The following is a 225,117-nucleotide window of genomic DNA, read 5'->3' as shown; positions in this document are numbered from 1 at the left end:
AGGTGTCTTTGTGACCGAGGATGATGATGTATTTCCCAGACTACTACCGGTTTCATTCTTTTGGTGAACTGGGAAATTTCTGCTCTCTTTAGAACAACCACCTTACCTCTTACTGTCTCCTATAATTATTCTTTTTCTCTTTGCTGGGCATTTTTATTTGGCATTAGAGGCAAGTTTCCTAGCAACAGAAAGACAGGAGAAGTCCTTAAGTAATGAAGTGAAATGGGGGACTTGTTGTATAGACTGCTGGTCAATGGCTCTCCTGAAGACTTAGATGATTTTGCTATGAGAGAACAAATTGTCTTCCTGATTTTAGTGCTGCTGTCTCTGGCTTCTCTTCGTTTTCAGCAGAAACGAGAAACAAGAGAAACATGGTAGTCACCACTTATCTAGGCTTCACTTTCTGTGGTTTCAGTTACCCACAACCGTGGCCTGAAAAGATTAAGTGGGAAATCCAGGAATAAGTAATTCATAACTTTTAAATTACATGCCATCCTGAATAGCATGGCGAAATATCACACTGTCCCACTATTTCTCACCCCGGCCAAGAAAATCATCCCTTGGTTCAGTGTCTTCACCTCACTTTTTCTCATTAGGTAGGCACTGCAGCATCTCACATCATCACTAGAAGAAGGGATAATGGAGAGCAATAATATATTTTCAGAGGGAGAGAACACATTCCCATTTTTTTATATATATTTTATTGATTTTGTACAGAGAGGAAGGGAGAGAGATAGAGAGTTAGAAACATCGATGAGAGAGTGTCATCGATCAGCTGCCTCTTGCACACCCCCTATTGGGGATATGCCAGAAACCAAGGTACATGACCTTGACCTGAATCGAACCCGGGACTTTTCAGTCCCCAAGCCGATGCTCAATCTATTGAGCCAAACCGGTTTAGGCACGTTCCCATTTTTATTATAGGATATTATTATACTTATTCCATGTTATTAAGAGTTGTTGTTAGTCTCTTATCTTGCCTAATTTATAAATTAAACTTTATGATAAATATTCATGTAACATATATAGGGGTCAGTAGTAACCAGGTTTCCAGGCATCAGTGGGGGTCTTGTAATGTACCCCATATAGACAAATGCAGAATACTGTAGTGGGAGGAGCTTTAGCCTGGGAAGACCTCCCATGATGTCCTAATGTGGCTCAACTTATTCCAATAACATCATTTCTGTGGGGTTAGTTTCCTATTAAACATGAGGGTGTTGAACTGGAGAAAATTTCAATTACTGGCTTCTAATGTGTTTGTATATTTCCTGTTGTCCTAATCTTCTCAAAAGATTGTGGGGAATTATGAATGTTAACAATTAGAAGATCTTTTTAGAATCCTTCTGTACCTGGAAACTGGTAGTTTCCTTGAGTAACTTACTTGAGTGTTACAAGGTTTTGAGAGGGGAAAAGATCATTTTTTGGTGGACTGATTGATACATTAAGGTTGCATGTGAATTTTATACTCAACAGCCTATCCCTGTTTGCTCACATGGTCCTAGTCAGGATATGCACTGTGGGATACTGTGTTTGTTGATATGCTCTTTTAAAAGACTTGGCCATAAGTATTTCAGAAAGGATTTATAAAACAGTAATACAGTTTAGTGTTTCAAAGAAGTGAGGATTGTGAGGAAATGTTTATAAGGAAGATAAATTACAGGGAACTTTTCTTAAAAATCAAAATTCCTCACGGTACTACCATTTTATATAATTAGAGAAAACTATATAAAAAGGATCAATAGCAACATATAATAATGATAAGGTAGTTTGAGGATAATTGTTCTAAAATGCAAAATACTAAGCAAAAGGATAAGAATTCTGTGGTCTGATTCTAATTGGATGGTAAGTGTTTAAAGATACATGTTTATTTTGAATATATTATTTTTTAATATATTTTATTGATTTCTCACAGGGAGGAAGGGAGAGAGATAGAGAACTAGAAACGTTGATGAGAGAGAAATATCGACCAGCTGCTTCTTGCACAGCCCCTACTGGGGATGTGCCCGCAACCAAGGTACATGCCCTTGACTGGAATCGAACCTGGACCTTTCAGTCCGCAGACCAACGCTCTATCACTGAGCCAAACCAGTTATATTATTTCTGTGATTTTTATTAGTTAATTTCTAGGATGTCCATTCTAAAATACAAAGCTATAGTGAGTATTCTCATGCAAAATTCATATATACTTAAATCTATATGTATTTCAATAACTTCCCAAAAGTAAAATTGTAAAGATAGGAAAGGATGTGTATTTTTCATTTAGAGAAATAATCACTTTTCAAAAATCAAAAATCAAATTAAATCCCTGATTTTGTATAAATAAAGCTGGAGAATGTAATCAAATTTATTTTTCTAGGTCACAAGCCAACCACAACTGTTCCAACCACAACTACTGAAACAACTAAACGTCGAGCAGGTTCAGTAACTCTTTATTCTTCTTACATTGTTAAGAACTTAATAAGGTGAAGAGTAAAAAATAATGTTATGTCTTAATTTGCATTTCTTTGATCCTATATAATAAAAGCCTAATATGCTAAGTGTCTGGTTGTCCAGTCATCTGTTCAACCACTCAGAGCATATTATGCTAATGATATGCTAAGGCTGCTCAGCTGCTCGCTATGACATGCACTGACCACCAGAAGGTAGACTGTTAACTGGTAAGTTAGCCTACTGCTGGAGTCTGGCCTATCAGGACTGAGCAAGACGGGCCAGACATGCCCTGGAACCCTCCCATGGTCCCTCCCCAGCTGGCCAACATCCCACATCCCTCCCCTGCCCCAATTATGCACTGGTGGGTTCCCTTGACCTGGCCTGTGCCCTCTCACAATTGGGGCTGAGGGATGCCTCCCGCCCCAATGCACAAATTTCATACTCCGGGCCTCTAGTTATAAATAAAGCTGAACTTTATTTGGCCCACATTGACTTAATCATGTTCTTTGCTCATTTTTCTATTAGGTTTTTAAAATTTCTTTGTTGATTTGTCAGAACTCATTGCAAATTAACACCCTTTTAAACATGAAGTGACTATTTTCTAGTTTTTTTCCCCTTTGTCTTATTTTATTAATCAGTTTTCTTTTAAGATTTTATATGGTTAGATATAGATTACCTTTTATAACTTTTAATTATATAAGTAGCATATAAATATAAATTTGTAAAATTTCAAATATTGCTAAAAAGTATACAGAGTAAAAGATTAGTCTCCTGTTTCTCTACTTCATTTCCTGAATTGATCACTTAATTGTATAATAGTCTTCTTTTAAATCCCTTTATGTACATTGCTATCCTTATTTGCATAAATATACGTACTTTAGTGTGTATTTGTTTTTAAACAGAATGGGAATCATGCTATTCATTTTTTTAAAAGAAACCCTCACTGACTGAACATAAACTGTGCACCTATGGATGAGGACAATGGGGGAGTGAAAGGGGGCAGAGGGTGGGGTGGGAACCTGGTGGAGCGGGGAAGAAATGAGGAAGCTTTGTAATAATATGAACAATAAGATTGACTTAAAAAAAAAAAAAAAAAGAAACTCTCACATTATAATGTACTGTTAATTGGGGTTGTATTTGGATGTATTCCCATGCTTTTAATGATGAGTTTAATATATACCATATTTATTTAACTATTATCTTATCAGTGGTCATTTATATGTGCAGACATTTTATATTATCAGGTAGTTGGATGTATTGAAGTTTTCCTCCATTAGGTATTGTATGTACCTCATAGAAGTGGAATCACTTCTGGATTATTTCACTTAGTAAAATGTGTTCTGGCTTATTTTACTTAGCAAAACAGTTTCAAGTTTCACCTACTTTGTAGCATGTATCAGAACTTTATTCCCTTTTTATGACTGAGTCCTGTCCCATTGTCTGTAATTACCACCTGTATTTTTTTTTTTTTTTTTATCCATTCATTGGGTTGTTTCCAACTTTGGCTTTTGTGAATATGCTTCTCTGATAATTGGCATTTGAGTAACTGCTTGAGGCCTGTTTTTGATTTGGGAGTTATGGGTTATGTAGCAATATGTTTACATATATATATATATATATATTTGATCTTTTACAGAGAGAGTTAGATAGTTAGAAACATCGATGAGAGAGATACATCAATCAGATGCCTCCTGCACACTCCCTACTACCAGGGATGTGCCCGCAACCAAGGTACATGACCTTGACTGGAATCGAACCACAGGCCCACGCTCTATCCACTGAGCCAAACCGGTTTTGGCAATATGTTTACTTTTTGAGGAGCAGCCATACTGTCTTCCACAGCAGCGGCACCACTTTACATTCCCACCAGAGACCCACGAAGGTTCCAATTTGTCCACCTCTTTACCAATACATGTCATTTTGCTTGTGTTTTTTAACGAGTTTTATAGTTTAGCTCTTATATTTAGTTCTTTGATCCACTTTGAATTCATTTTCATATGATGTAAGATAAGGATGCTTTCCTTTCTTGCCTCATTGCTCTGATTAAAGTTTTGATATTATGTTAAGTAGAAATGTCAAACAGGAGCAGCCTGCCTTGTTCCTGATCTTAAGGAGAAAACTTTCAGACTTTCACCATCGAGTATGATGTTACTGGGGGTATTTCATAAATGGGCTTATCATGTTGCAGTTTCTCTGAATTACAGAATAACCTCTAAATTATTTATTAAGCTCTCCTGTACCTTTTAATTGTAAGTAGAATCACCTTGAATCCATAGGCTAATACTGACAACACACTAATGACAAATTTGCATTCTCTACCAGAGAATATTGTCACAGGAAATGTTATTGGAGAAGAAGAAGAATGCTGATGACTGAAGATAAATTTATAATATTTTATGACACTACTTTAAATGAAAAATATTAATATAACTTATATAAGGAAAATAAAATGATAAGAGATTCTGAACAAAGACAAAAATTCCAAACCTATGAATTTAGGAGTCTTCTTTGAGTTACTTTTTTTTTTCCTTCTTTTAAAATATTTTTCCTTTTTTTTCCTAGCACAAACCACTCCCAGTAATGACATACCAGCAAAAGCCAATAATTTAGGTATTATTTTGGTTATTAATAGTCCTCCATTATGAGACCTTAGAGTTCTCCTTAGAAATATTATATTTCCATTATGGTTTGAGAAGAAACAACCTGTCATGTGATAACTGACGTTTGTAATTTCAATAGAGCAGATAGCATGACAAATGGAAGCAGTAGTATGTGTAGACACATGGAGATAATACGGTGTTTTCCTTATTGTTTAAAGTGTTACATGTCACCTCCCCCCCTCCCCCGCCCCAAATTAACCTTCCCCTCGACCCCCTCCCACCCACCTTCCAAAATAATACAGCTTTTAAGGGGTCCCTCGAATCAAATTCCTAGTGGGATGAGGGAACTCTCTCAATTGCTGTGTTTATTTGTATTGATAGGTTAAAATTTCTAAAACCTAACTTGCTTTCCATGTCATGGTGTTATTTTGTAATGGCAATTTGTGAATAAATGTTCTATTTTTACATACCTTGTATACACAAGCCTTAACATACTATAAGTATAGGATAGATTTTTCACAACAGGCTGGTGTATATCACACTTTATGTACGCTCACATAGTTCATACAATATGTGTTAAAGGAAAGGATCTCGTATGGTTGTGGCAGTTACATGAAATATAAGGATTTTTGATAATAGAATGAAGAAAAGTGTGTATTACTTTTCTTTACATTAGACTGGTTTAGTAAGGCTAGTCTTTTTATAAAAAACACCTAAGGCAGTTAAATTTTCCCTCTGAGCTCTGCGGTCAAACTGTCACTGTGCCAGTAAATCCAAAGGCATCTTCATTCCTTAATCACTTCACAACTTCTTATGAAGTAAAAAGAGAAGAGGTAAACATGACATTGTATGCCTTGACATATAAACATTTAATGAAAATAATGGCAGTGTGGAAGCAGAGATGCTGAACAGCATTTCTAAGATTTAAGATCTTATAGTATTGCTTATTGCTCTCCGCACTGTCAAGAATTCACATTCCAACTTTTTATGCATAATTTATCCATGTGCCCTGGAGATTCATTTGGATTCTTAGAATGCTCTTAGTAATTAAGTTGTGTCTTAACTTGGGGTTGAGGGCTTGTAAAGACTGTAAAATATGACTATATAATCAAATAATAGAAATTCATTAATGACCTATCCCACAGACTCACTTTTGGAGAACAATGTAAATGAAATTCCTAACAAAATAATAAGAATGATAGACTGAATACTGAATAAACCAATGAGCCCTGGCTGGTTTGGCTCAGTTGACAGAGCATCGGCCTGCGGACTGAAGGATCCCAGGTTCAATTTCCGATCAGGGCACATGCACAGATTACAGGCTCCATCCCCGGTGGGGGATGTGCAGGGGCAGCCAATCAATGATTCTCTCTCATCATTGATGTTTCTAACTCTTTATCCCTCTCCCTTCCTCTCTGAAATCAATAAAAAATATTTTTAAAAGTGAAAATAGTGTACTATCTTCTTAAAATGATTTTCCTCTAACCTAGTAAATTCGAATTTTTATAATACTTTCTCCTAATATTTATGATTATTCCAATTTTTATAACCTAGTGGGGTTACTACAGCACTAAGCAATGACAAGTGAGGGCCTATTAAGAGTTCCCACAAGTTGGACCCTCAGCCTAGGATCAGATTAGAAGGGCTCTGTAATCAAAATCAGCTGGATACACTAGCTGTCACACTAAACTAGATCAATGAACATTGTCTTTGCTGCAGTTTTCAGATGATCTCATCAAAATTAAAATGTGTCAACTATGTGGAGACCCACATGTGTTCAATTACCTTCAAACTGGCTTTGTTTTGTTTCAGATGGAGGGCTCGTTGCTGTGATTGTTCTGACTGTACGTAAGTGTCCCAAATTTGGTTGCCACTTAAATCAAAATGTTAATGTGAACAAGTGTGTTTTCAATGATGCTTTAGTGTCTATCGTTTTCATAGATTGAAATTGAGTAAACCAGTCTAGAAATGCCTGACCTTTCATATGATTCTACCCTGTGCTGGTATTGTATATTCTTTTGTATTCTACATGTCTCTGTAGTAACAAACATAAATATCCCAAATATGCTTAGAGTCATATTCTAAATTCAGCAAGGACGATTCTCTGCCTTACTGCAGACTTGTATCACTCAGGAATTGCAATTAGACAGTGAAGAGTCCAGAGAGAATATAATGAATATGGGCTTAAATAAAGTAATATTTCTGTCCACTGGAGTGCAACCAACATGAATTTCTTCTGCTGGATTTTGAAACTTGCCATTAGTTTTTAGTTACATGTCATTTGTTTTCTGGTTTCTTGCAGTTCTTGCTGTTGCTGTGATTGGCGCCTGTTTGTATAAATTTCTTCTCATCAGGAAAAGACACGAATAAGACATGTTTCTTGAACCTGTTGTTGCTTCTCATTTTGATGTACTTTTACAGCTTTTGCTTGCATCTGTATTGCATGCTGCCTTCTTTGTTTGCTTTTTTTTATTGATTTTTTTACAGAGAGTAAGAGAGAGGGATAGAGAGTTAGAAACATGATGAGAGAATCATTGATCAGCTGCCTCGTGCACACCCTCTATTGCAGCGTTTTTCAACCGCTGTTGCCTGGTGTGCCGTAGGTGCAGACAAGACAAGAATTTTATAATTTTTCACTATTTTGTTTACTTAATATTTCATAATAAAGTAATTATAAAATACTTTCTCTGTGTTTATTTGATTCCTATTTAAGAGAATTACTTTATATATAGTCAATATAGGCACAGAGTTAAATTTTTTAACATTTTCTAATGGTGGTGTGCCTCGTGATTTTTTTCATGAAACAAGTGTGCCTTTGCCCAAAAAAGGTTGAAAAACACTGCTCTATTGGGAATGTGCCTGCAACCAAGGTACATGCCCTTGACCTAATCGAACCTGGGACCTTTCAGTCCACAGGCCGACGCTCTATCCACTGAGCCAAACTGGCTTTCGCTGCGTGCTTCCTTGTTTTAAAGCAATGGTTCTCCACCTTCCTAATGCCGTGACTCTTTAATACAGTTCCTCATGTTGTGGTGACCCCCAACAATAAAATTATTTTTGTTGCTACTTCGTAACTGTCATTTTGCTACTGGTAATGAATCATAATGTAAATATCTGTGTTTTCCGATGGTCTTAGGCTCTACAGCAGCAGTACTCAACCTGTGGGTCGCTATGTAATGAGAGTACATTCATAAAGAGCTTAAACTCTTTTTATAATATTGGTTATCTTTTTTTAAATGCTCACAGTGCCTTCATTTGAATCTTATATCATATTGTAGAACTCATGATTGGCGTATTTGATTTCTCTGCGTGTAGTGTATTAACACTACATACACACAGTAGTCTGAGTAGGAAATGCTCTTGGTGGAATGTTTTTACAGTTCCAAATAATTGACGTAGAAATAACTTCTTAAGAAAGTAAAAATAGGTTTCTGTTCCTCAGCTTCTTTCTTTAGAACATCACTGCATCAAACTATTTAAAGCTTCTTAAATAAACACGAATCAAACCCTCTAGCTACCAGTCAAGCGCTCTATGAAAGGTGAAGATGTATCTGAGCGCTGCAGCCCTGGATCCAAGGTCCAGTCCCACAACTGACCTGAGGTCCCATGTCTGCTGAGCTCCAAGTGCCGCTGCTGCTGGGCCTGGGCGACTGTGAGTAACCGGGGTGAAGACTGCCATTGCTGGGCGTGTGTTCTTAAAATATGAATAAGCACCTTTAAGCTTATGAGCAAATTTTACTTCTGTTTTAGGTAATTGGGTTTTTCAAAGACTCCTCACCTTGTGTACATGCTCTAGAAAGGATGCAGGATAACCCTTAGCTTTACCTCCTTTCCTTTCCAATATTCCCCCCCCCCCCCCAAAAAAAAATGGCTGTCATTGCCTGAGAAGCTAATTTATGTGATTCTAACATGTATAGAGATGCTTGTTTATTCCTAAGGGTAACTCTGGAAGCAGGGTACTAGGCATAGAGAAGCAAACGCTGCTGTTAAAACTTGGTACCAGCCCTACCCGATTTGGCTCAGTCTTTGAGTGTCAGCCTGTGGACTAAAGGATCCTGGGTTCCATTCCAGTCAAGGTCATGTGCCTTGGTTGCAGGCTCCTCCCTGGCTGGGCCCTGAACAAGATGTGTACAGGAGGCAACCAATCGATGTGTTCCTCTCACATTGATATTTCTCTCGGTCTTTCTCTATTTCACTCTCTCTAAAAATCAATGGATAAATATCCCTGGGTGAGGACTAAAAAATAAAATTAAAATTAAAATTAAAATTAAATGAAATAAAGACAAATCATTTAAAACAACAACAACAACCTGGTATTATATGCCTTGATGTGAACTTGTACTTATGAAGGTTTGGAATACAATACCTATCTACAGCCTTTGTATAAGTACTAAAGTAGAAAAATAGCATAAGTACTCATTTTTAAAATGATTAAATGTATTTAAGTCACTTGATGAAAAATGGCCAGGAGGTTAGAGATATATATTCTATCGGTACTTACTCTAAGTCCCAATTAAGAGTTTGGGAGCAGAGTCTACACAGGCCAATGGGAAAGGCAATTTCTTGGTAAAAGCAAAGTGGTGTCTTTAATCTCAGGGGCAAAGGGGAAGACAAACATTCCTACCAGAAGGGCAGTCTGGGCCTCCAGGTCCTCTTGATCTGCTTGATCCCTTAGGATTCCTTGAGGCTAAAACCAACCAATTTTCAGACTGCTGTGGGCTTCAAGGTGTCAGAAGTATTCAGTTAATCCAATGAATGCTGAAGTTAACATAAAATAACAGTATTTAGAAATTCAGTTTTAGCCCTAGCTGGTTTGGCTCAGTGGATAGAGCGTCGGCCTGCAGACTGAAGAGTCCTGGGCACATACCTTGGTTGTAGGTTTCTCCCTGGCCCTGGCCTTGGCCCTGGCCCTGGCCCTGGTCAGAGTGCTTGATGTGTTTCTTTTACATTGATGTTCTTCTCTGTCTTTCCCTCTCTCTTCCACTCTCTCTAATAATCAATGAAAAAATATCCTCAGGTGAGGAATAAAAAAAGAAAAATTCATCTTTAGATTTTAGAAAAAATGCAAATAGCTTCATTGTTTTATCAAAAAAATGTTTCTTTATTATATATACATTTTATTGATTTTGTACAGAGAGGAAGGGAGAGAGATAGAGAGTTAGAAACATCGATGAGAGAGAAACATCGATTAGCTGCCTCTTGCACACCCCTTACTGGGGATGTGCCTGCAACCAAGGTACATGCCCTGACCGGAATCGAACCTGGGACCTTTCAGTCCCCAAGCCGACACTCTATTCATTGAGCCAAACCGGTTTCGACAAATAAATGTTTTTTAAAGTTATATTAATGGTACTTATCTTTCATATTGGATTTTTATTTTAAAATATATTTAAATAAAAATATTCTACTCTTGGCAGTTGGTGCTCAGTGATTAAGCATTGACCTGTGAACCAAAAGTTTGATTCCAGGTCAGGGCACCTGCCTGGGTTGTAGGCATGATCCCCACTATGGGGCATGCAGGATGCAGCTGGTTGATATTTTTCTCACATGGATGTTTTCTCTCTTTCTCACCCTCTTTCTTCCTATTTCTCTGAAATCAATAAAAAATCTTTTTTTAAAAAAAAAGATTTTACTGCAGAAAATAAAATGAATTGATTTTGAAACACAGATAAATGAAGCAGAGGTTGCTCATAAAATTAAAAATGGAACTACCGGATGATCCAGCAATTCCACGTCTGGAAATGAAGGACATGAAGTCACTATGTGGAAGAATAGATATCTGTTCCACCCTGGTGTAGCATTATTCACAATAACCAAGACATGGTACAACCTGTGTCCATCATTGATGTGTGACTAGATAAAGAAAAGATTATGTATGTATGTCCTGCCATTTGCAACAACATGGCTGGACCTCGGGGGCATTATGTTAAGTAGACTGAGTCATATAGAGCAGGACAAAATACTGTTGACCTCATTTGTAGGAATCTGAAAACCAAACTTATACAAAAAGAAATCATATTTGGCCCTAGCCGGTGTGGCTTAGTGGATGGAGCGTCAGCCTCTGGACTGAAGGGTCCCAGGTTTGATTCCGGTCAAGGGTGTGTACTTTGGTTGCAGGCACATACCCAATGGGGAGTGTGCAGGAGGCAGCTTGTCAATGTCTCTCTCTCATCTATGTTTCTGACTTTCTATTCCCCTCCCTTCCTCTCTGAAAAAAATTATATATATATATATATATATATATATATATATATATATATATATTTTTTTTTTTTTAATTTTAAATCATATTTGTAGTTGCCAGAGCCAGGGGTTAGGTAGTTTGGGAAACTGGATGCAGTTGGTCAACAGTTATAAATTAAGCAAGTACTGGAATGTAATATACAGCACAGTGACTATAGTTGGTAATACTGTATTGTGTATTGGCAAGATGTTAAGATATTAAAAATTCTGAACACAGGGAAGAAAAAATATATGTGAGATGATGAATGTTAATTAAATTTTATTGTGGTAGTTATTTCATAATATACACACTACCAAGTCATTATGCTGTATATCTTAAGTTTATACAAGATGGCAATTATATCAATAAAAATTGGAAGAAGAAAAGATTTAGGAAGGGAACATCTAGTTTTCTTCCCTATCGTGAATGCAACTGTTAAGACATAAAGCTAACATTGCAGTGTAGCTTGAATGTAGTCACCATCCTGTGATGCTTCTTTGAAATAGGTATGAATTTGGGTCTGATCATCTTGTCTGTTTTTCTTTAAATAACATTTGAATTTATAGAGCAACTCAACACAGTATTCCTGGCAATATTGAGGTGGATAACTGATTTTTTAAAATAAAATCTCCAAATTGAGAGAAATGTATGAAATGAAAGTACATTTTATTAGTATAGAAAGTTATTTTGAAATCTTTTTTTGTTCAAAGATTGGTGCCAACTGTCAAGGTTATTTTTCCCCCAACAGATATGAGTTATCTCTGAATTAGTATGCAAACTTAATGCCATTTCAACCAGAGGTCCAACGGCATTGTTTTTAAATTTAACAACAAAATTGCAAATGTTATGCGATTACAAAAGAGAAGTGCTGTTAGTACTTATTTAAAATAACAAAATAATTGACATGATGCGGGAATCTAGAGATATAGATCCATAGAACAAAACACAGAGAAAGCACAAGTTTGGGTAAGATTTCGGCTGCAATAAACATGACATTTCAAGTCATGAAAAACTGGAATTATGTAATAAGAAGGCAACCCTCTGGAAAAGGAAATTAGATCCCTGCCTCGGGTCATTCACCAAAGCCAAAGTCCATATGGAAGTAAGGTTAAGGTTAAAAATAAAACCAGAAAAGAACGAGGTGAATGTAGAGACACACATATTTCTGATTAGAGACCTCAATAAACATATAAGCAGTGCACCAACCAGCATGGCCCTCAAACCTCAGCAGGTGGAGAAGGATCAGCACAAGCTGAGCCCCAGCTGCTTGCAGATCCCTGGGGTCAGAGCCCGGCCAGGCCACGCCCATCCCCTGGGGCTAAGGCCCCGCCCAACTCCGAGGCCACGCCTTGCGGCCCGCGATTGGTCCGCCCGCCCGCAACGTCACTTCCGTTCAGGCGTGGCCGAGGTCGTGCACAGCTGCTTTGTAAGTCTGAGGGTTTGTAAGTCTGAGGGTTGCGGGTTCCGGTGCTGTCCTTCAGACTCCCGCTCCTCTCCCCGAAAATGACGGCTTCTCGGCGGCCGCGCCCCTTTTCTTCTCGGAGCTTCGTTGGGATCCTTTTGGTGACGCTAGTGCTCCGGTTGCCCGCGCCCACCGGTAGGGGCCCGGAGAGGGGGTGCGCTCCGGGAGCGAGCTGGAGCGGGTTGGGGGGGCCGCACTCTCAGGTTTGGGGGAATTCAGAGTCATCTGCGGACTTTCACCTGGGGGAGGGGAGGGGGGCCTGACCCGAACCGCCACTTCGGGTCAATTGCGTAAAGCAGTGTTTCCCAAACTTCTCTCATGTTACCTAACTAGTGCCAGAGTTCAGGCTACTGTGAACCCAGCACTTACGGGGGCCACAGGATGACTCATGATTTTCATATAGGTAAAATTGTATACTTACCTAGTGCCACAGTTAAGTATACAATTTTACCTATATGTTGACAAAAATTCTAGTTTAGCACTTCTTAGTTTGGGATTCAGGAATCTGTAGTTTAACAACTCCACCAGGTGATTCTCATCATGAGAGAAGTTTGGGAAACACTGGGCCGTAAAGCAATGTTAAGAAAGCAGAATTTTTTTCATGGAAGGGTATTTCATTGATTTCAGAGGGCGTTGGTTTACTCACTTGCAAACATGCTCATTTCGCTGATGTGAAGTCTTATATTTTGAAATAGTTTTAAGTCCGTATTTCTATCTATGAAATCCACAATACTTAAATAATAATTACCTCTACCCATAGCATTTATTGAGCACCCACTGGGCATAGGGTGTAGCAGGAAAAGAAGGCATATGACCCTGACCCCTAGGAACCTGCCTCCTGAGAGGAGACCGAGCCTGAAGTGACAGGTCACCATCAGTTTGCATTTCAAACTGTGCAAGAGGACTCTGATCTAGGGTTGCAGACTGTAGAAGTTGTCTTAGGGGAGAGGTGAGCGTGCAATGAACTGAGAAACACTGAGGAAGGAAGCACACCTATCGGTATATTTTAAAACCAAAAATATTGCTGCTGTCTCTTTAACTTACTGTTGGATGAATATTCATTCACCTTATTCCCCGAGAAATCATAAGCTCTCCAAGGACCTGCCAGAATCCGAGGCTGGTGAAAAAGAGAAAATACTTGACTTTCGTGTCTTATTCTCTCATGCCCAGATGCCTGTGATGAGATACCAAGATATGTCTCTATGAAACCCAAGGGTAATCCTGTGGCCCCTGTAGCTGTTGGGTTCACAGCAGAATATGAGTGTCGCCCAGGATACAGGTTTATTGTGCCTCTTGTTCGTCCCTCTGCTACTGTTTGTCAGGCTGACGGCACATGGGCACCTCCTCTCCAGGAAATTTGTACAAGTAAGTACACAAAGCTCCTTATTTTTACTGTTCTAAAGATTCTCATACCTTTTAGACAGCATATTCTGCTACTACAGTGATGGTTTTCTCACGTGGATGTAGGTTTTAAATAGTCGTGAATCTTGTTAGTTGTCTGGGTAAATGTGAATCTTACATTTGGCCTTTTAATAGTTAAAGAAAAGTAGTATTTCCACAGTGAAGCAATGTAGAATTTTGGTTTTGCTTCAGATCTGTTTTGGAGTTTGTATAAAACAATGAATTTCAAAATTTTCTTTCAGAAAAATCATGTCCACAACCAGAAGAGCCCTTAAATGGCCGTGTAGAAGGAAGTACTCAGTTTGGTTCACAGGTGAACTATTTTTGTAATGAGGGGTAAGTAGAGGAAATAGTTAAATGTTACTACCTTTGTTTTTATTTTGCTTCTCTTCTAAGTATTCTCATAATGTTGATTTAATTTTGCTTTGTGTGTGAGAAGTTGTACTTATAGCCAGTCAACTCTTGGGCTTCTTCTTCTTCTTTTTTTTTTTTTTTTTTTTTTTAATATATTTTTATTGATTTTTTTACAGAGAAGAAGAGAGAGGGATAGAGAGTTAGAAACATCGATGAGAGAGTATCATCGATCAGCTGCCTCTTGCACACCCCCTACTGAGGATGTGCCCACAACCAAGGTACATGCCCTTGACCGGAATTGAGCCTGGGACCTTTCAGTCTGCAGGCCAATGCTCTATTCACTGAGCCAAACCGGTTTCGGCTTGGGCTTCTTATAGAGCCTGAAAAGATTTGTAATAAATAGAAAGGAATTTCCATTGAAGTAAAGCAGAACTGTATAATGCTATCCTATATAACAAATGCCTCATATGCTGTGTCTGACCCTTTGACAAGTTGCTATGATGCCCACTGACCACTAGGGGCAGATGCTCTGATTGGTAGGTTAGCTTCCTACTGCGGTCTGGCCAATTGGGACTGGGCGAGATGGGCTGGACATACCCTGGATCCCTCCCACATTCCCTCCATGGCCAGCTAGCCCTGATCGGCCCGTTCAGGCCAGGCCGAGGGACCCCATCAGTGCACGAATCTGTGCACCAGGCCTCTAGTTCTATGGATATATAATAAAAGGGTAATATCCAAATTGACAGAACAGGGGAACGACTAGTCTCTATGATGTGCACTGACCATCAGAGAACAGATGCTCAATGCAGGAGCTGCCCCCTGGTGGTCAGTGAGCTCTCAGAGGGGGAGCTCCGCACAGCCAGAAGCCGGGCTGATGTCTGGTGAGCGCAGCAGCGATAGAGGGAGTCTCTTCCACCTCTGCAGCAGCACTAAGATGTCCGACTGGTGGCATAGGCCCACTCTGCAGGGGGAGGGGCTTAAGCCATCAGTGGGACATCCCTGAAGGGCTCCTGGACTGTGAAAGGGCTCAGTCCCGGCTTAGAGACCCACCCTCTAGGTATATAATAATAAGCCTACCATTAGCATTAAAAATGTACTAATCATGGTGACTTTATCCTTGACAACAAGGTGCACCCTACTTAAAATAGCCAACTTTCAGAGTTGATGGTGGGCTTATAGAAATGGGAGGTAGAATTGCCAGCCAAAAATAATCTTATATTGAGACCAGAGGCCCAGTGCATGAGTTTGTGCACCAGGGGGGTCCCTAGGCCTGGCCTGCAAGAATGGGCCAAAACCGGCTCTCTGAAATCCCCTAAGGGGTCCCAGATTTCAAGAGGGTGCAAACCAAGCCGAGGGACCCCACCAGTGTATGATTAGGGCTGGGGAGGGACGTAGGAGGTTGGCCAGCCATCACGGGAGGGCTCCAGGACATGTCTGGGCCATCTCGCTCAGGCCCTATCAGCCATACCCCACTAACAAGCTAACCTACTAGTTGGAGCATCTGCTCCTTGGTGGTCAGTGTACATTGTAGCAAATGGCTGAGTGACCTTAGCATGTCATTAGCATATTACGATTTGATCAAACAGCTGACAGGTTGACCGAACACTTAGCATATTAGGCTTTTCTTATATAGGATAACTCTGTCAGATATTAATCAGACAAAAGACCTGGTTAGTCCAGAGCATAATGTTGCTCAAGATCTCTTAGGGAAAAGCCTTCTTTTTGAGCCTGCTTTAAAGGAGTAAAGATCTCAAAAAGAAGTAGTGAGCATTTAATAGTAGCCTTTGTTCCATGGGGCTTTTATAATAGTACTAGTGGCCCAGTGCATGAAATTTGTGCATGGAGAGGGGGTTCCTCAGCCCAGCCTGCATCCTCTGCAACCGGGGAATCTTTGGGGGATGTCCAACTGACAGTTTAGGCCCAAACAGGGATCAGGCCTAAACTGGCAGTCGGACATCTCTCTCATCTCTCTCGAAATCTGGGGCTGCCAGGTCCTAACCATTCACCTGCCTGCCTGCCTGATCATCCCTAACTGCCTCTTCCTGCCTGCCTGATTGCCCCTACTCCTCTACCTACCTGCCTGATGACCCTACCTGCCTGTCCTCCTGATCGCCCCTAACTGCCCTCCCCTGCTGCCCTGATCTCGCCCCCAACTTCTCTCCCCTGCTGGCCTGATTTTGTCCCCAACTACCTCTGCCTGCCTTATCTTGTCCCCAACTGCCCTCCCCTGCCTGCTTGGTTAACCCCAACTGCCCTTCCCTACTAGCCTGATCTCACCCCCAACTGACTCCCCTGCAAGCCTAGTTATCCCCAAGTCCCCTCCCCTGCCGGCCTGATCTTGCCTTCAACTGCTCTCCCCTGCCAACCTGATCTGTCCCTAACTGCCCTCCCGTTGCCAGCCTGGTTGCCTCCAACTGCCTTACCTGCCAGCCTGATCTCTTTTCCAATGGCCCTCCCCTGCAACTGCCCTCCTCTGCTGGCCCATTTGTCTCCGATTGGTTGGTTTCTATGCCAGTCAGCTTCAAAGGCTCTGCCTCCTAGGCAGCCATTGGCTACTCACAGTTGACCCAGATTTGGTTCAAATTGGTCAGTTTCTATGCCAGTCAGCTTTTCTGGGCCTATCAATGGGGCCTGATCAGAAAGGTGGCACTGATGGAGGCCTGGAGAGAAATGGAGGCGCAGCTGCTGGTCAAACTGGAAGTGAAAGAGAGAGGCAAGTGCTGATCAAAAGCTGCCACAGAGGCAATAGATCAGTCCCTGCTTCTCTCTTCAGGCCTCTCTCTGGCCCTGATTCACAGCCCCTCAGCAGTCAGTGCTGGGGCACTTGTACCTGCAACCCAGCACTGATTGCTGGTCTGACTTCCAGTTGGTTGTGCCTTGGTCATTACTGGTCATTATGACCTAGGGTTTGTATATATTATGATGTATTTGGGATATTGGTAATTTATGAAAAACATGCATTATGGAGTAAGTTTAATACACTATAAAATGCAACTGATTTTTTATATTAATTTGGGGACTGAGTTCATTTATTAGTTCTAACAGGAACTGTGTATGTGTTTGTAATCTTTAGATTTTATACATATAATATCACACTATCTGCAAACATTGGTAATTTTACCTCTTCCTAGCCTATTTTGATGCCTTTTGTTTGTTTGTTTTTCTTGTCTAATTGCTCTGGAAAAGCTTCCAGTAGTGGTTTGAATAGAAGTAGTAAAAGCAGGTATGCTTGTATTGTTCCTTATCTTAGAGGGAAATCTTTCAGCTTTTTACCATTGAGAATGATGTTTGCTATGGATTTTTCATGTATGGTGTTTATCACCTTGAAGTAGTTTCCTTCTTTTCCTGATTTATAGATTATGTTTAACATGAAACAGTGTTACATTTTGTCAAGTATTTTTTTATTGCATTAGTTTTTCCTTCTTTATTCTATTGATGTGCCATATTACATTAATTAATTTTTATATGTTGAGCCATCCTTGCATCCCAGGAATAAATTGGTCATAGTGAATACTACTTTTAATATGCTGTTCAATTCTGTTTGCTACTCTTTCATTGAGGAATTTTACATGTAGGTTCATAAGGTATATGTGCCTATCATTCTTTTATCGTGTCTGACTAGCTTTGTTATCACAACAATGTTGGTTTCATAGAATAAGTTCAGAGACTTCCATCCTCTTAAATTTTAAAAAAACTTTTGAGAAGAATTTGAGTTAGTGTTTTTTGTTTTTTTTTAAATATTGGTAGAATTCATCATGAAATCATCAGGTTAGGAGATGTTTGATTACTGATTCCTTACTAGTTCTAGATCGTCATAGATTTCTTTATCTGTATGATTTAGTCTTGGTAGGTCTTGAGTTTTCAGGAATTTTTCTTATTTTGCCTAAGTTACTTAATTTGTTGGCATAAATATTGTTCATAGTATTCTTATATAACATTTTGTATTTCTGTATAATTGATATTAATGTCCCCAGTTTCATTTCTTATTTTAGTAATTTGGGTCTTTCCTTTTTTTTAATTAGTCTCTCTAGCTAAAGGTTTATCAGTTCAAAAACCCAACTTTGGGTTTCATTCATTTCCCCCAATGTTTTTCTCTTCTTTATTTCTGCTCGAATCTTTATTACTTTATTCCTTATGCTAGCTTTGGGTTTAGTTCTTTTTCTAGTTCCTTAAATTGTGTAGTTAAGTTGTTTATCTCAGATCTCATTTTTAAAAAAAAACATGTTTTCTGCCCTAGCTGGTTTGGGTCAGCAGATAGAGCATCGGCCTGCGGACTCAAGGGTCCCAGGTTCGATTCCAGTCAAGGGCATGTACCTTGGTTTCAGGCACATACCCAGTGGGGAGTTTGCAGGAGGCAGCTGATAAATGTTTCTCTCTCATTGATGTTTCTAACTCTCCCTCCCTCTCCCTTCCTCTCTGTAAAAAATCAATAAAATATATATATATTTTTAAAAAAAAAACATATTTTCATTGATTTTTGAGAGACAGAAAGGGAGGACAGAGAGAGAGAGAGAGAGAGAGAGAGAGAGAGAGAGAGAGAGAGATTTCTGATTCCTCACCAGTTCTAGATCATTGATTTTTGAGAGAAAGGGAGGAGAGAGAGAGAGAAATATTGATGTGTAAGATAGAAACTTTGATCCATTGCCTCTGGGGATTGAACCCATAACCTGGGTTTGTATCCTGATCAGGAATCAAAGTGGCTACCTTGCAGTGGCCAGGGCAACTCAACCAACCTGAACCACACTGGCAAGGGCTCAGAATTCATTTCTTATTATAAACTTTTATAGCTCTGAATTCCCCCCTTGGCACTGTTTTTGCTGCCTCACAAGTTTGGGGATGTTTTCATTTCCATTCATCTGTAAGGAATTTATAATTTCTCTTATGATTTCTTAGTTCAGCATTTTTCAACCGCTGTTCCTGGTGTGCCGTAGGTGCAGACAAGACAAGAATTTTATAATTTTTCACTATTTTGTTTACTTAATATTTCATAATAAAGTAATTATAAAATACTTTCTTTGTGTTTATTTGATTCCTATTCAAGAGAATTACTTTATATATAGTCAATATAGGCACAGAGTTAAATTTTTTAACATTTTCTAATGGTGGTGTGCCTCGTGATTTTTTTCATGAAACAAGTGTGCCTTTGCCCAAAAAAGGTTGAAAAACACTGTCTTAGTTGATCCAATGGTTGTTTAAAAGTGTTTTGCCTTCCAAAACCGGTTTTGCTCAGTGGATAGACCATCCACCTGCAGACTGAAGGGTCCTGGGTTCAATTCCAGTCAAGGGCATGGACCTTGGTGGTGGGCACATTCCTGGTAGGGGGTGTGCAGGAGGCAGCTGGTCGATGATTCTCTTTCATTCATGTTTCTGACTCTCTATCCCTCTTTCTTCCTCTCTGTAAAAAAAATCAATAAAATATGTATTTTTAAAAAAGAGTTTTGCCCAAGTTCACAGTTTTGTAAATTTTCTAATCTACCTTGTGATATTGATTTATAACTTCATCCCATGTGGTCAGAAGATACAAATTGATATCTATTTTTAAAAAGCTATTGCTGGGACCGGTTTGGCTCAATGGATAGAGCGTCGGCTTGGGGACTGAAGGGTCCCGGGTTCGATTCCGGTCAAGGGCATGTACCTTGGTTGCGGGCATATCCCCAGTAGGGGGTGTGCAAGAGGCAGCTGATCGATGACTCTCTCTCATCGATGTTTCTAACTCTCTATCTCTCTCTGTATAAAATCAATAAAATATATTTTTTTAAAAAATAAATAAATAAATAAATAAATAAAATAAAAAGCTATTGATTATTTAATGCTAATGTAATTATATTACTAATGATGTCTTTAGTTAATTTATTTAAAAGTTAATTTCTATTATTAACCTAAAATATGGTCTTTCCTGGAAAATGTCTCATTTGAACCTGACCGTATGTGTTCTGTTGTTGGGTAGAGTGTCTGTGTCTGTGAAATCTAGTGTAAATAATATTGTTGAAGTCTATTCTCTTGTTGTTATTTAATATTTATTCTAGAGAGAGTGATAGAGACAGAGATATTGATGAGAGAGAGAGAGAACATCAATTGATTGTCTCACATACATGCATGCAACCTAGGTATATGCCCTAATCAGGAATTGAACCTGTTACCTTTTGGTGTGTGGGACAGCTTAACCAACTGAGCCACACCAGCCAGGACAAAATCCACTGTTTTTTTTATTTACTTTCTGTCTGGTTGTTTCATTATTATAATTGGGGTATTGAAATCTATTACTGAAAAATGCCTATTATGTAGAAATGTATATTTCATCCTTCGGTTCTGTTAGTTTTTGATTCATGTATTTTGAAGGCCTGTCATTAAATGCATAAATGTTTATAATCTTGTAACCTTTTTGTCTTGATTTAAAGTCTATTTTGTATGAATTAGTGTAGCACCTCTGCTCTCTTTGGATCACTATGTGCATGGAATATATTTCTCCATTCTTTTACTAAATTTGTGTGTTTGCATTTTAAGTGAGTCTTGTAGTCAGCATATAGTTCTAGGATCCTTTGTGTTTACCTATTCTGCCAATGTCTGTCTTTAGATTGGAGAATATAATCATTTTAAATATAAAAGGATTATTGTCAGGAAGGATGGTTTTCTATGATTATACTACTGGTTTTCTTCATGCCTCAGAGCTTTTTAATCCTCCTTTCCTGTTTAGTAGATTTTTATAGTGAAATGCCAAAATTTCTTTACTATTTATATATTGTCCATTTTATAGGGTTTTTGTTTGTGGTTATCATGCACATTTTGTATTTAAAATCCTACCATTAAAGTATTCCAATTTGAATTTATACCAACTTAATTTCAATAAATTGTAAAAACTGCACATCTACAACTCTATCCCCACCAGCTTTGGTTGTTAATGTGATACTAACTCTACACTAATAACCCTAATACTAGCCTCCACAGTAATGCATTTAACTTCCTTAAAGGATTTTTCTCTTAACACACACAGAAAAAAAAATTATAGGTACAAACCATTGTTACAATTGGTTTTGATAAATGGCTGTGTATGTGCCTGCAGTGAAATGCTTATTTATTCATTTGCCTTTAGGTTACTTTCTTTAATTTCACCTTTCAGAACTCCCTTTAGTATTTTTTGCAGGCAAAGTCTAATGGTAACAACTTTCTCAGCTTTTATTTTTGAAGAAACCTTAATATCTCCCTCATGTTTCAGCACAATTTTGCTATATTGAAGATTTGGGGGATGGCTTTTTTCTTTCTTTTTTTTTTAAATCACTTTGAGTCTTTCAGTACACTGTCCTCTAGCCTCCAAGGCTCTGATGAGAAATTTGCTGATATTCTTATTTAGAGTCCCTTGTACCTGATGATTCACTTCTCTCTCAACAGCGTTTCAAATTCTGTCACTGGCTTTTGAAAGTTCAATCATTACATTTCTTAGTGTGGGTCTATTTAGTTCATCTTAGAGTTTGTTGAGATTTCTGAATATTTATATCTGTCTTCTATCAACTTTGGGAAACTTTCATCTATTGTTCTTCAAATATTTTCTTTGCCCCCTCCTGTCTGTCTTCTCTTTTTGAGAGGCCCATAGTGCATATGTGATCTGCTTATCGATTTCCCACCGGTCTCATAGGCTCTCTTCACTTGTCTTCATTCTTTCTTTTTTCTGTTCTTCAGACTCAATAATTTCCATTGGGGTTTCTTCAGGTTCCCTGAATCATTTTTCTGGCTGCTAAAAACTACCTTTAATTTCTGTTGTGAATTTTTTCATTTAAGTTAATGTACTTTTCAATTAAAAATTTGCCTTTTGATTTCCTTTTAGGTTTTCCATCTCTGAATTGATATTCACATTGTATTCATTTGGTTAGGATTTGGCCAGAAACATGGGCTATGAAAGAATTCACAACTGTGAAAGATATAGATGCAGAGAGAGGGAGATGATTTTGTTTTCCAAGGAAGGAAAGGGCCAGGCAGGCAAAGTGGTTAGGAGAGATAAGGCTGGCAGAAAGAGCAGTTAGAGGCGATCAGGCTGGCAGGGAAGAGCAGTTAGAGGCAATCAAGCTGGCAGGGGAGATCACTTAGTGGCGATCAGGCCAGCAAGAGAGCAGTTAGAAGCATCAGGTAGGCAGGCAGGCAGTGGTGGTAAGGAGCGATTGTGCAGGCAGGCAGTGGTGGTTAGGAGTGATTGTGCAGGCAGGCAGAGGTGGTTAGGAGCAATAAGGCAGGTAGGGGAGCAGTTAGGGTTGATCAAGCAGGCAGGGAGCAGTTTGGGGCATCAGGCAGGCTAGCAGAGTGGTTAGGGGAAATCAGGCAGGCAGGAAGAGTTGTTAGGGGCAATCAGGCAGGCAGGCAGAATGGTTAAGGCCGATTGGGCAGGTAGGCACAGGTGAGCAGTTTGGAGACAGTGGTGCTGGGTTGCAAGGGGGATATCCGACTGCCGGTTTAGGGGATCAAGTCTAAATCAGCTGTCAGACATCCCCCGAGGAGTCCCAGATTGGAGAGGGTGCAGGTCAGGCTGAGGGAACCCCCTCACCATCACCCCCATCCCCATGCATGGATTTCATACACCGGGCCTCTAGTGGGTACATAATTTGCTGTAGGTCAGTGTGTGCTCAAATGCAGCAACTCTCTCTTTCATTAAATTATAGATTTAGTCAGTACTTTCATTATAGTCCTTTTAAGAAACTTTTCCCTCAAGCTACTATAGTGCAGAAAAACAACCATGTAAAATTTTTCTTCATTATTGTATGCATTATGTTAACTGGTTAAACAAACAGCACAATAGTAATCTTTTTTTCTTCTTACTTAGTTATATCTTAGTTGGAAATTCATTTCTACGTTGTGAACTTTCTGGAAATAAAGTGGCTTGGAGTGGTGACCCCCCACAGTGTAACAGTAAGTATACTGTGTCTTTAGAATTTAGATCAGTAGTTCTCAAACTTTAGGCCACGGGTCTTCAAACTACGGCCCGCGGGCCACATGCAGCCCCCAGGGGAGTCTGATCCTGCCCGCCAGGTTTTTTGGGCAGTGAGCGCAGCCAAGGTGTTACAGTAGGGATTAGTAGTTCATATAGTCCGGCCCTCCAGCTCTCTGAGGGACCGTGATCTGGCCCCCACTTTAAAAAGTTTGAGGACCCCTGCTTTAGGCCTTGATTTGACTTCATGCTTTTACATTTTGAAAGACCCTCACATAGCTTTTCTTCAGGTGGGATATGGCTATTGCTATTGCATTATATTGGAATTATCCTTGAAAAGTTTTAAAAATAATTACTTATTAAGAACATTAAGTACAAGACATATTAGTGTATGCAACATATTTTTCTAGTACAATTTCAACTGGTGCTTTCGGGTGGTGTCTCTAGAACAAGATCTGAATTGCTACTACCCTCCACTCTCATCTCATACAGTTATTCTTTTTGCCTTTACTGCCCCCCCCCCCTCCTTTTTTTTTTTTTTTTTTTTAGTCAACAAGTAGGGAATGAATTTTATTCTTCTAAAAGAATTACAGACCAGGAGAACTAAACAATCCAGTGTCCCTAAAAAGGAAATTGATGCTCTTTTGTTCTACCTGAGTTAAAACAATGTTGAGTCACCTCAGTTCATGGGAATTGTAATAAATGACTACTAGCTAAACCAGACCCATAAGGTCAATGCTATGAACACACTGAGATTATATACAATTAATTAGTACTACAGTTCAGTTTAAAATTTCAAAACCTCAATACACACCTGTTTATTTCTTTTAGCACACAAAATTAATTTACTTGTAAAAGTAAATCTGTTTACAGAACTCGAATAAAAATTTAAAAATAAATAGTACTATTTTACAATTCTGATCCTTCAGAGAAATAAAACTTTTTGGCACACAATGTTCTATCAAAATAGGAAGTTAAATCAGTTTGCTTTGCTTTTCATAACAGAAATAAGCATTCACACTATCAGCCTTGGAAAATCCCATGTGGTGACAAGAAAAACAGAATCATGTTTTTCTTGATTTTCAGAAAAATGGGATCTGGTGCCATCTAGTTAGTGGTAATGATAATGCTACTGTGGCTGTCAGCCATTAAGTTAGGTAACACTATAATTTTGGTTACATGCAACTCAACAGGTACACATGTGCTCAGGGCCTGAAAGTTACATGCAAAAATGTAGACAACTACTGTATTAGGACTGAGGAATAATGGATTTTTTTCCGGTAAATGTCATCCTACCTTTGAAAGAAAAAGAAATCAAGGTAAAAATGATTATTGAACATGAGGGATACTAAAGAGGAGAGACTTTAGAGGTCAATTAAGTAATTGAAAAGTTCCGTGATTACTATAAGAGCAAGTCAGGTACGCTCTCTTACTCTTACTCATGGGAGGCTGGTGGAAGGCAGTATTTATGGCAGGCCAGAATTAAGGACTTAAACTTTTCCTTACTATTTACATGAAGAGCTGGTTTATTTGAAGAGTATCTATACAGACTGCCAATAAAGTGGCATTTAGGAACTATAGTGACAATCAATGCTCACACTTACTTTCTTGGAGGCCAAAACTTCCAAATGGTTTTTCTGATTAGCAAACTAGAGTTAATTTTTGTTTGGTTGAGTTTACTGAGAGCATTTTTAGCAAAGGCTGGGCTACAGAACAAACATTCATAGAGAGGTAGACTTCCTGTGAAATTTTCATGGACTGGCATGTTATTATTATTTTGGTAGTAGCTTTTGAGAATATTACTTTCCTATAAGGCCATGTTTGTGGCTGTCCTTCCATGATTTGTTTCTTAGCTGTCCCTCAAAAGGGCAGGGTTTGTCTGTTCTGTTCATTACCATATACCCAGCGGGGAATTATGTCTGACACATGTCTCAACAAATGTCAGCTAGTTAAGTGAATAAATCAATGAGTGAATGAATCTCATATAGTCCAACTGACTTATGGGAAAAAGGAAAAAGAGGAAAAAACAAAACACCCTCACAAAAGTGAGGACAATTATAGAAAGGAAGAAAGATAAGCAACAGGGGTAGTCTTGATGACAACAAAATTGCCATCATTCAACAACTGACGATACCTGAAGGATTTTAAGTCAAAGTTAATATAAAAACAAAGTGTCTCTGGAAGACTCATTTACAAATAAGTTAACGAAAACTGGCTACTACATCGAAATGTAATAGGAGTCCAGTGCTTTGCTGTTTCAAGGTGGAGAGGACTCTGCTGAATACTCCAGGTGGAGGTCTAGAGTCCCATAGAGGGAGCGGAGCACACTGAGGACTTTTTCCTGAATGGCGTCTACTTGCTCAGAAGGACAGTAATCATCCAGACTTGACCTTGCTATTGTTACAAGAGTAGGTTTTGGTAAACTTTTCAGTAAATAATATACAGACTGAATAAGATACTCAATTTCTTGTTCTGTGCTGACATGGTGAGGAAGTTCTGAATAATCACAGGTTAGACCAGCCTGATGAACCATTTCGTAGTCTGGCACGTCCATCCGTTTTATTCAAACTCTGCACAAGTGGAATTAGTGATTCCATTCCAGGGTTTGAAGCCCATTTCTGTACAGTTTCTTCATCATCACCATCACACAAATCAGCAAAAGTAGCTTCTAAGTCTTCTAATTGGTGAATTCGAGTATCAACACAATCTACCAAATCTTCCTCTGTCAGGTTGGTGCCAGGCTTTTTAAATTGGTACAGCTCTTGTAAGATTTTGTATTCCTCCTGAGTGAACATTTCTTTGAAGGGATTCTTGACTGAAAAAAAATCTAAGTCAATATCTAAAACAAATGCATCCCCTTTCTTCAAAATTTCCAGAATTTCTCCAGAGCTGACCGTAGTCTGGCATTCGTGGCTCTCAGAAGAACAAGAACATGAAGGTTCCAGGCTGGTGTGGACCCTTCTCTGGGTCACCGTGTCCTTTTCCAATCCTTCTGAACAAGAGGCACAGTTAGTAGAGGCAGTGTGCTCTGCGTCTTCCCGTGCTAGCTTTGGTTTCTTAGCAGAAGACACTGCATCGTTTTCCTCTTGATTGTTACGGAGTTTATATGGCTTTACCATAATTACATCCAATTGTAAAGGTTTTTGGTTCTTTAGCTGGTCTTCAGTTACATAAAGACCATCACTTAGGAAGTAGTGGTCTGTACTTGTTACCCTGATGGTTGTGGTAGAAGTGTCTTTGCCTACTAAAAAGTGATGTGTACCCTCTCTGATTTGCTGAGCCCAGGTGGGATGAAGCCATACTACATTGGAAAAATGGCCAGCATAAACTGCAGGCATAATCCAGTTCTCAATACTTAATTCTCCAAAAAGAGTTTCCTTATCAAACACGGTGTCAGCTGGCATATTCACAGGAATAAGGAGGTCTGGATGTGAATCAAAATGCACAAAACTTATATTACTGTCAGGAAGATGTTTTGAGCCAATGGCTCGGTATATGAACGGCAGAACCTCCTGGTGGTCCTCCACCACCCACACCGGCAGCTCGGGGTAGCGCCGCACGCGAGGGCCTCCTCCCGCCGAGCCGCTCATTTCTCCGAGCTCGGCGGCGTCCCGGGCGCCCCGCGACCTGCAGGAGCCCGAGTGTCGGTCCCACCGCCCTCCCCACGCGGACTGGCACGCTCCCCCCCCCTTTTTTTTAATCCTCACCTGAGGATGTGTTTATTGATTTGAGAGAGATATGAATTGGTTGCCTCCCATATGCAAGCCAACCATGGGTCAAACCCACCTCCTAAATAGGCGCCCTGACTGGGAGGTGAACCTGCAACCTTTTGGTATATGGGAAAATGTCTGTGTCTATCCACCTGGCCAGGACTTCACTAGCATTTTCACTTGGGAATAGAAACTAAATTTCATAGCAACTGAAATAGAGGGAAAAACTTAGGTACTGGAATGAAATGGAGGACTTGTTGCAGGGACTATCATCAGCCACTCAGCCTAAGACTTGAGAGATTATTTTCATGCGGTGGGAGGAGCTGTCTTCCTGATTTCAGTGCTTCTTTCTCTGGCTTCTCTTTGGTTTCAGCAGAACCAAGAGGCAGGTGCTGTAGTGGAAGACCATTAGCCTGGGCCAGTGGTCGGCAAACCGTGGCTCACGAGCCACATGTGGCTCTTTGACCCCTTGAGTGTGGCTCTTCCAGAAAATACCACGTGTGGGTGCGTACATACAGTGCAATTGAAACTTCGTGGCCCATGGACAGAAGTCAGTTTTCATCTCAAAAAATTTTTCAATGGTTGTACTGTTGATATTTGGCTCTGTTGACTAATGGGTTTGCCTACCACTGGCCTGGGCTGACCTCACTCAAGGCCCTCCATTGGTTCTGCTTACTCATGGAACATCATTTCCGTGGGCTTTAATTTCCTGTTGGTTTAAGGAGGGTGTTGAACTCAAATCTCAATCATTGGCTTTCAATTTGCTTGTATATTTCCTGTTTTCCTAAGACTTTAAAAATTGAGGGAAGTTATGCCTGTTAGTATGGTCATTAGAACACCTTTTTATAATTCCTGTAGATCTGGCCCCTGGTAGCCTCCTAGAGTATCTCAGTTGAGTGCTTTGAGGTTTGGGGGGTGGGGTGAGAAGAGATGTTTTTTGCGTGTGAAGTTTATAGTCATTGACCCACTTATCCTAGTGGGTCACATGTCCCACTCACATGTCCTAGTGGGTATGTGTGCTATGGGATACCAACTCCATTCTTTTGCATGTAGATATCCTGTTTTCCAAGAACCACTTGTTGACAGACTGTTTTTTCCCTTAAGATATCCTTAGCATCCTTGTGCACATTTCACCATATTATGTGAGGGTTCATCTCTGGGCTTCTATTCATTTGGTTTCTGTCTTTATTCCGGTACCATTGTGTTTTGATTTTTGTAGCTTTTTAGTATGTTTTAAAATCAGGAAGTTTAAATCCTCTCAACCATGCTGTGCTTTGGTTTTTTTTACGTGTTTTTTGTTTGTTCATTTGTTTGTTTGGTGTGTGTGTGTGTGTGTGTGTGTGTGTGTATGTTTCAGGATTGTCTTGGCAATTTTTAGATCCTTGGATTTCAAGAATTATAAATTGAACTCTACCTGGTTTGGCTCAGTGGATAGAGTGTCAGCCTATGGACAGAGGAGTCCTGGGTTTGATTATAAGTTGGATTTTGTAATTCTGAAGAATGCATATTCAAGGTGGTGATAGCGGATGCATGTAACCTGTGGGTTCCTTTTTGTAATATTAGCCCAGGATGTCTTCCTATTTATTCATGTCATCTTCTATTTCTTTCAGCAATATTTTGTAGTTTCCTGTGTAGGAGTCTCTTATCTCTTAGTTAAGTTTCTTTCTAAGTATTTTATTTTTGATGCTTTTATAAATGGAATTGTTTTCATAATTTCCCTTTTAATTTTTCATTTTTAGTGTCTAGAAATGCAACTGATTTTGGGGTGCACATTATGTAGCCTGCAACTTTTGCTGGATTTATTTTTTAGTTTTAACAGGTTTATGTTTGTGTGTGTAATTTTTAGAATTTTCTATGTAAAAGATCATGTCATCTGCAAAGAGAATTTAGTTCTTCCTTCCCAATTTGGGTGCTGGTTATTTATATCTTTTTTGTCTTATTTATCTGACTTAAACTTCCAATATGATGTTTAGTAGAAGTAGGAAATGCAGGCATCCTATTTTGTTCCTGATCTTAAGGGAAAACTTTTCATTCCTTTACCATTGAGTATGATATTAGCTATTGGTTTTTCATAAATGGCTTTTATTAATGTGTAAGTTTCCTTCTACTATAGATCAACTTCTAAATCCGTTGAAGCCTTCCTGTTGTTTTCTTTCTTTATTATTATTTTTTTAGAAGGGAATGGAAAAGAAGAGAGAGAGAGAAAGAGAGAGAGAGAGAGAGAGAGAGAGAGAGAGAGAGAGAGAGGGATCGCGAGAGCACAACATCAGTGATGAGAGAGAATCCTTGATTGGCTGCCTCCTGCGTGGCCCACACTGCGTATCGAGCCCAGAACCCGGCATATTCCTTGGCTGGGAATGGAACCATGACCTCCTGAAGCTCGATCGCTGAGCCATGCCAGCCAGCCCTTAAGTCTTTTAATTTTATGTAGAATCACATCAATCCATAGGCTAATTTCTGTTAATCTAAGATAAATTTAATTTCTATACCATGGAATATTATCATAGGAAATGTTACTGGACAGGAAGAAGAATTCTGATGACATTGAATATAAACTTATAATATTTTATAATATTTGGAAAAGGAACTAATATGATTTATGTGAAGAAAATAAAGTTATGAGTTTTTATTCAAAGGTAAAAATTATAAACTTATTGCCGGGGCCTGCCTGGCAGGTTGAACCGGGCTGAGGTAGGGAGGTGGGAATTGAGAAAAGAGAGACAGGAAAGCGGGATCGGGAGGACTCCAGTTAGCCATTCACGGAACTGTAGCAGGTTTATTAACTGCGTAATGCTTTTTATACACAAGACACTAATTAGGAGGTCTGTCAAGAGGAGTGTATTTCTTTGTTCCTCTTAATCTCTAAAAAAGAGAGAGAGCCGAAGGACACATTCTTAGTACAATAAATCTTCAGTAGGTAAATACAGACTTCTTGGCAAGACATGAAATGTTGCTCTCATACTACATAAATTACTTTCATTCTACTGATAATCGCCATCCAAACAAGTCAGGGAAAACTGTTTGGGTAGGGGGCCAGCCCTGCTAGCCCCCTCAGATGCAAGGACCTAGTCAGCTTACATCCTGTCACCAACAACTTAGAATTTAGAGGACTTAATCTTTGTTATTGTCTTCTTTCTCCTTTTACTTATTTCCTTTTTTTTTCTTTCTAGGACATCCCACTCCCACTCCTGATGAAACACCATCTAAAACATTAGGTATTATTTTAGTTAATAATACTCTGCAGTATGAGATTTTTAAAGTCCTACATGGAAATATATTTCAGTTATGTATAGTTTGAGATAATCTATCACAAGTATGTGAAAATTAACATTTGGTAATCTTAATATTGTAGATACCATGACAAATATAAACTGTGGTATGTATAGACTCATAGATAATACAGTTTTTAAGAGGTGCCATAAATTAGGTTTCCTTGTAAGGTGAAGTAATTTCTCAACTGCTGTATTTAGTTGTAGATTAAAATATGTAGATTATAATTTGATTTTCATGTAGTAGTGTTCTTTGTGATGACAATTGGTAATTAAGTTTTCTTTCTATTCATACCTTATATAATCAAGACTTAATGTATTATAACTTGGGTTACTTATTTTTATTTTTTTTAAGAGGCTGGTGTATCACACTTTATGTATGCTCACGTAGTTCACAATATGTGTTCAAGAAAATTATAAGTATAGTTGTGTCATTTAAATGAAATACAAGTATTTTTGATGAATAAATGAAGAAAAATTTTAAGGTTGGTCTCTTTAAAAAATGCACCTTAAGCTCGTTAAGTGTTCCCTCTGAACATTGTAGTGAAACTGTCATTGTACCAGTAAGTTCAGAGTGATCTTCATTCATTAAACACTTGACAGTTTTTCTTATGAAGTAAAAGGAGCAGAGGTAAATAAGACATTGTATATTTCTATGCTTTGTTTCATAGAAATTTAATTAAGATGTAATTAAATTAACATTTTACTTTAATGGTTTTTGCATTTGTTTTGAGCAGTTGAGTGACGAGCATGGATATCAAGGGCAGCATAGAGGAAATGTTGAAACGTTTGCCAGCAGGTGGATGATGGAAATGAAATGTTGGACTGGGTATATATAGAGTTTTAGAATTTAGAATATGATAAGAAAGAAGAGTAAAATTTCACGTGTTTAGAGTTCTCTTTACGGATCTGTGAGTCTGAAATAAGACCAAGATTCAGGGAGTAAAGGAGGAAAGATTCCTTAGGGAGCAAAATAGATGTATTTTAGTCCCTTAACCTTTATAGGAGAGGCCTCTGCATTCTTTTACTTTTTGGGGATTTACTTGATGTGTCTCCATCACACTATTGTATGTAATTGTTCTAAGAAATTTGTTAGGTTTTCCAGCCCACAGATAATTTACAGGAAGGCCAATTGCTTAAGTAGAAATGACAAAGGAGTGAAAACTAACGCCCCTCCAAAAATATCAGAGGTAAAAAGTTGTAAAAGCATTAGGGATATAGCGGATACACAGCCCATATACAGCTACCTCAGGGAGCTATCAGCTTCTGGGGTCATGTATGAACCATTGGTCTGTGAAGGAAGGTTAAATTACTGTGACCCTTGAACAACATTGGTTTGCCCTGCCCGAATTCACTTAAGCCTGCATTTGTTCCTATAAATATATGGGAACTGCTGGTATCTAGGTTTCACGTCCCTGGAAACAACCAACAGTATTGTCCATCTGCAATTGGGAATCCGACAACGCAGAAGGCATGCTGTAGGCATTGTTCACCACTTTCTCTAGGCGACCAGCATGCAGGGGTTTTTGTATCCATGGGGTGTCCTGGCACCCATCCCGCACTGATACGGAGGAAACACTGTACTTACGTTTTGGGGAATTCACAAGTCACCTGCGGATTTTCATCTGTGTGGGAACCCCTGAACCGAACTGCCGCATTGTGCAAGAGTCCGTTGTGTAAAGTTATGTTAAGAAAGCAGAATTTTTTTCATGTGAGGCTGTTCGAAGTAATACAATTTTATTTTATTTTTATTATTTTTTAAATATATTTTATTGATTTTTTACAGAGAGGAGGGGAGAGGGATAGAGAGTTAGAAACATCGATGAGAAACATCCATCAGCTGCTTCCTGCACACCCCGTACTGGGGATGTTCCTGCAACCAGGGTACATGCCCTTGACCGGAATTGAACCTGGGACCCTTCAGTCTGCCGGCTGATACTCTATGCACTGAGCCAAACGGGTTCAGGCTACAATTTGATTTTAAATGGTGTTTACTCGTAAGAATGCTCATTTCACCTATATGAAATGAAGTCTTATATTTTGAAATAGTTTATTTCTATCTATGAAATCCACAATACTTAAATAATAATTACCTCACCCTGACTGGTTTGCCTCAGTGGATAGAGTGTCAACCTGCAGACTGAAAGGTCCCAGGTTCGATTCCGGTCAAGGGCATGTACCTGGGTTACGGGTACATCTCCAGTAGGAGGTTTGCAGTGGGCAGCTGATCATCCATGTTTCTCTCTCATCTATCCCCCTCCCGTCCTCTCTGTAAAAAATAAAAAAGATATTTAAAAATAATAATAATAATTACCTCTACCCATAGCATTTCTTGAGCACCCACTGGGCACAGTGTGTAGCAGGGAAAAGAAGGCATATGACCCTGACCTCTAGGAACCGGCCTCCTGAGAGGAGACCGAGCCTGAACTGACAAGTCACCATCAGTTTGCATTTCAAACTGCAAGAGGACTCTGATCTAGGGTTACAGAGTGTAGAAGTTGTCTTAGGGGAGAGGTGAGCGTGCAATGAACTGAGAAACACTGAGTGAGGAAGGAAGCACACCTATCGGTATATTTTAAAACCAAAACTATTGCTGCTGTCTCTAATGTACTGTTGAATGAGTATTCACCTTATTCCCTCAGGAACCATAAGCTCTCCAAGGACCTGCCAGAATCCGAGGCTGGTGAAAAAGAAAATACTTGACTTTCGTGTCTTATTCTCTCATGCCCAGATGCCTGTGATGAGATACCAAGATATGTCTCTATGAAACCCAAGGGTAATCCTGTGGCCCCTGTAAGTGCTGGGTTCACAGCACACTATGAGTGTCGCCCAGGATACAGGCTTGTTATTCCTCTTGTTCGTCCCACCGCTACCGTTTGTCAGGCTGACGGCACATGGGCACCTCCTCTCCGGGAGGCTTGTAAAAGTAAGTACACACAATTCCTTATTTTTACTGTTCTAAAGATTCTCATACCTTTTAGACGGCATATTCTGCTACTGCAGCGATGATTTTCTCATGTGGATGTAGGTTTTAAATAGTCGTGTATTATTTCAAGCTTTGAAAATTTTCCAGGGAATCTTTTTCTTGTTAGTTGTCTGGTAAATGTGAATCTTAAGTTTGGCCTTTTAATAGTTAAAGAAAAGTAGTATTCCCACAGTGGAGCAATGTAGAATTTTGGTTTTGCTTCAGATCTGCTTTGCAGTTTGTATAAAACAACGAATTTCAAAATTTTCTTTCAGGAAAATCATGTCCACATCCAAGAGAGCCCGTAAATGGCCGCGTAGAAGGAAGTTCTCAATTTGGTTCACGGATTAACTATTCTTGTAATGAGGGGTAAGTAGAGGAAATAGGTAAATGTTACTACTGCTTTTGTTTTGCTTCTCTTCTAAGTATTCCCATAATGTTAATTAAATTTTGCTTTGTGTGTGAGAAGTTGTACTTATAGGCAGTCCATTCTTGGGCTTCTTCTACTTCTTCTTCTTCTTTTTTTTTTTTTTTTAAATAAGTTTTTATTGTTCATATTATTACAAATGTTCCTTTTTTCCCCCCCACCATTGCTCTCCTCCACCAGGTTCCCACCCCACCTTCTGCCCTTTCTCCACTACCCATTGTCCTCATCCATAGGTGCACATTTTATGTTCAGTCTCTTCCCACGCCCCCCTCTCCCCTTTTCCCCAAGAATCGTCAGTTCACTCCCCTTCCATACCTCTGATTCTATTATATTCAACAGTTACTATTGTTCATCAGATTTTTTTTTTTTAATTTCCTTGGTTTTTAGATTCACATGTTGATAGTTACGTATTTGTTGTTCATAATTTTTATCTTTGTTTACTTTTTCTTCTGAAAGAACCCCCTTCAGCAATTCATATAATTCTGGTTTGGTGGTGATGAACTCCTTTAGCTTTTTTTTATTAGTGAAGCTCTTTATCTGACCTTCGATTCTGAGTGATAGCTTTGCTGGATAGATTATCTTTGGCTGTAGGTTCTTACTATTCATCACCTTGAATATTTCTTGCCATTCCCTTCTGGCCTGCATGGTTTCTGTTGAGAAGTCAGCTGACAATTGTATAGGTGCTCCTTTATAGGTAACTACCTTCTTTGCTTTTGCTTCTTTTAATATTCTCTCTTTGTCTTTTGCTCTTGGAATTTTAATTATGAGGTGTCTTGGTGTGGTCCTCTTTAGATTCCTTTTGTTTGGAGTTCTGTGCGCTTCCTGGACTTGTAAGTCTAATTCTTTCACCAGGTGGGGGAAGTTTTCTGTCACTATTTCTTTCAGTATGTTTTCTATATCTTGCTCTCTCTCATCTTCTGGGACCCCCATAATTCTGATGTTGGTTCGCTTAAAGTTGTCCCAGAGGTTTCTTACATTATTTTCAATTTTCTGGATTCTCTTGCCTTCTAGCTTCTGTGGAGGAGTGTCTTCTGGCTCTTTATGTTCCAAATCTTTGACTTGATTCTTGCGATCTTCCCTTCTGTTTTTAGGACTCTGTAAAATATGTTTTATTTCAGACAATGTATTCTTTATTTCTTGTTGATCCCTTATCATTTCTTGTTGATCCCATATCATTTCTTGTTGATTCCTTATTAATTCTAGTTGATCTCTTTTCATATCCTCATAGGTCTTATCCATCTTTTCTAGGAAATTCTTGAAAAACCTTATAAGCGTAGATTTGAACTCTATATCCAGACGCTTTTTGTCCTCCATTTCTTTCGTTTGTGATCTATTTTGTTGTCACATTTCGCAGTTACAGATGGGACGGGGTTTCAGGGTGGAACCTGCAGCTTTGGCTTCCGTCAGTCCCGCCCTATGCGGGTCCTTCAGTGCTCGCTGCCAGCGCCTCTGAGAGAAAGGTGCTCTCGATTTTCGCCTGCTGCCAAACAGTCTATGCTCTCCCACAATGAGCCCGGTATTGGGGTTCAGTTCAGTTGGAAGTGGAGTTGGAGGTGGCGTTCAGAGCAGTCTGGAGCCCCAGTCTCCTTCCCGTCAGGGCAATCCCGCGGCACAGCCAACTGTCCCTTCTCTACGCGCAGTGTGCGCGCCGCCGGGACCTCCTTTCACCGCTTCCCCGGGGTTCCGACTTACAGCCCAGCTCCCTATGGCTGAGCCTGGGTCCCCGGGATCTGGCCTAGAACTGGGGTTCAGAGCAGTCGGGGGCCTACCACAGTCGGAGTTTTATCTCCTTTCCGCTAGGGAACGCCAGCCAGGCACTCCGCCTCCCCCTCCTCTCTGGCTCCGTCCTCTTCGTGTGCCGCGTGTCTCCGTACCTTGGGCTTTTCCAGCTCCTCCGCGCCTCCTTCTGGTTTTCTCCTTGCTTCTCGCTGTAGAAAACCTCCTTCTGGTTTTCTCCTTGCTTCTTAATTACTGTAAAAATTTCCAGTAATTCTGGGCAATGTCCGTTTTATTGATATATTTTAGTTGTATTTTATTGAAATTGTTGTGTGCGGCTGCGGCTAGGTGTTCACCTGGGCGCAGCCATCTTGGATCCTCCTTCTTTTTTTAAAAAAAATATATTTTTATTGATTTTTTACAGAGAAGAAGAGAGAGGGACAGAGAGTTAGAAACATCGATGAGAGAGTATCATCGATCAGCTGCCTCTTGCACACCCCCTACTGAGGATGTGCCCACAACCAAGGTACATGCCCTTGACCAGAATTGAGCCTGGGACCTTTCAGTCTGCAGGCCGATGCTCTATTCTAGGGGTGTCGAACTCAATCAGAGAAGGGGCCAAAATCTAAAATCCAGCCTAAATCGCGGGCCGAATGGTTTACTGAACAGTCATAAACTGACAATGTCATAAACTGACAGCGGAGTGCAGTGATGACAGCGCGGTGCGGGCCACATTGCAAGGCCTGGCGGGCTGGATTTGGCCCGCGGGCCTTGTGTTTGACACATGTGCTCTATTCAGTGAGCCAAACCGGTTTCGGCTTGGGCTTCTTATAGAGCCTGAAAAGATTTGAAATAAATAGAAAGGAATTTCCATTGAAGTAAAGCAGAACTGTATAATGCTATCCTATGTAACAAATGCCTCATATGCTGTGTCTGACCCTTTGACAAGTTGCTATGATGCCCACTGAGCACTAGGGGGCAAACACTCTGACTGGTAGGTTAGTTTCCTGCTGGGGTCTGGCCAATTGGGACTGGCCTGGACATGCCCTGGAGCCCTCCCACATTCCCTCCATGGCCAGCTAGCCCTGATCGGCCCATTCAGGCCAGGCCGAGGGACCCCATCAGTGCACGAATCTGTGCACCAGGCCTCTAGTTGTATATAATAAAAGGGTAATATGCAAATTGACAGAATAGTGGAATGACTTGTTGCTATAATGTGCACTGACCATCAGAGAACAGATGCTCAATGCAGGAGCTGCCCCCTGGTGGTCAGTGAGCTCTCAGAGGGGGAGCTCCGCACAGCCAGAAGCCGGGCTGATGTCTGGTGAGCGCAGCAGCGGTAGCGGGAGTCTCTTCCACCTCCGCAGCAGCACTAAGGATGTCCGACTGCTGGCATAGGCCCACTCTGCAGGGGGAGGGGCTTAAGCCATCAGTGGGACATCCCTGAAGGGCTCCTGGACTGTGAAAGGGCTCAGTCCCGGCTTAGAGACCCACCCTCTAGTTACTAGAGGGTGGGTCGAACTCAATCAGAGAAGGGGCCAAAATCTAAAATCCAGCCTAAATCGCGGGCCGAATGGTTTACTGAACAGTCATAAACTGACAATGTTAACCAGAAATGTGAATTTAAAATGAGTAGAACAATCTTTTCCTTAACAGTGCTGTTAACCAACTCACATGCTATCAAGCAAAACAGTAATATTGGTATCAAGCAAAACAGTAATATTGGAATGTACCTAAATGCTCATTGTTTTGTTTTCTGGCTAGATGTCTGAGACCGTTTTCCCTGGATCAATGAGTCAATGTTCGGTTTTATTTCTTGGGCTGTAGCAACCCACAAAACAGCATGGAGGTTGTCATTGGTAATGCGTGATCTGTGCTTGTTTTTGTTCAGATTCATTATTGAAAACATCTGTTCACAAAGATAGGTGCTCCCGAACATGGATAGAATACGGGCAGCATGAAGTCGGAGCTCTGGCATTGAGTCAGGGGGCAGTAGAGGGTGGAAGTCCTCAATTTCAACATCCTGAAATCTTGATTTCAGGCCACTGTCAGACTGAAGCTCGATTATCTCCATCTGAAGGTGATGGGGCACATTGTTGACATCAACTGTAAAAGGATTGGCAAAGATGTCAAAGCCTGAGTGCTGTGTTCTAAAGTCAGAGAAGCGCCGCTCAAATTCACTTAGTAAACGGCTAACTTTGGTAGCCAGCCGACTGCAAGGAAAAGTACCAGAAATAGTGGTTGAGATACTCAAACAAACGGGAAAGTGGGCAAGATAGTCCTGTTCCAGTTGGGACTTCCATAGTTAAAGTTTACGCTGGAATGCTGTGATCATGTCAGACATCTTCGTGATGACTTGTTTGCGTTCCTGCAGCTTCAGATTCAGTTGGGCGAGATACTCACATATGTCACACATCATAGCAAAATCACATAGCCAGGCGGGATCCGACAGTTCAGGCAAGGGCTTTCCTTTACTTTCCATGAAAAGAGCAATTTGTTCTCTGAGCTCAAAAAATCTTTTGAGGACTGCGCTCTTGCTCAGCCATCTTACTTCTGTGTGGTATGGCACGTCTCCATGCTCTGCACCCACCTCCTGTAAAAACTGCTGGAACTGGCAATGATTCAGGCCACGTGCCCGTATAAAGTTAATAGTTTTAATGACTGTGGTCATTATGTCATTCATGTCCAGAACTTTTCCACACATAGCCTCTTGGTGGATAATGCAGTGATAAGTAATCAAGGGTGTGTGGCAGTGACTTTTTTGCATTCTTTCCTTCATTAGTCCAACCAAGCCTTTCTTTTCTCCGCACATTGAAGGTGCGCCATCGGTAGTTAGCCCCACCAACTTTTCCCAGGGTAATTTAAAATTATTTATAGATTTCTCCACAGCCTCAAATATATCTCTACCAGTCGTCGTCCCATGCATGGCAGCTACATCCAAAAGTTCCTCAGTGACAGAGAGGTCGGTCTTCGTAGCACGTACTATAAAGATGAACAGCTGCGCTGTATCAGTGTTGTCTGTGCTTTCATCGATAGCAAGTGAAAAAGCGAGATAACTGCATGCCTGTTTGGCCAGCTGTGATGATAGATTTCCTGAGAGTTCTTGAACTCTATCTGCAATGGTGTTTCTTAACAAACTGACATTTTGAAAACTCTGTATCTGGTCTGGGCATACTTGCTCACACACTTTTAGCATGCATTGCTTCAAAAAGGCACCCTCTGAAAAACACCTTGAAGTACGGGCAATTTCTTCAGCCACTATAAAGCTTGCTTTCACTGCAGCATCATTTTTCGCTGTAGCCTTTGTAAACATTTGCTGCTGTGATTGTAGTTTGCCTTTTAGTTCTTTAACAATTTTATGATTTTCTTCCAAAGTATATTTGCCATACTTAGCATTATGTTTGGTATCAAAATGACGACGTATATTGTGCTCTTTCATCACCGACACTGTCTCATAACACAATATACACACTGGTTTGCCCTCTCTAAGCAAAAACATGTATTCATTTTCCCATTTGTCATTAAATTGTCTGCCTTCACCATCAACTTTTCTTTTCCTGGATATTTTGGGATCAATATTGGTAGTAAAAGATGTAGTATATTAGAAATCTGCGTTAGAAGGAAAAAGTTGAAAACTGCACAGGGATAGCTTGATTTGGCAGATGGAGTGGAGAAAAAAAAAAGTCAGTCAATAAATGCCTGGCTGGGTACAGATAGCAGATTCTGTTGCGATTTTTATGCCTGCACTTTATGCCAGGAACTGGCAGCTTCTGCTGTGTATTTTTTATGCCCGCACACTCACTCTCTCCTCTGCTCTGTCACCCGCACAACCACATCGGATGCCGGACTATAGGTCACGCCTCCTGAATCTCGCATGACTTGTTATCTATGTGCATGCGTAATAGATAGCAAGTACTGCGGCCAGCGAGGCGGCCGGCGAGACCACAAGTCTCCTATGTCACCACGCGTCATTGTGATGGAACGCAGCAGAGTGCAGTGATAACAGCGCGGTGCGGGCCACATTGCAAGGCCTGGCGGGCCGGATTTGGCCAGCGGGCCGGATTTGGCCCGCGGGCCTTGTGTTTGACATGTGTGCTCTAGTATATAATAATAAGCCTACCATTAGCATTAAAAATGTACTAATCATGGTGACTTTATCCTTGACAACAAGGTGCACCCTACTTAAAATAGCCAACTTTCAGAGTTGATGGTGGGCTTATAGAAATGGGAGATAGAATTGCCAGCCAAAAATAATCTTATATTGAGACCAGAGGCCCAGTGCATGAGTTTGTGCACCAAGGGGGTCCCTAGGCCTGGCCTGCAAAAATGGGCCAAAACTGGCTCTCTGAAATCCCCTAAGGGGTCCCAGATTTCGAGAGGGTGCAAACCAACCTGAGGGACCCCACCAGCGTATGATTAGGGCTGGGGAGGGACGTAGGAGGTTGGCCAGCCATCACGGGAGGGCTCCAGGACATGTCTGGGCCATCTCGCTCAGGCCCTATCAGCCATACCCCACTAACAAGCTAACCTACTAGTTGGAGCATCTGCTCCTTGGTGGTCAGTGTACATTGTAGCAAATGGCTGAGTGACCTTAGCATGTCATTAGCATATTACGATTTGATCAAACAGCTGACAGGTTGACCGAACACTTAGCATATTAGGCTTTTATTATATAGGATAACTCTGTCAGATATTAATCAGACAAAAGACCTGGTTAGTCCGGAGCATAATGTTGCCCAAGATCTCTTAGCGAAAAGCCTTCTTTTTGAGACTGCTTCAAAGGAGTGAAGATCTCAAAAAGAGGTACTGAGCATTTAGTAGTAGCCTTTGTTCCATGGGGCTTTTATAATAGTACTAGTGGCCCAGTGCATGAAATTTGTGCATGGAGAGGGGGTTCCTCAGCCCAGCCTGCACCCTCTCCAACTGGGGAACCTTTGGGGGATGTCCAACTGACAGTTTAGGCCCAAACGGGGATCAGGCCTAAACTGGCAGTCACACATCTCTCTCATCTCTCTCGAAATCTGGGACTGCCAGGTCCTAACCATTCACCTGCCTGCCTGCCTGATCATCCCTAACTGCCTCTTCCTGCCTGCCTGATTGCCCCTACCCCTCTACCTACCTGCCTGATGACCCTACCTGCCTCTGCCTGCCCTCCCGATCGCCCCTAACTGCCCTCCCCTGCTGACCTGATCTCACCCCCAACTGCTCTCCCCTGCTGGCCTGATTTTGTCCCCAACTACCTCTGCCTGCCTTATCTTGTCCCCAACTGCCCTCCCCTGCCTGCTTGGTTAACCCCAACTGCCCTTCCCTACTGGCCTGATCTCACCCCCAACTGCCCTCCCCTGCAAGCCTAGTTATCCCCAAGTCCCCTCCCCTGCCGGCCTGATCTTGCCTTCAGCTGCTCTCCCCTGCCAACCTGATCTGTCCCTAACTGCCCTCCCGTTGCCAGCCTGGTTGCCTCCAACTGCCTTACCTGCCAGCCTGATTTCTTTTCCAATGGCCCTCCCCTGCAACTGCCCGCCTCTGCTGGCCCATTTGTCTCTGATTGGTTGGTTTCTATGCCAGTCAGCTTCAGAGGCTCTGCCTCCTAGGCAGCCATTGGCTACTCATAGTTGACCCAGATTTGGTTCAAATTGGTCAGTTTCTATGCCAGTCAGCTTTTCTGGGCCTATCAATGGGGCCTGATCAGAAAGGTGGCACTGATGGAGGCCTGGAGAGAAATGCAGGCGCAGTTGCTGGTCAAACTGGGAGTGAAAGAGAGAGGCAAGTGCTGATCAAAAGCTGCCAAAGAGGCAATGGATCAGTCCCTGCTTCTCTCTTCAGGCCTCTCTCTGGCCCTGATTCACAGCCCCTCAGCAGTCAGTGCTGGGGCACTTGTGCCTGCAACCCAGCACTGATTGCTGGTCTGACTTCCAGTTGGTTGTGCCTTGGTCATTACTGGTCTTTATGACCTAGGATTTGTATATATTATTATGTATTTGGGATATTGGTAATTTATGAAAAACATGCATTATGGAGTAAGTTTAATACACTATAAAATGCAACTGATTTTTTATATTAATTTAGGGACTGAGTTCATTTATTAGTTCTAACAGGAACTGTGTATGTGTTTGTAATCTTTAGATTTTATACATATAATATCATACTATCTGCAAACATTGGTAATTTTACCTCTTCCTAGCCTATTTTGATGCCTTTTGTTTATTTGTTTTTCTTGTCTAATTGCTCTGGAAAAGCTTCCAGTAGTGGTTTGAATAGAAGTAGTAAAAGCAGGTATGCTTGTATTGTTCCTTATCTTAGAGGGAAATCTTTCAGCTTTTTACCATTGAGAATGATGTTTGCTATGGATTTTTCATGTATGGTGTTTATCACCTTGAGGTAGTTTCATTCTTTTCCTGATTTATAGATTATGTTTAACATGAAAGAGTGTTACATTTTGTCAAGTATTTTTTTATTGCATCAACAGAGCTGACCATTAGTTTTTCCTTCTTTATTCTATTGATGTGCCATATTACATTAATTAATTTTTATATGTTGAGCCATCCTTGCATCCCAGGAATAAATTGGTCATAGTGAATAATACTTTTAATATGCTGTTCAATTCTGTTTGCTACTCTTTCATTGAGGAATTTTACATGTAGGTTCATAAGGGATATGTGCCTATCATTCTTTTATCGTGTCTGACTAGCTTTGTTATCACAACAATGTTGGTTTCATAGAATAAGTTCAGAGACTTCCATCCTCTTAAATTTTAAAAACATTTTAAAAAAACCTTTGAGAAGAATTTGAGTTAGTGTTGTTGTTTTTTTAAATATTGGTAGAATTCATCATGAAATCATCAGGTTTTTTATTAGGAGATGTTTGATTACTGATTCCTTACTAGTTCTAGATCGTCATAGATTTCTTTATCTGTATGATTTAGTCTTGGTAGGTCTTGTGTTTTCAGGAATTTTTCTTATTTTGCCTAAGTTACTTAATTTGTTGGCATAAATATTGTTCATAGTATTCTTAGATAACATTTTATATTTCTGTATAATTTATACTAATGTCCCCAGTTTTCATTTCTGATTTTAGTAATTTGGGTCTTTCCTTTTTTTTAATTAGTCTCTCTAGCTAAAGGTTTATCAGTTCAAAAACCCAACTTTGGGTTTCATTCATTTCCCCCAATGTTTTTCTCTTCTTTATTTCTGCTCTAATCTTTATTACTTTATTCCTTATGCTAGCTTTGGGTTTAGTTCTTTTTCTAGTTTCTTAAATTGTGAAGTTAGGTTGTTTATTTCAGATCTCACTTTTTAAAAAAACATGTTTTCTGCCCTAGCTGGTTTGGGTCAGCAGATAGAGGATCAGCCTGCGGACTCAAGGGTCCCAGGTTTGATTTCAGTCAAGGACATGTACCTTGGTTTCAGGCACATACCCAGTGGGCAGTGTGCAGGAGGCAGCTGATGTTTCTCTCTCATTGATGTTTCTAACTCTCCCTCCCTCTCCCTTCCTCTCTGTAAAAAATCAATAAAATATATATTTTTAATAAAACACATGTTTTCATTGATTTTTGAGAGACAGAAAGGGAGGAGAGAGAGAGAGAGAGAGAGAGAGAGAGAGAGAGATTACTGATTCCTCACCAGTTCTAGATCATTGATTTTTGAGAGAAAGGGAGGGGAGAGAGAGAGAGAGAGAGAGAGAGAGAGAGAGAGGTATTGATGTGTAAGAGAGAAACTTTGATCCATTGCCTCTGGGGATTGAACCCACAACCTGGGTTAGTATCCTGATCAGGAATCAAAGTGGCAACCTTGCAGTGGCCAGGGCAGCTCAACCAACCTGAACCACACCGGCAAGGGCTCAGAATTCATTTCTTATGAAAAGTTCTTAAACTTTTATAGCTCTGAATTCCCCCCTTGGCACTGTTTTTGCTGCCTCACAAGTTTGGGGATGTTTTCATTTCCATTCATCTGTAAGGAATTTATAATTTCTCTTATGATTTCTTAGTTGATCCAATGGTTTTTTAAAAGTGTTTTGCCTGCCAAAACCGGTTTTGCTCAGTGGATAGAGCATTCACCTGCAGACTGAAGGGTGCTGGGTTTGATTCTGGTCAAGGGCATGTACCTTGGTTGCGGGCACATCCCTGGTAGGAGGTGTGCAGGAAGCAGCTGGTCGATGATTCTCTCTCATCGATGTTTCTGACTCTCTATCTCTCTCTCTTCCTCTCTGTAAAAAAAATCAATAAAATATATATATTTTTTAAAAAGTGTTTTGCCCAGGTTTCACAGTTTTGTGAATTTTCTAATCTACCTTGTGATATTGATTTATAACTTCATCTCGTGTTGTCAGAAGATACAAATTGATATCTATTTTTAAAAAAACTATTGATTATTTAATGCTAATGTAATTATATTACTAATGATGTCTTTAGTTAACTTATTTAAAAGTTAATTTCTATTATTAACCTAAAGTATGGTCTGTCCTGGAAAATGTCTCATTTGAACCTGACCCTATGTGTTCTGTTGTTGGGTAGAGTGTCTGTGTCTGTGAAATCTATTGTTTATAATATTGTTGAAGTTTATTGTCTTGTTGTTGTTTAATATTTATTCTAGAGAGAGTGATAGAGACAGAGATATTGATGAGAGAGAGAACATCAATTGATTGTCTCCCATACACACCTGCAACCTAGGTATGTGCCCTAATCAGGAATCGAACCTGTTACCTTTTGGTGTGTGGGACAGCTTAACCAATTGAGCCACACCAGCCAGGACAAAATCCACTGTTTTTTTATTTACTTTCTGTCTGGTTGTTTCATTATTATAATTTGGGTATTGAAGTCTATTACCGAAAAATGCCTATTATGTAGAAATGTATATTTCATCCTTCGGTTCTGTTAGTTTTTGATTCATGTATTTTGAAGGCCTGTCATTATACACATAAATGTTTATAATCTTGTAACCTTTTTTGTCTTGATTTAAAGTCTATTTTGTATGAATTAGTGTAGCACCTCTGCTCTCTTTGGATCACTATGTGCATGGAATATATTTCTCCATTCTTTTACTAAATTTGTGTGTTTGCATTTTAAGTGAGTCTTGTAGTCAGCATATAGTTCTAGGATCCTTTGTGTTTACCTATTCTGCCAATGTCTGTCTTTAGATTGGAGAATATAATCATTTTAAATATAAAAGGATTATTGTCAGGAAGGATGGTTTTCTATGATTATACTACTGGTTTTCTTCGTGCCTCAGAGCTTTTTAATCCTCCTTTCCTGTTTAGTAGATTGTTATAGTGAAATGCCAAAATTTCTTTACTATTTATATATTGTCCATTTTATAGGGTTTGTGGTTATCATGCACATTTTGTATTGAAAATCCTACCATTAAAGTATTCTAATTTGAATTTATACCAACTTAATTTCAATAAATTGTAAAAACTGCACCTCTACAACTCTATCCCCACCAGCTTTGGTTGTTAATGTGATACTAACTCTACACTAATAATTGTAATACTAGCCTCCACAGTTATGTATTTATCTTCCTTAAAGGATTTTTCTCTTAAAACACACAGAAAACAAAAATTATAGGTATAAACTATTGTTACAATAATACTGGCTTAGATAAATGCCTGTGTATGTGCCTGCAGTGAAATGCTTATTTATTCATTTGCCTTTGGGTTACTTTCTTTAATTTCACCTTTCAGAACTCCCTTTAGTATTTTTTGCAGGCAAGGTCTAATGGTAACAACTCTCTCAGCTTTTATTTCTGAAGAAACCTTAATATCTCCCTCATGTTTCAGCACAGTTTTGCTATATTGAAGATTTGGGAGATGGCTTTTTTCTTTTTTTTAAAATCACTTTGAGTCTGTCAGTACACTGTCCTCTAGCCTCCAAGACTCTGATGAGAAATTTGCTGATATTCTTATTTAGAGTCCCTTGTACCTGATGATTCACTTCTCTCTCAACAGCGTTTCAAATTCTGTCACTGGCTTTTGAAAGTTCAATCATTACATTTCTTACTTTGGGTCTCTTTAGTTCATCTTAGAGTTTCTTGAGGTTTCTGAATATTTATATCTGTCTTCCATCAAATTTGGGAAACTTTCAGCTAGTGTTCTTCAAATATTTTCTTTGCCCCCTCCTGTCTGTCTTCTCTTTTTGAGAGGCCCACAGTGCATATGTGATCTGCTTATCGATTTCCCACCGGTCTCATAGGCTCTCTTCACTTGTCTTCATTCTTTCTTTTTTCTGTTCTTCAGACTCAATAATTTCCATTGGCCTTTCTTCAGGTTCCCTGAATCATTTTTCTGGCTGCTAAAAACTACCTTTAATTCCTGTTGTGATTTTTTTTATTTAAGTTAATGTACTTTTCAATTAAAAATTTGCCTTTTGATTTCCTTTTAGGTTTTCCATCTCTGAATTGATATTCACATTGTATTCATTTGGTTAGGATTTCGCCAGAAACCTGGACTATGAAAGAATTCACAACTGTGAAAGAATAGATGCAGAGAGAGGAGTTGATTTTGTTTTCCAAGGAAGGAAAGGGCCAGGCAGACAAAGTGGTTAGGGGAGATAAGGCTGGCAGAAAGAGCAATTAGGGGCGATCAGGCTGGCAGGGGAGAGCAATTAGGGGCAATCAAGCTGGCAGGGGAGATCACTTAGGGGCGATCAGGCCAGCAAGAAAGCAGTTAGGAGCTTCAGGTAGGCGGGCAGTGGTGGTTAGGAGTGATTGTGCAGGCAGGCAGAGGTAGTTAGGGGCAATAGGGCAGGTAGGGGAGCAGTTAGGGTTGATCAAGCAGGCAGGGGAGCAGTTTGGGGCATCAGGCAGACTAGCAGAGTGGTTAGGGGCAATCAGGCAGGCAGGAAGAGTTGTTAGGGGCAATCAGGCAGGCAGGCAGAATGGTTAAGGCCGATTGGGCAGGTAGGCACAGGTGAGCAGTTAGGAGCCAGTGGTCCTGGGTTGCAAGAGGGATGTCTGACTGCCAGTTTAGGGGATCAAGTCTAAATCAGCAGTCAACATCCCCCGAGGAGTCCCAGATTAGAGAGGGTGCAGGTCGGGCTGAGGGAACCCCCTCGCCATCACCGCCATCCCCATGCATGGATTTCATACACCGGGCCTCTAGTGGGTAGATAATTTGCTGTAGGTCAGTGTGTGCTCAAATGCAGCAACTCTCTCTTTCATTAAATTATAGATTTAGTTAGTACTTTCATTTTTGACTATTTAAGAAACTTTTCCCTCAAGCTACTATAGTGCAGAAAAACAACCATGTAAAATTTTTCTTCATTATTATATGCATTATGTCAACTGGTTAAACAAACAGCACAATAGTAATCTTTTTTTCTTCTTACTTAGTTATAGCTTAGTTGGAAATTCATTTCTATATTGTGAACTTTATGGAAATGATGTTGATTGGAGTGGTGACCCCCCACAGTGTAACAGTAAGTATAGTGTCTTTAGAATTTAGATCAGTACTTCTCAAACCTTTAGGCCTTGGTTTGACTTTATGCTTTAAATTAAAAAAAAAACCACACACATACTCACACACATATAGCTTTTCTTCAGGTGGGATATAGCTATTGCTATTCCATTATATTGGAATTATCCTTGAAAAGTTTTAAAAATAATTACTTATTAAGAACATTAATCGCAATACATATTAGTGTATGCAACATATTTTTTAAGGAAAACCAAGATTTTCAAAAAAGCGAGAATAAGCCCTAGCTGATTTGGCTCAGTGGATAAAACAGTGAGTATAGTGGTATTGTTTTACGTGTTTGCAAACTTAATATGTGACTTCAGTGTAGACCCCAGGATTTGGGCTGTTGCATTAACACACCATCTGTACCTTTGCCAAATTGCATTACATACTCTTATGGATGAAAAAGATCATAGTTTATTTTTTCAAAGAAACTGTGTTTCAAATGATATTGAATATTCAGCTAGATTGTAGAAATTATATGTTAATAGATTTATTGAAGGCAGTTGATAAGGCATTACAATGATGTCTTAATCTTTTTTATCTTTTATCTTTTTTTTTGCCTTTCCTGTACTCTTTTTTTTCTCTTTTTAAGAGATTTTGTGTAAACCACCTCCACAAATACAAAATGGAGAATTCACCAATAGCCACAAGGATACATTTGAATATAATGAAGTAGTCATTTACAGCTGTAAGCCTTCCGGTGGATCAGATCCATATTCCCTTGTTGGAAATAGGACACTGAGATGTTCTGGGCAAGACAAATGGAGTAGTGACCCTCCTGAGTGTAAAGGTAATAATATTTTTATTTATTTCTTCACTTGACTAATAAGTAAACAGAATAGCCACATATGTTCCCTCACCCTGTTAAATTGTTTTCCAGTTTAATTTTTAAAAGGTAAAATTGAATAGAAACTAATTTTACTTTTAGCATTCCCCACTCTTCACCGTACGTATTCTTGGCATTCTAACTTATACTGCATTGTGAATTACTATGTAGATGCATGAGTTGAGATTTTTCTTCTTCTTCCAAGGATCAAAAAACTCAACACACATTTGTTTAAATATAACAGATTTATTTGGTGTTGCAAGAAGTCTAAGAGTACAGAGTAGGAAAAAATGGTAAGTTATAAAAGACTTAAGTTTCTCACCAATACAATTGATGAACTCTGGACCAAACATCAAGCATACCTTGTGGGGTTTTTTTTGTTTTTATAAATATATTTTATTGATTTTCCACAGAGAGGAAGGAAGAGGGATACAGAGCTAGAAACGTCGATGAGAGAGAAACATCTACCAGCTGCCTCCTGCACACCCCCTACTGGGGATGTGCCCACAATCAATGTACATGCCCTTGACCGGAATCGAACCTGGGACCTTTCAGTCCGCAGACTGACGCTATATCTACTGAGCCAAACTGGTTTCGGCTAGCATACCTTGTTTAATAGCACTTTGATTTATTGCATTTCACAGATATTTTGTTTTTAGAAATTGAAGGCAAGACCCTCAACAGCAAATAGATTATGCCTTGCATTACGGTGATACTCATTTTATTGCTGTGGATTGATACCAAACTTGCTATATCTTTGACATATGCCTGTACTTTAAAAACAATGTTGATGGCCTTAGAGTAGTGGTTCTCAAACTACCTAATTCTGAGACCCTTTAATAAAGTTCCTCATGTTGTGGTGACCCCCAACCATAAAACTATTTCCGTTGCTACTTCATATCTGTAATTTTACTACAATTATGAATCGTAATGTGTTTTCCAATGGTCTTAAGCGACCCCTGTGAAAGGGGTCACAACCCTTTCACAGGTTAAGAACCGCTGTCTGGGGTCGCCTATTCAAACATTTTGTCCATTTTTTAAAAAATGGATCCTATTTGTTTTCAGAGATGTATACACATGTGCTTTGCAACTATCTCCTTCAAGTCTATGGCTCATATTTATCTTATAACTGTCTTATGAGAACAGAAATGTTGAGTTTTTAAGAATTTTTTTCTTTTAAAATATCATGCTTTTAGGGTTGTATTTAAGAAATCTTAGTCTAGGTCACAAATACTTTCTATATTTTCTAGTAAAAGTCTTATTTTTTACCTATTTTGTATTTAGATCTATGATGATTTAAGTAAACGTATATGATGTAAAGTAGGGCACTGTACTCTGTGTCAGCATGAAATTTTAACAAAGCCCTTGGGCTGAAGAGCATCAAAAGGCTCCGTTTGAACTTACTAGGAAATTGTATCTGGTAGGCAGACCTTTCTCAAAACCTGTCATTAATGGGGGGACAATGTAGGAAAGCTAGTACACCTAATGACAGTTTGTTCTAAGTGAGAAAAGATGATTGGACTGCGTGAAATCTATTTACCTGGAATTAAATTGCAAAAATAAAGTGTTTGTTTTTTTTTTAAAGAAGATTAATATCCTGCCTTCCATTCCTTGCCGGTTCACAGTGGAAATGACTACCTTGCACTAGGTTTTCTCTCCGAGGCTAAAACAGCTTTCCATTAATTCTGAAATTTCTTCACGTTTCAGTGGTCAGATGTGAATTTCCATCAGTCCCTAATGAAAAGCTTGTGACAGAATTTGGAACAAAATTTTACTACAAAGCAGAGATTGAATTTGAATGCAACGAGGGCTATTTCCTTGAAGGCAGCCCCAAAATTGTCTGTGAAGCTAATGCCGCCTGGGTACCCGAGAAGCCTCGCTGTGTTAAAGGTACAAAGGGTGTCTTCTACTTTCTTGTCCTGTTTGGGTTTTATTTCTTTGAAATATAAATGGCAGAGTAATTGAAGTGAAGCAGTTTTAGTATCTCTTATGTCTTAACATGACACAAAGTCACAAAGAATTCTGCTGTTGTTATTTGTGTATTTTCACAGTGTTGGCACGTTTTGTATATCACACAGGTTATAAATTTGTTTTCTTTGACTTTATGTGTAAAACTGTATAGCGGCCATCTTGTAAGAAAGTTGAAGCATGAGTATTTACATCTAAATAATTTTAGAATGAAAAGACCATAATTCCTAAGTGGTTAATCCAGTGGAAGTTATTTTCTTTTTCAGTGGTGACTTCTATCCTCCCAGTACCACAACTCCGATTTTGAGTCCTTCAGGTTTAGTAACATCCTGCTTCCACTTTCAAAACTTTTTAAATTCCTGGTGATTTTTCGAAATCATTTCAATTCCCAGATATTTTTTCATACACTCATTCACCCATTTTAGTAACGAAAGAACGAAGCACGTATTTACAGCCATTCTAGTTGTTCTACGTAATGATTCTAAACTTATTTGCCATGCTCCTCAGCTAGAAACAGCTGTTAACTTGGCACATTACAAAAACTTTAAATGTGTTTTTCTATAAGTAAGATTGTTCAATACCTTCCTCCCTGGATGGTAGGAACCGTTAAGTGGGATCCGTTCAAGCATTTAGCACAGTATGTGGCTTACAGGAAGTTCTTAAAGGCAGCTGTATGCCCTAACAGCATCACTGCAGTAAGTCAGTGAACAAGGAGACCCATGGCTTCTGTTCTTTAAAGTGTTTGTTTTCTTTCATCACCGTTGGTATTTCTTCCATTTTAAAAGCGATCTATCCAGTGACACCTTTATATGGTGTCTTCCTGATCCAGGACAAAGTTTAATTTCCTGGGCTGCAAACAGTTTCATTCCTTTTCTAGTGCAATTTCACACTGGTGCTTTCGGGCGGTGTCTCTAGAACAAGATCCGAATTGTTACTACCCTCCACTCTCATCTCATATAATTATTCTTTTTGCCTTTACTGGCCCCCCCCCTTTTTTTTTAATTCTCGCCTGAGGATATGTTTATTGATTTGAGAGAGAGAGAGAGAGAGAGAGAGAGAGAGAGGGAGAGAGAGATATGAATTGGTTGCCTCCCAAATGCAAGCCAGCCATGGGTCAAACCTACCTCCTAAGTATGTGCCCTGACTAGGAGGTGAACCTGCAACCTTTGGTATATGGGAAAATGTCTATGTCTATCCACCTGGCCAGGGCTTCACTAGCATTTTCACTTGGGAATAGAAACTAAATTTCATAGTAACTGAAATAGAGGGAAAAACTTAGGTACTGGAATGGAATGGAGGACTTGTTGCAGGGACTGTCATCAGCCACTTGGCCTAAGACCTGAGAGGTTATTTTCATGCGGTGGGAGGAGGTGTCTTTCTGATTTCAGTGCTGCTTTCTCTGGCTTCTCTTTGGTTTCATCTGAAACAAGAGGCCGGGGCAGTAGTGGGAAGAGCATTAGCCTGGGTCGGTGCTTTTACATTTTGAAAGACCCTCACATAGCTTTTCTTCAGGTGGGAATGGCTGTTGCTATTGCATTATATTGGAATTATCCTTGAAAAGTTTTAAAAATAATTACTTATTAAGAACATTAAGCACAATACATATTAGTGTATGTTGCATCGCTGATGCCTGCCGTGTTCTGTGCCACCCCCGGTGGGCAGCGCACATCATAGTAAGCAGTTGAGCTCCCAGTTGAACTCCCTGTCCAAAGATGAGTGACTGCCTATGGGACAATTTGCATATTAGACTTTTATTATATAGGATAGGATATGTCCACTTAAGTAACAAATCCTAAATAATACATGTTTTTCCAAGATGATTAGTCCCAAATATCCATCCCAAATATGCTTTCGGCATCTTTGTTAATTAGGAAAGGACTCTTCTCTGCTTGCTGTGGACTAAGTGATTCCAGAGATTTGCACTTAGTGAAGGAAGAATCCAGAAAGAATATAAATGTATAGCCAGGGCAATGTGCTTAAATAAAGTAGCATTTTCTGCCCTCTGAACATTAATTTCTCCTGCTAGGTTTTGAATCTTGGTGATTAGTTTCCAGTTACATTTCACTTGTTCTTGGTTTATTGTAGGCAATTCATGAGACTTGTTTGCTGAGTTCTGTATCGTCACAAGAAGAGGAAAGGGTAACTTAAAGCACGTTTCTTGAACATATTCGTGCCTGCACTCTTGACCTACTTTTGTGTAGCTTGTGATTACACTCTGTATTGCATGCATATTTTTTTCAGTGTGCCTACATGACTGTGCCATCAGAATTGCATTTCTTTACTAAAAATATTTACAGCGAATTATACTATCATTGTAACAAGAGAAATTTGTGTAGAGCTGCTTCAGCTATATACCTATAAGGAAAATTAAAAACAAAAGTTTAATTTTATTTTAATCTTTATTGTTGAAAGTATCACATATGTCTCACCTTTCCCCCCATTGCTACCCCCAACTGCCCGCCTTCACCACCCTATTGTCTGTGTCCATGGGTTACGCGTATACGCATGTGAGTTCACTGGTTGATTTCTTCCTTACCGCCTCCCCCCCTCCCCCCCGCAACCCCTGTTGCCTTCTCTCTGAAGTTTGACAGTCTGTTCGATGCTTCTGTGTCTCTGGGTCTATTTTTGTTTATCAGTTTGTGTTGTTCATTAGATTCCACATATGAGTGATATCATGTGATACTTATCTTCCTCTGACTGGCTTATTTCACTGGGCATAATGCTGTCCAGGTCCATCCATGATGTTGCAAATAGTAAAAGCTCTCCTTCGTATATCTGCATACTATTCCATTGAATAGACATACCACAGTTTTTTAATCCTCCCATCTGCTGATGGGCACTTAGACCGTTTTCAAATCTTAGCCATTATAAATTGCGCTGCTATGAACATAGCGGTGCATATATTATTTCTGATGAGTGTCTCTGATTTCTTAGGATATCTTCCTAGAAGTGGAATTACTGGGTCAAATTAGAGTTCCATTTTTAATTTTTTTGAGGAAATTCCATACTGTTTTCTACAGAGGCTGACCAGTCTGCATTCACACCAGCATTCTTCTAGGGTTTCCTTTTCTCCACAACCTCACCAAAAAATGCTCCAAATCACTAATCATTGGAGAGATGCAAATCAAAACGACAATGAGGTAATACCTCACGCCTGTCACAATGGCTATCATCAACATATCAACATATCATTGTCGTTTTGATTTGCATCTCTCCAATGATTAGGGACTTGGAGCATTTTTTCATATGCCTTTTCCCCTTCTGTATGTCTATTTTGTAGAAGTATCTGTTTAGATCCTTTTCCCACTTTTTAATTGGCTTGTTAATCTTCCTTTTGTTAAGTTGTATGAGTTCCCTATAAATTTTGCAGGTTAACCTCTTATTGGATGTACCATTGGCAAAAATGTTCACCCATGCAGTGGGCTCTTTTATTGTTTTGTTGATGGTTTCTTTTGCTGTGCAGAAGCTTTTTATTTTGATGTAGTCCCATTTATTTGTTTTCTCCTTAGTTTCCATTGTCCTTAGCTTCCATTGCGATATCTGTAAACATATTGATACAAGAGTTGTCTGAGATCCTCCTGCCGCATGGTTTCTTCTAGGATTTTTATGATTTCACTATTGAAATTTAAGTCTTTTATCCATTTTGAGTTTATTTTTGTATATGGTGTTAAGTTGGTGGTTTAGTTTCATCTTTTTGCATGTACCTGCCCAATTTTCCCAGCACCATTTATTAAAGAGACACTCTTGACTCCATTGTATGCTCTTGCCTCCTTTGTCAAATATTAATTGACTTGGGTTGATTTCTGGGTTCTCTGTTTTTTTCCATTGTTCTATATGTCTGTTCTTGTGCCAATACCAGGCTGTTTTGAATATAGTGTCTTTGTAGTATAACCTGACATTTGGTCTTATGATCGATCCCTTCAACTTTGTTGTTCTTTCTCAAGATTGCTATGGCTCTTTGGGGTCTTTTTTTTTTTTTTTTTTTTTTAAATGCCATATAAATATTTGGAATATTTGTTCTAGGTCTGTGAAATATGCCATTGATATTTTAATAGAAATTGCATTGAATCTATAAATTGTTTTGGGTTGTATGGCCATTTTTTTGTTGTTGTTGTTATTTTTTTTTTTTACATTTTTTAATTAAATTATTACTTGTGTACATATTTTAACATTGCCCCCCCCCCCCAATACATATCCTCCCTCCCCAGTGTTTTTATCCATTGGTTGTACTTATATGCATGTATACAAGTCCTTCGGTTGATCTGTTATCTCCCCCAGATCTCCCTACCCTCCCTGCTGTAATTTGAAAGTCTGCTTGTTGCTTTACTGTCTCTATATCTATCTTTAGGTTCATCAGTTCATCTTGGTGATAAGTTTCCAGTTACATTTCACTTGTTCTTGGTTTATTGTAGGTAATTCATGAGACTTGTTTGCTGAGTTCTGTATCGAGGGTGGGCATGGGGTGTGGGTCTTTCCGTGCCTCTGGCAGCACTGGATGTCTTGGGTTTTTTTGTTTTTGTTTTTGTTTTTACAGACAGGAAGAGAGAGAGATAGAGAGTTAGAAACACCGATGAGAGAGAAACATCGATCAGCTGCCTCCTGCACACCCCCCATCGGGGATTTGCCCACAACCACAGTACATGCCCTTGACCAGAATCGAACCCGGGACCCTTCAGTCCGCAGGCCAAAGCTCTATCCACTGTGACAAACCAGTTTTGGCAGTATGGCCATTTTAATGATGTTGATTCTACCAATCCATGAAGATATTCCTCCACTTGTATATATCTTACTCTATTCTTTATTCAGTGTCCTGTCATTCTTGGAGTATAGGTCTTTTACCTCCTTGGTTAAGTTTATTCCTAAGTATCTTAATTTTTTTTGTTGCAATGGTAAATGGGATTGTTTAGTTTCTATTTTTGAGAGTTCATTATTGGTGTATAAAAATGTCATGGATTTCTGGATTTTATATCATACTATATTCCAAATTCATTTAATTGAGTAGATTTTTGATGGAATCTTTTTAAAAATATATATATTTTATTGATTTTTTTCAGAGAGATAGGGAGAGGGAGAGGGAGTTAGAAAGATCAATGAGAAATACTGATCAGCTGCCTCCTGCATGCCCCCTAGTGGGGATGTGCGTAACCAAGGTATATGGCCTTTACTGGAATCGAACCTGGGACCCCTCAGTCCGCAGGCTGCTGACACTCTATCCACTGATCCAAACTGGTTAGGGCTTGATGGAATCTTTAGGGTTTTCTGTGTATAATGTCAGATCATCTGTGAATAATGAGTTTTACTTCCTTTTTTCTAATTTGGATGCATTTTATTTCTTGTTCTTGTCTTATCACTTCCAGTACAATGTCAAACAAAAGTGATGAAAGTGGGCATCCCTGTCTTGTTTCTATTCTTAGGGGAAATGGTTTTAGTTTTTGCCCATTGAGTATGATGTTGGCTGTAGGTTTGACATATAAGGCTTTTATTATGTTAAGGTCTGATCACTCTATTCCCATTTTACTAAGAGTTTTTATCAAAAATAGGCGTTGAATTTTGTCAAATATTTTTCCTGTATCAATTGATATGATTATGTGGTTTTTATCTTTGTTTATGTAATGTATCACATTTATTGATATGTGCATATTGTATCAGCCTTCCATCCCTGGAATAAATCCCACTTGGTTATGGTGTTTGATCTTTCTAATGTATTGCTAGATCCAACTTGCTAGAATTTTGTTGAAGATTTAACATCTATGTTCATCAGGGATATTAGCCTATAATTCTCTTTCTTGGTAGTGTCTTTATCTGATTTTGGGATTAGAGTAATGCTGACTTCATAGAAAGAGCTTGAAGTGTTCCTTCCTCTTGAATTTTTTGGTATAGTTTGAGGAGGACAGGTGTTAGTTCTTCTTTGAATGTTTCGTAGAACTCCTCTGTAAAGATACCTAGACCAGGGCTTTTGTTTACTGGGAGTTTTTGTTTGTTTGTTTGTTTGTTTTTTATTACTGCTTTAATTTCATCAGTAGTTATTGGATAATACAGGTTTTCTGATGCTTCCTGATTGAGTTTTGGATGATTATATTTTTCTAGGAATATGTCCATTTGGTCAAGGATGTCCAGTTTGTTGGAATACAGTTGTTCATTTATTTTTTCAGATCCTTTGTATCTCTGTGGAGTTCATTGTTACTTAACCTCTTTTGTTTCTGATTTTGTTTATTTGGGTCCTCTCTCTCTGTTTCTTGGTTAGTCTGTCAGAGGGTTCATCAACCTTGTTTATCCTTTTAAAGAATCAGCTCTTAGTTTTATTGATCTTTATATTGTTTTTTTGTTTGTTTTTTTTTTGGTGTCTATATCACTTATTTTCATTCTGATCTTTATTATTTCCTTTCTTCTACTTGTTCTGGGCTTTTCTTGTTGCTATCTTTGTAACTCTTTAAGTTGTAGGGTTAGATAAGTTACAACAAGTTTTTGTTTTTGGGGGGTTTTTTTTGAGGTAAGGATGGAATGCTATGAAGTTCCCTCTCAGGATTGCTTTCACTGTGTCCCATAGATTTTGGATTGTTTTGTTTTCATTGTCATTTTTTTTCTAGGTTGTTTTTTTATTTCTTCTTTGATCTCTTTGGTAACCCATTAATTGTTTAATAGCATGCTATTTAGCATCAATGTTTGATTATTTTTTAGTGTTTTTATTGTAGTTGATTTTGAATTTTATGCATTGTGATCTCAGAGGATGCTTGGTATGATTTCAGTCTTCTTGTATTTGTAGAGACTTATGTGTTCCAATAAGTCGTCTATCTTTGAAAATGTCCCACGTGTACTTGAGGAGAATATATATTCCATAGCTTTGGGGTGAAATGTTCTGAAGGTGTCAGTTTCATCTGATCTAGTGAGCCATTTAGGATTGCTGTTTCCTTATTAAGTTTTTTGTTTAGAAGATTTATCCAATGATGTCAATGGGTATTAAAGTCTTCTACTCTGATTGTATTCCTGTCGCTCTCTCCCTCGATATCTTACAGAAGTTTTTTTTTTTTTATGTATTTCAATTCTTCTGTATTAAGTGCATATATGTTTACCAGAGTTATATTCTCTTGTATTGCTCCCTTTAGTATTATACAGTGGCCTTCATTATCTCTTGTTATGGCCTTCACTTTGAGGTCTTTTTTTGTCAGATATAAATATTACTACCCCAGCTTTTTTCTCATTTCTATTTGCCTGAAGAGTGTTTTTTGGGTTTTTTTTTTTTTTTTTTATCCCTTCACATTCAGTCTGTGTGAGTTCTCTGTTCTGAGGTGGGTCTCTTGTAGATAGCATAGACATGGGTCATGTTTTCTTACCCATTTAGCTACCCTGTGTTTTTTGATTGGAGCATTTAATCCAATTTACCTTTATTGATAAGTATTTGTTCATTGCTATTTTCATTCTTTATGCCTGTGTTCCTTCTTCCCTTTCTATTTCTCATTTTTACAGCAGTTTCTTTAGCATTTCTTGCATTGCTGGCTCAGTGGTAATAAACTCCCTTACTCTTTTTTTTTTTTTTTTTTTTTTTCTTCTGCACAGCTCCTGATTTCACCTTCAATTTTGAATAATAGCCTTGCTGGATAGATTATTCTTGGTTTCAGTCCCTTGTTTTGCATCGTTTTGTATACTTCATTCCATTTCCTTCTGGCCTGAGTTAATTTGTAGGAACTTTCTCTCTCTCTTGCAGCCTTTATGTTCTTTCTTTTTTATGTTGGCCAATTTAATTGATGTGTCTTGATACCGGTTTTTTTTTTTGTTTGTTTTTTTTTTTTTTTTTTTTTTTGGTTCATCTGGATTGGGACTCTCTGTGCTTTTTGTGTGACTTTTTCTTTCCCAAGTCAGGAAAGTTTTCTGTCATTATTTCTTCAAACAGGTTTTTTAATACTTGCTCAGCTTTATATCCTTATGTCACCCTTATTATGTGGCTGTTGTTTAATTTCATGTTGTCCCAAGGCTCCCTTCAACTCTCCTGCTTATCAATGTTTTTTTTCTACTTGCTGCTGTACTTGGCTGTTTTATCTACCTTGTCTTCTAACTCACTGATTCAATCCTCTTTCTCCTACTCCACTGTTGAAACCTTCTGTTGTGTTCTTTGTTGCCACTATGTCATTCTTCATTTCTTCTTGATTTTTACTCCTGTTGTTGAATTTCTCATTCAACTCCTTATAATTCTCATTGAGTTGCATGTATTTGTTATCCAGACATTTGAGCATCCTTATAACTATTACTCTGAATTCTGTCCCTGACAAGTTACTTGCCTTCATTTTATTTAGTTTCTTTTCTGGTGATCTTTCTTTTCTTTCGTTTGGTGATTGTTTCTTTGTTTCCCCATTTTTGCTGTCTCATTGTATTTGTTTCTATGTCTTAGATCAAACTGTTATGTGACCCAGATTTGGGTGGGTGGGTGGTCCTATGTAGTATGTGTTTTGTGGGATCCAGTGGTGCAGTCTCGCTGGGTATTCTAGGAAAGTCCCTTGCTTGAGTTATCCTGGGGTAGTTGGATCTTGAATGTAATTTTTCCACTCATGGGTAGAGTCGCCTTACAGTTGTCTATGTGTCTCATCCCCACCTTCATTGTATAAGCTGTTGTGGATGTGCTCAGGGTCCCTGCTCCTATGGTAAGGTCGTCTGAGGTCTCACTGGTGTGAGACTCACTGCAGGGTCCTGAAGTTTGTGGCCAGTTGACCTGACATACTGTGGGGTCTTTTCTAAAAGGTTCATGTAAAAATAACTCCTAAGGAAAGCAAAACAATAGAGCATTGTATCCATCACTTCTTTGTTTAAAACATTGCATCAGAATACTTAGTTTCTTAAACAAGTTTGAATCCAACATTCAAGCTATCAATTAATGGCTCTTTTAAAACTGAATAAGTATCTTGAGTGCTGTATCCCCAGATTCAGTGTTCAGTACCATAACTGATCTGAGATTCCATTTCTGATGAGCTCTAGGTGATGATGATGCTGGGCCTGGACTACAATTCGAGTAACTAGGGTGAAGACTATTATTGATGTGTCAATATACTTTCAATATGAGGAAATACAATGAAGTTTATAGGCCAATTTTTATCTTGCTTAAGATAGATTTTTAAAGACTCCTAAAGATTTCTTAAAGGTATTTGTTATAATACTTAGTTTTGCCTTGCTTTCTTTTTTAAAAATTAAAAGTTTATATTATACTAGAGGCCCGGTGCACAGATGTGTGCACAGGTTGGATCCCTTACCCTTGCCATCAATGGGGGCCAATCAGGACATCTTGGCCGGTCCCAATTGGGGCTGGCAGCTCAGGGAAAGGACCATGGGAGGTTGGCTGTGGGATCACACTGACCACCATTGAGCACCTGCCCCCTGGTGGTCAGTGCGTGTCATAGCAACTGGTCAACTGGTCATTCTGTTAACTGGTCGTAACAGTCACTTAGTCGTGCATGTATTTGTGTGTGTGTGTGTGTGTGTGTGTGTATTATATGTTAGAGGCCTGTTGCAGGAAGATTCCTGCAATAGAGCTTCCTGCTGTGGTCGCTGCCCCGCCTGCTTTCCTCCCTTCTCTCCAGCCCTACTTGCTTGCTTCTCCACAGCTTCACTCCCTTCTGCAGCGCTTGGCTTCTTTCTATGTTGTTTTCAGTCTTCGCTCTAGCCTGGACATGCAAATTAACTGCCATCTTGATTGGGTTAATTTGCAAACTCGCCCTGATTGGGTGGTGGGCATGGCTTGTGCGTGTAGTGAAGGTGCAGTCAATTTGCATGTTTCTCTTTTATTAGGTAGGATTCTATGTGCTGTTTAATGTTCATAGTCTTTGTTTCTCCCACTTCCTGCAAATTGGTTGTGGTTGCCTTAGAAACCTCTTTTCAGAACTATAAAATGCATGCAATTTTCTCCCCATTTGTAGGTATAACTCTGGAAGCAGGACACCATGCACAGATAATCCCAAATTGCTGTTAAAATTTGCACAAAATGGATTTGATATAAACTTGTATTTGTGATGATTTGGGAACACAATTGCCCTTCTACAGACTTCATGCCAAAGTACAAAATAGTGAGGAGGTACCGTATTTTTCGGACCATAAGACGCACCAGTTTTTAGAGAAGGGAAATGAAGAAAAAAAGATTCTGAAACAAATAGTGTCCTAAAATATTTTACGTGCATTAAAACCCAACATCACAGTCATAAACACATGTAATCAACCCTGTAAAGTAAACAGCAGCATTTAGAACCATTTTAGAGCCGGGCAAGCACACAGAGACCACACAGAGCCGGGCAAGTAAAAAAACTTTTTTTTTTAAAGTATATGTGTAGGCTATATTTGGACCATAAGACACAGGGACTTTTTCCCCCCACTTCTGGGGGGAAAAAAGTGCGTCTTATGGTCCGAAAAATACGGTACAAAATGTGGTATAGGTGGATGTTAAACTCCACTCCACCCACAAGCACATCAAAATATGCACCTATATAGAGAGCAGTAACTCCTGAGAGGCAACTGAGGGCTGATTGAACAGCTTCTGAAGAACAAACGAAAGGAGGAGGCCAAGTAGAGAAATGGGCAACCACAGGGGCTCTCCCGAGTCCGCAGGGAATCTTTGAGAGGAGGTGCAGGTAAGCTCCATCGTACACATTGCCCTCCACCTCGATAAGGCGATGGGGGAGCGCTCTCTGGGTGCTTTGGCCCACCAGCAAGATGGCTGCAGTGTGTTCTCAACCATGCTCCCTGGAGCCCATTTTGGGTCCGAATAAAAGGAGTAAGCAGTATGAACAAGGTATCCCTGACCGGAGCTCTTCCATCCTGACATGTGCCTGCCTGGCTCCAACTAGCCTACCAGCACTGTCCGGCACTCACAAGCTACTCAGAGGTTGCTTCTACCACTTTTTTTTCCCCTAAATGAACTTCAATATTTTCTTTAACCCCGTATTTCCAAAACATTATCATTTCAACATGTAGCACAGGGACACACAAAAAAATATGTAGTTAGGGCCAGAGGGAAAGGGGGAGAGTGGAGTCTGGATGGAGGGGGGGAAAGATGAGGAAAATGGAAGACATCTGTGATAGTGTCAGCAATAAAAAAATTAAATCACCATTTTGAAAATGGGCAGTGGGCATTAAAAGACATATTCCTAAGAAGACATACTTATGGCCAACAGACATGAAAATATGCTGAATATCACTAATCATCATGAAAATGCAAATCAAAACCACAAGGAGATACCACATCACACCATTCAGGATGACTATATTCAAAAAGTAAACAAAGACATGTTGGTAAGGAAGTAGAGAGTGGAACCTATGTATACAGTTGGTGGGACAAATTTGGTATAGCCACTATAGAGAACTATATGGCTTTTCCTTAAAAAACTAAAAATATGCCCTAGCCAGCTTGGCTCAGTGGACAGAGCATTGGCCTGTCAACTGCAAGGTCCTGGGTTCAGTTCTGGTCAAGTGCACATGCCTGGGTTGCAGGTTAATCCCTAATGTGTGGTGTGCAGGAGGTAGCTGATCAATGATTCTCTCTCATCATTGATGTTTCTATCTCTCTCTCCTTATCCCTTCCTCTCTGAAATCAATTTAAAAGAAAAACCTAAAAATACATTTATTATACAACCCAGCAGCTCCAATTCTGGGTATTTACCTGATTGCTTAAAAAAGATACATGCACACATAGGTTCCGTGCAGCCTTACTTATAATAACCAGAACATGTAAGCAATCTAGGTATCCAACAGTAGATGAATGGATAAAGAATTAGTGATATATACACATATATTAGAATATTAGACTATAGTATAAAAGTAAAATCTTTGCAACAACATGGATGGGTATCCTATCTAATAAAAGATCAATATGCACATTGAATGCACCTCCATACCCACAAGCCACGCCCACCAGCCAATCAGGAGTGAATATGAAAATAAACCCAACCAAGATGGCTGTGGCCACAGAGAGCAGGAAGAAGGTTTGGGTTTCCCTGGCAATGAAGCCTGCCCTTGCCAGCCTAGCTTCTACTAAAGCCTATAAAGTTTCAATGATAGAAGATAAATTCCAACAGAAATAGTGGCAGTTACCAAGTTGGAAAGAGCAGGAGGCAAGGGTTGCCTCTGTCGATGAAGGAAGCCACACTTCTGAAGCCCTGGGCTGCTTTGGCCTCCGTTCCAGGCTACAAAGTTTCAATATAGAAGATACATAAATCCCAACAGAAATGGCTGCCGCCATGGAGCAAACAGAAGTCTTGGCTCCACTCCAGACTACAAAGTTCAAATTGTAGAAGATAAATAAACCCCAGATACCAGGGCCTCTGCTTGGGTTGCTGGGGGAGAGGGAGCATGGCCAGCCTGCAAACCACCACAGGCCCCTCGCCCAGGCTGCCCCATACCCCAAAGGACCCCCTAGCCTGATTCAGGACACCCTTCAGGGCAAACCAGCTGGCCCCCACCGATGCACCAGGCCTCTATCCTATCTAATAAAAGAGTAATATGCAGATTGACCATCTCTCCAACACATAATATGGATGCCCCCATGTGGTCAAAGATCCTGCCCCCAAGATGTCCACCACAAGATGGCCTGCAAGGGAGGGAAATTCGGGGTGACAAGGCCTGCAGGGGAGGGCAGTTAGTGGCAAACAGGCTGGCAGGGGAACAGTTAGGCATCAATCAGGCTGGCAGGGGAGTGGTTAGGGGGTGATCAGGCTGACAGGCCCAAGTGGTTATGATGCAATCAGGAAGGCAGGCAGGCGATCAGTCGGGAGCCAGCAGTCCTGGATTGTGAGAGGGATGTCCCAGGTTGGAGAGGGTACGGACTGGACTGAAGGACACTCCCCCTCTTGCATGAATTTCATGCACCAGGCCTCTAGTTATAAATAAATAATAAAGAGAAAGACAAATGCCATGTGATTTCACTTATAAAGTGGAATCAAAAAACAACCAAAACAAAACAATATCAGACACAAAGTCAATGACTAAAGAGATAGTTGCCAGATGGGAGATGGGGGAGAGGGGATGTTGTGTAAAAAAGGTGAAGGGAAATATTATTGTAATCATTTTTCAAAGGGGAGATACAGGGTCCAAGATGGCTGCTCGAGTAGACATCTAACCGCAGCAGCACACTACAATTTCAATGGAATACAACTAAAATGTAGAGTAGACATTGCCCACAGCTACAGGTAGTCGACTGACTGAAAATTCTACAACAAGAAGGAAAGGGAAAACCAGACGGAAAATCAGAGGAGCTGAAAAAAAGCCTAAGGTACGGAGACATGCTGCGCGTGGAGAGGTCGCAGCCAGAGAGGAGGAGAGGGCTGGGTGCTGCCTGGCGTTCCCTAGCAGGAAGGAAATAAAACCCACAGCCTGGGTTGAACCCCCGAACCGGCAGCTTCGACCCCCAGTTATGGGCCAGACCCTGGGGACCCAGGCTCCGGCAGGGGGAGACGGGGCTGTGAGGTGGAATCCCAGGGGAGCAGCGAAAAGCAGGGCCCCCGGAGTCGCTCGCACACTGCGCACAGAGGACTGAATGTTGACTCTGATGCTGGATTACCCTATCCAGAAGAAACAAAGCCTCCGGCGGTGCTGAGCCTCAGTCCGGACTGCCCTGAACCCCAGTTCTGGGCCAATCCCTGGGGACCCAGTCTCAAGCAGAGGGAGACGGGGCTGTGAGGTGGAGTCCTGGGAGAGCGGCGAAAAGCAGAGCCCCCGGAGTCGCGCACACTGCACGCAGAGGACAGTCTGTTGACTCTGATCCTAGACTCCCCTAGCGGGAAGGAGAAAAAAAGCTGTAGGCTGGAGGAACGGGATGAGGAGCAGGAGCCCCTGCTGGAAACCGGCCAGCCGGGCACCAGCAAGGAGCCAAGCGACGGGCCCCCAGGGGGGGGTGTGCCCCTGAGCCTTCGACCGCTGAGCGCGGGCAATGGAGCCAAGGCCGGGGGACTGCTTCCTGGGCGGCGCCAACCCTGGCAACAGGCTGAAGCAGCGCAGGAGCCCGCGGAGAACAAAGGGGTGCCACAGGCCAACCTGCTGAGCTCCCAGGACAAGGAGGAAGAAACCAAAGAAGTTCTCAATGTGAAGAAATCAAGTGAGAGCAAAAGATAGTAAAATTACTTAAGAAGGAGTACAAAGAAGATCTTGAGGGGTCGAGGACTAAGTCAGAACTCAACTCACCAGCCAACATTGCAATATAAATGCGTTTAAAAAAAAAAAAAAAAAAAGACAGAATGTTGGAACGGCGGCGGCCAGGCCTAGAGTGGCCAGGCACAGGGCAGTGGCACCCGGGCCCGGGGCAGCAGCGGCCAGGCTTCAGAGCAGCAGCAGCCAGAAACAGAGCATCAAGAGCCAGCACTGGAGCGGCCAGACCTGGGGCAGTGGCAGCCAGGCCAGAGGCGGAGGCGGCCAAGCCCAGGGTGGCCAGTCCAGGAACACCCAGACCCGGAGTGGCCGGGCCGGGAGAAGCCGGGCCCAGAGCAGCCAAGTTGGGAGCAGCCAGGCCCAGAACAGCAGTAGCCAAGCCCAGAGCATCCAGGCCGGGAGCGGCCAGGCTCGGAGCAGCCAGGCCCTGGGGTAGCTGGGCCCAGAGCAGCCGGGTCGGGTGCGGCCAGGCCCGGAGCAGCAGCTGCCAGGCTGGGAGCGGCCAGGCCCGGAGCAGCCGGGTCTGGTGCGGCCAGGCCCGAAGCGGCGGCTGCCATGCTGGGAGCGTCCAGGCCCGGAGCAGCGGCTGCCAGGCTGGGAGCGGCCAGGCCCGGAGCAGCCGGGCCTTGTGTGGCCAGGCCCGGAGCAGCGGCTGCCAGGCTGGGAGCGGCCAGGCCCGGAGCAGCCGGGCCTTGTGTGGCCAGGCCCGGAGCAGCGGCTGCCATGCTGGGAGCGGCCAGGCCCAGAGGGGCCGGGCCCAGAACAGCCGGGTCGGGTGCGGCCAGGCCCAGAGTAGCAGCAGCCAAGTCTAGAGCAACTAGGTCGGGAGCGGCAGTGACCAGACCCGGAGCAGCTGGTTGTGGAACGAACCAGAGCAACAGAGGCCAGGCCCGGAGCAGCCAGGCCTGGAACAGCTCGCTCCTCGCCTACCCCTGCCCCACGGCTGCCTCTCAGACATGGCGGGAAACTTTTGCGGGAACTTGAGGATCTGCTGAATCAAGTGATGAAGGCTTAGATCTGGAGGTGTTGAGTTAGTATAGCACTGGGGTATTGATCTTTGAGTGCCTTGGGTGGGGCCTGGATGAGGCTGGTTGACCTATTTGGAAATGTCTTGTGTGTGAAGTGTATCATTGGGCATGTGGGGGTATTATTGATATGAGAAAATGCTAAGTAACTGATTTACTCTCTGAAAAGGGATTTACTATTGGGGAAAGGGAGGGAGGAAGAGACTGAACACAAACTGTGCACCTATGGATGAGGACAATGGGGGATGGGGAGGGGGTGGAGGATGGAGTGGGAACCTGGTGGAGGGGGGAAGAAATGAGGAACCTTTGTAATAATATGAACAATAAAGATAGATTAAAAAATAAAAATAAAAAATAAAGTAAAAGGGTTCTATGGAAAAAAATTAAAAAAATAAAAATTTTTCAAAGGGACAAATGAAATAGAATCAGTGTATGATCTCATAAGGTATAACATTTTCAAATCACTATATTGTATACCTGAAACTAGTATGATCAGTATGTTATATGCCAACTATACTGAAATTTTAAAAAAAATGGAAAAAGTAAGTAGAGTGATCGAAAGTTAGGAAATTGAAACAGTAATCAAAAATATACCCTTAAACAAAAGTTCAGGCCCAGGGTGGTCTCACTGGTTAATGCTGACAAACATTCAAGGAAGATTTAATACTAGTCCTTCTCAAATTCCTCCAAAGCACTCAGGAGGAGGGGATATATCCAAACCTATTTCATGAAGCCAACTTTATCCTGATAACAAAACCAGGCAAGGACAACACACAGAAAAAAAATTTGCAGACCAATATCCGTGCAAAAATTGCAGATGCAATATCCGTGCATCAATGCAAAAATTCTAAGCCAAGTACAAAATAGCCAAATACAACTGTACGTTAGAAGGATCACATACCATGATCAAGTGTTCTTCATTCCAGGGATGGGAGGATGGTTCAGCGTTTTCACAAATCAAACACTGTGACAACATTAACAAAATATAGAAAAACCATATCACTGCTTCATGATGCAGTAAAAGCATTTGACAAGATACATTTATGACTAAAACACAATAAAGTGGGTACAGAAGCAAAGTATCTCAACAAAATAAAAGGAAGATGTGATGGTCAGTGATGTCATACTCTGGTGAACAACAGCTTTTCCTGTAAAATCGGGAATAAGACAAGGATGCCCACTCTCACCATTGTTATTCAACATAGAAATGGAAAGCCAAGCCAGGGAAAAGGAGCAAGAATACCTCTTAAAAGGTATCCAAATTGGGATTGAAGTGAAGTCACTATTTGCATATGATAAAATTATATAGTAAACCCTAATGACTCCAACAAAAGACTATAAGAATAAAATGAACAAATACAGTGAGTTACAGGATACAATATCAATGTACATTCTGTTCATATATATTAACAAAATATCAGAAAGAGGAAAAAATCCTATTTACAGTTGCAACGAACAGAATAAAATATCTAGGAATTAAAGGATGTGAAGGACCTTTATACTGGAAACTACATTGTTGAAAGAAATCTAAGAAGATGAAATGGAAAGATATTTCATGTTAATGGATTAGAAGAGTTAGCATCATTAAAGTGGCAATATATCTTAAGCAGTATGCAAATTTAGTGCATTCCTCATCAAATCCCAATGGCATTTTTTCAAAGAACGAGAATAAAAATTTATAAAATTTTATGGAACTGCAAAAGACCTTGTAGGGATCTGCCAAGCCCTGACTAGTTCCATAATGCTGATATTAAAGATCCATATTGGGCCGTAGCAGGTGTGGCTCGGTTGGGAGTCATTCCATGCACTGAAAAGCTACCTGTTCGATTCCTGGTCAAGGCACATGCGAGGGTTGAAGTTCCCCAGTTGGAGGACTGCAGGCAGCAGCCAATAATGTTTCTCTCTTCCTGTGTCTCCAAAAATTATTTATTTACATATATATATATATATATATATATATATATATATATATAATTTTTTTTTTTAGATCCATATTGAGGCAAGCAAGGACACAAAAATGGTAACCAACTGAATGGGAAGAAATATTTGCAAAAGATACCTCTGACAAGGGGCTAATTTCTAAAATACATAAAGGACTCATACAACTCAACAACAACAACAAAATCTGATTTGAAAATGGGCAGAGGATCTGCATAGATAATTATCCAAGGAAGACATACAGATGGCCTAGAAGTATATTAAAGGATGTTCAACATCACTAGTTATAATGGAAATGCAAATGAAAACCACAATGAGGTGCCTCCTCACACTTGTTAGAACATCTGTCATTATGACAAGGTATAACAAGTATTGAAAAAAATATGGACAAAAGTGAACCCTCATGCACTGCTGGTGGGAATGTAAATTGGTGCAGCCATTATGGAGGTTCATCAGAAACTTAAGAATAGAGCTAAAATACAAACCAGCATTCTTTCTTCTGGGTACCTAACTGAAAATTGTGAAAACACAAGATATATGGAACATTATGTTCATTGCAGCATTATTCACAATAGCTAAGACATGGAAACAACCTAAGTGTCCTTCTGTAGGTGATTGGATAAAGAAAAAGAGTTGGATAAAGAAAAAGATCAAGAATGTGGTATGGATAAAAGCATGACTGTAGAACACAATGGAACAGAATAGAATCTAAGGTAGAGCCTTTCAAATGTGTCCAATTTATTCTATCACACATGTACAAACAATACAGTGTAAAATGGATAAAGTACCAGCATAATTGGACATCAATATGCCATAAAAGGGAACTGTGCCATATTCAAACATTTACTAAAAATAGATGATAGACTTTATTTAAATTCAAAATTATAAAAACTTTAAAACATAGGACATATTCATGACTTGGCCAAAGAGTTCTTAAATACTAAAGCATGATCCTTTAAAGAAAAAAAAAGATGTTAATAAATTTGACTTCTTAATAATCAAAGCTTCTGCTCTCAAAAGACATTGTTATAAGAATTTTTAAAAATGAGCCCAACCCGTGGCCATTATGGTTCTGTTGGTTGGAGCTTCGTCTTGCACTCCACAGGGTTGCCGGTTCTATTCCACGTCAAGGCACATTGGATTCAGGACAAGTAACGAAGGCAACTGATCAATGTTTCTCTCTCACAATGATTTTTTCTCTCTCTCTTTTTTTATATCTAAGCATGTCAACACCACTGAACACCTAGCAGGATGGCTGGGGGGAAAAACAAGGAAAAAAAATTAACAATACCATATACTGGCATGGATATGGAGCAATTGAAACTCTCATATATAGCTGTTAAGAATGCAGTGTTATCCCTATTTTTGAACAGTTTTGCAATTTCTTATAAAGTTAAACATATACTTCCATATAACAGCAATCCAAGTAAATTATAACATGTTCACATAGGAACCTATATGGGAATATTCATAGCATCCTTAGTTACAATCACACCACATTGGAAATATCCACATAGTTTTCAGTTAATGAATTAAGTGAACAACCATGGTGCATCTATATGATGGGATAATACTCTGCAATAAAAAGGAATACGCTTCTAATCCACACCATGATAGAAACGAATCTCATATGCATTATGCTAAGTTTAATTAAAAGCCATACGCAGAGGCTGTGGTCCCATCATGACACTCTGGAAAAGAAACACTAGTTATACAAAACAGATATTAGAGAAACACTTCCATTGGTTGCCTCCTGCAGAAGCCTCAACCAGGACCCAGGGCAGGGTGGAACCTGTAACCAAGTTATGTGTCCTTGACTGGAATGAATGAAACCCAGGACCCGTTGGTTCACAGGCCAAAGCTCTGTTTACTGAGTCAAACCGGCTAGAGCAAGATCAACAATTTGTTTAGCTAAATGGGAAAAAGTATGGAGGTTACTCATAAAGTTTAAAATAGAATTACAAGTTGATCCAACAATTCAACTTCCTGGAATATGTCCAAAGGAAATGAAGTCACTATGTGGAAGAATAGATATCTGCACCACCCTAGTGGAGCATTATTTACAATAATCAAGACATGGTACAGCCAGTGTCCATCATTGATGTGTGATTAGATAAAGAAAAGGTTAGGTATGTATGTCCTGCCGCTTGCAACAGCATGGCTGGACCTTGGGGACATTATGTTAAGTGAACTGAGTCATACAGAGAAGGACAAATACTGTTGACCTCACATATAGGAATCCTAAAACCAAACTCCTACAAAAAGAAATCATATTTGTAGTTGCCAGAGCCAGGAGTCAGGGGGCCGGGGAAATTGGATGCAGTTGGTCGACAGTTATAAATTAAGCAAATACTGGAATGGAATGTACAGAGGGTGACTATAGTTGGTAATAGAGTATTGTGTATTGGCAAGTTGCTAAGGAAATAGATATTTAAATACTCTGATCACAAGAAAGAAAAATATTTTTGGTAACTATGTGAGGTGAGGAATATTAATTAAGTTTATTGTGGTAGTTATTTCAAAATATACACATTATCGAATCATTATGCTGTATATCTTAAATTTATACAAGATGGCAGTTACAGCTCAATAAGAATTTGAAGGAGAAAAGACTTACTAAGGGAATCTCTAATCATGAATGCAGATGTTAAGACTTAATGCTAGCATTCATTGCAATGGAGCTTGAATGTAGTCACCCTCCTGTGATGCTTCTTTGCAATGGTTATGGATTTGGATCTGAACATGTCTGTTTTTCTTCATTTGCATTTTATAGGGCAAGTTAACACAGTATTCCTGGGAATATTGAGGTGGGTGAGTGATTTTTTAATAAAATCTTCAAATTTAGGAAAATGTAATACACAATGAAAGTACATTTTGTTTGTATAGAAAGTTGCTTTGAAATCTCGTTTCAAAGATTGATGCCAGCTCTCAAGGTTGATTATTTCAACAACACCAAATGTATTTTATATATTGTATATTCTATAAAGTCTTTATACTATGTATCTGTCACCTCAGCCATCAAACCTAAAACAAGAGCACTGAGAATTTGAACAAATTTCCCTTCCTTAGCTAAAAATATTATTGAATAATAACCATAGTAAATAGGGTAAAACTCTGGTTTGAAAAATATTTTTGTAACTTCTTAGTGATTTAGAGAAGCCGTAAAGTTAATGCCTGGCATTTGTTCTCCACCTTTTCTAATATCAACAAACCAGTCTAAGAAATAGTAACAATTTAGACTCAGCTGCTTCTGTGAAAAGTTAGAGGGTGCTAACACTCCTAACAGGAATGCCAGCTTGGTACAAAGTGAACACTGGCCTTTCTGGGGAGAATTCCCCTCTTTAAGAGGCATAGAATGCGCTCTGAATTCTGGCCTAGGGGGGTTTCTCTCCCAGCTTGAATTGAAGGCTATCTCACTTCAGCAAGTCACCTGTCAGGAGGCAATTTTGTAGGGAGTAAATCCATCAGCTACCCCAAATTGCATCAGAATTACTCATTGTGTGGGTCTCACCCCGCCTGCTAAAAGGCAGAGTAAACTTAAGCCACATATTTCAGAAAAGGAAGCCGAACTGTGTGCTTTTGTGATTGGTCCTCTGCAGGGAAGAAGAATCACGGAGCTCAGGTAGCACTTTATGCTCAGGTGGACCAGATCCTCCCTCTCCCAGTCCTCACGCCTGGCAGGGTCTCTTTCCAATGAGCCATGCGCAGAGAGGAAGGGCTGTCGCTCTCATTTATTCATAAAGGGTGTTTTTAAAAAACACTTTTATATTTAGTAGCACAAATTGGTCTTAAGAAATGTTACCCTGAGAGGGATATGTTTGGGAAATCAGATGGGACCAGAGTAAATACTATTGTACTCTATAAGGTGTTCCTTCCCTTTGAAATCTCTGGTGAGGGACATTAGGAGGATGAATTTGAGTAAGAATAAGCTGTAATTCTGAGTAGATATAGAGTTGAGGTTATAATGCATTTGTTTTCACATATTTCGTGTAAAGAATATAGCACTGGATTAGAAGCAAGGACAGCTGCACTAGTTATTTTTTTTAAAACCTAATTGAACCCTGGCCAGTGTCTCTCAGTGGTTAGGGTGTCAGCCCATATACCGAAGAGTCTCCGGTTCAATTTCTGGTCAAGGGCATGTAGCTGGGTTACATGTTTGGTCCCTGCCACAGTCAGCATGCCTGAAGGAGGCAATCAATCAATGTGTTTCTCTCACATCAATGTTTCTCTCTCTCTTTCCTCTTCCCTCCCTTCTCTCTAAAAATCAATGGAAAAATATCCTTGGATAAGGATTTTTTTTTTTTAAGTCTAATTGAAGTATTTTTCAACCAAAGTTTATTTTGCTAACAAACATAAATTGATTTTATAATAGGTTCTGCTTCAAATTTAGTTTTTATTTGAATATGTTTATATGTGAGATTGAAATATGTGTCAATATCATTTATGTTTTATTGTCATATACACTGAGTAGCCAGATTATTATGATCTCTGAACCCATAATAGTCTGGCCACTCAGTGTGTGTGTGTGTGTGTATTATAGGCCTGGTGCATGAATTTGTGCATGGGTGGGGTCCGGCCATCCTGACCAAGGACAGGGGACATGGGTGGTTGACCAGACTGTCTGCTAATTGAATTTCTGGTGGAGGAGACAATTTGCATATTAGTCTTTTATTATATAGGATATACACTGAGTGGCCAGATTATTATGCATTCAGAAATCATAATAATTTGGCCAGTCATTGTATTTTATCAATTACTTAAATATATGGGAAAACCAGTTTTCTATAGAAAAGTTTGTTTAAATGACAGGGAAAATGTATATTTTAATTAAAATTTTCTCAAAGCTGGAAGAAATGTGTAGTCTCATATTTGAAGGTCTTTTTGTTCATTTTTTGAAAATTGGATCTTTAAATCTGGTAAAAATGAAATGGAGAATTGGAGAAGTTTCCTTTGTAATGTGTTTATTTCCAGTGTGTTTTATCTCAGCTCAGAATATGTTTCTAATCTGGGCCCATTTTCTCTAATCATTCCATTCACTCATTCATCACTGGTGCCTCTCACATCTCAGAGCCAGTAGTGCATCTAAGCTTCTCCATTCCCAGCCCATCACATGCCTCTCCTGCTTACTGGTGTCCTGCACTCTCATTTGACAAAAAAACAACAACAAGAAAACTGGTGTTCTAAAATTATATTAAGTATATAATTCTCTAATAGGAATTGAGTCAAATCCATCCTTGTTCTCTGTGTCTAATTATTAGTACAATTAAAATCTTTCCCATGCTCATGGGAAATGGGCAGAAAATGTTATATGATTTGACAGCAACACCCATTTATTTCATTTAGTAAGTAATATATATTTATTATGTACCTATTGTAGGCCTGGAACTCTCTGAGCACTTGAGAAAAAGCAAGAAAACTCTATCCCTCCTTCATGGAGCTTGTTCAGAAAAACAGGGAACAAGGTTCAGAACATATCAGTTGGAGCCTCAGGTGAGTCAACTCAAATGCATTAAAGAAACCAACAACGCCAAGACCGGTTTGGCTCAATGGATAGAGCGTCGGCTTGGGGACTGAAAGGTCCTGGGTTCGATTCCGGTCAAGGGCACGTAACTTGGTTGCGGGCATATCCCCAGTAGGGGGTGTGCAAGAGGCAGCTGGTGGATGACTCTCTCTCATTGATGTTTCTAGCTCTCTATCTCTCTCCCTTCCTCTCTGTACAAAATCAATAAAATATATATTTTTTAAAAAAAGAAACCAACAAGGATACCATTTATGATGCTAAATATCGTTGGATGCTTTGGCCGGTTTTTCTCAGTGGTTAGAATGTCGGCCGGCCGTTGGACCGAAGGGTTGTGGGTTGGATTCCAATGACAGGTACCTTGGTTGCAGGTGCCCCAGCCCCTGGAGGGGCACGTGCAGGAGGCAACCAATTGATGTGTCTCTCTCAAGTCAATGTTTCTCTCTCTCTCTCCTCCTTCTTCCTCCTCCTCCTCCCACTTTCTCTAGAAATTGATGGGAAAAAATATCCTTGGGTGAGGATTTAAAAAAAATGGTTTGATGATTCCGAAGTACAGAAATTTCATAGATAGGAAGAAAGTTTTAGTAAATCCCAATCGTTAAACTAATCAAGTACCCATAACTAGGAAACCAAACACTAGTTATAATATATTTTTCCCTGTTAAATCTTCTCATGAAAACACACACATACACACAAGTACACCTTACTTCCAAGCGTAGAAATAAATGGGAAAGTTCCCACCCCCAGCTGTTACTGAGATGTGATTGATATATAACAGTGTACAGATAGATGATTGTAGAGAATAGATTCTGTTTCTACAAGTGCCAACATTGAGCCACAGAACATTTCTGTTATATCACACATTTACTACTGTAATCATGAAGACAGAGTCTAATCCCCCCTCACTGGGTTTCCTATTTGTTGCCTTACTTATACCTCCTTCAACATGTGTGTCATCATGGAGGGTCTACACTTAATAATCCAAGATTCTGAGGCCTTTATTTTATACATCACCTCCACACATGCTGTTTTACAGCTGCACTAACAGTCCAAACATTGTGTTGGGCTGAGAGGAAGAGGAAATTCCATGATTTGTTGAACCTTGAAAGTTGTTAGTACATCTCAGAGGCTGAACTGTTTAAATATATACACAGTTTTATCTTTCCAGCAGATGTGTTTGAGGTTTGTACTGAGATCTTCCATTTCCTTATCATCCTCATTCCTTCTGTGAGTTTCTGTCACCATTCTATGAACAAAATAGATGTTGATATATAAGTTGGGTTATTAATTTTTTTTTCTTTTCCTGATTCCAAACATAACCTGAGTCAATATAAAAAGTTGAAAAGCACAAAAAATGAAATTTGCACAATCCTGTCAACTGTTAGTTGTTTGTTTGTTTTTTTGGTGGGGGGGGGGAGGTATATTTCCATCTAATCTCTACTTGTGTGTATCAATAAACTACTTTTGTTTAATAAAAGAAATACCAAAAGGCACATACTAATTTGTAGTCTGCTTTTCTTCTACTAAAGAATAGAGGATAGTTTCTCTCTCTCTCTCTCTCTCTCTCTCTCTCTCTCTCTCTCTCTCATATATATATATATATATATATATTATATATATATATATATATATATATAATATATATTATATATATTATATATATATATATATATATATATATCTTACACTGCTTACTGCATAGAATTCCATCCCATTAGCCATCTGGCAAAAATTCCTTATACTTTTGCTAGACACTTAAGAACTTACATTTCCCACCCCCCCCCCCCAAAAAAAAAATTATACATTTTGGCTCACAGGTCTGATGGTCTCTGTGGAATGAACTCTAAATGTATCTATTTGCTTTAAAAGTCAAGTTCATTTAAAAACTTAAAAAACACCTCAGGACTGGTTTGGCTCAGTGGATAGAGCGTCCGCCTGCGGACTGAAAGGTCCCGGGTTCGATTCCAGTCAAGGGCATGTACCTTGGTTGCGGGCACATCCCCAGTAGGGGGTGTGCAAGAGGCAGCTGATCGATGATTCTCTCTCATCAATGTTTCTAACTCTCTGTCCCTCTCAATTCCTCTCTGTGTAAAATCAATAAAATATATTTTTTTAAAAAAGAAGAAGAAGAAGAAGAAGAAGAAGAAGAAGAAGAAGAAGAAGAAGAAGAAGAAGAAGAAGAAGAAGAAGAAGAAGAAGAAGAAGAAGAAGAAGAAGAAGAAGAGTGTCCTAGGGCACAGTCTTTAAAATAAATAAATAAATAAATAAATAAATAATAAAATAAAAACTTCAAAAACACAAAAATTATGTTTTGTTGGTCCTGGGCCTCCCAATGTTTACTCACATTGTTTGACATTTTTATCCTTTGCAACAAATAGAAAATGTCAATTCTTTTGTTTGTTCTTTTAATATTGGTCATATTCCCGGTTTTTGTTTAATTAATACAGTTTTACTCACAATTCTAGAAATAAATCCTGTTCATAATTATATTTCTAGCATTGACAGACTGTTTCATCAGAAAAATTCCCCGTATTATTAATTCCTATATATCCAAACAATAATGATATTCATCACTTCCAAGAATTTGCCATGAATACATCCTTGCCCTTAACTTTTTCATTCATGTGTATTTCCTCTCCAATAAAACAGTTATTGATCAAGAGCAAGGGCCCCATATGTTTATGGCCAGGAATTGATTTATCTTCCCAGGGGTTCCCTCAAGGAACTATCTGAGCCCTTGATAACAAGCAGAGTTATTTACATTAGGTGTTGGGCACGCAGTGGCCAGACCATCTCGGTGATTTTGAAATCTAGCAGGCATTGAGAGGATTCAAGTAGCAGACCTTCAACCATGTAAATCTCAAGTGTCGTCCTTAATCAATGCCGAGCTAATGCCCAATGTTGAGCAAGGCCCTGGCACTCCTGCCAGTCTGGAGGTCCCAGGACCAAAGTGGAGCCCTAGGCGACCCCGGTCTGGGCTCCGGGTTTCTATTTTCAGGCCCACGAGCTTTATTTTTCCATCCCGGGCTCCGGAAAGGGCGCGATGATGACTGGGCCGCTCTTGTTTCCTTCCCGCCCTTCCTGAGCGGGGTTGGTGCCTTTCAGTCTTCGGGGAGCGGGCGGTGACCCACCATTTCCCACAAGCATTGTGAGGTGAAGGGCCGTCCTTCTCCCGCCGGCGTGGGCGGAGCCTGAGCTGCCAATAACCCGCCGGCCACGCCCCTTCCCCCGTCGCCTATCGCCTACCGCCCCACTCGTTGGGCCCGCCCCCTAGCGACACTTCCGTCGGGCGCAGTGCAAGCCAAGCCCGCTGGGAGTTCCGCCTTCATGGTTCCTGGCTTCCCGCTCCTCCGCCCGGAACATGACGGCCTCTCGCGGGCCTCGCAGGGCATCTCCTCGCCGTGCCTTCTCCGCTCGGAGCCTCGTTGGGAACCTGTTGGTGACGCTAGTGCTCTGGCTACCCGCGCCCACCGGTAAGGGCCCGGACACGGGGTGCGCTCCCGGAGCGAGCTGGGGCGGGTAGGGTGGGGGGCTGGCCGACCGCAGCCGAGGGCGGGGAGAGGTTGGGCTGGTGGGTCGGGGGAAGGGGAAGGGGGGATGGGGCTTGGGCTTGGGCAGAGCGGCCCCGGGTTGTGCTTGTGCGCGGCTCCAGGGGAGGGAGGACCCCGGGGTGCCAGCGGCTTGTATGGAGCCTCGCAGGGCGCTGGGCGCGGCCCGCGTTTGCCAAAGCGTGTCCTCGGCGACAGCGGGCAGGTGTGTGGGGGCCGAGCCCAGCGGGATGAGGGCGGGAAGCGCAGCCCAGGTGGTTGAGGGCTGCTCCTGAGAGCCCGGTGTACCGGATCCAGCAGGTATCACAGGTCCTGAAGGTAGGGCTAGGAGGTTTAAGAGAAATAAAGACAAGAGAAAGCGGGGCTTCAGGTGGACTGCTAGTCCATGGTGAGACTGCAGCAGCGTTATTAGTTGCAGGCGTACATTTTTGCGGCCTTTCTGGGCGTTTCTCCAAGTGCCCCTTCCCCAGGACAAGGCCGCCCGTCAGCTCCTTAAGGCGTTCTTGGAAAAAGATACATAGAGCAGGCATCTGGCTAGATATCATTGAGAACAGCTTAGCTGAGAACATCCAGGTAAGTTATTTATGCATCACACGCATTCCTAACAATGGGGCTATGGTCTGCCCTGTCCCTAGTTGACCCTGAAGGCTTAGGGGAGAACAGGTAGGCGTCCCTACCCTGTGCTCAATCCCCTGTAGGAGAGCAGGTAAGTGTCCCTACCCTATGCTCCATCCTTGCCCTCGGGCCCCATGGAACACGGCTTCCCACAGCTCCCCCTTTTTAATTTATTACAACTTAAGCGGAATGCTGTCCTTCTCTTGATGAAGCTGAAGCAGGCGGATGTCCATGGCTAAGTTGTACATTTGCTTACAGATTAATCTTATACAGAAAGGCAACAACATGCATAAAAATACCAGGAAACTTGCTACTGCAATTTAGGCCTATTACTCCATGAAGGAAAGCACTTGTAGTTGGGAAGTTGTCCCGTAGCCCGGATACAAACTCCGAGGCTTCTCTGGCTATATCAATATCAAGCTTTGGTGCGTTCAGCAAATTTTGGATTTCTCCATGCAACATTCGCAAATCAAGGGAGGTGTTTGCATCATGCCATATACCCTGAAGATGCCTTTTAACATTTTCCCATGGAAACCTAGAATCATTATATTCTTTTGGGGTTACGCAAATCCATGAGAATGCGGCGTGTCATCTTAGAGAGCTTTTCACCTCCAAGCTTACAATCTCATCGCCTAGGATTTGTACAACATCATAGAGAGTTCACCCTTTGTTCTATTTTCCTGTCCCAGTCCTCTTGGGCTTGTTGTGCTTGCGTTACATTGTAAGCCAGGTTGTTTACATAGTCTGCTGTCTGAATGGAGATCGTTAACGATATGGCAGATGCAATGGCAGAAGCAATTAAAGTGATTAAGGCAGTGATACCCGCTATTTACAATCCTACAAATCTTTTCGTTCGGCCTAAGGCCCTTTCTACTGTCTGAAGCACAGCAAGCCCCATGTCAGAGTACCACTCTTGGGTGGTGTTAACTGGCAGGAGGACAAATACAGGTTGATATAAGATTAACAAGGATGGGGTAGTGCCATTAATGCAATTGGTTAGACTGCAATTATTACAGGCGAGGCTGGTTATTTCAGTTTCATTGTCTAGGCTAATATTAAAATTACCCAGTAACAAGGCATGAGGTTCAGGTACACATGCGGACACGCTCACATTCCAGCCGTTCCCCGAGCCACTAATGACTCCCCTTTGCAGCTGCACTGTCACATTCTCCTTCCCGACAGTGACGTCCATGGCGGCCACCATTTTCCACAAATCTCTTTGGTAAGTAATATTGTCCATTGTCCAAAGTCCAGTCACTAGGTTCTTTGGCCGAAGATTGCTGTTCATCTCGGCCCAGTCGCATAGGGACCTGCGGCAGACCGTTTCATTCGCATGACATGTCCGCCACATCAGCCCAAGGTTATTTTTAGATGGCCCCAAAGGCCCACAAGGTTTGACTCCCTGCGGGTATGTCCCAGGACCACGGCGTGCCCTGGTGCCATTTCTAGCAATGTAATAGCTATCCATACCCCAGTGGATACCTGCAGAATGATTGGTATCGATATCAGACAGCCTCTGGACCATGGTGCAGCCCTCTTTATCCTCAAAGGAAAAACACACTGGTGTCCCTTTGGTAACTCCTTGATAATTGTACCCTTCTGCCCAGGCTGGGGAAATGTGGCCCGAGAACATAAGCCCCAAGTTCTTGGTGTCATTAACATAAACAGGAATGCTCTTATCCTCCCAGGTTGCCGGATGCAGCAGTGGTGGGTTGGGTACATACGCCCAATAAACAGCAGCATGCACAGCCATCAATTGCGATAGAAGCCATAGGAAGGAAACCAACTGAGCAACCACACGGATCTCTGGCAGCTTGTCACGGCGAAGGGAAACTCTCCGTCGCCGGCCCCCACGCTGCCTCTTCTTCTGACGCATCAAGCCGTTCAGCTGGGCTCGCAGCCGCGCGATTTTGCTTCCAGGCATGTCGAACACACTGCTCTGGCAACCACCGCGGATTATCGTCTCCTGTAGGGAAAACACAAACATAGCCTCGACCCCACATTAGTACTGGATCCGGCCCATGCAATTCCCTAGTCAGCGGATCTCTCCAGTATATATCTGGAAAGTGTTTTGGTGTGGGCTCCCAAAACCGCTGAGCCGTCGTCTTTGTCCATTTGCAAAAAATTTAAAATAAAGATTATATGATTAAGTAAATTCCTGGGGGTGTGGGTATAATACTCCCCCTTTTTAATTTTAAAAAGCTGATTTTTGAGTTCTTGATGAGCTCGCTCCACAGTGCCTTGTCCCTGTGGGTTGTAAGGAATGCCATCTTTTAGGGAGATTCTAAAGGTTGTGCAGAACTGCTGAAATTTTTTACTGCAGTAGGCAGGTGCATTATCAGTTTTAATTTGCTGTGGAATACCCAAAATGGAAAAACAATATAATAAATGATCTATACAATGTTTGGCTCCCTCACCTGTCTGAGGTGATGCTAGGATAAAGTGAGAGAAGGTGTCTAAAGTTACATGAACATATTTCTGCTTCCCAAAGGAGGGAACATTCGTAACATCCATCTGCCATAACTGATTAGGCTTTAAATCGCGGGGGTTCTCCCCGAAATGAGGTACAGGTAACAGCTGTGGACACTGAGGACAGTCACGGATAATTTGCCTGGCGGCCTCGCATGAGATCTTAAATTGCTGTCGAAGCCCTTGCGCTGACTGATGATGTAGCACATGAGAGTCTTTTGCTGCCTGGACTGGATCAGTGATGGCTAGGAAACGGCCCTGCTTTTGACCGTCCGCAAGCTCATTACCTTCCGCTAAAGGTCCTGCTAGCTGAGAGTGACCCCAAATATGCCCTATAAAGCAAGCTTGCTTGCGAGAGCGTAAAACTTCTTGAATCTCCTGAAACAATTGCTGTATTGTCTCATTGGCAGCGGCAATATGGGGTACTGTCTCTATCAGGTTTAGAGCTAACACAGCATACTGGCTGTCTGAGTAGATATTGATAGGTTGAGGATATAGTGTCAAGCCTGCTTGATGGCGAACAATTCTACCTGCTGAACTGAGGTATAAGTAGTACTCCAAGAGCGCTGGCAATCAAAGGTAGTGACAGCCGCAGTCCCTTTTGATGACCCATCAGTGAAAACTAACAACGGGAGGGACAAGATGGCGACCGAACAGACAGACTTGTTCTGACCCTGGTCCTAGAACAGATAGAAGCAGCGGAACTCTTTAAAACGCCTAGGGACACGAAACAGATTGTTAAAAATCGAGGGTATCCGACCTGCGCGGACACGCGCATTCCTCAGAAAGGTTGGATTTTGCCGGGGACAAAGCGGGGTGTGTGTCCCAACCGCGAAAGCGGCAGCTGCGGCGACCGCTGGGACCCCAGAAATCTGTGTCCACAGAAGCCCTCCACTGTTGGGTCTGGCGTGATTCGAGAGAGTGGGCGGGGGTCCCCAAGGTTGCTACTAGTGAGGTTCTCTAGGGAGCAACCCATTCTGATCCGACACGGTGGGAAAACAGAGGAGTTGGAAAGCAGTCTGTAAGTGCGCGCAGACTCGCCCATTGCGCACCTAGGCTGGTTCCCCTGCAACACTTTGCTTCCGATTACAAAGGAGAGATCACCCAGATTGACTGACCCTAAGAGACAGCAGGGGGAAACTGCTTTTCTGGAAACTGAGAAGCAGAGCAGGGAGAAATCATCCAGGATTCAGCTCCGAGGCAAAGAAAAAAATAAAAAATAAACAAACAAACAAAAAAACCCCACATTGAGTGCCACAGAAAAAGAAGGCTAGAGCAGCCAAAAAGACTGGACATCAATCCACATACACGGCCACCTACGGTCTGGAATACAAACTTACTGTGTTTATTATTAGTTTTACTTGATCAAAAACCAAGAAACTAAGGAATCGCCACTGAGGTGCAGCAGAATGCAGGGAACTGCAATACGGACTGGATTGAGAAACGGGCGTGTCAAATAGAATAACAGAAGTGAATGGCCTTCACAACTGCACATTTTTTTTTTTTGCTAAATTTATTTATTTATTTATTTCATTTTTTGCATCTTTTACTCAAACAATTTTTTTTTCCTTTTTTCCTCACTAGATTTTAACTTTTTAATTATTACATTTTTAGGTTCAATAAGCATTTTGACTACTGCGATTTTAATATTTTTTAAGTGCTGTTTTATTTTCTCTTTATTTTACATTGGAATTAGTGTTCTTCATTTTATTTTCATTTCTCCTTTAACATTGTTTAACCCTAACTCAACACGACCTTTACACCATCATTCTCTTTCTACCCTCCCCCCTTTTGCTATCCTGTGTATCTTAACCCTTTCCTGCTTCAGATTTACTTACTCTCTCTCTATCCCCCCTGCTAAAATTTCTACCCGACTTATATGTCTTATTTCCAATCCCCTGTGCGAAGTGCACACGCACCCCTCTCTGAGCTGTATTAACTAGCAAAAAAAAAAAAAATTGTTTCCTCATGGTTCTTTTGATGCTGTTTGGGGGAATGATGATTATATTGTATTTTTATGCTTTTTAGTGAGAGTATTTTGCTTATTCTTTTGCTGTTGCTGTTGCTCGGTATTTTCTTGTTTGATCGGTTTTTGTTCGTTATTTTATTACTTCTGTTTTCCCTTCCGGTGCTGGAAATTAGGGGAGGTTGTAGATTGTATTATTCTCCAGGTACTGCTGACAGCATTTGTTGGGGTCAGTGGTTGTTCAATTGAAATTCTATCCCAATATATATAGTTTATTCCCCTTCTCTCTCTCTCTCTCTCTCTCTCTCTCTCTCTCTCTCTCTCTCTTTTCCCTGTTTCCCAAATGCATTTTGACACTCTTTTTCCTATCTTTTTCTTATGCTCCTGCCCTCTTCTCTTTTTACTCTTCCTCTTTCTCTCCTATTCCATAATTTGCCTTTCGCTAGTGGGTACCTTTATTGGAAGTTATTAATATTGCAAACATATTTCTGTTCAGTGCCTTGTGTGTTGTACCTGGTTGTGTTGTACTTTGTGCCTTTAAATCAATGCAAGAGAGAGACATCCTGTAAAGAGAGACCATGGGGAGACAAAGAAACAGCCCACAAATAAAAGCAGGCATCACCAGAAAAGGAAGTAAACGAGTTAGAGGCAAGCAACCTACCAGAGCAAGAATTCAGAGTAACGATCAGCAGATGACTAAAAAGAAAGGAAGACAAATTTGACAATATGAGTAAGACCCAAGAGGAAATGAAGAAAAACCAAGAAGAAATGAAGATGTCTCAGGAAGAAATGAAAAATGACATCGCTACTATAAAGAACTCAATAGAAAGCATCAAGAGCAGACTAGAAGAAGCAGAGGACCGCATTAGTGAGCTAGAAGACAAGATGGAAAAAAAATACCCAATTAGAGCAGCCTCTAGAACACATGTGTCAAACACAAGGCCCGCGGGCCAAATCCAGCCCGCCAGGCCTTGCAATGTGGCCCGCACCGCGCTGTCATCACTGCACTCCGCTGTCAGTTTATGACATTGTCAGTTTATGACTGTTCAGTAAACCATTCGGCCCGCGATTTAGGCTGGATTTTAGATTTTGGCCCCTTCTCTGATTGAGTTCGACACCCCTACTTAAAAAGCAGGAGGAGAGCCTACAGGAGCTTTGGGACAATGCAAAACAAAACAATATTCGAATAATAGGGGTTCCAGAAGGAAAGAAAACTGAGATAGACATGGAAAACGTATTTTAAGAAATAATGACAGAAAACTTTTCCGAGATAGAGAAGAAAAAACCCACACAAATCCAAGATGCTCGCAGAGTCCCAAGCAAAATGGATCCCAGAAGACTGACGCCAAGACATATTATAATTAAATTGGCAAATACCAACGACAAAGTAAGAATCTTAAAAGCAACCAGAGAGAAACAGAAAGTTACATATAAAGGAACCCCCATCAGACTAACTGATTTCTCAACTGAAACTTATCGGGCCAGAAGGGAATGGGATGAAATATACAAAGTCATGCAAAGGAATGGTCTAAATCGAAGAATACTGTACTCAGCAAGGCTATCAATCAAAATTGAAAGGGAAATCAGAAGCTTCACAGACAAAAAAAGACTGAAGGAATTTATATCCACCAAACCAGCAATGCAAGAAATGCTAAAGGGTCTACTGTAAAAATAAAGAAATAAGCGATGAAGGAACACAGGGGTATAGAATAAAAATGGCGTCAAATGACTACTTATCATTAATAACCTTAAATGTAAATGGTTTAAATGCTCCAATCAAAAGACATAGGGTAACAAATTGGATAAGAAAACAAGACCCATACATCTGTTGTCTACAAGAAACCCACCTCAGAAAAAAAAATGCACACAGACTGAGGGTGAAGGGATGGAAAAAGGTTTTCCAGGCAAATGGAACTGAAAAAAAAGCTGGGGTAGCAGTACTTATATCTGACAAATTGGATCGCAGAGAGAAGGATATAACAAGAGATAATGAAGGCCACTTCATAATACTAAAGGGAGCAATCCAACAAGAAGAAATAACCCTGGTAAATATATATGCACCCAATACAGTAGCACATAAAAAAAAAAAAGCTGGAGGACATTAAGGGAGAGATTAATAGCAATACAATCATAGTAGGAGATTTTAATACCCCACTGTCATCCTTCGACAAATCATCTATACAAAAAATCAGCAAAGAAATATCAATCCTAAATAACTCACTAGACCAGATGGAATTTATCGACATCTTCAGAACATTCCACCCCAAAGCCACAGAATATACATTCTTCTCAAGTGCACATGGGACATTCTCAAAGATAGACCACATTTTGGGACATAGGCAAAGTCTCTTCAAATTCAAGAAGATAGAAATCTTATCAAGCATCTTCTCAGATCATAATGGCATAAAACTGGAAATTACAATAAAAATAATCCAAAGAAATAAAAAACATGGAGACTAAACAGCATGCTATCAAACAAGGACTGGGTTACCAGAGAAATCAAGGAAGAAATTAAAAACATCCTGGAAACAAATGACAATGAAAACACAACAATCCAAAATCTATGGGACACAGCAAAAGCAGTTTTGAGAGGGAAGTTCATATCCTTACAAGCCTATTGCGAAAATTTAGAAAAAGAGCAACAATAAAAGCCCAGTGTAAGCAGAAGGAAGGAAATAATAAAAATTAGAGCGGAGATAAACGACATAAGAGACCAAAGAAATAATACAGAAGATCAACAAAACCAAGAGCTGGTTCTTTGAAAGGATAAACAAGATAGTTGGACCTCTAGCCAGGCTAACCAAGAAACAAAGAGAGAGGACCCAAATAAACAAAATCAGAAATGAAAGAGGTGAAATAACAACAGACCCCACCGAAATACAATGGATTGTTACAGAATACTATGAACAACTCTATTCCAACAAATTGAACAACCTGGAGGAAATGGACATATTCCTAGAAAAATACAAACTTCCAAAACTCAATCAGGAAGAATCTAAAAATCTCAATAAACCAGTGACGTGGGAAGAAATTGAAACAGTCATCAAAAAGCTTCCAGCAAACAAAAGCCCAGGGCCAGATGGCTTCACAGGAGAGTTTTACCAAACATTCAAAAAAGAAATAAAACCTATCCTCCTCAGACTATTCCAAAAAACACAAGAGGAAGGAACACTTCCAAACTCCTATGAAGCCAGCATCACCCTAATACCAAAACCAGATAAAGACAACTTAATGAAAGAGAATTACAGGCCAATATCTCTTATGAACATAGATGCCAAAATCCTCAATAAAATTCTAGCAAATCGGCTCCAGCAGAGCATCACAAAGATCATACACCACGACCAAGAAGGATTTATTCCAGGAATGCGAGGATGGTACAATATCCGCAAATCAATAAATGTGATACATCACATAAACAAATTGAAAGATAAAAATCATATAGTCATATCAATTCATGCAGAAAAAGCATCTGATAAAATCCAACACCCTTTCCTGATAAAAACTCTCAACAAGGTGGGAGTACAAGGATCATACCTCAACATAATAAAAGCTATATATGATAAACCCACAGCCAACATCATACTCAATGGGCAAAAAACTAAAACCATTCTCTCTAAGAACAGGAACAAGACAGGGTTGCCCACTCTCACCACTCCTGTTTGACATAGTACTGGAAGTACTAGCCATTGCAATTAGACAAGAAGAGGATATAAAAGGCATCCAAATAGGAAAAGAAGAAGTAAAGTTATCCTTATTTGCAGATAACATGATATTGTACATAAAAAACCCAAAAGACTCCATTAAAAAACTAATTGAGTTAAATGAATTTGGCAATGTAGCAGGATACAAAATTAACGCCAAGAAATCTATGGCATTTCTATACACCAATAGTGAACTTGCAGAATCAGAGATTAAAAAGGCAATCCCATTTACCATCGCACCAAAAAAATTAAGATACCTTGGAATAAACTTAACTCAGGTGGTAAAAGACCTATACACGGAGAACTACATGACACTGAAAAAAGATTTAGAGGAAGATGTAAACAGATGGAAGAACATACCATGTTCATGGATTGGTAGAATCAACATCATCAAAATGTCCATACTTCCCAAAGAAATCTATAGGTTCAATGCACTCCCCATTAAAATACCAATGGCATATTTCACTGACCTAGAAAAAACTCTCCAAAAGTTTATTTGGAACAATAAAGAACCCTGAATAGCCAAAGCAATCCTGAGAAAGAAGAGTAAAGTAGGAGGGATCTCCATACCAGATTTCAAACTGTATTACAAAGCCACTGTTCTCAAAACAGCCTGGTACTTGCACAAGAACAGATATATAGATCAATGGAATAGAATTGAGAACCCAGATATCAACCCAAATCACTAAGCTCAGTTAATATTTGACAAAGGAGGCACGAACATTCAATGGAGTCAAGATAGTCTCTTCAATAAATGGTGTTGGGAAAATTGGACAGATACATGCAAAAGAATGAAACTGGATCACCAACTTACACCATACACAAAAATAAACTCAAAATGGATACAGGATTTAAACATAAGACGGGAAACCATAAGGCAGCAAAATCTCAGACATATGCCAAAAGAACTTCTTCACTGATACTTCCCCTAAGGCAATGGAAGCTAAAGGGAAAATAAACAAATGGGACTACATCAAAATAAAAAGCTTTTTTACAGCAAAGGAAACCATCAACAAAACAACAAGAAAGCCCTCTGTATGGGAGAACATATTTGCAAATGTTATCACTGATAAAGGTTTAATCTCCAACATCTATAGACAGCTTACACAACTTAATAAAAGAAAGATAACTGACCCAAATAAAAAATGGGCAATGGATCTAAATAGAATCTTCTCAAAATAAGACAGAAGGAAGGCCAAAAGGCACATGAAAACGTGCTCAAAGTCACTAAATATCTGAGAAATGCAAATCAAAACAACAATGCAGTACCATCTCACACCTGTCAGAGTAGCCAACATCAACAAGTCAACAAACGACAAGTGTTGGCGAGGTTGCGGAGAAAGAGGAACCCTCGTGCATTGCTGGTAGGAATGTAGACTGGTGCAACCACTGTGGATAACAGTATGGATCTTCCTCAAAAAACTGAAAATGGAACTCCCATTTGACCCAGTAATCCCACTCCTAGGAATATATCCCAAGAAGCTAGAAACATCAACCAGAAAGAATATATGCACCCCTATGTTCATAGCAGCACAATTGACAATAGCTAGGATTTGGAAACAGCCTAGGTGCCCATCAGCAGATGATTGGATCCAAAAACTATGGTACATTTACACAATGGAATATTATGCAGTCATAAAAAAAAAATTCTCATCGTTTGCAGCAACCTGGATGGAATTGGAGAACATCATGCTGAATGAAACAAGCCAGTCAATGAAAGAGAAACACCACATGATCTCACTTATTTAAGGATGATAAAGAACATTATAAACTGAAGAACCAAAAGACAGATATAGAGACAGTAAAGCAACAAGCAGACTGTCAAATTACAGCAGGGAGGTTGGGGATATCTGGGGGAAATAAGAGATCAACTGAAGGACTTGTATACATGCATATAAGTACAACCAATGGACACAAAACTCTGGTGTGGGAGGGTATGTATGGGAAGGGGGGCATTGGTATATGTACAAAAATAATAAGAAGAAAAATTTTTAAAAAAATTAAATAAGTAAAGCCATAAAAAGAGAAAAAGAAAAGAAAAAACTAACAACGCCTGGGGAATGGGTTGAGCTTTTACAATTGAAGGAAAGATGAGCGCTGCTCTAGAAGCAAAGTGAATGATTTTATCAGGAGGGTAATGGTGCAATATCTTTCCCGTGTAATGAGCCAAGGCTAGAGGAAAGGAATTGGTCATGTTTAGCAACCAGTCAAGTTGTTTGGCTGTATAAGGAATACCAATAGCAGCTGGTTCATATCCAAGGTGTAAGATGCTACATTTCCTTCCCTGCTGTATCCTTTCGGCCACAAGCTCATAATACGGTGCCAAAACTTTAGAAGGGGTGGTGGCTCCATGTAACCACTGAAGCACCCTGTGCTGATATAGGACACCTGTTGGGGTAAGGGCAGTTGCCAAAATTAAAAGTTGCCAAGGTTCACAGTACAAACAGTAAATTAACTGGGAGTTAGTAATGGCCTGTTCAACCTTTTGTAAGCTCTGCCTAGCCTCCTCAGTGAGCTGCCTTGGCGAAGTGGGATCAGAATTACCTTTGAGTATGTCAAATAGTGGCTTTAGCTTTCCTGTTGTGAGTCCTAAGGTAGGACGAATCCAATTTATGTCCCCTAACAACTTTTGAAAATCATTCAAGGTCCTACAGTCGGCCATTCTGATTTTGATCCGCTGCGGCGTGAAATGTCTAGGGTATAATGTATAGCCCAAGGATGCTGTAATTGCACCCTTTCATTAGCCACTTGCAGACCATACCGCCTTAATCCTTCCTGCATATGCCCATAGGCCGCTGTCAACTCTTCACACTGTCCATGAGCTAGTAAGATATCGTCCTTATAATGGATGATATATACCCCTGGATGGTTTTGCCTAGTCTTTGCTATAGCTGTTTGGACAAACTTCTGGCATAAAGTTGGACTATTGGCCATGCCTTGAGGCAACACCTTCCAATGATATCTAGTCATTGGCTCTTTCAAATTAACAGATGGTACACTAAAAGCAAATCTCTGGCAATCCTTTGGGTTCAGAGGGATGGTATAAAAACAGTCTTTCCAATCCACAATTATTTTAAAGGTTTGAGCTGGTATGGCCATGGGTGATGGCAATCCGGGCTGTAGCGCTCCCATCATAAACATGGTTTCATTAACTTTTCTTAGATTCTGTAATAGTCTCCATTTCCCTGACTTCTTCTTAATGACAAATATAGGTGAGTTTCAGGGAGAATTGGAGGGTTCAGTATGCCCAGATTGTAACTGCTCCTGCACCAGTTGCTGGGCTGCCTGTAGTTTCTCCTGAGTCAGAGGCCATTGATCTATCCATACTGGGTCATCAGACTTCCATTGAATCTTATCAGTATGAATAGCAGGAGAATCAATGGCCTCTGCTAGAAATGTCCCAGGCCTGCTCTGTCTAGCTTCCACTTAGAGAGGATAGGTTGGGTTATACCTTGCTCTTCTTTACCAAGGCCTTGATCAGGAAGCAGTCCTTGATTCATCAACTGATTTGTCACAGTAGCATTTGGACTCCAAAGATACACGCCCATTTTCTCCATAATATCATGTCCCCACAGGTTAACGGGCAGAAACAGTACTACATAAGGCTGGAAACTACCCGACACCCCCTCTTTATCCTTCCAAGTCAGTATTCTGCTACTTTGCTGGGGCGATTGACTCTGCCCTATCCCTTGCAGGAATGTACTGGTATCTTGTAATGGCCGTGTGGCGGGCCAATGATCAGCAGAGATTACTGAAACGTTCGCGCCAGTATCTAGGAGTCCAGTGAATCTTTTCCCATCTATCCATAATTCTAGCTCTGGCCTCTCCTTTTTTACCTCCCTTATCCAATAAGCATCAGAAGATCCAAACCCACTGGTACCTCTTCCCCGTCGGCTCTGAACTTTATTCTCTCCCTGAACATATGGCAGTAATAGCAATTGGGCAATTCGAGTCCCTGAAGGAATGTCAAAAATGGCTTGGGTAGTTTTCGTCATCACCTTTATCTCTCCTGTATAATCTGAATCAATAACCCCGGGGGCAACAGATAGTCCTTTCATGGTATACCCACTTCTACCCAGTATCAGTCCTACGGTTCCAGATGGCAACGGGCCACAGATTCCTGTCGGTACTGCTTGCATCCCCATTTCTGGAGTCAGTACGACGTGGGTGGAGGAACAGAGGTCCAGTCCTGCACTCCCTGTGGTTGCCCGTTGGAGGGATGAAACGGGTTGGTATTGGACAGGGCTGAGGGTTCCTGGCTCAACCCCTGGAGCGCCCTGTAACATTGTCTCGGGGCCTGGGGCTGGCCCCTCTGGAAGTTTCCCTGCTGGATAGGCTTCCCTTCCACATCAGTCTTAGACCAACACTCAGTCGCCCAATGTCTCCCCTTCCTACATCTAGGACATAGGCTGGGCGCCGTGGTTTGGCCAAGATTCTTCTTAGGGCAGTGTCGACTAAAATGCCCCATTTCACCACAAGAAAAGCAGCTCCCTGGAGGATCACGTTTTCCTCCCTGTTTTTGCTGCTGAAACAATATGTCCCTAACTGTCTTTCCCTGCATGGCAGCTGCCATAGACAAACCTTGCACATAGCCGGTTCCCACGTCAGCGCACAGATTAACAAGGTCACCAACCGTTGCCTTGTGTCGCCAGGGCCTCATGACTGCTTGGCAAACCGAATTTGTATTCTCAAAAGCTAATTGTCTCACTAGCAGGGTTCCTGCTTCTGGGTCCTCGACCAAACGCGAAGCAGCCTGGATCAGTCTAGACACAAAATCCTGAAACGGCTCATCTGGCCCTTGGCGAATTTTGGACAATTCCTCCTTTTTAGCACCTGCTCTGGGTAGCTTCCTCCATGCTGTGGTCGCAGCCATGCGAATCTGCTGATAGGCAATGGGCAAGTAATCTAGCTGCTGGTGCAGGTGCATATGTGGTCCCAAACCGGCCAGCTGATCGAAATCTGCCTGTATGCCATGAGCCCGATTGTCAACAGCAAATTGATTACAGGCCTCAGCATACTTAGATTTCCATAGTAAGAAATCACCCCCAGATAGGCAAGCCTTTGCAATTGATTTCCAATCCTGGGGTGGCAAGGTTGCAGAGGCGACAGCTTCTAAAATAGCTTCAGTGAAAGGAGCTGTTGGCCCGTATTGAGCACGTGCAGTCTTTAGCTCCTTCAATTGTTTAAACGGCACAGCCTCATGTTCTCTCCATACATTACCCTGGTTGTCCGTTCTCTGCACAACAGGGTATGCATGGAAACCTTCTAGCACCTCTCCAGCCCTACGGGCCTCCCTCAAGGACAACTGTAAAGGTGACACCACATCATCCAGGCGGGAAGCTAGCCCTCCAGAGGGTATAGTCCACCGGTGAGGATCTACCCCAACCGTTGCTATAATGGACGATACCCTTGGTGGCATATTCGGCTCGGGCAGGGGAGGTGGCTGAGTAGCAATAGGGGCTACCTCCTCCGTGCGGGGAGCAGTGTCCTCCGTATCTTTACATTTTTCCTCCATCAGCTGGCGCATAAGGTCAGCCATCCCACTCGGGTCCTGCTGTATCTGTTTCAGCTCCGAACACACTGCTTCCTGTTTGGTGACTGCTGCTAAAAAGGGATACTCATCCTGCGGGTGATACCTTGCAGCCTGCTCTTCTAAATCATCCCAGTCCCCCGAATCCAGGCCGCTTACCCCAGACTGTGGTTTCATGGCCATGGCCCCTGCTTTAGGCACTTCAGGATATATTTTGGACACCTGGCCTGAGGCTTGAAGAAACTGATTGTAAGTCTGAGTTGCTGCCGTCTGCACCTCTTTCAACAACTCATAAGTTTGAGTGCCCCCCTCCGCTTTTATCCCCTCAGGCTGCTCACACTTACGAGGCTCCGCAGCCGTGGCCTCAAATGCCGCCACAGGGGGTGGAGGTAAGGGAATATCAGGTGGAGCCCTTGGCACTGGTGGAGGCGGCGCAGAAGGTGGGGACTCTAGGGGTGAAAGCGACCGGGACCGGGCTCGAAAACTCTCCCTCGTTGCCTTCTGCCATTTTACTAGCTCAGAGTCAACACAGAGTCAAGAATCAAAGTCCACAATGTGAAAGCATCTACTGGTACCTTTTCTGACCCATGAGCACTATAAAAATCCTTAATTTTCTGCCCAATTTTTACCCATACTTCAACATTAATTGTCCCATGCTCAAGGAACCACGGACAAACTGTACAAACTGTATAAATTTTACCAGCTGAGACTTCTCTACTCGCGCACCGCGAGACACAAGCATGCTGTGCAGGACCTGTATAAAAAGATCCCTGCTCTGTACTTGCCCCATTTTGTTACTCCTGAATTAAAAAAAAAACAAAAAACCCAATCCGCCGTTACTCACTGTTCCATCGCAACCTTCCTACTTGTCCCAGTGCCCTCAGGTCCATGTTCGGGCGCCAGCTACCGGATCCAGCCGTTATCACAGGTCCTGAAGGTAGGGCTAGGAGGTTTAAGAGAAATAAAGACGAGAAAGCGGGGCTTCAGGAGGACTGCTAGTCCATGGTGAGACTGCAGCAGCGTTATTAGTTGCAGGCATACATTTATGCAGCCTTTCTGGGCGTTTCTCCAAGTGCCCCTTTCCCAGGACAAGGCTGCCCGTCAGCTCCTTAAGGCGTTCTTGGAAAAAGATACATAGAGCAGGCATCTGGCTAGATATCATTGAGAACAGCTTAGTTGAGAACATCCAGATAAGTCATGCATCACACACACTCCCTAACAATGGGGCTATGGTCTGCCCTGTCCCTAATTGACCCTGAAGGCTTAGGGGAGAGCAGGTAGGCATCCCTACCCTGTGCTCAATCCCCTGTAGGAGAGCAGGTAGGCGTCCCTACCCTATGCTCCATCCTTGCCCTCGGGCCCCACGGAACACGGCTTCCCACACCAGTGTGTGCGGGTGTTGCCAGGATGGCGTTTGTGCGGTTTCCTGTGCGGTCTGATGCCTGGGTGGCGGGGCCCCACGGGGTCTTATCGGGCTTGTGCTTACGGGAAGTGGCCGGGGCTGGGGTGTGGCATGTGGGGTGAGGAAGCCCTGTGCTTCCTCTGCGTGGGGGGCTGGGAGCGCGCTGAGCCCTTGGGTGAGGGGTGTTTTCAGGAAGGGCGCTCAGTGCTTTTGCAATAAAAGCTAACGGGCTCCTTGCTGCCCATAGTCGAGTGAGCATTGATTTGCTGACTGTTGCGTCCAATGTGTTGTCTTCTTGTTTCCCATGAAATATACGCAGGATCCTATTCAATTACTATTGTAAATGTATTTTTGGCGTTGCTGTGTTTTTTGTTTTTGTTTTTTGTTTTTCATAAGGTTGAGTTATATTTGAGGAGCTATCCAAAGTAACCTAAATATGTTGGTAGGCAAACCCAATGAAAAATTAGTATCCCAAGAAATGGACAATAAATATTAACATTTTTGGATTAATTACATAAAAAATTAACATTATTTCTTATAATTACACACACACACACAAACACACACAAACAACCCACCAAAAATACATTTAGTAATTGAATAGGATACTGTGTATATTTCATGGGAACAACAGATCATAAACTAAAGCTGGGACATATTTACGAAATAAGTTTCCTTTTTCGTTGACTGGATTAAGCACTTAATATGCTAAAAAGCAGCATGCTCATTGTATAAAATATACACAAAGGACAACCAAAGAATGCTTCTTTAGTGTATTTCCAACTGTGGTTATATGTGTGTGTGTGTGTGTGTGTGTGTGTGTCTGTGTGTATACACCCAGTGATTTTTAGTATCCCACTACACAGTGTACGGTTTATATGCTGCATCCTCTCCTTAGGAGAACTCATTCAGTAAATTATTTGCCTTGTATACGCCAGGGCCTATGCTGGTTCTGGTGACCAATAATAAACCATTCCTACTTTCATGATGCTTATTTCACTCTTTGTTTGCACACCCACACACAGAAACTGGGTTTTTCTCACTGTTAGATCCCCAGTGCCAGACACAGTAGGCAATCAGTAAATAAAATACTTGCTAAAATTTATTGGGACTGAATAACCATAATACAAGTCTTTTTTTTTTTTTTAATGTTTTAATTGCTTTTAAAGAGAGAAGTGAGAGGGAGGGAGGGGTGGAGGAGGAAGTGAGGAAGGGAGGGGAGACAGACAGACATTGATTGGTTGCCCCCTGAATCCACCTGGGCATGTGCCCTGACTGGGAATCGAACCTACAACCTGGGCATTTGCCCTGACTGAGAATCAAAATGGTAACCTTTCCATGCTTTTGATGACACTCAGCCCACTGAGACACACACCAGATACAATACTTGTCTTTAAAAAAAAAAATTTTTTTTTCATTGATTTCAGACAGGAAAGAAGGGGGAGAGATAGAAACATCAATAATGAGGGAGAATCATTGATCAACTGTGTCCTGCACACCCCCACCCCCACGGGGATGGCATATGCCCTGACCAGGGAATTGAACCTTGACCTGATTCATAGATCAATGCTCAACCACCGAGCCACACCCAGCTGGGCTTGATACCAGTGTTATAACCACAGACAGGTGCTCTGGAGGGAAGAAGCATGATTCTCTGACAGCATTTATCAAATGACTGGTGGAAAGGAAGGCTTTCCTGCTCTTGAGACAGGCCAAACTCTGCCACTTCGCGGCTTCTGCACTTGCTGTCCCTCAGTCTAGGAGCATTGTCCTCCTGCCTCTTGCATAATTGGCTCCTCCTTATCCTTCCAACTCATTGGTGGTGTTACCCCATCAGAGGGACCTTCTGTGACCATGCTATCTCAGGTAGACACACTCACACTAACACTCACACACACTCATCCTAACTTCTAATTACCCTTCCAAAACTATGTTTTTGGTTCTCTTCCCACTAGAATACAGAGATCTTGTGTGTCTTGTCACACTTGTGATTACAAATGCTCATAGTTTACACTCTTGTATAACTATCAAGTAGCAGGAAGTTAAGTATAATATTCAGCTGGCTCTTGAAAGCTCTGGAACAATATTCCTTCGGTTTCTATGAGGAAGGTTCTGTTATTTGTTTTCTTAAACAAATAGGTAGCCACATATTTCTCCAGCAAATGAGTTTATTTGGGAACCACAAAGAATTGTATTTCAGGACTTTTGATCTACAGGGGAACCAAGAACAAGAATGAAGAAAGAAAGGAGAGGAACTGAACGTTTGAGATGTAGTGACATTTTTTTGAGTTCTGGCAGTCTCTTTCTCTTCCTTCTGTTGAGACAGCAAAATAGTATCACTTCCTGTGGGAAATGCATGGTAGGTCTCTAACGTTTGGGACCATCAATATGTGTTGCTTATGTGTGTATGAGGTTTCTCATTTAGCCTCCTGACTCCATTTTAAATGAGATTTCTATTTTTTAATTTTCACAAGCTCCCCCCCTCCCCCCCGCCTTTGAATTTTTCTCCAAAATCATTGCTGATCAAGAGTCAGGTCTTTTTGGATGCAGCGTCCCTTTGTTCCTTGATTCCAGGAAGGACTGTTGCTGAGTGTTATGTTTCATATGTTTCATGTCAGAAAAATGAACAGGTGTAACCCTATCATTTGAGTAATGAGGGATGGGAAGGGCAGTGAGATCTCCCAGGAATTACCCTTCTCCAGTTTGCCTCATAGAGTAGTGAATCCCCAAAGGCATACTCAGAGTGGAAAGAAGTAAGAGCTTTTGGGAGACATGCTGCAGGTATAAAACATGAAGCAATTAAGCAGTATTGCTCTCAAAAGAAACGGGAACAGCCGAAACCGGTTTGACTCAGTGGTAGAGCTTGGTATGCGGACTAAAAGGTCCCAGGTTCGATTCCGGTCAGGGGCATGTACATTGGTTGCGAGCACATCCCCAGTAGGGGGTGTGCGGGAGGCAGCTGGTCAATGTTTCTCTCTCATCGATGTTTCTGGCTCTCTATCTCTCTCCCTTCCTCTCTGTGAAAAATCAATAAAATATATATAAAAATATTTTTTAAAAAACAGGTGTCACCCATACTGATGCATTTTACCAGTGGGCCACTGGTTTAATGCATGTACACTAGTTAGGAGTGGGAGTTTTAGAGCCTCTGGTTGGACTGGGCTGTCATTTGGCCTGAACCGGAGCTGCTGCTTTTTATCAAACCAACAGTTGTCAGATTTCCAGTTTTGTTTTTCTCTTCCTGAGGCCAGTTGTTGGAAGTCACCAGTTTTTTGACGTTATCATTTGGGGAAACATCCCTTTGGCCGTACCAGAGGTTTGACTGTTGTTGGTTCCTAAGAAGGACTGCATTCCTTGTGGAGTCAGGCTTAGAATGCTCTGGGATCTTAATAATAGCTAAAGGTATAGCATCTGATAATTTCTGAACATACAGGTCATTTTTTTAAATTTCAGCTAGAAGTAAGAAAGCCATGTTGCTTCTACAACATTCCAAATTATAAACTATTCCAAAGGCATCTCTCCTATCAGTAGAAATATCAGCAGTTAGGCCCTTGGCTAAAGTGCAGGCCAGAATGAGATAGGGGGGAGACGGGGGGGGGGGGGGGGGGAGAGACTGTAGTAGCCAAAGGCAAAGGTTCCACTTCGATTACATCAAACAGCGATGGTATTGAATACAGTAAGATATTTGCCGTTTAAATAAGAATTATTACTGAAACAGGAAACATGAGACGTCATCCTTACCTGAAGGCGTGCCCTCCAGATCTAATTTAAGGTTTCATCCTTTTCTGGGCAAGGCCTTATTTTCTCTGAGTGGCTTCAGTTGGCACTTGTCAGATGTCTGACTCTTGAAAAATCAGGCTGTTTCATGGAACTGTGATGCTGTTCTTCAGTCTGATTCCTTTTGAGCCAAGCTGCTTCTACTGAAACTTGCTAGCCTACCGTCCACCTTTGATAATGTTAAAACACTATTGCTAATAGCAGTAATGGGAAATTTAAGCATAAATATTTTGACATGAAAGAAATTTAAAACACTAGTAAAGGGAAATAAATATAACTAAACCAATAGAAGAAGAAAAAAGCTTTGAATAACGGCAGAACCTGTAGAAAAAAATTAGGCTGAAGAAAAAAATTATGCTTTGCAGATATCTCTGGAAGAAGCTGGCTGAACAATAAAGAATGTAATTTTGGCCTAAGAGTGTATAAATCTGATAAGTATGCTTATTCAGCTCTGGTTCTGGGTACCAGAAATGCAGTGATCAATGAGACAGTCTTGAAGGGAATGAGAATAATAAAGAATTATAATATGAAAAGTATATCGGGGTATCATGATGACATCCCAGTATTTTGAGTGACAGATATCAAGAGCCTAAAAGAAGAATTGGCATCTACGATGCCACTGAAGGATGCGTGGGTTTGGAAGAAGGACAGGGCCACTGGTCAAAACTGAAGTAAAATAATGCATGGAGGCCTACAGTGCTAAAGTAACTTAATGGGCACCATAAGGGATTGGCTATAGCTTGACAATAGTGTGCAAAAGAAAGCAGGAGTGACATAGTGGCAGATTTTAAGTCTGTTAGCCATGCCAAGGAGCCTTAGACATTATCCTGGGGGCATTGGGGATCCATTGCAAAAATACCTGACTTGGTAGGTCCTTGGTCACTGTGTCATATCAATATTACTCCGGTAAAAATATGAAAAATGAATTGAATGAATAGTGCCAAAGTACAATACAATAGATAAGGAGACCAATCCAGAAACTCTGGTCACAATCCAGATAAATGATAGTGGCTTGGAAGTAAGGATAGAACTAGAGGATGAACAGGCATTCAGTTGTGGAAACAGTTTAACTGTAGTTTGCTTGGCATGCCTGTGAAGAATCAATAGAGCACATTCATTATGTTATTGAAGACGGCATGCTACTTTCCAAGGGGAGCTGTGCGGGGTACCAGTTATACATATAGGTTTGGCACCTCAGCCAGAGATCTAGGATGGGGAGGTATTTGAGAGGTAGCTCTTTTTAGGGGTAATGAAGTCATGGGAGTATATCTACCCGCCCAGGGGAGTCTCCAGAATGAAATAACAAGAGTTCCTAGAACTGCCTATTCGAAACGCCACATGATCCAATCAGGCAGAGAAGAGAGAGCAGTCAGAGGACAAGCTGAAAGCCAGGTGGTCGTGCTGGGAACCAAAGAGAACTTTTCAGTTAGACAGTGTCTAGTAGCGCCAGATGTTCCAGAGGGGGCAACTTAAACTACTGAGGACGTAAGGGTTAGGAGTCACTGAAAAACAAGGTCACTTAATGACTTTGAAAGTAACTTAGTGATTCTCGTAGGCCTACAAACGAGGCAGTGAGAAATAAAATTGGCAGGTGTAGGTGCATTTAGGGAAGCAAAGAAAGTTTTAAAATAAGGTGCTGTGTAGACAGTGGGAGGAAGAGCAGGATTCTCAGGTTTCACTGGGTTCCCGTTTGGTGAGACACCATGATTTTCTGAAGGCACCAGTCTGGGCAGGGCTGTGGCAGAAAGTGATTTTAATATTTGCAAGCAAGGGAGAAAGTGCTTACCCAATTTTGGCAAGTGTAGAAAAGGTGACCAGTTCTCTCTCTCTCTCTTTTTAAAAAAATATTTTATTGATTTTTTACAGAGAGGAAGACAGAGGGATAGAGAGTTAGAAACATCGATGAGAGAGAATCATCGATCAGCTGCCTCTTGCACACCCCCTACTGGGGATGTGCCAGCAACCAAGGCACATGCCCTTGATCGGAATCCAACACAGGACCCTTCAGTCTGCAGGCTGATGCTCTTATCCACTGAGCCAAACCGGTTTCGGCGAGCAGTTCTCTTGATCTATAGCAGAAAACGTTTTTATTTTCCCGAAACCCATCTGGAACATTGGCAAGTTTTCTGAATGCAGACCATCATCTTCCTTAATGTCATCTATGCTAAAGTGTAGCATTGCAGCCAAATAATAATTATATTTAAACTACCTAGAAAAAACTAAGCCAAGGTGCTGTTATTTTTCTGGGTCCTAGAATGTTTAGTTAAAACTTTAGCATAGGGAAAAAATTCAGAGTTCTGAGCAAAGGAAGAAATTTGCTTGTTAAAATATGTGGTATTGCATTTAATTATTGCAGTATATATACTTGTGATCAACTGGTTGCCGAACATTGACATGCACATTGGTGGAAGCGTGTCTTTCATGCAGTATGTTAGTGGGAAGAAATACTTCAAGTTAGTTGAATGGATTAAACTATCTTATTGACTTTTCCTTATAGACACTACATGTGAAAGCCATATTAGGAATCCTCTCTCCTTTATCTGCTTTCAAGATAGTTACTGAGATTGAATGCATAAAGCAAAGGACACTTATATAATTTAATTGTGGGAATGCTGTTACATGATTTCTTTCATGCTGGTTCCAGGAAATTCTAGAATGATGTTGTGCATTTGTATCTGAACAGAATTGTATAGAATTTCTAGCCCATGTTTGTTTCCCTATGGAAAATGACAATATCTAACTCAGGGTATTCAGTAAATGTAACGTTATCTATAATAATAAAAGCGTAATATGCTAATTAGACCAGACGTCCTTCCCGACGACCTTCTGGACAAAGCCAGGGCTGTGAGCGAATCCTGGGTCCCGGGTGCCAGAGGGAAGGGGTGGGGGGAATACTCCTGCACGAATTTCATGCATTGGATCTCTAGTATAAATAAAAAAGCATTCTTATTTGAAACAATGCTTTTAATTACCAGGGACTTTGCTTTTTGCATTTGTTTCGAGCAGTTGAGTGAGGAACATGGATATCAAGGGCAGCATAGTGGAAATGTTGAAAACATTTGCCAGTAGGTGGATGATGGAAATGAAATGTTGGACTGGGTATATATAGAGTTTTAGAATTAGAATATGATAAGAAAGAAGAGTAAAATTTCACATGTTTAGAGTTCTCTTTACGGATCTGTGAGTCTGAAATAAGACCAAGATTCAGGGAGTAAAGGAGGAAAGATTCCGTAGGGAGCAAAATAGATGTACTTTAGTCCCTTAACCTTTATAGGAGAGGCCTCTGCATTCTTTTAGCCTTTTAGGGCTTTACTTGATGTGTCTCCATCACACTATTGTATGTAATTGTTCTAAGAAATTTGTTAGGTTTTCCAGCCCACAGATAATTTACAGGAAGGCCAATGGCTTAAGTAGAAATGACAAAGGAGTGAAAACTAACGCCCCTACAAAAATATCAGAGGTAAAAAGTTGTAAAAGCATTAGGGATATAGCGGATACACAGCCCATACAGCTACCTCAGGGAGCTAGCTTCTGAGGTCATGTATGATCCGTTGATCTGTGAAGGAAGGTTAAATTGCTGTTGACCCTTGAACAACATTGGTTTGCCCTGCCCGAATTCACTTAAGCCTGCATTTGTTCTTATAAATATATGGGAACTGCTGGTATCTTGGTTTCACGTCCCTGGAAACAACCAACAGTATTATCCATATGCAATTGGGAATCCGACAACGCAGAAGGCATGCTGTAGGCATTGTTCACCACTTTCTCTAGGCGACCAGCATGCAGGGGTTTTTGTATCCATGGGGTGTCCTGGCACCCATCCCCCACTGATACGGAGGAAACACTCTACCTAAGTTTTGGGGAATTCACAAGTCACCTGCGGATTTTGATCTCTGTGGGAACCCCTGAACCGAACTGCCGCATTGTGCAAGAGTCCGTTGTGTAAAGTTATGTTAAGAAAGCACAATTTTTTTTCATGTGAGGCTGTTCGAAGTAATGCAATTTGATTTTATTTTTAATATTTTTTAAATATATTTTATTGATTTTTTACAGAGAGGAGGGGAGAGGGATAGAGAGTTAGAAACATTGATGAGAAACATCCATCAGCTCCCTCCTGCACATCTCGTACTGGGGATGTGCCTGCAACCAGGGTACATGCCCTTGACCAGAATTGAACCTGGGACCCTTCAGTCTGCCGGCTGATACTCTATGCACTAAGCCAAACCGGTTCAGGCTACAATTTGATCTTAAATGGTGTTTACTTGTAAGAATGCTCATTTCACCTATATGAAATGAAGTCTTATATTTTGAAATAGTTTATTTCAATCCATGAAATCCACAATACTTAAATAATAATTTCCTCACCCTGACTGGTTTGGCTCAGTGGATAGAGTGTCAACCTGCAGACTGAAAGGTCCCAGGTTTGATTCCGGTCAAGGGCATGTACTTGGGTTACGGGTACATACCCAGTAGGAGGTTTGCAGGAGGCAGCTGATCATCAATGTTTCTCTCTCATCTATCCCCCTCCCTTTCTCTCCTCCTCCCTTTCTCTCTGTAAAAAATCAAATATATATATATATATATATATATATATATATATATATATATTCTTTTTTAATAATAATTACCTCTACCCATAGCATTTCTTGAACACCCACTGGGCACAGGGTGTAGCAGGGAAGAGAAGGCATATGACCCTGACCTCTAGGAACCTGCCTCCTGAGAGGAGACCGAGCCTGAAGTGACAAGTCACCATCAGTTTGCATTTCATTCTGTGCAAGAGGACTCTGATCTAGGGTTACAGACTGTAGAAGTTGTCTTAGGGGAGAGGTGAGCATGCAATGAACTGAGAAACACTGAGTGAGGAAGGAAGCACACCTATCGGTATATTTTAAAACCAAAAATATTGCTGCTGTTTCTTTAACTTACTGTTGGATGAATATTCATTCACCTTATTCCCCAAGAAACCATAAGCTCTCCAAGGACCTGCCAGAATCCGAGGCTGGTGAAAAAAAGAAAATACTTGACTTTCGTGTCTTATTCTCTCATGCCCAGATGCCTGTGATGAGATACCAAGATATGTCTCTATGAAACCCAAGGGTAATCCTGTGGCCCCTGTAGATGTTGGGTTCAAAGCAGAATATGAGTGTCGCCCAGGATACAGGCTTATTGTGCCTCTTGTTCGTCCCTCTGCTACTGTTTGTCAGGCTGACGGCACATGGGCACCTCCTCTCCAGGAAATTTGTACAAGTAAGTACACAAAACTCCTTATTTTTACTGTTCTAAAGATTCTCATACCTTTTAGATGGCATATTCTGCTACTGCAGTGATGGTTTTCTCATGTGGATGTAGGTTTTAAATAGTCGTGAATCTTGTTAGTTGTCTGGGTAAATGTGAATCTTACATTTGGCCTTTTAATAGTTAAAGAAAAGTAGTATTCCCACAGTGGAGCAATGTAGAATTTTGGTTTTGCTTCAGATCTGTTTTGCAGTTTGTATAAAACAATGAATTTCAAAATTTTCTTTCAGGAAAATCATGTCCACATCCAGGAGACCCCTTAAATGGCCGTGTAGAAGGAAGTACTCAGTTTGGTTCACAGATGAACTATTTTTGTAATGAGGGGTAAGTAGAGGAAATAGTTAAATGTTACTACCTCTGTTTTTATTTTGCTTCTCTTCTAAATATTCTCATAATGTTGATTTAATTTTGCTTTGTGTGTGAGAAGTTGTACTTATAGCCAATCAACTCTTCAGCTTCTTATAGAGACTGGAAAGATATGTAATGAATAGAAAGGAATTTCCACTGAAGTAAAGCAGAACTGTATAATGCTATCCTATTTAATAAAAGCCTAATATGCTAAATGTATAGCATCCAGTCATCCATTCAACCAATGAAAGAGAAATATGCTAATGATACGCTAAGGCTTCTCAACAGCTCACTATGACATGTGCACTGACCACTGGGGAAGACAGTTGACCAGTCGCTGTGATGTACACTGACCACCAGGAGGCATACACTCCGACCGATAGGTTAACTTGCTGCTGGGCTCTGGCCGATTGGGACTGAGTGAGATGAGCCAGACATGTCCTAGAGCCCTCCCACAGTCCCTCTCTAGCTGGCCATCCTCCTGCATCCCTCCCTGGTCCTCTCACAATCTGGGAAGATGTTGGAGAGCCATTTTCAGTCCAATCTCACAGGCCAGATGAGGGGACCCCACTGGTGCATGAGTTTGTGCACTGGGCTTCTAGTCCTATATAATAAAAGCCTAATATGCAAAGAGTCCGACGATTCTCACTCAGTCCCATTCGGCCGGACCTCAGTAGCAAGCTAACATACCAGTTGGAGCGTCTGGCCCCTGGTGGTAAGTGCACATCATAGAGTCTGATTGACCAGTTGACTGCCCCTTGGTAGTCAGTGCACATCATACTGAGTGGTTGAATGGCCTTAGCATATAATTAGCATATTATGCTTTGATTGGTTGAACAACTGACAGGTCGACCAGACACTTAGCGTATTAGGCTTTAATAAACAGACAGTCAGACATCCCCCGAGAGGTCCCAGAATGGAGAGAGTGTAGGCCGGGCTAAAGGACCCCCCACCCACCCTCATGCACCGGGCCTCTAGTGTGTAGATAGTTCAGTGCTGTAGGTCAGTGTATGCTCAACTGCAGCAACTCTCTCTTTCATTAAATTATAGATTTAGTTAGTACTTTCTTTTTTTTTCTTAAATATATTTTATTGATTTTTTTACAGAGCAAAAGAGAGAGGAATAGAGAGTTAGAAACATCAATGAGAGAGAATCATCAATCAGCTGCCTCTTGCACATCCCCTGCTGGGGATGTTCCCGCCACCCAGGTACATGCCCTTGACCGGAATCGAACCCGGGACCTTTCAGTCCGCAGACCGACGCTCTACCACTGAGCCAAATCGGTTTCGGCTAGTTAGTACTTTCATTATAGTCCTTTTAAGAAACTTTTCCCTCAAGCTACTATAGAAAAACAACCATGTAAAATTTTTCTTCATTATTGCATGCATTATGTTAACTGGTTAAACAAACAGCACAATAGTAATCTTTTTTTCTTCTCACTTAGTTATAACTTACTTGGAAATTCATTTCTGCGTTGTGAACTTTCTGGAAATGAAGTGAATTGGAGTGGTGACCCCCCACAGTGTAACAGTAAGTGTACTGTGTCTTTAGAATTTAGATCAGTAGTTCTCAAACTTTAGGCATTGGTTTGACTTCATGCTTTTACATTTTGAAAGACCCTCACATAGCTTTTCTTCAGGAGGGATATGGCTATTGCTATTGCATTATATTGGAATTATCCTTGAAAAGTTTTAAAAATAATTACTTATTAAGCACAATACATATTATAGTATATGCAACATATTTTTTAAGGAAAACCAAGATTTTCACCGAAACCAGTTTGGCTCAGTGGATAGAGAGTCAGCCTGCAGACTGAAAGGTCCCGGGTTCGATTCCAGTCAAGGGCATGTACCTTGATTGCGGGCACATTCTTCGTTGGGGGTGTGCAGGAGGCAGCTGGTCAATGATTCTCTCTCATCGATGTTTCTAGCTCTTCCTCTCTGTAAAAAATCAATAAAATATTAAAAAAAAAAAAAAGGAAAACCAAGATTTTTAAAAACGTGAGAATAGTGGTATTGTTTTACGTGTTTGCATACTTATCAATATGTGGCTTCATTGTAGACCTCAGGATTTGGGCTGTTGCATTAACACACCATCTGTACCTTTGCCAAATTCCATTACATACTCTTATGGATGAAAAAGATCATAGTTTATTTTTTCAAAGAAACTGTGTTTCAAATGATATTGAATATTCAACTAGATCAGGGGTCCTCAAACTTTTGAAAGTGGAGGCCAGATCACGGTCTCTCAGAGAGCTGGAGGGCCGGACTATATGAACTACTAATTCCTACTGTAACACCCCGGCTGCGCTCACTGCCCAAAAAACCTGGTGGGCCGGATCAGACTCCTCTGCGGGCCCCATGTGGCCCGCGGGCCGTAGTTTGAAGACCCCTGAACTAGATTGTAGAAATTATATGTTAATAGATTTTTTGAAAGCAGTTTATAAGGCATGACAATGCTGTCTTAATCTTTTTTATCTTTTATCTTTTTTTTTGCCTTTTCTGTCCTCTTTTTTTCCTCTTTTTAAGAGATTTTGTGTAAACCACCTCCACAAATACAAAATGGAAAATTCTCCAATAGCGACAAGGATATATTTGAATATAATGAAGTAGTCACTTACAGCTGTAAGCCTTCCGGTGGATCAGATCCATATTCCCTTGTTGGAAATAGCACACTGACATGTTCTGGGCAAGACAAATGGAGTAGTGACCCTCCTGAGTGTAAAGGTAATAATATTTTTATTTATTTCTTCACTTGACTAATAAGTAAACAGAATAGCCACATATGTTCCCTCACCCTGTTAAATTGTTTTCTAATTTAATTTTAAAAAGTTAAAATTGAATAGAAACTACTTTTACTTGTAGCATTCCCCACTCTTCACCGTAAATATTCTTGGCATTCTAACTTATACTGCATTGTGAATTACTATGTAGATGCATGAGCTGGGATTTTTCTTTTTTTTCTTCCAAGGACCAAAAAACTCAACACACATTTGTTTAAAAGATTTATTTTGTGTTGCAAGAAGTCTAAGAGTACTGAGTAGGAATAAATGGTAAATTGTAAAAGACTTAAGTTTCTCACCAATACAATTGATAAACTCTGGACAAAACATCAAGCATACCTTGTTTAATAGCACTTTGATTTATTGCATTTCACAGATATTTTGTTTTTACAAATTGAAGGCAAGACCCTCAACAGCAAATAGATTATGCCTCGCATTATGATGATATTCATTTTATTACTGTGGATTAATACCAAACCTGCTATATCTTTGACATATGCCTGTACTTTAAAAACAATGTTGAAGGCCTTAGAGCATGACTTAAAATGGGGAGGCAATGCATGGATGGTATTTGACTCTTGAAAGGAAAGAACCACCAAATAATACCAAAATAATTACTCTTGAAATGGGCAAATAGAATATCCCATTCTTTAATTACATATTCTAGGCATTAAGGTAATTTTTAACAGATTTCAAAAGATTGAAATCACTTACTATACATCATCAGATGACAGTGGAATGAATGTAGATATCAAAATAAATCCTATGGAATAAAAGAGTAATATGCAAATTGACTGTACCTCTGCTACACCCACAAGCCATACCTACCAGCCAATCAGGAGTGAATATGCAAATAAACTCAACCAATTGGCTATGACCATGGCGAGCAGAGAGAGGCTTGGGTTTCCCCAGCAATGGAGGAAGCCAAGCTTTCCTCTTGCCCTTGTCTGCTTAGGCCTCCACTTAAGGCTACAAAGTTTCAATGATAGAAGATAAAATAAATCCCAACAAAAATGGTGGCTGCCATGGAGGAAGCCAAGCTTCTGAAGCCCTGGCTGGCCGTTTCAGGCTACAAAGTTTCAATTATATTGTAGAAGATAAATAAATCCCAACAGAAATGCTGCCACCATGGAGTGAGTGGAAGGCTTGGCTCTGCTCCAAGCTACAAAGCTTCAGTTGTAGAAGATAAATCCCAGATACCAGGGCCTCCGCTTGAGTTACCGGGGAGTGTGGCTGGCCTGCAAACCACCACAGGTCCCTCACCCTGGTCACCCCACACCCCAAGGGAATCCCCAACCTGATCCGGGACACCCTTCAGGGCAAACCAGCTAGCCCCCACTCATGCACCAGGCCTTTATCGTATCTAATTCTATCTAATAAAAGAATAATATGCAAATTGAGTGTTGCTCTAATATACAAGATGGATGACCCCATGTGGACACAAGATGACCTGCAGGGGAGGGCAGTTGGAGGTGACAAGCCTGCAGCGGAGGGCAGTTGGGGGATAACAGGCTGGCAGGAGAGCAGTTAGGCATCAGTCAGGCTGGCAGGGGAGTGGTTAGGAAGTGATCAGGCTGGTAGGCAGAAGCAGTTAGTGGCAATCAGGAAGGCAGGCAGGTGATCACTTGGGAGCCAGCAGTCCTGGATTGTGAGAGGGATTTCCAACTGCCATTTAGGCCTGATCTTCCCCCCCCCCCCTCCCATGCATGAATTTAGTGCACCATGCCTCTAGTATATCTATAAAATCCCCAAATATATAACTCATGATACAAACAAGACTTCAAATCAAAATTAGAAAGTGTGCCAGGCCAGCAAAGCCCAGGGTTCAGTGAGCCTGAGGGGAGGCAGTGAATGATTAAAGAAAAGACAACAAAAGAGAACATAGCTGGGGCTCCATGGATCTCCTGTGCCTGGCTGAGGCCACAGAGAAGGATCCTCAGCAAGCTGAGGCTTTATTTTATAGCCAGAAGTAAACAAGGTAGTGGTCACTATAGTTACAATGTTCTTATGAGTTTCATTGTTTGGGCAGCACTTGCTGCACCTCCTACAGCCCATTAGCTACCCAGGAAGGAACGAGGGGGCGGCCATAAGGTCAAGCGTAATTGTACTAAGAGGGCTCTGCCCTCTAAGCTGGGACTTGTTTATGTTTCTGCCACAGATCAATCCAAGGCTTAATTCTATAGCTGCTTCTTACAAGAAAGTATTGTGAAGTGAATAAAAATGCCATACACCAACATTTGTGGGATACAGCAAAAAGCATTAGTAGGCTACTAATAGCATGAAATTCTTCTATTAGAAAAGGGGAAACATCTCAAATCAGTAATACAGACATCTGTTGGAACCTAAAACAAAGAGCAAATTGTACTCCAACTAAGTAAAAGGAAAGATAGAAATCAATGAAATTGAAAAGCGAAAAATGTGGAATTAGTGAAATCACGTAGTTATTAGAGATCAATACAATGTGTTAACATATAACCATTCTGACAGAAAAGAACGAAAATACAAGTTACCAATATTAAGAATGAAAAAGAAGACATCACTAAATATATCTGACAGGTATTTAAAGGATAATAAGAGATTAACAAAAACAACTTTATGTCTATAGATCTGACAACATACCTTCTCATAAAGAGAACTGTTCTCCCTGGGGAATCTATCAGACATTTCAGGAGTAAATAAAAGCAGTGCTACACAACCCCTTCAGAAAAGTCCAAAAGGAGGTGTGGGGGAATACATCTCCCCTCATTTCATGAGGATTGCATTGCTCCCATACTAAAACCAGACAGAAATATTTCAGGAACATTAAAAACAATAGCCATAATGAACAGAGAACCAAAAGTCCTCAATAAAATAGTAACAGATCAAATCCTATAATAAATACATAATAATCAAATACAATTTATTCCATGCATGCAAGGTTAATTTAAATTTAAAAATTAAATTTACCATATCAGGACATATAAAGAAGAAAACTGTACATGATTATCTTTTTTTTTTAATATATATTTTATTGAGTTTTTACAGAGAGGAAGAGAGAGGGATAGAGAGTTAGAAACATTGATGAGAGAGAATCATCGATCAGCTGCCCCCGTCACACCCCCTACTGGGGATGTGCCCGCAACCAAGGCACATGCCCTTGACCAGAATCGAACCCGGGACCTTTGAGTCCGCAGGCCGACGCTCTGGCCACTGAGCCAAACCGGTTTCGGCTATACATGATTATCTTAATGCGAAAAAAAGCATTTGACAGAATTCATCATTTCATTATACAACTAAGAATAGAACTATCTGTCCCTGAAAAATGGCTCTTAAAAAAATCCCATGTCTGACATTTCACTTACTGGTACCTGAATGATTTATTTCCCCATTAGGTAGGAACAAGACTAGGATAGTTCCTGCCCATTATAGTAAGGCAAGAAATAGAAATAGACAAACATGATAGGATAAACAAATATAGTAGATTATATTTACTATATATCATTGTCCATGTAGAAAATGCAAAAGCCTGAAGTTTTAGCTAAGTTGCAAGCATAATAAGATCAATGTACAGAAATCAATTGTATGTATATTTTTGAAATCAGAAATTAAAAAATTTTTACATAATTTCTACTACAGTTTCAAACTACATACAGTATTTAAAAATAAATTGTATAACACTTGTGCAGGATTTAAATGGTAAAAATAACATTTTTATAGAATAAATTAGACCCTAATAGAAATATAGTGGTTGTGAATTAGAAGGGTAAATCATAATAAAGATAGCAATTTTCCATAATCTATAATTTTGACACAGTCCCATTACTATATTAATAGAACTTTTTGTATAAATAGACAAACTGATTCTAGAATTTATATGAAAATACAGCAGAGGTATAAAAATTTTGAAAAAGTTAGAGGAATCATTCTACGTATTATCAAACCTTATGAAACACTAGAGGCCCAGTCCATGAAATTCATGCACTTGGCGGGGGGCCGGGGGCAGGGGGTGTCCTTCTGCTTAGCCTGCACCCTCTCCAGTCTGGGACCCCTCTAGGGCAGTCTGACATCCCTCTCACAATTCAGGACCACTGGCTCCTAACCACTCACCTGCCTGCCTGCCTGATTGCCCCTAACCGCTTCTGCCTGCCAGCCCTAATCACCACTCCCCAGTTAGCCTGATCAACACCTAACTGCTCCCCTGCAAGTCCAATTGCCCCCAACTGCCCTCCTCTGCGGTCCAGTCACTCCTACCTGCCCTCCCCTGCAGGCCTGGTCACCCCCAACTGCCCTCCTCTGCTGGCCTAGTCGCCCCAACTACCCTCCTCTGCTGGCCCGGTCACCCCTATCTGCCCTCCCCTGAAGGCCTGATCGCTCCCTACTGCCCTCCCTTGCAGGCCATCTTATGTCCACATGGGGATGGAGTGATGTGTTGTGTGTTGGAGTGATGGTCAATTTGCATATTACCTCTTTATTATAAAGGTACTCTAAAATATGTTAAGACAGTATGGAATAGAATAGAGAATCCAGAATAGACCCTTTTATCTGTATACAGTTGGTTTACCACAGATATACAAATAATTCAGTGGAAAAATGGTAAAAGCACAGGCACAATTTGATACCCATATGCAAAAAAAAAAAAAAACGAATCTCAACCCTGTTTTACACTATATAAATTTACTTAAATCATCATAGACTTAAATATAAAAAAGTAAAAAGAAAAAGAAATGTTTACAAGAAAATATAGAAAGTATTTGTGACCTAGACAACAATTTCTTAAATACAACCCTAAATGCATAATCTTAAAAACTCAAAAATTCTGTTTTCATAAAACAGTTATAAGAATATAAATATAAACCATAGACTTGAAGATATTTGCAAAGCACATGTATATAGATCTCTGAAAACAAATAAGAAAACATCCAGTTTTTTAAAAATGGGCAAAATGTTTGAATAGACCTTTTCCGCCAAAGAAGATAAACTGGTGGCAAAAAATAAAGTACCTGAAAATTACTCAATAGCATTAGTCACAGAAATGTAACTTAAAAACACAGCAATAAAACTAAAAGTAACAACCATACCATTTCAAAGATATGGAGTAATTAGAACTCTCATACATTGTAAGTTAGGAATGCAAAGTGGTATGTGAACTTCAGAAAGCATTAGATGATTTGTTATAAAGTTAAACATGCACTCACCATACAACTCAGCAATCCAAGTAAATCTTTAATGTTCACATAGAACCCTATTATGAGAATATTCATAGCAGTCTTACTCATAATCGTCTCACATTGGAAACAGCCCATCTTTTTCAGCTGGTGAATGGCCGAACAACCATAGTGCATCCATGTAATGGGAAAATGCTCTGCAATGTAAAGGATTGAGCATCTGATCTTGCAAGTACAGAAGTGAATCAATCTCAGATGCATTATGCTAGGTGAAATGAGCTGTACTCAGAGGCTATCATCCCATTCTGACATTCTGAAAAAGAAACAATATAGGGATAGAAAATAGATCAATGGTTAGCTGGTGGGAGGTGCTTGGGGGAATGGGGATGGGGAGCGTTGATTACAAAGTGGCATGAAGGAATGTTGGAGGTACTGGAACTTTTCTATGTCTTTACTATGGTGATAGGTACATGGTTTGTATTTGTGTCGATGAAACCTCATTCAGCTGAGCACTTATAAGGATAAGTTTTAACCTATATAAGTTATTTCCACCAATTCTAACTTACAGAAATAATTTCTGTGGTTAATATCAGCTCAGCACAACAGAATAGATCAATGAACTTCAAGTGAGAACAATAGAAACCTACCAAATGATTTGAAAGAAATCATTTTTAATATATAGAGAGAGGAAGACTTACAACCTAGGGAACTACTACCGTGTTTCCCCGAAAATAAGACAGCCTCCGAAAATAAGACCTAGCGCATGGAAAGACAAGACATCCCCTGAAAATAAGACCTAGCGCAACTTTGGGAGAAAAAATTAATATAAGACACTGTCTTATTTTCGGGGAAACAGGGTAGCAGTCAAATATGAATGGAGAATAGAAGTCAAATATGCATGTTTTTGTAGGATAGAAAGAGAGTATAGTGGTTCTCAACCTTCCTAATGCCTGGACCCTTTAATACGGTTCCTCATGTTGTGACGCCCAACCATAAAATTATTTTTGTTGCTACTTCATAACTGTAATTTTGCTACTGTTATGAATCATAATGTAAATATCTGTGTTTTCTGATAGTCTTGGGAGACCTCTGTGAAAGGGGTCATCTGACCCCCAAAGGGGTTTTGACCCACAGGTTGAGAACCGTTGGTATAGATGATTATTTGAATAATTATCCACATTTGACCCAAAACAAGCACACCACTAGATCAGGAAATTCAGTGACCCTAGCACAGTGGTCGGCAAACTCATTAGTCAACAGAGCCAAGTATCAACAGTACAACGATTGAAATTTCTTTGGAGAGCCACATTTTTTTTTTTTAAAATAAATTTTTATTGTTCATATTATTACAAGTGTTCCTTTCCCCCCCCCTTCCCACCCCCCCCTCTGCCCTTTCCCCACTCCCCATTGTCCTCATCCATAGGTGCACAGTTTATGTTCAGTCTCTTCCCACATTCCCCTCTTCCCTTTTCCCCAAGAATCATCAGTTCACTCCCCTTCCATACCTCTGATTCTATTATATTCAACAGTTAATATTGTTCATCAGATTTTTTTTTTAATTTCCTTGGTTTTTAGATTCACTTGTTGATAGTTACGTATTTGTTGTTCATAATTTTTATCTTTGTTTACTTTCTCTTCTGAAAGAACCCCCTTCAGCAATTCATATAATTCTGGTTTGGTGGTGATGAACTCCTTTAGCTTTTTTTTTATTAGTGAAGCTCTTTATCTGACCTTCGATTCTGAGTGATAGCTTTGCTGGGTAGAGTATTTTTGGCTGAAGGTTCTTGCTATTCATCACCTTGAATATTTCTTGCCATTCCCGTCTGGCCTGCATGGTTTCTGTTGAGAAATCAGCTGACAATCGTATAGGTGCTCCTTTATAGGTAACCACCTGCTTAGCTCTTGCTGCTTTTAATATTCTCTCTTTGTCCTTTGCTCTTGGAATCTTAATTATGATTTGTCTTGGTGTGGTCCTCTTTGGATTCCTCTTATTTGGAGTTCTGTGTGCTTCCTGGACTTGTAAGTCCAATTCTTTCCCCAGGTGGGGGAAGTTTTCTGTCACTATTTCTTTCAGTATGTTTTCTATATCTTGCTCTCTCTCATCTTCTGGGACCCCCATGATTCTGATGTTGGATCGTTTGAAGTTGTCCCAGAGGTTTCTTACATTATCTTCAATTTTCTGGATTCTCTTGCCTTCTAGCTTCTGCAGAGGAGTGTCTTCTGGCTCTTTATGTTCCAAATCTTTGACTTGATTCTTGCGATCTTCTATTCTGTTTTTAGGACTCTGTACAATATTTTTTATTTCAGACAATGTATTCTTTATTTCTTGTTGATCCCTTAGCATTTCTTGTTGATCCCTTTTCATATCCTCATAGGTCTCATTTATTTTATCGGCCTTTTCTAGGAGTCTCTTGAAAAACCCTATAAGTGTGGTTTTGAACTCTATATCCAGTCGCTTTTTGTCCTCCATTTCTTTCGTTTGTGATCTATTTGGTTTAGGCATTTTCGCAGGCAGCTTTCCTGATGGGGGCGGAGTTTCAGGGTGGAGCCTACAGCCTTGGCTTCCCTCAGCCCCGCCCTATGCGACTCCTGAGACTCAGGGTCCTTCAGTACTTGTTGCAAGCGCTTCTGAGAGAAAGGTGCCCTCGATTTTCGCCTGCTACCAAACAGTGTAAGCTCTCCCGCAATGGGCCCGAAACTGGGGTTCAGTTCAGTTGGAAGTGGAGTTGGAGGTGGCGTTCAGAGCAGTCTGGAGCCTGTCTCCTTCCCGCCAGGGCAGTCCTACGGCACAGCCGGCCGGCCCTTCTCTGCGCGCTGTGTGCGCGCCTCTGGGACCTCCTTTCGCTGCTTCCCCGAGTACCGCCTTACAGCCCAGCTCCCTCTGGATGAGCCTGGGTCCCCGGGGTCTGGCCTAGAACGGGGGTTCAGAGCAGTTGGGGGCCCAGCACAGTCCGAGTGTTTATCTCCTTCCCGCTAGGGAACGCCAGCCAGGCACTCGGCCTCCCTCCTCTCTGGCTCCGTCCTCTCCACGCGCGCGCCGCGTGTCTCCGTACCTTGGGCTTTTACAGCTCCTCCGCGCTTCCTTCTGGTTTTCTCCTTGCTTCTCGTTGTAGAATTTCCAGTCAGTTGACTTTCCTGTAGTTCTGGGTAATGTCCATTTTATATTTTAGTTGTATTTTATTGAAATTGTTGCGTGCGGCTGCGGCTAGGTGCCTACCCGAGCAGCCATCTTGGATTCTCCTCTGGAGAGCCACATTTTTAAAATTTATTCTAACACCACTTCTTCAAAAATTTTTAAACTTCTTCTAACGCCAGGCCGTGGTATTTTGTGGAAGTGCCACACTCAAGGGGCCAAAGAGCCGCATGTGGCTCGCGAGCCTCAGTTTGCTGACCACTGCCCTAGCAGAATAAATAAATTTTGAAATTTTACCAAGAACCCCCTGCTGAAGTAACCAATCATGTTAAAACTTCTGAAAACAAAAAGCAAAAGTAGCCAATGAGAGGGGGAAAACACCACCAGCATCTTATATTCACCTCATCCCTCTAAGAGTGACAGCTGACTTCTCTTAAGGAACTTGTAACTAGAAGACAATAACATCTAAAGTGCTGAAAGAAAAATAAAACAGGACTCCTAGAAATCTCTGTCAAGGAAAAATACTGCTAACCTATGGTCTGAGCATCTGCCCCCTGGTGGTTAGTGCTCACCATAGTGAAGGGTCGAGCGGTAGGTTGAATGGTCAATCTATAGGTCGGACACTTAGCATATCACACTTTTATTATATAGGATAGGTTTACTGACTATATTCCCTATGCTGTACTTGACATCCCTGTGACTGTTTTGTAACTGCCAATTGGTGCTTCTGAATCCCTTCATCTTTTAAGGAGAAATCTGTTAAAACTGAAGGTGAGATAAAAACATTTTAAGATAAACTAAAGCTAAGAGAATTGTCACCACCCTACCTGCACTATAAGAATTGCTACAGGAAGTTCTTTAGACTGAAGGGAAAAGATACCCGATGGAAATTCAGATCCACATGCAAGGAGGAAGAGCCAGCTTCCGGTTTACTCTCTTAAGATGCTCTCTGTGCTGGGACAGGTTTGGCTCAATGGATACAGCGTCGGCTTGGGGACTGAAGGTTCCCGGGTTCGATTCCGGTCAAAGGCATGTACCTTGGTTGCGGGCATATCCCCAGTAGGAGGTGTGCAAGAGGCAGCTGATCGATGACTCTCTCTCATCGATGTTTCTGACTCTCTATCTCTCTCCCTTCCTCTCTGTATAAAAATCAATTAAAAAAAAAATATATGCTCTCTGTACTTACTGCCAGCCAGTGTTCTGTTTTTTCCAAATTCTGCCAAACCCACTACTGGATCCTGAAATCAATCTAGAAGGTCCTGACCAATCTAGAAGGTTCTTCTTGAGAAGTAGAGTACAATGGGAAATACCAGGGTATATACACTAGTATGAAGTGTAATGGTTAACTTTTAACTTTATCTCAAGTCTGTAGGATTATATACTGGCTTGCAATGGAGTTTTTGGCTTCTGGGTTGGATTAAAAGAAATGCATGGAAACACTGCCCTGACTCCATTGGCCTTTCCCTTTCTTGAACATCCCAGGTCTTGTATGTTGGCAGTACCCGAGAACTTTCTCTCTGCCTCTTTGCAGAGCCAGCTTCTTTCCAACTTTTACGTTTGAGCCGAAGCATTTTCTCATCACAAGAGTCTCTCCTGCCTTTGTACAAAAGTAGGGCACTGTACTCTGTGTCAGCATGAAATTTTAACAAAGCCCTAGGGCTGAAGAGCATCAAAAGGCTGTGTTTGAACTTAACTAGGAAATTGTATCTGGTAGGCAGACCTTTCTCAAAACCTGTCATTAATGGGGGGAAGATGTAGGAAAGCCAGTAAACTTAATGACAGTTTGTTCTAGGTGGGAAAAGATGATTGGACTACGTGAAATCTATTCACCTGGAATTAAAATGCAAAAATCAAGTGTTTTGGGTTTTTTTTAAGAAGATTAATATCCTGCCTTCCGGTCCTTGCCTGTTCACAGTGGAAATGACTACCTTGCACTAGGTTTTCTCTCCAAGGCTAAAACAGCTTTCTATTAATTCTGAAATTTCTTAACGTTTCAGTGGTCAGATGTGAATTTCCATCAGTCACTAATGGAAAGCTTGTGTCAGGATTTGGAACAAAATTTTACTACAAAGCAGAGGTTGAATTTGAATGCAACGAGGGTTATTCCCTTGAAGGCAGACCCAAAATTGTCTGTGAAGCTAATAACACCTGGGTACCCGAGAAGCCTCGCTGTGTTAAAGGTACAGAGGGTGTCTTCTACTTTCTTGTCCTGTTTGGGTTTTATTTCTTTAAAATATAAATGGCAGAGTAATTGAAGTGAAGCAGTTTTAGTATCTATGTCTTAACATGACACAAAGTCACAAAGAATTCTGCTGTTGTTACTTGTGTATTTTCATAGGGTTGGCACGTTTTGTATATCACACAGGTTATAAATTTGTCTTCTTTGATTTTATGTGTAAAACTGTATAGCAGTTATCTGTAAGAAAATTGAAGCATGGGTATTTACATCTAAATAAGTTAAGAATGAAGAATGAAAAGACCATAATTTCTAAGTGGTTAATCCAGTCGAAATTATTTTCTTTTCCAGTGGTGACTCCTCCTCCTCCCAGTACCACAACTCCGATTTTGAGTCCTTCAGGTTTAGTAACATCCTGCTTACATTTTCAAAACTCTTCTGAATTATTGGTGCTAGTGCCAGCGATAACTCCCAAGTAACTTGATCCACTCTACATTATTTTGTTTTCCAGTGTCAACTCCTCCCAGCACAAAACCTCCAATTTCCAGTGTCACAGGTTTAGTAACTTCCTACTTATATTTTTCAAAATCTTTCAAATTCCTGGTGATTTTTCAAAATCGTTTCAATTCCCAGATATTTTTTCATAATCCTTTAGCTCTCTGATGATTTACACTCATCCATCCATTTTAGTAACGAAAGAACGAAGCACGTATTTACAGCCATTCTAGTTGTTCTACGTAATGATTCTAAACTTATTTGCCATGGTCCTCAGCTAGAAACAGCTCTGTTAACTTGGCACGTTACGTAAACTTTAAGTGTGTTTATTTATATGTAAGATTGTTCAATACCTTCCTCCCTGGGTGGTAGAAACCGTTAAGTGGGATCCGTTCAAGCATTTAGCACAGTATGTGGCTTACAGGAAGTTCTTAAAGGCAGCTGTATGCCCTGACAGCATCACTGCAGTTAAGTCAGTGAACAAGGAGACCCATGGCTTCTGTTCTTTAATGTGTTTGTTTTCCGTCATCACCGTTGCTATTTCATCCATTTTAAAAGCGATCTATCCAGTGACGCCTTTACAGGGTGTCTTCCTGATCCAGGACAAAGTTTAATTTCCTGGACTGCAAATAGTTTCATTCCTTTTCTAGTGCAATTTCACACTGGTGCTTTTGGGCAGTGTCTCTAGAACAAGATCCGAATTGCTATTACCCTCCACTCTCATTTCATACAGTTATTCTTTTTGCCTTTACTGCCCCCCCCCCCCCGCTTTTTTTTTTAATCCTCGCCTGAGGATGTGTTTATTGATTTGAGAGAGAGAGTGAGAAAGAGAGAGAGAGAAAGAGAGAGAGATGAATCGGTTGCCTCCCATATGCAAGCCAACCATGGGTCAAACCCACCTCCTCAGTATGTGCCCTGACTGGGAAGTGAACCTGCAACCTTTTGGTATATGGGAAAATGTCTGTGTCTATCCACCTGGCCAGGGCTTCACTAGCATTTTCACTTGGGAATGGAAACTAAATTTCATAGCAACTGAAATAGAGGGAAAAACTTACGTACTGGAATGAAATGGAGGACTTGTTGCAGGGACTGTCATCAGCCACTGGGCCTAAGACCTGAGAGGTTATTTTCATGCGGTGGGAGGAGCTGTCTTCCTGATTTCAGTGCTGCTTTCTCTGGCTTCTCTTTGGTTTCAGCAGAAACAAGAGGCAGGAGCAGTAGTGGAAGAGCATTAGCCTGGGCCGGTGGTCGGCAAACCGTGGCTCACGAGCCACATGCTGCTCTTTGGCCCCTTGAGTGTGGCTCTTCCACAAAATACCACTTGCAGGTGCGCACGTACAGTGCAATTGAAACTTCGTGGCCCATGCACAGAAGTCAGTTTTCATCTCAAAAAATTTTTCAGTCATTGTACTGTTGATATTTGGCTCTGTTGACTAATGAGTTTGCCAACCACTGGCCTGGGCTGACCTCACTCAGGGCCCTCCATTGGTTCTGCTTACTCATGGAACATCATTTCCGTGGGTTTTAATTTCCTGTTGGTTAAGGATGGTGTTGAACTCAAATCTCAATCATTGGCTTTCAATTTGCTTCTATATTTTCTGTTTTCCTAAGACTTTAAAAATTGAGGGAAGTTATGCATGTTAGTATGGTCATTAGTACACCTTTTTATAATTCCTGTAGATCTGGCCCCTGGTAGCCTCCTAGAGTATCTCATTTGAGCCCTGTGAGGTTTCTGGGGTGAGGTGAGAAGAGATGGTTTTTGCGTGTGAAATTTATAGTCATTGACCCACCTGTCCTAGTGGGTCACATGTTCCCACTCACATGTCCTAGTGGGTATATGTGCTGTGGGATACTGTTTATTGATAGGCTCTTTTGAATGAGTTAACCATGAGAATTCATAAAGGGCTTATAAACACCTTTACAATTAGCATTTGAAAGAAGAGGAGCAAATTTATTGTGAGAAAACTTTATAAACTATGGGGTTTTTTATATTTATGATTTTTAATTGTTTTATTGTTGAAAGTTTATATATAATTTTTATTGTTGAAAGTTTATATGTTTTTTATATGTATATTTCCCCTCCTCACCATTGACCTTTTTCAGTCTGATCACCACTAACCATTCTGCCTCCTGGCCTACATGCCCTCAACTGCCCTCCCTCTCCCCAGGCAGACTTCTCACCCCCAACAGCCCCCCACTGCTGACCTGAATACCTCCAACTGCCCCCCTGCCGGCCTGCATGCTCCCAACTGCCCTCCTGCTGGCCTACTTGCCCCCCAACTACACCCCTGATTGCCTCCCCTGCCAGTCTGCTTGCCCCCAACTCCCCCTTTGCTGGCCTGCTCACTCCCAACTGGTCCTCCCCCCCTGCCAGTTTACTTCCCTCCAACTGCCCTCCCCCCAGGGGCCTGATCACTCCCAACTGCCCTCCCCTCCTGGCCTGATTGCCCCTAACTGCCTCTGCCTCTGCCCAGCCACCATGGCTTTGTCAGGAAGGATGTCCTGAAGGTCTCCCGGTCTAGTTAGCATATTATCCTTTGATTAGTATAAATGGGTAGGAAATGAAGTCATGCATTAATTTGCATTTCTTTAATTATCAGATAAACTTTTTGTTCTACTTTACTTATTCATGTCCTTTGTTCTATTAGGTTTCTGAATTACTTGTGTTGATTTACCAGAACTCATTATAAATTTAAGCCCCTTTTACCTGAAGTGAACATTGTTTTCTAGGTTTAATAAGTATATATTACTTTATATAGCTTTCAATTACATAAATAGTAGTATATAAATATAAATTTCTAGAATTTCCTCTTACTCTAGTTCATTGTTACTGTTTCTATACATTAATATCCTATATGTATAGATTTACATATTTTGTCGAATTTTCTTTATCCTAAACAAAAATGGCATCATAGTGTTCATATTTTCCTAAAAGTTTTTATACGTACCATCTTAGATTGGGTTTGTATTTAAATTTATTCCCATCCTTTTAATGGTGACTTTAATATATGCCACATTTTACTCTATCAATGGTCTTTGATATGTGCAGAAGTTTTACATTAATAGGTAGTTAGCTATATCCACCACTTGCCTAATGGCTGGCTATGAGTGTGTGTCTTTGTACAAAAGCTTTAGGTCCATCCCGCACTTCAATTACATAAGCATTTCAACCTTGTGTTCTGGTTGTATTCTTTGAATTTAAATTGTTTTACATCTGAAATACTTGTTGTATAATAGAGGCCTGGTGCATGAAATTCATGCACTGAGGAGGTCCCTCAGCTCAACCTGTGCCCTCTCACAGTCCAGGACTCTTCAGGGGATGTCTGCCTAAGCCACCACTCAGATATTCCTCTCGCAGTCCAGGACTCCTTGCTCCTTACCTCCCACCTGCATCAGAGGTGGAAGAGGCTCCTGCTACTGCCACTGCGCTCCACAGCTGTGAGCTCAGCTTCTGGCTGAGTAGGGATGTGGGGGAGAGCACAGCTCAACCAGAACCAGGCTCACTGCTCCTTAGCGCTGGTTCCGCCCCCGGACCACTGGTGGGGGGCCGATCGGGGGCCAGGCTGGCCAGGGGAAGAGGCTGTGGGAGGTTGAGGCACCATGGTTGCACCCCATCCTGACTCTATGGAGGTGCCTGGACCATGCCACTGCCTCTCTCCCCACCTCTGTGGGAGGGGGGCCCTGCAACCACCATGGCTGGCCTTGCAGCACAGGCTCACTGGCTCCGCCTCCCACCCACTGGTTGTTCAGGAAGGTCATTCTGCCACCTGGTCTAATGATTATATAAGGCTAGAGGCCCAGTGCACGAATTCGGCCTGGCCTGTGGGATCAGGCTGAAACCGGCTCTTCAACATCCCTTGGGGGTCCCAGATTGTGAGAGGGCCCAGGCCAGGCCATGGGACCCCACTGGTGCATAATGGGGCTGAGAAGAAGGTTGGTCAACTGGAGAAGGGACCATGGGAGGGCTCCAGGGCTTGTCTGGCCTGTGTTGCTCAGTCCCAATCAGTCGGACCCCAGCAGCAAGCTAACCTACTGGTCGAAGCGTCTGACCCTGGTGGTCAGAGCATGTCATAGTGAGCAGTTGAGTGACCTTAGCATATCATGGCCGACCAGAAGTCTGGACACTTAGCATATTAGGATTTTGTTATATAGGATGGAATGAGATTGAGTTCCTTTCCATTGCACCCATCCCTATTTGTTGAATAAATTGTCTTCTCTCCAACTGATTTGAAATGCCAATTTTTATCATAAATCTTATATTTCAACTATCAATACACAAAGGTTTCAATTTTTTTAAAAATATATTTTATTGATTTTGTACAGAGAGGAAGAGAGAGAGATAGAGAGTTAGAAACATCGATGAGAGAGAGTCATCGATCAGCTGCCTCTTGCACACCCCCTACTGGGGATATGCCCGCAACCAAGGTACATGCCCTTGACCGGAATCGAACCCGGGACCTTTCATTCCCCAAGCCGACGCTCTATCCATTGAGCCAAACCGGTTTTGGCAAAGGTTTCAATTTTTCCATTCCTTACCAACCTTGTTATTTTGTGTGTGTTTTTAATGCCATCCATTTTAATGTATATGAAGTGGTATCTCATTGTCATTTTTGTTAGCATTTCCTAATGATTAGTGTTCATTTTAATATATTTTTATTGTTTTCAGAGAGGAAAATTCTTGAGAAAGAGAGAGAGAGAAATATCAATGATGAGAAGGAATCATTGATTGGCTGCCTCCTGCATGTGCCCCACTGGGGATGGAGCCTGCAACCTGGGCATGTGCCCTGAGGGTAATTGAGTCATTAACTTCTGGTTCATAGTGGACACTAAACTTCACTGAGCCACACTGGTAGGGCAGTGATCATATTTTTATGTGCTTCTTGATGTTTTGTTTAGCTTCTTTGGGGAAATGTCAATTCAAATCCTTTGCTCACTTTATGATTTCGGGGTTTTTTTGTTGTTGAGTTTCAGGAGTTCATTATGTATTTTGGATATTAACCCTTGTCAGTTGAATGATATACAGTTGTTTCCTCCCATTCTTGGATTACCTTTCACTCTACTCATAGCGTCTTTTGTTAGACAACAGTTTTTAATTTTGATGAAGTCCCATATATCTATTATTTTTTTGTTGTTGCCTGTGTTTTGGGTGTCACGTATCCAGATCCAACATCATGAAGCGTGTCCTCTATGCTTTGTTATCAATGTTTTATAGTTTTAGCTCTTATGCTTAGTTCTTTGATCCATTTTGCATAAACTTTTGTGTATGGTAAAAGGCAGGAGACCAACTCCATTCTTTTGCATGTAGATATCCTGTTTTCCAAGAATCACTTGTTGACAGACTGTTTTTTCCCTTAAGATATTCTTAGCATCCTTGTGCACATTTGACCATATTATGTGAGGGTTCATCTCTGGGCTTCTATTCATTTGGTTTCTGTCTTTATTCCAGTACCATTGTGTTTTGATTTTTGTAGCTTTATAGTAAGTTTTAAAATCAGGAAGTTTGAGTCCTCTCAACCATGCTGTGTGTTTTTTTGTGGGTTTTTTGTTTGTTTGTTTGTTTGTTTGTTTGTTTTCTGGTGTGTGTGTGTGTGTGTGTGTGTGTGTGTGTGTGTATGTTTCAGGATTGTCTTGGCAATTTTTAGATCCTTGGATTTCAAGAATTATAAATTGGACTCTACCTAGTTTGGCTCAGTGGATAGAGTGTCGGCCCACGGACAGAGGAGTCCTGGGTTCGATTATAAGTTGAATTTTGTAATTCTGAAGAATGCATATTCAAGGTGGTGATAGCGGCGGATGCATGTAACCTGTGGGTTACTATTTGTAATATTAGCCCAGGATGTCTTCCTATTTATTCATGTCATCTTCTATTTCTTTCAGCAATATTTTGTAGTTTCCTTTGTAGGAGTCTTTTACCTCTTAGTTAAGTTTCTTTCTAAGTATTTTATTTTTGATGCTTTTATAAATGGAATTGTTTTCATAATTTCACTTTTAATTTTTCATTTTTAGTGTCTAGAAATGCAACTGATTTTGGGGTGCACATTATGTAGCCTGCAACTTTTGTTGGATTTATTTTTTAGTTTTAACAGGTTTATGTTTGTGTGTGTGATTTTTAGATTTTTCTATGTAAAAGATCATGTAATCTGCAAAGAGAATTTTAGTTCTTCCTTCTTAATTTAGGTGCTGGTTATTTATATTTTTTTGTCTTATTTCTCTGACCTAAACTTCCAATATGATGTTTAGTAGAAGTAGGAAATGCAGGCATCCTATTTTGTTCCTGATCTTAAGGGAAAATGTTTCATTCCTTTACCATTGAGTATGATATTAGCTATTGGTTTTTCATAAATGGCTTTTATTAATGTGTAAGTTTCCTTCTACTATAGATCAACTTCTAAATCCCTTTAAGCCTTCCTGTTGTTTTCTTTCTTTATTACTATTATTTTTTTTTTTATAAAGGAATGGAAAAGGAGAGAGAGAGAGAGAGAGAGAGAGAGAGAGAGAGAGCGCAACATCAGTGATGAGAGAGAATCCTTGATTGGCTGCCTCCTGCACAGCCCACACTGGGGATCGAGCCCACCACCCGGGCATATTATTTGGCTGGGAATGGAACCATGACTTCCTGAAGCTCCATCGCTGAGCCATGCCAGCCAGGCCCTAAGTCTTTTAATTTTATGTAGAATCACATCAATCCATAGGCTAATATCTATGTTAATTTAAGATAAATTTAATTTCTATACCATGGAATATTATCATAGGAAATGTTACTGGACAGGAAGAAGAATTCTGATGACATTGAATATAAACTTATAATATTTTATAATATTTGGAAAAGGAACTAATATGATTTATGTGAAGAAAATAAAGTTATGAGTTTTTATTCAAAGGTAAAAATTATAAACTTATTGCCGGGGCCTGCCTGGCAGGTTGAACCGGGCTGAGGTAGGGAGGTGGGAATTGAGAAAAGAGAGACAGGAAAGCGGGATCGGGAGGACTCCAGTTAGCCATTCACGGAACTGTAGCAGGTTTATTAACTGCGCAATGCTTTTTATACACAAGACACTAATTAGGAGGTCTGTCAAGAGGAGTGTATTTCTTTGTTCCTCTTAATCTCTAAAAAAGAGAGAGAGCCGAAGGACAAATTCTTAGTACAATAAATCTTCAGTAGGTAAATACAGACTTCTTGGCAAGACGACATGTTGCTCTCCTACTACATAAATTACTTTCATTCTACTGATAATCGCCATCCAAACAAGTCAGGGAAAACTGTTTGGGTAGGGGGCCAGCCCTGCTAGCCCCCTCAGATGCAAGGACCTAGTCAGCTTACATCCTGTCACCAACAACTTAGAATTTAGAGGACTTAATCTTTGTTATTGTCTTCTTTCTCCCTTTACTTATTTCCTTTTTTTTCTTTTTCTAGGACATCCCACTCCCACTCCTGATGAAACACCATCTAAAACATTAGGTATTATTTTAGTTAATAATACTTTGCAGTATGAGATTTTAAAGTCCTACATGGAAATATATTTCAGTTATTTATAGTTTGAGATAATCTATCACAAGTATGTGAGAATTAACATTTGGTAATCTTAATATCGTAGATACCATGACAAATATAAACTGGTATGTATAGACTCATAGATAATACAGTGTTTAAGAGGTGCTATAAATTAGGTTTCCTTGTAAGGTGAAGTAATTTCTCAACTGTTGTATTTAGTTGTAGATTAAAATATGTAGAATATAATTTGATTTTCATGTAGTAGTGTTTTTTGTGATGACAAATGGTAGTTAAGTTTTCTTTCTATTCATATCTTACTCAAGACTTAATGTATTATAATTTGGGTTATTTTTTTTTTTTTCTTAAGAGGCTGGTGTATCACACTTTATGTATGCTCACGTAGTTCACACATGTGTTCAAGAAAATTATAAGTATAGTTGTGTCATTTAAATGAAATACAAGTATTTTTGATGAATAAATGAAGAAAAATTTTAAGGTTGGTCTCTTTATAAAATGCACCTTAAGCTCGTTAAGTTTTCCCTCTGAACATTGAAGTGAAACTGTCATTGTACCAGTAAGTTCAAAGTGATCTTCATTCATTAAACACTTGACAGTTTTTCTTATGAAGTAAAAAGAGCAGAGGTAAATAAGACATTGTATATTTCTATGCTTTGTTTCATAGAAATTTAATTAAGATGTAATTAAATTAACATTTTGTAGAATTGTTTATTGATCTCTTGATAATTAAAAATAATTGTTTAAGTTTCTAAGCATAATTTTATCCATGGTGCCCTTGAGTTTCTTTTGCATTCTTAGAATCTCCTTGTTATGTCTTAATTTGAAGGTATGCATGCATGAGGAAGGATTGATTGTAAGATAATGTATTATTTGTAAAGATTCAACACACTACATTTCTGTAATAAATTAATTGAACTTTTTTTATGACTTATTCCCCAGATCCACCACTGTTGGTGAAAAAATATGTTTGTAATAAAGTCATAAGAACTGGTAGAGTAGACTGAATACTGAACTATATCAACTAAGATGGAATGATACATTTTTATAATGATTTTTCCCACTAATCTAGTGAATTGTAATTGTTCTAATAATATTTATTAATAACCTAGTATGATAGCTACAGCACAAAACAGTATTCAGCCCTAAGCCTGGAATCTGATTAGAAGGGCTCTGGATCAAATGAGCTGGATGCACTGTCACACTGAACTAGACTGATAAACTTTTTTTTTTTTTTGCTGTAGTTTATAGATCATTAACTAAAATGTAATTGCCACCTGGAGACCCACATGTGCTCAGTTATCTTCAAACAGGTTTTATTTTCACAGGTGGTGGAGTCATTGCTGCGATTGTTATTGCTGTATGTAAGTGTCCCAACTTGGATCCCACTTAAATCAAAGTATTAATATGAAGAGCATTATTTGTGTAACAGTGTTTCAATTTCTACAGTTTTTATAGCTTGACATTAAGTAAAACAGTCAGAAACACCTCATATTTTATATGATATACTGCCTTGTGCTGCTGATTATATATTCTTTATATTTTACTAGAGGCCTGGTGCACAGATTTGTGCACTGGAGGGGTCCCTTAGCCTGACCTGCGAGGATAGGGCTGAAATCAGTTCTCCGACATCCCCCAAGGGGTTTTGGATTGCAAGGGGGCACAGGCTGGGCCCAGGGCCCCACTGGTGCATGACTGGGGCCAGAGAGGGACTGGGGTGGGGCTCCAGGGTGTCCAAGTCCCACTTGGCTGGACACCAGCAGCAAGCTAACCTACCAGTTGGAGCATCTGCCCCTGGTGGTCAGTGCAGGTCATAACAACTGATCAAATGAACAGTCGGAGGGACACTTAGCATATTGGGTGGGGTGTGTGTGTATATATATATATATATATATATATATATATATATATATATATATAATCTTGGAAAAATATGTATTCGGATTTGTTACCTATATAATAAAATATGTCTAAAAGAATATAAATATAAATATTTGGGTGGCCTGTGGGGATCGGGCCCCAGCTCACAATCCCAGCCTCAAAGCCCCAGCTTGTGCCCCCAGCCTCGCAGCCCCTGATCCCTGCCTGGCACCCTGCCTTGGCCTGGCACCGCCCCCTTACCTTCTCCACCATCCCGCCTGCAGGATGATCAATCAGGGCTGGGCCCCCCTACCCATCTTCCTCAGCACTTGTGAGCCAGCAATGGCTCTGCCCCCTGCCACTGGTCACTGTCTGCTGTACAATCAGCGGGGCAATAGGACCCCTGCTCACACTCACCTTTGCCTGGTGCCACCTGCTCACCTCCAACATCCCACCATGGTCCCGCTGTTCTCCAGGCTGGCAGCGCCTCCACTGCCAGTGCTGCATCGCTGATGCCTGCTGTGTTCTGTTCTGTCCCCCCCACTCCCCCCCGGTGGTCAGCGCACATCATAGTAAGCAGTTGAACTCCCAGTTGAACTCCCTGTCCAAAGATGAGTGACTGCCTAAGGGGACAATTTGCATATTAGACTTTTATTATATAGGATAGGATATGTCCACTTAAGTAACAAATCCTAAATAATACATGTTTTTTCAAGATGATTAGTCCCAAATATCCATCCCAAATATGCTTTGGGCATCTTTGTAAATTAGTAAAGGACTCTTCTCTGCTTGCTGTGGACTGTCTTAAGTGATTCCAGAGATTTGCACTTAGCGAAGGAAGAGTCCAGTAAGAATATAAATGTATAGCCAGGGCAATGTGCTTAAATAAAATAGCATTTTCTGCCCTCTGAACATTAATTTCTCCTGCTAGATTTTGAATCTTGGTGATTAGTTTCCAGTTACATTTCACTTGTTCTTGGTTTATTGTAGGTTGTTTTATGGGACTTGTTAGCTGAGTTCTGTATCATCACAAGAAGAGGAAAGGGTAACTTAAAGCACGTTTCTTGAACATATTGGTGCCTGCACTCTTGACCTACTTTTGTGTAGCTTGTGATTACACTCTGTATTGCATGCATATTTTTTCAGTGTGCCTACATGACTGTGCCATCAGAATTGCATTTCTTTACTAAAAATATTTACAGTGAATTATACTATCATTGTAACAAGAGAAATCTGTGTAGAGCTGCTTCAGCTATATATCTATAAAGAAAATTTTAAAAAATGTTTAATTTTATTTTAATCTTTATTGTTGAAAGTATTACATATGTCTCACTTTTCCCCCCAATGATACCCCCAACTGCTGGCCTTCACCACCCTATTGTCTGTGTCCATGGGTTACTCATATACGCATGTGAGTTCATTGGTTGATTTCTTCCTTACCGCACCCCCTCCCCTCCAACTCCTGTTGCCTTCTCTCTGGTTTGACAGTCTGTTCGATGCTTCTGTGTCTCTGGGTCTATTTTTGTTTATCAGTTTGTGTTGTTCATTAGATACCACATATGAGTGATATCATGTGATACTTATCTTCCTCTGACTGGCTTATTTCCCTGGGCATAATGCTGTCCAGGTCCATCCATGATGTTGCAAATGGTAAAAGCTCTCCTTCGTATATCTGCATACTATTCCATTGAATAGACATACCACAGTTTTTTAATCCTCCCATCTGCTGATGGGCACTTAGACCGTTTTCAAATCTTAGCTATTATAAATTGCGCTGCTATGAACATAGCGGTGCATAAATTATTTCTGATGAGTGTCTCTGATTTCTTAGGATATATTCCTAGAAGTGGATTACTGGGTCAAATGAGAGTTCCATTTTTAATTTTTTTGAGGAAATTCCATACTGTTTTCCATAGAGGCTGACCAGTCTGCATTCACACCAGCAGTGTACTAGGGTTTCCTTTTCTTCACAATCTCACCAAACTTGTCATTTATTGATATGTTGATGATAGCCATTGTGACAGGCATGAGGTATTACCTCACTGTCGTTTTGATTTGCATCTCTCCAATGATTAGTGACTTGGAGCATTTTTTCTTTTTCTTTTTTTTAATTTTTTTCTTTTTTTAATATATATTTTTATTAAATTGTTATTTTTGTACATATACCATTGCCCTCCCCAATACATACCTTCCCTCCCCAGAGTTTTGTGTCCATTGGTTGTACATATATGCATGTATACAAGTCCTTTGGTTGATCTATTATCTCCCCCAGATCTCCCCAACCTCCCCGCTGTAATTCAACAGTCTGCTTCTTGCTTTGCTGTCTCTATATCTATCTTTTGGTTCTTCAGTTTATAATGTTCTTTATCATCCATAAATACGTGAGGTCATGTGGTGTCTCTATTTCATTGACTGGCTTGTTTCACTCAGCATGATGTTCTCCAATTCCATCCAGGTTGCTGCAAACGATGAGAATTTTTTCTTTTTTATGGCAGCATAATATTCCATTGTGTAAATATACCATAGTTTTTGGATCCAATCATCTGCTGATGGGCACCTAGGCTGTTTCCAAATCCTAGCTATTGTCAATTGTGCTGCTATGAACATAGGGGTGCATATATCCTTTCTGATTGATGTTTCTAGCTTCTTGGGATATATTCCTAGTAGTGGGATTACTGGGTCAAATGGGAGTTCCATTTTCAGTTTTTTGAGGAAGCTCCATACTGTTCTCCATAGTGGTTACACCAGTCTACATTCCCACCAGCAGTGCACGAGGGTTCCTTTTTCTACGCAACCTCGCCAACACTTGTCATTTGTTGATTTGTTGATGGCCATTCTGACAGCTGTGAGATTGTACCTCATTGTTGTTTTGATTTACAATTCTCAGATATTTAGTGACTTTGAGCACGTTTTCATGTGCCTCTTGGCCTTCCTTCTGTCTTCTTTTGAGAAGATTCTATTTAAATCCATAGCCCATTTTTTAATTGAGTCATTTATCTTCCTTTTATTAAGTTGTATAAGCTGTCTGTAGATTCTATTTAAATCCATAGCCCATTTTTTAATTGAGTCATTTATCTTCCTTTTATTAAGTTGTATAAGCTGTCTGTATCATTGAACCTTTATCAGTGATAACATTTGCAAATATGTTCTCCCATACAGAGGGCTTTCTTGTTGTTTTGTTGATGGTTTCCTTTGCTGTAAAAAAGCTTTTTATTTTGATGTAGTCCATTTGTTTATTTTCTCTTTAGCTTCCATTGCCCTAGGGGAAGTATCAGTGAAGAAGTTCTTTTGGCATATGTCTGAGATTTTGCTGCCTGTGGATGCCTCTAGTATTTTTATGGTTTCCCATCTTATGTTTAAGTCCTGTATCCATTTTGAGTTTATTTTTGTGTATGGTGTAAGTTGGTGATCCAGTTTCATTCTTTTGCATGTATTTGCCCAATTTTCCCAACACCATTTAGTATTGAAGAGACTGTCTTGACTCCACTGTATGTTCGTACCTCCTTTGTCAAATATTAACTGAGTGTAGTGATTTGGGTTGATATCTGGGTTCTCAATTCTATTCCATTGATCTATATGTCTGTTCTTGTGCCAGTACCAGGCTGTTTTGAGAACAGTGGCTTTGTAATACAGTTTGAAATCTGGTATTGAGATCCCTCCTACTTTACTCTTCTTTCTCAGGATTGCTGTGGCTATTCGGGGTCTTTTGTTGTTCCAAATGAACTTTTGAAGAGTTTTTTCTAGGTCAGTGAAATATGCCATTGGTATTTTAATGGGGAGTGCATTGAACCTATAGATTGCTTTGGGAAGTATGGACATTTTGATGATGTTGATTCTACCAATCCATGAACATGGTATGTTTACATCTTCCTCTATCTCTTTTTTCAGTGTCGTGTAGTTTGCCATGTATAGGTCTTTTACCTCCTTAGTTAAGTTTATTCCAAGATATCTTAATTTTTTTGGTGCGATGGTAAATGGGATTGCCTTTTTAGTCTCCGTTTCTGCAAGTTCACTATTGGTGTATAGAAATGCCATAGATTTCTTGGTGTTAATTTTGTATCCTGCTACATTGCCAAATTCATTTATTAAGTCAATTAGTTTTTTAATGGAGTCTTTTGGGTTTTTTATGTACAATATCATGTCATCTGCAAATAAGGATAACTTTACTTCTTCTTTTCCAATTTGGATGCCTTTTATTTCCTCTTCTTGTCTAATTGCAATGGCTAGTACTTCCAGTACTATGTCAAACAGGAGTGGTGAGAGTGGGCAACCCTGTCTTGTTCCTGTTCTTAGAGGGAATGGTTTTAGTTTTTGCCCATTGAGTATGATGTTGGCTGTGGGTTTATCATATATAGCTTTTATTATGTTGAGGTATGATCCTTGTACTCCCACCTTGTTGAGAGTTTTTATCAGGAAAGGGTGTTGGATTTTATCAAATGCTTTTTCTGCATCAATTGATATGACTATATGATTTTTATATTTCAATTTGTTTATGTGATGTATCACGTTTATTGATTTGTGGATATTGTACCATCCTTGCTATTCCTGGAATAAATTCTTCTTGGTCGTGGTGTATAATAATCTTTGTGATGCTCTGCTGGAGCCGATTTGCTAGAATTTTGTTGAGGATTTTGGCATCTATGTTCATAAGGGATATTGGCCTGTAATTCTCTTTCACTGAGTTGTCTTTATCTTGTTTTAGTATTAGGGTGATGCTGGCTTCATAGAAGGAGTTTGATAGTGTTCCTTCCTCTTGTATTTTTTGGAATAGTCTGAGGAGGATAGGTTTTAGTTCTTCCTTGAAGGTTTGGTAAAACTCTCCTGTGAAGCCATCTGGCCCTGGGCTTTTGTTTGCTGGAAGCTTTTTGATGACTATTTCAATTTCTTCCCAAGTTACTTTTCTATTGAGATTTATAGATTCTTCCTGATTGAGTTTTGGAAGATTGTATTTCTCTAGGAATATGTCCATTTCCTCCAGGTTGTTCAGTTTGTTGGAATAGAATTGTTCATAATGTTTTGTAACAATCCTTTGTATTTCTGCGGGGTCTGTTGTTATTTCACCTCTTTCATTTCTGATTTTGTTTATTTGGGTCCTCTCTCTTTGTTTCTTGGTTAGCCTGGCTAGAGATTCATCTATCTTATTTATTCTTTCAAAGAAACAGCTCTTGGTTTTGTTGATCTTATGTATTGTTTCTTTGGTCTGTATGTCGTTTATCTCCCCTCTAATTTTTGTTATTTCCTTCCTTCTGCTTACATTGGGCTTTTCTTGTTGCTCTTTTTCTAACTCTTTGAGTTGTAGAGTTAGATCATTTGTTACCATTTTTTCTAGATTTTTGCAGTAGGCTTGTAGGGATATGAACTTCCCTCTCATTGGATCATTTTTTCATATATCTTTTCCCCTTCTGTATGTCTATTTTGGAGAAGTATCTGTTTAGATCCTTTCCCCACTTTTTTTTTTTTTTTTAAATATATTTTATTGATTTTGTACAGAGAGGAAGGGAGAGAGATAGAGAGTCAGAAACATCGATGAGAGAGAGTCATCGATCAGCTGCCTCTTGCACACCCCCCACTGGGGATATGCCCGCAGCCAAGGTACATGCCCTTGACCGGAATCGAACCCGGGACCTTTCATTCCCCAAGCCGACGCTCTATCCATTGAGCCAAACCGGTCCCGGCCTTTCCCCACTTTTTAATTGGCTTGTTAATCTTCCTTTTGTTAAGTTGTATGAGTTCCCTTTAAATTTTTCAGGTTAACCACTTATTGGATGTACCATTGGCAAAAATGTTCACCCATGCAGTGGGCTCTCTTATTGTTTTGTTGATGGTTTCTTTTGCTGTGCAGAAGCTTTTTATTTTGATGTAGTCCCATTTATTTGTTTTCTCCTTAGTTTCCATTGTCCTTCGTTTCCATTGCGATATCTGTAAACATATTGATACAAGAGATGTCTGAGATCCTCCTGCCGTATGGTTTTTTCTAGAAATTTATGATTTCACTACTGAAATTTAAGTCTTTTATCCATTTTGAGTTTATTTTTGTATATGGTGTTAAGTTGGTGGTTTAGTTTCATCTTTTTGCATGTATCTGCCCATTTATTGAAGAGACTCTCTTGACTCCATTGTTTGCTCTTGCCTCCTCTGTCAAATATTAATTGACTTGGGTTGATTTCTGGGTTCTCTGTTCTTTTCCATTGTTCTATATGTCTGTTCTTGTGCCAATACCAGGCTGTTTTGAATATAGTGTCTTTGTAGTCTAACTTGACATTTGGTCTTATGATCGATCCCTCCAACTTTGTTCTTCTTTCTCAAGATTGCTGTGGCTCTTTGGGATCTTTTTTTTTTTTTTTTTTTTTTTTTTAAATCCCATATAAATATTTGGAATATTTGTTCTAGGTCTGTGAAATATGCCATTGATATTTTAATAGAGATTGCATTGAATCTATAAATTGTTTTGGGTAGTATGGCCATTTTTAAAAATATATATTTTATTGATTTTTTACAGACAGGAAGAGAGAGGGATAGAGAGTTAGAAACATCCATGAGAGAGAAACATCAATCAGCTGCCTCCTGCACACCCCCCATTGAGGATGTGCCCACAACCACAGTACATGCCCTTGACCAGAATCGAACCCAGGACCCTTCAGTCCGCAGGCCAAAGCTCTATCCACTGAGACAACCCGGTTTTGGCAGTATGGCCATTTTAATGATGTTGATTCTACCAATCCATGAAGATGATATATTCCTCCACTTGTATGTATCTTACTCTATTCTTTTTTCAGTGTCCTGTCATTCTTGGAGTATAAGTCTTTTACCTCCTTGGTTAAGTTTATTCCTAAGTATCTTAATTTTTTTTGTTGCAATGGTAAATGGGATTGTTTAGTTTCTATTTCTGAGAGTTCATTATTGGTGTATAAAAATACCATGGATTTCTGGATTATATCCTACTATATTCCAAATTCATTTATTTAATTGAGTAGATTTTTTATGGAATCTTTTTAATATATATTATTGATTTTTTTCAGAGAGAAAGGGAGAGGGATAGGGAGTTAGAAAGATAAATGAGAAACACTGATGAGCTGCCTCCTGCATGCCCCCTAGTGGGGATGTGCTTAACCAAGGTATATGGCCTTTACTGGAATCGAACCTGGGACCCCTCAGTCCGCAGGCTGCTGACGCTCTATCCACTGATCCAAACTGGTTAGGGCTTGATGGAATCTTTAGGGTTTTCTGTGTATAATGTCAGATCATCTGTGAATAATTAGTTTTACTTCCTTTTTTCTAATTTGGATGCATTTTATTTCTTGTTCTTGTCTTATCACTTCCAGTACAATGTCAAACAGGTGTGATGAAAGTGGGCATCCTGTCTTGTTTCTATTCTTAGGGGAAATGGTTTTAGTTTTTGCCATTGAGTATGATGTTGGCTGTAGGTTTGACACATAAGGCTTTTATTATGTTAAGGTCTGACCACTCTATTCCCATTTTACTAAGAGTTTTTATCAAAAATAGGCGTTGAATTTTGTCAAATATTTTTCCTGTATCAATTGATATGATCATGTGGTTTTTATCTTTGTTTGTTTATATAATGTATCACATTTATTTATATGTGCATATTGTATCAGCCTTCCATCCCTGGAATAAATCCCACTTGGTTATTATAAAGTGGCCTTCAGTATCTCTTGTTATGGCCTTCACTTTGAGGTCTTTTTTTGTCAGATATAAGTATTACTACCCCAGCTTTTTTCTCATTTCTATTTGCCTGAAGAGTGTTTTTTTTGTGTGTTTTTTTTTTTTAATCCCTTCACATTCAGTCTGTGTGAGTTCTCTGTTCTGAGGTGGGTCTCTTGTAGATAGCATAGACATGGGTTGTGTTTTCTTACCCATTTAGCTTCCCTGTGTCTTTTGATTGGAGCATTTAATCCATTTACCTTTATTGATAAGTATTTGTTCATTGCTATTTTCATTCTTTATGCCTGTGTTCCTTCTTCCCTTTCTATTTCTCATTTTTACAGCAGTTTCTTTAGCATTTCTTGCATTGCTGGATCAGTGGTAATATACTCTTTTTTTTTTTTTTCTGCACAGCTCCTGATTTCACCTTCAATTTTGAATAATAGCCTTGCTGGATAGATTATTCTTGGTTTCAGTCCCTTGTGTTGCATCATTTTGTATACTTCATTCCATTTCCTTCTGGCCTGAGTTACTTTGTAGGTAACTTTATCTCTCTCTTGCAGCCTTTATGTTCTTTCTTTGTCTTTTATGTTGGCCAATTTAATTGATGTGTCTTAATACAGGTTTTTGGGGGGTTCATCTGGATTGGGACTCTCTGTGCTTTTTGAACTTGTGTGACTTTTTCTTTCCCAAGTCAGGAAAGTTTTCTGTCATTATTTCTTCAAACAGGTTTTTTAATACTTGCTCAGCTTTATGTCCTTATGGCACCCTTATTATGTGGCTGTTGTTTAATTTCATGTTGTCCCAAAGCTCCCTTCAACTCTCCTGCTTTTTAATGTTTTTTTTTCTACTTGCTGCTGTACTTGGCTGTTTTACCTTTTTTGTTAAAGATAAACAAAGTTTATCTTCCTTGTCTTCTAACTCACTGATTCAATCCTTTCTCCTACTCCACTGTTGAAACCTTCTGTTGTGTTCTTTGTTGCCACTATGTCATTCTTCATTTCTTCTTGATTTTTACTCCTGTTGGTGAATTTCTCATTCAACTCCTTATAATTCTCATTGAGTTGCACGTATTTGTTATCCAGACATTTGAGCATCCTTATAACTATTACTCTGAATTCTGTCCCTGACAAGTTACTTGCCTTCATTTTATTTAGTTTCTTTTCTGGTGATCTTTCTTTTCTTTCGTTTGGTGATTGTTTCTTTGTTTCCCCATTTTTGCTGTCTCATTGTATTTGTTTCTATGTCTTAGATCAAACTGTTATGTGACCCAGATTTGGGTGGGTGGGTGGTCCTATGTAGTATGTGTTTTGTGGGATCCAGTGGTGCAGTCTCGCTGGGTATTCTAGGAAAGTCCCTTGCTTGAGTTATCCTGGGGTAGTTGGATCTTGAATGTAATTTTTCCACTCATGGGTAGAGTCGCCTTACAGTTGTCTATGTGTCTCATCCCCACCTTCATTGTATAAGCTGTTGTGGATGTGCTCAGGGTCCCTGCTCCTATGGTAAGGTCGTCTGAGGTCTCACTGGTGTGAGACTCACTGCATGGTCCTGAAGTTTGTGGCCAGTTGACCTGACATACTGTGGGGTCTTCTCTAAAAGGTTCATGTAAAAATAACTCCTAAGGAAAGCAAAACAATAGAGCATTGTATCCATCACTTCTTTGTTTAAAACATTGCATCAGAATACTTAGTTTCTTAAACAAGTTTGAATCCAACATTCAAGCTATCAATTAATGGCTCTTTTAAAACTGAACAAGTATCTTGAGTGCTGTATCCCCAGATTCAGTGTTCAGTACCATAACTGATCTGAGATTCCATTTCTGATGAGCTCTAGGTGATGATGATGCTTGGCCTGGACTACAATTCGAGTAACTAGGGTGAAGACTATTATTGATGTGTCAATATACTTTCAATATGAGGAAATACAATGAAGTTTATAGGCCAATTTTTATCTTGCTTAAGATAGATTTTTAAAGACTCCTAAAGATTTCTTAAAGGTATTTGTTATAATACTTAGTTTTGCCTTGCTTTCTTTTTTAAAAATTAAAAGTTTATATTATACTAGAGGCCCGGTGCACAAATGTGTGCACAGGTTGGATCCCTTACCCTTGCCATCAATGGGGGCAAATCAGGGCATGTTGGCCGGTCACAATTGGGGCTGGCAGCTCAGGGAAAGGACCATGGGAGGTTGGCTGTGGGATCACACTGACCACCATTGAGCACCTGCCCCCTGGTGGTCAGTGCGTGTCATAGCAACTGGTCGACTGGTCATTCTGTTAACTGGTCATAACGGTCACTTAGTCGTGTATTTGTGTGTGTGTGTGTGTGTGTGTGTGTGTGTGTGTGTGTGTATTATATGTTAGAGGCCTGTTGCAGGAAGATTCCTGCAATAGAGCTTCCTGCTGTGGTCGCTGCCCCGCCTGCTTTCCTCCCTTCTCTCCCGCCCTACTTGCTTGCTTCTTCACAGCTTCACTCCCTGTGGCCACAGAGAACAGGAAGAAGGTTTGGGTTTCCCTGGCAATGAAGGAAGCCAAGCTTCTCGCCTGCCCTTGCCAGCCTAGCCTCCACTAAAGGCTATAAAGTCTCAATGATAGAAGATAAATTCCAACAGAAATAGTGGCAGTTACCAAGTTGGAAAGAGCAGGAGGCAAGAGTTGCCTCTGTCGATGGAGGAAGCCACGCTTCTGAAGCCCTGGGCTGCTTTGGCCTTCGTTCCAGGCTACAAAGTTTCAATATAGAAGATACATAAATCCCAACAGAAATGGCTGCCGCCATGGAGCAAGCAGAAGTCTTGGCTCCACTCCAGACTACAAAGTTTAAATTGTAGAATATAAATAAGCCCCAGATACCAGGGCCTCCGCTTGGGTTGCTGGGGGAGAGGGAGCATGGCCAGCCTGCAAACCACCACAGGCCCCTCGCCCAGGCTGCCCCATACCCCAAAGGACCCCCTAACCTGATTCAGGACACCCTTCAGAGCAAACCAGCTGGCCCCCACCCATGCACCAGGCCTCTATCCTATCTAATAAAAGAGTAATATGCAGATTGATCATCTCTCCAACACATAAGATGGCTGCCCCGATGTGGTCAAAGATCCTTCCCCCAGGATGTCCACCACAAGATGGCCTGCAAGGGAGGGAAATTAGGGGTGACAAGGCCTGCAGGGGAGGGCAGTTAGTGGCAAACAGGCTGGTAGGGGAACAGTTAGGCATCAATCAGGCTGGCAGGGGAGTGGTTAGGGGGTGATCAGGCTGACAGGCCCAAGTGGTTATGATGCAATCAGGAAGGCAGGCAGGCAATCAGTCGGGAGCCAGCAGTCTGGATTGTGAGAGGGATGTCCCAGGTTGGAGAGGGTACGGACTGGACTGAAGGACACCCCCCCCCCTTGCATGAATTTCATGCACCAGGCCTCTAGTTATAAATAAATAATAAAGAGAAAGACAAATGCCATGTGATTTCACTTATAAAGCAGAATCAAAAAACAACCAAAACAAAACAATATCAGACACATAAAGTCAATGACTAAAGAGATAGTTGCCAGAAGGGAGATGGGGTAGGGGGGTTGTTGTGTAAAAAAGGTGAAGGGAAATATTATTGTAATAATTTTTCAAAGGGACAGATGAAATAGAATCAGTGTATGATTCATTATAAGGTATTACATTTTCAAATCACTATATTGTATACCTGAAACTAGTATGATCAGTATATTATATGCCAACTATACTGAAATTTTTAAAAAAATGGAAAAAGTAAGTAGAGTGATCGAAAGTTAGGAAATTGAAACAGTAATCAAAAATATACCCTTAAACAAAAGTTCAGGCCCAGGGTGGTTTCACTGGTTAATGCTGACAAACATTCAAGGAAGATTTAATACTAGTCCTTCTCAAATTCCTCCAAAGCACTCAGGAGGAGGGGATATATCCAAACCTATTTCATGAAGCCAACTTTATCCTGATAACAAAACCAGGCAAGGACAACACACAGAAAAAAAATTTGCAGACCAATATCCGTGCAAAAATTGCAGATGCAATATCCGTGCATCAATGCAAAAATTCTAAGCCAAGTACAAAATAGCCAAATACAACTGTACGTTAGAAGGATCACATACCATGATCAAGTGTTCTTCATTCCAGGGATGGGAGGATGGTTCAGCGTTTTCACAAATCAAACACTGTGACAACATTAACAAAATATAGAAAAACCATATCACTGCTTCATGATGCAGTAAAAGCATTTGACAAGATACATTTATGACTAAAACACAATAAAGTGGGTACAGAAGCAAAGTATCTCAACAAAATAAAAGGAAGATGTGATGGTCAGTGATGTCATACTCTGGTGAACAACAGCTTTTCCTGTAAAATCGGGAATAAGACAAGGATGCCCACTCTCACCATTGTTATTCAACATAGAAATGGAAAGCCAAGCCAGGGAAAAGGAGCAAGAATACCTCTTAAAAGGTATCCAAATTGGGATTGAAGTGAAGTCACTATTTGCATATGATAAAATTATGTAGTAAACCCTAATGACTCCAACAAAAGACTATTAGAATAAAATGAACAAATCCAATGAGTTACAGGATACAATATCAATGTACATTCTGTTCATATATATTAACAAAATATCAGAAAGAGGAAAAAATCCTATTTACAGTTGCAACAAACAGAATAAAATATCTAGGAATTAAAGGATGTGAAGGACCTTTATACTGGAAACTACATTGTTGAAAGAAATCTAAGAAGATGAAATGGAAAGATATTTCATGTTAATGGATTAGAAGAGTTAGCATCATTAAAGTGGCAATATATCTTAAGCAGTATGCAAATTTAGTGCATTCCTCATCAAATCCCAATGGCATTTTTTCAAAGAACGAGAATAAAAATTTATAAAATTTTTTGGAACTGCAAAAGACCCTGTAGGGATTTGCCAAGCCCTGACTAGTTCCATAATGCTGATATTAAAGATCCATATTGGGCCGTAGCAGGTGTGGCTCAGTTGGTTGGGAGTCATTCCATGCACTGAAGAGCTACCTGTTCGATTCCTGGTCAAGGCACATGCCAGGGTTGAAGTTCCCCAGTAGGGGGACTGCAGGCAGCAGCCAACTAATGTTTCTCTCTTCCTGTGTCTCCAAAAATTCTTTATATATATATATATATATATATATATATATATATATATATATATATATATATATATTTTTTAAGATCCATATTGAGGCAAGCAAGGACACAAAAATGGTAACCAACTGAATGGGAAGAAATATTTGCAAAAGATACCTCTGATAAGGGGCTAATTTCTAAAATACATAAAGGACTCGTACAACTCAACAACAACAACAAAATCTGATTTGAAAATGGGCAGAGGATCTGCATAGATAATTATCCAAGGAAGACATACAGATGGCCTACAAGTATATTAAAGGATGTTCAACATCACTAGTTATAATGGAAATGCAAATGAAAACCACAATGAGGTGCCTCCTCACACTTGTTAGAACATCTGTCATTATGACAAGGTATAACAAGTATTGAAAAAATATGGACAAAAGTGAACCCTCATGCACTGCTGGTGGGAATGTAAATTGGTGCAGCCATTATGGAGGTTCATCAGAAACTTAAGAATAGAGCTAAAATACAAACCAGCATTCTTTCTTCTGGGTACCTAACTGAAAATTGTGAAAACACAGATATATGGAACATTATGTTCATTGCAGCATTATTCACAATAGCTAAGACATGGAAACAACCTAAGTGTCCTTCTGTAGGTGATTGAATAAAGAAATATATATATATATATATATATATATATATATATATATATATATAATGAAATACTGAGCCATAAAAAGATTAAATATTGCCATTTTCAACAAAATGATTGAGTCTTGAGAGGATTATGCTAAGGAAGTAAGTCATGCAGAAAAGGACAAAAACTGGTTTCACTCATGTGGAATATAAAACAAAAAGCAGCAAACAAACGAAACAACTCAGTAACAGACAATAAAATGATGGTTTGTAGAAGGGAGGGGTGGTAGTGAAGAGGTTAAAGGGAAGTGACGGAAGGTAACTAAACTTCACAGTAGAGTATACAGATGTCTTTTACAACTTGTGCACCTGAAATTTATATAATGTTACCCCAATAAGTTTCATTTAAAAAGGGTAACATAATTTTTGTTATTTGATAGAAGTACAGACATATATTTTTAGAGTTGAACATCAGTCTGCCATAAGACCAATCCAGGGCATAAGAAAAGAGGTTTCTCCGGGATCAAAATAGGTCTAGCTCCTTTCTTAGATCCTTAATTTTACAGGAGAGGCCTCTGCATTCTTTTAGCCCTTCGGGACTTTATTTGATGTGTCTCTATCACCCTATCTATCTATCTATCTATCTATCTATCTATCTATCTATCTAAAAGCCTAATAATCAAAGTATCCCCTCAGGAGTTCTACCGGGAGTTTGGTCACTTGCTAAGATGTGTGCTGACCACCAGGGGGTGGTGTGGAATGAAGAAAGGCCTCTGCTGGCAGCCAGCAGCTGGGAAAGGGAGGTTCTGGAGGATAGCCCACAGCTGCTAGGGATCCTGCCTGTGCATGAATTCTGTGCTCTGAGCCTCTAGTTTAACATAATGGTTCTTTCAGCTTTGTAAGGTTTTCAAACCCACAAATAATTAGAAGAAAGAGGATTGGCTGAAGTAGAAATGATATATTCAAGGGGGATGGGGGGAGAAACTACCCCAAAATCCAGAACTAAAAAATCCTAACAGCGTAGCAATATAGTAATACAGCTCAAACAACTAGCTCAGAGAATTTTTCAGGCCAAACATGATCCGCTGACTAGTGAAGGAAGAATAAATTATATTTATTATAAATACTTTACATTTATTAAATTATAATTTTTGGTATTTAATTGGCATCTATTTACTTATAAAATGCTAAGTTCACTGGTATAAAACATATGACATGAAGTCATATTTTAAAATTGTTTAGCCCATATTTAATTTGATCTATGAAATCCACAATGCTTATTTAAGGGTCAGCACTTACCATAGCATCTCTTGAGCACGCAAGGAGTACAGAGTGTAGTAGGAAAAGAAGGCTTATGATCCCTGACCTCTAGAAACGTAATTCTTGAGAAAAGACTGAGCCTGTTTGAAACGGTAGAAGAGTAATCTGATCTGGGACTATATACTATAGGAGTCATCTTAGGGGGAGTTGAGTGTCAAATAAACTCAGAAAAAAAAATGGGAAGGATGCATACCTATAAATATATCCTTAAATCAAAAATATTGGTGCTCTCTCTTCCATTTAATGTTGAAAGAATATTCAGCTTATTCCCATCCTGGAAGGATGGTCTTGCAACTTTGGGGGAAGCATGACAACAATGGCTGCCAGCCCCTGTCTGCCTCTCTGTGATTACAAATACCAGTTGATTATGCGAACACAGATCTCCAAGGACGTCTTTTTTGCTCACTCTGGGCCCCTCAGGCTGCCTATAAGCTGCCAAAGGACACATGCACAGCTGCCTGCTGTGGGAGTGGGATGGTAACTGCCACTGTGCTAGCAGCTGACATGGACCAGTGTTCCTGCATTTTACCTTCCCAAGACCTTCCTGGAAAGTGCAAGTCTTCAACAGACCTCAGAGTTCAAAACAGTGACACCAGGCAGATGCTAGCAGTGAAATGGTTGTCTATTGGAGAAAATATATTTTTGGTGCTTCCTTCCCTGCCATCATCCCAGAATTCTCTCCTAATAGATTGTGACATAGAATCAATGAATGAGCTTTGGGAGGGAAGTCAGCTGGAAGCATGTAAAAGCAGTTTTACTGATTCTATTTTAATATGATCAAGTGAGAATATCCAATCAATAGTTAGAACCTGCTGGGGAACTAGTGGAGTACCAAAAGGTTAGGACATGGACCAGCCATTTTCAACAGTTGTACCGTAAGAATTTTTTTAAATATGTAATACCTGGCTTTTTGGGGGGCCCTGACCTCTAATTAAAAAAAAAAAAAGACAACAGCCAACACAATGAATAAATCAAAATTATACCTATTTTTGTGAACTGGGCAAAAAATACATGTTTTCATGGGCCTCAGAATTTTAGCAATTATTTTATGTGTGCCATGAAATGAAAAAGGTTGAAAATGGCTGACATACGTTATTCTCAGAGACGTTTTAGCTTCATTGAGAAGCACAGTATATAAGGAGAAGTGTCCAATAACATAGTAAGTGGGAACACCACAGAAATAGAGTTATTCAGGGTCATTATTAGGAGAGTCCAGAAGGAGGAGAGAGTTCTGTGAATTACAATCATTGGAGATTTCATGGGGGAGGGGACTCCCTGAGCTACACCTAGGAAGATACTCTAATCTGAAGCATCAAAAGCTTGCGTAGCTCTCACTGTGTTCCACATGCCAATTCACCTGCTACTCAACACCACCCCACGAAGTATACACCTTTCCACAGATGGGGGATTTAAATAAGAGAACCAGCCCTAGCCAATCTGACTCAGGTTTGAGCGCGGGACTCTGACTGAATGGTCCAGGGTTCTGATCAAGGGACATACCTCAGTTGCAGACTCCCATCTTCAGCCCTGGTTGGGTGGCCACCAACTGATGTGTCTCCTTCACATCCATGTTTCCCTCTCTCTGGCTCCCCCATCCCTTCAAATCTCTCTAAAAATCAATGTTAAAAATATCCTCTGGTGAAAATTAACAAAAAATTGAAAGTTATCAAAAAATCGAAAAATTAAGGGGCTTGTCCAAGCTCAACAAACAGTCAGCCTTAGAGCTGGGACTCGAATGCAGTCAGGTCAGCTCTTGGGCCAGATCTCTCTGCTCAGTCGTTGCCCTGACAGAGCAGAATGGCATGAGCAAGGACATAGATGTGACAGTGCGAGGTGCCTGCCAGAGGTAGCAATCACCAGACTGTCAGGCATGACAGGTTTATTTAGACACTTTGCTCTAGGATATGAAGAATCTCCTCATTTCATTACATTGCAGATTCTGTTAACAGCATTCAATACCTGTCACTTCAGAAACTTCTCCCTGAAGCTAGTGTAGTGCAGAAAAACAACCCTATAAGAACTTCTTCATTAGTATGTGTTCTTGTTAACTGATAAAGAAACAATAATCATTCCTTTTCTCAGTTACCTACTTGGAACAAAAATTCTACATTGTGAACTCTCTGGAAATACTATGGGATGGAGTGAGGAGCCACCACATTGTGACAGTAAGTACATTCTCTTTTTAGAATTTACAGCAGCCGTTCCCAAACTTTTTGGCCTGGGGACCCCTGTATACTTTATAGTTAACCAAGACCCCACAGGACTTTTCTGCAGGTGGGTTAGTGCTACTAATATTCTTCATATTAGGATTCAGGCAGAGTTTTAAAATAATTATTTAATTCATTTTTTAAGAACAATAATCTCAATACATGTTAAGAAATGTGACAGTTTTTTGTAAGATCAAACATTTCCAAAGTAGTGCTTTATATTTTGTTCTAATCTCTTCAGTATCTGGCTTAAAGGAAGCCCTCCAGATTCATTCTGTGGCATTATCAGACAGTCGGAAGCCATTGGAAAGTCTCACTGTACACTCTAAGGATGACAGTGAGAAAAGACAAAATCATGGTATACCTGAAATCCACTGATTCAGGAAAGGATGTAGCATTTTTCAACTAGCACTGAGTTTTACTAAATCGTATTTTCTCATTAAATTGTCAACATCTCTCTTTTTAAAAAAAATATATATTTTATTGATTTTTTACAGAGAGGAAGAGAGAGGGACAGAGAGTTAGAAACATCGATGAGAGAGAGAGAATCATCCATTAGCTGCCTCCTGCGCATCCCCCACTGGGGATGTGCCCGCAACCAAGGTACATGCCCTTGACCGGAATCAAACCCCAGACCTTTCAGTTCGCAGGCCGACACTCTATCCACTGAGTCAAACCGGTTTTGGCAACATCTCTTATGATTAGAAAAAACTTAGCATGGCCTTACAGATACACACAAGTATTTCATACAGGTATCTTATGTGGGTTTTTAAGAATATCAGTTTTATTCTAGAATTTCATTTCTCTATTAATGGTTTGAATTAGGATAATGCATTTTTTTTCATAGAAACTTTGTTTCAGGTGGATATTCGACTTGCAACTAGGTGTAGAAATCATGTCAATGAACTATTGAAGGCAGTTCATAGGACACTAATACTGTCTTTTAATTTTGCTTTTGCCTTTTCTGTCCATTTTTTTTTTCTTTCTCTTTTTAAGAGGTTTTGTGTCGACTCCCTCAACAAATACCAAATGGAGAATTCACCAGTAGCCACAAGAATACATTTGAACATAATGAAATAGTAACTTACAGGTGTAAGCCTTCTGTGGACCAGGTGAATATTCACTGGTTGGAGCGAGCAGGCTTGTTTGTTCTGGACCTAATTGATGGAGCCCTGACCCTCCTGAGTGTAAAGGTAATAACAGTTCCCTTGCTTTCCCTCATTTGTAAACAGTGTGGCAACTTTTACCAACTTTTACTTTACCAACATGGAAAAACAAAAAACAAAAAAAAACCAGCCATATGTGCTTGTTCCCCCTGTTAAATTTGTTTCTAATCTAATTTTATGTGCCAAATAGAATAAAAAATAATTCTACTTGTAGAATTTCCCACTCTTCCCCCACATGTTCTTGATATTCCTGTTTCTATATTGTTAATTACTATGTATGTCCATGAATTAATTTTGGGGGGATTAAAAGCATCAAAACACACACACGTGCTTTAAGAAAGTTATGTCTAATAATTCAGAAAGATGACAGTTCTGGCTAGACGAAATGGCAGAATGAATTGTAAAAGACAAACCCTTCCACCAATAAAGTTGATAATGTCTAGGCAAAGCAAACAGCACATCTTGTTAAATTGTGCTTCACACATATTGCTTTTTTTTTCAAATTGAAAACTAGCAAAACAACTGTAACTTATTTTATAATACATCGGTACTCATTTATCTGAATCAAATCTGAAATATCTCTCAGGTTTACCTCTACTTAAAAAGCAATGCTTAAGGCATTCGAGCATGCCCAGAAGCAGGAGACACTGACTCTTGAACAAAAGGAAACACTGAGAAACAGCAAAATATGTCCTTCTTTCATGTGCATATGTAACAATCTTTAGTACCATATTCTATACCATATGTTTAAAATTTTTTTATTTAAAAAATTGAACTTATTTACAGTACATATCTTTACAATGGAGTGATATCTATAAAATTCCCAAATATTTAAATATTAGTTAGAAGACACTTCTAACTAATCCAAGAATATAAGAAGGAACTACAAGAGAAATTAGAACATGTTTTGAATTGAATAAAAGTAAAAACAATATATAAAAATACCAAACTTTGTGGAATACAGCGAAAGCATTTCTTAGAAGGATATTCATAGCATGAAATGCAGTTTTCAGTAAGAGAATAGTTTCACATCAATAATCTAAGCTTTCACTTTAAAGAAGTGAAAAGGAAGAGGAAGTGGAATATAGAACAAGAAAACAGAAAGAAAGAATAAAGATAGAAAATTAATAAAATAAATTAGAATCATTGAAACCAGTACCTTGTTCTTGATGAAGATCAATAAAGTGTATAAACCTATAACCAGTGTGACAAAAAAAAAGTAGAAGACACAAATTCACAATATCAAGAATGGAAAAGAGAACATCACTAAATATCCTGCAGACATTTAAGGCCAGGAAGGGAACAGCATGCACAACTTTATGCCAACAAATTTGATGCTTAATCCCTCTCACAAAGAGGACTGAAGGCGCCATATCATCACTAGGTATTGTACCAGCAGCTAAGGATTAACAATAGCAGCTCTACACAAACTTCAAGAAAATACAATAGGAGGGAATACTTCTCACCTTATCCCATGAGGACAGCATTACCCTGATACCAAAACCAGACAAAACATGGCAGGAAAATGAAAAACAATATCCACTGTGAACATAGAACCAAAACTTTCAGCAATGGTCAAGGTCATCTCTGCCCTGAGATAGCCCCAGTTCTTGTCTTGCTTGCCGGAATGAATTCAAACAAGAGAGAACAAATAGCAAAAGCAGGGGAGAATTCATTTGCAGAAAAAGGAGGACACTCAGAACCTGAGCAGGCAACTCAGCAGGCTGACACCAAACCGAGTGCCCTGATATTTGGGAGTTCAGAGGATTTATACCCCTAGGCTGGAATACCCCTTGCAAGGAGCAACTCACCCCCTCCCTCTTGACTCAAGAAAATATATCTTCAAACTGTAAGGCTCCTTCACGCAGGTGTATGCCACCACTTACACCACATCCTGGAGCGGCTCTAAATGTTCTCTCACAGAAGGGCCTGATGCCTCCAGTGTCTGTTTTTGGTTTGTCACCTCTCTCTGTATCCCCTCCACTCCCAGCTGCCTTTTCCACCTCCTCTGTTTCTAGCTGCCTATTCTAACAAAACCATTAAAATGTTAGCAAGTAAAATCCTGTCATTCTATAAAAATAAGAATATCATAATCAAATAGTATTTATTCCATGAAGGCAAAGTTGTTTCAAATTAAAAAAATAATCAGTGTAATTTACCATATGAAGAGACGATAAAAAAGAAAAAAACAAATGATCATCTTAATAGATACCAAAAAATGCCTTTGAAAGAAAACTTCTTAGCAAAGTAGGAATAGAAGGGACTTAACTATCTCAACCTGATAAAGGGTACCTACAAGAATCCCACAGATAGCATTATATTTAGTGATAAAAAGTTGTTTCCTATTGAGGTAGGAATGAGACACGTGTGTCTACTCATCCCGCTCTATTCATTATCATGTTGAAGATGCTATTCAGTAAAATAAGGCAAATAGGCATATAGAAATATAGAAATAGACATACTTATTAAAAAGAAATAAAATAGATTGTGTTCAATTATGACAGGATTGTATGTGGAAAATATGGAAGAATGAAGTCTTACCAAGGTTGTAAGACACAAACTCCACCGCCAAAACCGGTTTGGCTCAGTGGATAGAGTGTCGGCCTGCAGACTGAAAGGTCCTGGGTTCGATTCCAGTCAAGGGCATGTACCTTGGTTTCGGGCACATCCCCAGCAGGGGGTGTGCAAGAGGCACCTGATTAATGATTCTCTCTCATCAATGTTTCTAACTCTCTATCCCTCTTTCTTTCCTCTCTGTAAAAAATCAATAAAATATATTTTAAAAAAAGACACAAGCTCCATTTACAGAAATCAGTGGTATGTATGTACACTAGCAGTAAAAAGTTAGAAATTAAAATTTGCAAGTACTATTTATAGCTCAGAACTACATAGAACATTTGCAAATGAATCTAAAAATATATGTATAATAATTGAAAGGTGAAAACATTAAAAATAGTATTTTTTAATTAATGCCTTTTTATTAGTAGTGCCTTTGTTAAAGAAGGCATTAATAAATATATTGTTCATGGATTACAAGACTCAGTATAATAAAGATATCAATTCCCTATCATTGATCTATAAACAGTATAATCCCAATAAAAATTCCACCAAAAGTTTTCTAGAAGTTGACAAGTTGTTTTTAAAATTTACATGAAAAGACAAAAGAATAATTATAGTCAAAATAATTTTGGGGAAAAATAGAGGGCTCATTCTATCTGGTGTCAAGACTTATTATGAGCTCAAACCGGTTTGGTTCTATGGATAGAGTGTCGGCCTGCGGACTCCAGGGTCCCAGGTTCGATTCCAGTCAAGGGCATGTACCTGAGTTGCGGGCACATCCCAGTAGGGGGTGTGCAAGAGGCAGCTGATCGATGTTACTCTCTCATTGATGTTTCTGGCTTTCTATCCCTCTCCCTTCCTCTCTGTAAAAAATCAATAAAATATATATTTTTTAAAAAGACTTATTATGAAAACATACTATGAAATATATAATCAAGAATGTGGTATGGATAAAAGGACAACTGTAGAACACAATGGAACAGAATAGAATCTAAGGTAGAGCCTTTCAAATGTGTCCAATTTATTCTATCACACATGGTAAAAGTACCAGCATAATTGGACATCAATATACCATAAAAGGGAACTGTGCCATATTCAAACATTTACTAAAAATAGATGATAGACATAATTTAAATTCAAAATTATAACACTTTTACTTTAAAACATAGGACATATTCATGACTTGGCCAAAGAGTTCTTAAATATTAAAGCATGATCCTTTAAAGAAAAAAAAAAAGATGTTAATAAATTTGACTTCTTAATAATCAAAGCTTCTGCTCTCAAAAGACATTGTTATAAGAATTTTTAAAAATGAGCCCAACCCCTGGCCATTATGGTTCTGTTGGTTGGAGCTTCGTCTTGCACTCCACAGGGTTGCCAGTTCTATTCTAGGTCAAGGCACATACCTTAGTTTTGGATTCAGGACAAGTACCGAAGGCAACTGATCAATGTTTCTCCCTCACAATGATGGTTTTTTTCTCTCTTTTTCCTGTATCTAAGCATGTCCTCAGATGAGGCACAATGCAACACCACTGAACACCTAGCAGGATGGCTGCGGGGGGGGGGGGGGGGGGGGGGGGACAAGGAGAAAACTTAATAGTACCATATATTGGCATGAATATGGAGCAATTGAAACTTACATATAGCTGTTAAGAATGTAGTGTTATGCGTATTTTTAACAGTTTTGCAATTTCTTATAAAGTTAAACATATACTTCCATATAACTCAGCAATCCAAGTAAATTGAAACATGTTCACATAGGAACCTATATGGGAATATTCATAGCATCCTTAGTTACAATCACCCCACATTGGAAATATCCACATAGTTTTCAATTGATGAATTAAGTGAACAACCATGTGCATCTATAAAATGGGATAATACTCTGAAATAAAAAAGGAATAAGCTTCTAATCCACCACCATGACAGAAATGAATCTCAAATGCATTATGCTAAGTTTAATTAAAAGCCATACGCAGAGGCTGTGGTCCCATCATGACACTCTGGAAAAGAAACACTAGTTATACAAAACAGATATTAGAGAAACACTTCCATTGGTTGCCTCCTGCAAAAGTCTCAACCAGGACCCAGGGCAGGGTGGAGCCTGTAACCAAGTTATGTGTCCTTGACCGGAATGGAATGAAACCCAGGACCCGTTGGTTCACAGGCCAACGCTCTGTCCACTGAGTCAAACCGGCTAGGGCAAGATCAACAATTTGTTTAGCTAAATGGGAAAAAGTATGTAGGTTAACTCATAAAGTTTAAAATAGAATTACAAGTTGATCCAACAATTCAACTTCCTGGAATATGTCCAAAGGAAATGAAGTCACTATGTGTAAGAATAGATATCTGCACCACCCTAGTGGAGTATTATTTACAATAACCAAGACATGATACAGCCTGTGTCCATTGATGTGTGATTAGATAAAGAAAAGGTTAGGTATGTATGTCCTGCCACTTGCAACAGCATTGCTGGACCTTGGGGGCATTATGTTAAGTGAACTGAGTCATACAGAGAAGGGCAAATACTGTTGACCTTACATATAGGAATCCTAAAACCAAACTTCTACAAAAAGAAATCATATTTTTAGTTGCCAGAGCCAAGAGTCAGGAGGCCGGGGAAATTGGATGAAGTTGGTCGACAGTTATAAATTAAGCAAGTACTGGAATGGAATGTACAGAGGGTGACTATAGTTGGTAATAGAGTATTGTGTATTGGCAAGTTGCTAAGAAAGTAGATATTAAATACTCTGATCACAAGGAAGAAAAACATTTTTGGTAACTATGTGAGGTGATGAATGTTAATTAAGTTTATTGTGGTAGTTATTTCAAAATATACACATTATCGAATCACTATGCTGTATATCTTAAATTTATACAAGATGGCAGTTATAGCTCAATAAGAATTGGAAGAAGAAAAAACTTACTAAGGGAATCTCTAATCATGAATGCAGATGTTAAGACTTAATGCTAGCATTCATTGCAATGGAGCTTGAATGTAGTCACCCTCCTGTGATGCTTCTTTGCAATGGTTATGGATTTGGATCTGAACATGTCTGTTTTTCTTCATTTGCATTTTATAGGGCAAGTTAACACAGTATTCCTGGGAATATTGAGGTGGGTAAGTGATTTTTTAATAAAATCTTCAAATTTAGGAAAATGTAATACACAATGAAAATACATTTTGTTTGTATAGAAAGTTGCTTTGAAATCTTGTTTCAAAGATTGATGCCAGCTCTCAAGGTTGATTATTTCAACAACACCAAATGTGTTTTATATATTGTATATTCCATAAAGTCTTTATACTATGTATCTGTCACCTCAGCCATCAAACCTAAAACAAGAGCACTGAGAATTTGAACAAATTTCCCTTCCTTAGCTAAAAATATTATTGAATAATAACCATAGTAAATAGGGTAAAACTCTGGTTTGAAAAATCTTTTCATAACTTCTTGGTGATTTAGAGAAGCCGTAAAGTTAATGCCTGGCATTTGTTCTCCACCTTTTTTAACATCAACAAACCAGTCTAAGAAATAGTAACAATTTAGACTCAGCTGCTTCTGTGAAAAGTTAGAGGGTGCTAACACTCCTAACAGGAATGCCAGCTTGGTACAAAGTGAACACTGGCCTTTCTGGGGAGAATTCCCCTCTTTAAGAGGCATAGAATGCGCTCTGAATTCTGGCCTAGGGGGGTTTCTCTCCCAGCTTGAATTGAAGGCTATCTCACTTCAGCAAGTTACCTGGCAGGAGGCAATTTTGTAGGGAGTAAATCCATCAACTACCCCAAATTGCATCAGAATTACTCATTGTGTGGGTCTCACCCCACCTGCTAAAAGGCAGAGTAAACTTAAGCCACGTATTTCAGAAAAGGAAGCCGAACTGTGTGTGTTTGTGGTTGGTCCTCTGCAGGGAAGAAGAATCACGGAGCTCAGGTAGCACTTCATGCTCAGGTGGACCAGATCCTCCCTCTCCCAGTCCTCACGCCTGGCAGGGTCTCTTTCCAATGAGCCATGCGCAGAGAGGAAGGGCTGTCGCTCTCATTTATTCATAAAGGGTGTTTTTAAAAAACACTTTTATTTTTAGTAGCACAAATTGGTCTTAAGAAATGTTACCCTGGGAGGGATATGTTTGGGAAATCAGAGTGGACCAGAGTAAATACTATTGTACTCTATAAGGTGTTCCTTCCCTTTGAAGTCTCTGGTGAGGGACATTAGGAGGATGAATTTGAGTAAGAATAAGCTGTAATTCTGAGTTAGATATAGAGTTGAGGTTATAATGCATTTGTTTTCACATATTTCGTGTCAAGAATATAGCACTGGCTTAGAAGCAAGGACAGTTGCACTACTTATTTTTTTAAAACCTAATTGAACCCTGGCCAGTGTCTCTCAGTGGTTAGGGTGTCAGCCCATATACCGAAGAGTCTCCGGTTCAATTTCTGGTCAAGGGCATGTAGCTGGGTTACATGTTTGGTCCCTGCCACAGTCGGCATGCCTGAAGGAGGCAACCAATCAATGTGTTTCTCTCACATCAATGTTTTTCTCTCTCTTTCTTCTTCCCTCCCTTCCCTCTAAAAATCAATGGAAAAATATCCTTGGATGAGGATTTTTTTTTTAAAGTCTAATTTAAGTATTTTTCAACCAAAGTTCATTTTGCTAACAAACATAAATTGATTTTATAATAGGTTCTGCTTCAAATTTAGTTTTTATTTGAATATGTTTATATGTGAGATTGAAATATATATGTCAATATCACTTATGTTCTATTGTCATATACACTGAGTAGCCAGATTATTATGATCTCTGAACCCATAATATTCTGGCTACTCAGTGTGTGTGTGTGTGTGTGTGTGTGTGTGTGTGTGTATTATAGGCCTGGTGCATGAATTCGTGCATGGGTGGGGTCCGGCCATCCTGACCAAGGGCAGGGGACATGGGTTGTTGACCAGCCTGCCTGCTAGTTGAATTTCTGGTCAAGGGGACAATTTGCATATTAGCCTTTTATTATATAGGATATACACTGAGTGGCCAGATTATTATACATTCAGAAATCATAATAATTTGGCCAGTCATTGTATTTTATCAATTACTTAAATATATGGGAAAACCAGTTTTCTATAGAAAAGTTTGTTTAAATGACAGGGAAAATGTATATTTGAATTAAAAGTTTCTCAAAGCTGGAAGAAATGTGTAGTCTCACATTTGAAGGTCTTTTTGTTCATTTTTTGAAAATTGGATCTTTAAATCTGGTAAAAATGAAATGGAGAATTGGAGAAGTTTCCTTTGTAATGATGTGTTTATTTCCAGTGTGTTTTATCTCAGCTGAGAATATGTTTCTAATCTTGGCCCATTTTCTCTAATCATTCCATTCACTCATTCATCACTGGTGCCTCTCACATCTCAGAGCCAGAAGTACATCTAAGCTTCTCCATTCCCAGCCCATCACATGCCTCTCCTGCTTACTGGTGTCCTGCTCTCTCGTGTGACAAAAAAACAACAACAAAAAAACTGGTGTTCTAAAATTGTATTACGTAGACAATTCTCTAATAGCAATTGAGTTTTGTTTTCTGTTGTTTTAAAAATTTGCCTAAAAATTAAGATTTGCAAATTGTGCTCTTATGAGATTTCTTATCTCCTAAATGCATCATCTTTGGTTGTTTGCGTTTCCCTGAGACTGTAACTAAGAGAAGAAGGAGACATAGTAGAATCTGTATCTTTTATGCTCCTTACTGCTGCCTACTCCATAGCGGCATATCAACTCCTTCTGCCCTTGAACTTCAATATGAGCAAGATTAGGGCAGGGAAGGGGTTTCAAGGCACTATTTCTGCATGGAAGTGGGATGTCACTGACTACATGTGAAACGCAGGTGGAGGCAGGAGCGGGACTGGTTCTGCAAGGAAGCGGGTGGTTGGGCAGCCGGCTCTGTTCTCCTGCACCTCTGGCGTCTCTGCATGAGTGGGGAGCGGGGACCGCTGGAGATGCACCTCCCATATTTCTGTGATGACTCAGGACTGGCATATGTCCGTGAATGAGGAAGCAGCTCTTCAGCAGCAAATGACCTTTAATGGGAAGGGCAGTGTAGTCCTGTTAAAGCAAGTGCTTTGCAGCTGCTCCATGCCAGGGTTGGAGGGTGTTTCCTCTACATGGTCGGTTCTCAGGAATAAACAGAAGTATATAGGCTGTTCATTGTGCTACACTCCAGTCGTACCTTAAAGACAAAGATAAAAGTCTACACCTAGTCCCAAATTTTGCCTCTTCCCCCTAGAAAAATCACATTGAACTCCACCAGAACCTATCAGTGGCATGGTGCATGTAAACAGAGAATGCCAGTTTGGATCAATAGTTAATTATTTTTGTAATGAAGGGTGGGTTGGGAGCGCTGTCTCTGAAATATGAGCCCCAGAACAGCAGTGTCCATCTCGGTCCCAGTCGTAGAGACACAAACTAGACGACTGCCCCTGTCTTTGAGAAAAGTAAACAATAGGAGTTCTGGACGGAGATAACTTGAACATGGGCACATGACCAAAGGGATCTAATAAAGGAAGAGGAATCTGTATCTGCATTATAAACCAGGGCGGGCAGCATGCCCTTGCCGAAGGTAGTCCATGTGAAACCTGGTAAGATAGCCACTGGATACAAAGGACCCGTCTGCCATGTCAGTAGAAGGAAAAGTACTAGTTGAACCATGCAGTCATCCTTAACAGGTCGGTGAGTACGGTACCTGAGTTAGAGGACCCTGCAGTGGTTAGGAGAGAAATCTTATGCAACAGCAGCTCGGGACATGTAAGCATTAAAATGCACAGAGAGGGGACTGCAGTGGAGTTCTTGGTCTTGACTTTTCCGTGGGACAGTAACTGAGCAGAAGCCATTGTCTCCAATTGGAGCAATTAAAGAATGTATACTCATTTTTAGTCACCATAATAAATTCAGAGAAATAAAAGGTAGCTCTGTATATTCAATCTTCCTGCAAAGCTGCCCTTGGTGACCGGCCCCAAGGGATGATACCTATGACTTGGCAAGTTTAATAAACTGCGATAAACCAACATTCACCCCTGCTCACTTTTCCCACATATTTTAACACATTTTCATACGATCCCTTCTTTCTCCAATCTCTTCTCACCTCCCATTGTGAATAAGCACAGAGCTTTTTCTTTCATGAGCAAACAAAACATCGGGACATACAAGGGAAAGAAGACACAGCAATTGAAAATAAAAGCGACCGATTTGAGAAATCAGAGAAAGTATTCCTCTACAAATCAGTGTACTCCAATGAACCAGGGAATATTAAAAATATTAAAAATCTGATAGGTGTGTGTTGACATAGAATCTATGAAACAATAGGAGGCATTTGTAAGATTTAACAATATGATAGTGGTAAAGTTTATATATGAAAAAACTATGCAACAATAGCTGAAATTGCAACAATAGCTGAAACCAGTTTGGCTCAGTGGATAGAGCATTGGCCTGCGGACTGAAAGATCCCAAGTTCGATTCCAGTCAAGGGCATGTTCCTTGGTTGCAGGCACATCCCCTGTGGGAGGTGTGCAGGAGGCAGCTGATTGATGTTTCTCTGTCATAGATGTTTCTAACTCTATCCTTCTCCCTTTCTCTCTGTAAAAAAATCCATAATAGAAAAAAGATAACTTCATACAAGAAAAAGATAACCTCACAAACATTAAAAAAAAAAAAAAAAAAAAAAAAAAAGAATACCATATTTGCCTATTAGATAGGAAAATTGCCCTAGCTGGTTTGGCTCAGTGGATAAAGTGTCAGCCTGTGGACTGAAGGGTAACAGGTTTGATTCCGGCCAAGGGGTTGTGGGCTCGATCCCTAGTAGGGGGCATGCAGGAGGAAGCTGATCATTAATGATTCTCTTATCATTAATGATTCTGTCTCTCCCCCTTCCTTCCTCTCTGAAATCAATACAAATATATATATTTTTAAAAATGATAGGAAAACTGACAAAACTTAGAAGTAATGGAGGCTCAGGGAAAAAAAAATGCTCTGCTGAGATTTACCTGTAGATCATAGTGAAACTTTTCTGGAGGAGAATTTGGAAATATATAGCAAAAGACTTAAAACTATGCATAACCTTTGCTAAATCTACAAATCTTCCTTTTGGGTAGTCATTATGATCTGAATCATCAAGTTTTCTTTGAAGTCTTTGAAGTCAGTGAAGTTTCTATCTGTTTCTTTTCATGTTTTTCTAGTGTGTTTCTTTTTTTTTTTTTTTCCAACAATGAAGATGAATAAAAACTACAGTTTCCAACAATGGGAAGCAGATAGATTATAGTCCATCCAAATAATAACCAGTGAACAGCCACTAAAAATGATGTGGAGACTACTATAGGGTAATGAGGAAAATATTTCACAATGTAATGTAGTTCATAATTATCAAAGAAGGTAATGCTAAGCGAAATAAATCACACAGAAAAATTCAGGAGCCATATGATTTCACTCAAGTGGAGTATAAGACAGAACAACAATGAAGAATCATGACGAACAAAAACTCACAGACAACAGTATGGTGATTACCAGAGGAAAAGGGAGGCAGAGGGGGTAGTGCAGGGTAGAGGGGGTCAATTGTATGGTGATGGAAGGAGATTTGACTTTGGATGTGTGGCACATAATGCAATATATAGATAATGCACCAAAGGATTATACACTTGGAACCTATATAATGTCACCCCAATAAATTTAATTAAAAAATTGAAAATGAAAACTGAATTTAAAATAAAAAAAGGTTATAAAACAAATGCATAGAAGTTTAAACATTTGGTTTAAACTATTGGTGAAGATTTGAAGAGGTTAAAATTTTACCCATCCTCTTAGAAAAGAAACTGCATTTGTTTGAAAAACTACTTTGAGAAAAAGTGGAGATTAAATATGGGTAGGACAATTCTGTTACAGATTATTATTATTATTATTATTATTATTATTATATCTGTGTAATATATTTATTATTCCAGAGAGGGAGGATTTGGAAAAGAGGAGCCAAAAAGATGGCCAGAGATGCTCATCAAAATGTAACCCTCGCCAAATATTTAGTAAATGTAATAAAGTCATAAAATATTTGGGTGTGAGTGGAACTTTTCCTGAAATTCCCAAAAGACTTGGGCTTTGTAGCTGAATATTATCTATATAACCCTGAGCCATAGAGACAGGGAAATATGAGGAAGTAAGCCCTAAGAAATCTGAGAACTCATGGTCATTGGGCAGCGTTGTGAGGACAGATGGGAATGTATACTTAACAGTTGTGAAATTTCTGCTCCAATTCAAACAGCTCTGTCTGTCTTCTAAAGGTAAGTGAGCCCAGTTGGCATCTGGGTTACATGTACATTTTTAGGTGAAAAGCTAGGTGGATCCACAGCAAAATATTAACTCTGATGAGTGGTAGAATTATGAATGGTAGTACTTTTTACCTTTGGGTAATTTATAACTTCTCAATCTGTCTATAATAAATGTATGTTAACTTTCATAATCCTATCTAAAAAAGAGGGAATATGCTAATTGACTGCCACACTTTCAAAGATGGCAGCACCCACAGGCACAAGATGGTGGCAGCCAGTCCCCTCAGCCCCGCTGGGGTGGCGGGCACGTGGCAAGGCCGTGCCTGCCTCTGGGGTCCCCTAGTTACCCCAGCCGCCCAAGGCTGCCTGAGGCTTGCGCTGCTGGCAGTAGCAGCAGCAGAGTTGTGATGGGGTGTCTCCTTCCCCTGATCGCTGAAACGCCTCCCGCCCCCGAGGGCTCCCGGACTGTGAAAGGAGGCAGGCCAGGCTGAGGGAGCCCCCCACTCCAGTGCATGAACTTTCATGCACTGGGCCTCTAGAGTATATATGTAAAAGACTAATATGCAAAGTGTCCCCTCAGGAGTTCCACCAAGATTGGGAGTTTGATCTCTTGCTAAGATGTGCGCTGACCACTGGCAGCAGCGCGGAATGAAGGCCCTGGCTGGCAGCCGGGGAGAGAAGGTCCTGGCTGGCAGCCAGAAGGCCCCGATTGGCCCTGATCACTGGCCAGGCCTAGGGTCCCTACCCATGCTCGAATTTTGTGTACCTGGCCTCTAGTCCGATATAAAATTCAATATAGACTTCTTAAATAAAAGGAGACCTGCTGCAGAATTAAATCTGTGAGCTAGTTTTAATAGTTGACAGCCTATTACATCTTCATACATTCCATCTACTGCTAAATAGTTTAAAGTACACGGATAGGAAAAGATAGGAATGGCACCCTATCCCAGCCCTTAGTCCCCTCATCCCTGATGTCACCTATTGAGCTCTCCAATACTCCTCCACAGTGTTTATATGGATTCTTGGGAAAGGAATCTTATCACTCTTCTTGGACAAAGGTTAACTTTATGGCTAACCAAATCTCTAATGCCAGGGGAGCTAACAATTAGACTCCAATAAAAAAACTTCAGAGAGTTAGAGATCAGCTCAGGAAAATTTACAACATCATGGCTACTACAGCATATTAGTATCTTACAAAACCTTCAAAGCATTTGCTGTCTTTACAGCCTTACATAGGCTGGATCCTGCTTTACATGGTTACTCCAGTGCTCTAGCTTAATCATAATGAACAGATTAAGAGCAACATTTATAAAGTCAAAAGTCATGATCCTATGCTCTTATGATAACTTTAAAAAAATATATTTTATTGATTTTTATAGAGAGGAAAGGAGAAGGATAGAAAGTTATAACACTGATGAGAGAGAAACATCGATCAGCTGCCTCCTCTTTATTGGGGATGTGCTCGCAACCAAGGTACCTGCCCTTGACTGGAATCGAACCTGGGACCCTTGAGTCCTCAGGCCGATGCTCTATCCACTGAGCCATACTGGTTAGGGCTTATGGTAATTTTTAAATGGATGATAGGAGACAGGCAGAGCAAACACATTAGTGCAGGTATGATTATCTTCTTTCCTTACTCTACTAGCTCTCAAATTGCTAGTTTGCAGACATTTTGAAGATTAAATACTTGTTGGAACAGTTGAAGAGATTTTACAATATAGCCAATAAAAAACAAGTTAAATAATAAGTAAAATTCAATCACTACCTAACTATAAAAGTGACTCAATATGTCTACAAATGTATTCACTGTCTTTGTTATACCTTCCTGGTTCTGGATGAGATCATTTATCAGTTGAGATTAGAATAAGCTATAAAAGACAGAAAAAATAAACCAAATGTCAGGGACCTAAACAAGATGGTAGTTTATTTCTCTCTCGGGTTAAGAACCATGAGCAGTGTAGGCACCTCATAGGGTGTTCCCACAATCCGCAGAAACCGGGGATTTTTTCCATTTGAGATTCCATCTCGTCTCCTGGTCTGAACTCCAGCCAGCAAAAGAAGAATAGAAGAGTGTAACACCCATTCCGTTAGAGACACTTTTCAAACACTCCACTCACTCACATACGCCTAGCAAGAAAGCAGTCAGATGGCTACACCGGCAGGAGGGGAAGCTGGGAAATGAAGCCTTTATTGAAGGTGGGCCTGGGCCAGTTAAAAACACAGGATTCTGTAACTGACGAGGAAGAGGAAAGTAGATACTAGAGACACTTAAGAGTTTCTGCTACAGATGGTTAACTGTCCTGATCATGTATCTTAGGTAATCAAGAGGCAAAGTCCTTAGCTGGTCCGGAAACTTATCTCACTGTTACATGACATTGCCTTAGACACCTTACCTTTCACTTAATCGAGGTTAGACCTGCTGTACTTTGGAACACTTGACTAGCTTAGCAAGTATCCTTTGTGACATTCCTTGCAGTAATAGTATAGGGACATAACAAGTAAAAAATATACAATAAACAATGATGGAATATTCTAAATCCGTGGCCCACTTTGAATGGTTTTTTGGCACTGTGGGTGAACCCCCTGCCTTTCACACTTAAAGTGCAAAGATGATTCACTGTTTCCTCTGAATCTTCATGGTAAAGCCATTATTCTTTCCTTCAGTGAACACATACTTTATGAGGGCCCCATGTTTGAAAGAGTCTAGCCTAGAGCTAGAGTGGGTACATAGGTCATTAAGACCTCTTCCCTGCTAATCATTTCCTTTCCTTGATGAAAGCACACATGGATAACATGACTCTGTGAGGTTCCCTAAGGACAAGTACACAAATGTTCCATGATGAGTGGAATTATTGGGTTGAGTTGTGAGGGACGAGGAAAAAAGATGGATTAAAGAGATAAGAATGTGAGCAGCATCTTAGGAACAAAGGACTAATTTGCACATGTTAAATGTGGCATATTTCCTTTGAAGTCTCCCATATTTTAATCCTCCCTGTAACTTATGACATCCTCTTGCTATTATTTTCTCAAGATAATGATGTTACAGGAGGGCTGTTTCAGGATATTTAAAATCAAACCATAATGGAATCTGTAATAGTGTACGGATAATCACTTTTAATCTCATCATGTGTCTTTGCGTCAGTAATACCTTTGACATTATAATGACCAGTTACTGTTTCAGACAGTTGCAGTAGTTGTTTATGACCTAGTACTCACAGTGAGATGCACTGTCCGTGGGAGGTAATACAAATATGGTAATTGCAAGGGATCTTTGACATTTACAAGATCTATATGATAATCAACAGATTTCCGTAGAGTAAGCTGGGCATTTAAGGAGGAAAAGCCTCTTCCCCTCATCCTTTCATTCCCAACATTTGCTCAGTGTGTGTCTGTGAGCCTCTTTCTGGCCATTACAAATGTAGCGGCAGGAAGGATGGGGCAGGTTTCTGTAGACGTTCTCTGCTTTGCTCACCCAGGTGGAGAGCTGTTTTTTCTGATGAGAGTGAGTGGGATGTCACAGGGTTGTCTGAGCTGGGGTTAGAGTTTAGGGCACAGTTCTGTGTTCAGCGACTTCTAGAGGTGACGTGGCTATGATGTCGGTAGGACCACTGAGTTACCATCTCTGATGGCTTTGCCCATCATAGGATACAGTGACTCTTTATTATTATATGTTATTAAATTTTTAGAGAGAAAGGGAGAGGGATAGAGAGCTAGAAACATCGATGAGAGAGAAACATCCATCATCTGCCTCTTGCACACTTCCTATTGGGGATGTTCCCGCAACCAAGGTACATGCCCTTGACTGGAATCGAACCTGGGACCCTTAAGTACGCAGGCTGATGCTCTATCCATTGAGCCAAACTGGTTAGGGCAGATACAGTGATTCTTTAGAATAATTTGACAACGAGTTCTTGCCAGCTACTGAATTCTGATCACTAATGAACAGAGACTCAGCTAGGCCTCAGCCTCAAAACCAAACAGTACTGAGACTAAAGTGAGAAAGCTGAGTGTCAGTGACGTTAGATAGTGTGCCCACTGGTGGAAGTTGCCAGTGTGGAAGAATTGAGGCTCTGCGTTGGACATGAAAATAATACTTTTAGCCCTGCCTGGGCAGTTCAGTTAATTGGAATGTGGTCCCATACACCAAAAGGTTGCAAGTTTGATTCCCTGTGAGTACACGTACCTGGGTTGCCGGTTTCATCCCTGGTCGGGGAGCGGGTGGGAAGCAACAGATTGATGTTTCTCTCTCACATTGATATTCCTCGCTCTATAATCAATGGAAACATATCCTTGGGTAAGGATGAAAAACTACCATTTAAAAAATACTTTTTAGTAAATCTTTATAAACACCATTAACTTTTTTAAAAAATCCTCATTGGAGGATATGTTTTATGTATGTAAGAGAGAGAGAGAGAGAGAGAGAGAGAGAGAGAGAGAGAGAGAGAGAGAGAGAGAACATCAATGTAAGGAACATTGGGGATTGAACAGGTAACCTATATATGCGCCCTAACCAGGAATCGATCCCACAGGCATTTCATTTTTGGAACAATGCTCCAACCAACTTAACTACACAGGGCAGGGTGACGCCATTTACTTTTTAAACTTGTAAACATTTTGCAAGGATTAAGATCTAAAATAAAGAGACATTTTAACTGAGAAGAGAATACATGCAGCTTTTTAAAAATATATATTTTATTGATTGTTTTACAGAGAGGAAGGGAGAAGGATAGAGAGTTAGGAACATCGATGAGAGAGAAACATTATCAGCTGCATCCTGCACACTCCCCACCGTGGATGTGCCCGCAACCAAGGTATAATACATCCCCTTGACCTGACCGGAATCGAACCTGGGACCCTTGAGTCTGCAGGCCGACCCTCTATCCTCTGAGCCAAACTGGCTAGGGCATATATGCAACTTTGATATTCAACTTAATTAGAACAAAATACAAATCACAGCCAATGAGGTCCATGTTATAAACTTGATGAGCAAACTGTATCCCCCTGAAAAACCATTTATCACTTTAAGTGAGCAGTTTCCTGTAACACAGTCTAAACAAATGTATCTTCCTACAACAAGCTTTACAGTGATTGACGTTTTAATATTTCTCAGAGGATACCAGCACAAACTTTAAAAACAGAATGTCACAGCAGAGCTTCTTATGAGCCATCTAGTCAAGACACAATTTCATGGTAAAATAATTAGTAGAGATGTCAATTGAAGTTAACTCTTCTTCCTTCCTAACTAATGTTCTCTGTATGTTTGGCTTGACATGTCAATACACTTCGCCTTTCTTCATCCCCAAAATGAAAATGGACGTCGCCTGCTAGCTTACATGAGCAAAATCCTGTGTCAATAACCTTTCCCCTTACATTTTTCACTTAGTACCACTGAAATGTAGTTTTTTTGTTTGTTTTTTTAGTTTTTTTAGTTTAAGGCTTCTAAAAATTAAGACTGGATTCAAGTAGTTGGGGCTTCTAATTTTCTTTTTCTGTACCAGTCTCCAGTGGAAACCACCCAGGACAAATGAGATAGTCAGGATGACCTCCCATCTCCTCCCTTCCAACAGCTTCATTCCTCATCTCTATGCCTCTTCCTTGTTAATGAACCGGAGAATCCAATTCCCCAGTCTGACCTACATAATTTAAGATAATTTCCTCTGCTTAGTCATCCTCGGGTATAAAAATGATTGAATAATTGTTCCATAAAAATTATTTATTTACAAGTGATGATGACACAGCCATTCTCTCTCTGACCAGTGGCAACCTGGGATGTGACAGGGTAAAGATCATGGCCCTCTTTAACCTGAAAGAGATCAAAGCTCTGAATCAGCTAAATCACCTCCCATAAAACCTACTTTGTGTGTGTAATCCAGGAAGATTTCAACACATTTCTAAACTCTTGCTTTTGACCTGCTTCACTTTAACGAAATACCACTTATTTTCTTGTTAGAAATCGTGATACCTACAATTAGGGGGAAGAGGTATTAAGCTTCAATTATCAGAATGCAGAAGTCCCTTCTCTTGGAGGCAATACGGTAGGGCTGATTAATCATTCTGATTAATCATCCGTCATAGGTCCAGGCTGATAAGCTGAGAGGTGGGGCTACGTTGGGAGGATTGATTATTATTATCTGGAGTTCAAGCTTTCCTCAGAGGAAGGGAAGAGCAAAAAGGGTCTCCAAGTAAAAAAGAAGGAAGCCCAGTGAGAGACACAGAATAGGAGCGTAGAGGACTTCCGTAGTTGTCTAGCCAGAAGAGGAGTTTATTTCAGAGCCAACGAAAACCAGCAGGAATGGGATAGTATAGAACAAGATGGCTTGCTTTGTGGAAGACGCACGATCCAACCAGGTCTGGAAGAGAAGCGTGCAGGGTGAGGTCTACCTCTGACACAGGAGACAGTTCAGAAACCACCCAGGATTCATTTGGTGGTGGTGTTTAGCACAGTTATTGCGTTGAGTGAAGATTTCCCAAGCACCATACTGAACAGGAAAGGCCTAAGGCTTGTTCGGTATCAGTGACGTCAAGTCAGGCAGAAACCTCTGCCTGTTATGGACTTTGCACTCTATTAGAGGGAGAGAGACTGTAAACAAGACACTAAATCATTTCTATTAAAGGGTATAAAGGTGGCTCTCTGTGTTTCCTGGACTTGGGAGTCTTATTTCTTTCACCAGGTGGGGGAAGTTTTCTGTCATTATTTCTTCAAATAGGTTTTCAATATCTTGCTCTGTTCTGCTTCTGGCACCCCCAAGATGCACATGTTGTTAGTATGTGTGAAGTTGTCCCAGAGCTCCTTACACTATCTTGTTTTTTTCTTTTTCTTTTTTTCCCATGTGAGAATGACGCTTTATTAGGGATGATAAAGGCCAGGGAAACAAGGTGAAAAGCTAGACATCTTTACACTATCTTTATATTTTTGGATTTTGTTTGCCTTTTTCTCTTCTGGTTGGGTGTTTTTTGCTTCCTTGTATTCCAAATCACTGATTTGTTTCTCAGCATCCTCTACTATTCTGTTGATTCCCTGTAAATTATTCTTCATTTCCATTACTGTATCTTTCATTTCTGAATGGTCCTTTTTCTTGTCTTTGATACAAGTCCAGGAAGTGGAGAGAGTCCCAAACAAGATGAACCAAAAGTGGCCTACACAAAGACACATCATAATGAAAATTCCACAGATTAAATACAAAGAAGGAATTAAATAAAAGCAGCAAGAGAAAAGCAGTCAATTACCTACAAGAGAGCACCCATCTGACTGTCAGCTGAACAGAAACTTTGCAGACCAGAAGGGATTGGCAAGAAACATTCAAAGTGATAAATAGCAAGGATCTATAAACAATATTACTCTACCCAGCTATCCTTTAGAATTGAAGGTCAGATCAAGAGCTTCACAGACAAGAAAAAGCTAAAGGAGTTCACCACCACCAAACCAATATTACATGAAATGTTGAAGGGTATACTAATATTTGAAGAAGAAGGAGAAGAAAAAGAAGAAATAAATATTGAACAATAAAATGGAAATAAATATATATCCATCAACAATTGAATAAAAAAATCAAAATAAATGAACAAGGAATCTAATGAACAAAATAAGCTGATGAATAAAATAGAACCAGAGGCATGGAAATATGGGACAGACTGACGAATCCCTCAGGGAAGGGGGGAAGAGATGGATGGAAAGAGATTACGGTAACCAAAGAACATATATGCATTACCTGTGGACATAGACAAAAGGGTGGTGAAGACCTGGGGTAGAATGGGAACCAGATGGAGGGGCACAGTGGAGGGGAGGGACATTGTAATACTCTCAACAATAAAGATTTTTTAAAAATATGCACACCACCACCAAAAACTGGGATAAAGGCAATGAACAAATAGAGCAGACTAAGACGGATCAGGAGCACGGGCATAGGGGAGATGGCATTTTAATATGATGGTTAGAGTCAGCCTCGTTGAGTAGTATTCTAAAGTGAGATCATAACTGTATTCTTTCTGCTTTTGTCTCATTTTAATTTGTTAGTAAATGCTCAAACCGTTTGTTTTTTTAAATAGATAAGTTTTGTATGCTTTGTTTAGAGAAGGGTGTGAGAATGAAGTGGTCAGAAAAAGTATGAGTAAATGGGCTGAAGTAGTACATAGAGAGTCCACATCAGAAAGCAGTGTTGTGACAATTAGTGGTATCTTCCAAGAGTTGTGTTGTGATCCATACAACTGCCTCTCTTCTCCATCAGGGAATTTTGCTACAACTCACTACCAAGGGAAATAGTGCATCTTTAACCTGTTCTAAACTTACCTCAGGGTTTCAGGATGTTTATTGTTTTGATAGACTAACAGTGAACTTGGTGAGCATATCTGTTTTAATCTCATACCACACTTTTGATGACTTTGTATATCTCTTCAAATGTCAGCCTTCCCAGATTCACACATCTAATTACTCTGTGTATTTCCTCCCTTACCCAGCATTGGGCTTTCCCACATTCTATTTACTAATTTCTGTCTTCTTGGTTCTCATTACACTCTTCACCATCCACCCCGACAGGTCCTTGTGAACAGAGACCAAGTATAGGCATGCAAAAATAATTTTTATTTAATGATTTTTGACCTCCAGTTGTACAGTAGTCAAGATAAATAATAAGAATAGCAACATCGAATAGATTTGTTTATAAAATGCTTTACTATTTATTGTCTTCTTTGGTCCTCAAAACAACTCTGAGAGGTAGGAAGGCCAAATAATGTGGTTAACCCAAAGCACAGAAGACTCTGAAGTTCAGAGCCATTCAGTGACTGACTTAAAATCATACCAATAGGAAGTTGTAAGAGTTAGGATTTTACTCCCAATTATCTGACTCAGAATCTCAGCTATTCCATTGATAATTTTAGTTGCCCATTTCTGAAGCTGATTCTTTTTTTTTTTAAATATATATTTTATTGATTTTGTACAGAAAGGAAGGGAGAGAGATAGAGAGTTAGAAACATCGATGAGAGAGTCATCGATCAGCTGCCTCTTGCACACCCTCTACTGGGGATATGCCCGCATCCAAGGTACATGCCCTTGACCGGAATCGAACCCGGGACCCTTCAGTCCCCAAGCCGACGCTCTATCCATTGAGCCAAACCGGTCCCTGAAGCTGATTCTTATTGAAATTCAGTGTCCAGAACTGTGTATAGCACAAAACTGAAGTATTTCCTTTTTTCCCTCATATCCCATTCCCCATCTCTATTTTGTTGCATTTGTTTTAGCTACTTGAGCATCTTGAACTAATATCCTTTATTAATGTTTCCTTTTGTGATGTTTCCTTTTGCACATTATTCTGAGTTTTTAGCCTATGGGGAAATTATAATATTTCTGTAAGGGCCTCTGTCCATATTAAGGCTTAATGAAAACTTCCTTCTCTGTTCATACAGACTTGCAAGTTCTTTCTGTGGTTTAACATCACTGGCTTGACATTTTCCTGATGAAAAAAAAAATGCTTCTCTCTGCACATTTGATATTTCACCGGTATTTACTATATCAATAATTTGTGACAAATGTTAAACAAGTTAAGTCATGTGCCAATATTTGAGGAATAATACTGTTAGACTGTTCCATTCAGAGCCTATTTGTCCTTGCCTCTTATTTCTGCCTCTTATGCATTCCAATTTATTTACATACAAAACAGCCTTCTTGTGCATAGTCAGATAAAGTTTTCCTTGGTAGGAAGCTTAGAATGACAAATCTATTAGACCAAATCTGTAAAACGTCCTTGCACTACCCTATATTCACATTAACCACATTTATTAACTAACTGAGTAGCCATTCATTCAATATATACTCCCTGAGGTTGTATTCTCTCACACCCCATGTAACACGCATCATCCAATATGACTTTCAGGCCATTACTTACGTAACCAGTTAGTCATTGTTCCTGGGAGTCATTCCACAGAACTGTGTAACCCACCACTCCTTCGTACATGGGTCTCCAGTGTGCCCTTCCTCATCCTGTGACAAATTTGACCCCTGAATCACAGTCTTCCTCTTTCTCTCACGTGTTGTCCTCTTTTACTTTCCATGAGAGGGTAAAGACTGGGTAATGAATGAGGAAGCAGAACGTGGTAGAGTGTTTTACATTTTGGGCTTCCGTCCTTAAATCCCTAATACCAGCGCACAGAAACCTAAAGGTACGGGTGTTACATGTATCATTTCATTTGTGTAAAATGAGGTGTGCATTAATCCCCAAAGGGGCAGGGTAGCATATCACATGAGACCACAGGCTTTGCAGTCACTAAGACCTGTGCACACACTCACTTATTAGCTTTAATACCCTGGTTAAGATGCTTAATCTCTCTAAAGTTAATTTTCCTTGCCTGAAAAATAGGGATAATAATAGCTTCAACCTCACTTAACAGAGTGTCTCACTTGTGATGAAAGTAAAAAAAAATGTTAGCTATTGTTATTTACGCATGCCTGATATTGTTAAATTTAAAAGAGATTAAATACTTCTTTTAACTGCCTGTTCTCATGCCTTTAAGAAAACTACTGATCCTCTCTTAACTGTGGGTACTACTTGTACAGAAAACAGAATTTATATCTTCATTATAGGGTGGAAGGAAGCCTTGTGTAAGATTGCTGAACAAAGTGATTTACATTGTGAAGTTCAAATGTCACAGTCTTGTAATGTGCGCATCCAGCACGGGCAGGTTCAGTGAGTCTGAGGTAGGGCGGTGAGGAATTAAGGAAAAGACAGACAAGAGAATACAGCTGAGGCTTGGTGGATCTCTTGGTGCCTGGATGAGGACACGGAAATACCAAACTTTAAAGCTGAGGCTTGAATTTATAGGCAGATCAAAACAAGGGAGTGGTCAACATGTTTAGAATGTTCCTGTGAGTTTCGCCTTGTTTTGGCAGCAGTTGCTGGCCTCCCACAGCCCATTAGCTCCCTGGGAAGGAACTAGGGAGGGCTATAAGGTTAAGCTTAATTAAACTAAGAGGGCCCTGCCCTCCAAGCTGGGACTTGTTTGTGGCCTTGTCCCAGGTCAATCCCAGACTTGACCCTATAGCCGCTTCCTGCATTGTAACAAGATTTACTCATCAAAATTAGTTTGAAAACAGGGAAATGTGTTGTTCAAAGCAACGGGCACTTGTCTATAAGCAGTTTAGAGTTCCAACACAACCTATAGGATGGTTTTAGTATTATTTCCTAATCCAAGCCTTCACTTAATCTTGAAAAGTAGAATTTGATTTTTTATTTTTAGGCATCTTACAAATATTTCAGAAACATAAAGCAAATTATGCCCTGAATTTCAAAATAAACAGGGATTCATTTCTTTCAAAACTAAAATGTGTATAATTATTTTTCCCATCTCTTTCTCCCCTGCCAATTAGCAGTGATACAGATGCAAAAACCTAAAGAAGTGAATATCCATTCACACCCCAAGGAGGCCCTGTGATCATGCACAAAGTCTGCGAACAAATTAGGAACCTAGCAGGTACCCAACACACAAATTGAATTCAAAAGCTTTTCAACAGCTTAAGTATGGAAAATGGAAACAGGATTTAAATATGCTATCACACAAGGCTATCACTGACTCCAAAGATGTTAGAAAGTCCTTCAGGAGCTGAAAACGCCATTGCTGCCGAAACCAGTTTGGCTCAGTGGTAGAGCATCGGTCTGTGGACTGAAAGGTCCCAGGTTCGATTCCAGTCAGGGGCATGTACATTGGTTGCGGGCACATCCCCGGTAGGGGGTGTGCAAGAGGCAGCTGGTCGGTGTTTCTCATTGACGTTTCTAGCTCTCTATCTCTCTCCCTTCCTCTCTGAAGAAAATCAATTAAAAAAAAATATATATATATATATATAAAATGAAAACGTCATGCTGGTGATGTCTTTTCTTGGATAATTGTTTTTTCCAGCCATTTGGGGTGAGGACTCCGTCAGTGCTGTGCACAGCACTGTTTTTCATGGCATTCCTATTGTTGTGGCCGGCAAGGCCCAGTCGAGGCAGGGCTCCAGGCCAGGGAAGGAACGAGCAACCAGACCCACAACAAAGAATGTAGCATAATTTTTAGTCGTAAAATAGTTCTGTTGCAAGACTCAACCCCCAGGCAGGCACGTCCTGTGTCCAGTAGCCGCAAGGCAGGACAAACAGACCAAACCAGGTGAAACAGAGACTGCTTAAGCTGAAAATAACCCCCCACCCCAGGTGTTGTACAAACTTTAAACGTTACTGTACTAGTGGAATTCTTCTATAACTTATAACTGACTTTTCTTTGTTAAAACTTTTAGCTAATCATAATCTGCCAGGCATCCCTAAGACGGGGATAAAAGTAGCGTGCTTAGAGTGGGTCGGGGCTCTCGTTGCTCGCTGCTGTGTCAGTTGAGACGGGAGCCAGGACTCGAGTTCGTAATAAAGGCTTCCTAAATTCCAATTTGGCTGACTGGTGGTCGCGGGTCGCCCATAACACTATATCTTCATGCATTTACGCTAAGAACCTTTGAGAAGTAGCCAGCTTTTCTTTTCCTTGTGGAACCCAGGCATTTGCCATGTTGGTGGGCCTCCAAGTCCTCCAGCTCCCCTTTAAGATGCAGGATCAATCCTTTAAGGGTCCAGTGGAGACGTTCCTTTTTCACCTTTCCCTGCTTTCCCCTTTATCTGAATTCTGTCCCTCACCTGAACTCCTGTGGCTGCTCTCTCCTTTCTGTCTTCCATTTGGGCCTGTTGCTGTGTCTTATCCGTTCATTCTTCCAACTCAAGCAGCCCTCCCCCAAGCTGTTGTTGAGTAAATTTTCAGCTGCTTGTTCAGGTTTGGAGTGAAAAAGAAAAATACACTACAATCCAAAGTGGCATGCAACAGAGAAGGGAATATTAAAAATCACTGAGCTAAATAACTGTTTTTGTAAGTAAAGTTTTACTGGAACAGAGCCACACCCCTTCACTTACTTGTTGCCTGTGGCTGCATACCCACTACAACAGCAGAATTAAATAGAAGAACCGAGATCCAGAGGCTTCAAGGCACACACAAGCAAAATGTCCTTCCTTCCTTCCTTTCTTTTTCTTTCTTTCTTTTTCTTTCTTTCTTTCTTTCTTTCTTTCTTTCTTTCTTTCTTTCTTTCTTTCTTTCTTTCTTTCTTTCTTTCCTTCCTTCCTTCCTTCCTTCCTTCCTTCCTTCCTTCCTTCCTTCTTTCTTTCTTTCTTTCTTTCTTTCTTTCTTTCTTAAAATATATTTTATTGATTTTTTTTACAGAGAGGAAGGGAGAGGGATAGAGAGCTAGAAACATTGATGAGAGAGCAACATCCATCAGCTGCCTCCTGCACACCTCTGTCTCTCTTTTTTTCTTTCTTTCTGTCTGTCTGTCTGTCTTTCTTTTTTTCTTTCTTTCCTCTTTCTTTCTTTCCTTCTTTCCTTCTTCTTTCCTTCTTTCCTTCCTTCCTTTCTTCCTTTCCTTTCCTTCCTTCCTTCCTTCCTTCCTTCCTTCCTTCCTTCCTTCCTTCCTTCCTTCCTTCCTTCCTTCCTTCCTCCCTTCCTTCCTTATATAGTTTATTGATTTTTCACCACTACCCCCCCACACTGGATCTGTGCCCGCAATCAATGTACATGCCCTTGACGGGAATCGAACCTGGGACCCTTCAGTTGACCGGAATCTGGGACCCTTCAGTCTGCAGACTGATGCTCTATCCACCGAGCCAAACCGATTTTGGCCTCATCTTTCTTAATCACACAGAGAGCAATTCCCTTGGTCCTTCCTCACTCTGGCTATGCCTCGGAGTCCTAACATTTCCTGTCCACAGGATCCTGAGGCCATTTTCAGAAACAGCAGCACCAGAAGCCTTACAAAGGGAGGGACTCAGCCCCTCCTGGAGAAAGCAGAATTTTTAAAAACGCCACATTTTTTGGTAAATTTTCCTTCTTTCTGTTCTCCCTCTTTCCATATCAATGTGCACCTGGCAGGGAGATTTACATTGAACAGAGGAAGTGCAAGTGGCCTCATGAAAAGGGAAGGAAATGGACGAGGCATTTCTAGTTAACTAAGATATAGCCAATTCCCTTTTCTCTAAACCAACCGAAAAAAAGAAGAAAAAAAAATAGAAACTAATTTGCAAAGCCCTATGTTTATTATTTGGTTTATACTCACTTTGCTTTTGTCCAAGAGCTTCTTTTTCATGGCTGTTTATGGAAGCAAGATGTGTGTTGAGTTTTTAAAATTTAGAATTGGTAATTAACGTTTTGACCTTGATCCTTCTCCAGTGGGATCAAGGCATTTACATATGCCTGGGGAGTGTGTGGCTAGCATACCAAGGAGACAGGGAAGTCATGAGGGAAAATGGAATAGGGAAATATTTTTTTCCTAACGTTTTTCCAATAGTTTGAAGGAAAAGTAACATTGCTCCTATATTAACACAAATGCATTATAAGGGAGAAGAAGGCAAATAATGTAGGAGATTTTAAGATAAAATAAGGCACAAAGTGTTGTGTTTTCCAGGTGTTTAAGTTAGCCTCCAATGCTCTTGGGGTGATGCGTTTGTTTTCCTTTTTTATCCGGGTATTTGGATATGCAAAACTGAGCCATAGCCTTTATGCTGCCACCAAATATAAAAGACGATATAACCAGACTGTGTGAGGGCATCGTTTGTCTTTAAAAGATGTTATTTAAAAAAATTCCAGAAGACTGCTTAAAATATCATTTGATTTACCCTATTCCTGCCAGGTTACCTGCCTAAAACACATTGCCACCTTTCTTCCGACCCAAGTTACATGAACCCAGCTCAGGATTCACTGACCCAAGAAGCTCTCACAAATTCCCAAATAACTCCAGTCCAAAGTGGCGTCTCTCTCTGGGACTCGCAGAACTCCCTGTCTATTCTAATTTTTTAAATAAACGATTTTCTTTTAAAGTAATCTATGCTTATTTTTGAAAACATGGAAAATGCAGAAAAACATAAAGAATATAAAAATTACCTATAATAGCCTCCATCCACTGGTGTTTTTTAAGCTTCTTTATATTTTACATTTACAGGATCTCACCTTGAGATTATGTTCACTGCATAATATTGAATCTGTATTTTTTTTAAATTTTTTTATTAAATTATTATCTGTACATATTTTAACATTGCCCCCCCATACATACCCTTGAATCTGTATTTTTTATCCTTGCCAAATGACAATCATTTCCTCCTCATTAAAAACTATATAAACACAACCCATTGAACTTTTGTTTTTTGTCTATTAACTCTATGGCATTCATTTACTTGATCCTTCGTTCATTCTTCAAGCAATGATTAGTCACTTATAAAATACCATAAATTGTGCTTATGCGTTTTCTTTCCCATGCTAAATTAACTCACGAGTAAAGACCACTTTTTAAAGTTACCAAAATTTTTGAGTATAGACTTAATCAAATGGGGAATATTTAGGGAATACTTGAGAATGAATTTATCAAAATTTAACTTTATTGTCAACTTTTGAACATATTCTTAAACATCAAGGTGAACCTCAAATTTCCTACATCGATGGTTGGCCACCTTTTAATAAAAAGGTAGGAATGACTTAATGACTTTATCTCAGAGTACTCTTTCAATAGTGGAGTTTTGGGCCAGGAGACTGTTCTACAGGGGACGGTTAATCATTTGTGGCCATATCTCTGAGACAAGGTGTGACTTAGAGTCTGTACCAGGCTGAACACCTGTGAGCTCAGGACAGGTACAGGAGTAGTGGGGGTGATCCTGGTAAAAAGGCACACACCAAAGACAGGTGTTGAAGGACATGAGAATGATCCATGTTGGTGTATGTAACAGATGATGTGGGGATAATTTATGAGTTAAAAGGAGGAATCAGGTGGCAGTAATTACTGGGCATATCAGGTGAACTGATGCGGCTCATCAGGGTCTGTCCCTTGAGGGAAGGACAGTGTTCCAGCCTTAAGAGGAGAGACTTCATCCTGGCTGAGGAAGCATTTGGACACCCTGGAACAGTGGTCGGCAAACTCTTTAGTCAACAGAGCCAAATATCAACAGGACAATGATTGAAATTTCTTTTGAGAGCCAAATTTTTTATACTTAAACTTCTTCTGATGCCACTTCCTCAAAATAGACTCTCCCAGGCCGTGGTATTTTGTGGAAGAGCCACATTCAAGGGGCCAAAGAGCCATATGTGGCTCGTGAGCCACAGTTTGCTGACCACTGCCTTAGACTATGCAATACCCCCTTTCGGTCTTGATTGTATTAAGTGCAGGAGGACATACCTCCTCCAAACTACTGGATCCTGTGTACTTCCCATGCCACAGCCATGGTTCAGAAATAGGGCTGAAGGAAAGAATCCGTGTGTTACAGTGGACCTGTAGGTTTTCTGGAATAGGGCTCTTTTTATTCATTTGCTCACCTCTGAGAACACTTTTGACAAAAGAAGCAATGAGGAAATGTCAGTTAATAATTAATCTCTCTTATCTACTTAGTTCATGCTATATTGTCTTGTGCCCTTCATAGCTACCACAACAGAGGGCAATAAACCCCCACATTATTCTGAACTTATAACTTATGTGTAACGCTAGCAGTGATGATCAACATATACATTCTGGGTGGTTTGATTGTCGACCATGCTGCCATCTATATAAAAATTCCTGTTACTTCAGTGTCCTTCCTTGACAAAAAACTATGACGCATGAGAACACCTCGAATTAAAATGCTCATTGGAAAGGAGCTGATTCATTTAAACAGAATAAGATCTGAGACTCCAATTTCTTTTTTCTTTTTTTATTGATTTTAGAGAGGAAAGGAGAGAGCTAGAGAAATAGAAACATCAATGATGGAGAGAATCATTGATTGGCTGCCTCCTTCCTGCACATCCCCTACTGTGAGGGATGAAGCCCGCAACCGGGTCATGTGCCCTTGGCCGGAATTGAACCTGGGACCCTTTAGTCCGCAGGTCAACACCTCTATCCACTGAGCCAAATTGGCTGGGGCATGAGACTCAAAATCCTTGAAGTGACTTCACAGAGCCTCCAACATGTGCAGGCAAAGATGCTGAAGCTCTCCCAATTCCTGAGGAAGCTCCCTCTTCGGTCGGAGTCTGGATGCTGTCACTCCATCTTCTTTCTTTGTGCTGAAATGAACATACTGTCTAGTCAGGGGAAAGACTGCACTGAGGACATACAACTAGTCTCAGTTACTTAAAGGGAGAAAGTGTTGCCTGAGAATTCTGTTTACATATTTGTCATTCTACTTACTTTCAAATGTGTGTAATAGGGAATTGAGCTCATTAAGGAGAATTTGGAAAATGCAGGAGCAAGATAAGAACCCCCGGGGCTGGGCCAGTTGCTGCCAAAAGCTCTTTCTAGAGCTAGAATTCCAACTCTTGTTTGCCTTTGAGTGCACTTGTGAGGTGGAAGTTCATTTAAGACCGTGAAGCTTACAGTAAATGAAATAGCCTGTCTGTACCATTATAATGAGAAAGGAATAAAAGGTTTTATCTTTGCAAATTGACTTATGGGATTTGCTCTGTAATGTGTTTACCGTTTCAAGCTATCCAAAGCCAACAGGAAACAAAAAAAAATACATCCCTTCTGAGAAATGCCCTTCCTTCTGTGTTTGACTGGCTTCCTAATAGCTGCTGTGGGTGTGGCCTCCCACAGTAATTAGCCCTTCTGGTAACAGCTATTGACCAGCAGGTTTTCAGGTTTTACCAGGTACAAATAGAGGTGGTATCCCTCCCGGGGCCAACATCAAGAAAGATGATTTTCTTCCGTGTAGCCACTCTCTTTCAGCTTTCCACAAACCCTACTGTGTGATTCACCAGGACAGTAGGAGGTCTTTTCTGAGAGCATTTACAGGTGCATTCATGCTGCTACCCCACCTAAATATACTAACGTAGGTGGCAAAGAATCATCTAGCATTGTTTTAAAGAAGTTGGCCTCTGTTTAATGACATCCACACACATCCTTACTTCCATTCATAAAGCCTTAAAGGAGATCTAACACACAGCTCAAAACCTGGTCTATGAACATGCATAGTTTCCATTCTCTCCTTGTTTTCTTTTGGCAGTTTGGCATTGTTACGGAGCGAGTCCCCAAGAGATGGACCACCAAAGCCAATTTGATTAAGCAAGAATTTATTACAGATTCGAATCCGGGCTCAAACCTTGGCTGACGCAGCAGCCGGCAAAGACCCAGGAAAGAGCCCCGATGGAGGGGCAGTCCCTCCAGAGCGCTCACACAAAAACACAGGCAAACACGCACCTAACGCTGCCTGTCAGACTCTCCGGATCAGGGCCCCTCATGGTCCTGGCTGGGGATCCCAGACGAATTCATGATCCCCAAGGACCACCAGGGAGCCGAGTCCGATGCAATAAACAAAAGAGCCTTTTCCATGCTAGTAGGGGCTCTGTCCCACTCACAGCATGGCGGAAGAGAGCGAATTTCGCCCAGTCCAGGGGTTTTACTCAGGTCGGTGGTGATGTCACTGCCTCGGCTAACCCTGATTGGCCCCTCAGGACAAAGGACTGGCCGTCCTTATCTGTTCCTAAATCCTAAAGACTAAATTCTAAAGACTGGGGACAGCCAGTAGGGTTGGTTACCAGTCACACCCTGCTGGACATTGGAATGTGGCCCTATCTTGCCCATAATATTGTACAAAAGCAGAACTCAGAGGTTAATCTCTAAAGGTTATCTATAGTTTCTAACCATGAAGCTACTGAGTCAGTGGGAGTCAATCTCCTGTAACTACCCTATTGTTTAAGCAAGTAATCGAAGGTCGAAGTCAGATAGCAAGGTTAAAATTCAAACAGCAGTTTTTACCCAAGTATGATTGCTACCATATTTCAGGCAACATCTTGAGGGGAAACTGGAGGAACCACTAGTGTTTATGCCCCTACTGCCCTCAAGGCCTTGACTTTCTTGGCTCAGTGCTCTCCTGTGAATTCCATCACAAGTGATCTCAAGACTAAGGGGTGGGTTTTAGCTCCACCTCAAGGATTAGCTCCACCTTGCCTGATTCAGGAGAGTTTTCTGTGCAGACAGTTGTAGTTCATTTCTTTTAGAGTCAAATCCAGCCTTGTTCTCTGTGTCTAATTATTAGTACAATTAAAATCTTTCAGACATCTCCCATGCTCGTGGAGAATGGGCAGAAAGATGTTATATGATTTGACAGCAACACCCATTTATTTCATTTAGTAAGTAATATATATTTATTATGTACCTATTGTAGGCCTGGAACTCTCTGAGTACTTGAGAAAAAGCAAGAAAACTCTATCCCTCCTTCATGGAGCTTGTTCAGAAAAACAAGGAACAAGGTTCAGAACATATCAGTTGGAGCCTCAGGTGAGTCAACTCCAAATGCATTAAAGAAACCAACAAGGATACCATTTATGATGCTAAATATGGTTGGATGCTTTGGCCGGTTTTTCTCAGTGGTTAGAATGTCGGCCGGCCGTTGGACCGAAGGGTTATGGGTTGGATTCCAATGACAGGTACCTTGGTTGCAGGTGCCCCAGCCCCTGGAGGGGCACGTGCAGGAGGCAACCAATTGATGTGTCTCTCTCAAGTCAATGTTTCTCTCTCTCTCTCCTCCTTCTTCCTCCTCCTCCTCCCACTTTCTCTAGAAATTGATGGGAAAAAATATCCTTGGGTGAGGATTTAAAAAAAATGGTTTGATGATTCCGAAGTACAGAAATTTCATAGATAGGAAGAAAGTTTAAGTAAATCCCAATCGTTAAATCTAATCAAGTACCCATAACTAGGAAACCAAACACTAGTTATAATATATTTTTCCCTGTTAAATCTTCTCATGAAAACACACACATACACACAAGTACACCTTACTTCCAAGCGTAGAAATGGGAAAGTTCCCACCCCCAGCTGTTACTGAGATGTGATTGATATATAACAGTGTACAGATAGATGATTGTAGAGAATAGATTCTGTTTGCACAAGTGCCAACATTGAGCCACAGAACATTTCTGTTATATCACCTTTACAACTGTAATCATGAAGACAGAGTCTAATCCCTCCTCACTGAGTTTCCTATTTGTTGCCTTACTTATACCTCCTTCAACATGTGTGTCATCATGGAGGGTCTACACTTAATAATCCAAGATTCTAAGGCCTTTATTTTATACATCACCTCCACACATACTGTTTTACAGCTCCGCTGACAATCCAAACATTGTGTTGGGCTGAGAGGAAGAGGAAATTCCATGATTTGTTGAACCTTGAAAGTTGTTAGTACATCTCAGAGGCTGAACTGTTTAAATATATACACAGTTTTATCTTTCCAGGAGATGTGTTTGAGGTTTGTATTGAGATCTTCCATTTCCTTATCATCCTCATTCCTTCTGTGAGTTTCTGTCACCATTCTATGAACAAAATAGATGTTGATATATAAGTTGAGTTATTAATTTTTTTTTCTTTTCCTGATTCCAAACATAACCTGAGTCAATATAAAAAGTTGAAAAGCACAAAAAATGAAATTTGCACAATCCTGTCAACTGTTAGTTGTTTGTTTGTTTTTTTGGTGGGGGGGGGGGGGAGGTATATTTCCATCTAATCTCTACTTGTGTGTATCAATAAACTACTTTTGTTTAATAAAAGGAATACCAAAAGGCACATACTAATTTGCAGTCTGCTTTTCTTCTACTAAAGAATAGAGGATAGTTTCTCTCTCTCTCCCTCTCTCCCCCCCTCTCTCTCTGTCTCTCTCTCTGTCTCTCTCTCTCTCTCTCTCTCTCTCATATATATATCTTACACTGTTTACTGCATAGAATTCTATCCCATTAGCCATCTGGCAAAAATTCCTTATACTTTTTTTTTTTTTCATAAAAAAATTCCTTATACTTTTGCTAGACACTTAAGAACTTACATTCCACCCCCCCCCCCAAAAAAAATTATACATTTTGGCTCACAGGTCTGATGGTCTCTGTGGAATGAACTCTAAATGTAACTATTTGCTTTAAAAGTCAAGTTCATTTAAAAACTTCAAAAACACAAAAATTATGTTTTGTTGGTCCTGGGCCTCCCAATGTTTACTCACATTGTTTGACATTTTTATCCTTTGCAACAAATAGAAAATGTCAATTCTTTTGTTTGTTCTTTTAATATTGGTCATATTCCCGGTTTTTGTTTAATTAATACAGTTTTACTCACAATTCTACAAATAAATCCTGTTCATTCTTATATTTCTAGCATTGAGAGACTGTTTCATCAGAAAAATTCCCCGTATTATTAATTCCTATATATCCAAACAATAATGATATTCATCACTTCCAAGAATTTGCCATGAATACATCCTTGCCCTTAACTTTTTCATTCATGTGTATTTCCTCTCCAATAAAACAGTTATTGATCAAGAGCAAGGGCCCCATATGTTTATGGCCAGGTATTGATTTACCTTCCCAGGGGTTCCCTCAAGGAACTATCTGAGCCCTTGATAACAAGCAGAGTTATTTACATTAGGTGTTGGGCACGCAGTGGCCAGACCATCTCAGTGATTTTGAAATCCAGCAGGCATTGAGAGGATTCAAGTAGCAGACCTTCAACCATGTAAATCTCAAGTGTCGTCCTTAATCAATGCTGAGCTAATGCCCAATGTTGAGCAAGGCCCTGGCACTCCTGCCAGTCTGGAGGTCCCAGGACCAAAGTGGAGCCCTAGGCGACCCCGGTCTGGGCTCCGGGTTTCTATTTTCAGGCCCACGAGCTTTATTTTTCCATCCCGGGCTCCGGAAAGGGCGCGATGATGACTGGGCCGCTCTTGTTTCCTTCCCGCCCTTCCTGAGCGGGGTTGGTGCCTTTCAGTCTTCGGGGAGCGGGCGGTGACCCACCATTTCCCACAAGCATTGTGAGGTGAAGGGCCGTCCTTCTCCTGCCGGCGTGGGCGGAGCCTGAGCTGCCAATAATCCGCCGGTCACGCCCCTTCCCCCGTCGCATATCGCCTACCGCCCCACTCGTTGGGCCCGCCCCCTAGCGACACTTCCGTCGGGCGCAGTGCAAGCCAAGTCCGCTGGGAGTTCCGCCTTCAAGGTTCCCGGAGTCTGAGGGCCGCTGGCTCTGGCTTCCTGCTCCTCCGCCCGGAACATGACGGCCTCTCGCGGGCCTCGCAGGGCACCTCCTCGCCGTGCCTTCTCCGCTCGGAGCCTCGTTGGGAACCTGTTGGTGACGCTAGTGCTCTGGCTACCCGCGCCCACCGGTAAGGGCCCGGACACGGGGTGCGCTCCCGGAGCGAGCTGGGGCGGGTAGGGTGGGGGGCCGGCCGACCGCAGCCGAGGGCGGGGAGAGGTTGGGCTGGTGGGTCGGGGGAAGGGGAAGGGGGGACGGGGCTTGGGCTTGGGCAGAGCGGCCCCGGGTTGTGCTTGTGCGCGGCTCCAGGGGAGGGAGGACCCCGGGGTGCCAGCGGCTTGTACGCAGCCTCGCAGGGCGCTGGGCGCGGCCGGGGTTTGCCGAAGCGTGTCCTCGGCGACAGCGGGCAGGTGTGTGGGGGCCGAGCCGAGCGGGATGAGGACGCGAAGCGCAGCCCAGGTGATGAAGGGCTTGCTCCTGAGAGCCCGGTGTGTGCGGGAGTTGCCAGGGTGGCGTTTGCGCGGTTTCCTGCGCGGTCTGATGCCTGGGTAGCGGGGCCCCACGGGGTGTTATCGGGCTTGTGCTTAAGGGAAGTGGCCGGGGCAGGGGTGGGGCGTGTGGGGCGAGGAAGCCCTGCGCTTCCTTTGCGTGGGGGGCTGGGTGAGGGGTGCTGTTTTCAGAAAGGGCGCTCAGTGCTTTTGCAATAAAAGCTAACGGGCTCCTTGCTGCCCATAGTCGAGTGAGCATTAATTTGCTGACTGTTGCGCCCGCTGTGGTCTTCTTGTTTCCCATGAAATATATGCAGGATCCTATTCAATTACTAAGTGTATTTTTGGCGTTGCTGTGTTTTTTTGTTTTTGTTTTTTGTTTTTCATAAGGTTGAGTTATATTTGAGGAGCTATCCAAAGTAACCTAAATACGTTGGTAGGCAAACCCAATGAAAAATTAGTATCCCAAGAAATGGACAATAACTATTAACGTTTTTGGATTAATTACATAAAAAATTAACATTACTTCTTGTAATTACACACACACACACACACAAACACCCCACCAAAAATACATTTAGTAATTGAATAGGATACTGTATATATTTCATGGGAACAACAGATCATAAACTAAAGCTGGGACTTATTCACGAAATAAGTTTCCTTTTTCATTGACTGGATTAAGCACTTAATATGCTAAAAAGCAGCATGCTCATTGTATAAAATATACACAAAGGACAACCAAAGAATACTTCTTCAGTGTATTTCCAACTGTGGTTATGTGTGTGTGTGTGTGTGTGTGTGTGTGTGTGTGTATACCCAGTAATTTTTAGTATCCCACTACACAGTATACGGTTTGTATGCTGCATCCTCTCCTTAGGAGAAGTCATTCAGTAAATTATTTGCCTTGTATACGCCAGGGCCTATGCTGGTTCTGGTGACCAATAATAAACCATTCCTACTTTCATGATGCTTATTTCACTCTTTGTTTGCACACCCACACACAGGAACTGGATTTTTCTCACTGTTAGATCCCCAGTGCCAGACACAGTAGGCAATCAGTAAATAAAATACTTGCTAAAATTTATTGGGACTGACTAACCAAACCATAATACAAGTCTTTTTTTTTTTTTTTTTTTTTTTTTTTTTTTTTAATGTTTTAATTGCTTTTAAAGAGAGAAGTGAGAGGGAGGGAGGGGTGGAGGAGGAAGTGAGGAAGGGAGGGGAGACAGACAGACATTGATTGGTTGCCCCCTGAATCCACCTGGGCATGTGCCCTGACTGGGAATCGAACCTACAACCTGGGCATTTGCCCTGACTGAGAATCAAAATGGTAACCTTTCCATGCTTTTGATGACACTCAGCCCACTGAGACACACGCCAGATACAATACTTGTCTTTTAAAAAGTATTTTTTTTCCCGTTGATTTCAGACAGGAAGGGAGGGGGAGAGATAGAAACATCAATAATGAAGGAGAGCTGAAACCGGTTTGGCTCAGTGGATAGAGCATCGGCCTTTGGACTGAAGGGTCCCGGGTTCGATTCCGGTCAGGGGCATGTACCTTGGTTGCGGGCACATCCCCAGTGGGGGGTGTGCAGGAGGCAGCTGATCGATGATTTTCTCTCATTGATGTTTCTAGCTCTCTGTCCCTCTCTCTTCCTCTTTGTAAATAATCAATAACATATATTAAAAAAATAATAATGAGGGAGAATCATTGATCAACTGTGTCCTGCACACCCCCACCCCCACGGGGATGGCATATGCCCTGACCAGGGAATTGAACCTTGACCTGATTCATAGATCAATGCTCAACCACCGAGCCACACCCAGCTGGGCTTGATACCAGTGTTATAACCACAGACAGGTGCTCTGGAGGGAAGGAGCATGATTCTCTGACAGCATTTATCAAATGACTGGTGGAAAGGAAGGCTTTCCTGCTCTTGAGACAGGCCAAACTCTGCCACTTCGCGGCTTCTGCACTTGCTGTCCCTCCGTCTAGGAGCATTGTCCTCCTGCCTCTTGCATAATTGGCTCCTCCTTATCCTACCAACTCATTGGTGGTGTTACCCCATCAGAGGGACCTTCTGTGACCATGCTATCTCAGGTAGACACACTCACACTAACACTCACACACACTCATCCTAATTTCTAATTACCCTTCCACAACTATGTTTTTGGTTCTCTTCCCACTAGAATACAGAGATCTTGTGTGTCTTGTCACACTTGTGATTACAAATGCTCATAGTTTACACTCTTGTATAACTATCAAGTAGCAGGAAGTTAAGTATAATATTCAGCTGGCTCTTGAAAGCTCTGGAACAATATTCCTTCGGTCTCTACGAGGAAGGTTCTGTTATTTGTTTTCTTAAACAAATAGGTAGCCACATATTTCTTCAGCAAATGAGTTTATTCGGGAACCACAAAGAATTGTATTTCAGGACTTGTGATCTACAGGTGAACCAAGAACAAGAATGAAGAAAGAAAGGAGAGGAACTGAACGTTTGAGGTGTAGTGACATTTTTTTGAGTTCTGGCAGTCTCTTTCTCTTCCTCCTGTTGAGACAGCAAAATAGTATCACTTCCTGTAGGAAATGCATGGTAGGTCTCTAACGTTTGGGACCATCAATATGTGTTGCTTATGTGTGTGTCAGTTTTCTCATTTAGCCTCCTGACTCCATTTTAAATGAGATTTCTATTTTTTAATTTTCACAAGCTCCCCCCCCCCCCCTGCCTTTGAATGATTTTTCTCCAAAATCATTGCTGATCAAGAGTCAGGTCTTTTTGGATGCAGCGTCCCTTTGTTCCTTGATGCCAGGAAGGACTGTTGCTGAGTGTCATGTTTCATATATTTTATGTCAGGAAAATGAACAGGTGTAACCCTATCATTTGAGTAATGAGGGAGGGGAGGGGCAGTGAGATCTCCCAGGAATTACCCTTCACCAGTTTGCCTCATAGAGTAGTGAATCCCCAAAGGCATACTCAGAGTGGAAAGAAGAGCTTTGGGGAGACATGCTGCAGGTATAAAACATGAAGCAATTAAGCAGTATTGCTCTCAAAAGAAACGGGAACAGCTGAAACCGGTTTGACTCAGTGGTAAAGCGTTGGTATGTGGACTGAAAGGTCCCAGGTTAGATTCCGGTCAGGGGCATGTACATTGGTTGTGGGCACATCCCCAGTAGGGGGTGTGCGGGAGGCAGCTGGTCGATGTTTCTCTCTCATCGACTTTTCTGGCTCTCTATCTCTCTCCCTTCCTCTCTGTAAAAAATCAATAAAGTATATATAAAAATATTTTTTAAAAAACAGGTGTCACCAATACTGATGCATTTTGCCAGTGGGCCACTGGTTTAATGCATGTACACTAGTTAGGAGTGGGAGTTTTAGAGCCTCTGGTTGGACTGGGCTGTCATTTGGCCTGAACTGGAGCTGCTGCTTTTTATCAAACCAACAGTTGTCAGATTTCCAGTTTTGTTTTTCTCTTCCTGAGGCCAGTTGTTGTAGTCACCAGTTTTTTGACGTTATCATTTGGGGAAACATCCCTTTGGCCATACCAGAGGTTTGACTGTTGTTGGTTCCTAAGAAGGACTGCATTCCTTGTGGAGTCAGGCTTAGAATGCTCTGGGATCTTAATAATAGCTAAAGGTATAGCATCTGATAATTTCTGAACATACAGGTCATTTTTTTAAATTTCAGCTAGAAGTAAGAAAGCCATGTTGCTTCTACAACATTCCAAATTATAAACTATTCCAAAGGCATCTCTCCTATCAGTAGAAATATCAGCAGTTAGGCCTTTGGCTAAAGTGCAGGCCAGAATGAGATAGGGGGGAGACGGGGGGAGACTGTAGTAGCCAAAGGCAAAGGTTCCGCTTTGATTACATCAAACAGGGATGGTATTGAATACAGTAAGATATTTGCCATTTAAATAAGAATTATTACTGAAACATGAGACATGAGACGTCATCCTTACCTGAAGGAGTGTCCTCCAGATCTAATTTAAGGTTTCATCCTTTTCTGGCCGAGGCCTTATTTTCTCTGAGTGGCTTCAGTTGGCACTTGTCAGATGTCTGACTCTTGAAAAATCAGGCTGTTTCACGGAACTGTGATGGTGTTCTTCAGTCTGATTCCTTTTGAGCCAAGCTGCTTCTACTGAAACTTGCTAGCCTACCGTCCACCTTTGATAATGTTAAAACACTATTGCTAATAATAGCAGTAATGGGAAATTTAAGCATAAACATTTTGACATGAAAGAAATTTAAAACACTAGTAAAGGGAAATAAATATAACTAAACCAATAGAAGAAGAAAAAAGCTTTGAATAAAAGCAGAACCTGAAGAAAAAAATTAGGCTGAAGAAAAAAATTATGCTTTGCAGATATCTGGGGAACAAGCTGGCTGAACAATAAAGAATGTAATTTTGGCCTAAGAGTGTATAGATCTGATAACTATGCTTATTCAGCTCTGGTTCTGGGTACCAGAAATGCAGTGATCAATGAGACAGTCTTGAGGGGAATGAGAATAATAAAGAATTATAATATGAAAAGTATATCGGGGTATCATGATGACATCCCAGTATTTTGAGTGACAGATATCAAGAGCCTAAAAGAAGAATTGGCATCTACGATGCCACTGAAGGATGCGTGGGTTTGGAAGAAGGACAGGGCCACTGGTCAAAACTGAAGTAAAATAATGCATGGAGGCCTACAGTGCTAAAGTAACTTAATGGGCACCACAAGGGATTGGCTATAGCTTGACAATAGTGTGCAAGAGAAAGCAGGAGTGACATAGTGGCAGATTTTAAGTCTGTTAGCCATGCCAAGGAGCCTTAGACCAGCGTTTTTCAACCGCTGATCCACGGCATACTAGTGTGCCGCGAGATGTTGCCTGGTGTGCCGTAGGTGCAGACAAGACAAGAATTTTATAATTTTTCACTATTTTGTTTACTTAATATTTCATAATAAAGTAATTATAAAATACTTTCTTTGTGTTTATTTGATTCCTATTCAAGAGAATTACTTTATATATAGTCAATATAGGCACAGAGTTAAATTTTTTAACATTTTCTAATGGTGGTGTGCCTCGTGATTTTTTTCATGAAACAAGTGTGCCTTTGCCCAAAAAAGGTTGAAAAACACTGCCTTAGACATTATCCTGAGGGCATTGGGGATCCATTGCAAAATACCTGACTTGGTAGGTCCTTGGTCACTGTGTCATATCAATATTACTCCAGTAAAAATATGAAAAATGAATTGAGTGAATAGTGCCAAAGTAGATAAGGAGACCAATCCAGAAACTCTGGTCACAATCCAGATAAATGATAGTGGCTGTGGAAGTAAGGATAGAACTAGAGGATGAACAGGCATTCAGTTGTGGAAACAATTTAACTAGTTTACTTGGCATGCCTGTGAAGAATCAATAGAGCACATTCATTATGTTATTGGAGACGGCATGCCACTTTCCAAGGGGAGCTGGGCGGGGTACCAGTTATACATATAGGTTTGGCACCCTAGCCAGAGATCTAGGATGGGGAGGTATTTGAGAGGTAGCTCTTTTTAGTGGTAATGAAGTCATGGGAGTATATCTACCCGCCCAGGGGAGTCTCCAGAATGAAATAACAAGAGTTCCTAGAACTGCCTATTCGAAACGCCACATGATCCAATCAGGCAGAGAAGAGAGAGCAGTCAGAGGACAAGCTGAAAGCCATGTGGTCCTGCTGGGAACCAAAGAGAACTTTTCAGTTAGACCACATGTGTCAAACACAAGGCCCACGGGCCAAATCCAGCCCGCCAGGCCTTGCAATGTGGCCCGTACCGCGCTGTCATCACTGCACTCCGCTGTCAGTTTATGACATTGTCAGTTTATGACTGTTCAGTAAACCATTCGGCCCGCGATTTAGGCTGGATTTTAGATTTTGGCCCCTTCTCTGATTGAGTTCGACACCCCTAAGTTAGACAGTGTCTAGTAGCGCCAGATGTTCCAGAGGGGGCAACTTAAACTACTGAGGACGAAAGGGTTAGGAGTCACTGAAACAAGGAGGTCACTTAATGACTTTGAAAGTAACTTAGTGCTTCTCGTAGGCCTACAAATGAGGCAGTGAGAAATAAAATTGGCAGGTGTAGGTGCCAGTGTCTGCATTTTGGGAAGGAAAGAAAGTTTAAAAATAAGGTGCTGTGTAGATAGTGGGAGGAGGAGCAGGATTGTCAGGTTTCACTGGGTTCCCCTTTGGTCAGACACCATGATTTTCTGAAGGCACCAGTCTGGGCAGAGCTGTGTCAGAAAGTGATTTTAATTTTTGCAAGCAAGGGAGAGAGAGCTTACCCAATTTTGGCAAGTGTAGAAAAGGTGAGCAGTTCTCTCTCTCTCTCTCTCTCTCTCTCTCTCTCTCTCTCTTTAAACATATTTTATTGATTTTTTACAGCAAGGAAGACAGAGGGATAGAGAGTTAGAAACATCGATGAGAGAGAATCATCGATCAGCTGCCTCTTGCACACCCCCTACTGGGGATGTGCCAGCAACCAAGGCACATGCCCTTGATCGGAATCGAACACAGGACCCTTCAGTCCGCAGGCTGATGCTCTATCCACTGAGCCAAACAGGTTTCGGCGAGCAGTTCTCTTGATCTATAGCAGAAAACGTTTTTATTTTCCCGAAACCCATCTGGAACATTGGCGAGTTTTCTGAATGCAGACCATCATCTTCCTTAATGTCATCTATGCTAAAGTGTAGCATTGCAGCCAAATAATAATTATATTTAAACTACCTAGAAAAAACTAAGCCAAGGTGCTGTTATTTTTCTGGGTCCTAGAATGTTTAGTTGAAACTTTAGCATAGGGAAAAAATTCAGAGTTCTGAGCAAAGGAAGAAATTTGCTTGTTAAAATATGTGGTATTGCATTTAATTATTGCAGTTTATATACTTGTGATCAACTGGTTGCCGAACATTGACATGCACATTGGTGGAAGCGTGTCTTTCATGCAGTATGTTAGTGGGAAGAAATACTTCAAGTTAGTTGAATGGATTAAACTATTAAACTATGACTTTTCCTTATAGACACTACATGTGAAAGCCATATTAGGAATCCTCTCTCCTTTATCTGCTTTCAAGATAGTTACTGAGATTGAATGCATAAAGCAAAGGACACTTATATAATTTAATTGTGGGAATGCTGTTACATGATTTCTTTCATGCTGGTTCCAGGAAATTCTAGAATGATGTTGTGCATTTGTATCTGAACAGAATTGTATAGAATTTCTAGCCCATGTTTGTTTCCCTATTGAAAATGAGAATATCTAGCTCAGGGTATTCAGTAAATGTAACGTTATCTATAATAATGAAAGCATAATATGCTAATTAGACCAGACGTCCTTCCCGACGACCTTCTGGACAAAGCCAGGGCTGGGAGAGAATCCTGGGTCCCGGGTGCCAGAGGGAAGGGGTGGGGGGGAATACTCCTGCACGAATTTTGTGCATTGGATCTCTAGTTTATCAATAAAAAAGCACTGTTATTTGAAACAATGCTTTTAATTACTAGGGACTTTGCTTTTTGCATTTGTTTTGAGCAGTTGAGTGAGGAACATGGATATCAAGGGCAGCATAGTGGAAATGTTGAAAACATTTGCCAGTAGGTGGATGATGGAAATGAAATGTTGGACTGGGTATATATAGAGTTTTAGAATTTAGAATATGATAAGAAAGAAGAGTGAAATTTCACGTGTTTAGAGTTCTCTTTACGGATCTGTGAGTCTGAAATAAGACCAAGATTCAGGGAGTAAAGGAGGAAAGATTCCTTAGGGAGCAAAATAGATGCACTTTAGTCCCTTAACCTTTATGGGAGAGGCCTCTGCATTCTTTTAGCCTTTTAGGGCTTTACTTGATGTGTCTCCATCACACTATTGTATGTAATTGTTCTAAGAAATTTGTTAGGTTTTCCAGCCCACAGATAATTTACAGGAAGGCAAATTGCTTAAGTAGAAATGACAAAGGAGTGAAAACTAACGCCCCCTCCAAAAATATCAGAGGTAAAAAGTTGTAAAAGCATTAGGGATATATCGGATACACAGCCCATACAGCTACCTCAGGGACCTAGCTTCTGGGGTCATGTATGAGCCATTGGTGAAGGAAGGTTAAATTACTGTTGACCCTTGAACAACATTGGTTTGCCCTGCCCGAATTCACTTAAGCCTGCATTTGTTCCTATAAATATATGGGAACTGCTGGTATCTAGGTTTCATGTCCCTGGAAACAACCAACAGTATTATCCATCTGCAATTGGGAATCCAACAACGCAGAAGGCACGCTGTAGGCATTGTTCACCACTTTCTCTAGGCGACCAGCATGCAGGGGTTTTTGTATCCATGGGGTGTCCCATCCCCCACTGATATGGAGGAAACACTGTACTTACATTTTGGGGAATTCACAAGTCACCTGCGGATTTTCATCTGTGTGGGAACCCCTGAACCGAACTGCCGCATTGTGAAAGTGTCCGTTGTGTAAAGTTATGTTAACAAAGCAGAATTTTTTTCATGTGAGGCTGTTCGAAATAAAGCAATTTGATTTTATTTTTATTATTTTTTAAATATATTTTATTGATTTTTTACAGAGAGGAGGGGAGAGGGATAGAGAGTTAGAAACATCGATGAGAAACATGCATCAGCTCCCTCCTGCACACCCCGTACTGGGGATGTTCCTGCAACCAGGGTACATGCCCTTGACCGGAATTGAACCTGGGACCCTTCAATCTGCCGGCTGATACTCTATGCACTGAGCCAAACCGGTTCAGGCTACAATTTGATTTTAAATGGTGTTTCCTCATAAGAATGCTCATTTCACCTATATGAAATGAAGTCTCATATTTTGAAATGGTTTATTTCTATCTATGAAATCCACAATACTTAAATAATAATTTCCTCACCCTGACTGGTTTGGCTCAGTGGATAGAGTGTCAACCTGCAGACTGAAAGGTCCCAGGTTCGATTCCGGTCAAGGGCATGTACCTGGGTTACAGGTACATACCCAGTAGGAGGTTTGCCAGGAGGCAGCTGATCATCAATGTTTCTCTCTCATCTTTCCCCCTCCCTTTCTCTCTATCCTCCTCCCTTTCTGTAAAAAATAAAAAAATATCTATATTTTAAAATAATAATTACCTCTACCTATAGCATTTCTTGAGCACCCACTGGGCAGGGAAGAGAAGGCATATGACCCTGACCTCTAGGAACCTGCCTCCTGAGAGGAGACCGAGCCTGAAGTGACAAGTCATCATCAGTTTGCGTTTCAAACTGTGCAAGAGGACTCTGATCTAGGGTTACAGACTGTAGAAGTTGTCTTAGGGGAGAGGTGAGCATGTAATGAACTGAGAAACACTGAGGAAGGAAGCACACCTATCGCTATATTTTAAAACCAAAACTATTGCTGCTGTCTCTAATGTACTGTTGAATGAGTATTCACCTTATTCCCTGAGAAACCATAAGCTCTCCAAGGACCTGCTAGAATCCGTGGCAGTTGAAAAAGAAAATACTTGACTTTCGTATCTTATTCTCTCATGCCCAGATGCCTGTGATGAGATACCAAGATTTAACTCTATGAAACCCAAGGGTAATCCTGTGGCCCCTGTAGATGTTGGGTTCACAGCAGAATATGAGTGTCGCCCAGGATACAGGCTTATTGTGCCTCTTGTTCGTCCCTCTGCTACTGTTTGTCAGGCTGATGGCACATGGGCACCTCCTCTCCAGGAAATTTGTACAAGTAAGTACACAAAACTCCTTATTTTTACTGTTCTAAAGATTCTCATACCTTTTAGACGGCATATTCTGCTACTACAGTGATGGTTTTCTCACGTGGATGTAGGTTTTAAATAGTCGTGAATCTTGTTAGTTGTCTGGGTAAATGTGAATCTTACATTTGGCCTTTTAATAGTTAAAGAAAAGTAGTATTCCCACAGTGGAGCAATGTAGAATTTTGGTTTTGCTTCAGATCTGTTTTGCAGTTTGTATAAAACAATGAATTTCAAAATTTTCTTTCAGGAAAATCATGTCCACATCCAGGAGACCCCTTAAATGGCCGTGTAGAAGGAAGTACTCAGTTTGGTTCACAGATGAACTATATTTGTAATGAGGGGTAAGTAGAGGAAATAGTTAAATGTTACTACCTCTGTTTTTATTTTGCTTCTCTTCTAAGTATTCTCATAATGTTGATTTAATTTTGCTTTGTGTGTGAGAAGTTGTACTTATAGCCAATCAACTCTTCAGCTTCTTATAGAGACTGGAAAGATATGTAATGAATAGTAAGGAATTTCCACTGAAGTAAAGCAGAACTGTATAATGCTATCCTATTTAATAAAAGCCTAATATGCTAAATGTCTAGCATCCAGTCATCCATTCAACCAATGAAAGAGAAATATGCTAATGATACTCTAAGGTTCTCAACAGCTCACTATGACATGTGCACTGACCACTGAGGAAGACAGTTGACCAGTCGCTGTGATGTACACTGACCACCAGGAGGCATACACTCCTACCGATAGGTTAACTTGCTGCTGGGCTCTGGCCGATTGGGACTGAAATGAGCCAGACATGTCCTAGAGCCGTCCCACAGTCCTTCTCTAGCTGGCCATCCTCCTGCATCCCTCCCTGGCCCCCTCGCAATCTGGGAAGATCTTGGAGAGCCATTTTCAGTCCAATCTCACAGGCCAGATGAAGGGACCCCACTGGTGCATGAGTTTGTGCACTGGGCTTCTAGTCCTATATAATAAAAGCCTAATATGCAAAGAGTCTGACGATTCTCGCTCAGTCCCATTCGGCCGGACCTCAGTAGCAAGCTAACATACCAGTTGGAGCGTCTGCCCCCTGGTGGTCAGTGCACATCATAGAGTCTGATTGACCAGTTGACTGCCCCTTGGTAGTCAGTGCACATCATACTGAGTGGTTGAGTGGCCTTAGCATATAATTAGCATATTATGCTTTGATTGGTTGAACAACTGACAGGTCGACCAGACACTTAGCGTATTAGGCTTTAATAAACAGACAGTCAGACATCCCCCGAGAGGTCCCAGAATGGAGAGAGTGTAGGCCGGGCTAAAGGACCCCCCACCCACCCTCATGCACCGGGCCTCTAGTGTGTATGTAGGTCAGTGTGTGCTCAACTGCAGCAACTCTCTCTTTCATTAAATTATAGATTTAGTTAGTACTTTTTTTTTTTTTCTTAAATATATTTTATTGATTTTTTTTACAGAGCAAAAGAGAGAGGAATAGAGAGTTAGAAACATCGATGAGAGAGAATCATCTATCAGCTGCCTCTTGCACATCCCCTATTGGGGATGTTCCCGCAACCCAGGTACATGCCCTTGACCAGAATCGAACCCGGGACCTTTCAGTCCGCAGACCAACGCTCTACCACTGAGCCAAACCGATTTCGGCTAGTTAGTAGTTTCATTATAGGCTATTTAAGAAACTTTTCCCTCAAGCTACTATAGAAAAACAACTATGTAAAATTTTTCTTCATTATTGTATGCATTATGTTAACTGGTTAAACAAGCAGCACAATAGTAATCTTTTTTTCTTCTCACTTAGTTATAACTTAGTTGGAGATTCAGTTCTGCGTTGTGAACTTTCTGGAAATGAAGTGAATTGGAGTGGTGACCCCCCACAGTGTGACAGTAAGTATACTGTGTCTTTAGAATTTAGATTAGTAGTTTTCAAACTTTAGGCCTTGATTTGACTTCATGCTTTTACATTTTGAAAGACCCTCACATAGCTTTTCTTCAGGTGGGATATGGCTATTGCTATTGCATTATATTGGAATTATCCTTGAAAAGTTTTAAAAATAATTACTTATTAAGAACATTAAGCACAATACATATTAATATATGCAACATATTTTTTAAGGAAAACCAAGATTTTTGCCGAAACCGGTTTGGCTCAGTGGATAGAGCATCGGTCTGTGGACTGAAAGGTCCCGGGTTCGATTCCGGTCAAGGGCATGTACCTTGGTTGCGGGCACATCCCTGGTTGGGGATGTGCAGGAGGCAGCTGGTCAATGATTCTCTCTCATCGATGTTTCTAGCTCTCCCTCTTCCTTCCTCTCTGTAAAAAATCAATAAAATATTTTTTTTAAAAAAAGGGAAAACCAAGATTTTTAAAAACGTGAGGATAGTGGTATTGTTTTACGTGTTTGCAAACTTATCAATATGAGGCTTCATTGTAGACCTCAGGATTTGGGATGTTGCATTAACACACCATCTGTACCTTTGCCAAATTGCATTACATACTCTTATGGATGAAAAAGATCATAGTTTATTTTTTCAAAGAAACTGTGTTTCAAATGATATTGAATATTCAGCTAGATTGTAGAAATTATATGTTAATAGATTTATTGAAGGCAGTTGATAAGGCATTACAATGCTGTCTTAATCTTTTTTATCTTTTATCTTTTTTTTGCCTTTCCTGTACTCTTTTTTTCTCTTTCTAAGAGATTAGGTGTAAATCACCTCCACAAATACAAAATGGAACATTCACCAATAGTCACAAGGATACATTTGAATATAATGAAGTAGTCATTTACAGCTGTAAGCCTTCCGGTGGATCAGATCCATATTCCCTTGTTGGAAATAGAACACTGAGATGTTCTGGACAAGACAAATGGAGTAGTGACCCTCCTGAGTGTAAAGGTAATAATATTTTTATTTATTTCTTCACTTGACTAATAAGTAAACAGAATAGCCACATATGTTCCCTCACCCTGTTAAATTGTTTTCCAGTTTAATTTTTAAAAGGTAAAATTGAATAGAAACTACTTTTCCTTGTAGCATTCCCCACTCTTCACCGTACATATTCTTGGCATTCTAACTTATACTGCATTGTGAATTACTATGTAGATGCATGAGTTGGGATTTTTTTTTTTTTTTTTTTCTTCCAAGGATCAAAAAACTCAACACACATTTGTTTAAAAGATTTATTTTGTGTTGCAAGAAGTCTAAGAGTACTGAGTAGGAAAAAATGGTAAATTATAAAAGACTTAAGTTTCTCACCAATACAATTGATAAACTCTGGACAAAACATCAAGCATACCTTGTTTAATAGCACTTTGATTTATTGCATTTCACAGATATTTTGTTTTTAAAAATTGAAGGCAAGACCCTCAACAGCAAATAGATTATGCCTTGCATTTTGATGATACTCATTTTATTGCTGTGGATTGATACCAAACCTGCTATATCTTTGACATATGCCTGTACTTTAAAAACAATGTTGAAGGCCTTAGAGCATGACTTAAAACAGGGAGGCAATGGATGGATGGTATGTGACTCTTGAAAGAAAGGAACCACCAAATAATACAAAAATAATTACTCTTGAAATGGGCAAATAGAATATCCCATTCTGTAATTACATATTCTAGGCATTAAGATAATTTTTAACAGATTTCAAAAGATTGAAATCATTTACTATCATTAGATGACAGTGGAATGAATGTAGATATCAAAATAAACCCTATCGAATAAAAGAGTAATATGCAAATTGTCTGTACCTCTGCTACACCCACAAGCCACACCTATCAGCCAAGCAGGAGTGAATATGCAAATAAACTCAACCAATTGGCTATGGCCATGGCGAGCAGAGAGAGGCTTGGGTTTCCCCAGCAATGGAGGAAGCCAAGCTTTCCGCTTGCCCTTGTCGGCTTAGACCTCCACTTAAGGCTACAAAGTTTCAATGATAGAAGATAAAATAAATCCCAACAAAAATGGTGGTTGCCATGGAGGACGCCAAGCTTCTGCAGCCCAGGCTGGCCTTTTCAGGACACAAAGTTTCAATTATAGAAGATAGATAAATCCCAACAGAAATGCTGTCACCATGGAGTGAGCAGAAGGCTTGGCTCTGCTCCAAGCTACAAAGCTTCAGTTGTAGAAGATAAATAAATCCCAGATACCAGGGCCTTCGCTTGGGTTACCAGAGTGTGGCTGGCCTGCAAACCACCACAGGTCCCTCACCCAGGCCACCCCACACCCCAAGGGAATCCCCAACCTGATCCAGGACACCATTCAGGGTAAACCAGCTAGCCCCCACTCATGCACCAGGCCTTTATCCTATCTAATTCTATCTAATAAAAGAATAATATGCAAATTGAGTGTTGCTCTAACATACAAGATGGATGCCCCCATGTGGACACAAGATGACCTGCAGGGGAGGGCAGTTGGGAGTGACAGGCCTGCAGGGGAGGGCAGTTGGGGGATAACAGGCTGGCAGGAGAGCAGTTAGGCATCAGTCAGGCTGGCAGGGGAGTGGTTAGGAAGTGATAAGGCTGGTAGGCAGAAGCAGTTAGTGGCAATCAGGAAGGCAGGCAGGCGATCAGTTTGGAGCCAGCAGTCCTGGATTGTGAGAGGGATGTCCAACTGCCATTTAGGCCTGATCTCCCTCCCCCCTCCAATGCATGAATTTAGTGCACCATGCCTCTAGTATATCTATAAAATCCACAAATATGTAACTCATGATACAAACAAGACTTCACAATCAAAATTAGAAAGTGTGCCAGGCCAGCAAAGCCCAGGGTTCAGTGAGCCTGAGGGGAGGCAGTGAACGATTAAAGAAAAGACAACAAAAGAGAACATAGCTGGGGCTCCATGGATCTCCTGTGCCTGGCTGAGGCCACAGAGAAGGATCCTCAGCAAGCTGAGGCTTTATTTTATAGCCAGAAGTAAACAAGGTAGTGGTCACTATAGTTACAATGTTCTTGTGAGTTTCATTGTTTGGGCAGCACTTGCTGCACCTCCTACAGCCCATTAGCTACCCAGGAAGGAACGAGGGTGTGGCCATAAGGTCAAGCGTAATTGTACTAAGAGGACTCTTCCCTCTAAGCTGGGACTTGTTTATGTCTCTGCCACAGATCAATCCAAGGCTTAATTCTATAGCCACTTCTTACAAGAAAGTATTGTGAAGTGAATAAAAATGCCATACATCAACATTTGTGGGATACAGCAGAAAGCATTAGTAGACTACTAATAGCATGAAATTCTTCTATTTGAAAAGGGGAAGCACCTCAAATCAGTAATACAGACATCTGTTTGAACCTAAAACAAAGAGCAAATTGTACTCCAACTAAGTAAACAAAAGGAAAGATAGAAATCAATGAAATTAAAAAGAGAAAAATGTGGAATTAGTGAAATCACCTAGTTATTAGAGATCAATCCAATGTGTTAACATATAACCATTCTGACAGAAAAGAACGAAAATACAAGTTACAAATATAAAGAATGAAAAAGAAGACATCACTAAATATATCTGACAGGTATTTAAAGGATAATAAGAGAGTAACAAAAACAACTTTATGTCTATAGATCTGACAACGTACCTTCTCATAAAGAGAACTGTTCTCCCTGGGGAATCTATCAGACATTTCAGGAGTAAATAAAAGCAGTGCTACACAACCCCTTCAGAAAAGTCCAAAAGGAGGTGTGGGGGAATACATCTCCCCTCATTTCATGAGGATTGCATTGCTCCTATACTAAAACCAGACAGAAATATTTCAGGAACATTAAAAACAATATCCATAATGAACAGAGAACCAAAAGTCCTCAACAAAATAGTAACAGATCAAATCCTATAATAAATGCATCATAATCAAATACAATTTATTCCATGCATGCAAGGTTAATTTAAATTTAAAAATTAAATTTACCATATCAGGACATATAAAGAAGAAAACTATACATGATTATCTTTTTTTTTTTAATATATATTTTATTGAGTTTTTACAGAGAGGAAGAGAGAGGGATAGAGAGTTAGAAACATCGATGAGAGAGAATCATCGATCAGCTGCCCCCGTCACACCCCCTACTGGGGTTGTGCCCGCAACCAAGGCACATGCCCTTGACCAGAATCGAACCCGGGACCTTTGAGTCCGCAGGCCCATGCTTTATCCACTGAGCCAAACCGGTTTCAGCTATACATGATTATCTTTATGCGAAAAGAAGCATTAGACAGAATTCATCATTTCATTATACAACTAAGAATAGAACTATCTGTCCCTGAAAAATGGCTCTTAAAAAAAAAATCCCATGTCTGACATTTCACTTACTGGTACCTGAATGATTTATTTCCCCATTAGGTAGGAACAAGACTAGGATAGTTCCTGCCCAGTACAGTAAGGCAAGAAATAGAAATAGACATACATGATAGGATAAACTAATAAAGTAGATTATATTTACTGTATATCATTGTCCATGTAGAAAATTCAAAAGCCTGAAGTTTTAACTAGGTTGCAAACAAAATAAGATCAATGTACAGAAATCAATTGTATGTCTATATTTTTGTAAGAAATCAGTAAGAAATTAAAATTTTTTTACATAATTTCTACTAGAGTTTCAAACTACATACAGTATTTGAAAATAAATTGTATAACACTTGTGCAGGATTTAAATGGTAAAAATAACATTTTTATAGAATAAATTAATAGACCCTAATAGAAATATAGTGGTTGTGAATTAGAAGAGTAAATCATAGTAAAGATAGCAATTTTCCATAATTAATCTGTAATTTTGGCACAGTCCCATTAAAAATCTTAATAGAGCCGGGACCGGTTTGGCTCAATTGATAGAGTGTAGGCTTGGGGACTGAAGGGTCCCGGGTTCGATTCCAGTCAAGGGCATGTACCTTGATTGCGGGCATATCCCCAGTAGGGGGTGTGCAGGAGGCAGCTGATCGATGACTCTCATCGATGTTTCTAACTCTCTATCTCTCTCCCTTCCTCTCTGTACAAAATCAATGAAATATATTTTTTAAAAAATCTTAATAGAAGTTTTTGTATAAATCGACAAACTGATTCTAAAATTTATATGAAAACACAGCAGAGGTATAAAAATTTTGAAAAAGTTAGAGGAATCATTCTACGTATTATCAAACCTTATGAAACACTAGAGGCCCAGTGCATGAAATTCATGCATTTGGCGGGGGGCCGGGGGCAGGGGGTGTCCCTCTGCTTAGCCTGCACCCTCTCCAGTCTGGGACCCCTCTAGGGCAGTCTGACATCCCTCTCAATTCAGGACCACTGGCTCCTAACCACTCACCTGCCTGCCTGCCTGATTGCCCCTAACCGCTTCTGCCTGCCAGTCTAATCACCACTCCCCAATTAGCCTGATCAACGCCTAACTGCTCCCCTGCAAGCCCACTTGCCCCCAACTGCCCTTCTCTGCTGGTCCAGTCACTCCTAACTGCCCTCCCCTGCAGGCCTGGTCACCCCCAACTGTCCTCCTCTGCCGGCCTAGTCGCCCCAACTACACTCCTCTGCTGGCCCGGTCACCCCTATCTGCCCTCCCCTGAAGGCCTGATCGCTCCCTACTGCCCTCCCTTGCAGGCCATCTTATGTCCACATGGGGATGGAGTGATGTGTTGTGTGTTGGAGTAATAGTCAATTTGCATATTACCTCTTTATTATAAAGGTACTTTAAAATATGTTAAGACAGTATGGAATAGAATAGAGAATCCAGAATAGACCCTTTTATCTGTATACAGTTGGTTTACCACAGATATACAAATAATTCAGTGGAAAAATGGTAAAAGCACAGGCACAATTTGATACCCATATGCAAAAAAAAAAACGAATCTCAACCCTGTTTTACACTATATAAATTTACTTAAATCATCATAGACTTAAATATAAAAAAGTAAAAAGAAAAAGAAATGTTTACAAGAAAATATAGAAAGTATTTGTGACCTAGACAACAATTTCTTAAATACAACCCTAAATGCATAATCTTAAAAACTCAAAAATTCTGTTTTCATAAAACAGTTATAAGAATATAAATATAAACCATAGACTTGAAGATATTTGCAAAGCACATGTATATAGATCTCTGAAAACAAATAAGAAAACATCCAGTTTTTTAAAAATGGGCAAAATGTTTGAATAGAACTTTTCCGCCAAAGAAGATAAACTGGTGGCAAAAAAAAAAGTACCGGAAAATTACTCAATAGCATTAGTCACAGCAATGTAATTTAAAAACACAGCAATAAAACTAAAAGTAACAACCATACCATTTCAAAGATATGGAGTAATTAGAACTCTCATACATTGTAAGTTAGGAATGCAAAGTGGTATGTGAACTTCAGAAAGCATTAGATGATTTGTTATAAAGTTAAACATGCACTCACCATACAACTCAGCAATCCAAGTAAATCTTTTAATGTTCACATAGAACCCTATTATGAGAATATTCATAGCAGTCTTACTCATAATTGTCTCACATTAGAAACAGCCCATCTTTTTCAGCTGGTGAATGGCCGAACAACCATAGTGCATCCATGTAATGGGAAAATGCTCTGCAATGTAAAGGATTGAGCATCTGATCTTGCAAGTACAGAAGTGAATCAATCTCAGATGCATTATGCTAGGTGAAATGAGCTGTACTCAGAGGCTGTCATCCCATTCTGACATTCTGAAAAAGAAACAATATAGGGATAGAAAACAGATCAATGGTTAGCTGGTGGGAGTGCTTGGGGGAATGGGGACGGGGATTGTTGATTACAAAGTGGCATGAAGGAATGTTGGAGGTACTGGAACTTTTCTATGTCTTTACTGTGGTGATAGGTACATGGTTTATTTTTGTGTCGATGAAACCTCATTCAGCTGAGCACTTATAAGGATGAGTTTTAACCTATATAAGTTATATCCACCAATTCTAACTTACAGAAAAAATTTCTGTGGATAATATCAGCTCAGCACAACAGAATAGATCAATGAACTTCAAGTGAGAACAATAGAAACCTACCAAATGATTTGAAAGAAATCATTTTTAATATATAGAGAGAGGAAGACTTACAACCTAGGGAACTACTACCGTGTTTCCCTGAAAATAAGACAGCCTCCGAAAATAAGACCTAGTGCATGGAAAGACAAGACATCCCCTGAAAATAAGACCTAGCGCAACTTTGGGAGAAAAAATTAATATAAGACACTGTCTTATTTTCGGGGAAACAGGGTAGCAGTCAAATATGAATGGAGAATAGAAGTCAAATATGCATGTTTTTGTAGGATAGAAAGAGAGTATAGTGGTTCTCAACCTTCCTAATGCCTGGACCCTTTAATACGGTTCCTCATGTTGTGACGCCCAACCATAAAATTATTTTCATTGCTACTTCATAACTGTAATTTTGCTACTGTTATGAATCATAATGTAAATATCTGTGTTTTCTGATAGTCTTGGGAGACCTCTGTGAAAGGGTCATTTGACCCCCAAAGGGGTTTTGACCCACAGGTTGAGAACCGTTGATTTAGGCTGAATTTTAGATTTTGGCCCCTTCTCTGATTGAGTTCGACACCCCTAGTATAGATGATTGTTTGAATAATTATTCACATTTGATCCAAAACAAGCACACTACTAGTTCAGGAAATTCAGTGACCCTAGCACAGTGGTCGGCAAACTCATTAGTCAACAGAGCCAAGTATCAACAGTACAACGATTGAAATTTCTTTGGAGAGCCACATTTTTAAAATTTCTTCTAACACCAGTTCTTCAAAAATTTTTAAACTTCTTCTAATGCCAGGCCGTGGTATTTTGTGGAAGTGCCACACTCAAGGGGCCAAAGAGCTGCATGTGGCTCGCGAGCCTCAGTTTGCTGACCACTGCCCTAGCAGAATAAATAAATTTTGAAATTTTACCAAGAACCCCCTGCTGAAGTAACCAATCATGTTAAAACTTCTGAAAACCAAAAACCAAAAGTAGCCAATGAGAGGGGGAAAACACCACCAACATCTTACATTCACCTCATCCCTCTAAGAGTGACAGCTGACTTCTCTTAAGGAACTTGTAACTAGAAGACAATAACATCTAAAGTGCTGAAAGAAAAATAAAACAAGACTCCTAGAAATCTCTGTCAAGGAAAAATACTGCTAACCTACTGGTCTGAGCATCTGCCCCCTGGTGGTTAGTGCTCACCATAGTGAAGGGTCAAGCAGTAGGTTGAATGGTCAATCTATGGGTCGGACACTTAGCATATCACACTTTTATTATATAGGATAGGTTTACTGACTATATTCCCTATGCTGTACTTAACATCCCTGTGACTGTTTTGTAACTGCCAATTGGTGCTTCTGAATCCCTTTATCTTTTAAGGAGAAATCTTTTAAGACTGAAGGTGAGAGAAAAACATTTTAAGATAAACTAAAGCTAAGAGAATTGTCACCACCCTATCTGCACTATAAGAATTGCTTCAGGAAGTTCTTTAGGCTGAAGGGAAAATATACCCGATGGAAATTCAGGTCCACATGCAAGGAGGAAGAGCCAGCTTCTGGTTTACTCTCTTAAGATGCTCTCTGTACTTCCTGCCAGCCAGTGTTCTGTTTTTTCCAAATTCTGCCAAACCCACTACTGGATCCTGAAATCAATCTAGAAGGTCCTGACCAATCTAGAAGGTTCTTCTTGAGAAGTAGAGTACAATGGGAAATACCAGAATATATACACTAGTATGAAGTGTAATGGTTAACTTTTAACTTTATCTCAAGTCTCTAGGATTATATACTGGCTTGCAATGGAGTTTTTGGCTTCTGGGTTGGATTAAAAGAAATGCATGGAAACACTGCCCTGACTCCATTGGCCTTTCCCTTTCTTGAACATCCCAGGTCTTGTATGTTGGCAGTACCCGAGAACTTTCTCTCTGCCTCTTTGCAGAGCCAGCTTCTTTCCAACTTTTACGTTTGAGCCGAAGCATTTTCTCATCACAAGAGTCTCTCCTGCCTTTGTACAAAAGTAGGGCACTGTACTCTGTGTCAGCATGAAATTTTAACAAAGCCCTAGGGCTGAAGAGCATCAAAAGGCTGTGTTTGAACTTACTAGGAAATTGTATCTGGTAGGCAGACCTTTCTCAAAACCTGTCATTAATGGGGGGAAGATGTAGGAAAGCCAGTAAACTTAATGACAGTTTGTTCTAGGTGGGAAAAGATGATTGGACTACGTGAAATCTATTCACCTGGAATTAAAATGCAAAAATAAAGTGTTTTGGTTTTTTTTTAAGAAGATTAATATCCTGCCTTCCGGTCCTTGCCTGTTCACAGTGGAAATGACTACCTTGCACTAGGTTTTCTCTCCAAGGCTAAAACAGCTTTCTATTAATTCTGAAATTTCTTAACGTTTCAGTGGTCAGATGTGAATTTCCATCAGTCACTAATGGAAAGATTGTGTCAGGATTTGGAACAAAATTTTACTACAAAGCAGAGGTTGAATTTGAATGCAACGAGGATTATTCCCTTGAAGGCAGCCCCAAAATTGTCTGCGAAGCTAATAACACCTGGGTACCCGAGAAGCCTCGCTGTGTTAAAGGTACAGAATGTGTCTTCTACTTTCTTGTCCTGTTTGGGTTTTATTTCTTTGAAATATAAATGGCAGAGTAATTGAAGTGACGTAGTTTTAGTAAGTATGTCTTAACATGACACAAAGTCACAAAGAATTCTGTTGTTACTTGTATATTTTCATAGGGTTGGCACGTTTTGTATATCACACAGGTTATACATTTGTCTTCTTTGATTTTATGTGTAAAACTGTATAGCAGTTATCTGTAAGAAAATTGAAGCATGGGTATTTACATCTAAATAAGTTAAGAATGAAGAATGAAAAGACCATAATTTCTAAGTGGTTAATCCAGTCGAAATTATTTTCTTTTCCAGTGGTGACTCCTCCTCCTCCCAGTACCACAACTCCGATTTTGAGTCCTTCAGGTTTAGTAACATCCTGCTTACATTTTCAAAACTCTTCTGAATTATTGGTGCTAGTGCCAGCGATAACTCCCAAGTAACTTGATCCACTCTACATTATTTTGTTTTCCAGTGTCAACTCCTCCCAGCACAAAACCTCCAATTTCCAGTGTCACAGGTTTAGTAACTTCCTACTTATATTTTTCAAAACCTTTCAAATTCCTGGTGATTTTTCAAAATCATTTCAGTTCCCAGATATTTTTTCATAATCCTTTAGCTATCTGATGATTTACACTCATCCATCCATTTTAGTAACGAAAGAACGAAGCACGTATTTACAGCCATTCTAGTTGTTCTACGTAATGATTCTAAACTTATTTGCCATGGTCCTCAGCTAGAAACAGCTCTGTTAACTTGGCACGTTACATAAACTTTAAGTGTGTTTATTTATATGTAAGATTGTTCAATACCTACCTCCCTGGGTGGTAGAAACCGTTAAGTGGGATCCGTTCAAGCATTTAGCACAGTATGTGGCTTACAGGAAGTTCTTAAAGGCAGCTGTATGCCCTAACAGCATCACTGCAGTAAGTCAGTGAACAAGGAGACCCATGGCTTCTGTTCTTTAATGTGTTTGTTTTCCGTCATCACCGTTGCTATTTAATCCATTTTAAAAGCGATCTATCCAGGGACACCTTTATAGGGTGTCTTCCTGATCCAGGACAAAGCTTAATTTCCTGGACTGCAAACAGTTTCATTCCTTTTCTAGTGCAATTTCACACTGGTGCTTTCGGGCGGTGTCTCTAGAACAAGACCCGAATTGCTACTGCCCTCCACTCTCATCTCATACAGTTATTCTTTTTGCCTTTACTGGCTCCCCACCCTCCCCCCTCTTTATTTTTTAATCTTTACCTGAGGATATGTTTATTGATTTGAGAGAGAGAGAGAGAGAGAAAGAGAGACGAATTGGTTGCCACCCATATGCAAGCCAACCGTGGACCAATCCCACAATCTAGGTATGTGCCCTGACTGGGAAGATAACCTGCAACCTTTTGGGATATGGCAGTCGTCGGCAAACTCATTAATCAACAGAGCCAAATATCAACTGTACAACGATTGAAATTTCTTTTGAGAGCCAAATTTTTTAAACTTCTTCTAACACCAATTCTTCAAAATAGACTCACCCAGGCCGTGGGGGCCAGAGAGCTGCATGTGGTTCGAGAGCCGCAGTTTGCCGACCAAGGAGATATGGGAGCATGTTGTAACCACTGGGCCAGGGATTCACTAGCATTTTCACTTGGGAATAGAAGCTAAATTTCATAACAACTGAAATAGAGGCGAAAACGTAGGTACTGGAATGAAATGGAGGACTTGTTGCAGGGACTGTCATCAGCCACTCGGCCTAAGACCTGAGAGGTTATTTTCATGCGGTGGGAGGAGCTGTCTTCCTGATTTCAGTGCTGCTTTCTCTGGCTTCTCTTTGGTTTCAGCAGAACCAAGAGGCAGGGGCAGTAGTGGGAAGAGCATTAGCCTGGGCTCACCTCACTCAGGGCCCTCCATTAGTTCTGCTTACTCCTGGAACACCATTTCCGTGGGCTTTAATTTCCTGTTGGTTAAGGAGGGTGTTGAACTCACACCTCAATCATTGGCTTTCAATTTTTTTGTACATTTTCTGTTTTCCTAAGACTTTAAAAATTGAGGGAAGTTATGCATGTTAATATGGTCATTAGAACATCTTTTTATAATTCCTGTAGATCTGGCCCCTTGATCTCGGTTGAGCGCTGTGAGGTTTGGGCGGGTGGAGTGAGAAGAGATGGTTTTTGCATGTGAAGTTTATACTCACTGACCCACCGTGTTTACTCACATGTATATGCACTGTGGGATACTGTTTGTTGATATGCTCTTTTGAATGAGTTGACCATGAGAATTCACAAAGGGCTAATAAAACACGTTTACAATTTAGCATTTGAAAGAAGAGGAGCAAATTGATTGTAAGGAGTTTCTAAACTAGAGGTTTTATTATTTTATTAATTTTTATTGTTGAAAGTATTACATATGTCCACTTTTTCCTCCCATGGACCCCCTCCTGTCACTCCCGCGCCAGGCCTTCAGCACCCAATTGTCTGTGTCCATGGTTATGCATACTGTATATGCATACAAGTCTTCGGTTGATTACTTCCCACCCACTCACCCTCTCCCGCCTTCCCTCTGAGGTTCTGTTCCATGCTTCCATGTCTCTGGATCCACTCAGTTCATCAGTTTAAATATCAAAAATCAAAATTATTCATGTGCCTGTAAAATATATTTTGTTATTAAAGAATCATTAGTAACATGTAATAGTGATAAAGTAGCTCTAATTCTGCTCATATTGAAAAATATACAAGTAGTAATGAGGGAAAAGAGAAAAGGATAGAAATGATGTACTGTAGCCTACTGCTGCTTGAATGTTATTTTTTAAAAGATACAGATGTAGCCCTTGCTGGTGTGGCTGGGTTGGTTTAGCGTCCTTCCAAGCACCTACATGGTTGCTAGTTCGATTCCTGGTCAGGGCACATGTCCAGGGTGCGAGCTCAACCCACTTGTCGGGATGTGTTCGGGAGGCAACTGACGGATGTTTCTCTCATATCCATGTTTCTTTCTCTCCTTCCTTCCTCTCTCTCTAAAAATCAATAAAAACATATTTTAAAAAGTAATAAGATACAAATGTTAATTCTGAACCCTTTTTTTTTTTTTTTTTACTATTTTTACTATTAAATAACGTGATTTCCATTGCAAAATACAAAGCTGTAGTGATGATTGTTATGCGTACATTGTTATGTATTTTTTAGATAATGTATTTAGGTTAAGTGCCCAGAAGTAGAATTGCAAAGTTCAGAAAGTAACTGTATTTTTTATGGTAATGACTAATTAACATTTTTATAAATCGAAATTAAATCCATAATATATTGATAAGGCTGGTGAATGGAATCAAATTTATTTTTCCAGGTGTCAAGCCTAGTTCACCAACCAAGCCTCCAGTTTCAAGTAGTCCAGGTTCAAAAACTCTTGTTCTACTTCTATTGTTAAGTTTATAAAAATGATGGGTGGAACATTTTCATGTTATGTATTAATTTGCATTCCTTTATCAGATAAGCTTTTTTTTTTTGGTCTAAATCAGCGTTTTTCAACCGCTGTTCCGCGGCACACTAGTGTACCGCGAGATGTTGCCTGGTGTGCCGTAGGTGCAGACAAGACAAGAATTTTATAATTTTTTACTATTTTGTTTACTTAATATTTCATAATAAAGTAATTATAAAATACTTTCTATGTGTTTATTTAATTCCTATTCAAGAGAATTACTTTATATATAGTCAATATAGGCACAGAGTTAAATTTTTTAACATTTTCTAATGGTGGTGTGCCTCGTGATTTTTTTCATGAAACAAGTGTGCCTTTGCCCAAAAAAGGTTGAAAAACACTGGTCTAAATTACTATCATGTCCTTTGTTCTATTAGGTTTCTGAATTATTTGTGTTGATTTATCAGAACTTTTTTTAAAAATTAAAGCCCCTTTTACCTGAAGGGAATATTTTTTTCTAGTTTCCTCTCCCCTCCCCGTTATTTTTACCAGTTTTCTTTTAAGATTTTTACACTATTGGGTGTAAAAATATAACTACTTTCAATTACATAAGTAGTTTAGTGTATGAATATAAATTTGAAACATTATAGAGTCTCCTTCTCTTAGTCCATTGCATCTGTTCCTATACATCAATATCTTGTATGTGTAGATCTCTACATATTTTGGCAATTTTTCTTTTATCTTGCACAAAAATTGCATCATGCTGTTCATATTTTTGTAGCACTTTTTACACTTACCATCTTAGATTGGGTTAGGGTTAGCGGTTGAGCATCGACCAATGAACTTGGAGGTCATGGTTTGATTCCAGGTCAGGACACATGCCTGGGTTTCAGGCTCCATCCCCAGGGTAGGGCAAACAGGGGATGGCCGATCAATAGTGCTCTCTCATCATTGTTGTTTCTCTCACTCTCTCTTTCCTCGCTTCCTCTCTGAAATCAATAGATATATTCAAAAATTAAGGTATATATTTTTTTAAAAGATTGGGGTTTGTAGTAAGACTTGTTCCCATCCTTTTAATGATGACTTTAATATATGCCATATTTTGCTCTATCAATGGTCATTGATAAAAGTTTTTTATTTTGATGAAGTCCCATATATCCATTAGTTTTCTTTTGTTGCCTGGGTTTTTGCTGTCACATGGCTAGATCCAAAATCTTGAAGCGTGTCCTCTATGTTTTGTTATCAATGTTTTATAGTTTTAGCTCTTATGCTTAGTTCTTTGATCCATTTCGCATAAATTTTTGTATATGATAAAAGGCAGGAGACCAGCTCCATTCTTTGCATGTAGATATCCTGTTTTCCAAGAACCACTTGTTGACCGACTGTTTTTTCCCCTTTAGATATCCTTAGCATCCTTGTGCACATTTGACCATATTATGTGAGGGTTCATCTCTGGGCTTCTATTCATTTGGTTTCTGTCTTTATTCCGGTACCACTGTGTTTTGATTTTTGTAGCTTTTTAGTAAGTTTTAAAATCAGGAAATTGGAGTCCTCTAAACGATGCTGTGTTTTTTTGTTGTTTCAGGATTGTCTTGGCAATTTTTAGATCCTTGGATTTATGAATTAGACTCTACCTGATTTGGCTCAGTGGATAGAGTGTCAGCCCATGGACTGAGGAGTCCTGGGTTCAATTATAAATTGGATTTTGTAATTCTGAAGAATACATATTCAAGGTGGTGATAGGGGATGCATGTAACCTGTGGGTTACTTTTTGTAATATTAGCCCAGGATGTCTATTTATCCATGTCATCTTCTATTTCTTCAGTAGTGTTTCATAGTTTCTAGTGTAGGAGTCTTTCTCCTGCTTAAGTTTCTTAGTATTTTATTTTTGACACTTTTGTAAATGGAATTGTTTTCATAATTTCCCTTTTGGATTGTTCATTTTTAATGTCTAGAAATGCAACTGATTTGGGGGTGCACATTATGTAGCCTGCAGCTTTTGCTGAAATTTATTTTTTAGTTTTAACAGGTTTATGTTTGTGTGTGTGTAATTTTTAGAGTTTTCTATGTAAAAGATCATGTTACCTGCAAAGAGAATTTTAGTTCTTCCTTCCCAATTTAGGTGCTGGTTATTTATATATTTTTTGTCTTATTTCTCTGGCCTAAACTTCCAATATGATGTTTAGTAGAAGTAGGAAATGCAGGCACCCTATTTTGTTCCTGATCTTAAGGGGAAAATTTTCATTCCTTTACCATTGAGTATGATATTAGCTATTGGTTTTTCATAAGTGGCCTTTATTATGTGGAAATTTCCTTCTTCTATAGATTAATTTCTAAATCCTTTTAAGCCTTCCTGTTTGTTTTTAATTAATTTTACAAAGGATGGGGGAGAGAGATAGAAACATCAGTGATGAGAATCCGTGATTGGCTGCCTCCTGCATACCCCACATGGGTTTGAGCCCATAACCCGGGCATTTTCCCCGGCTGGGAATGGAATCATGACCTCCTGGTGCATAGGTGGAAGCTCAATTACTGAGCCACGCCAGCCAGGCCCTAAGTCTTTTAATTTTATGTAGAATCACATCAATCTATAGGCTAATTTTGATGTTAATCTAATGATAAATTTAATTACTTTATCAAAGAATATTATCATAGGAAATGTTACTGGACAGGAAGAAGAATTCTGGTGACATTGAATATAAATTTATAATATTTTATGATATTTGGAAAAGAAACTTATAATTTATGTGAAGAAAATAAAATTGTAAGGGTTTTATTCTCAAAGGTAAAAATTTTAAACTTAAAATTTAGAGGTCTTAAACTTTGTTATTGTCTTCTTTCTCTTTTTACTTATTTCCTTTTTTTTCTTTTTTCTAACAGGTTCCACTCCTGTTCCTGGTGAAACACCATCTAAACCATTAGGTATTATTTTAGTAATGCTCTACAGTGTGTGATTTTAATGTCCTACATGGAAATATATTTCGATTATCTATAGTATGAGAAGGTATAACCTATCACTAACCTGTGAGAATTAACGTTTGGTAATTTTACTAGTAATAGTGTAGATACCATGACAAATCTAAACAGTAGTAGGTGTAGACACATATAATTAATACAGTTTTAAGAGGATTCCTTTTGAGGTGAGGTAACTTTCTCAAATGCTGTATTTATTTATAGGTTAAAATTTGTAGGCTATAACTTTCTTTCCATGTGATAGTGTCATTTTGTGATGGCAATTGGTAGGTAAATTTTCTTTCTATTCATACCTTGCATACACAAGCCTTAACGTACTGTAAGTTGGGTAAATTTTTTTATTCATAACAAAGATAGTGTATCATACTTTATGTAGACTCAAATAGTTCACACAATATATGTTCAAGAAAATGATCATTATAGTTGTTGCATTTAAATGAAGTATATGGATTTTTGATGAATAAATGAAGAAAAATGTGTATTACTTTTCTTTACATTAGACTAATTTAGTAAGGTTAGTCTTTTTATAAAACACATGTTTAGGCCGGTTAAGTTTCCCCTCTGAACACTGTGGTCAAACTGTCACTGTGCCAGTAAATCCAAAGCACCTTCATTCATTAAACACTTGACAGTTTTTTTTAATGAGGTAAAAAGCGTAGAGGTAAAAAAAAAAAAAAAAAAAGACATTGTATGTTTTGACTCATATAAATTTAAGATATAATTAAGATTTTGTAGAATTATTGCATTCTTGATAGTCAAAAATAATTAAAATTTTACCCATGTGCCCTGGTGTTTCTTTTGCATTCTTAGAATCCCCTTATTATGTCTTAATTTGAAGTGGGTGTGCATGAGGAAGGAATGATGATAAGATAATGTATTATTTGTGAAGATTCAACATACTAAATTTCTGTAATAAATTAATAGAACTTTATTATGACTTATTCCCCAGGCCCACCATTGTTATAAGAAATGGTAGACTGAATGCTGAACTATATAAACTAAGATAGAATAATAGATTTTTAAAATGATTTTCCCACTAATCTAGTGAATTTTATTTGTTCTAATATTTACTAATAACCTAGTGTGGTAGCTACAGCACAAAACAGTATTGGGCCCTAAGCCTGGAATCTGATTTGAAGGGCTCAGTGCTCAAATGAGCTGGATGCACTGTTGCACCAAACTAGACTCCTAAACTTTCTCTTTTTTTGCTGTAGTTTATAGATGATTTGATTAAGTAAAATGTAATTGCCACCTGGAGACCCACATGTGCTGTTATCTTCAAACTGGTTTTATTTTCGCAGGTGGTGGAGCCATTGCTGGGATTGTTATTGGTGTATGTAAGTGTCGCAACTTGGATCCCACTTAATTCAAAGTATTAATGTGAAGAGCATTATTTGTGTAACAGTGTTTCAATTTCTACAGTTTTTATAGATTGACATTAAGTAAACGAGTCAGAAACACCTCACATTTTATTTTTAAAATAGATTTTATTGATTTTTTTTTTTACAGAGAGGAAGGGATAGAGAGCTAGAAACATTGATGAGAGAGGAACATCCATCAGCTGCCTCCTGTACCCCCCCGTACTGGGGATGTGCCTCAACCAAGGTACATGCCCTTGTCCGGAATCGAACCTGGGACCTTTCAATCCGTAGGCCGACACACTATCCACTGAGCCAAACAGGTCGGGGCAACACCTCACCTTTTAAATGATACCAGAAACCCAGCAATGCACTTGTGGTTACGGCGTTCAGTTACTGGCTTTTTATAATAATAGATTCTGCCTTGTATTGCTGTTATATATTCATTTATATTCTATGTGTCCACTTAGCCACAAATCCTAAATAATACATGTTTTTTCAAGATGATTAGTCATATGAGTTTGCATCCTAAATATGCTTTGGATATCTTAGTAAATTAGGAAAGGACTCTTCTCTGGCTTGCTGAGGACTAAATAATTCCAGAGATTTGCACTTAGATAGTGACTGAGTCCAGATGGAACAGGTGAGTGGCCAGGGCAATGTGCTTAAATAAAATAGCATTTTCTGCCCACTGAGCATTAATTTTTCCTGCTAGGTTTTGAATCTTGGTGATTAGTTTTCAATTACATTTGTTCTCTGGTTTATTGTAGTTTGTTTCTTGGGACTCATTGCTGGCTGCTGTGTGTACCTTCAAAAGAAGAAGAAGAAAGGGTAACGTAACGCACGTTTCTTGAACACATTGGTGCTGCTCACTCTTGACGTACTTTTTGTGCAGCTTGTGTTTACACTCTGTATTGCATGCTTTTTTCCCCCCAATGTGCCTACATAACTGTGCCATCAGAATTGCATTTCTTTACTGAAAATATTTACAGTGACTGTTACTATCTTACTATCATTGTAACAAGAGAAATCTGTGTAGAGCTGCTTCAGCTATATGTCTGTTAAGAAACATTTCTGTGTGATTTGGGGTTTCAGTTCTGCAACAAATCATGGACCATGATGGGACCTTCCCTACTGTAGATAAGCCCTACATTCCAAATTAGGTAAGCCATATATTCCAAATTAGGCTGGTGGCCAGGATTAAATTTGAAATTGCTCACTGTGGAAATGTTGACAGGTATATTCACTGGAACCTTTTTATGAAACATTCCATTTGTTTTTATTAAGTAGTTGGAAGACGCAATGTAGATGCCATCAATCAAATATTCAATTTGATTTTTTTTCATTTAGAGTTATTTATACAAGTTAAACTTAGGAATTAAAAGCAACACTATTTGATTTCCCTCTTATGTTCTCTTAATTTACTAGGTTGCAGAAAAACTGATGGGGTTAAACTTGCTGAGAGGGGTAAGCTTTATAAGGCACCTCATTAACTTTACATCTGTCTTTGTATTTATGAAAAAATATGGGAAACTTAGAAAATGAAGATGTATAAATCCTTCTAAGGTCACAGGGTTTTTAAACAAACTTATTTCTAATGAAATAATTTATAATTTTAATGAAAGAGAATAAATTCTGGAGTACAGACCAAGATTAATTAAAAATCAAATTTCAAAGTACCTATTCTTCCCAATTACTTTGGAAACAGCTTTGAAATTAAAGCAATACTTTTTTTAAATTCTCACCTGAAGGTATGTTTGATTTTTAGAGAAAGAAACATCGATCATTTGCCTCTCGTATGTGCCTTGACTGGGAATCAAACCCGCAATTTTTTGGTGTACAGAATGATGCTCAAACCAATAATTTCAGACTTTTGATATTCATGATTTTATGATCTATATTTTTTCTTAATTAATCATTGGGTTTAAAATACTTGCAATGCCTTCATTTGAATCTTATATTTGTAGAACACATGCTATTTCCCTTTCAGTAGTATCAGTATTTTTTTTAATTACCCATGCATATCAGCCTGAGTAGGAAGTACTTTTACAATTCCAAAAGGTTTGTGTAGAAATAATTTCCAAAGCAATATAGCATTGTCCCTCACTTTTCTTTGTTTAAAACGTCACTACATCATAATACTTAGATTCTTAAACAAGTTTGAATCAAACTATCAATTAAAGGTTCTTTTAAAGCTGAAGAAGTATCTGAGCATTATAGCCCCGGATTCAATGTTCAGTAACATAACTGATCTGAAATTCCATTTCTGATGAGCCCTATATGATGCTACTGGGCCTGGGGGAAGACTATTATTGATGTGCCAATATACTTCCAATTTGAGAAAATACAATTATTGATAGGTTTATAGGCAAATTTTTCTCTTGCTTTTCTCTTGCTTAAGATAATTAGATTTTTAAAGACCCCTAAAGATTTCTTAAAGATAATTGATATAATACTTAGTTTTGCCTTGCTTTCTTAAAATTAAAAACTGATGGTATATTCTTAGCACTGTTTAATGATCAGTGTCTTTGTGTTCCCCATTCCTGCAAACTGGTTGAGGTTGCCTTGGAAACAAACTCCTTTGCAGAACTATAAAATGCATGCAGTTTCTTCCCCATTGGTAGGGGTAACTGGAAACAGGACACCAGGCACAGATAATCCCAAATTGCTATTTAAGCCTGGCACAAAATGGATTTGATGTAAACTTGTATTTATGATGATTTAGGAGCACAATTGCCCTTCTACGGACTTACTATGTGGCATAGGTGGACACTGAACTCCCCTCCTCCCACGAGCTCATCGAAATATGCACCGCTATAGAGAGCAGTAACTTCCAATAGGCAACTGAGGGCTCCTAGAACAAAAGAAAGGAGACCAAGTAGAGAAATGGGCAACCACAGGGGCTCTCCCGAGTCCGCAGGGAATCTTTGAGAGGAGGTGCAGGTAAGCTCCATCGTACACATTGCCCTCCACCTCGATAAGGCGGTAGGGAGCTCTCTCTGGGTGCTTTGGCCCACCAGCAAGATGGCTCAGTGTGTTCTCAACCATGCTCCCTGGAGCCCATTTTGGGTCCAGATAAAAGGAGTAAGCAGTATGAACAAGGTATCCCTGACCGGAGCTCTTCCATCCTGACAGTCTAGAGCCCTATGTGGCTGTCTGGCTCTAACTAGCCTGCCAACACTACCCAGCACTCACAAGCTACTCACTTCTACACAAGACCATTTTTTATATAATGAAAGGAGAGGGACTTAGTAGAGAAGATGAGCTGCAAGAGCAGTATGGGATTCCTGAGGTTGGAGTGTCCAGTGAGCACCTCTGTATATCTTCACACCTCGAAAGAGTGGGCGGGAGTTCTGTCTAAGTGCTTGGGCCTACTTGCACGTTTGCTGCATCTCATTTTCAGAATTATCTGAACCAAAGGGAGGAAACAGAATCACTAGGGCACACACCTGCCCTCCCCACCTAGAGCCTCTCCATCTCCGTAGGCCCATGCTTCAGGCACTGTAGGCATCTACATGGTTCCAAGTACCCAGCCAACAACCCCGACACACAGAGGTCACGTCTACACTGGCCACTTTGTCAAGACGGGGAGAGCGTTATTTTGTCTAATTGATATTAACATAGGAAATGACACAAAACATAAAAGAATACCTCTCAAATGAAGAGACAAAGTCTCAGAAAAATTCTAATGAAATGGAGAGAAGTATTTTGCCTGATAAATTTAAAGAGACAGTAATAAGGATGCTTATCAAACTTTAGAGAAACTTAGGGAGAACTTGCAACACAGAGAAAGTATGCTGAAGAATGCAACCACTGAAACACACAAATGAAGGGATCAACAGCAGTTTAGCTGAAACAGAAGAATCAGTACCTGTAAGACACACTAGTGGAAATCAACCACTAAGAACAGCAAAAAGAAAAATATTTTTTAAAATGAGGAGAGCCTAAGGGATCTCCAGGACAACATCAAATGTATAATACTAACCTTTGCATTGTAAGGCTCTCAGAAGAAGAAAAGGGAATGGTACAGAAACTTTATTTGGACAAGTAACAGCTGAAAGCATCCTAACGTGGGGAAGGACGCAGATGTCAGGTCTAGTATGCACACTAGTGTTTAGGCACTCCTGTACTGAGTTCCCAGTACAGGAGTGCCTAAACATAGAAAGCAAATATTAAGTGTCTGCAAAGGGAGAAATTCACAGAGATACAATAATAGTGAAGGTTTTTAATACCTGCATTCACATCAAGGAACAGACCATCCAGACAGAAAATTAAGAAAATAATATTTCACATTATTTAAAAAAATTAAGTCTCACATTAACCCAGTTGAGTTAATAGACATTTATAGAACATTTCATCTAAAACTGAAAAGTACACATTTTTTTCAAGTGCAGATAGAATATGCTTCAAGATAGATCATATATTATGCCCCCCAAACAAAGCGCAATAAATTCAAAAAGATTGAATCATGTCAAGCAACTTTTTGAAACACAGTGTAGCATAAAACTAGAAATCTCTCACAGGAAGAGAACTGAAAAAATACAAATATGTCGAGACTAAATACCAGCTTCTATACAATCAATGGATTAATGGGAAAGTTAAACAAAGTGAAAAGCTGTCTTGAGAATGAAGTTGAAGGCATAATTTAATTTATGGAATGCAGCAAAGCAATTCTGGGTGGGAAGTTCATAGCTATACAGGCCTACAACATGAAACAAGAAAAATTCCAAATACTCTAACTTTACACCTTTGGGAACTAGAAAAAAGAACAAACAAAACCTAAAGAAATTAAGATCAGAGCAGAAATAAGCGAAATAGGGAAAGAAAAAAAGAAAGAAAGAAAGAAAATAATGTAAGAGCGGGTTCTTTCAATCAAAATTGACAAACCTTTAGGTAAATTCATCAAGCAAAAAAGAGAACCCATTGAAATATATAAACAAAAAGCAGTTACAAATGACACCAAAGAAATACTTAGAATAATTAAGGAATATTGTGGAAAAAATATATGCCAAAAAATGCCACAGTCTGGAAGAAATGGATGCATTTCTGAAAGCACACATACAACCTCCCAAGACAGAACCGGGAAGATACAGAAAATCTAAACAGATAAGTTACTAGCAATGAAATTGAAATGGGGTAGTGGATAGGGATGGACCTCTTAAAATTAAACTGTAGGATCAGAGGGCTTCAGAGGTGAATTCTACTAAACATTTAAAGAAGTAATAACTGCACCCTAGCCAGTTTTGCTCAGTGGATAGAGCATTGGCCTGTGGACTAAAGGGTCCTGTGCTCGATTCCAGTTAATGCCACATGCTTACCCAGTAGGGGGTGTAAAAGAGACAGCTGATCAATGATTCTGTCATTGATGTTTCTCTTTCCCTCTTCCTTCCCTCTCTGAAATCAATTAAAAATGTGTTTGTTTTTTTTAAATGACTAATACTTGTTCTTAAACTATTTCAAAAATTTGAAGAGGAAAGAGCACTAGCAATCTTATTCTACAAAGCCAGCATTACCCTGATATCTAGACAAAGCTAGACAAAGACATTATAAAAAAAAAAGTTATAGACCAATATCCTTGAACATAGATGGCATAATTCTCAACAAAATATTCGCAAACTGGATTAAATAATACATTGAAAGGATTTATCTCAGGGATAAAGTGGCATGATGCACCACATTAACAAAATGATCATCTCAATAGATACAGATAAAGCATCCTTTTATTTTTTTAAAAATCTCTCAACAAAGTGGTATAGAAGGAAAATACCTCAATGTAATAAAGTCCACATATGACAAACCCACAGCTAATATATTCAATGACGAAAAGCTAAAAGCTTTTTCTCTAAAATCAGGAATAAGAACAGGATATCTGCAATCATCACTTATATTCAGCATAATATCAAACAAGGGAAAGAAATTAAAAGTATCCAAATTAAATAGAAGTAAAACTCTTACAATTCACAGATGACATACTATCTATAGAAAACCCTAAATAATCCACCAAAATTCATAGAATAAAAGAATTTAGTAAAGTCACAGGAGACCAAATATACAGAAATCCATGGTATTCTTACACACTAATGAACAATCAGAAGGATCAGACAGCATAAAAGGCCTTGGAATAAACCAAAGAGGTGGTAAACCTGTACCCTGGAAGAAATTGAAGAGGATACAAATAAATAGAAAGATACATGCTTAGTAATTATTAAAAAGGCCTTGAAAGCAAATGAAACCTTAAGAAAGAAAGTGGAAGGTATCATACTTCCTTATTTCAAACTAGACTACAAAGCAATAATAAACAGTATGGGGCTGGCATAACAACATATCTAAACCATAGAATAAAATAGCCCAGAAATAGTCTGTATGGGATAATGTCACCAAAAATTATTACATACCAGGAAACTACTGTCAAAAGAAAACTGTCCCTCATCTGTTGGCTAAATAAAGAGGATAAAGCAAAAACCAAAGTACAAATTAGAATAATAGTCCTTTTAAGATCATTAAGCATCAATTAAATTATGGTGAAGCCCAGCCAGTTTGGCTCAGTCATTGAATGCCAACCTATGAATTAGGAGGTCATGGTTCCATGCCCAGCCAGGGCACATGCCCCAGTTTTCAGGGGGCGTGCAGGAGACAACCAATCAATGATTCTATCATTGATGTTTCTATCATTCCATCTCCCTTTCTCTGTGAAATCAATTTAAATATATTTTAAAAAAATCTTTTTGTGATAAAAAGGCCATAAAATTTAAGTACTCTGGTACATTTTTCTAAACAATAGGACCCCAAACTGGTCAGAAATGGGCCCCATCAACATGCTCCTTCCTGTCCGTCCAGTTTCCGTTCTCAGCTGATTCTCGCACTTTCCAGTCTGGGAGTGCACAGCCCTTGACCTGTCCTTCGCTACTGCCGCCGTCCCATTGTGTGTGTCTTGACTGTGCGCTTCCAGAAACCAGCTGCCGTTTGTTTACAGTCCTACTTCCCCGTATTTGCAGTGAATACTTTTCTCACTGATGCATGGTTTTCTTTGTTCTAGTTATATCATTCCAGGATAAGTACGAGCTTGCCATGTTCATTAGAATCCTCTGCACAATTTATGTATTTCAATTAATGTGACTAGATCGTTTTTGCTTCCATTAAAATATTTAATGACTTGTTACAATGTAAACCTGTTTTTAACATTAGGTTAATAATGCCTGGGGCAGTAGCTGTGTGATTTTTTTTTAAGCCGCCTGCTTACATGAATGTCACAGGGTTTGGGGGATTAACTATATGTAGTGGCCCGGGCAGGTGGTTGGCAGAATAGTGACCTGTGACAACACAACAGCAGAGGGATCAAATGAACGTGGACATTTTTCTAGTTGGGTCTCAAATTCTGGAGCATGCAACAAACTCTTCAATATTGTAAACAGAAAACTAATAAGAAACAAAGATTTTGTGGTCAGTGGGGAGAGCACCTCTATGAGATGGAGACCCACCCCAGGAAAATGGGAGAGGTCTTCCCTCCGCGCAGAAGTCAGGGTGCATCTGCAGACGTGCAGCTTGTCATACGACAGGTTTCTGAGACACTACTGCATGCATTTAATATGTGCACTGCGTGTTCCCTCGGAGCCCAAGGTGCTAGGGCCCAAGGCCCTTTCTCCTCTCCACTGTGTTGCCCTGTGAAGGAGTTTGCATTATTCACGTCAGGATCTTAAGGTTCTAACTTATCATAGATTAGCTGCTGGCACCACGTTCCTCTTTCCAGTTCCAAAGAATCAGAGAAGTCATAATGTCTGGAGCTAATTGACAGCTTTCCTTCGACTCTGCCCTGCCATTGATTTTACCCCCGTTATTATGCCACTCTTCCTTTTGATTTGTTACCCCTATTTTATTCAGCCCTTTTCCCTTCCTCTGTTCAGCACCTACCTAACTGGTGAGAGCCACAAAGAAGTAAAATTTATTTCTCTATGAGAAGAAGAGATGAGAGAAAGGTTTGCTTTTATCATCATAAGGTATCTGTTTCCTGTGTGTGTCTGTTCAGATGTCCTTTCTTTTGAAAAATGTTGAGTGAATATGTAGATGTCAATAACCTCAGCTAAGATGTGATGACAGTAAACATTAACGAGGACACCGAGACTCCAGTCTCCGTTGCTAAATTACCGATTTAATGCCATTCCAGTTTTAATGCAAAGTGGTGTGGACTGACAGGCTTTGGTTTGAGGTGGGCTCAGTAGAGTAATGGTCCCTTGTCCTTTTATCAGACTGCTTCCTCTCCCCTCTAGCAGCTGTATGTCCATAAATGAGGAATTTTTTAGCCCAATGGGAAATAGTCATAGAATTTGTTCATGTTGAGTGCAGGGAAAGTTTCCTTTTACAGAAATCAGAATACACTTTACTTAATTTTGCAAATGTGTTCAGTTCTAGCTTACAAATATCGACTCCCTGAAGGCATTTGTCTCTCTCTTGACCAGAATAGTTTCAGTATAGGAAAGAGAAAGCAATTAAAAAATCAGATTTTGGAATGTTTTCATTTGTATTGCCTTAAGCTCTATGAACCCCGTCCACCTTTGTCTGAATGACATGAACTGCAGGTTTCCCTGTTTGTGGCAGAACGTGTCTCCACTTAACAGAGAGAGAGGGAGGTGTGTATTCAACACCTGTAATGTAAGGCCCAGGAACTTGGGGCAGACTCTACCCAGTAGGGAGGGCAGCTTGGTAAAAGCAAAATGGTGTCTGATCCCCAGGCAAAGGGGAGTCACATCCCAGTTAGACGGGCAGCTGTGCCTCCCAGCACTCCTGTCTTCCTGGTCTCAGGATTCCTTTGAGGCTAAGCCAACCAGGACTGTCCTTTTCCAACTGTCCTGAGCTTCACGGCCTCTGTAAACAGTTGAAATTAATTAAATGAAGGGCAAAGTAACTGATTAGTAATTGGGTTTCAGATTTTTATCTTCAAGTAGCTTCACTGTTATTATATCAAGTGTTTTTTAGACATTTGTGAATTCTTTTTATCTTTTCACATATTGTAATTATATTTCAAATTATTTTTAAAGAAGCTTACAGAAAGTGAAACGAATTGACTTTTAAACACAGAAAATAGAAGTGGAGTTGGAGAATTCAGTGGCAGGCCTACCCATTGCCTCCCTCCTCACAACAGTCCTCAGGACCTTGCTCTGTCCCAAGGGCAGTCCTGTGACAATGGTGTTCACAGAGGGGGCCTCCCACCAAGAGAAAGAGTCACGTGTGCAAACCAGCCTGGAGCTCCTGCCCTGGGTAGGCGCCCCTGAAGTGCCCGCTGTGGGAACAAACGGTGACTCACTGCCTGGGCATCTTAGCTTTGGTCTGTCTGCTGGGGTGCAGTCACTGAGGCAGGGACCACGGCTGCATTTTCCATGTGATACTTGGTTACTAATAGTTAACAGTTCCATTTTAATAGTTAATCCTACTGTGGACTTCAAAAGTGGCTAGTCCAAAGCAAGATGTGCTGGAAGTGTCAGATGCACACCAGATTCCCAAGTTAGCACACAAAATGTAAAATCGTGGCAAACGTTAATATTTTCATCGTATTGGGTTAAGTAAATATATATTAAAATTGATTTTCCTGTTTTCTTTTACCTTTTGAATGTGGCTTCTAGAAAATTTAAAATTACCCCAATGACTCACGCTGGGCTAGAATAGCAGCTTTCAGGCAGATGTCTATTGCTACAATAATATTGTGATGGCAACTTCAGTTCTGTAGGAACATCTCTTATGGGAACCCGTGGATGGAACCCGTGGTTTCCTTGACAATATGGGTAGAAGGCATTATTGAACAGGAATACTGTTGGAATTGTCACCTTTTTAAAAGTTTCATCTCAGAGGTAGACCTAAAAACTGCTATATTAGGAGAACACGTTTCTCCTGTCTTTCCCATTGGCCCTCAATATAATTTATGAGATATTTACCAAGTACTTTACGTGCAGCTGCTCTAATTCTTGTTTGCATGGAGTTAATAATACAGGGATAGAAGAGGGGGTTCTGCAGTTGAATTGTCCATTTTCTAAGTAGGCTTCTGAATTTAACTTCCGTACTTAAAATTAGGTTTGTCTCTGATGCTACCGCTTTATCTTGCCTTTAGGGAAACAGAAGGCACTGCGGCCTACAGCACATACCAGAATAAATCAAGCACTCCAGCACAGCAGGTACTCTGATTGGCTTTCCAGAAGCTCCACCACTGCATCTTTTTCTTTTCAAACGTCAAGACCCACATTTAAATTCGTATGACTAATATGCAAAACAGCCCTCAACTGTCAGAACTGGAGCCACCTATGATCTTATGGGAATTTATCTGAGTAAACGGAAAGCACTATGTGGGCGAGATAACCTGCCCCTCCCTCTTTGTAGCAGCATTATTTACAGTAACGAAGACAAGGAAACCATCTGAAGTGTCCCACACCCGATCGGTGGATACAGGAGATGTCTGCATGTACAGTGAAACACTATTCAGTCATAGAAAAGGAAATGCTATTTGCAGCGTGTGTTGGCCTTCAGGACAGTTTGCTAAGTGAAATAAGTCATACATATGGAGAGACAAATACTGTATGATCTCCCTTATATGTAGAATCTATTTAAAATGACTCATCAAAGAAGAAATCAGATTTGTGGGTGGTGGGGTGAGGGAATTGGATGAAGGTAGCAGTCACAAGGTTCAAACTTAGTTATAAGCATGTATTGGAGCGTAACGTACAGCATGGTGACTGTAACTAGTAATGCTTTATTGCATATTGGCAGGTTCCTAAAAGAAAAGATCTTAAAAATTCTGATCACACAAAAAAAGTTTTTTGGTAACTATGTGAGTTTATATTAACTGAAATTTGCTCATCATTTCATAATAGACACATTATCAAGTCATGCTGTACACCTTAAACTTCAGTAACGTTACATATCAATTACACCTCAAACTACAAGGGGGAAAGATCTACAAAGGCATTCTCTGGTTTATTTCACAGTTGTGAATGCAATTGTGCAGGCATAATGCTAACATCCCAATGCTGCTTAAATATAGTTACTCTCCTTGGACCCCTCTGAAATGGGTGTGAACTTGGGGATGAACATCTGGCTGTTTTCCCTTAAAGAAAACTTGCATTCATAGTGCAATTCAACACAGTGTGCATGGTAGGATTGTGGTAGGGCAATGATGTTTTTTTATAAAATCTGTATATTTTGGGAAGTATAATTCAAGATGAGACATTTCATCTATAAAGAATATGATTTTGCAATGTTCTTTTCTAATGTGAATACCAACTTTTATGACTTATTCTTTCAACAACTCAATTATATGTATTATAGTTTATTATAAAAAGTCTGTACAAATATGTGCATACTACTTCAGCCCTTATAAATTAAAAACAATATCACTGAAAACCGAGTAAGCTTGACCTCCTTTCCTAAGAATACCATTGGAAAGTAATATTACAGGGGATGGGGTAAATTTCTATTTTTCAAAATATATTTTAACTTCTTGGTGATTTAGAGAAGCCATGAAGTTAATGTCTGGCATTTGTTCTCCGCCTTTTCTAACAGTAACAAACCAGTCCAAGAATTAATAACAATTTAGGCTCAGGTGCTTGCTTCTGTGAAAAGATAGAGGGTGCTAACAGGAATGCCAGCTTGGTACAAAGTGAACACTGGCCTTTCTGGGGAGAATTCCCCTCTTTAAGAGGCATAGAATGTGCTCTGAATTCTGGCCTAGGGGGTTTCTCTCCTGACTTGAATAAAAAGCTATCTCACTTAAGTCATCTGCCATGAGGCAGTTTTGTAGGGAGTAAATCCATCAGATTATTCCAAGTTGCATCAGATTTAAGTTGCATCAGAATTAGTCTTTGTGTGGGTCTCTCCTCAGCTGCTGAAAGGCAGAGTAAACGTTAGCCATCTATTTCAGAAAAGGAAACCAAACTCTGTGTTGGACGATGGTCCTCTGCAGGGAAGAAAAATCACGGAGCTCAGGTAAACCAGATCCTCCCTCTCGGAGTCCTCACGCCTGGCAGGGTCTCTCTCCAATGAGCCATGCGCAGAGAGGAGGGGCTGCCGCTCTCATTTATTCTTAAAGGGAGTTTTTTTGGGTTTTTGTTTTTTTACATTTTTATTTTTAGTAGCACAAATTGAGCTGAAGAAATGTTGCCCTGAGAGGGACATGTTTGGGAAATCAAGAGTGGACCACAACTAAATACTATTTTACTCTCTAAAGTGTTCCTTCTGTCTCTAATCTCTCGTGAGGGACATTTTTCAACCAAAGATTGTGATGCTTCTCAAATTTAACTTTTATAATAGTGCTTCAAGTTCACTCTTTTTCAATTTAATATATATGATATATATATATATATATATATATATATATATATATACACACACACATAAATGTGTTGTCAAATTCTGTTACTGAAATATATGGGGAAACAAGTTTTCTGTAAAAAATTTGTTTAAATGACAGAGAAGGAAGTATATTTGAATGAAATGTTTCCTAAAACTGGAAGGATATATTTGCATTGAAATGGGAAGCCCCATGAATGGAGGTTTTTTTTGTGTGTGTTTTTTTCTGTAAAATTTGTCCTTACAATCTGAAAAAATAAAAAGTAGGGTGAATTCGTTTTGTGTCGGTGTGCTCATTTCCAGGGTGCCTGATTTGAAATCAGAGTAAGTTTCTAATGGGTTCCCACCCTCTCTAACCTTTCCATTCTCGCAGTCATGACTCCTGCTCCTCCCATCTCACACCCTGACATACATCCGGGCTTCTCCACTTCCAGCCAATCACCTGCCTCTCCTGCTCACAGGTGTCCATGAGACCTACAGCAGAAGTCCAAGTTCCTCAGCATGATGCTCCAAGACTTCCTACGATTAAATCCCAAGTTTTCTCCCCAAGGCTCCTCTTTCTGCTGCATTTCTCTGAGCAACACCCTGGTGGTCAAGCTGTGCCATCTGCCCTGTGCTGGATTCCTCCTTCACTGGTGCCTGAGAGGCCTGTGGTCCTGTCAGATCCTGGGCATCTTCCAGGACCAGCGCCTCATGCCCATCGGCCAAAGCTCCTGATTTCTGCCCAGAAGTCCTATTACCCAGATGAGGCAACCACATCTGAGTATCCATAGACACTGTCTGCTAGGAGACATACCTTCCACATGAGTTGAATGTGTGGCTAGGTACTTCAATCCCAAGTCCAATAATAAAATTTATAAAGTTTGATTTGTGTAACTATAAAGATGTTTTCTTATTTATGCAAAAACTCTTAGGATAGATCCTCCTTTCCCCAAACTGATGGACAAAGTATGATGTAATCTGTACTTGCAGCACAGACATTCCTGAGCACCTAACCAGGCACCTTATATTGAACCACCAATCAGCACCTGCCAAATACCCTAAGCCCCTATTCCTAAGTACCTAAGTGCCTAATCATGTGCCTTACATGAAACCAATCAGCGTGTGCTGAGTGCCCTAAGCCCCGTCCCCTCAAAAGGCGTGTTCACTCTGGCAGGGTCTTCTCCAATAAATCCTGTGTCCTGGTATCCTGGTCTCCGGCCCTCTGTTTCATCTTTCATATTGGTGCCCAAAACCAGGACATGTGGGAATCTCATCACTTCCTTCTAACTCATAGGCTTCAGGGATCTTCCTGGCCCCCCTCCTGCACCCCCCGCCCCTGTTCCCTTGACCTAGAATGGCCTCAGAGTTTTCCCATCTATTCAGCTACACGTTCTACATTCTACGTTCTATGAAAGCCCAGGTACCTGGCCCTGAAAACTGGTCTACTCCACGGGAAAGGTCTCAGGGTGACAACCTTGGAACCTTCTCTCGTTTCTTCCTTTCTACAAGTTGGCTGGGGGGAAAGAAGGACGCTTCTTACTCCTTCCCCAACTTCTCGGTGGCCCTTCCCTCCGGTCAGGGGGACCTCTCAATCCACACCCCCTCGAAGCACACCCTTAGGGTGTCTCCTCGCCATCTCTCCACCCTTGGTCTTTCTGGCTACATCAAACCAAAAAAGCTCATTTAAAACAGCACATTTGATTCCAATATCCTCCAAGATCTAGATAATTTTTGTCATCGGACAAGGAAGCCTCAGAGATTCCTACGAGCAGGCTTCCCCTCCCCACCCACCCTTCCTTCCCCCTCCCCCCCCCCCCCCCCCACACACACACACACAGCTTTACTCCTCATGTTCCACCATCAGATCCTCCTCTGGAAGCCCTCTTTGCCCTCTCAAAACCCTTTCTCTGTCTTCTGACTCTTTCAACCCGGTGGATCATCTCTCTCCATGTGTCTCACTCCCACCACCTCCTTACAACCCTAAACCTGTCCCTCTCTGACTAAGCACTCTTTTTCCCAGCCAGCCGACTCCAGGAGTACGGTTAGTCATTTTTTTTTATTTTTTTTTTCCTTAACATACACTGGTCTCGCCCACTGACCTGCGTAGCCCCTGCTGGTCCCTCACTCATTATGGGAGGCAGGATTGGGCATTTCTACCTCTGAGGATTCTAAGCGCCCGCCTTCCCCTGTGCTCTCCGCCTAATCTCCGCTCCTGTGGCCTCCAGCAAACGAATTCACAGGTGGCTGGCCATTTCCTTTCTCACTCTCTGATCTTTCTCAAATTGAAAAATGCTTAGGCTCTTTCTCTTCAGACCCTCTTAACCAGCAGCTGCCTTCTCCTCAGTCCCTGAGGGCTCAAATCCTGAGATCCTGAGCTCCAAAACAGCCTTTCCCATCTAACACCCATTCTCAGGCCCAAAGACTGCCTTCCTCATCAGCTTCTTCTATTCCCGAGTCCACTCTACCCCTGAGGGAGGCAGCAGGAACTGAGGGAGTGGTCTGAGTGCACATTCCATTCTCTATGTCCAGCCTCACAGGTTGAGAGGCATCTCAGGTTTCTTTTTCCACTGACCTGACCACCTTTACTTCCCCAACATACGCCGCAACTTCAAAAATAGATGCAGAGCCACAAACCCCTCAAAAAGACCTTGTTAACCTGACATTTAAGGTCTTTAATGATAGAGACAAGGAGACCCAAATCCAAAATCAAAGGCAAGATCAGGCCAAAGCTGAGGCCCAGTAGGAGGCCTTCCAGTTCCTAGCCACTGCTCTCATAAACCCCAAACCAAGTGCCAGGCCAATGGTGGGTAAGTCAGGGGCTAAGCCTCCTCCGGGCCCATGCTTTGAATGCAGCAAGGAAGGACACTGAGCCAAGTCCTGCTCAAACCCGACAGCCCCGCCTGGGTCCTGCCCAAGGTGCGGAGGGAAGGCCACTGGAAATCAGACTGTAGTCTGGCTCCTCTGGATCTGGCCTCAGCCAGTCCAGCATGGCCGCCCTCTGTATCCGGTTTGGAGCTCCCAGACCTCCTGGGACTGGCCACTGAAGAAGCTGCCCAGGCCCTGACAGGGCCCCACAGACTTACATCACTAGGACAGAGCCTCGGGGAACGACTGTGGTGGCAGATAAGCCGATCTCCTTTTTAATGGACACTGGGGCCACTTAATCTGCCCTCTCTGATTTCACTGGGACCCTTGTCCCCTCCTCAGTCTCTATTATGGTGGTTGACAGATGGGTCTCACAGCCATTAGCCACCTCATGTCTATACTGCATCTTACTATATAGATTCCCCCGTTCACTCTTTTCTCATTCTGCCTCTGTGCCCAGCCAGGGCTACCCTGCATCCCCTCATAAAGCCCAGCTGTCCCAAACCACAGTCACCTACCTCAGTTTCACTCTCACAATCCACAAGGCTGAGCCATTCCTTAGACTGTAAATGCCCCATCTCCTGATCTCCTCTATGATCATTATCTCTAGGAAGAATGCAGCCATTTGGGATTCAAGAGGCAAGAGGCCTGGCTAGCCTGGGAATAGGCTGCGGAGCCTGTTCCCTCCCTTCCCCCTGCCTTTTAGAAATACTTAATAGAAGGTCTGAGGCATGGTTATGCATTTTTGAAGGACATAGAAGGAAGGTTTGAAGGCTAATTGAAATTGTGAAGGTTTTTGTGAAGGTTGTGCATGTGATGAGATGGAATAGAGAAATGTAGGAAGAAAGAATGAACTCTCAGCAAGAAAGTGAGGCTTCAGCCTCCGAGCCTGACAGGACAAGGTTGCTGGATACTTCTTAAGCTAAACCAGAATATTCATAGTGTCTAACCTCTTACCCAGCCATCCAGGTCCCCGGCTTCCACTACTCCTTTCCTTCCTTTTCCCTCCCACTTTCACTGCAATACAGTCTCAATCACTCATCTGTCACCCCTTATTGGTAGCGCCATGGTGACCACTCTCTCAGCTTGGAGTGCAGAACTAGAAAAAGGAATCTCATACCCGTTAGCCCACCTCTTTTCCTTACACCTTTCAGCTTGTCTCCATGATCAGGGATTTTTTTTTTTTTTCCCTCCTTGGGGAAAAAAACATACATCTGTCTCCCCATCAGCTGGACAGGAACCTGTACGCTCATCTATCTCTCACCCAATGTAGATGCAGCCCCAATAATCAGTCTTTACCTGTCCTTGTAACCCATCATATCTGACACAAAAGAGGGGTCCAGATCATCCCTCTCCTCCTAACCCTCAGCATCAAGCAGGAGTTGGAACTGCCATAGGGAGCTTAACCACTGCTCTACCTATTTTGAAACCCTGTCTCAGGACCTACAAGAAACATGTGGATGCCCAGCAAGGAGCAAAAACTGGGAAAATAAGAACCTCACTCCCAGGGTAACCTATTCTCCCCTTTCATATCACTAATGAGGCAACTGAGGCCCCTACTCTTTTCCCCCTGAAAATAACATCTAGGTCTCAGTTATCTTTCAGCTCCAGGAGCAGAAAAGCAGCAAAACCAGACAAGTGACGCTGTGGCAGCCTCAGGACCAGCTTTTACCTCCTAAGTGACTCAACAGGATCGCTCTCAACACTTCACCAACCAGTCTCTTGGGGAAATCATGCTGCTGCACCCCTCATCCAGCACGGAAAACACCACCTGTTTTTTGCTCCCATACCCCATGGCTCCTCCCACTATTAGGCCCACTGGTATCTATACTCTTAATTTTGCTCTTTGGCACCTGTCTCATGCATTGTTTCACTAGTCTTTTACAGAACAGAATGCAGGCGTTCGCCAACTAGAAGGTGGGAGAGATCTATCTGGTACTGAATTCAGAACCTAACACCAGAATCCTTGAGACCCTGGGTAGACGCCCCTAACGACACCCCCTCTCAGCTGGAAGCAGTTACAGAAGATGGACCTTCACCCCCTGACTTTGCCCAGACTCTCAATTAAAAAAAAAAAATTATCAAAAGCCTGGAATGATAGATCCTCCCTACTGATGGACTGAGTATGATGTAACCTGCACCTGCAGCACAGACATTCCTGAGCATCTAACCTTATATGGACTGTACATTGAACCACCAATCAGCACCTGCCAAATACCCTAAGCCCCCCGATTCCTAAGTCCCTGGGTCCCTAATCATGTGCCTTACATGAAACCACCAATCAGCTTGTGCTGAGTGACCTAAACCCCGTCCCTTCCTTTTCCTCTGCTTAAAAGGCGTGTTCACTCTGGCACGTGGGCTCCTTCTCCTTGGAAGGCAGCCCGCAGGGGTCTTCTCCTCCAGTAAAGCCTGTGTCCTGGTCTCCTGGTCTCCTGCCCTCTGTTTCACCTTTCATCTTATTCTTGGCATTAAGTCAGATTGCTGAACCTCTGAGATCAGGCTCCCTGGGACTCAGCCATGGCTGCAATCCCTGTCAGAGCTCCCACCCAGCGTTTCCCAGCACAATTGATCTGCTCTGTGCCCTGGGCAGAGGGATTTTTTTTTTTAAAGCTCCCCAAGCGCTTCTAATAGGCAGCTAAGGTGGAAAACCTCTGCATTCGTGACTCTCATCCACAGGCCATTTCTTCATGGAAACTTATAGGAGGTAAAGGCTTATATTTACTTAAGAAACTTGAGTTGTCAGCTTATGAAAGAAATCAGAAATGCCTAAGGCTTGAATCAAGGTCTTGTTGCCTGCCTAACCAAACAAGGTTATCTGGTGGTTTAAAAAAATACAAGAAGCAATCTTTCTAATACCAGCACTGGAGGAAAATTAGCTTGACTATAAATAAAGCATTTTGTTCAATTATTTTTTTATACTTGTATATTGTATAAAATACACAGGAAGAATATTCTAGGTGACTAACAATAAAAGTCTACGAAAATGCTAAAAAAAAAAAAAAATGTGGGAGAGGAGGAATTTGAATTTGCATTGTTAAAGGAGATGTTAGGTTTAAGGAACTTGTATTCTGAAATTTAGTAATGCCCGACAGAATTACTAAATATTGTAACTCAGAATGAATTTTTTTTTACATATTTTAAGAATGTGGGTTTTTTTTTTTTTAACAGGATTTAACCTAGTGTACTGACTTCCTGAAATCATGCAAAATTGAGTGTACTTGGTTCTTTTCCCCTAACCTACATTACTTTCATCATTTCCAGTCTCATCCATGAAAGGTTACACTGAGAGAAAAAAAAAAAAAAAAAAAAAAAAAAAAAAAAAAAAAAGCTATTTTTTAAAAATCATCACACTGCTGCCCCCGTGTGGACAGTTAAGAGTATTGGACAATCTCTTCCTTAGACCTTCAATTTTTTAAAAAAACGTTTTTTATTGATTTCAGAGAGAGGAAGAAACATTGATAGGCTGCCTTCTACACACACACACACACACACACACACACACACGGGGAATCAAACCTCAACCCAGTATACACTGAGAATCAAACTGTAACCCTGGCATGTGCCCTGACCGAGAAGGAAACTATGATCTCCTGGTGAATGGGCCTACACTCAACCACTGAGCCACACCAGCTGGGCGCCCTACAAACTCTTCATTCAGATGTTTCAGTCACTAATTACCAGAGGTCCTTTATAATCTCCTTTGGGGTCTAGCATTAACTAGCTCTTTTCTGCTTTCCTTCTGTGAAATCAACATCTTTAAGTGTCTATACCCTGTCCTTTATTGCTTAATACGGGGGAAGTACAACCCTGGGGTTTGGGGTCAGTAAAGCCTTTCCCCTTCCCTCTCATTTACATACCGGCAGGAAGGGAACAAATGACCATGGCATAGATAGCACCGAGGAAGTGACCCACCCTGATTCCTGACCTGACCCAGAAAACCAGCAGCCGGCAGTAACCCCCACGTTCGCAGGAGGAGCCACTTGTGGTTGTTACTTTAAAAAAAAAATAATAATATTTTATTGATTTTTTACAGAGAAAGGGAGAGGGACAGAGAGTTAGAAACATGGATGAGAGAGAAACATCAGCTGCCTCCTGCACACCTCCTACTGGGGATGTGCCCGCAACCAAGGTACATGCACTTGACCGGAATCAAACCTGGGACCTTTCAGTCCCAGGCCAATGCTCTATCCACTGAGTCAAACCGGTTAGGGTGTGGTTGTTACTTTTGCGTAGCTTTTAAAAAATGGAATTATTATATGCTGCAGTGGCCAGCCTTGTGCCAAATACCGAAAACAAGCAACCGCTCTGCTCTCCTGGGACTCTGGGATTGTTGCTTCTCTTGCCTGTTTTAGGGGACCAGACTCCGATGAGAACTTGGGTGGGGAGATTACCCTATCTTGTCCAG

General features: G+C 40.3%; 3 protein-coding genes across 25 annotated transcripts; 2 read left to right on the top strand and 1 right to left on the bottom strand.

Annotated features, from left to right (window-relative positions):
- Positions 1 to 12,638: 12,638 nt before the first annotated feature.
- Positions 12,639 to 147,829, top strand: LOC311612392 (membrane cofactor protein-like). The gene is made up of 15 exons (XM_084865296.1): positions 12,639 to 12,850; positions 13,886 to 14,080; positions 14,359 to 14,452; positions 23,277 to 23,362; positions 30,262 to 30,306; positions 33,092 to 33,286; positions 33,601 to 33,694; positions 46,790 to 46,875; positions 47,509 to 47,706; positions 49,450 to 49,632; positions 122,102 to 122,146; positions 123,523 to 123,558; positions 140,859 to 140,939; positions 141,977 to 142,176; positions 147,792 to 147,829. Exons 1-15 carry the CDS (start codon positions 12,757 to 12,759, stop codon positions 147,822 to 147,824), a joined length of 1,665 nt encoding a protein of 554 aa, XP_084721422.1. The 5' UTR covers positions 12,639 to 12,756; the 3' UTR covers positions 147,825 to 147,829.
- On the bottom strand, positions 23,920 to 27,077 carry LOC311612393 (UPF0489 protein C5orf22-like). The gene is given in 2 exon segments (XM_084865297.1): positions 23,920 to 25,941; positions 25,943 to 27,077. Coding segments are annotated over 2 exon segments (1,332 nt in total). The 5' UTR covers positions 26,972 to 27,077; the 3' UTR covers positions 23,920 to 25,638.
- Positions 147,830 to 175,916: 28,087 nt separating the features above from the next.
- On the top strand, positions 175,917 to 218,138 carry CD46 (CD46 molecule). Of its 23 annotated transcripts, none has more exons than XR_014793287.1 (15): positions 175,917 to 176,134; positions 186,031 to 186,225; positions 186,504 to 186,597; positions 188,049 to 188,134; positions 188,948 to 189,145; positions 197,600 to 197,782; positions 198,127 to 198,177; positions 198,287 to 198,331; positions 201,136 to 201,183; positions 204,088 to 204,129; positions 205,482 to 205,517; positions 206,309 to 206,369; positions 206,967 to 207,005; positions 213,440 to 213,532; positions 215,635 to 218,138. XR_014793287.1 is itself a non-coding variant. In XM_084865314.1 (14 exons), exons 1-13 carry the CDS (start codon positions 176,023 to 176,025, stop codon positions 213,489 to 213,491), a joined length of 1,203 nt encoding a protein of 400 aa, XP_084721440.1. In that variant the 5' UTR covers positions 175,917 to 176,022; the 3' UTR covers positions 213,492 to 213,511; positions 215,635 to 218,138. The 23 variants fall into 23 exon arrangements, 21 of the variants coding, with proteins under 21 accessions (XP_084721440.1, XP_084721435.1, XP_084721443.1 ...); XR_014793288.1 differs by having other exon boundaries at positions 206,309 to 206,701; positions 213,440 to 213,511; XM_084865314.1 differs by lacking the exon at positions 206,967 to 207,005 and having other exon boundaries at positions 213,440 to 213,511.
- The last annotated feature ends 6,979 nt before the right edge of the window (positions 218,139 to 225,117 follow it).

Source organism: Pipistrellus hanaki, assembly GCF_964339955.1.
Source record: "Pipistrellus hanaki genome assembly, chromosome: 18".
Taxonomy (NCBI): Eukaryota; Metazoa; Chordata; class Mammalia; order Chiroptera; family Vespertilionidae; genus Pipistrellus; species Pipistrellus hanaki.
The sequence above is the reverse complement of the archived record's forward strand: the minus strand, read 5'-3'. Positions and strand labels throughout refer to the sequence as shown.

Bases quoted from the DNA above. Each gene is read 5' to 3' on its own strand.
- LOC311612392 (XM_084865296.1), top strand. From the start codon at position 12,757: ATGACGGCTTCTCGGCGGCCGCGCCCCTTTTCTTCTCGGAGCTTCGTT. The intron at 23,363-30,261 runs GTAAGTATACTG...TTTTCTTTCTAG, and splicing joins TGACCCCCCACAGTGTAACA to GACATCCCACTCCCACTCCT. The intron at 123,559-140,858 runs GTAAGTGTCCCA...TCCTTTTCTCAG, and splicing joins TGCGATTGTTATTGCTGTAT to TTACCTACTTGGAACAAAAA.
- CD46 (XM_084865298.1), top strand. From the start codon at position 176,023: ATGACGGCCTCTCGCGGGCCTCGCAGGGCACCTCCTCGCCGTGCCTTC. The intron at 186,598-188,048 runs GTAAGTAGAGGA...CTTCTCACTTAG, and splicing joins AACTATATTTGTAATGAGGG to TTATAACTTAGTTGGAGATT. The intron at 189,146-197,599 runs GTAATAATATTT...TTAACGTTTCAG, and splicing joins TGACCCTCCTGAGTGTAAAG to TGGTCAGATGTGAATTTCCA.